Source organism: Toxorhynchites rutilus, chromosome 2 (assembly GCF_029784135.1).
Source record: "Toxorhynchites rutilus septentrionalis strain SRP chromosome 2, ASM2978413v1, whole genome shotgun sequence".
NCBI classification, from domain to species: Eukaryota; Metazoa; Arthropoda; class Insecta; order Diptera; family Culicidae; genus Toxorhynchites; species Toxorhynchites rutilus.
Genome location: NC_073745.1, coordinates 301,932,123 through 302,177,509, shown reverse-complemented (window position 1 = coordinate 302,177,509; position 245,387 = coordinate 301,932,123). Strand labels below are relative to the sequence as shown.

Below are 245,387 nucleotides of genomic sequence, written 5' to 3'. Positions count from 1 at the left end.
CCTTTTTCCCATATATTCGTTCTCTCCATTTGTGTGCTTTCCCGAACAGAACTGTCAATAACGGACAACTTATGTAGCCGCTAGAATAGGAACAACGATGTGGAATAGCGAAAAGAATATATTTGCGAAGTAAACTCCACCCTTGCATAGTAAGTAAGCTGCCGCTAGCGTATTGCATCTTCTCTGAGGAAAATTCTCAGAATCTTTCTGTGTTCGATACAACAAAGGTCGCTTATTCTGCTTGTTTCGTGTTTTATGTTCCCCCTCGAGTTGTGAACGCTAGCGAATATTTCACTTGAAGTGCATCTGGCATTGCGATTAACACAGACATTCGAACCATGACAAAGCAGGCGAATGAAGAGAAGGGCGCAAATGATTATAGGTCGCTTCTAGCCATCAGTGTTTGGCTTTGTGTGTGTGTTGCTTGTTTTCGATTTTTCATAAACGGTCATTCTCGCGATGTTTCATTTTTATCGTTGCAACTGTGTGCATATGAGGCGTGTTTGATGCTTGTTGAATGGCGATGCACGGAGGATGCCTCTCGTTGAATACTCAGTGTAATGCGTGCATTGATATAAAGAAACTAATTGCGACATATGACCAATTAGTGTATTGTTCTCGCAAAGGCAAGAAAGAATCGTTGCTTCTCGAAATGATTCTACAAAACCACGCAAGCCATTAAACCTTTTCAGGGTCATGGGAACTTTTTACTAAAGAGTTATTTATGAAATTTCGAAGCATTCGCAAATAATATCTGAAATGATAAACCAACAAATTAAAAAAAAAAGATTGCGTTGTGCTACGCCCTAAGCGGTCGTGTCTCGGATACAACCCCTCGATTTTTTTTTCAAACAGATTTTTTTTCCCAAAAATAAAAGAATGTCCACATGGACACCAGAAGGAGCTTTTTCTGTCAACGTAATATGTGGACGGCCCCTGCTGTGTGGCATTGTAACCCGCCCAGATCCCTCGTACTCGTCCATATAGTTGCGCCAATTCATCCTCCTTCTCCATACTCCGTTTTTCCGTACACTGTCGAATATTTTTCTGAGCATCATCGTCATGGTACATTTCCTACGAGGTCGGAGTTTTTGGCATCTTAGGAGTCCAAAATGAGCTTCCGTAGATTATGCGTCTTCAAATTTCTCGACTGTTGCTGTTATCGGTTGTTATCAACAAGTCAAGGTAGCAGCCGAAGACAACCCTTTTGAAGAAATCCTAATGTTTTGTGTTACGTCACGTTGTGGGAGGTGGCCGTGATATAATCACATCGAGAGGAAATAAAAAACGTGATTGTAAACGAACTAAAACTTTACTAAAAGCACGCGTTATACTTATTACAAAGGCTCATATCTGAATAGCACGATCACTACTGACTCGGCATCCGATTTAGCTTCTGATGTCTATCGTGTGTAGTGATCCCCGATAATCGTTCGATTAATCGATTAATCGAATATTTCATAAAGAAATCGATTATTAATCGAACGAATACTGCGCAACCAATAATCGAAGCGAACGAATGATTTACGTCGATTAATCGATCCAAATCCAGAGAAAAAAAACCTACGGCCGCTGCAGTTCTAGCTTGAAAATTAATCATTATGTTTGCGCTTCCCTAAACTCGTTAACGAAGTCCAATGTTGGGGGCTTCCACATACCACGTGGACAGAAAAATCATGTTTTTGAACACCCCCCTCCCCCACCGTGGACAAACGTGGACATTTCCTATACCCCTCCCCCTGTTGTCCATGTGGACATTGCACCAATTATTTCTAAAAAAATCAAAATAAAATTGAACCTCTCTTAAATTTCATTTTGAGATTGTTTCTATTTTGTGTTCTATAGTTTCATGGATAAAAATGTTAGCTTTAATAATTATTTAAATAATAACGGTTTATTTTAAATTCGTTTATTCTCTCCAACATTCTAGGGGAAGTTATTTGTATCGCTCTTTAGTTTCTTCTAAATTCCATTTATGCTGTCAGTTGAGAATCTATTCTCGGGAGTTCTTTTTTATTATTCTTATTATCATTCTTTATAATCATATACAATTATTTGCCGACGTAAGTTGGTTGAGTTGTAACAGTTCGGCTGAAAAGTTCATAAGGTTGACGTCTAGATGGAGCCTCTTGCAAAAATCTACTTGACTATCACAAAGCACCATCATAGATACGTGTCAAAATTTGACAGCAATCGGTCGATTGGTTCGTGAGTTACAGCATTGAGAGTGAAGCAACTTCTATTATTGTGAAAAAATGGAAAAATCACAAACGAATGAAAACGATGGCAAAATTGCATGAATTGGGCTTCGAATTGCTTCCGCATCCACCGTATTCTCAAGATCTGGCCCCCAGCGACTATTTTCTGTTCGCAGACCAGAAGATAATGTTAGCTGGCAAGAAATTTAAGACCGATGATGAAGTGATTACCGAAACCGAGGCCTTTGAGGAAAAACCGAAAGAGTACTATAAAAATGGTATCGAAAAGTTGCAAGATCGCTATAATCGCTGTATCGCCCTCGAAGGCAATTATGTTGAATAATAAAATTGAATTTCACAAAAAAATCGTTTTACTGTGTTACCTCATATACTTTTCAGCCGAAATGTTATATGTTTTCAAAAAAAAATCAGACAATGAAATCTAGGGCTTCATTACAAAATCGTTATTGGAATCGCGGAACAAAGCAGCAGTGATAAAAAATCGATATCTGTATCATCATGCTGTTCAAGTTATAAGAATGTCGTGTTAAATTATGTAGTGTTAGTTTGTTTAACACACAAATGGCGGCTCAAATGAACAATAAACCTGTATCGTGATCGCTGGCTTCATCTACCAATGATTTTTTTGTTCAACCTCTTGGAAAATGTTAGGTTGTTCCCGAATTCGTGCCGACTTTAAGGGAAAAAAATCCAAAGTATCATTCTTACAGACACACAATTATTCGAATGTTTTGGATCATTTAAAAAGTATTCGCGTTTTTCTGTTTAATTTCTGAATGTTTTTTTTTGTCGTAGGACTACCTTTAAAATTTTCGGACGCTTATAACTCAATCATTTCTTAATAGGTCACAAATATGTTTGCAAGGTCTGGGATAAACCATGGATGCATCAAAACTTCCCAATTAATCGCCCTAATTTTTTGGTGCGTCATCAAAGATTTATGTGACACTTTTCTGTTGATCGATTCTGGTGGTATCTTCCATAATCGTCTCGTGAAATCTATCCAGTTGTGAACCGTACAACACTGAATTAACCTTTTGGTCATGTAACTCCTCAAATCGGAGATTCGCTTCCAGTTCCACCATACACACCGCGTCCCTTTTTGTGTAATCCTGTCTTTGATGTTATTTGCAGTGGTTTGTCTTGCTTATCCCATGATCTTTGCGAACAATATCGTATTTTACCCATTTCTATACACCGTGATCGATTTGCTGATGAAAATTCAGTCAAAAATTCACAAAATGTAGCAAAAATTTACAATAATTCATGTGGCTTCCAAACATGGAGTTTCTTTGCGATGTTTTTTTTAAATATTGATTGGTTAATTCTTATGCCTAGTTTACACAATGTAAGGTATTGCTGAATCGATCATTCCGCAATTTCAAAGCCCAATCTCCCAACACTTGTTTGGTTTCTCGTAAAAACTGGACAAGGTTCTTTTCCATGCTACCCAATGAGTCGAAATTATTGCGCTCAAGAAAAGTGGCCTGAAAAATTGATAACGGGAAAGTGCAATAACTGGTGAGGACGGCGGGTGAAATAGCACTTCTCAGACAAACCTAACATTTTCGGTCAGGTTGTCAAAGAGAAGGTAGATTGACATTGTCCTGATGGAATATGACGTCTATTTTATTGGCTAATTCAGTTATTTTATTCTGGATCGCCGACTTTAGTTTCGTTTAGTTATAAGCTGTTCTTGTTAGAATCTATCGAAGCTTTGTAGAAGCACATAAAACGGAATTTCTTTACAATCTCACCAGATATATTGTAGCGTTCTACGTGACCAAGCTTCACCAGGTGATTTGTTCATTTTCCTTTGGTTCATCACCTTTGGAGTTCTCAGAAGACAGATACAATAACAAAACCCGTACCTAAGAAAACTATGTCGTGCATTTTTCAAATTACAAGATTCTAACATACTTTGGTGGTGTCTTCGTCCTGGCGGCATGTATGATCCTCTTCTGCCAATGTAAATAAATCCATCACTCTCAGTTCATGTGCGTTACTCTCAGAATACACATTTCAGCGAAACAGTTCAACAATATGAAAAAAAATATGGTCTCTTATTGATAAATACGGAGTACTCGCAAGGGGCGGCAAGATTGAAATTTGATAAAAATGCAGAGCAGATTTTATTCATTATTGGTTATGGAAATTATTGTATTTTCAAAAATATTCATTTTATGTATCCACGTGGACATTATCTGAACCCTCTCCTCCCTCTCCGTGGACAATCGTGGACATTCTCGTACCCCCTACCCCCCTAAAGTTATCCACGTGGTATGTGGACAGCCCCTTGTCAATACGAATTGGATTTTGTTTACAAGTTTAGGAGAGCGTAAAACATAATAAATCATTTTTAGACGGAATGAACACTTTTTTGATTCCAGGTGGCTTTCTAACAAATGAGAAATATTAGTCTAATTAATTAATTCTCTCAGCGTGACGATTAATCGATTAATCGATTATTTGAGGCGATTAATCGTATCGAATAAAAACTGCTGAAAAGTATTCGATGAACGATTAATTTCAAAAATCGGGGATCACTAATCGTGTGGCAGCTTGTAGCTGTCATTGATGAGCCCAGCAAGAAATTAACAGGGGTACGACTAAAACGTCAAATCCCTCATATTGCCAGTGTACCCAATATTGCTGCGGCTCACTGACATTTTGGTTCTATCTCGCGTAACTTTTGAAAAGGTCCTATGTAACAAATGTAAACAAATCGAGTTAATGGATGCACGCTATTAGTTTTCAATCATTGAATGTATTACAAAAACAATCGTTCACGTATCTATCTTCTTCATCTTTTTGTCGCCGATACAAAAAATATCCAATGTACAGATTCGAATTTTAAGCACCCGGCTGTTACTTCGGACGCCACTTTCCTCCGACGGCCGAAACGTCCGAAGTAACAAAGCAGTCAAAACAACTCGCAGTCGTACTTCGGTCGTTTTGGAATTTGTTTCTTACAGGTGTTGTTATCAATTTCAGTGCAATTCAACGAGTGATAACAATAATAATCAGTCTTTAGAACGAAATGCTGATATTTGGATTGTTGTTTATTAGTTAGTTTCAAATTTTTATAGTGCAACGTAATATGTCCAATGTGCAAACGCGGGCAGTCAAAACGTCCAATGTAACATTTTTCGCTCCGAGGCTTCAACCTTAATCTCAAATCACGGAACAATAGTTACGATTGGTTTTACGAAGTTATTCTTGACAGCTAGTGGTGAAAACAGTGATAAAGATTGATAGCTTTTAAGACAATTCGCGAAATAATGTTCGGGTCTTCAACTACGTTTTTCTCGAGTTGGCGAAAATGTTACATTGGACCTTTTCAAAAGTTACGCGAGCTATCAATTACTGTTGTTTACAACTCGGTCCGGTTATATAGTTGAATAGTGGCTAACTTTAAACTACATGTTAAATGTGAACACCTCCATGTGAAACCGAAATATGAAAATCGCTCATGCAGTCAGAATAAAGCAGCGCATTTTTCGATTTCAATCCTCGTAAATGATATGTTGATAAACAAATGACGCCATATTGATTTTGATTTTGGGTAGCCTCAAGACGGGTCTATGGTACTAGGTGAGGCCGTTTCGTCACTAAGTTGGTTAGGGGAGCGGTATATGAAAACAGCACGGAAGAAAGTAGAAAGGGAATTATTTGCTTGTAGCGTGAAAGAGACAGACTGATCACGAGCGACCTTCGGCAATAGCGTATTGTGTTTTGTTTACAAACAAAACACAGTAGACTTCCAAGATGGCTGAAGAGTGGTTTTAGCAAGTTGGCCCACCTTAGTATATACTTCTAGGCGCCTTGGGTAGCCTATATTCAATTGATGCCTAACCCCTGGAAATTAACGGGACTGCACTGGGAGAATCATGTTCCGTTGCCGCAACATTTTGTAAAGTAATTGCATGTGCGGTCTGCAGGATCGTGGGAATCAAATAAAGAATCGCTTTTGGTTGCAGTAGGTGTCTACAGATGCGTACTGAAAATAATCGGATATCTCGTATGTTGTTCTCGCGAGAAAGAAAATGACTGATTTCAGCTGCTTCTACAAAACTGCGCAAACTCATAAGTCTTTTTTCAGGACTACCACAATATTTACTGAAGAGTTTATTTTGAAAATCCCGATGCATTCTGAATAGAAGTTATAGAAGAATTCTGAATAAGAAGCGAATTGATGTTCATAATTATTTTTCCGAAAGAAAGCTTGTGGGAATTCAGGAGTGTGTTCGGACTTATTGGTGACGATATTATGGATCGAAGAGGCGTTTAGCTTTCTCAGTTTTCTTCGTCTCTAGTCTAGAAAAAGACCAGTTTGGAAAACTAAAGTAAAATCTCGCCTAGAGAAAGGCCATTTGAAAGCCTCATTCGAAATATTAAAGGTGCACCAGTGACGTTTGTTACTTATTGACCCAAAAACTTGTTTCAATGGCTCGAAAACTGCTTTGGAAGCATTCTATCAGGGGATAGTAACTTCAAGCAAACAAGTGGGACCGATTCGAGATTGCTTTTATGTAAACAGTGAACTTTTTTTACACTCTAAAAATTGCTCCGATTTGCACTGACAACTGTGCGAGGTGCCTCAAAACAGCTGGGAATAAATATTGTTTATATACAGTAAGTTACATTTAATGCGACGTTTATATTATTGGACAGACCTGTAATGTGACACGTTTAATTGGACATTTTTGTAAACATCGAGTTCGGGGCCCAAATTATGGCGCCACATTATAGTTGCCACCAGACGTAGACACTGTACCACTCACATCGCCAATGTTCAATTACAGACCAAAATCGCCTCCAAAGCGACACTGATTGGTGCCTCGGCATGTCGTATTAAATTTAAATTACTGTATTATATTGTTATTTATGTTCGCATCATAGGCAACGCACACATTTATTTTCCACTTGCAACAGTTCTCACGATGATTGGATGGATGAATATACGACTTATACATGCATCTAGTACGACTATTGTCATGCGTATATACAATTTACTACAGACAATCAAAAAACGAATGGCGGAAAACGTTCTTGATAATTATAATAATTGTTATAGATTTTTGTAAATACATGTATGTTTGGAATATTACTTTAAAAATTATTTTTAAGTCCGAATATTTCCGGTTTCAAGAAAAGTGAAAGTTAAAGTTGTTTTTTTTTATTTTTAACTTTTAAGAACGAAAGATTATCTGTTTGCCGGTCTTTTGCGTTCTGATAAACATAGTGACAAAAATAAATTAGTTCCACTTCGTCATTCAATTGCACTTAACTCAAAACTGTAAACATGAGATTATGAACTTGACAAACCAAGTTGCCAAGTATGCCAACCCAGCAAACATTAAATCGTATATAGAGCATCGAATATCTGATATTTTGGGTGGTATATGATGCGCCCAAAGAGCATGTACATAAGTTACATCTAATCCTCGACATACCGAGGCACTACTCAGTGTCGCATTAGAGGTGATTGGCCTGTAATCGGACATTCACGATGATAGTGGTACAATGTCGACATCTGGTAGCAACGTTCAATCTGGGGCCATATTTTGGGTACCAAACTCGATGTTTACAAAATATCCAATTAGAGATGAAAATGTCCAATTATTTGTGTCCCACTACTGTACATGCAAGGTTATTAGGCAATACCTAATAACATAATAAGTCTGTTGTCATACGAATATACGATTCATCACTGCCATAAAAAAAATGGCGGGAAATATTAAAGTAAAATGTTCGGCCTGGGGAATCACCATTTTTGTATGTATATAGAACCTTTATAAACATTTATGTTTGTACAAAAAGGAATTAATCAATTGACTTTTAGGGATATAAATGTTTGATATGAGTGGTGTCGACGGTTGTAAAAATGATCCGATGGGATTTGAACTCCGGTTGTTTGGATTATCAAGCCGCAGCTATCTCGTATGGCTATCTGAAATATGATTTTAGGGCAATTAAAGATCTTACATGTGATACGAAAGAGTTGCAATCGGATACGTCATTACTGTTTGTTTATTGTGCTTTAGTGGAAATATCGCAAAATTTATATAGAAATGGTTAAATAAAGTTCAGTACTACATGTTTTGAGTAATCAAATAACATGAAGTAAAAAATTTCATTCATATTTTAACAATTTAAAATTGCCTTCGGGCCTGCCCAGCAAACATTAAATCGTAAAAGATTCGAGGGGTTGTATCCGATATACGACCGCTTAGAACATAGGACTACGCAATCTTTTTTCATTTGAAATTTGATGGTTTATCATTTCGAATATTATTTGGGAATACGTTGAAATTTAATAAATAACTCTTTAGTAAAAAGTTCCGGGGACTTTGAAAAGGTTTAATGGCTTGCGTAGTTTTGTAGAATCATTTCGAGAAGCAACGATCATTTTTTGCCTTTGCGAGAACAATACACTAATTGGTCACATGTCGCAATTTGTTTCTTTATATCAATGCACGCATTGCACTGAATATTAACGAGAGGCATCTTCCGTGCATCGCCATCAAAGACGAATGAACTGTCTGAGTTTCAAGTGTCTATAATTCAAAAGAAAAAGAAAAAGTGCATCGTCATTCAAAAAGCATCAAACACGCGTCTAACATATGCACACAGTTGCAGTGCTAAAAATGAAACATCGTGAGAATGACCGTTTATGAAAAATCGTTTCTCGACTCTCGGTCAAAACCGTCAACAAAGTTTCTCTAAGTTTCTATGTTTCGCGCAACGAAAACGAGCAACACACAAAAAACCATACATCGATGTTTAGAAGCGACCTATAATCATTTGCACTCTTCTCTTCTTTCGCCTTCTTTGCCATGACTTGGATGGTTGTGTTAATTGCAATGCCAGATGCACTTCAGTGAAATATTCGCTAGCGTTCACAGCTTGAGGGGAAACATTAAACACAAAACGAGCAGAATAAGCGACCTTTGTTGTTTCGGGCACAGAAAGATTCTGAGAATTTTCGTCAGAGGAGATGCAATACTTATTATGCAATGGTGGAGTTTACTTCGCAAATTTTCTCTTTCCGCAATCCCCCTTCGTTGTTTCTGTTCTAGCGGCTGCATAAGATACCCGTTATTGACAGCTCTGTTCGGGAAAGCACACAAACGGACAGAACAAATGTATGGGAAAATGGGAATGCTTCCAATTTTCATCAATTTAAACCATATACAGACTATGGGATTGTGATGTATAGCATATCAAACAAAAAATCTAAGAAAATTTCCAATTTGATTGGTATGTAAATCGTTTAAATCCGTTCGTAGAAAAAAATAGTTATTAACGTTAACTTTATTTCATAAAAACGTGACCTGTTTTCTGATTTGGCACCCTTAATGTAAGACGTAGTCCTATGTCAAAAATCTAAAATTGGAGGCGATATACATACCTCCAAGACACATTACTTGTATGATGTGTATAACTGGCATATGCATATGAAATTGGAGGCCATATACATGTATATGGGTCATATGATGTAATATAAACGATAATTATACGATTTAAGTTTTTCTAGGATGCATGCATATCGCCTCCACGTTTGCATGTATGGGTTGGCAGGCGCATCATATACATACAATTTATATTATTCATACTTGTATGTTTGTGAATATAATCTTCAAAATGAAATCATTACACTAAACCTTCGTTTCAAACAACTTATGCAGTAACCAAATCATGCAATAAACATCAATAATTGCTGGGAATCTCTTATCAATATTTGTTCAAATTCAAAAAGGTGCTTAACCCCAGTTTTGTTGACATTTTTTATGCATTCAATTAAATCGTACGATAAATCATATATAAACATAAACATTCCCACCTTTCATCCTTCATTAAACACCTCGTAGTAGAAATCTGTAAGTATGCATACACTCTCCTACGAAACATAGTGGAAAAAAAATATATTCGTCGATGTAAACAAGCGGTGAAAAAGGAGACACGACGAGTGATTTGTATGAAGTTCCACTGCCGTGATTCTATTGAAATCATAATAATATATGGGTACCCGCTTGAAATTTCATCTCAGTCATAGAAAGTGACAAACCAGCCAAAAGTGTTGAAAGTCACTATAAAACAAAAAAAAAATCATAGTCATAATTAGTCAGCGATTGATGCATGTCATCGGCTAGCAGAGCAAAGTCTGTTGTTCCGCAACGTCACACAACATGTTTGAAGCAAAAGGAAAATAATCAGCAAAACGAACAAGTGCACGGAAAGTGCCAACCTAGGAAGTGCGGACTGAATCAAAACGGCTGTCAAAAAAGATTCAATTGAAATGTCAAGAGAGATCCAACGATCAGGAGTGTTATTTTTCTTATGATAATCAACACTATAAAAGAGGTATTGTTGTCAGGGGCAAAAATAATTCAAATAATAACATGAACGAACTACATTTTTACGTCAATTGTTTAATTAACCACTGCATCTCTGAAAGAGCATCTCAGCCTTTCACTGAGCTACGCATTTTTAATGTCCCCTCTCTTTGACATAACGTTTTTCCGAACGAAATAAAAACAAACGAAGTCAGAGTCACGTAAATGTTTACTCCTGCGATTTGAAAATATTCGATAAAAAGTGGAGGGAAGAGATGCCAGATGATTTTTAAAAAAAATCTGTAAAAACATGTGAATGTCTGTTAAAAATGTGGAAAAGTCTGTAAAAGTGTGCAGATCTGTAGAAATGTCTTTTAACGTTAATTTTCACATATTCAATAATACTTTGTACATCGTGATGCACGTAAGATTGTATTTTGTATATATACAGCCATTCCATGCCAAACCAATATAGTGGTTCTCAGATCTTCGTCAAAAGTGGTAATTTTGTTCTTTATCGCAAAACATTAGACTCGTATTTTTTTATTTTTTCATTGGGGTGCCCATTTCCATTTTAGGGTCATCCAAAAAATCATTTTTTTCCACTTTTTCCCAAAATGACTTTTTTCAAAAATTTATAACTTTCGAACCACTTAACCGATTTAGATGATCGACATATCAAATTGAAACCAATGAGCTTTAATTGAGAAATATTGAACTTGCATATAATATGGATCCTATTTTCGTAATTATTGATTGTAGTAGTTTTTTAATGTTTTCATGGCATTGGACTAGGGGGCGCTATATTTTTTAATATTTTTTCATGAAAGCAGAGAATTTTTTACATAAAATATCTCGATATCAGAGATGCTATTTTTTAGTTTTTGAAATATGATTTTTCAAAACTAATCGATGGTTCGAAAAACAAATTTTCCCCATTTTTCCCACTACAAAAACATAACTATTGGACCGATTCATATCATCGGCATATCAAATTGAAACTTACGAGCTATTTTTCTTTGGAAAAATATTACTTTTGCGAAAAAATTGAATTCTTGTTTTTGTAATTATTGATTGAGTTATTTTTTCATAGTTTTCTCGTTTAAAGATGGGAGCGCTATATTTTTTTATATATTTTATGGAAAGCTGAGGATTATTTACCTAGCATATCTCGATATCAGAGATGTTATAATTATCGTTTTTAAGTTATAAATTTGTAAATTTAAAATGTTTTAAGTCTTCGATCAATATTCATATGTGACTAAACTAGACCTATGCTACTAGAATCCTTCCCGCAAGTGTGATATTTTTTCAAATTTTGCATATTGGCTTCAATTTAATACATCGGTCATCAAAACCGGTTCAGTAGTTCAAATATTATGATTTTTTGCAGAAAGTTATTTTTGGACAAAGGGGGAAAAATGATCTTTCGAACCACCGGATAATTTTGCATCTCTGATATCGTGATATGTTCCCGGCCGATGCAAAGATTATTGCTACGAGTAATCGGTTCTCTACTTCATTAACACTAGAATTATATATACTTGTGACAATACAGATAGGAGTTTGGCTCCTTTAAACTTATGTAACTGAGCCTGTAAAAATGAACGATTTAAAAAAAAAACGAGATGTTATGTAAAAAATCCTCAGCTTTCAAGAAAAAATATAAAAATATAGCGCCCTCTAGTCCAAAGTCATAAAAAAATAAAAAACGACTACGATCAATAATTACTAAAATATAATTATTTTTTTCGTAAGTTAAATATTTTTTAATAAAAGGCTAAGTCATTAGTTTCAATTTTGTATGTCGATCATCTAAATCGATTCAGTGATTCAAAAGTTATTAATTTTCATTTGTCATTTTTGGGAAAAAGTGGAAAAAATTGATTTTTCGGACCACTTATTAACTTATGTGTTGTAAGTGTGTTTAAATGTTTCAACGATCTACACATACATACATACATACACATACATACGCGTTGTTAATTTTTATAAAAATCAGTATTTCTTCGTTGATATATTGGACATCCACCAAGGCTTGCGGTCTTGTCGTTGATGAAATTTATATGAAAATACAGTGTATATTTTCCATCCGCCATGCAAGGCTATACAAGTTTAAGATCCCCACACGGCCATGAACCATGTCTGTGGTAACAATATCGAACAGTAATCCATATTTCGTCATAAGCAGACCCGAAATCGAATGTAAATTGTTGAGAATAGAATGTAAATTTTTATTCGATTTTATTTTAATACTTAGAAGACATAGTCCTGACTATTTTTCAATAAATCTCCTTGCATTTCAGCAAAACAATCTTATCTAGAACAAAAAATAATTATCAGAGACAATTTTCGTTCAAGATTTTTCGTTACCTGCAGAGAATGCAATTTTTCATTAATTGTGAATAACCGTATCCTCTCTTTCGTCTGCAATGATGTCAGGGCAAAAGTACTTATGTGTATGAGTTCCAAACTTCATACACACCAGATGGGCCAACCAGAAAGACTGCCGGGCCGCAGGTTGAGTATCGCTGGTCTAACGTCATGTGTATTGATATAAACTAAATATAATAACTTTTCTGTATTAAAACTATGGAAAAATGTCATATGGTGAGTCAAATATCTTTGATGTGATGAATAGAGCCCTTTTATTTTTCAAAAACCTGTGAAATATTGTTATATCCAAAAAGTCTACAACAAAAATAAAAAGTGTTTTACAGATATGTCTGTAAATTTACAAACATAGTTGTAAATCTGGCATCTCTGGTGGTCTGAGAATTTATTGCAAGAAATCGCTTGAAAACATGCATGAATTTGCTTGAAAATGAAGTGGATTGAGTCCGCACCATTTAGGTGCCAACATCTCAGTGCTCATATATCTGGTGTTTTGGGTTTGCTTTCCGTATGTCGGGTGCCTTCAATTACTTCAGATTGAATAGTGACGTGTGCAGGTAATCCATGTTATTGACAAGCTCGAGAATCGCTCTGAAAAGTGCACAAGGCTTTCGAAGAATTCTAGCACAGTTTCAAAGATGATCACTTCAAAGAGTATGCCCAATGTAATTTACTTTGTTACGCTATCATCAATTAATCAATAATCAATAAGGGTTTTTCTTCTTCTTTCGAGGGTTAATGTGTTTGAGTCTCTCTATTGCATACGTTTGCTGTTGTAGGTCTCGCTCACAATTTACATTTCCCTCTCTTCTTTTTCTTGTCTTCTCTTGAATTTGTGTTTGCTTGGAACACTTCATTGTTCGTTCTCTTCTGATTTCAATAGTTTTATTTCTTATAGTATAGAAGTACTCAATTTTGAAAGAATTGGTGTAGATTCCAAAGTGTTTTCTCTTATATTCAACTGCTAAGGTTCTAAGGTATTCACCGAGACGGTTTAGATGATTCTCCTTCCTTTCTTCGCTCCACTCGACATATGCCTAGCCCCCTCAACGTGCAACCCGGAAGCCACAGATTTTGGTTTTACCCTTTCTCTCTAGGCATGCGCTCAGTGGCATTTGCGATGGTTTTGGTTTTTACAGGGTTAAATTTATAAAGCATTAAATTTTTGACAATAGCAGCAAGAGGAGAAATAGTGTGACCCCTTGGCCTTATTGGGCAAAACCAATTCCGAAGGTAGGATACGAGAACATGCCCCAGCTGCCACCCACTTCGACACAGCAGGCGATTGGAGGCAATTAAATAGCGATCAACGCCTACTGCAATTAAGATTAATGGTTCCTGGAGCACTTATCGGACGGTAGCGATCGCTCGCGCACCCCAATCAGTGGGAAATTATCTTCACGCACAAATCAATCAAAGGAGCCCCTTCACATTGGAGCGGATCCTTTTTTTTAGGGGGGGGGGTCCCTTCCGTGTTTGGGGAGGTTAATTGCTTCGCTAAATATTGAAATCTTATTTACACTATGTGCAGTTTGTTCGCGGCGGGGGCGAACAAAATTGGCTCCGCGTATCGCTCGTCGTGGCCAGAGAGGTTCCTATGTGTTTGCTGACGTTTTTCGGTTCGTCTACGTATACATTCTCGTGAGGGTAGATTGTGGAATTAGAACTAAACAGAGTACCGACGAAATAAATCCCTTAAACAATAAACGATATATGACTCGTTGCGTATACAGTTTTGATTAGCAATCATTGTAGATCTGTGTTTTGTGTGTGTGTGTGTGTGTGTGTTTCACTCCTTAGTCAATTGGCATTTGGTTTCATTGATTAGCTACTAAAAAAAACCTTACACATATAAATGGTATACTTTGCTTTCACCACTCCGTTGTTCTGTTCTGTTTTTTTTCTTCAGTATATGACACACAGAGATAGGAATTTTACGTATATCTGTTGCAGTTCAGTATTCAGTTTGAATGGACTGTTTTCCAGCGTTGTTTGTTGTTCAGTAAGAGATATGAAAATCAAATAAATCTATTATCACAGGCTAAATTCTTCCTCGTTTTTTTTCCTTGCTCTCGTTCACTTTTTCTTCGATAGTTGCTTTTTGTGTGTGCTTTTTTTACATTCTATTTCATTTGTTTCTATGACCTATATATAATATTACTATTTTTTACGTATATCCGTTGCTTACTATTCGATTGGTTAACATAGGATTGACTTTTCGACAACGCAAAAAATACGAATAAAGTAATCTTTGTTGACATGAGGCTGCCTTATTTAGAGCGTATACATCAGCTTGGTTTGATTCTGAGTCCATAAATTTAATTTTTGTATTTTTTTTTATTTGGCTCAAATTTTGCAGATGCATTCTTTATGACCAAAAAGGACAATCTGCTTCATCGGTTTGTCATTTTGACTCTAAACTTACATTTGCCTAACATTACCTAAGCAAAGATTGCTTGAAAATTTGGTCCAATTGACTTGGTGTCTTCCGCATTGTTTTAGGTAATTTTTGGAATTATGTGGGTAAAGTATTCACTGTTAAAAACATGTTTTATTTTTTCGTTTTATTTCGAAAATAACACTTAAAGCTCAATGTTCTCAAAAAAATGTGTTCTTTTAAACTTTTCGATATGTCGCAGCGTTCAACCAATTGCGTCAAAATGGAAAAAGTGGACATAAAACTTTAATTTTTTTGAAAAAAGTTGGATTTTTGAAATTTTTTTTTGATTGTTTTTGTACCCGATTTTATGAAAGTACGCATAATTTACAGCCAAAAAATGCTAATTGCTACCATTTCTAAGGGCGAAGATTTTTTGTAAATTTGGTCCAATTGGTGTCTTCCGCAAAGTTTTAGGTTATTATTGAGATTATGTGGAGAAAGTGTGCACTGTTAAAACAAAATGGTTTATTTTTATTTTTATTTTTTTTAAAACACTTATAACTCAATCTTTAGAAAAAAAGGCGTTTTTTATTTTTTGATTAGTTGCAGCAGGCAACTAATGAACATTATTGCACGGTGCGTCAAAATGGAAAAAAATGCACAAAAAAGTTATTATTTAAAAAAATGTTACAGGCGGGTTGTGTCCAAGACACGACCGTTTACCTAGGATAACGTTAGGCTATTTGCTGCATGTTGATTGTGGATATGTTTGAATAATTTCATTATTTAACTCTTTGATAATAATTTGATGGTCCTGAAAACGATAACTTAGTTTGACTGCTAGGTATTATTTTTTGTTCACTCCACCATTGGTACAATCGAGTAACGATGGCGAAAAGATGCGTGAACGCGAATTTCAATTGGACTAATAACGCAACAACATAGATGCGCGAACAAAGATTTTTGGCGATTGATTTTAATATTTGAAGATTTAATTTGTTTCAGCTTTGTAGCTATTTCTAGCAAAACTGCTATCAGATAGTGTTACACTTACGCTTATAGGGGAACAGGAGGGAATACGGACAAGTTAAGAAAATCGTCGTTTGAATCTGTGGAAACTTGTTTTCTGAATCCTCAATGCAGTTTTTTGGCAGTTCAATATACTGTTCTCCGATTTCATCTGTCAGATGTAAAACACAAAGTTTTTTCAATGCTTTTTACTGAAAAAAAAAATAAAACAACAACAAATTATTCACTCACGAGAGGAATAATATCATTCGACTACCACAAAACTACCCCGGCAGATCAAATGACCATTTTAAACTTTTTAAACATTTTAAAGACAAGTTGTCACATCACATTCACTAGGCTGACAGTGAAAATTGTGACGAAATTGGATGATGACATCAGGTCCGGCTAAACGGTTCGTTTCAGAACTGGGACCACTGTCAAGATTTGGACTGAATGCTAAACGTATGGCACCTTAGAGGCGAATGAACTGCAAAGTTTAAAGCCTCTTAAAAACAAAGAATTGAATTGTATGGCATGGTTTGATTTTATGGAATTATTGCCAGCGGAGCTCTAGACGAATATCTCTGGAAATTACATTTTTCTTGGTTTTCCTGTTTTTTGTAACCTTCATACTGAGAATCAAAATACAATGCCTTTGGCGTTTGAAAAGAAATGTGACATGTTTATAACATGTTTAACCTTCCTATACTCGCGCATAGGTCTGACAGACCGAGAATGAATCAGGTGACTGAACTAAATGACTATTAAAACTGAATGAAGTTGACCCCTTCACGTATTATTTGATACGTCACACATCAAGTGATTTCACTAGTCTGCTGAGCGTTCTGGCGCCCTATGTTATTCAAGTACCCACGAGTGGGACTCGATGTTATACGGGAAAGGGTAAAAGAAAAAAAAAATCTGTAGTTTTATCATTCTATTGTATCTTTTTCTTTGAATAAATATCAATAACGCCTAAAAATAAACAATAGCAATATTACAGAGACCCGCACTGTCTGTGAGTACACGAGTTACGATTTTTCGCGCGAGTATAGGAGTGTTAAACAACAGACGACACTTATATAGAATAAGTAAATAAATTGAAAAAAAAACGCATTCGATTTTTCAAAGATAGATCTTTTTTTAAAAGATCGCCCAATCCTACAAACAAGCTGGGAATGTGTTTGCAGCAAAGTTATGATCAAAAGCGAAAGTCGATGAACAGAAAATGGAATAGTTTACTTACACCCCTTTCATTTGAGCTCCTCATATATGATGGGCTTAGAAGGAAAGGGGTGTAAGTGGCTTTTTCTCCAGTTATTACTCAACTGCAAGAACGTTCCAATTTGATTTTGCTACAGGATCATATATATTATTTTTTTCGATGTAATAAATTGTTATGAAGTGCCCAAATCGATTGGTACAAAAATCTAGCCAATCCATCATGAAATGACTGAGCTACAATAGATTTTCATTCTCCAATTTGTATCCGTTTTTCAATTTGTACCCCCAAAATGTTTCTGAAAGACGTAATCCATCGTCCAAAAGTAGTTGAATTTTTGAAAATTGTTGAAATGTTTTTTTTTTTAAATTGTTTTTAGACTAGATTGATAGTGCGCATAATTTGCAGTCAAAAAGATGACCGGTAAAATTTTGTTAAATGCTACCAAATGATTTCAAAGTAAAATTGACTAAAAATTCTCAAACAAATGTATGGGAAAATGGGAATGCTTCCAATTTTCATTAATTTAAACTGTTTACGAATGAGAGAAACTAATGTAAATATCAAACAAATCTTTTTTTTTTCTTCAATTTCCGATAAGATTGGCATGTAAATCACCAGAATTCGTTCCAAGCGAACATAGTTATATAATTTGAATCTACTTCGAAAAAACGTGTTATATCATTCAAGTAATTGAGAGCATATTACATCATATTATGAATTTGACACACCAAGATTGTTGACGGTTATTTTGAAAAGTATGAAGGGCAGAGGCTGAACCAGTCTTCCGAAAAACACTTACATATGTGAAAATTCCATGTTTTTGTTTGAACATGAACATGCGTTTCTCACATCATAAACACGATGTTTATAATTGAAGTGTATCATGTCCAAACATACCACCCGTTGTCGCAGTATTCATTGCTTTCGTTTCGTTTCTTTTCATGCACGGAAAAAAATTATTCCTCCTAGAACATTTCTTTGTGGAGCACTTTTTCACAGAAACTAACTAGAAATTTAGTTCCGATTGCAAAAATTACGTGAACTCAAATGCTATGAATTCTGGCACATTTTGCAAGTCTGATTAAATAATCCATAGCTATTTCCCGTGAAAAGAAAACATTCTCTGAATAGAAAGAAGCTTTCTATGAGAATTTTTTTTCTCCGTTTATGTTGCCCATTGAAGTCTGGGGAACCGAGTGCACAGTGGTACAAATGCTGGCCAAATAAATAAATACATAAAGATAGATGTTTGGTGTCATAGACCAAATTGTAGAGCGGTTAGAGAGCATTAATTTGGTTGATAGAAACAATTAAGTTTACTATGAATTTTCGCGAAGAAATTTAAAATAATACCTTCAAAACAACTATGTTTTTCACTTCCAAAATGTTGTTTGAATCTACTAATTTAGTTGTTTCACAATTATGTCCTATACTAAATTTTCTCATCTTTCAAACGGAAGCAACAGAATCGTCTTACGTAGCGTATTTTTTAATCTAGGCAAACAGAGCCCTAAACGAAAAAAGTTATATATACAAACACAAATAAAAAAAATTTTTTGACTCCAATATATACAGGATTCGATTATAAACAAAAACAAATCGGAGATTGTGTATAATCGAGTCCGCCTGTATATGCTATTCATATACCATCCAAAATCTTGGGATATATGATGATATATATGCGCTTTAATGTTTGCTGGGTACCAAGCAACAGCTCCATGAACTATATTTGAAAACGAATACTGTTCAAGGAACACATAAATACCATTCATTTATAACAGTTTCCGTAGATAAAATAGAAGTTAGGCAATTTTTAAACTATAATGATAGTAAAAAATGTGTAAGTATTATGAAACAATGAAATCTGAAATAAAAGGCAACTTTTTATCATTGTATAAAAACTTTAAATGAAATACTTCCGGAAAAATAATTTTCGTAAAACATCCGAAAACAACCGAAAGTGGAGATTGTCAGTAAATTTTATTTTGAAATCACTGTATCTCGGGAACGGTAGTAATTCATTTGTACTTTCATTTTGTAGATCGGCTTAAAAAACATTTCATCATTTCAACAGTTTTCAAGAATCCAACTTTAAAAAAACATATAACTTTTTTGTCCATAATTTTTTCATCTTGACGTACTGTGCTGCATCATATCAAAAAATAAAACTATGGACGGTTGACGTAGGACTGCCGTTGGCTTAGTAATCATTTGTGTTTTTCAATTAGCAACAATCGGACTTCGAATGTTCCTCATTGGGTACTATATCACCGCTGCGCAGAGCTATTGATTAAATTAGCGTATGAATGAAACAATTTACGAATTCAATTGCAAACTAATCCCAATTTAGGTGAATTCATGCATTATGGTAGTGATTATCGCAGCAAATAGTTATCAACATTTTGCCTAATCATCAAACGGTATGCGTAAAAGTTCAGTGAGCTGGCGACATGAAGGGGCATGCAGTCTTGAATAACCGAGCCAAAGCGTTGCATTTGTACCCGCTTTTGTAGACCGTGTTAGCAAAACGCATTCCGGAGTGTAAAAACGCATGGGGGTACAAAAAGTACTGCCGAGATCTGGAATGCCGATTTTATTGGTTTCGGAATCTGTATTGGGAAAACACATTCCGGTTTGCAAAAACGCAAGTTAGTACAAAAATACCCGCTGTTTGCATCTATTTTGCCATGGCGATTTCCCCAGGCTCCATGGTTTTAAAGTCTGTGTTAGAGAAACATTCCGATTTGCAAAAGCGCAAACGGGTACGGAAGTATCCGCTGCATGCATCTACTTTGCAATGCCAGTTTACCCTGGCTCCATGGTTTAGAAGTCTGTGTTAAGGAAACATTCCAATTTGCAGAAACGCAAACGAGTACAAAAGTACCCGCTGCTTGTATCTATTTTGCAATGCCGATTTCCCCTGGCTCCATGGTTTTGAAGTCTGTGTTAGGGAAACATCCATTCATTCCTGCGATGGTACCTCAATCGCTGTTCAATTATAACTAAGTGGATTTCCGAGCGGCGCTCGCTTATATACCGGTTGGTGATTTCAATAGCCTGTTCTGAAAGCAATTTTAAGGCTATTGAAACAAGTTTTTGGATCGAAAAGTAACCATACCATTTCGTTCAGTTGTTTAGGAGCTATTAACGCTCAAAATTTCGGTCTCCGGCGTAACGCTTTCGTTTTCGAAGCATTGATTTTACACCCCGGTATAGAAACGAAAGACGTATTCCTACGTCAAAAAAAATCAGTAACACATTTTTTGAGAAACTTTTTTTGGAAATAAAGAAGGCTTTCTCCATATAGCCTTTATAGACTTTCTCCTAATAACCTAAAACATTGCGGAAGACACCAAATCAATCGGACCAATCGTTTCTATGTTATATTTGTCCGAAAACTTTCAAGGAATCATTGTTTAGGCTCTTTTCAAAAATAAGGTTAGAGTTCAAATGGAAAACCGATGATACAAATTGACCTTTTTGGTCATAAAGAATGCTCCTGCAAAATTTGAGCCAAATCAAAAAATTTAAAAAAAACCATCGTTACCTTCGAATTCAAATGGAATCGCTCTGGTTTGATTCTTTTAATTGGTAATTCTGGATATCGTTCGGTTCCGAATTCACTGGGATCTCGATACAACACCCGGTATACCAGCACAGGTGGGTCAGGGTTGACTCATGCCTGTTAATAAGTATTATCATAATCATTCAATTATCGCTTAATTCGATAATTTATATTCGAAAATTGAGTGTGTGTGTGTGTGTACTTTTTATTCACCCTATCGCCTGTCACTTTGTAGTTCTTACCGGCATGTGCTAAAATATATAAAATCTATATGTAAATAATATTTATTCATGCAATCGTTGCTCCTTCCAGCCAATGCTCGTTTTGGTTCTTATTTTTTTGTGTGTGTTCTTGTTTTTTTTTTAATTGAGTTGCGTATGTTTGTTTATTCTTGGACCAAAGGGAGGAACCTCATTATTTGTAATAAATATTAATCAATTCAACTTCATCATCACCGCGACGCGCGAATTTTACCGCTCATGATGTTTTTTCCGCACTCTCTCTCTCTTTCGTTTTTTATCCGGCTCTGTTTTATCCTTCATGTCAACACGCACGTGACCCGAAAGCAAGAGGGAGTGATGCTTATTAATTAATTATCATATTTTCATCATGTAGCCCTCGCGACCCCATCACTATTCATAAAAGCTTCGCCTGGGAATTTATGCGTCCATGACTTGGTTTTGATTCGGTCAATTCAATGACCACGCTGAGCCGTTGAGCTAGCACACGTTCGGCCAAGGAGGCATTAATTTAGCTTCGAATGTTCTGTCGCAAGGAAATTTTGTTCACAAATGGCTTTTCCATTCTAATTAATTCACTTTCCCCTCTACCACGTGGTTCTTTAATTGCAAATGAAAGGAAACACGCTCCAATCGGACAAAGTGTGCATACAATTTGAATTTGGGAGCCAATCAGCAATTAGATTATTTTTGCTTACCGACAATCCAAACAGAATCGGGCGCATGAACGTGAACACTCACTTAAGGTAATTTGGTTCCAAATTGATCGAATTAAACTAATATTGGAACTCTGTTAAACCATAATAACACAGCACTCTCGCTCTGCCCGTTGGCGTTATTGGAAGAAACACAAGCTGACCGCCTACTGCGACGCACTTGAGCGCGGGTTTCGACAGTTGGTCCATCCATGGTGTCATTACCATATTTTTTTTATCAACTTACCTAATGAGTTGGTTTTTCAAGTTACGTATACTCGTTTCGCTCTTATAGCCAGGTTCAAGAATTAACTCTTAACAACAAAAAAAAAACCTTAACAATAAACACCAGTTTCGAACTAGATTACGTATGGCATTTGAGTTGCGCTTCACCCACGTGGGCGGGTTTGTCGCTAGTATACATTGGTTTCCGTTGAGGTTAATTATGACCCCCGATCAGTAGACTACCAGCGTCATTTGATTCGTCCTCAGAGCTTGCGACTGACGCTAGACGGTTCTGAAGGAGACGCTGTTGTTGTTGTTGTTGCTGGAAGAATTCGTTGACAGATGCTAGCTTTCGGGATGGGTTCCCGGAATAAATCGCCACAGAAAACGACTGCAACAGAAACCACCGCTTATAAAATGTGTAGTAGGCTATAAATATTGTGGCGCGGTATTGTATTTCAAAACAAGAATTAACCGGGCAAACGTATCGCCCCAGGCAAACGTAACGCCCCGGGCAGACGTATACCGTCCGACGCTCGCTAGAGCTCGGTCGGACATTGCTAAAGGATCGTATCCTATGTTTCAAACTAACCGGGCAATCAGTGGATCCCAGGTTTGCGTGCGAGACACCGCCGCTTCCGACGGCGGGTCGGCGGTGGACTCGGATTGCGTCATCTTGGCGGCATGGGCCGCCTCGATTCCTTATCCTCGCCAAATGGGGACTTCGTCCCCATTACATTGTCCTCAGAATAAATTTCGAAAAACGAGAACAAGAGAATAAATTTATAATAGAAATGTGAGGCACATGATGTTTTTCCCGCGCCAAATATTTCTAGCCTACTACACTTTTTCTAAGCGGTTGTTTCTGTTGCAGTTGTTTACTGTGGCGATTTATTCCGGTCACCTTCGGGATGACATTGTCAGTAGAGGTCGATCCGTATCCAACGCCCGGTTGATGTTGGCGCTGATGTTTTCAATATTGGCCAGTTGAAGGGGCGGTGCCTGGCCGGGTGCCTCCGTTGGGTTGTCTGACCAACAGTGTTGTTTGCTTGAATGGTGACTTTGGTGGTGGTTTGTGGGCATTGCTAGCGGCGGCTGCGATGATGACGATGGTGGTGGGGGAGTACTTTGTGCTGTGGGAGTAGATTTTTCTTTGTTTAGATTTTTAAAAGTTGATGAAGGTGAACTGTTGTGTCACTCACCAGAATTATCGGATACATGTTCAAGCATTGGCTGGAGTATTCGGCGTCTGGCGTTGATGAACCAGTTATTGACCTGAAATAACAAGAAAACGCGATGTTAAACATGACTGATGTAATGGATCTATAATTTAAAATTGTCTTTATCTTCAATATTATGAGGGATATGCTGCCGTTTTACGCATAGTTGTATCATGTTCCAAAATCGGCAACTGAGAAAAACGTCATCAAAGTTCTCTACCGAATTTGGCTACCAGAAGCTTAAAGCATTTCAGTTTAGCAATACACTGGGTTTTTTATAAGCAGAAATCTATTGTTTAATGAAATGTGAACAGATCCCCTCACTTGAATCAATCAATCTTGGTTACGAGCTTAAAGACTCATGGGGGGACAGTTATGCCTAGAATATCAACATGGGACAATTGAACTTGATGTTGTTTTTTGATATACCGTAAACTGACCAGACGTTCCGCATTTCAACAAAATGTCCCGCGATTCCGTCCCGCGAAACGTCCCGCATTTGGCAAAAGAAACGAAAATGTCCCGCGATATCAATATATTTCAATATCACAATTTGATCATGTTGATTTTCTTAAATGGATGAACCTCAAAAAAAAATTTATTTGGCAGACTGTTCAAGAGCGCTAACAAAGATTAATACGTTGAGCTGGTTTCATCGCACCGACAGTGGGCTTTTTGTTTAGAGAGTGTCAGCTGGAAGCGACAGCTACAAAATTGGAAAATGATTTTTATAAAAGTCCCCTATTCATCCGCAGGGACCAACGTGAGTCAGGCGAAAAGTTCATCTTTGGTCCCCTAGCTAGGTCAGAGCTTAACGTTTTAAATAAGCCGGAAGAACTAGTGTATACTCGACAGGAAGAGGCAGAGTTCTTTGAAGAATTATCGTAAATGAAACGCTGGGCGGTCTTACGGAAGTTGGCCAGAACCTGAACCATGGCCGATGAAAAGATGTATATCGGCGTGTTATTTTACCTTTTCGTGGCTTTGGTAGTCGTCTGCCTCTTTATTTTGGCCATTCGCCCAAAAGTTTTCTATCGGGCGCAGCTGGGGAATGTTGAGAAGGTTGGTGGTCTTCGCGACAATGTTTATCTCCAACCGATTCATCCTCCAGTGATCTTTTGGCATAATGGGATGATCCCAGGTTCGGCATAAAGACCACATTACCATCCCAACTCCGGCAAGCACTTCGTACTATATATCTCCCCGTTAACCATATGACTCTCGTGGAGGCGATCTGGCGTAGTGGTAACATCCATGCCTCTCACGCTGAAGATCACGAGATCAATTCTCACTTCCGACATTCTTCCAAAAAATGAAAGTAAAAGTGACGAACCAGTCAAATAAGTTGAAATCACTATAATACAGATAAAAAAAAACATATGACTCGAAAGAAGAGCGGCTTGGACATATGCCCTTCACGTCTGTCAGAGAAGGACCTTCTTCGAGAACTTGATGTGAATGATATATTCGACATCATCGCTTACCTGGGGAACGTAAAGTACCCGTTCTCGACATTATAATATCAGATTATTTTCAGACACAATTCTCGTTCAAGATTTTTCAACCACTTGCAAATAACATGTTTCTCCGTAACGTTACATGCCAAATTTGGTTCTATTTGCTTGATTAATTCTCGAGTAATGCAGAAATTTGTGTTTCATTTGTATGGCAAAGCCCCCTCCTCCCCTTAGAGAGGGGGATGGAGTGTCTAACCGCTATAGCCATAGCATAGCATTATTGCACCCTTAAACCTCCATATGCCTAATTTGGTTTCATTTGCTTGATTAATTCTCGAGTAATGCAGAAATTTGTGCTTCATTTGTATGGCAGCCCCCCTAAAAGAGGGGGGAGGGGTATCTAATCACCATAGAATCATTTATCGTACCCTGAAACCTCCACACGGCAAATTTCGTTTCATTTGCTTGATTAATTCTCGAGAAATTCAGAAATTTCTGTTTCATTTGTATGGCAGCCTCCCCCTAGAGAGGGGGAGGGGTCTCAAACTGTCACGAAAACCTTCCCCGGCCACAAAAATCCCTACAAACCAGTTTTCATGCCGATCGGTTCAGTAGTTTCCGAGTCCATAAGAATCAGAAAGACAGAAAGACATCACCCCATTTTTATAAATATAGATGGATCTTCAAAAAATACATGGCGGAACAGTTATGCTTGGAATATCAATATAAGACAATTGAGCTTGATGTTGTTTTTTGACGTAGAACTACGTCTTTCAGGAAGGGTGCCAAATCAGAGAACAGGTCACGTTTTTATGAAATAAAGTTAACGTTAATAACTATTTTCACTGTGAACGAATTCTCATGATTTACATACCAATCGAATCGGAAATTCTCTGAGATTTGTTTGATATGTTATACATTACAATTCGCTAATCTCTAAACGGTTTAAATTTATGAAAACAGGAAGAACTTCCTTTTTTCCCATACATTTGTTCTGCCGATTTGTATGCTAACCCTAACCGTATTTCGAATACTTATAACTCGAACATTTCTTAACAGATCGGAAAGATGTTTGCATCAATTGATAGGAAATATTTCTATGCGTCTATCACAATTAATAAAATGTTATTTTCATGAGATGAACAATTGAATAACTGTAAAATGTCAAGCGTTATCTAAACACCCTAACTGCCATGTTTTGATTGGCCCGATATACGGTTTCTCCAACACAGACTTCAAAATCGATGTACCTGTGGAAATCCACTTTCCAAATACATATGCAAGCCGGGAGTATTTTTGTTCCCACCGAGCTGTGTTTCCCTAACACGGACTTCAAAATCAATGTGCCTGGGGGAATTCGCTTTGTCAAACATGCAAGTCGGGGGTATTTGTTGGTGTTGAGTACTTTTTGTGCAATAATTTTAGAGCGAAATGTAAAATACAATGATCGTTTGACAATTCTTCCGTTCACATATTTTGGTAGTCCTAGGCATCATATCAAATGTTAAAGATCGTTCATTTAATTTATAATGTTATTTGAAGAACAATCTATTAAAAAATAACAAATAAACAAGTGGATTGCATAATATAATTGCGTAGTTCTACGTCGAAAATATGCGGCCGTGTCCTAGACACAACCCTTTACTTTTTAAGAGCTGGGAACAAACAATAACTTTTTATGTGATTTTCCGGAAGATTAGGCATGAAAAAAATCGTTTTATGAAGAAAAGTGAAAATTGTCAAAAAATAACATGGGACAACTATGCGTAGAACGGCAGTATGGTGATCGGAAATTTTGAGCAGCTAATCGAGTTAAATTTTTACTCTAGATTCATGATCTCATACCATGAATTCATCTCTATGCAGGTTGATCCTTCTCCGTTTATTCCCAACCGTGTTCGTTTCCCTGATTACATCAATTCATCTGTGCATTTTTATTTTTATTTTTCACTAGCTGACCCAGCAAACTTCGTCCCGCCCAAAATTTGTTTTTTGTTATCAATACCTTCAAACATTCACGTTTTCTTACTAAGCGCAAGTTCATGAGTCCAATCGCAGAACTGTTCATTGATTGTTCTTCTAATCGACCCCGTTGAATTTACCTTTTACTATAAAATTTCTAGTACTTCTATCAAAACTCATCATTATAATATCAGATTATTTTCAGACACAATTCTCGTTCAAGATTCTTCAACCACTTGCATATAACATGTTTCTTTTTTACATGGAATAAATGTTTGATACAGAAAACATGAGAGAATAAAGACAGACCCCTCCCTTCTTCTCTCCTTAGAGAGGGGGCAGGAGTGTCTATTCACCATAGAAACGTTTCGTGCTCCCTGAAATCTTCACATACCAAATTTGGCTCCATTTGCTTGATTAGTTTTCGAGTTATGCAGAAATTTGTTTTTCATTCGTATGGCAGCCCCCCCCTAAGAGAGGGGGAGGAGTGTCGAACCACCTTAGAAATGCTTCTTCCCCATAAAAACTCCTCATGCAAAATTTAGTCCCGTTTGCTTGGTTAGTTCTTGAATTATGCGGTAATGTATGCTTCATTTGTATGGTAGCCCCCCTCCCCCCTCAGAGAGACGGGAGGAGTGTCTATTCATCATAGAAACGTTTTGTGTCCCCTAAAACCTTCGCATGCCAAATTTGGCATTTTCTTGATTAGTTTTCGAGTTATGCAGAAATTTGTCTTTCATTTGTATGGCAGCTCCCCCTTAGAGAGGGGGCAGGAGTATCTAACCACCGTGAAAACATTTATTGCGCCTTAAAACCTTCAGATACCTAATTTGGTTTCATTTGCTTGATTAATTCTCGAGTAATGCAGAAATTTGTGTTTCATTTGTTTGGCAGTCCCCCCTAAGAGAGGAGGGAGGAGTATCTAATCACCATAGAATCATTTATTGCACCCTAAAATCTTCACATGCTATATTTCATTTACTTGATTAGTTCTCGAGTAATACAAAAATTTGTGTTCCATTTGTTTGGAATGCCCCCCTAAGAGAAGGGGGAGGAGTATCTAACCATCGTAAAAACATTTATTGCACTCTAAAACTTTTACATGCCAAATTTGGTTTCGTTTGCTTGATAAATTCTCGAGTAATGCAGAAATTTGTGTTTCATTTGTGTGGCAGACCCCCCCCACCCCCTAAGAGAGGAGGAGGAGTATCTAACCACCAAAGAATCATTTATTGCACCCTAAAACCTTCACATGCCAAATTTCGTTTCATTTACTTGATTAGTTCTCGAGTAATACACAAATTTGTGTTTCATTTGTATGGGAGCCCCCTCTTAGAGAGGGGGAAGGGGTCCCAAACTATCATGAAAACTTTCCCCGGCCCCAAAAACCCCTACATACCTATTTTCATGTCGATCGGTCCAGTAGTTTCCGAGTCCATAAGAATCAGACAGACAGAAATCCATTATATATATATATATATATATATATATATATATATATATATATATATATATATATATATATATATATATATATATATATATATATATATATATATATATATATATATATATATATATATATATATATATATATATATCTGTACTTTACCAATGGGTCTTCTATGAATGAGTCCAGAGGGTTTGGAGTATTCAACGATTTTTATAGCATCTCCCTCAGACTTCAGTATCCTTGCTCAGTGTATATTGCTGAAATGACAGCAATTCACTGGGCGCTGGACAACGTCGCCTCACGACCTGTTGAACACTATTACATTGTAACGGATAGTTTCAGCTCTGTCGAAGCTATCCGTTCAGTGAGGTCGGAAAAGCACTCGCCGTACTTCCTTGAGAGAATACGAGAAATTTTGAGTGCTTTATCCAGACGCTGTTATGTCATCACCTTTGTCTGGGTCCCTTCACATCGCTCAATTCGCGTTGACGGCGGAATGATGTCGACATCTGGATACGAAATTAGTTTGTATCAGGCCATCTATTCTCTATCAGATTTGTCGGACCTGAGACAGTTTCAAATTGCTAAAATTTGTATGAATTTTTTTCTTAGCGTTATTTAACTACTAGAAGTACGTTGTTCTGACCCTAATTTTAACAATTTCTATGAACTTTCAGATATTCTCACCAAAACTTACCATTATAATATAAAATTATCTTTAGACACAATTTTTGTATGATATTTTTTCACTAGTTGCAAGCAAAAGTGATTTTCATTTACATAGAGTATTAATTTGATTTGGTACAAATAATTTTCATTCATAATTTTTATTTAAAAATGTATTCATTTCTTCCGCAAACCCATATTGTCATGCCTACTCTCTCATTTCATAATACGAAGCTCAATGCCGTCAACGATTAGCCTCACACCATGGTTCAAAAGTCTGCACTTAAGTCAGGACTTTATTCGAACCTTCTCCCGGCTCATGATCAATCACTTCTTCTTCTTCTTTTTGGCTTTAAGAGGGTTTAAACTCTTCAGTTTAAACTTCGCCTCTAAGTGATCAACCACTGTTCGTTAGATGCGCTACTCTTTCGTATCAATCTTGCCGACAACAATCTTTGTGTTTGTGGCAAAGGTTATCACGACATCGAGCACGTTGTTTGGTCTTGCGAGGTGTATCTGGTCGCCATAACTGGGCTGACCTTCTCGCCCAGTTACCGAACGACTACCGCATCTCCGCACATACAGATTTATTCGAGGTGCCTTGCAAAGCCCAAAAAACGCCTCATCTTCTTGGTAGAACGTTCAATTGCTATTCCGTTAGTTAGCTATTTTCAATATGCACAAAATTGCGATTACATGGAGAACTGGTTTTACTTATTTGCAACTTTATGCTGCAATTGAGACGCGCTTTTTGTGTCCGGATCGTGCATAATCCGGATTATAGTTCACTAAGTTTATCTTCCACGGTAGCTAATGGCTTCTATGTGGATATTAGAATAGTGTGCCTATTAGCCTTACTAATAATTCCAAATTGAGAACGAATCTAAGAAGATTAAAAGTTACAGAGTCTTGCAGCGCTCAGCAGTATGATTTTGTTTTATGGAGAGCGTATTTGGGAATTTTTATTAAGATTTGACATACCATCGCATTGATCGGGTTTTTCATCTCCATCTCTTATCAAGAAAACAACTGTATTCACAATGCAATTGTATTTGATATGAAATAACAGATTCAATACAATTAACTTAATTGTGTAGAAATCATTCACACAGCAATAATATAATAATAACACAATAAATCCAACTATAGAGTGATCGTATACCGGTTTGTTTTGATACATCAGTGAGAATAAATTATAAACTACTTGTCTGCTTGTGGATGATGATAGGCTTCTTATCATACTAGTCATAATAACTAATTATTGATCGTTCGATGTTTTGTGATTGCACATGGACTGCATGTTATTTTTTCATGTTTTGGAAGCGGACCGACCTCACGACAAACATGTCGATTTCGGATTTTTTGTTCAATCGGATTCCAGCAGCATATCAAAGCTTACTTCAGTTAGGAATACTATGCAAGAAATCAGTTCTATCTTGGGATAGCTTCGAAAGAATTAATTGGCTTGAAATGTATCAACAATCCATATTTACATATGTTTCGATGAGTAAGCATCCTTGGTACTTTATTAGTATCTTACTGAACAACTTCCAAGCGCGTTTTTGGGTCACTAGACACCTTCTCGAACAATGTTGATATGTGAAGGTGATCATCTATTTCAGTCGAACTTAAGCAATTTCTAGTTTAAACATTGAACTTGTCACGTCAAAGAAAAAATAAGATTAACGAAGTGGTAAGCATATACTTATCAATTCTATTGACGTTGACTACGTCAAAAAAGCGGCTTAATAAATGTTCCCCCGCTGTGACAATTTTTCAGTTTATGGTTCGTTATCGTGCTTAACGGACATGTAAAATTGTTAGCTCCAGAATGTATTTTAAGAATATGCACGAAGGAAACTGTACAGTACTGAGCTTGTATATGTGCTCCCGTGGCCGAGTGGTTAGCGTCACACCTAACATACCGGGGGTTCGGGTTCGATTTCCGTTCTGGTTGGGGGGATTTTCCATCAAATAAACTTCCTCTGACTTGCACTGTGGTCACGCGTACTCTAGAACTTGCCATTCAGAATGCATCGAGGCGTGTTATTTGGCATCGAAATCTCAACTAAGTACTAATACAAATGACGCAAAAAATAATACGTTGAGACGGCGAAGTTCTTATAGGAACGTTAGTGCCATTTAAGAAGAAGATTAAAAGAATGTAGAATAATGTGCGATTCACATAGAACGTTACGGAAAAGAACGTCTACGTTCCGTCAACGTCTTCACCAATTCACACATGCAGTCAATGCTCACACCAGCACCGTCACGTCAAATGTCAAATGAATGATTTATTAAATGTTATTCATGGTGTCGCCACCTACAACAGTTTTAACTTGCAATGACCTCTTTCGAATCAGCATACCTAGAATCAGTTCTAAATATGGAGAAAAACAATGAAAATCATTGAATTATGTTATTTGAATGCTTAAACCCCTTAGTCCCGACCCTTATTCAACAATAATAATATATAGACTATTTTTCTCGGCTAGTCGCGAATGATTTTGACTCCGAAGTTTGGAATCAAGAGATATGTTGACTTAAAAAATACAACCGAAATCAAAACAAAAGCCGAGACACAAAACCCAGACAAAAACCATACGAGCCGTTCGTCTCCGTCAATTATTCTTTTCTACAAATCCTGCCGGTCGTTTTCGTTGAACGTATGCTGACGGGTCGTTACGTTGCCGGTGTATGTGAATGTTTCCATAAGAAATGCATGGTAGAATAACTGACGTAACGTGACGTGACGGAACGTGGACGTGACGTGGATGTTGTATGTGAATCGCACTTAAAAGAGAACAAGAAGTCAATCCACGGTACATTATCTTTCCTTCGGTTTGACGTTTCTGCTTGGTTTGTTTCAGCTCTCATCCGATAACAATTCAATAGGGGCATGTAGAAATTGCAACAAATGTGCACTGAAACGAGCCACCCGAGCCAACCGTCAAACTGACGTCTCCGTGCACTAATTTATGCAGTGGTCTATTCATTAGAGTTCTGGAATAATTTTTGGTTAGGTTGAACCTGATAACATATAAAGGGTATTCCAATAGGGACGCAGTTGCCAAATAAACAATTACTTTTAGATGGTTTCATTCGGCTTTACCTGTTTGTATGTATGTTTGAGTGTTTGTAGGGTTATCCCATATTAATTGAAATTTGAACCCATTCCTGATCACTGATCTAAAATTTGGAACATACCTGTAATTCTACTGTCATTATAAAACTGCGTATTCCATGATCTTGAAAAAATCAAAATGGCTGAATGGATTGAAAATGGTCGATTATGTACCTTTTGCAATTCCTCGAACGAAATGATTCGACTAATAGAATACATACACCCAGGATTTTCCAATTAACGAGGTTTTTTTAGGCGGATTTTTCAATTAACGCCGTTTTTTTACGCGGATTTTCCAATTAACGCCGTTTTTTTTACGCGGTCCGCGTAAAAAAAGACCAGTGCAATATCACATCTCCCCCTCAGCACACATTTTTCTCTCACATTCCCTCAGAGCATATTACGGTAATTAGTGCTTGTAACGGAGTTTGGCGCTTAGTGCTGCACCTCATCACGATTCTTACGTGGATTTTATGTGTTGGGTAACGGGGAGCTCGCCGGGCGGTACAACGGGACGGGGTTTTTACGGGCAGCTATTCGTGAATGTCTTTCCCTGTCTACTTAGCTCTGGACGGTCCAACAGTGGTACTGCACGTGCATCGGCAGAAGAGTGTACAAATTACTAGGGAATCTTCTAGCAACAGCAGATGACCTCATTCGTGAGGAATACCGAACTATAGCTACCAGTAACCAACGAAATTGCAGGAAAAAACTACGGGTCTTCAGAAGCGAACAACACTCAACTTTTTACTTCCGTTCTACGTAAAGATAGTCCCATTTGATATCTATCATTAGGTGACATGGGTTTTTTTACGCGGATTTTCCAATTAACGCGGTTTTTTTTACGCGGATTTTCCAATTAACGCGGTTTTTTTACGAGGTACGTATCCCCCGCGTAAAAAAAACCTGGGTGTACTGTACATCATCAAAATATTCCGAAGAAAGCTGGGTAAAAAATAAAAATAAAAAAAAGTTGAATGGTTATATTGTAGAGAAGTATACTAATGATACAGATAATTTACTAAAAACTAGAAAATAAAATGAGTTAAAAAGCTTTTTAAGTAAAACGGTTTAATGCTAGAAAATAGTTAGGCAGTAAGTAGCAACTAGTAGTTATCACATCCGTTAATTTATTAATGATGAGACTAAGATAGAATCGTGGGGTATATGATGGAACAACTAACTGGAAATCCAACGTTTATTTCTTACCTAATTTTCTTCGGAATATTTTCATGATGTACTGTATTCTATTAGTCAAATCATTTCATCTGTTATCGATATTTAGGGGATTGCAAAAAATACACAGCCGACCATTTAGTGGCGGCGACCTTTTTGAATTTATGTTGTTTATTATGTTTTGTGTTCTCCAAGTCAAGCCATTCAGTCATTTTTGAGCGACGACCAAATTGGATTTTTCAAGATCATGGAATGACAGTAGAATTAAAAGTGTCTTCCAAATTTCAGATTAATCAGTCAACAGGAACGGGGTCAATTTTCTATTAATGTGGGACCATTTGAAAAGTAATTAGTTATATGGGGACTGTGGCCATCTTGGATTTGGATTTTTCATGATCTGATATGTTCTACTAGTCAAGCAATTACAATTGATACCCTATTGATGAGGTTTTGTAAAAATATATATATGGCGCCATTTTATGGTGGCAGCCATTTTGGATTTGTATTTTTCATAAACAACTGTGTTCTACTAGTCAATTCCGTTCATTTGATACCCACATTGAAGCGGTTCTGAGAAAATCTGTAATTCGCCATTTTGTAGCTGCCGCCATCTTTGATTTACATTTTACATATATAAATGTGTTCCACTGTTCAAGCCCTTTCATTCGATACCCGTACTGATGGGGTTTTGGGAAAACCCATATTGATGGGATTTTGAGGAAATATGAACATAATCCGCCATTTTGTAGCGGCCGTCATCTTGGACTTTCTAGATCATGGAATACGCAGTTTTTTAATGACAGCAGAGATAAAGATGTGTTCCAAACTTCAGATCAATCGGTCAACAGGAAGGGGGTTAAATTTATATTAATGGGGTACAGTGCTACAGACAAAGTTACAAAGTCATAAACATACAAATGGGTCAAGCTAGATAAAACCGTTTAATAAATAAGTGCAAATCATAATTATATTAAACGTTTGCCGAGCGAAAATTATTGACGTAGGACTACGTCTTTCATTTCTATACCGGGGTGTAAAATCAAAGTTTCGAAAACGAAAGCGTTACGCCGGAGACCGAGATTTTGAGCGTTAATAGCTCCTAAACAACTGAACGAAATGGTATGATAAACACTTCATTCGAAAGATAAAATGTCTACGCGTTATATACTTGTTACTTTTTGATCCAAAAACTTGTTTCAATAGTCTTAAAATTGCTTTCAAAACAGGCTATTGAAATCACCAATCGGTATATAAGCGAGCGGCGCTCGGAAATCCACTCAGTTCTAATTGAACAGCGATTGGAGCATGTTGTCGCTGTTGCGGTGAAGCTCTTTATTTATCATGAAAGCGCGGATGAACGGTGTCACCAAGAGCCTGTTTGTGCACCCTAGGCCAGAAGGGAATCTATCAGGAGGAGAGTGATGCCACAAACGGTTCCCTGGGAAGACATCGCTACACACACATACACGCGCGCCTATTAACAGGTGGTTATCGAGTTGGCATTAACCACTGGTGGGCTTCCAGTATCGAGGAAAATGTGGAAATATCTAATCGTTACTGAGAATAATCTGCCAGTTCCTCTGGGAATTTTCAAAATATATTCATGTGAAAGAGTTTAATTGAATGTTTTCTATCCATGTTACACTGTGACCAAATACATTTGGTTTTGTGGTTTTTCAATCAATCGCAATTAACAGGATAGCTTCAGAAGATTATTCTTCCCCATCAGTAGGATATTTCCGTATCCAATATTGGATGCATAAAACCTTGTGCCTCAAACGTAACGCTCTCGTTTTCGAAGTTCTCCAAATATTCATTCATTCAGAATGAATTCAGATTCAACTTCATACAAATGATCTCTATATCAACGAGAGTCCTACGTCACCCTTGCGGTTATACCATAGATATAACCCACTTCCTGTTTTTTTTATGATTCGTTTGTCCAGAGGATTCGATTATCCGGAGTGAAAAAAAAAACAATAGAGTCCGACCTGTACTTTTGTTTCCTAATTTCGCTCATGTTAAGAAAAATCTCATGTAAAGTTGTATTTTTTTGAAAAACAATTTCAGTTGCTTCTTATATGATTTCTTTCAGTATATCATTGCATATAATGAGGTGTATAAAGATTTATTAAATTGTATAAACTGTAATGCATCTGGCATACATTCTGGGAAAATGTTGAATGAGAACTTTCATAATACAGATTGTTCTATCTCCGAAAAGTAGTATTTTCTCCACAAATTTCTACAAATTTTTTGATGTTTAGGATTACCCTGAATTCATCGTTTGTGTTGAAAATTACTTGTCATTATCATCCTAAATGAAATAATCACTCGAGTAAAAGCACTTACTTGTAACAGCGTGAGATTGGTTTGGGCGGCTATTGCACGTTTCTCGTCCTCAGTAGGATAGGGATGCTGTGCGGTTCCACAGTGGCAGCGCAGATGATTTCATTCAGCAGGGAGACGGGAGATGAGAGAAAAGAGAAACAAAAATCAAAATTAGTTGAAAACAGAGGAAATAACAAACTTGGAAAGCGTATACTAACAACAAGATGCTGAAATAACCAGGCCCGCATCACGCTAGTAGCGTGTTTTGGCAGAATGCCCCGCTTGCACCGTTTACCACTACCACCACCACCGTCGATGTCACTGCCGCCGCCTCCGAGATCATCGGTGCCGGCGTCCAGCTCCGAATCGAGTTCGTCCGAACTGCCGCCCGGGGACAGTTGGCCACTGGCGAAGGCTTCCAGCAGCGGGTGCGTGGAGAGACCTATCTGGCTCAGAGGGGTGGTTCCCACTATCGTGTGGGATGGATTCGGGGGAAGTGGAAGCGCAGGTCGGAAGATGTCCGCTTGGGGAGGGATTTGTAAATGCTTAGGGATTTGTTGCTCGGGATTGGGACGGGGAGGCTGATTGAACGAACCTATGTTTGTTCGGAAATTTTATTCGGAGTGATGAGAAGAGCGATTCGGTACGGGTCTTACCTTGCATATTGCTGTACTCATTGGCATCGGTTCCGGTCAGGTAATCGGTGTTTTGGTAATATCCTTGTGCGCTCCCGGAAAGGTCCTGTGTGGTGACAAAAATCAATTAGAAACAATATCAACACAATGAAGGGGTTAATTGCTAACCTGCTCCGGGCTATTGATTGGACTGTTTGAATTTGAAAGATTGTTGTTATGCTCCATGGCATAATCGGACCGGAGGAGATTTTCCGACTGCATTTTTCCCCGCAGACATGCAATGTAGCGAGTACAGAAGTCCCTACACAGCTCCTGGACCTTTTCCAGCTCCAGCAGATGTATTCGCAGCACTTGCAACGCTTTGATCATAAGGCCGTCCAGTTCGGAATTGTTCGTTAGCAGCGGGCGCTTCTCCTTCTCCAGCATCTGCACAAATGCCTGATTGGGTGATGGAAGCGATAGTTTTTATTCCGAACATGTTACGTGCCCCGGTGACGGTGGGTGGGTTAGATGACTTACCTGAACATCTCGGGAGAAGCTATCGCCATCGCTTGTTCCATTCGTGGATCCGTTCGGGCTGGACGAATTCGAGGAGGAAATGTAGCCTTGTGTCGCTTGTTCGCATTTTTCCAGCAGCAACGCGAGCAGGGAAAACAGTGGATGTCTGCGGAAAAAGGGAAAACCATTGGATGAGGGAAGGAATAAAATGCATTTTCCTAGCAGAGAAGAACAAAAAAAATAAGGTTGTACGATTTCTATTGTGTACGTACATATCTATGTATGCTTCTGTCGTCTCGGTCGTAATAAAGATATTACAGTTATTTCAACATTGCTTGATTCCGTGTCTTTTTCCGCAAACGCCCTCTCCCCCACCATCTCTCGTTAAGCAGAAAACGATTGTCCCGAGGAGCTTTGTAAAACATCATGTCTACTATATTTACTTATAGTCCAATATCGTATCCATCGGAATATCGTGTGCATTCGAAATCACATTTCGCCGTTTTGAGTGGTCTTTCGATCTGGGTTCTTGCTGGGGCTCTGCTCTTGCCAACATCGAAACAGCGGAATGGCGGAAAAGACTTTTGTTTCGGAATCGTTATGTGACAAACGATCAGCATGATTCACGTTTTCGTCATCAATAGCAGAGCAACACGCTCTTCCACCCTTGTCTTCTTATATCATTGATGATGAATTCATTTTGAATCTAATCATATCATTGAAAATTACAATGTAAAAGTTGCGGTGACTGGAGAATTAATTTCATGAATTCTAGTTCAATCAAAAAGTTTATTGGCTAGGGGAAACCCGTTTTTACCGGTTAATAGCTGTAGTGATCGATAACTCGTAAAGTATGAAACAATTTCATGGTTATGCTCAAAAATAAAGTGCATCGGATCGCCGAACGTGAATTGTACAGAAATTACGATTCTCAAAGATATCTTAATGTAATCAAGGAAAGTACTCTATAATTCTGAAAATTACTGACGGGTCCATTGCGCATCGTATTTCTATCCCGGAATCCCGGAGTGAATTAATGATTTTTTATATTAATAAAACATAAGCTTATTTCAATATCTTTTTGAATATATTTTTTCGAGTATGTGCCATATTTTTAGTCTTTCATTACGTTAACCGCGATGAACTTATTATTATGGATTTAAGTGTTTTAGACTTCAAATTTTTAGACTTACGCTAGCTTAAAATTTAGTTTAGTTTTCGTATGTTCAGGATTTTTGAGGATATTCAATATTTGAGATTCAGAATTCCAAGAATATAAAAATTTTAGGATTAAGGGCTTTTGAGATTCCGGATTTTTAGAATTGGGAATTTAAAATCTTCAGGAATTTGGATGATAATTTTTATTAATCTGATAGCAACAGCTCAACATTCAATTTATTCAACTAACATTTCCAGATGTTCATAGCTCGTAGAAAAACATTCCTTGCTAATCCCATCAAATGCAAAGCATTACTTCATGATAGTGGATGGCCCTTGTTGGCTTGGCTACGAGGTTCAGTTCATTGTCAGCAGCCATGGAAGTAGGTACCGTACTTAAAGTACGCTTGTACGTACCACCAGTTTCATTTCGAAGTCAAGGGGAACAGCACACAGTACGCAGCACGGAGCCATCGCTCGTCCGTGTGCGGACTCGATATTCATCTCCCGTTCATCTCCCGGTCGAAACCCAAATTACCAAATAAAATGTTATAGATGTTTAAGGAAATAATGTTTGTAATTTATGTTGTCTCGAATATATAAAATGAATCGTTGTGGAGAAAAAAAAATATACTTAATTTATTCAAAGATTATTATTGTCAATAAATGCTTTTGTAGTTCTTGATTGTTAAGCAAGGAAAACTTTGCGTATTTACTGGCTCGCGGTGTGGCCTAAAACCCGTCAAACCGAATCGATTTTTCAGTGTGAGGTCACGAGTCCAGGGTTGAGACTCGTTTCTGTTGTTGGCATATATCTTCAACCCCCGCTTCCTCTTCTGAAGCAAGTTTCAAGGTGGGTGGGACCGATCATCATTGAGGTAGATCCAGTGATGAGAATTTCTGTATAAACGGTGTTCATTGAGAACCACCGGAGTGAATTTCTGTTGCTTTAGGTTCGGAACGCGGACAAACGGTGTCGCGGGTCTCTCTTTGGAGCGCAGCCAACAGTCGCGGAACAAGCCGGGTTTAGGGACAAAAAGGACAAACCCGCCCTCAGGTGTTCTGGGGGTGTCTCAAAAGCCGGGCAACGACAACAAACACAGCGGTTGGTCTCCTCTTCGCAGGAGTGGCGCATAAGCCAACCGCTTATTCACATAAAAACCTCGGTAGCGACTGGCTCGCACGCTTTCCCAGCGTGTATCAGCGTGTGTCAGAGATGTATTCTTTTTAGTTTTTGAATTGTGATTTTTCAAAATTATTCGGTGGTCTAATAGATTAATTATGATTTTATGCCGATTTAGATGTCGATCAACAAAGTTAAAGTTATGATTTTTATTCTTATTTTCTTCGTTTTCTTATGCTTTATCTTCTTATTTTCACCCATAACATCACTTAATCGCAAGTTTTTCGTAAAGCCTAATCAATAATCTTTATTATTATATTAGGCTGTCAAAAAAGTCCTGCGGTATTTCCGCGAGGTGTCGTTGTAAGCGCGTAGTTCTAGTTGTATTCATTGTATCGAGTCATACTATAGCTGGTTGGAAAGGTATTTTTGCGCGCTATAATATAGTCCTTGACAGTGTTTTGTTTGGTTAAGTCGTTCGTGAGTTATAGTGTCGCAAATATGGAGCAAAATAAAGAGAAAATCCTACTACTATGACAAAGGCAAAAATGCATCTCAAGCTGCCAATAAAATTTGTGCAGTTTATGGACCCGATACAGTTTCCATTTCCACCGCACAACGATGGTTTCAACGTTTTCGTTCTGGTGTAGCGGTCGTCGAAGATGCGCCACGCTCCGGAAGGCCTGTCGTCGAAAATTGCGACAAAATCGCTGAATTAGCCGAGAAAGACCGGCATAGTAGCAGCCGTAGCATCGGCCAAGAGCTGGGGATAAGTCATCAAACCGTTATTAACCATTTGAAGAAGCTTGAATTCACAAAGAAGCTCGATGTATGGGTGCCACACACGTTGACGCAAAAAAACATCTTTGACCGTATCGACGTATGTGAATCGCTTCTGAATCGCAATAAAATCGACACGTTCCTGAAGCGGATGGTGACTGGCGATGAAAAGTGGGTCACTTACGACAACGCGAAGCGCAAACGGTCGTGGTCGAAGCCCGCTGAAGCGGCTCAGACGATGGCCAAGCCCTCATGAACGGCCAGGAAGGTTCTGCTGTGTGTTTGGTGGGATTGTCAAGGAATAATCTATTATGAGCTGCTTCCCTATGGCCAAACGCTCAATTCGGACCTGTACTGCCAACTGCCAACTGGACCGCTTGAAGGTAGCACTCATGAAGGAGAGGCCATCTTTGATAAACAGAGGCCGCATTGTCTTCCATCAGGACAACGCCAGGCCACACACTTCTTTGGTGACGCGCCAGAAGCTCCGGGAGCTCGGATGGGAGGTTCTTTTGCATCCGCCGTATAGTCCGGACCTTGCACCAAGTGACTACCACCTGTTTTTGTCCATGGCGAATGAGCTAGGTAGTCAGAAGTTAGCCACAAAAGAGGCCTGTGAAAATTAGCTATCCGAGTTTTTTGCCAATAAGGAAGCGAGCTTCTATAACAGGGGTATTATGAAGTTGGCATCTCGTTGGGAACAAGTCATCGAACAAAACGGCGCATATTTGACTTAAAACAGATGATTGTAACTAATCGATATCGTGGCAGCACAATTCGGTTGGATCGCTCTATCCGATCAACTCTCGATCCTCGGTTGAATTAACATCGCGAAAATTGCTTGATGCATACTGCACTGCTGGACTCAAACAGATGAGTGGAATCGGAAACGAAAACAATCGTTTGCTCGATTTGTGTTTCGTTAGTCAAGAGCTGTGCCAGGACGTTAGGGTTATGCAAGCTCCATCACCGAAGTTTTCCAAGATTACGACGCTAACCTCGCTGCTTCTACTATTTCTGGTGTCCTGCTTTATGCTATCGACCAATTTGTCCCTTTGAAGTCCAAACGCGAGCCGTTGAAACCAGCTTGGACAAATGCCGATCTCAAATTTCTTAAGAAGATGAAACGAGCTGCACTCAGACGGTTCACCAAATACCGTACGGATTCTACGAGGAATAGATACTTGAAGTTAAATAACGAATACAAACAGCTTAACAATCGTCTGTACAACGCTTATCAGGACAATTTGCAAAGATGCATCAAGAATAACCCCAAAACTTTCTGGCGCTACGTAAATGAACAACGAAAGGAAACTGGACTGCCTTCAACGATGTCCAACGGTTTGATTGAGGCTGATACGATCTATGACATTGCCGATATGTTTCGATCTCAATTCAGCGACGTCTTTACTGACGAACAACTCGATCCGGCGGATGTGGCAGCTGCCACTCTAAACGTTCCTCGGTTTTCTACTTCTTTGCTATAGTTTTTAATCACCGATGATATGGTTAGCACGGCAGGAAAGAAATTGAAGTCCTCCACGGGATGTGGCCCTGACGCTGGCTAAACCACTCGCAACAGTGTTTAATCTTTCACTGAACTCTGGCGTATTTCCGAACTGTTGGAAACAGTCGTTTGTTTTCCCTGTGTTCAAGAAAGGGTGCAAAAGGGTCGTTTCGAATTACCGCGGTATAGCTGCGTTAAGTGCCATGTCCAAGCTTTTTGAATTGATCATTCTTAACGAGTTAGTGCACAGATACGCGCATTATATATCGAAGGACCAACACGGATTCATGCCAAAACGTTCAACGACGACTAACCTAACTTGCTTCACTTCCTATGTAGTTCGTCAAATAGAAAATCGTCAGCAAGTGGATGCTATATACATGGATTTATCTGCAGCATTCGATAAAATGAACCATCAAATCGCAATAGCTAAACTTGACAAACTAGGCATGGATGGCGATCTGTTACTCTGGCTGGAATCTTACCTATGTGGTCGTAACATGTCTGTCAAGATTGGAGACCATGTTTCGAAACCCTTTCCAGCTTGCTCTGGTGTTCCCCAAGGAAGTCACCTCGGACCGTTTCTATTCCTACTATACATGAATGATGTCAACTTCGTACTAAACTGCCTCAAACTCTCGTATGCAGATGACCTGAAGCTGTTCTATAAGATTGAACAGCCACAAGACGCGGTTTTTCTACAACAACAGTTAGAAACATTCGCTAAATGGTGTCATAGTAATAGAATGTCACTAAACGTGTCCAAATGCGCGGTAATTTCGTTTGGACGTAAACGCTCTCTTTTTCACTTCGGTTACAGTCTGGAAGGTGTACAATTACAGCGAGAATCGACTATCAAGGACTTGGGCATCCTTGATTGATACGAAAGTTACCTTCAAGAATCACATTACACTCGTCGTAATGTAAATCCTCTTCGCAGCTGGGTTTTCTCTTTCGTTTTGCCAAAAAGTTTAGGGATATCTACTGCCTGAAAGCTCTGTACTGTTCTATTGTGCGCCCCATCCTGGAATATTCATCGGTCATATGGTCTCCTTTTTACCAAAATGAAAACCAACGGATTGAGGCAGTACAGCGAAAATTCGTCCGCTTTGCTCTACGTCATCTTAGGTGGACGGATCCATTTAACCTGCCTAGTTACAAGAGCCGTTGCTTACTTATTAAACTGGAGTTGTTGGATGAGAGACGCAACGTAGCAAAGGCTTGCTTCATTGCAGACCTGCTGCAGGGCAACACTGATTATTCTACTTTGCTCGGCTTTTTAGACATTAATATACGTCGTCGCAGCCTTCGTACACACTCGTTCCTTAGTACCCCTTCTGCTAGAACGAATTATGGTTTGCATGAACCAATGCGAAGTATGTCTCGTCTCTTCAATAGGTGTTACCACGTTTTTAATTTTAATATGACGCGTGAAACAAATAAGTGTAACTTTAGAAGTGTTCTGTGTTAATTTATATTATTTTACTTGTCATTGGGGTACAATGTTACCTGTTGACCAAATAAACAAATAAACAAATAATTTTATGAACAAATGAAAATTTAAAAAAAAATACTGCAGGACTTTTTTGACATTTTTTGACATATTTATAGGTAATTTTGTTATTATGATTTACAAAATTTTTTTAGAACTCCCTTTTTTCGGAAAAAAATTTTTTTAGCCATTTTTCATCTTCATTTCTTGATATTTCAGGTATAGTACCTGTTGCAGTTTTGAAATTTAGAACTTTTCTTAGTTAAAATGTCTAATTTCTATAGGAAATATAGAAAAACAGATCGATGACAGTCACTTGTTTTGTTTCGGCATTCCTTTAAGAATCGGACAATTCGTGACAGAGTATGTACCAGTAGGGGAAGTGAGGGCATAGTGGTCACCCCAAGGAATATGCTTGGAGGTAAAGTGGTCACCTAGTGGGGGCAAAGTGGTCAATCGCACATATCAAGCTAAATGGGATAGATTATGCGTTTTTTTCGTCCAAATTTGTTCAAATCATTTTTGGAGTTCGGATTGAGCGTCTGTGATAATCAGACGTGTGTGCTTTCTCTTCGTGTTTCGGTGGTTTTCGTCCTTTAAGTGGTAGAAAGTGTTAGTTCCCGAATAGTGTGCGGTCCTTCTCGATGGCATTGATTTCTGCGGAATTTAAATTTCGAGAAAGTTTAATTTTTATCCAGTTAAAAAATTCTCTTCGAATATTTTGTATAGTTCGCTTATTCGTCCGATTACAGGTAAACTTCGATGTACGTTATCATTTCACTTTCAAAATTGTACGTTGTATCGCATTGTACGTTATATCGAAGCATAATAAAGTACTCACAAACGTAGTCTATAATACATTATTGTGTTGCTGTTTTAGTGAAGTTAATGAATAACTTCAATCAGAAGACGAAGCCAGCCTTTCTCATGATGTTTCCCTTCGTAGTGTTGATTAAAGCTTGATTCATTTAGAATCCGGAATCACAAAACTAGCTGTATTTCGGGATCGATTGAAGGTACAAAACTTGTTTTAGCATCACAATACAGATAATTCATTGTTCTATCAGGAAAAAAATATTGATTTTTTTCCTTTACACTTTGGAAATGTGAAATTTACGTTATATCGAGTGACGTTATATCGAGGGTACGTTATATCGAAGTTTCCCTGTATAACATTCTCGCGTCGACGGCTCGGTTTCGTGTCGAGTCGTGTTTCATCCCTCCGTAGAGTGTGTGTGTGTGTGTGTGTGTACTAAAGCTCAAGTTATCGTACCATTTTCGTAGTAAAAATAGAGTTGGCAGGGCAATTTATAAGTGACAGTGAAATCATGTTTATTGTTTTCGACTATCATGTGGTTGAATTTTCGTACAAACGAGAAATTAGATGCGCGCGCTCACGGAGGATGAATGCGATATTCTGGGTGATTGCCATTAGCGCAATCACATTCGTATGAGTTGCATCGTGTTGGTATAACCAACGAGCTTTATGAGTACCGGGGGTGTGTTCGGAAGCGTTCGTATCGTTTCATTTGCTTCGGGCCAGGGTTGCCAACTATAATCTGAAAAAATCAGGAAGAACGAAAATAAAAATCAGGATAAATCAGGATAGCTCATATTGGGTTGTCCGGAAAGTTAATGTCGATTTTTGGGAACATAAAAACATCATTTTCAATCAAAGCATTATGATTTAATTTTATATCCATATTTCTGGTTCACAATATTTCACACAGCTTAAATATTCTATCCTCCCAGAACATGTTTGGTTCCTCGTCGAAGACTGCTGCGAGCCATACATGTGAGAAACAGATTGCTTGGTAGTAGCTCATAATACAGAATCCATTTCAAATCCCACCAGAAACAGAGCATATCTTCATTCGGGCGAAGACCGGATATGTCAAAGCATTAATAAGCATGGTATAAATCCTCGCAAAAGCTAAAGGCTAGTGTTTCGCCTGACTTTTCGATCGTTTAATCTACAGCATCACTACAGTCAATTGCAGAGAAATCAATATTCAAATTTTCACTGAATTCATCATCAATGCTTTGGAATTAATCTTGATCTACAAATAAGAAAACATATCAGAGGTGAACGACTTGTTGAGTTTTTCCTAATTTTTATGACATTCAGTACGGTTATAGATATATTTACCATAGCCCTAAATTGATTCTACTTTGAATCAGACGAACAAATTACATATATAATATTTTTTTTATATTGAAAATTTTTCTTTTGAGTAATTTTACACTCTGAAACGTATTCCTACATTAATAACTCTGGGGATATATTTAGGTGTGCTCCCGTGGCCGAGTGGTGAGCGTCCCACATTATCATGCTGGGGGTTCGGGTTCGATTCCCGTTCTGGCCGGGGGATTTGTCGTCAAAGAAATTTCTTCGACTTGTCTGTGGTCACGCGTATTCTAGAGCTTGCCACTCTAGAATAAATTCAAGGTGTGTTTTTCGACATAGAAATCTCAACTAAGTACTACTAATGAAAATGACGCAAGTAATACTTACGTTGAGAAGGCCAAAGTTCCACTGGGAACGTTAGTGCCATCCAAGAGAAGAGATACATCTACATACACATTATCCTCAATAAAGCAATGTTTTTTTTTATCTGTATCATAGTGACTTTCAACTCATTTGGCTGGTTCGTCACTTTTACTTCCATTTTTGGAAGAATGTCGGGAGGGGGAATTGAACTCGTGACCTTTAGCGTGAGAGGCATGGATGTTACCACTACGCCAGATCGCCTCCTAAAAAAGCAATGTTGTTCCTCAAACTTAATCTCGTTGTAATTTCATAACTTCATCAGACAATCTGGTTTCATGAAATTTCTTAGCACTGTTTTGGGAAGCCACCAAACAATTGAGGGTAGACATGAATGAAGTTAAGTACAAAGTTTAACTTAATGCAAAATATATACAAGTGCGAAGCGGAGAACTATCACAACAGAAAACTTTGACATGGAAACCAGTATATTTATTACAAATAAGGTAAAGAGTACAAAAATCGGGAAAAATCAGGGTCACCTCAAATCAGGATAAATTGAGTGTTCGTCAGGATATCAGGGAGCGGGCTAAAAAGTCTGGGAAATCCTGAAAAATCAGGAAGGTTGGCATCTCTGCTTCGGGCGCGCATATGTACATTGCATGATACGATTCTGTGTGAAAGTGTTGGTTTATATTGGCTCAAAGCAGGAGAATTAAAATTACGCGAGCCATGTCACGATAAGTTGAATTATGTTGTGTTGCCATTATTGCTCTTTTTTCGGATAGTCCCTGATAGAATATTATAATGTGTATGTTTATTTATTAGGACATTTAGGAACAATTTCCGCCGATGCTAATTGATACTAAATTATTAAATTATTTTATGGATAATAAATCATTCACAAATCGGGGTAAGTCGCGCGAGTTAACAGACGAAGTGATTTCATATCGAATTAGTTTTTATAGCTGAATGTGAATTTTCAGTTGTGAAAATTGTATATTGAGTGTTATTTTAAGAATATCGAATGTTATTTTAGATTTCATAATCAGGTTCATGTTAACACCGACAAAACATGCGCGTAGCTTTGTGTATAAAATTGAATATGTTTACGTCAATATGTCAATTCTCTAATTTATTTTATGCCATATTGGTTGATCGTATTAGTTCTAAGTGTAGATTGTTGGTAGCAATCCGACAACTCCGTCAATTCCCACAGTGTGCCTTATAATTCCTTATTAATTGTCGGTCAGTTAATCATGAACTTCAGTATGGTAGTAGAATACTTAGCTTAGTAAAATCAAATATCCTAGCCCATTCTTGCTGGAAGTATCGTGCTGAACACTAATAAATGTAGTAACGTAGTACAATAAATTTAAGTTGTTTGTGAACATAAATGTGTGTTCAGAATTTATGTCTGTGAAGTATATCCATCAGTATCCAGTATACTTGTTCTGATATACCGTGGTAGCATTCAAATGTTACAATTATGGTTCAGTAAACCCTGGTCCTGACTGCTACCATTCCTACACGCACGCAACGAAATCTGCAATCTAAAACACAACGTAGGGTGTGCGACAACACATATTGTTAATCAAAATGTCTATTTTCAAATATAATGTAACAAATTTTCAAGTTTTCTGATCGGTATATGGAAGCTCTGAAAATTCTCTGATTCTAGGATCCAGTTTTAATCACAGATTCTAAATTCGAAAGTTTTAAGATTTCGGATTCCAATGATCTAATTGCCGATTCAACGATAGACTGACGTTCAATAATACATTTTCCAAAGTACATGGCACATTTAGTTCACAGATACCTGTTTCAAATTATTTAGTTTGTGTACCAGGTTTCACATTCTAGCAGTCATTTAACAAATCATAAATTATTTAATTCTTTAATTTTTTTTGGCATATTTTATAATTCTTCAATTTTCTCTCATTCTTTCATTAATTCTTTCTTTAACTCTATCACTTCAGAATTCGATAACGGATTAACGGATTATATCACCAGCCTAATTGGATCAGAGGAGCTTCTTCGGTTACCTTCTCAGGTTTCTCAAAGATAACTCTCCGTCGTTGCAATCATAGTTCGATACAGAGTACACGCAATGAATAACGGAATACATAGCCGGTCTTATTGGTTTTACTGGAGTTTTCTCGGTTACCTTCCCAGGTTTCCCAAAGATAAAATTCCGCCGTCGCAATTACAGTTCTATACAGAAAACGCGCGATGTATAACGAAATATATCGCTAGTTCGATTGGTTTAGAAGAGTTCTATCGGATACCTTCTCAGGTTTCCCAAACATAACTATCCGCTGCCGCGGCTGGATTTCGATGAAAAGTATGTACGATAAAAAACATAATTTATAGCCGGTCCAATCAGGTTTTCCTTCTCAGGATACCTAAATATAATCCCTGCTGCGTATTTCGACACATAAGATTTTCGGAATTTCATTCTGTCGAGTATCGTTCATTCGCGTTTACATAATCACTTCACTTACCACAGTGAAACCTGATTCTTACCTCCCCCACTAACAACTATCCTTTCCTTGATATTCGCTAGGGAATCACGCTATAGAGGCGACCTTATCCAGGGTCAAAGCCACAAAAAGATCTTCAAGAGCAGAATGTGATGCGGTATATCAGCTTTAGTACACAGAACATTGTACGTCGTTATTCACCTATGACCACGTTGCCCCCAAACATCAAAGTAAATTCTGTGCTAATTAATCGCTGAGATTAAACAAAATATCTGTTCACCTCTCCTGGAATATGTGAACAGTCGTCCAAACTGATGATTTGTTCAAGATATCAGATTATATAAACTAAATTTCACGAGAAATTCCTTAGATACCATGCGCACAGAACTACGGCCGAATGGCTATCGAGAGCGCAATTTCTGTTTTTATTTACATTTTGACATGCGACAGCTCTACTGAAGTACAGGGTGACTCAAAAGCCATTAAATTCTTCAAACATAAGGTGACTGACTATCAATACCGCATCTATAGTAATAACTACCAAACAAGCAGGTGACCACTTTGCTCCCACTACCCCTATGCACCAACCATCTTCAGAAGCCGAATAACGGACGCAGACATTCTTTTCACTAGCTTACGGTGAGCCTTAGAGTTCAATGTCCGATCCAGTGTAATGCTAATAAGTATGCATTGTCATCGACAGGACAACTTCATCAATTGTAATATTTTGTGCCGGGTCACATCGGATATTATGGCTGCAGTGAGAGTTTTTCGAAGTTGTGGTGGATATGGCGAAAACAACGCTTCTTGTCCATTTCTGATGTTCGCAACATAAAAATAATAGTCCTCATTTTGACATTTTTCTATCTTGCGTTTAAAAAACTTGAACGCCCCTCATTTTGCTGGCGTGTGCAGTGTCTTAGAATATCAACAAATATTCACGAGTAACGAATGTGATTTTATTTCAGTGTAAATGACTTTTTTCAGCTTGAAACACACTGCCCTCATTATATTGATGACAATAACAAACGAGTTAAATTTTTTTTTCATATCGCTGATGCATGAAAAAATTTGCTATAATGAATGAACGCGGCTTTGATTGGTTTTATGTTTCATGCCAAAAGTACGATTAGTTGAATTATTTACAATTTTTTACTTGCAAATGATTATGTTTTATATTGAATCAATCACGCGCAAAATCACTGGTGATTTTCAGTTTTTGTTTACAATTCCCACTTTTGACTTGTTTTTTAATGTTATCGGTTGAAATATCACAGGAAAATATGTAGAATGAGTACTCATAAACATAAATGTGATATTAAACAGTTAAGTGTTCAACTGACCATATGGCCATCTTACCCCTACTGTTTGTCCTACCCACAGTCGTTTATTATAATTCGCGTTGATGGCATCTACTTTTTGAATGTCAACGTTTTGAACAAAACGATATATTCGATACTTATGACCTTGCGTACTCATTACTATCCTTGTCATAATGAAGTTGTGAATTTGTAAAAACAATGTTATATTGTTCAACGGATGACACTCTCCGCCTAGTTGTTTATTGATAGCGGTCATTAATATTCCAACTGAAAAGAAAGACACCTAAACAGGGGACCACCCATTGAACTTACTTGTACACCGCCCTTTTGTCCGCCTCGAACTGGGCCTGGTCAATCTCGCTTATACTGGTCGTACTGCTGTTGGTCGGTGAAGACACTGGTGTCGGTCCGGAAGCGCTGTTGGAAGACGTATGACCCCCGTTCCCGCTTCCGCCACCACCCGGTTGCACTTGGTGACCATTCCCCGAGAGAGCAGGAGCAGTAACGGTCGCGCCGGACACCGGAACTGCAGCCACACTATTTTCTTGCATGATTTTTCGTATACACCTTCTTCCGGGCACCTGCACTTGCCAAAATTACGCGCCAAAGCACGAGGAACGGAAGCTACTAATCGACTATTATCGGGAGACGGGAGAATGCACAAAAATCACCACCCACGATCACAATTCGGCCCACCACTTATTGCACATACATCAAACTCGAAACTGATGACGGAACGGTTCGGTTGGGTTGGATACGTGATTCGTCTGCGAAAACAATCGCGCGCGACCCGCTGCAATCCAGTAGCGACAAAGAGCGACTTCTGTGTTTGCAATCCGATTTGCATAAATCAGTTCATCAATTTAGCATCGATTGTTTTCCGCCGTGTTTTCCGGATCCGTTCGCGGATGGTTCCTCCCACGCGCCCGCTATTTCTCTCTCTTGCACTCTGCTTTGTGACTGTTTATTTTGACATCATATCGAAGTGGATTAATTTTTCCATGCTGCTGCCGCTATTATTGGGATATTACTATTGCTATGGCGAGGTATTGTGCCTGGGCCTGAGCCTGAAAAGAAGAGAGAGGAAGCAAAGGACATGAAATTAGATTTTCGTTTTAAAATTGATGGTTTCGAGGTATCCAGCTGTGAGTGATCGATAGAGTGTCTGAAGGGACTGATTGAAGAAATCAATCCCAAAAGTAATGTGGACCATGGAATGAATCCACAATGAAACCTCTGAATATTAGTTCCCTCCGATGACAGTCTCTGTGGTTTATAATCGGAATATTCAATCAAATAACGTTTTTCGATGGCAATCGCCATAATGCAAAATCATAATAATAATGAACAATTGTTTCAATTCGATGCATGAAAGGTAGCAGTGACTCGATGATAGAGGAGGTGCAGAGCGTTGGTCCCACAAGTGCCCATACTCAGAACCGCTTTCTTTCCGACGAACTTGGCGTTTTGTATATTGGCTGCTACCTGTGATAGACATCCACTACCATTGAAAGTTAGCTATTCGAATTTTTGCATAGCACGAATCGTGTAATATTAGATGGTATCTAATTGCTTGAAATAGTGGAAAATCGTTGTGTCTTTGAATAAATATAACTTTTAGTTACATGGAGCAGCAAACTCGCTAGCGCTTGATGATGGGAGGTGAAGTTTTATTACAAAATACTTCCCTACTTAGTAATCAGAGATCTGAGTTGATTGAGCAATTAATTAATGTCCTTCTGTTAAATTTAATACTTAGTAAATTCTGTCACGAATTGATCATTGGAAAGGCCAAAGTAAAGCGATTGTCTATTTTTTGTGCCGGTGAGTTGGCACAACTGTACTCTATACTGACGTAGATTTTGAGCATGATTTATCATTCAAAGCTTTCATAGTGCTTGATTCTGTATAGCATGTGAATGGAGCTGTACATTCAAAAGCACCCGATATGAATTACAGAAATTAGTTAATATGGTGATATTTGCAAATTGCAGCCTATTGCACAAACTTCATTTTTAAATGTTGCTTAAATTTCGTTAAAAAATGAATGAGGAGAAATGGAATAGTGTTTATGCTATATGGCTAGGGAGCAGTGTCACCATAATCTTCCACAAGCATTCGATGTTTTATCTGTAATTTACTTCCATCAAAAGAAGAAAGTTGAATCCTCCCGCAAATACTGCTTGGTTAACACAAACTGCTTTGGAAATAGGCTTGTACTTCCAGTGATTAGTTAAAATACAGTTGAATATGTTTTTTTTTCTTTTTACCATTTGATTGCGAGGTTAGTGAAATTAGAGGGTAGATCTGTTGTATTTGAGTAACTAGGTTTATCCTATTATTGGTTTGTACTGGACTGATAAATTTACGAGAAAAAAAGGAAAATTGCTGTTGTTACGCATGATTTTTTCCTTTATTACTCTATGCATGTTGCACAAAAAAAAACACAACAAGATCTCGTAGCCATGAAGGTTTTACCTTCCGATCCATAGCATATTTTTTACGTAGTGAGAATTTCTATGAGAATCACTGATAAAAATCAATATCGTTCCGGGCTCTCATTTCTGTCGAAGAGTTTCATCGTTGTTCATAACAAAATACAGATATTGTAAAAAGTTGTCTTGTCAGTTGACTATATTTTATTGTCACATTTTGAAACAATTCAAAACTCTCGTAAATTGGAATAGAAATGGATAAGGAAATTAATGGTAAAGAAAAAACTGAAGAATTATGAAATTGGACATTTCAACACAAAATGAAAGAAAAGAAAAATGGAAGACAATGGAACAAACATCTGAAAAACTGAAACAAAACTTAGAAAAAAATTAAGGACATTTGGTAGAAAAATAAAATGAAGAGAACAGATAATTGAATAGAAAATTAAACAACTAAAATAACGGATGATGTTAATCTCAATGAAGAAGACAATTGTAAATTGAAATGGACAAAGATAAACGTACAAAATGTACGAACTTTGTTTCATAGATGGGAATGAAAGAAAAAATATGTTTTGAAAAACAAAAAAGAAAGAGAAAAAAGCATCGAACGAGAAAAAAATGATAACGATTGAAAAAATAAAAATGAAAGTGAAATGCATATCTAAGTTAGTGGAAATCCAAATGGAAGCCAACGGAAACTAGAAAATGGTATCAAGTGAACAAAAAATAGAGGTAAATGGCAGCGAACGCACGTAAGAAAGCGATAGTTATTGAAAAAGAAAATTAAAGCAATCACTTCCATCGAAGAAAGTTGAACAAAATTAAGGAAAACAGAAGTGGAAAAAGTGGAAAAGTGGATAGAATAAAACAAAAAATGCAAAAGATGAGTAAGAAATTAATATGGAAGTGAGTGGAAGACGAAATGCAAGCCAGCGGAACAGCAAAAAGACATCAAATGAAGAATAAAATAGAAGTTAATGTATGTTCAAGCTGCCATAGAAGATAATTGAGAAAATGAGATAAAAAACATCCAAAAGAAGAGAGAGAGAGAAAAGTATGTCGAAGTCAGTGGAAAGCGGAATGGAGCCCAATGAAAGACGAAAATGGTATCAAAGGGAGAACAAAATGCAAGCTAGAGGTAATAAAAGTGAGAATGAAACAGTCACAATTTGAAAAAAAAAACAGAAGAAAGAAATATTTACTACTGGAAGAAATGAACGAAGAAAATGAAGGCAATTACAAAAAGAGGGGGATATCAAATGAAGAAGAAAAGGGCAGTAAACGTAAGCAAAAAAAAGTTAAGGGAAAATAAAATAAATACGTGTATATTGTGGTTATTCATTTCTAATGAATTAAATTGGACTAAATCAAGGAAATGGGAGTTCATTCTAACATGGAAAAAATTAAGGAAAGATGATAAAATAAAAAAAACAAAAAAGCCGAAATCACTGATAGACGAAAAGACGAAAAACGCATGCAAATGAGCTAGGGGTGAGAGTCGAACGATCAGTTGAAGAAAAAAAATGGAGATGGAAATGAAAGCTACTGAAAGGAGAAAATTGAAACAATAAAAAGGAAAAAAACAAATGAAATGGAAGATAGAAAATGAATCAAATGTAAGTAGAAAATGTTACCAAATGGCAGAAAACATATGAAAAAGATAGCAATTGGACAATAAATAAAAGCAAGCATTTTAATTCAATCGTTTTAAACAAAAATTGCAAACGAAAACTAGAAAAAATACTCAAAGCAAGAGAGAGAAAAGAATACTGAAGTCAATTGAAGACGAAATGACCAATGGAAGAAGAGTCTAGTATAAAAAAATATATATCAAGAAGATGGATGAAAGAAGAAAACGGTAATTAGTGAAGTGGAAAATGAAAGGAGAAAATGGAAGCAAGTGACAGCAAATGTGAGGAATAGGTACATCAAAGTGAAAATGAAATTATCATTTCTATTGGGGAGAATTGAACAAAATAAAAGAGAATGAAGTTTCAAAGCATATTCATATTCAAAGCAGAAAAAAGGATAAATAAAAAATACAGAGAGAGAGAAATAATGTCGGAGTCAATGGAAAGGAATTGTGTTTAAATAAAAATAAAATACAAACAAACGACAGTAAACGTGAGAAAAGAGTGATAACAATAGGAAAAAATTAAACAAAAATAGGGAATGCTACTGCCATGAGAAAAATGAAGCAAATGAAAGAAGAACATGGAAGTAAATGGCAGCAACGTAAATGACACCAAGAGACAAATAAAATCAAAAAAAAACTTTCATATGACACGATTTAAAAGAAAGATAGAGAGAGAAAAGAATGTCGAAGTAAATCTAAAACGAAATGAAAACCAAGGAACAATCGGAAGATGAAAATTATTGAGTATTGTCTTTTCAATTGAAAAAAATTGAACAAAATAAACTAGAATAAAAGATCCAACTATCATGGAAGAAAATTTGGGAAAGAGAATAATATAAAAAGCCAAAAAAAAAAAGAGAGAAAATATAGGAATATAAGAGTCAACGGATGAAAAACGGAAATGGGATCAAACGAAGAAAAAATGCAACCAAATGACATCAAATGTGAGGAAAAATAATAACAATTAGAAAATTAAATCAAATCAAGTTTTTCGATTCTCATTTCTGTTAAAGAAAATTGAATGAAATAAAATAAAATGGAAGTTCAATCTATCATTGAAGAAAATTCAGGAAAATGCAATAAAATGAAAAAGCTAAATAGAAGAGATAAAAAAGAATATCTCAATCGATGGAAGTCGAATAGGAGCTAACGAAAGATGAAAATGGATTCATATGTGATAGAGATTCCGAGTAAAACTGGAAAGAAAATGATGGAAATTGGGAAAAACCAACCAGAAGCGGACAATGAAAGCTGGAATTGGAAACAAAATTAAGCAAATGATAAAAGAAATTGAATGAAAATGGAAGAAGAAAATGGGAGCAAATGAAGAAGAGAAATTAACCAAATGGCTGTAAATGAAAAAAAAACGCTAGCAACTAAAAATAAAATAAGATCAATCATTCGCAATTTTCTCTTCAAGCTAAATATAGGAAAATGGGAACTTAATCATGAGTGCTCCCGTGGCCGAGTGGTTAGCGTCACACATTATCATGCGGGGGGTTCGGTGCCCGTTCGTAAGGATAAACAATTATAGCTTTCGAGAAGAAAATAAAAGCCATCATTTTGATTTCTACTGAAGAAAATTGAACAAAATAAAAGATGATGGAAGTTCAAACTAACATGAAACAAACTGGCCTAAGAGGATAAGAAAACGCAAAAGAAAAAAAACAAAGAGCTGAAATCAATAAAAAATGAACACAAAATGTTAGACAAAAAAGAAACTAAATAGAAGAAGAAAAAATCTTTTGGAAGAACAAGGATAAAATGAAGGCAAAAGAAAGAAGAAAATGGTAGCAAATGGGAGTAGAAAATAGTAGCAATTGAAAGTGAAGAAAATGGAACTGAATAGAGATTGGAATCTGATAGTAAAAGAATATTTAAGCAAAGAGAAAAAAATAGGAGCAAATGGATAAAATTGGACGCAATTGAACCACGAGTATAAACAATGAAGCCAAAGTAGAAGGAATAATAAAATGAGAGTAAATGGAAGAGGGAAATAATGAAAATCGATGAAGAAAAAGATTGAAAAAAATCAAGAACGAAATGGGAGAAAATAAAAGATGGAACGGGTGGAAAAAGAAAGTCAATAGAATGAATATCTAATTGAAAATCTACATAAAATAAAAAAAAAATGAGAAAAAAAAATTGAAACAAAATTTAAAAAAAAAAATTAAAATCAAAATTTCAAAAAAAAAATTGAATAGAGCGAATCGAATTGAAGATAATTGAGAAAAATATTGAAGCAGAAAAATGAAAATATTGGACATAAAAAAAATCTATTTTTGATACAAGAAAATGATAGATAAAGAAGATTACAAAAAAAAGCAATTCTCGAAGTCAATGGAAGCGAAAATGGAGACTAATAGAAGAAGATGATATGAAATGAAAGGAATAAAATAAAGGTAAGCATTTTGATTTATATTGAATTTAATCAAACAAAATTGAGGAAAATTCAAACAATGAGAAGTTCAAGTTGTTATTGGAGAACTAAGGGAAAAATGGAAATAAATGTCGAAGTTAACGGAACCAACGGAATACGAAAAGGGGAATCGAATGAAGAAGAAAATAGAACCAAATTGATGGAAAGAAAAAGAAAGTAAGACTGATAGCGATTGAAACAAATAAAAGAAAATGAAAGTTACTGAAAGAAGAGAATTGGATAAAATGGAAAAAGAAAATGAATGCAAATGAAAAATAATGATTACGAAACATGAAAGTTAGAGCAAATGGAACAGGAAAATGGTATCGAAAAATAAGAAGAAAATTTGAAAAGGAAATGAAAGAAGAAAACGACAACTTAAGAAGTATTGAATAAAAATTCTAAGAACAGATTGGAAGAAAGAAGAATTGAAGAAATAGGAAAAGAAAATCGGTGGAAGAAAACCAAAGAATAGGAGAATTTGAAATCAAAATGCAGAAGACATTTTGCAAAAAAAAAAAAACAAAAAAAAAAGAATGTTAAGGTGATAAAGATGATAAAGATGATAAATTGACGATAAATTGAATAATGAATTCAATAATAGAAATGGAAGAAAAAAATCAATAAACGAAGTAAATTGAAATGAAAAGGGATAATTGAGATAATTGAGGAAATAATCAATGGAAGAACACAACGGTAGAAAATGAATGAGATAATGCAAACGGATGATTGCAAATGAAAAAGAACATATCACTTAGAAAGCAGAATGAAAATAGGCATTTTCATCACTATTAAAAAGACTTGGGCGTCTCTTTAATCTTTCATAGACGTGATTATGGAAAGCGAATAAACTAAAAAACGTAAAACGGAATAGAAACCGACGGAAGAAGAGAATGGTATCAAATGAAGGAGAGAATGGAGACGAAAATAAGTAAAAAATAGGGCAATTGGAAACATAAAAAACAAATAGAATAAGTTAACGAATATTACTCCAAGAACAAAATTGAAACAATGTAAAGAAGGAAATGAATGCAAACGGAAGGGGCAAATATTAAAAAAATATTAACAATAAGGAAAAAAACGGAAACGAATAGAAGAAGTAAATGTAAGCTAATACAACAATAAAATGTAGACGAACATATGTAATATAAGCAAATGGAAAAAGAAAGTGGGGAATAAACAGTAAAATAATGTAAAAAGGGAAGAAATTAAAGAACAAAAAGGTGGTAAGATAACATAAAAATAAAAGGAATAAGAATATGGACGCAAATAAAAAAACAAGTGAAGAAAAATGAAGGAAAGGGTACAAGAAAATTAAAAAGTGATGTGAAATGCGAATGATACTAAATTGAAAAAAATGACACGAATATAAAGATGATGAAGAAGGGACCGAGGACATTTTATATTGTGTTCTTCTGTTGATGTTTTTATGATGATTTTGTAACTTTTGTTTCTTTGTCGTTCTGGTTCGTTGTTACAAAAATTATTTTAAGATTAATTTCCAAATTCACAAATACCCAAATCAACAGTGCCTACGTGAATGTTAACCTAGCGCTTTTGAAATTTTTTAATTTCTTCTGTTTTCTTTTTCGAATATCCTGTTACGTTCGGCTCCTACTGTCGCAAATTGAGACGCATATATATGAGGCCTATTTAATCCTGCTTCGTGATTATGTCGATTACAAATTACAAAACTGTTAACGTTGATTATGCATTTTCGTTATTGAAAAATCAGACAATGAAAAATCAGTCGACCGAAAGATCACTGCTTGTTTTTTTTTACCAAATTTGATACACATTCCAACAGCTATTAAAAGCATAAGGACCCTTCATAAAACGTGCTGTTTTCCATCTCGAATGCCACTTGTGACCCTCGTTGATTGTGAATGATAAGTAGCCATCGAATAAAAACGATGTTCTTATTTAGTTGTGAAGGGCAATCGATTTGGAAAGCATCGAATGAATTGGCTTCGCAGGTCAGAATACCGATCGAGGCGTAAACGTGTTTGTCCCTTGTTTTGTGCTCAATTTGTGATGTCGTTCATAAAAAAATAAGTTGGTGTGTTCTATGATGATAGCGGGTTTCTTTATTGTTTCCGTTCTCTTCCACATCCCTCCACATCCCTAGTCGCGGCTGCTCATTAAATCGATCAAAAATAACACTCTGGGTGTTTAAATTAATTCCACGATCACATACACAAACCCAACAGACAGACCGGCTTCGGACCGGATTGCGCAGGCTAGTGACCCATCAGGAAATTGTATCACGATCCACGGCGAGCCGAAACATTCCGATCGGAATAATTAAGCTCGCATTAAATGGTTATTTTCTGACTCTATGACCACAACAACAACAACAACAACAAGATTTTTCGGTTGGAATTTCCCGAAACAAAATTCCGTGAACGTCTCCGAGGTAATGGTGGTGTTCAATTGCGGCATTCCGCTTCGCTCGTTCCGCATCGCGTTGCGCCCATAACTCCTGCGGTGGTCCTTGGTTTTACGATCCCAACAAGCTAGTGTTCCCGGTGTCATTTGCATCCGAATTGCCCACTTACTTAGCGTTCGATCGCCTTTCGCGTCATCAATTCCCACCTCGTCTGGCAATTGACATAAAGTGTTGTGATTGAAATTTCAATTGTCGAGAGGCCATAAAAACGCAGCCCAGCGCATTCCGATCAAGTTTGGTTCGGTTCCCGTACCGTCCACCCTATTACCCCTAACAACAAGCAAGTCATAAAATCGACGCTGATCACGCTATAAATCTTTTATTGGTGTCTAATTAGAGGGAATTACTGTCGTTTTGATGGGGTGTTGTAGCAATGAAGTTTGTTGTTTTTTTATGATATTTATACTCACTCGATTAGCTTCTGTTTTCACCGTATTGCGGAAGGGTCTTATCATCTGTGCTTTCTCATCTGTGAGAGGGGTTTGATCAAGTCGAGGTTCATTAGGTTCAATTTGTGCAAGTTTTTACGCCTTTCAAAAAAATATTAATAGGATCCCGTTCCGTCCCGTTCCGAAACAAAGAACTTGGTCGATAATCTATGCAAAACTGCAGCACTTTGTTCGACACCAAAGTAAGAACAAACCGTGTAAAATATGGGAAAACTATAAGAGTGAACCCAGAAGAAGACACGCACGCGTCAAACGCCAGTGGGAGGAAGTTTCATCTTTTGGTTGAACCGCGAGCGATCCTCGGAGTCAAGAAACAAGAACGAAAGGGAACGAGAGAGAGAGAGAGAAAGAGTGAGCTACATATTTTCTATATTAAAGGTAACATTTGCGTTTTATTGCAGTTTTCGTTCGCTTTTACATCTCCTCGGCACACAAGGGATACCCTGTTTATGCAGCAGTAGCAGCAAACGGCTTCCCACCCTCGTGCCACGCTTAACTTGGCGTAGACTGAAGAGAGAAAAGAGGGAAAAAACCTTCCCATCCATGGGATGCTGTTTTCTCCGACTCCTTCAATGCGCCCCCGTGGGCTGGGGGGAGCTCTTTCCACATCTCATCCGCCGCATTCGACAGAGACGGACGAAGTTGTGGGCAAAATGTGAGATGAGAAGAGTCGTATACACATGTACCCATAGAGCATAGACGAACTGCAGCAGTTGACGGCTTGTGCCGCTTCAATCCAACACATCTCCACACCATGCTGATTCCATATTTCATGTTTGTGCTTCAAATTTTTCGCATATAAACTTTTGTTTTAAAGGGCGCTTGGGGTAAGCATTGCAAATCAAATGTAGGTTGGAACATGGTGCAATGTATTGGCGGTTCTCGCCAAGCACAGTTTACGTTAGGCAATTTCATGTGGTGGTGTCAGTGTCAAACAAAGTACAGCTGTTTTGCATAGATTATCGACCAAGTTTTTTGATTCAGAAAGGGATTCGATATGAAACTTCGCGGATTGACTTCGAGAAGTGAGGATGAACCAGAAAGACTTGAGCATTTAAAGGCTGCTCCAAGCGCTGAAGTGAAGATACCATTTTTAGAATTTGAATTGAGGTATCAGAACTATGTTTATAATTGAACTAGCTAACCCGGCAAACTTCGTCCCGCCCAAAATTTGTATTTTGTTATCAATAGTTTCAAACATCCACGTTTTCTTACTATGAGCAAGTTCATGGGTCCAATCGCAGAACTGTTCAACGATTGATCTTCTAATCGACCCCGTCGAATTTTCCTTTTACTATAAAATTCCTAGTACTTCTACCAAAACTCATCGTTATACTATCAGATTATTTTCAGATACAATTCTCGTTCAAGATTTTTCAATCACTTGCAAATAACATGTTTCTCCGTTACATGGAATAAATGTTTGATACAGAAAATATGATAGAATAAAGACAGCCCTAAATCGTTAAATTCCTTCCTCGAGGTCTGCTCTTATCAACACATCCGGCGATCCTTTTTTTCGGTATATATAGAAGAAGATATAGGAGTGCGTTCCATCACATTAAAATCCATTTCCAGTTTCGAACAAAGATCAATTTCGCTAGCGCAAACATCAAATGGACTAACTGCCCTGTCACTATGTAATTGTAGAACATATGGGAATTAAATTTTTAGAATTTTCCCTTTTTCCTTCAGAGTTCTCCGAAAATTTTCAATTGTCATGTTTGGTTGGAATCTTTTTGGTTAAAATATGTGTAATATTTTTATGGGACACTTTATGGGACTATTCCAGAGGAGGAGAATTATAGAAACATTATACAGGCAACCTTTTTTGTGCGAGGGATAGGGACCGCACAAAAAAAGTCGCATGAAAAAAAAATCATGCAAAACTTCACCAGTAGCTTTAAAAAATCGTGTTCGGTACACATTTTGAAAAAAAAACTTTTTTTGTGCGTTAGATAGGGACCGCATAAAAAAAGTTTCCCCCAAGAAAATAACTCAAATCCACGCCATTCACCGTTCAATTTCCTTTTGTTTCCCTGCCTTGCGATGGGACACTTTGCCTTTTCGGTTGCGCGTGGCTGTTTTGTGCTTTTAGTTGCATGTCGAAACGTGTTGCTGTTAGAAATCATGTCATGCAAAAACTTAGAAAAACTTAGATCATTTGATGAGAGGAGGGGAATAATTTCAGAAGTGGAGAATGTCTTGATTACAGAGTACAAAGGAAAGACGACTTGTTCGGTTGACGGTATAATTCAATATGATTTTATTCTAGTACTTAGTAATACATGGTAACTACGATTGGTTTGCTTGTCGACAACCCTCCTCAAACTAATTGTTGCTCTGAGTTTGTGGAAAGATCCCGATATTACAACAAAGCTTCCGGAACGGTATCGCTGACAAACCTTTCGTTAGCAGATCAGCTTGTTGCTCGCTTGTTGAAATATAGCAAATTTCTAGCTTCTTCTTGACCACACACTCACTTACATATTTAATCTTGACATCAGTGTGCTTCAGTCGTTTTGAAGGTCCAGTTGACTTCATAATCGCAATGGTCGACTGGTTATCTTCATAGACTAATGACGGCTTTGCTTCTAGCAATCCCAACTCATTCAGGACCTTTTGAATCCAAATGGCTTCACAAGCAGCGTCAGCTAGAGCAGAACATTCAGCTTCGGTCGATGACAACGATACGGTGCTTTGCTTTCTGGTGCTCCAGCAAATCGTAGCTCCATACAGCTTGAACAAGATTCCCGAAACTGAACGCCTATCATTCACATCAGTAGCCCAGTTTGAATCCGCAAAACCAACCACCTGACGAATGGGAACCGATGACCACTCATAGACTAATCCATGGTCTGCTGTCCCACGTAGATAACGTAGCATCCTTTTGGCGTGCACCCAATGCTCTTCAGACGGATTACTCTGGAACTGGCTGAAATAGTTCACCGCTGCACTGATATCCGAACGAGACGTGACCTTTAAATACGTTAGGCATCCTATCAGCTCTCGGTATGGCTTGTTCAGCTTCTCCTCGGCTTCGCTCTTCAGAAGTTGAAGTCCAGCTTCCATGGGAGTTGATACTGGATTGCACTGTTCCATTCCGGAACGCTTTTTTATTTCGTTCAATTTTAAAGCCCAAGAAGACTTCAGCTTCACCCATGTCTTGCATTGAAAACTCCGACTTCAGTAGCTTCTTGATAACACCGATCACAGAAAGACTCCGGAAAATTACGAGGATGTCGTCCACATATAACAACAGGAAAAACTTCTCACCATTTTGCTCACGGTTGTATAGACAACTGTCGCTTTCACACCTTTTGAACTTCATCCGGGACACAAACTCGTGGAATGCCTTCGAAGCTTGCTTCAAACCGTAGATGGATTTGTTCAACTTGCAGACCTTATTCCCCTCCTCAAATCCTCGAGGCTGGCGCATGAAGATCTCTTCCGATAGATTGCCATTAAAAATGCCGTTCGGACATCCATCTGGTGAATCAGCAAATTCTCCTGGTTCGCCAATCCCAGCATCATACGAACCGTGGTCATTTTCACCACAGGCGCGTAGGTCTCGGTATAATCATATCCGTACCGCTGCGTGAAACCCTTGGCAACTAATCTTGCTTTATATTTGTCAGATGGAACGGTTTTTGCTCCAACTTGAAGACCCATTTACAATCCACAGGCTTTCTTCCTACCGGTAGATCTACGAGTTTCCAGGTGTTGTTCTCAGCTAGCGAATTCAACTCGTCCTCGATGGCTTTGCGCCACTGTGGCCAGTTGTCCCTTGACTTCATTTCTTCAACATTATCTGGCAAGTACTGCACATAGTTTTCTGCATTCAACGCATACGCCAGACAAGAATGGTAGTTCAGCCTGGTCGGAGACTTACGTACACGTGTGCTTCTTTTAGGTTCGACTTTTTCTTCATCGTCCAGCGAAACGAACCCATCACTGTTATTTTCAGGATCGCCTATCGGTTCACCGATTTGCTCTTCAATCTCTGGTTCAGCTGGAATTATCGGCTCGATTACAGGTTCATTTGATTCCTCCATCCGTGGTTCTGGTGGAGTCCAAAATTGCTCCTCTTCTTGGTTACTTTGCTCCACTTTATCGCTAGTGGCCGAATACTTCATCTCATTCACGACGACGTCCCGTGCAAGATAAACCTTCTTCTTGTGACCATCCCACAGCCGATAACCGTTTACCCCGTAGCCTACGAAGTAACATACCTGGCTACGTGCATCCAACTTGGATCGCTTCTCCTTGGGAATGAAACTATAGGTCTTGCTACCCCAGATAAGAAGGTTTTGACACATCCGGTTTGTGTCCGAACCACATCTCATACGGTGTCTTCTTGTCTAACGCCACCGTGGGACTCCGATTTATGATGTACACCGCTGATTGAACCGCCTCGCATCAGAGCTTCTTCGGCATATTCGAATCCTCCACCATCGCCCTTGCTTTGTCCAGAATCGTCCTATTAAGGCGTTCGCTCACGCCATTCTGCTGTGGCGTATATGGAATGGTATTCTCCATCAGCACCCCGTGATCTCTACAGTACTGCCCGAATTCACTATTCACATACTCTCAGCCGTTATCGCGCCTGAGGCGACCGATCTTGCTGTCAAAGTGTCCCTCAGCCATGCTTGAATAGTATTTGAAAGCTTCCAGTACCTCATCCTTCGACGCTAGGATGTATACGGCACTGAAATGGGTAAAATCATCGGTGAATGTAACAAAGAATCTTTTACCATTCCAGGCCGCCGGGGTGAAAGGTCCGCTAACGTCGCTGTGCACCAGCTCCAATGGTCTGTTGGATCTTGGAATCGGAACGTCTCCAAATGGTTGTCTCGCATGCTTTCCTAGCAAACAAGGTTCGCATAATTCGGTGTCCTTAAATGCGTCCTTCTTGAGAACCATTCCGTTGACCATGTTGTTCCGAACCAACATCTTCAGGTCACTCTTGCCAATGTGAATCTCCGATGCCACAGCTCATACTCGTTCACCGGTAGGACTGCCAACGCCTCTTCTGGTCCATTCTTGAAGATGGCATTTAACAGATACAACTTTCCAGTAAGTTTCCCAGTAGCAACCACCTCGTTGCCTCGTTTGATCTCCACAATATTGTTTCCAAACGTTACACGCATTCCAAGCTTGCTCACGCGCCGAATGGAAAACAAATTGTACTGTAGTTCCGGCACATAAAGGACATGATTCGTTTCCTTTGTCGTGGGACATTTTGACTTCTTATGACAAACTTTTCCGTAAGAGAAACACTTGATCTTGAACCGCTCTCCGTAGAAGGCCGACTCGCTGTTCAGCGTTACTTCCGGCTCCCCGTTGTTCTTCCGCTTGACACTTTCGCTCAGTAGTCTGGCCTTGACGAAATCCAGAGTGCATTGCTCCTGCGGAAGAGTTTCTAGCACCGTCACCAACTGTTGAAATGGCCTTGGCATGGTTTGCAGCAAATTGAATACGACCAGCCGATTGGGCATGACTATATCCGCGGTGGCCAACTCCCTGATAATCCGTTCGAATCGTAGCAAGTGCTCCTCCATCGGATCCGTTTCAACGTACTTCATCACAGCCAGCTGCTTGAGCCGGAAATCCCCTTCTTCGAAAAAGATTCTGCAACGTTGTCCAGATCGCCTTCGGAGTGAATTTACCCTTGATGTACTCCAGCTGTGAATCCGAGATCTTTTCCACCAACAACGACTTGCATCTTGCTTCTTGCAATTTCCGCTCCGCCAATTTGGTTCCCTTTTGAACCTTTACCTGCTCCGAATCCGTGTCGGCCTCCCGGAAATCCGCAATTTCGCCCGCTTCTCTCCGGATGCAATCAATCAACTGCTTCTCCTCCAGTAATGTCTCCATACGAAAACTCCAATTCACTAAATTCTTCCCATCGAAAAAATATACTTTTTGAGCTTGCATTTTTTTTTTAATCAACAATGTTCGTCTCCGGGTTACGGGTTATCTGGGCCCATAACCTGTCTTGATTACAGAGTACAAAGAAAAGACGTCTTGTTCGGTTGACGGTATAATTCAATATGATTTTATTCTAGTACTTAGTAATACATGGTAACTACGATTGGTTTGCTTGTTGACAGATAATTGAGACGCAAATATGCTTTTATCGCACTGAAATGCATATAAACCATCGAAAAAAACTAAACGGGCGATAGCTTCGTCAAATATGCTTCTTTTCATACGCCGCACAAGAACAGAAAAACGCACAAAAAACCGCACAAAACAGGTTTTACTGTAGAAACATTTATTACACCCTAAAACCTCCTCATGCCAAATTTGGTTTCATTTGCTAGATTAATTCTTGAGTAATGCAGAAATTTGTGTTTCATTTGTATGGCAGCCTCTCCTTATAGAGGGGGGTGGAGAGTCTTACCACCATAGAATCATATTTTGCACCCTAAAATCTCCATATGCCAAATTTCGTTTCATTTGCTTGATTAATTCCCGAGTAATGTAGAAATTTGTGTTTGATTCGTATGGCTGGCCAGCCCCTCCCCCCTAAGAGAGGGGAGGAGTGTCTAAAACTATCACGAACACCTTCCGAGTCCGAAAGTAAGTTTTTGCAATTTAAAACTGTGTTCGGCACTTTTAAGCTAATCGAGATTAACTGACCAGAAGTCAACACTGTACATTTGTCATCGCGGATACGTCACATCAGTAAGGTGTTCTCTTGCCGAACAAAAAAAAAACAAACTCTTCTAATTATCCACTTATAAGATGAAAGCTTTTTTTTTTAATCTCATCCCTGAGATTTTCCTTCTACATGGTATTCATGTTGCAGAGAATAGTTTCCAAAGTTTACTTCAAACTCGGCCTTATCAGAATTATATGCGATTTTCCACATCCATGGCAGATACCAGAGATGAACACTGAAAAAAATACTATCCATGAAGCACAAGCAAAGATGACAAAGCGAGTATGTGCATGTGCTCATCAGTCAGTCCCAGGGCCATCAGGTGCCAGCATCACATCGAGTAACGTAATTCAAATTACTCCGGGGTTGATATACACCGCACAACTGGCATCAAGCTTGCCCAGCAGAGACCAGCTTGAAAGAACGAAGGGAAAAAATATATATATGTGCGGAGAGGATTAAAAAAGTACCCTCTGCTGTGTAAGCCACGTTGTCATATCAAGCTAACAGAAGTCTAGCAGATCTACATCTGTGTAGCCAAGGGAGAGGTGCACACGTTTATGATGATCTCTCCTTTTGTTCGCTCCACTTGGTCTGCCCTCTGGAAAATAGTGGGATTATAGCATACGAACCGGTTTCGCCGTATGCGACAAGAAGTGACTGGTCATACACAAACGGGATACTGTCAAGAGACTGCCAAAGGTACGTGTTCTTCACGTTTTCGTACAACCCCGATAAAAGCATTTTGAGGTATTCACTTCGAGCCGGGATTGTTCGTCCTAGTGTTGCTCCCCGCCCTCACTTTCATCTCTCCGGATATTCACCCCTTTTCCAATCCAGCCGAACCACAGCCAGCCAAGCTTTCATTCATGAATTTGGGAATTGAGACAAGATTATCAACTCATCCCTGGAAACATCCATTTTTCGGGACCTCCATCCTGCGATGGTCGCTCCGATGCTCCCCGATGCTACCCCACAGCCACCGCCTTCACCCCATGTAGCAAATATCGAAGTGATGACTACGGTTCTAGAAATGCTTTTCCGTTATCAGATGGCACTCTCCGGAGAGCTTACTGAAGTCATTCAATTTTCTCTGCGACATTCCGCCATACCGTTCCTTCTTCTTTTTTTCCTCCTTCATTCCGCCTTCTACTCTCAGCACAGCACCTAACACCAAAAGAAATGAGTTTAATTTAACCCGCCTCAGCCATCCCTGCTGCCACGATGAGCGCATAGATCGCTAGGCCTGATCTGATCTGATTATTTTAGGTGCGGAGAATTTCTTTCCCTTTCAATTTAGACCCTCCCGAAATTGAAATTATGACGGCCTGTAGCCTGGGAATGAAACTAAACCCAATGTTGGTTCTCGCACAGGACCGAAGAGGGGGCGGCTTAAGAAAAAATCAAGCCAACTTCATCTCCGCCTCTGTGCATGTTGTTGCCGCTCTGTTTCTGCTGACGGTTGGAATTCTGGGAAGTTTGAAGAGAACGGAAGTGGGAGGTGCGTGAGGTGGGATTAAATAAATTGAAGGAGTTTCGCAAACCATTCACCGTAACACGATACGATGCTAATGGAATTGTCGAAAACAGGATTGGCCTAATGAGATAATATGGATCGGGCAAATAATGTCATGTTTCGATATATTCGGCACACAGAATCGACTCTGAGGCATGCGGTAATTTACATACTCTTCGTGTATCCCATTATCGCCACATTAATGTTTTCACCTCGCATACTTTATGTCATAAATAACGGCCAAAACGAGGCGCACAACCTCACCGGCTCTAAGTACCCTTGAAGTGAAATTAAGTCATTCTGAAAATAAACCGCTCCATTATTCATTTCGTGCGAGTAGCGCTTTCTCACTCCCTCACTCACTCACTCACGCTCAAGCTCACGCCCATCGGATCATGTCTTGGGCAGAGGGCGGTGGCGGATTGCGTGCAAATAAATCGGTGCAACATTTATGCCTTTAGTAGTGCCTCGGGAGAAGGCAAACCGCGTCCGACCGTCAGTCAGTCAGTCACTCAGTCAGTTAACAAAACACTGTTTTCCGGCAGCAAAAAGGAAGAGACCGAAACCCGAGAGGAGAGCAGCGTGGTGTTGTAAGCGAAAAGGCTATAATTTACACCTTTCTGAGTGAGTGAGCTCAGCTTGTAGCTTGTAGCTTCCATTCCCTTCAGGTCGTCAGTCGTCGGAGCCAATCATCATAATTTCACACCCTCAAGCGGCTATTGATTTAAATAAATAACCATTATGCTTGGCAGCGATCGAGGCAGCAGGGCACACACACACACACACGGTCTTGCTTTTCTTCGCGCGCTGTCTGGTTGCATGAATCAAATTGATAGCTATTAAATTAACTATCATCATTATCATTACCCCCTCACATGGGCTCCGTCGTTGAGAAAAATCCAGGCTTACAGGAGCATATTACGGAGCGGCTTTCTGGTATCAGAGAAGTGTGGTACTTGATTGTGAAGCATCACTCACTCACAGCAACAGTTATTGGTTCTGGTTCTCATGGATGCTTTGTTTATTGAATTATGTATTCGGAATTGGTAAACTTGTCTTCGTAAAATTAGCCGATCATCTTGTTGTTTTTATTAATTAGTTTATTTTTACAGGCTCAATTACTTAAGTTTAAAACAGCCGAATTCTTAAATATAATTTTAAAACTATATAAATAAACAATTTTCTTACATCTATGATTAGTAAGGTGGGAAACCGATTACTCGCGGTGTACTCGAGTTTAGAAGGGTGACATATTTTTAGGAGAAGGATGGGATATAAGGAAATCGTAACAATGCTCAAAATTTCCGATAACCAATGGGTTCATGACCTTACACCGGATAAAGAACCGAAGAGATAATAAATTGAAGCGATCTTTTAGTGGGAGTACGCCTGCCGAAACCTCGAGACTCATGATATGCGTTGAGGGCATACATCCCAACGCAATACGGAGACAAAGATACTGAATTCGCTCGAGTTTGATGAGGTGTGTTTTAGCAGCTAATTGAAAACAGAAACTGCCATACTCCATCACTGAGAGAATAGTTGTTCGATACAACATTATAAGATCTTCTGGATGGGCTCCCCACCAGGTGCCGGTAATTGTACGGAAAAAGCTTATTCTTTGTTAGCATTTTTTACTCAGATACCTAATCAGGGTTACGATATCTACAGAATAATCTGTATTTATACAGATTTTTCAGACTTTTTGAAACCAAGAATCTGTAGATACAGATTACAGATTTTTTGACGTAGAACTACGTCTTTCATTAAGGGTGCCAAATCAGAAAACAGGTCACGTTTTTATGAAATAAAGTTAACGTTAATGACTATTTTTGCCTCGAACGGATTTTGGCGATTTACATACCAAACGAAGCGGAAATTCCCTAAGATTTGTTTAATATGCTCTACATTAGAATCGCCTGGTTTGTAAATGGTTAAAATTCATGAAAACTTCAAGCGTTTCCATTTTCCCATACATTTGTTCTGTCCATTTGTGTGCTTTTCCGAACAGAGCTGTCAATAACGAGCAACTTATCGACGATCAACGGAGGGGAAATCGTAGGATTTAAAGTCACCGTGAACAAAGGAGAAGTACAAGAATGAAGGGGGATACATGCCTAGAGTATAAACAATGGATCTCGCTGAGGCAAACTTTCATTCGGCATCGTACTGTTGAGCAATCCAGTTCACTTTGCTTTCGTTGCACTTCGATCTTAGATTGGACCCCACCAGTGGTAATCGAACTTGGATATCGTCGTTTGGTTTTTCTGTTCGTTTTTCGCGTTATTCGTAACGTGTGTTTTTCTTTCCGCGTCATAAATTGGACGCTTCGCGTAGTGTGTGATGAGCAAGAAGGAGATGAAGACAGGCTCGAGCCCTGCAAAAAACAAACGCATTGCCAGGGGCAATAAAATTTCGAGGCAAGCGTCATCTAATGATGCACGCGATGTTGGTGCAGTGAAAAGCGCTCGCACTGAACCGAGCCTTCGCGAGTGTGATACCGCATCGAACAACAGCGAAGTAGGCGATTTCGGAGCGTCGGTCGAAAATGTAAACGCCGTTACCCAGGCAGCAACCAAAATCAACCACCCCCCGCTGGTGGTGAAGGCGGTCGCTCTTGACAAACTCATCAGCGAATTTGCATCAATGGGTGTTACAGCAGAGTACAAGCTGTGTGGCATAATTCAGTCTTTTTCCAAGCAGTTAACATCGTTTGTTTTCCGTCATTATAAGGGCTTCGTTGGTGCCTTTGAGAATGCATCAATCCATTAAACTGACATTATGGCGAAGCATGCGTTGAGGTTGTGCGCCAAAAAATTATTTGGTATGTCTTACTGGAATGTTAAAAGTTATTTGGGTTCGCGTGCCAGTCGCAAAACTGCCTTCCACAAGGATTCCATTTGCGCTGATATTGATCATAATGAAGCATTGCTACTGTTTTCGAGGTTGTTTTCATTAACAAAATGAGTTTATTTCGCTTGTTTAGTCACCAAAAAAATAAATGTCGTTCTGGAATTTTGTATGTGATAAGGTTTCGCTTGCCAGTAGCAAAACTTCCTCCACTAAGGGTGACAGCTGCGCTTCTCTCGAGCATGATAAAGTAATGCAACTTTTTTCGAGGCCAGTAATATTAAAAGAAGCGTTTCTTTTGGTGATAGCGCAAAATGATGAGAAGTGTTTATATTCCTAGTAGTTCCAAGCCACCAATGCATGGCTCTGTATGTATGCTATGGCGCTTGGTTTACGTTGTACGAACGCTACCTAGAGGTGCGATTCCTTAGAGGCAATACTAAATAACATGTAGCATGATATTTGATACTTGCAAGAGTTGTCATTGTTGTTGTTTCCATGCGTTGCCAAAGATATATTGATGTAGTTATGAGATGTGGAATAATGGTACTGGTGCAACATGTATATAATCGACTGTAGCCGAGTCTATGTCATTTGCGAAAAAGCCAACCGGAATAGCGTTCGAGGTAAATTTTCAATGCATTGACATGAAATAAACTGCGACATACGATCAGCTAGTGTATTGTTTTGCGAGGGCAAGAATGAATCATCAATCGATTATCGTCAACTGATTCTACAATGAAAAAACAATTTCAGAGATTATTCTACTAAGCAGTTGTTTCTAGAATTTCAAAGCATAATAGAATAATATCCGAAGATATAAACAAGCGACTCAAATAAAATAACAGCGTAGTTCTACGTCAACAATGCGGTCGTATCTAGGACACAACCTCCTATAATTTTCGGTTTTAATACAGAGTTACAGATTTTTCAAAATAACGATATGGTACTATAGTACTGCTTTCTCATGCTCAAACTAAGGCGAAAAGATGCGAAAGTCTGCGTCACTGTTTATTTTTTTCCTACTAAATCATAGTGAATACGAATGTTTATGTGGTTGATGGTATCCACGTAAACATTCAATAATCATTCATTCGTCAAATTCATAATAACTATGCCAATAAATGATACTAAAGCTAAGATTATGCTTCAAGATTGGACTTATAAATATAACCCTTTGCGGTCGTATTAAATTACGACATGTGTGTCGTCCGGGCCCCTTTTTTACATTATGTATAACTTTGCGAGATTATGAAAGATGAATATCTTATTCATCTTTCATAATTTTATTCATCTTTCATAATCTCAATTAATTTTTTGTAAACTTCTGATAACTATTTACTAAACAATGTTTTTATTTTTATGTTTTAAAAATATTTGCCATTATTCTTATTCGTGTGATATCTTTCGCATACAGGCAAACCTTTTTTTGTGCGGGGGATAGGGACCGCACGAAAAAAGGCGCATAAAAAAACCGTGCAAAACTTCACCAGTAGCTTTAAAAAATCGTGTACGGTACACATTTTGAAAAAAAAAAATTTTTTGTGCGGTAGATAGGAACCGCATAAATAAAGTTTCCCTCAAGAAAATAACTCAAATCCACGCCATTCACCGTTTAATTTCCTTTTGTTTCCCTGCTTTGCGATGGGACACTTTGCCTTTTCGGTTGTGCGTGGCTGTTTTGTGCTTTTAGTTGCATGTCGAAACGTGTTGCTGTTAGAAATCATGTCATGCAAAAACTTAGAAAAACTTAGAAAGCATTTGATGAGAGGAGGGGAAAGATTTCAGAAGTGGGTAATTGAGACGCAAATATGCTTTTTTCGCACTACAATGCATATAAACCATCAAAAAAAAAATTAATGGACGATAACTTCGTCAAATATGCTTCTTTGCATACACCGCACAAAAAAAATCGCACAAAAATACCGCACAAGAACGGAAAATCGCAAAAAAAAAACCACACAAAAACAGGTTTTACTGTATATCACAAAAATAATTAGTATAACGTCTTTTGCCGTTTATTTTTCTGTTTACAGAACAGAACAATGCTCGTTAGAACTACACAGTGCCGCAATACATGGAGTTTTCCATTGATCTTTTCCTCAAACAGGAATTTTTTTCAGGCAATTTTTGTTTATACTGAGTACGGTTATCTATTATTCATAGAAGCAACGTTTTGGTTCGAAAATAAGTTCACAAGACATTAAAATTTGTTTAGAAAAAGTGTGAACTGGTATATTGTTGCATAAATTATAATATCAGTATACTTCTTTGCTGTGGTGGCTGGAAGCAGACAGACGACTGTAATGAAAATACAGATTTCGATACAGATTTTCTGAGAAAAAACACAGATAAAAAGATTTTTTTAGACCAAAAACACAGATTTTATTATGGCAACCCTGTACCTAATATGGGCCCCCAAAAACATTTGGAGTCGAACCAGACCCCAAGATGCTTGAATGACATAGCATGAGTGATCGGTTCACCCAAAAGTTGAAGCTTTGGTTTTGCTGGTCTATGCTTCCTAGAAAAAAACACCATCTCTGTTTTCTCCGTGGAGAATTTGATCCCTAGCCCAATGGCCCAGGTTGAAAAATTGTTCAAAGTGTCTTGGAAGGGTTCTTGCAGGTCGGATTCGTTTGATCCTACGACAGACACCACTCCATCATCTGCAAGTTGTCTTAGGCTGCGATTTTGTGTAAGGCAATTGTCGATGTCGCTTACATATAAATTGTACAAAAGGGGGCTTAAACATGAGCTCTGGGGGAGGCCCATGTAAGAGAACCGAGCCATATGGAGTTGTTACACAATGAATCCAGCAAATGATTGGTTCTCTTGTGAAAGAATACAACAAATCACTCTTCGAACCCTATAGGTTCCACTTAAACTTACTCACTGTACATCTTTGGTTTGTATGTATCATTTTAGCATTAGCAACTCTTCTATACTCAGAATGAAGATGACGCAATATTTCGTTTCACTAACGATGGCATTATATTAAATAAGAAGCTAATTATCATACCGATTAAATAGAACTTGTTTGTGCGGCGTATTTTTCTTCTGAAGCAATCCGCGAGTAGTACCAATCCTGTAGCAATTCAAATCAAATGTAAATAGCAAATATTGACGGTCGCATCGTTTAGAGCTGCGCCAAAAGAGAATATGTAATCTGAGATAAACAGTAACCAGTTTCTTGCGTGGGCTCATAAATAAGTACATAGCCGAAGCTCCGTATTTATTATCACGACAGGAAGGTTTGTGTGAACAAACAACAGTCTTTGACTTTGATGTATTCTCGACACCTGATGATGAGGTGGCAGTCATATTAGAAATAAACGGCATATAAATGCAGTGCTAGCTGCTGCCCATATCTCTCGTTGCAAATATGTCATGTCACATGAAGCTGAGATCAACAGGAAGAAAGATGAGCCGACGAAAATGCTCCATTTACAGATGAAATATTCAAATAAAGTCGCCTTTAATTGAAGCTAATTGGCCGGGCGGTATTAGAAGATTGCTGCTGCTGCTGCTGCCGGCAACTAGTGTTTGATCGTTGCCGTGTTAACATGAGAAGGCGTTATCGCTAGGAAAAGTCGGACGTTCACGAGATAAAACTTCAAAGGATGATTCCGCACTAGAAACCGGTCCAGCACGCCACAACGGTCACACTCAATTCCCTGCGCGTATAATCCCAACCTAATCGGACATTTAATTCGCCCAAAATCGTCGCACATTACAGTGTACCCCTGTGTGACATCGAAATCACATTTGTTATTTATGTCCCAAATAATACACCGTCCCAGTGGGTCGTTTGTCCCCGCAAAATCCGACAATAAAACGCACATTTTTCCATTCCAATATCAAAGCGTCACGCAGAATCATGCCCCACGTGTGGAACCATGGAACCATGTTTCACACGTCAACCCGTCAACCGCTAGTCTCGGGCCTCGGAGTGGCAGACGTAGCGCACACACACATGGTTTGCCCCGAAGAAAGCCATTCGGAAGAAATGGTCCTTTCGTTACCTCGCCTCCGTTTGCGTACGTAAAACCCAGCAGTTCTCAGCAGAACTCGGCAATTAAATGTTGGTTATGTGTTTTTGATAAGTACCGCAGCATCCTTCCGCCGTTCCGCCTTCCCTGTTCCCATCGTTCCCATCGTCGGCGGCGGAAACAGAAAAAAAGACATTGAAAGTGAATAAAACTCCGGTCAAATCCGTTTCTGCCTTCCCCGTCACGTTTGTCGCTCTTTTGTGAGGAAAGAGACGGTACGGAGACTTGGCTTCTTCCTTGCCTACGCCAAATGAAAAACGATGATGAAGCTCCCGAGAGGGAAAGTACGGGCAGTAAATCATATTTTTGTGTAAAAACCCTATTAAAACCACATGCCGCACACGTACATATATTTGCACGTTATTTTTATTATTGCCGTTTTGTTCCGTCTCTTGATATTGCTTTGCTCTGGGTGCTGAGGGCAGCTTTGTTTGAGCAGATATAGTTTCCACACTGGGAAAAATCATATGAACGATAACATGTGTATGATGACAATTTTATATTTATTACTAGCTCACCCGGAAAACTTCGTTGTTTTTCGTTATCACATCCACGTTTTCTCACTAAGCGCACGTTCATGGGTCCAATCGCAGAGCTGTTCATTGATTGATCTTCTAATCTACACTTTAAAATTATTTTTCACTATAAAATTTTAGTACTTCTACCAAAACTCGACATTATAATATCAGATTACTTTCAGACACAATTCCTGTGCAAGATTTTTCATCCACTTACAAGAAACATGTTTCTCCGCTACTTGGAATAAATGTTTGATACAGAAAATATGATAGATGAATACAGCCCTAAATCGGACAATTTTTTTCTCGAGTTCTCGAGTAGATAGAATACGATATAGGAGGGCGTTTCATCACATCAAAATCCATTTACACTTTCGAACGAAGATCAATTTCGTTACCGCAAACATCAAATGGACTAACAACGTTTGTTAATATATAACTGTAGAACACATGCGAATTGAATTTTTCGAATTTTCCCATTCTCCTTCAGAGTTTTCCGAAAATTTTCAATAGTCATGTTTGGTTGAAATAGGTGCATTATTTTTATGGGACCCTTTCTCCTTTCCAGAGGAGGAAGGGGTGTCATACTATCATAGAAACATTTCTCGTACCTAAAAACCCTCACATCCCAAATTTGGGTCCATTTGCTTGATTAGTTCTCGAGTTATGCAGAAGTTTGTGTTTCATCTGTATGGTCCCCATTAAAGACGGGGGGAGGAGTGTCGAATTACCATAGAAACGTTTATCGATCCCTAAAACCTCTATTTGCCAAGTTTGATTCCATTTGTTTGATTAATTCTCGAGTTGTTCAGCACTCTCTCCCCTTTTTTTAGAGAGGGAAAAGGAGCGTCAAACCACCATAAAAACATTTATTGCTCTCTTAAACCTCCATATGAAAAATTTGGTTCCATTTGCTTGATTAGTTCTCGAGTTATGTAGAAATTTGTGTTTCATTTCCATGGCAGCCTTACCCCCCTCCCCTCTTATAAAGGTGGGAGGAGTGTTGATCCACCTTAGAAATGTTTCTTGCCCCCTAAAACCTCGGCATGCCAAATTTGATTCCGTTTGCTTGATTAGTTCTTGAATCTTGCATCCCCGTCAATGCCACAAAAACCCGACCATAGTCACTCAACTCTTTTCACGGCAGGTGAGATCCGAATACTCAGTTGTGATACTCACTCATTTTATTCGGAAATCTGACCAAATGGTGGGTTGTTCCAATATCCCTCACTGCCGATCGCTATGTTTACAACTTTATACAACGAGAGTGATGGTTGTGGTGATTGCAGTATGGCAGTAGGATTATGAGTGACCAAACAGGTACAACCATTTATGTCAATCGCAATGGTTATATCGATTTGTTCATTGGTAAGGTAATTCATACATTAAAAAAAAGAATACTCTCTGACCGAGTGGGATTGATAAACAAAAAAAATCGTTATTTCAACCTCTTGTCGATTACTTTATAATTAGTGAAAGAGATACTCAATACTCAATATTGAAACCTTATTATCATAGTACGAAATTTTCAATTTCTCCACTTCTTATAGAAATATTGATCTAATATTCTCTAATAATTAGAATATTTATCTTAAACTAATTTTCAGTAATTTTCAGCCAAAATTTTGTCATTGAAATGTGTTCATCTTTCGTGGCAATCACGCATATATAACGCACACAAACTGACAGTCAGCTTCGTAGTCACGAATAGGGATGCCAGGTATTTTTTCAAATATTTTCGCAGGGTATAAACAAAATTTATTTACGTGTTTTCACAACCATTTTGATAATTTGAGATATGTACAGAGAGTTGCCTCTGATTCGGCATACCGAGGCATCGTTCAGTGTCGCATTAGAGGCGATTGTGACCTGTAATTGGACATATCAACAAACGCAATACAAGGTGGAAAACAAGTTGAAACAGGAAAATCATTGAAAATATACCAAATAACCATCAGAAAAGTGTGCAAAATACTTAATCTAGGTTGGAAACACTCCTAAAAATGTTGTAGTAACGTATTGTAGCAACTTGCACAAAGAATGTTTACAAATATGTTCAATTAGGGGCGAAAATGTAAAATTATTCGAGTCGCATTACAGTTCTGTCCAATTAGCTAGATGTCGAATTGGAGGGGAATCCCTGTATATGGATATCGAAACAAACGAGGATTCAATGAATGATTGAATGAATAAAAAGTAAATAAGTGATACTGAAAAAAACAAATGTCATTGGTATTTTTTTTAAATTTCGCGACACTGAAACACTGAACTTATTGAATATCCAATTTCAGTATCTCTTAGCAAAATTACATCTGCAACACTCTCAAAAATATAATTTTCCAAAGAAATAATCCACAAATTATACTATGCTTTCGTAGAACGACAACATAAAATTCGTAATTGCGTAGAAAAAAATCGCGTAATTTAAAAATAAATCCCTTTACCGGTGCGCGCTCGTCACAACCACACTCGCATGCGCACTCACAGAATTTCTCTTCCCAACAAGGTGACGGTACGCAGATCGCATACTTTCAGGAAAATCGCGTAGAAAGATCACGGAAATAATCGCGTTGAAAACGATTCCAGTGTACTCAGTTAAAAACAGGCGGAGCTTACATTACAATATTTCCTCTTGTCCACTTTGTCCGTATAGCGAGCGCTGCAGTGGTATACTAATAAAGGGTGTGTCACATCAAATTGCATCACGGAAAAAACGCTGTAGAAATTCGCCCAGTAGACCGATCCTTTTGAAAATTTTAGAAAGTAAAATAAAAACTATTAAACAACTTTTGGCATTTTCTTTTTATTCATACTTCGAGCCCAAGCCCGTATTCTCGCACCTTCCTCTTTACCCCGTCCATAAGGTTCTGTACAACGTCAGGTTGTAGTTTTTTTTGAACAGAAATCCATTTTCTCTTGAAGTCCGCCTCCGATTTGACAACTTTTGGGTTCTTCCGGAGGGCCTGCTTCATAATCGCCCAATATTTCTCTATTGGGCGAAGCTCCGGCGCGTTGGGCGGGTTCATTTCCTTTGGCACGAAGATGACCCCGTTGGCTTCGTACCACTCCAACACGTCCTTTAAATAGTGGCACGAAGCGAGATCCGGCCAGAAGATGGTCGGGCCCTCGTGCTGCTTCAATAGTGGTAGTAAGCGCTTCTGTAGGCACTCCTTAAGGTAAACCTGCCCGTTTACCGTGCCGGTCATCACGAAGGGGGCGCTCCGCTTTCCGCAAGAGCAGATCGCTTGCCACACCATGTACTTTTTGGCAAACTTGGATAGTTTCTGCTTGCAACAGGCCCGGCAGCTGACGAAAGTCCGCTTTGACGTAGGTTTCGTCGTCCATTGCCAGGCAATGCGGCTTCGTCAGCATTTCGGTGTACAGCTTCCGGGCTCGCGTCTTCCCCACCATGTTTTGCCTTTCGTCGCGGTTAGGAGCCTTCTGAACCTTGTATGTACGCAGGCCCTCCCGCTGCTTGGTCCGCTGGACGAATGAACTTGACAAATTCAGCTTATTGGCGACATCCCGGACCGAACTTCTCGAATCACGTCTAAACTGCTTACTACGCGCTTGTGATCTTTTTCACTGATGGAGCATCCATTTTTGCCGTTCTTCACCTTCCGGTCGATGGTTAGGTTCTCGAAGTATCGTTTTAGTACTCTGCTGACCGTGGATTGGACGATCTTACAGCATCCTACCGTTGTCCCGATGTGACAACTCCGGATTCTCGAAATGAGTGCGCAGGATTAATTCACGACGCTCTTTTTCGTTCGACGACATTTTTCCAAATTTACGAAAAATTGACAGTGAAGCATGGCCAACGTGATCTATACACTCTTATCTGATTATAAGCGTAAGCTGAAGATATAATTCCTAACAATTAAATTTCTACAGCGTTTTTTCCGTGATGCAACTTGATGTGACACACCCTTTATTGTATATCACATATGCATAAGTTGAACATTATTGATAGCACGGTTAGGTAAGTACACAAATGGGTAGAAAAAATGTGTAGGAAAATGGGAATGCTTCCATTTTTAGTTAATTTAAACCGTTTAAGGATTGGGGAATCATAGTGTACAGCATATCAAACAAATCTTAAAGAATCTTCGATTGGAATCGCAAATCATCAACAGCAACATTTGTAGCGAGAGTAGTTATCAACGTTAATTTTAATTCATAAAATCGTGACTTGTTTTCTGATTTGGCACTTACGTAGTCTCACGTTAATAATAAACGGAAATTGTGTCTGATGATGAATTTATTTGTAATGTTTTGTCGGAAATATCAGGACATTGTTAAATAAGAGACAGCATTAAATGTTATAAGTAATCAAATGAAATTAAGTAACAATTCCATTCAAATTTGCACAAATGAAAAATGTCCCCGGGTCTGGTAATCTGATGGAGAGTATTATGCATCCTAAGTAAGAAAATTTGTCATCAGACGACGTCTGTGTATTTTTCATCGCGTATACGCATTGTCTCCAAATTTGTCCATGTAATAATGAAGAACGAAACCATACCATGCGACCGGTAGCGAATAAACTACGAAGCTTGAAGCCTTTATAATACAAACGAAGAAGGAAATATCATGGAATTGTATGTAACTACACCCATACCTCGCTTTACGGCCCAGATACGTTCCTGGGCCACTAAGAAAAAAGCCGTATCACGAATAAATTATTCCAATACAAATTCATACAAACTCTATCGGATCGGTTCCAAGCTTGTTCAACGAAAAGCCGTATAAAGAGCGGCCGTATAGCGAGGTATGGGTGTATTTCGTTTGTGATGTGGGGGGAATGCAAGCGGCGAAGCGAAGAACAAAATTTGCTTTCGCTATCAGCAAACGACGTGCATCAACCGCTGACCAATTACGACCGAGATTAAGTTCAAGCAGAAATTTCATATCTGTATATTTTTGCGATTCCAATAGTTTGGTTTCGAGGCAGTTTTTGAGCTAATGAATCATGTTTTTGAGGTCAATAAGTAACAAACATCACTCGTAGACATTTTATCTTTCGAATGACGTGATTATCATATCACTTTGTTTAGCCAGCAAAGAGGTATTATCGCTCAAAACCATGCATTCCAAGCGTAACGCACTCCTTTTCGAAATTAAGAACTTGTGAAACATATACGTTTGATTTTGATCGCCATTGAATCGTCATATATCATCACTGGGATCGAGGTGTGAGGCTAACGTAAATTATTCGAATTTCGCCTATAATGCGAGTCTCCCGCCCGGCATTCAAATGAGTTAACAAGCGCAAAGACCCGCCAAAGCGCCAGACGTAAGAAACCACCCTCACGCGATAGAGAAGTGTTTGCGATTTTCCTTCTGCTGGGGAAAGGGCCACGGGTAGCATATTTATGTATTATGTATGAGAGAAGTTAGATTCCACATACATAGAGGGAGCAGAACCAGTGGGTTCCCTCCTTCGGTTGGCAGAGAAAATACGATGCCGAAGGTGAATGGAATAGAATTAAAAAAAAACAAACTAAAATTTGCCACTCTATAGTTGCGATCTCTTCTATGATCTCGGGGGGAGGTGACTGTGTGCTAGATGATATGATATGAGGCGAGAATAGTGTTGGGAGGGGGGACTTTTCCCTCCCAGCCACGCACCAACGAGCTCAGACCGCTGGTCCACATTGTAACACACGTGGGAGTAGTTTATGATCCGCTCCCATTCTGCTCCCGGTCCCCCGGTGTATGCGGAGAGAGCAAATGGTGCGAGATATGTAAAAGAAAGCATACAGAACAGACACCGATGGCACCGTTACAATCTTATCTTTGCATGTGGGCGGTGAAAAGATAACCGATAACTGGAGCGAAGAAATGCGCGTTTTGTTCGAAAAACAAGCGCGCGCGTTTGTTTCGCCACCAGGGTGTCAACGGTTTTATGGTTCAGTGGCGAAACGGTGGTCTTCTTGTGGCAAATATTAGATAACGCTGCGTGTGTGTATGTGTCCACGCCATGGCCAAATTGAACGTCCTATTTCGGTTCATGGAGCATAATTTGCGTTGCAGAGCTGGATGTTATATTGGGTGAAAAATAACAACGCTTCTCGCGTAAACAAACAAACCAATTGTATGATAAGTGCAGCTCTAATATTGAGCATGGCGCGAGTAATTACTATGTGTCTTGAGTCAGACTTGCTACCGGCAAGTGAAGAAGCACGTATTCCCAGAGTTAGGCTTTTATCGACAGACCAGCTGATAAGCTACCCGAGCAAATTGCACTTACCTACTAATTACTCCATTTTATGCAATCTGGAATTAAAGCAAGATAAAAAGAAGCAGATTATTAGTGAGTGGCGGTGCTATAAATACAGAACCCCTAAAATGAAGCAGATAATTTTTTTTCGCTCATAATGTTTTCCTCCCAGCCCCATAATCGATGATGATGTCGTCGAGGCCCATTAGCGAGACTCCGCATTACCCGGGGCCAAATTGATGCGATCGGCGCCGTCATCGACATCATTTCTTTGCCTCTTGAAAGTGCTCCAGAAAACTGCACCACAAACCCCACTCGTGAATATTAAATGCGGTCCGGCTGTTCCATGTAGATAATTGCCTCCAACGCAAGTGCACACACATTCCGATCGCCATTAAGCATTAACTTTAATCACCCGGATAAATATCGACGGTTCATTCGGCCGCGTGGCAATTAAAGAAAAATCGCTCTTCAAAAGCGCCTAAAATGCCTGCACTCGATTAATATTCGATCCGATTCGAGTGCGGCTGTTTTTACATGGCGATATGCGAATAAAGGGCAGGAGAGCAGCACTGAAGTGGATGACGATGATGATAAAAGCAGCATCAGCAGCAGCGAGTGATAATAAAATGCGAAAACAAATCCTTCGCCACATTAAACCGAGTCGCGACTTAATGGTCTCCGAATGGCAATAACAATATCGACGATGAGTTATGACTTTTCATTTCACTATAATAACATAAATTGTCAACTGTGCTCGGGCAGCATCGTGTGGTGGTGGCATGCAACGGGGGAGGGGAGGTGGCGTTGTCTGAGCTGCAAATATAGTGCCAATTGTGACGCGCCATCCAGCGATCCATGATGTGTTTTGCGTGTCAATTTTTTGCGAACGAACACAGTGACGACCAAATGTGTTTGAATATGGTTGTTACCCAGGTTTGAGGGAATGGAAGTTAATGTTAGTCGCAGCGAGAATGGTCGCTCCTAATTCATAGATTGGGGATTTGAGATTCACTGGATGAGTGATGTGTTCATTTGAACGGGAGCTCTTAACCATACGAAATGTCGTAGAGCAGATGTATGTATTATACTTAAGAACTGCTAACGGGTGTTAAATAAAAAATGAGAATTTTTTCAATACCTTTCAGTAACTCAAATAAAGAGCGTAAAATTTTCTTTCCCCAAGAAAATTGCTCTTTGGGCTCCCTAGAAACAGTAGACGTGTTTGGTTTTGCTAGTTTGAATTTAGTCAAAGCAAAGATGGCGTCGAAACAGCACGTGCTCCGCGAACGCATTGTACGGTTCTACGAAACGCATTTCCAACAAGGAAAAAAGTTCACGGTGGCACATTTTAAGGAAGAAAATTGTACCTGTCAGTACGGTATATCGTATCCTGGGTTCCCTGAACGTAGAGCGGAAGGCCGGAAGTGGTTGTCCGGTGACGATAATGACGAAGCAGAGGAAGACATCGTTAGAGAAGCTGTTTGACAACAAGGACGCAACCAACCTGCGTGACGTCGGTCGGAAATATGGCTGCTCCCAAGTATTGATCCATCGGACCCTCAAGATGGAAGGAATCGTCTGTAGGAAGAAGACGAGGTCGCCGGAGTACACGGAGGAGCAGATTGAGACGGTTAAATCACAGTGTCGGTGGATGACCAAAAAATACCGCGTCTTTCGTTCTGGACGACGAAAGCTATTTTCCGGTGTCCAAAACGCATATTCCAGGAAATGATAATTACTACTCCAGCGACAAGTCATCCACACCGCCTGAAGTGAAATACAAGTTCAAGCACAAGTTTGAAAAAAAGGTTATGTTGTATATCGCCATTTCCGACCGGGGCATTTCAAAGCCTTGGTTTAAGCCGAGCGGTCTGGCAATCAACCAACAAATCTATCGAGAAGAGTGCCTCAATAAAATCCTGCTGCCGTTCCTGAACGAGCATCACGCGGATGGGAAGTACGTCTTCTGGCCGGACAAGGCGTCTTCTCATTACGCCAAGAAGACGTTGGCGTATCTTGAGGAGAAAAAGATACCGTTCGTGCCGAAAGATCGTAAACCAACAAACTTGCCCCAGTGCCGCCCAATCGAGGATTTCTTCGGCTCACTCAGTGCCCTAGTGTATAAAAACAATTGGAGGGCCAAGGACACGAAGCAACTGACTACAAGAATACGGAATTGTATCCGGAAAATGGACGTAAGTGCCGTACAACGTTCTTGTGAGAGCATTGCGACAAAGTTGCGTCGAACAGCAGACCACGGCCCTTACTCAAACATTCACTGACATTTTTTTGAAGAAAATACATTATGTTATTGATAAAAAATACTGAAATCGATAAAAAAAATATTTTTTTTTTATATGTGATTGAAAAAATTCTCATTTTTTATTTAACACCCGTTATAAACTGCTTAGTAGTCATAAGGCGTATAAATGACAGTGGCTTATTGTGTATACGATACCCTATAGATCTATTGATATTTGTATTGATTCATCCTATATTACAATACACGACAACGAAGGTTTTCCCTGGGAGACCTGAGAACTTCAACAAATCTGTCTTTCTAAATAAAGCTGGCAATATGATTCTTCTCCCGAAGGAGCTTCCATAATGTATTATGTTTACAGATGAAAATACATCTTGAACGAATGAATTCGTATAGTTTATGATATCATAACGCGTACACACCATTGACCGACGATATATTATCTGGTCAATTGCGTTAAGGACTTGCAAAATCGGATGGGAATATGCCTGGATCACCTAAAAATCGAGACGCAAATATCCAGTGAGTCGGCGGTGCTGATTCATTGCACGTAGGAGTCTCCACAAATTTCAATATGTTCAACTACAGAAGCCGAATCTGGAATATAGAATTGGTATCTGAACCTGAATTTGAAATAGTGGTTTTGATCTAGAATTTGTATCTGAACGTGAATTCTACATTCTTCTTTATCTGAATCTAGGACATCAATCTAAAATTTGTTGACCGAAACAAAATCTGTAATCTAAATTTGTAATTTGCATGGGGAACACTTTCTGTATAATAACAAAACTCCGAAACACGAATCTTGATTAAAAATCCGAATCTGAAATCTTAATCTGGGTCTGAACTTAGAAGTCTGTTTTGCAACCAAGCACGCTCCAACGATTCAATTGGTCAAATCACTTTCGGAAGGCTCCTTTGAAGAAATTTCGTAAGATTTGGGTCGCGACAGCTTGACATCGTCTATCCGTTCAAAGTGGACTCAATTCGTTCCCTATTTGGCTATAGAATATAAAAAGCAACAATTTGCAGGACCCAGGTTCAGATTCAGATTCCAGTTTTGAGATTCTCGATTCCTGTTTCAGATTACAGATTCAGTATTCCAGATTTCAGATCGAATCTAGATTCTAGACTTTATAATCTAAATTCTAGGTGCCAGATTCCAGATTGTTTATTCTCCATACTTTATTCTTCATTTTTCATTCCTCATCCCCCATTCTTCATTCCTCATTCCTCATTCCTCATTCCTCATTCCTCGTTCCTCATTCCTCATTCCTCATTCCTCATTCCTCATTCCTCATTCCTCATTCCTCATTCCTCATTCCTCATTCCTCGTTCCTCAGTCTTCATTCCTCATTCCTCATTCCTCATTTCTCATTTCTCATTTCTCATTCCTCATTCCTCATTCCTCATTCCTCACGCTACCTTCTTCATTCCTCATTCTTATTTCTCCATTCTTCATTATTCACTCTTCAATCCTCAGTCTCCATTCTTCATTCTTCATTCTTCATTCTTCATTCTTCATCCTTCATTCTTCATTCTTCATTCTTCATTCTTCATTCTTCATTCTTCATTCTTCATTCTTCATTCTTCATTCTTCATTCTTCATTCTTCATTCTTCATTCTTCATTCTTCATTCTTCATTCTTCATTCTTCATTCTTCATTCTTCATTCTTCATTCTTCATTCTTCATTCTTCATTCTTCATTCTTCATTCTTCATTCTTCATTCTTCATTCTTCATTCTTCATTCTTCATTCTTCATTCTTCATTCTTCATTCTTCATTCTTCATTCTTCATTCTTCATTCTTCATTCTTCATTCTTCATTCTTCATTCTTCATTCTTCATTCTTCATTCTTCATTCTTCATTCTTCATTCTTCATTCTTCATTCTTCATTCTTCATTCTTCATTCTTCATTCTTCATTCTTCATTCTTCATTCTTCATTCTTCATTCTTCATTCTTCATTCTTCATTCTTCATTCTTCATTCTTCATTCTTCATTCTTCATTCTTCATTCTTCATTCTTCATTCTTCATTCTTCATTCTTCATTCTTCATTCTTCATTCTTCATTCTTCATTCTTCATTCTTCATTCTTCATTCTTCATTCTTCATTCTTCATTCTTCATTCTTCATTCTTCATTCTTCATTCTTCATTCTTCATTCTTCATTCTTCATTCTTCATTCTTCATTCTTCATTCTTCATTCTTCATTCTTCATTCTTCATTCTTCATTCTTCATTCTTCATTCTTCATTCTTCATTCTTCATTCTTCATTCTTCATTCTTCATTCTTCATTCTTCATTCTTCATTCTTCATTCTTCATTCTTCATTCTTCATTCTTCATTCTTCATTCTTCATTCTTCATTCTTCATTCTTCATTCTTCATTCTTCATTCTTCATTCTTCATTCTTCATTCTTCATTCTTCATTCTTCATTCTTCATTCTTCATTCTTCATTCTTCATTCTTCATTCTTCATTCTTCATTCTTCATTCTTCATTCTTCATTCTTCATTCTTCATTCTTCATTCTTCATTCTTCATTCTTCATTCTTCATTCTTCATTCTTCATTCTTCATTCTTCATTCTTCATTCTTCATTCTTCATTCTTCATTCTTCATTCTTCATTCTTCATTCTTCATTCTTCATTCTTCATTCTTCATTCTTCATTCTTCATTCTTCATTCTTCATTCTTCATTCTTCATTCTTCATTCTTCATTCTTCATTCTTCATTCTTCATTCTTCATTCTTCATTCTTCATTCTTCATTCTTCATTCTTCATTCTTCATTCTTCATTCTTCATTCTTCATTCTTCATTCTTCATTCTTCATTCTTCATTCTTCATTCTTCATTCTTCATTCTTCATTCTTCATTCTTCATTCTTCATTCTTCATTCTTCATTCTTCATTCTTCATTCTTCATTCTTCATTCTTCATTCTTCATTCTTCATTCTTCATTCTTCATTCTTCATTCTTCATTCTTCATTCTTCATTCTTCATTCTTCATTCTTCATTCTTCATTCTTCATTCTTCATTCTTCATTCTTCATTCTTCATTCTTCATTCTTCATTCTTCATTCTTCATTCTTCATTCTTCATTCTTCATTCTTCATTCTTCATTCTTCATTCTTCATTCTTCATTCTTCATTCTTCATTCTTCATTCTTCATTCTTCATTCTTCATTCTTCATTCTTCATTCTTCATTCTTCATTCTTCATTCTTCATTCTTCATTCTTCATTCTTCATTCTTCATTCTTCATTCTTCATTCTTCATTCTTCATTCTTCATTCTTCATTCTTCATTCTTCATTCTTCATTCTTCATTCTTCATTCTTCATTCTTCATTCTTCATTCTTCATTCTTCATTCTTCATTCTTCATTCTTCATTCTTCATTCTTCATTCTTCATTCTTCATTCTTCATTCTTCATTCTTCATTCTTCATTCTTCATTCTTCATTCTTCATTCTTCATTCTTCATTCTTCATTCTTCATTCTTCATTCTTCATTCTTCATTCTTCATTCTTCATTCTTCATTCTTCATTCTTCATTCTTCATTCTTCATTCTTCATTCTTCATTCTTCATTCTTCATTCTTCATTCTTCATTCTTCATTCTTCATTCTTCATTCTTCATTCTTCATTCTTCATTCTTCATTCTTCATTCTTCATTCTTCATTCTTCATTCTTCATTCTTCATTCTTCATTCTTCATTCTTCATTCTTCATTCTTCATTCTTCATTCTTCATTCTTCATTCTTCATTCTTCATTCTTCATTCTTCATTCTTCATTCTTCATTCTTCATTCTTCATTCTTCATTCTTCATTCTTCATTCTTCATTCTTCATTCTTCATTCTTCATTCTTCATTCTTCATTCTTCATTCTTCATTCTTCATTCTTCATTCTTCATTCTTCATTCTTCATTCTTCATTCTTCATTCTTCATTCTTCATTCTTCATTCTTCATTCTTCATTCTTCATTCTTCATTCTTCATTCTTCATTCTTCATTCTTCATTCTTCATTCTTCATTCTTCATTCTTCATTCTTCATTCTTCATTCACAGATTCCATTATATTTCTTCATGTGACAGGTTTAATCCAATTGTTTTTTTCTTACATCAAGTGTGTATTCTATTATCACGATAATACTGTAGAAAAGTTCCCATATTCTTGTATTTTATAAGGTTTTATTATTTGTTAGATTATGCTAGGCACTTTCTGCACATAGTTACTTCAACCTGAATTTATCTACCATATAAGTTATACAAAATTGAATGAGCTTAATGGTATGTGATATTTAAATAAAAGCTATAATTTGGTGCAAAAAAACATTACCGTGCCTTAAAGATGCCAAGAAGCACTGAATTTCACTCGATTTTTTAGGTAGCTCAAGAATACCCTCCACCGCCGCTTGGAGAATTACATTCGCTTTCCGAATGATTTTCATATACGCGTTTGAATAATCGTAATACTTAGAGTACCTTACATAGTGGTGAAATACAATTTGAATATATCAATACCATTGCAGAATAATCGTAGCTAAGCATCGTCCATCATGTCATCCAAACGAATGACAAAATAAATAGTAGTGCCATAACCACAGCCGTCAATTTTGGCGGCGAAAAACATTCAATTTAGTGAACAGAATGCATTCTCAAAATAAGCACAAAGCATACTTAGTGCAGAGCTCGCTTTGATGTGCAGAAGCAGGAATATTAAACAGGCGAAATGAAATTTAAATATAGGCTAACCCCGGGCGAAAGTTTTAAGGAGATTTCATTTGCAATTTTCATTCTAGTCCTGCTCCAGCTAACGAGCGGTCAAAAGAGCACACCCAATGCTAACACCGAGTTGAAAAAGTTTGTATCCAAGTTGGTCTGGCCCAGTGGAACTCAACCTTTTTATCAGAAGGGCCACAAACACGTGTTAGTCATGGTGTCACGGGCCGCAAAAAAAGATGAATGGCCACATTGTTGACGTAGGACTACGAATTTGTTGCCGACGAGAACAAGCATTAAATAAATTTAATAACCAAACTCTTTAGTATATATTCGATAGCACTAACAGAAACGATAAATCAATGCTTTCATCGTCTGAAGGACGCGAACGTTTCAAAAAGCAATAAAACGTCAATTTAAGTAGATTGACAAATGATTCTGAGCATGAACATATACTGTTAATTGCTCGCTGTTTAGATCACTGAAACTGAAACATTGAACATATTGAATTTTCAAGCAATTCTTCAGCGTCTCTTAGCAAAATTATATTTCCAATACTCCAAAGAACGCACAGAACGACACCAGAAAACCCGAACCTAACCGACCGTGCGGGGGCAGTGGAAGCGAAAGCAACAGCTCTTATCCACATCAGACTTGAAATTCGCTGCACTTTTACGCCACTTTCAACCCGGAAACAGTGCTCAAATATATGTAAATTGAATGATCAATCGAGAAAAAGCCATTCACGATTCGTTAGTCATACCGCGAATGACCAGATGGTAAAGAGGATTTTCAGATGGCATTTTTGAAGGTCGAGTGTTTAGTTTAGTTCAGGTTTGGCCTTTCCATGGTTAGAGTCGAATTAACTCAGAAAGTTTGAAATCTCTATAATTCAAAGAGCATTATCATCATTATTACCAATTAGCCCGAACATATTCCTAAATTCAGACTCTTTCGGCAAAAAATAAAAAAAAATTCAATTCGCTTTTTATTACTTAGTATATCACTTTAAAAACACCTAAAAAATTTTAGTATATCACTTTAAAAAAAATGTTTTGTGAAAAGTTTTGGTGGCCTTGAAATGGATAACAAATCAACAAATCAACAATTCGAGTGATTCAATCGTAAACAAAAATCACTACCAAATGAAATGAAACGACGATGTACGTTCTCTTAAATATTTCAAAACATAGATATCCGTATTTTTGTTTTCAATAATTTACTTTAAAAGCAGTTTTGAGATTTTAAAGCAAGTTTTTGGTCTATAAGTTATGAACACAACTCATATACCTTTTATCTTTCGAATAAGGTGATTGTCATACCTCGTTCTGGCAAAAATTTATGAACGCTCAAAATCTTGCATCCCAAACGCCACGCTATTCATTTATAAAATTTCTCAACTCATTTTCCAAATTCGTCCTGAAAAAGACCAATTTGGAAAACTTAACTCAACACTCGGTCTTGAAAAAGACCCTTTGAAAACCTCACTGCCGTCTGTTCGCTATCTGGATGACTGATGAGATGTGAATACTGTGATTTGAAACCACGAATAGCTCATTTATACTCAATAATTTGGATACGGTGGAGTTTAGATTGCTAAGTTATCTCTATCAACATTGTTCGTAGAACAAACATTCTTTGCATTTCGAGTGACCGATTCACACGCACGGGATTCGCGATTAGATATAAATATTGTACCTCGCTGATATTTTTGTTTGCTAAAGGGTGTGTCACATCAAATTGCATCACGGAAAAAACGCTGTAGAAATTTAATTTATAGGAATTATATCTTCAGCTTTCGCTTATAATCAGATAAGAGTGTATAGATCACGTTGGCAATGCTTCACTGTCAATTTTTCGTAAATTTGGAAAAATGTCGTCGAACGAAAAAGAGCGTCGTGAATTAATCCTGTGCACTCATTTCGAGAATCCGGAGTTGTCACATCGGGACATCGGTAAGATGCTGGGAATCGTCCAATCCACGGTCAGCAGAGTACTAAAACGATACTTCGAGAACCTAACCATCGACCGGAAGGTGAAGAACGGCAAAAATGGATGCTCCGTCAGTGAAAAAGATCACAAGCAGTTTAGACGTGATCCGAGAAGTTCGGTCCGGGATGTCGCCAATAAGCTGAATTTGTCAAGTTCATTCGTCCAGCGGACCAAGCAGCGGGAGGACCTGCGTACATACAAGGTTCAGAAGGCTCCTAACCGCGACGAAAGGCAAAACATGGTGGGGAAGACGCGAGCCCGGAAGCTGTACACCGAAATGCTGACGAAGCCGCATTGCCTGGTAATGGACGACGAAACCTACGTCAAAGCGGACTTTCGTCAGCTGCCGGGCCTGTTGTTCTTCTCCGCCGAGGACAAATTCAGCGTTCCGGAGGAGATTCGCAAGCAGAAACTATCCAAGTTTGCCAAAAAGTACATGGTGGGGCAAGCGATCTGCTCTTGCGGAAAGCGGAGCGCCCCCTTCGTGATGACCGGCACGGTAAACGGGCAGGTTTACCTTAAGGAGTGCCTACAGAAGCGCTTACTACCACTATTGAAGCAGCACGAGGGCCCGACCATCTTCTGGCCGGATCTCGCTTCGTGCCACTATTCAAAGGACGTGTTGTAGTGGTACGAAGCCAACGGGGTCACCTTCGTGCCAAAGGAAATGAACCCGCCCAACGCGCCGGAGCTTCGCCCAATAGAGAAATATTGGGCGATTATGAAGCAGGCCCTCCGGAAGAACCCAAAAATTGTCAAATCGGAGGCGGACTTCAGGAGAAAATGGATTTCTGTTCAAAAAAAACTACAACCTGACGTTGTACAGAACCTTATGGACGGGGTAAATAGGAAGGTGCGAGCATACGGGCTTGGGCTCGAAGTATGAATAAAAAGAAAATGCCAAAAGTTGTTTAATAGTTTTTATTTTACTGTCTAAAATTTTCAAAAGGATCGGTCTACTGGGCGAATTTCTACAGCGTTTTATCCGTGATGCAATTTGATGCGACACACCCTTTACAAGCACAAAAAATGAACAAAAGCACAAATCCAGGGGAAAATTGAAATGCTTTCAAATTCGCTAAATTAAAACTATTGAAGGTTAGGGAAGCGTAATGTATATCAGAGCGAATAAATGTCAGAGATTGGAGCTCAAATCACAAAATCCGTTCACAGCAAAAATTGTTATTAACGTTGAACGTATTTCATAAAATGTCATTTGTTTTCTGATTTGGTACCATTACTGAAAGACGTAGCCAACCGTAAAACAAAAAAAAAGATTAACAAACAATACATTAAGCTTTAGCTTAATGTCCTAATGATTGGAATCTAAATATTCAATTTATTAATACTTCTGACTAATGTGTAACGCATGTATAATGTGTCAAACTTCATATCATTTCCCAATCTAATTTTATGTTTTGTGTTGATTTGATTTCTGATTTCCTAGGTTTTCGTCATTTTTACACATACAATATAATCTATATATATAAAAATGGAGTGAAGTCTGTCTGTCTGTCTGATTCTTATAGACTCGGAAACTACTGAACCGATCGACATGAAAATTGGTATGTAGGGGTTTTTGGGGCCGGGGAAGGTTTTCGTGATATTTTGAGACCCCTCCCCCCTCTCTAAGGGGGGGCTGCCATACAAATGAAACACAAATTTCTGCATTACTCGGAAATTAACCAAGCAAACGAAACCAAAGTTGGCATGTGAAAGTTTTAGGGTGCAATAAATGTTTCTATGATGGTTAGACAGTCCTTCCCCCACTCAAAGGGGGGGCTGCCATACAAATGAAACACAAATTTCTGCATTACTCGAGAATTAATCAAGCAAATGAAACCAAATTTGGCATGTGGAGGTTTTAGGATGCAATAAATGTTCCTATGGTGATAAGATACTCCTTCCCCCTCTCTTAGAGGGGGCTGCCATACAAATGAAACACAATTTTTGCATTACTTGGAAATTAATCAATCAAACGAAACCAAAGTTGGCATGTGAAAGTTTTAGGGTGCAATAAATGTTTCTATGATGGTTAGACAGTCCTTCCCCCACTCAAAGGGGGGGCTGCCATACAAATGAAACACAAATTTCTGCATTACTCGAGAATTAATCAAGCAAATGAAACCAAATTTGGCATGTGGAGGTTTCAGGATGCAATAAATGTTTCTATGGTGTTAAGATACTCCTTCCCCCTCTCTTAGAGGGGGCTGCCGTACAAATGAAACACAAATTTTTGCATTACCCGAGAATTAATCAAGCAAATTAAACCAAGTTAGGCATATGGAAAATTTAGGGTGCAATGAATGTTTCTATGGTGGTTAGATACCCCTCCCCCCTCTCTTAGGGGTGGCTGCCATACAAATAAAACACAAATTTCTGCATTACTCGAGAATTAATCAAGTAAATGGGCGGGACGAAGTTTGCCGGGTTAGCTAGTTTGAAATGAAGTAACACCAGATAGGTCAACCAAAAAATGGGCCACAGGTGGAGTATAGATGATCTAAACAGTAACGAATGGCTCGGAAAATTTTATATGAACCTCTAAGTAACTAAGAGATAATTTTCTAGAACTAAGAGGAGATTTTAATGTTTTAAATCCGCCTTTATGAAGGCTAAGAGGGAGCTGTTGTACGTTTGTATGGCGACATGAATCTTTCTTACTTCACACTTCCCACTTACTTTCTACACTTCAACGAACGATATCGGGCGGTTCGGCTCATGCTTTGTGTAGGGGAAGAAGGTTAGTAAAGACGGACACCTTGAGTAAAAATGGTTTTTTTCGTGAATTTCACAGAAAAGTACATAGCTATCTCACTACGAATTGATAGTCTCTTATTATAATAAAATTTGTCTTTGAGGCAGAAATTTTGAAAAATGAATGTGCCCGGCATCTTTGAAAAAATAAGATTGCCTCGGGAAAGACGGACACTTGGCGGGAAAGATGGACACCTGGGGTAGGAAAGGTGGATACTAACTGAAAATTGAAGTGTATGTACTCGATAAGTTTTTTTTTTTTTTTATTAAATCGTTTATTTTTACAGGCTCAGTTACATAAGTTTAAAGGAGCCAAACTCCTATCTGTATAGTTACAAGTATACATAAACATTTTTTATTAATTCTAATGTTAATGAGGTAGAGAACCGATTACTCGCGGCTTGCTCGAGTTTAGAAGGGTGACATTTTGTTTCAGGAAAAGGATGGGATATAAGGATATGTTGACAATGTTCACACTCACATTCGCACTCACATTCATCATACTCAATTCTTAAGCCTATCTTATATCTAACATGTATTTACATTTCACCTTATTCTATTGTTAGTAAGAAGGGATTTGATTTCTCGCGAAGGAAAAGGAAAAGGAGAATATAAGGATATAAGGACAATCACACACGAAGATCGATAGCTTTTAGGAAGACATATATTTGGGACATGTAATCAAGGTCTAACCGAGCCAACACATCTCTCACCGGCACATTGGGCTGCCTTCCTCTAGCCCGAAGAGAGTTTTCTAAATTCGATCTGGCAACAAGATACTCCTCGCACGACCAAACAACGTGTTCGATGTCGTGGTAACCTTGGCCACAAGCACAGATATTGCCATCGGCAAGATTAAAACGAAAGAGTAGCGCGTCTAACGAACAGTGATTGGACATGAGTCGAGAGAAGGTGCGAATAAAGTCCCGACTTAAGTCCAGACTTTTGAACCATGGTTTGAGGCTAACCTTAGGGATAATCGAGTGAAGCCACCGACCCAATTCATCTTCGTTCCACTTACGTTGCCAGTTAACGACGGTATTTTTACGGACTAAAGAATAAAATTCATTGAAGGCGATTTGACGCTGATAAATATCGCCTTCAATTGCACCTACCTTTGCCAATGAGTCAGCCCTCTCGTTACCCGGAATTGAGCAATGTGAAGGGACCCAGACAAAGGTAATGACATAACAGCGTCTGGTTAAAGCACTCAAAATTTCTCGTATTCTCTCAAGGAAGTACGGCGAGTGCTTTTCCGGCCTCACTGAACGGATAGCTTCGACAGAGCTAAGACTATCCGTTACAATGTAATAGTGTTCAACAGGTCGTGAGGCGACGCTGTCCAGCGCCCAATGTATTGCTGCCAATTCAGCAATATACACAGAGCAAGGATTCTGAAGACTGTGGGAGGTGCTAAAAATTTCGTTGAACACTCCAAATCCTGTGGACTCATTCATAGAGGACCCATCAGTAAAGTACATATTATCACAATTGACACGCCCATACTTTGCATTGAAGATCGTAGGAACGATCCCCGATCGATGATAATCTGGAATTCCATGGATTTTCTCCTTCATGAACAGATCAAAATGTACAGAGGAATTGATGTAGTCAGGAAAACAAACACGGTTGGGAGTATACGAAGAAGGATCAACCTGCATGGAGATGAATTCATGATATGAGCTCATGAATCCTGAATGAAAATTTAGCTCGATAAGCTGCTCAAAATTTCCGATCACCAATGGGTTCATAACCTTACACCGGATGAGGAACCGAAGCGATAATAAATTGAAGCGATCTTTTAGTGGGAGTAGGCCTGCCAAAACCTCGAGACTCATGGTATGCGTTGAGGGCATACATCCCAACGCAATACGGAGACAAAGATACTGAATTCGCTCGAGTTTAATGAGATGTGTTTTGGCAGCTGATTGAAAACAGAAACTGCCATACTCCATCACTGAGAGAATAGTTGTTCGATACAACATTATAAGATCTTCGGGATGGGCTCCCCACCAGGTGCCGGTAATTGTACGGAGAAAGTTTATTCTTTGTTGGCATTTTTTACTCAGATACCTAATATGGGCCCCCCAAGTACATTTGGAGTCGAACCAGACCCCAAGATACTTGAATGACATAGCATGAGTGATCGGTTTACCCAAAAGTTGAAGCTTTGGTTTTGCTGGTCTATGCTTCCTAGAAAAAACCACCATCTCTGTTTTCTCCGTGGAGAATTCGATCCCTAGCCCAATGGCCCAGGTTGAAAAATTGTTCAAAGTATCTTGTAAGGGTCCTTGCAGGTTGGATTCGTTTGATCCTACGACAGACACCACTCCGTCATCTGCAAGTTGTCTTAGGCTGCAATTTTGTGTAAGACAATTGTCGATGTCGCTTACATAGAAGTTGTACAAAAGGGGGCTTAAACATGAGCCCTGGGGGAGGCCCATGTAGGAGACCCGATTTACTGTCGAATCCCCGTGAGAAAAGTTCAACTGTTTCTCACAAAGCAAGTTATATAACATATTATTCAACAGAGGCGGCAGACCCCGAGAGTGTAATTTGTCTGACAAAACCTCTATTGAAACAGAATCAAAGGCCCCCTTTATGTCCAAGAATACTGAAGCCATTTGTTTTTTTTCGGCGTAAGCCATTTGAATTTCTGAAGAAAGCAACGCAAGACAATCATTCGTCCCCTTGCCCCTGCGGAACCCATATTGTGTATCTGAGAGTAGGCCATTCGTTTCAACCCATCGATCAAGGCGAAACAAGATCATTTTCTCCAACAATTTCCGTATACAAGACAGCATTGCTATTGGACGGTACGAATTGAAGTCGGATGCGGGTTTTCCGGGTTTTTGAATAGCTATAATTCGCACTTGTCTCCAATCATCTGGAACAATATTATGCTCCAGAAACCGATTGAATAAATTCAACAAGCGATGTTTCGCCACATCAGGGAGGTTTTTTAACAAGTTGAACTTAATTCTATCCGTTCCTGGAGCCGAATTGTTACAAGAAAGGAGAGCAAGAGAGAATTCTACCATCGAAAACTCGGAATCAAGATCGCACCTATCTTGTGGTATATCTCGAACAATTTTTTGCACAGGAACGGAATCGGGACAAACCTTCCGTGCAAAATTAAAAATCCATCGATGTGAATATTCTTCGCTTTCATTCGATGAAGAGCGATTTCTCATGTTTCGAGCCACTTTCCATAATTTTTTCATTGACGTTTCTCGTGACAAACCTCCCACGAAATTTCGCCAATAAGCACGTTTTTTCCCTTTGATCAAGTTTTTAAATTGATTTTCAAGGTCCAAATACGTTTGAAAATTCTCAATGGTTCCACGTTTCCGAAAAGCTTTAAATGCGTTCGATTTATCCTGATAAAGCTTGGAACATTGGCTATCCCACCATGGATTGGGAGGCCTTTGACGAAAAGTGGAGCCTGGGATGGGTTTCGTTTGAGCGCGAACCGCGCTGTCATATATCAAACGAGAAAGGAAGTTATACTCCTCCAATGGAGGCAAACCATCTCTGGAATTGATGGCTAGAGCAATCGCGTCCGCATATTTTTTCCAGTCAATGTGTCTTGTGAGGTCATATGCCATGTTTATAGATTCAGAAGAATTCGAACCAATGGTGATGGAAATTTTGATTGGCAAGTGATCACTACCGTTGGGGTCCTGGATTACATTCCACTTGCAATCTAACGATAGTGAATTCGAGCAAAGCGAGAGGTCAAGAGCACTTGGGTTAGCAGGAGGTTTAGGAACACGTGTTGTTTCCCCAGTATTCAAAACGGTCATATTGAAGCTGTTACAAAGGTCATATATCATCGATGAACGATTGTCGTCGTACTGTTCCCCCCAGGTAGTTCCGTGAGAGTTGAAGTCTCCCAAGATCAATCGTGGCTCAGGAAGGAGTGAGCACATGTCAACAAGTTGCTTGCGGCTAACCGCAGCTCTCGGAGGCCAATACAAGCTGACAATACAAAGGTCTTTGCCTCTGATGTTTGCATGACAAGCAACAGCTTCGATCCCCCCAATAGGTGGAAGGTCAATTCTAAAAAATGAGTGGCACTTATTGATCCCCAATAGCACCCCTCCGTATCTGTCAACACGGTCCAAGCGTATAATATTAAAATCGTGGAAAGAGATATCATCTCGCGAAGAAAGCCAAGTTTCGGACAGAGCAAAAACGTCACAATTGAAGTTATGAATTAAAAATTTGAATGTATCCAATTTAGGGATAAGACTACGACAATTCCACTGTAAAACAGTGATATCTCCGACCTCTCTATTTGAATTAGACATCAAGAGAGATAATCATTGCAAGGAGGGGCCATGTTTGCATCAATTGTTGCAAAATTGTCTTTAATACTGGAAGCATTGAAATGACAATGGTTCTGATGGAGTCGGAAACATTAAAACACTTGAAGATTTGGTCCAAAAGGTCAGACAACTTTATAAATCCCGATTGGGGAGTTGAGCTGGACGGAAAAATAGGGACATTTGGGGTTTTTGATGTCCCCTCGAGTGCTGGGTCGTTCGAAGGTGAACTATTCCCACGGAAGCCAGGAGGAACCTGATTTTGCTTGTCCGCTGCACTCGATTTTTTAGGCATGCTAACAGGAGGTATAACCGGAGGGGCTTGTCCTTGAACTTTGGGAGTGGTCACATTTTTGCGCCGGGGATTCCCTTGGAAAATGAACGGTGTGCCCCCGTTAGCTGTGTCCGCTTCCATTTCGTCAACGGGTAACGTGGCGAAGACATTTTGTGTGATGATTGGTTGTTGTTGTTGGGCCAGTGGAGAAGCGCCCTTTAAAATATCCGCAAAAGTGCGTTTCGAGCGTTCCTTCAAAGAGCGCTTCTGTTTCTCCCAGCGACTCTTGTAAGTTTCACAAACTGAGAGCTCGTGTGGGGATCCCCCGCAATATGGACATTTATGCTCAGTCGCACTGCAGGATTTCCCCTCATGTTGCTCTCCGCAAGTGGCACAGCGCTCCTTGTTGGCACAATAATCTGAAGTGTGACCAACTGACTTGCATTTTTGGCAAGTCATGGGCTTTGGCACGAAGAGTCGCACAGGCAGTCTTAATTTGCCCACCATGACGTTGTCAGGGAGAGCGGAACCAGCAAAAGTTACTCGAAACGAGTCTGACGGCGTGAATTTAGTTTTTCCCTTTTCTTGGGATACTTTCCCTAGTTGGCGGCTGTCCAAAATTTTAACGCCCACCAACGGGAGTCTTTTAAATTTACCAACTCCTTCCTTTATCATTTCACACGTCAGACCCGTTTCAGTTATCACCCCCGAGATTTCTACGTCATGGGAAGGCACGTAGACACGATACTCTAGGGAGAATCTCTCGTCGATCACAACTGCATTTGCGTGTTTCCGATCACTCACGACAACACGCAGTTTGTTCGGTCTAACCTTAGAGATTTCGACCACGGAGGAATAATATCTTGCCAGATCTTTCGAAACCTGAATGACATTGATGGATTTTCCGTTCGGTTTGGGCCGGAAAAAAACAACCCATGGGCCAGCTCCAGGTGAATCTTCTGGATAGACCTTGACACGAGGAGAGGAAGCAACTGAGGGGGAGGTCGAGGTCGATTGTTGAGCGGGAGCGGGATCAGTAGGGCTGGGAGGCAAGTTCGGGAGTTGAGCGGAAACGGGAGCGGGAGAATGAGGGGGTGAAGAGGAAAGGTTTGCAAATTTTCTTGAGGGAGGCTTGTTGAGGTGAGTTAACTCTTCCTGTAAAGAGACATCTTCTGAGGGGGGAACGCGTTTAAGCGACTTCCCAGCACCCGTAGCTGGGGAGGGGGAGACAGTGGATTCGATATCCATGTCAACGCTTTCTTCCCCTTCTGCCATTTAAAATGGCAGATGTACACTTTCTTATAATTTTTGCAATTTTTTTTTATAATTCCTTAACCTAATAACCTTAACCTATTAATTTGAGTATACTTATTATGCACACCAGTGCGGATTATTTATAACGGTGCTGCGTGTTGATCGTTCGGTACAGCTGAACCCGTGTATCGCACCACGCGGTGATGATGTCGAAGACGGTGCTACGGCGATAACACACCAGCACTCAGCGCTCGCGTGCAGCGTTTCTTCCTCTCGCTTGTTGTGTCTGCTTCAATGAATTCACAGGGAATCCCGTTAGTGTCCAACACTCACTTCACCAGCCACGAAAATAACGGTATCACTTCAACGATGGACGATAACGATATAAAACCGTCCGGCGGCTTCGAGCTTAGGAAGACGAATGATCGATAAGTTTTGGAGGTCTTCAAATATGGCTTGCAGTTTTTCTCATTTTTTCATGGCTAAAATAGCTTGCGGCATTCGGAATGACAAATTCGGATTACGTTTGAAAAACGCACTTCGGATTCGTCCTTTATATGTTGTTGCACTTGCAAACGTGGGCATCTGTTAATAAAAGAGGAAGGCAGATAATCAAATTATTTCAAAAAAAATGTTTGCCTTTTGCCGGTGGAGTGTTCGTCTAACCCGACTAGATTAGTATTTTATCTTCGCCAATATTTCTGGAGTAAAAATGAGAAAACTTCACCGCTGATTCGATAAACTGGAAGAGAAGTGATGGTAAAACACTCACGTAACCAAAAATACCCCAAAAAATTACTCGATAACAATGAGGACCTTATTTCCTGCAGACGAAAATTATAATCGAGCTGCTTTTTGTAGATAACTTTTTTGTTTTTATTTACAATTTTAACAGAAAGCCAGCTGGGAGTAAACAGTAAGTGTCAAAGGTATTGATACACTGTATTGCAAGTTTGTACATCATTAAAATTTCAAATAAAAACGTAATTTATCAACCATATAGGGGTGTCTGTCTTCCCCGACTTTCCCCTACATTCGTGAACTTACGGTATGCAGTCGGCTAATATTTGTCGCATCCGTGAATAACTCACTACGTTAAATGTCAAATTTAGTTCCACAATGTGATATTAAATTAAATTAATATTTTCGTTGTCTTACGTTAACATTGCGGTCTTGTCTTGAACACCATTCTTCTATTTTTTTTACGCAGGACACTATTTTTGGATGCCAAATCAGGAAAATTGTCATGTTTTAATGAAATAGTTTCAACGTTATGAACCTTTTTTGCACCAAACAGATGTTGTTTATTTACGTACTAATCGAATAGGATTTGTTTGATGTACTGCGGGCAATTCCAACAAAAAAGTTAAAAATGGATCATATGACGCAATCATGGCAGGTTTAGTGTAGAATGGCGAAAATTGGAAGGGTTCCTATTCTTCCATACTTACTTCTATGATTTTCTGTGAATTTGGAAATTGCTTAACACTCCTATACTCCCGCATTGGTCTGTCAGACCGAGAAATCAATAATTCGTTCATTTCTCAGAAAATATCAACACTACGACTTTGCGATTCTCTCTAGCTTCGTTATTCGTCGTTCGTCATCGTTTAGCGTATCACATGCGTTGGTACAAAGGGGACGTATGTCACTTTTTTAACACTTACGGTCTGACACACCGACGTGAGTATAGGAGTAACTTTTTTGGACAAGTGCCTTTTTTCATTTTCTAGAATATTGTTGAATGAAATGTTTAAACTAATGTTAGTGGCGTGGAATATTTATTAAATATAATGCATAAGATCATTACCGGACTATTCTTATTTGATTTCAGTCCCTTTTGTAACAGGATTGAACGGATCCATATATGAACTATTTGTCGATATATTCGTCGCTAGATTCACGTTCAAGAGCAAAATATAAATGTTTGACTTTCGTATAGTTATTCGCTAAATATAAAGGGCATACATATACACACTTTCACTTGTGGAAGAATTGTAAACAGTAAACTATAAACTAATCGGTAGCTTATGGTAATTTTTAACAATTACAGTTTCGGGGATATTTTCTTATAATGTACAATATGGACAAGAAAACAAGAAAAAGAAAAGGAAGTTCCTAGAAATCCTTTTATATCATCTTTTTATGCCCAATCTAAAAAAAGCATTAATTCTTAGTTTACCAAGAAAACAGAGACAAAGAATATTAGAAATATGCAAATTTTATATTTCAGAACCTTTATCATCTGTTAATTACCTAGAAGGTCGTTATACATTCTTCTCTTCGATAAAAGACCCGAAAAATACGCAACAACTGCATGAAATGTAAAAAATATGTTCGTTTCGAGCATGCAGTTATGCTATGTTCTGATTCTTACTCCAATGAAACCACAATCGATTAATACGTTTTTATGTTATTTTATAGCTTTTTATACTTCCATGAATTATATTCAGTTGCATACTTTTAATTAATAACAGTGAAAAATTCGAATTTCGTTATTTGTGTTGGAGTATCAAAAATTACTCTATTTTGATGAGGCTGAATTAGATGACTATTAAAACATAATAAAGACAAAGAAAACATATGTTTTGGAGTTTTTTCATCCCATCATACCCTCTTCTTCAAATAAATGCCATTAAAGCCTGAAAAATGCACGATGGCAGCATTTCCTTTTGTTTCCCTGTTTTGCAATGGTGTCCCTTTGCGTATTCTGTTGCGCGTGACTGTTTTGTGCTTTTAGTTGCATGTCGAAACGTATTGCTTCTAGAAATCATGTCATGCAAAAACATAAAAAAACTTAGAGCATTTGATGAGAGGAGGGGAATGATTTCAGAATTGGATAATTGAGACGCAAATATGCTTTTTTTTTGCACTGAAATGCATATAAACCATCGAAAAAAAACTAAATGGACGATAACTTCATCAAATATGCTTCTTTTCATACACCACACAAAAAAAATCGCACAAAAAAAAACGCACAAAAAATCGCACAAAAACAGGTTTTACTGTACTGTTACTGTTGCTACTGTTGTTACTGTTTGCATATTTCGCCGGGAAATTCAATTTTCATTGAACAAATTTAAAACTCAAAAAAAAAAAATCCAAACAGATTTCGTTCGGATCTAGGCACTGAAACACGTGGGACACATTTGGGGTAGCAGTGTTTAGTTTCGTTCATCAGTATTAAACACATAAACCATTAATTGCAGCGTTTTGTATTGTTGGGCGAATATTTCCTGTGGATACCGATCGATAACCGACACATTTATATAATAAGTAATGTTCAATGTTCTTTGGAAAAAATATAAAATGCGCGAAAGCAGCTAGTCTACTAACGAATGTTTCTAGTGTTGCTTGGATAAAATCTGTCTTAGTAATCACATTTGTTTGTTACATGAACGAAGGCCGAAAAGCAATTTTCACATCGTTCCACCTTACTATATAGTCTTGTTTTGGTTCCCAATATCTGTAAACGTTAGAAATCAATTAACATTTAGCTCTGATTTCGCAGAAAAGGGGCTCACAACTCGTTTTTAATCATTTCCGGAAAACCGAAAAACCCCAGAACAATCAGATATTCACATTCTTTCCAGCTTCCCTGGAGCTCCGGTTCCGAACTTCCCCCGCGAAGAGAACACCCGATTGAACTTCTCAAATCTCGTAATATCGCTGGTGCATTTTTAATGAGCCCGCTAGCAGCGCGGCTCCACGCGGTGTGTGTGTTTGGCGTCGCCACTGAGTTGGCGTCTCGCGAGGCGAGAATAGCTTCTCCCACCAACAACCAGAGATAATGGCGCTTTCCCAGAATGTGCCACCATGCTAGAACAAAAACGGGCGGGGTGTGTGTGTGTATGTGCAACGCTCGGAGTGTGATCCCGAAAAACTATTAACGGTAGTAAACATGCTGAACACGTTTCCCTTGCGGATTTCGTCACTCCTCCTCTGACGCGCCTTACATCCGCACGATGCGCTTAGGCATCGGCAGCGGGAGCAGAAGGGAGGCAACGAGATATGAGTGTGGGTTGAAAACTCTTTAAACAAGAAGTAAAAAAACAACAAAAAAAGGCTCAAGTGATGCGTAAATAATCCGTTATTTACAAGAACGTTGGACCCATAACGACCCCAGCCTTGAAAAAGCTTTTTGGTGTGAGTGCGTATGTACACTTTAAAAATGTTCGAACAAGACAAACAGCGCAGAGTCGTTTAATATTTGGCAATGATTTATCGCTGTTTCGACACTTCAGATCGGCACTTAACATACTCGTCTAATTCAAAATCAATAATACCGGTTGAAAAAAAAAAAACATTCCTGTTGTCCCGAGGACGATGACAACTAATGAATTAAGAATTCTTCAAGTTAGTGCATTTTGGCATCCAACCCCATTAATCGTATTCGCTCGTTGAAACCAAATCAGTGTGCATTGTTTACCTCACTCATTATCGATAATTCGCTTTCTTGAAAGCCACTCAAGCGGGTGCGCGTTAATGGTGATGAGCTAGTCCGAGGCGGACGACGTCTCTGACAGCGTAGTGATGAGAGTGTTGAGATCTTGGGAGGTAAACTTCGTTTACAAACATTCGTCCCGTCGTTTGTTGTCCTATGCTGTGCGCTCAGCGGCTTCCAGCGTTACGCGTTACGTACGACCTTCAGACTGTGTGTATCGAAACAAATTGATTGCTTAGAGTCCAAACCTTAGATAATCAATTTCGACGACGATTTTCGCGGTGTATTGGATGTTATGCGTTGATGTGCTTTTTCGACGAATGCGTTATTTACACGTTTTTCACTTCCAAAACGTGATTTAAATCCACTAATTTAGATGTTTCTCAGCTAAATTCTCTAATAAATTTTCTCATCTTTCAAATAGAAGTAAGAATCGTCCTATGTAGCGTACTTATTGAATTAGAGCCAGTTTAAGGTAAACAGAGCCCGGAACAAAAAAGAGCTTGAGCTTAAGCTTGGGTAGACTGTACAATTCGTAGTTGCTCTCCGTGATTGACATGAACCAACCAAATTGCACAAAGAAAACACAGAATGACGCTTGGGACTAGCAGATCATTCTCGTTGTGCAATTCTCGGTGACTCGAGCTTTAAATGGTCAATAACGACGCCAGCCATGGCCTTACAGTCACCAGGGGAAGGGAAGGAATGTTAGTATGATATTCGCCGCCCGAAGGCCAGAAGGGTCACCTCTATAGCGTGGTTCCCTAGCGTTTTTCATGGAAGGGATAGTTATTAGTAGGGAAAGGTGAGAATCAGGATTCACTGAGGTAAGTGATGTGATTATGTGAACGCGATTTGTGGCCCACTCCGGCCAAACCTATAAAATTATTTGGACCGCCTATATACTTTATTATCTATCCTTTAGAATTTTGTATCGAAATTGGCGGAAACTTATCTCTGGGAGACCTGGGAAGGACCATCGCAGCTATGGAGAGTTATCTTTAAGGGGGTATTCTAGTCTAGAAATCTGAAAAAATCGAAATTTTTTTTTTACCATATTTCTGTAGTTTAGGCATTCAAGAATATACTCTAGAAAGGACTTATCGAAAATCCTATTATTTACCTAAGATGGCTCTAACTTAGTGATGTGGTATCTAATCTGTTACGGCCATCACAATGAACTTCAAACGCGTTTCTCTCGGAACTAGTTTTTTTCTAACTGGCGTACACGATATCTCAAGTTCTACTGAACCGATTTATGTCAAATTTATATGAAAATAATCTGCATACATCTCTCTATCGCATGAACCAATAAAAAATATAACTTTTTAATTTTACTATTTTTAAAAAATCGGTAAACGCAAAAAAAAAACGTTTTAAACAGCATTTTTGTTTTCAAACGGCCGCCATTTTGTTAAAACCCTTGTTTTTGACTTGTCCGAGGTTCATGCCATAGCGACATCTTTACTGATTCAGAATCTGTTCGATTTTTTTGTTTCAGATAACCAGAAGGACTGGAATCGTGTACGCCATGGCACAACTTTTTTTTGAACACCCTCACTTCACCAGCATGTAACTATTCTAATTATGAATATTTTTTTTCCGTCCTATTTTTGTTTTATTGTTGAAAGATAGATAAACGAATAATGATATAATGGATAGTAAAAATATTCTTTGTTTTATTTTTACGGAGTTCGAAAAAACGTCCGAAATTCGTGTCTCTACACTAGAATACCCCCTTAAGAAACCTGAGAAGGTAACCCAGTTAACTCCTCTAAAATCAATCGGATGGGCGATAGATTCCGTTGATTATTGAACTTAGTTTTTATTGAGTACTAATCACAACGGCAGAGAGTTATCTTTTTGAAACTTAAGAAGGTAACTGAATGAACTCCTCTAAAATCAATCGACTTGGCGATTTATGCCGCTATTCATCGTTCGTACGCCCAATAGAAATCCCATCGCGACGATGGAGGGTTACCTTTGGGAAACCGGAGAAGGTAACCGAGTGAATTCCTCTGAAATCAAACGAACTTGAGATATACTCGGTTATTTATCGCGCATACGCGTTATCGAACTTCAGTTACGACGGCGGGGAAGGAAACCTGATAAGGTAACCGAGAAAACTCCTCTGCCTCCAATAGGACTGCCGGATTTATCGAACTCCAATCGCGACGCGTACCTTCCAATGACACAAAACTAAAACTAAGCTGGTTGAATTAAACTAAAATCACTTTTTGTGGATTAATGTATGCAATTCGTAAAAAACAAGAACTCCTGAAACATTTATACACACAAACACGAATACGAATAATTTTGAGACTTCCCAAAACTACACCCAAAATTGATTTTTAGCTCATGTTTTGTCATCCCGATTTATGACATTAAATAAAACATAACATAACAGAAAATGTCATGACTCACAAATACTTGTAAGCATTTATATAATATACATGGTGCAGCAATATAAGATTAATACGAGCGAGCGAAACAAAAGACAAATAAGCTTTCAGCATACTTTGCCACATCCACGGCCCAGTCCGAGATAGATATTATTCTCCTTCATGCGCTCCTTTTATACTTTTAGAAAACACTTCCCAACTTCATTTTATAATCAGGTGCAATATTATCACGTATTTGCTGAACAACTGCTGAATCATCATTAGCCATGTGGAAAGCGTGGTCGTGTAAAATGGCTTTGCATTCCAGCCGGCCGTGGTTCGATCCCCAGTGACGTCGAATGGACTTTTTTTCTGGCACAATCCCAAATGAAATGAGAAAAGAAAACAGAAAGAGATGTCTGCACGCATACATACAAACCATTTCTACTTTAGATCCCCAACAATAACACTACAAACCGTCTCATATATGTGAGAATGACGTTTTTAAATAGATAGATTTTAGGGCGAGGAGCGGGGGAAGTTCCTTTAATGGTGTATGTGCTGTGAACTTGAAAAAAGAGAGAAAAAAAAATTATAGGAGGTTGTGTTCAAGACACGACCGCATTGTTGACGTAGAACTACGCTGTGGTTTTATTCAAGTCGCTTGTTTATAACTGCGGATATTATTTTATAATCCAACGAAAATTTGGAAATAACCTTTCTACCAGTTTGGTAGCTCTGAAATGTTTTTTTGTTGTAGAATCATTCATTGATAATTGTTTGATGATTCTTTCTTGTGCTCGCAGAACAATACTTTGCTCGAGATAAGCGCAGCCTTTCGTCCTTAGTGGAGAAAGTTTTGCCACTGGTAAGCGAAACCAATTCACATACAAAATTCCAGAACGGCATTTACTTTCTTGGTGACTAAATAAACGAAATAAACTCTATCTGTTAATCTAAACAACCTTCAAAAGAGTAGCACTGCTTCATTATGATCAAGATTAGCGCAAATGCAATCCTAGTTGACAGCAGTTTTGCGACTGGCACGCGAGCCCAAACAAATTAATAACTCAATTTAACTTATTGAATAACTTGGTATTCCCCAAATATTATTTTGGTGCAAAACCTTAACACCTGTTTCACCATAGCGTCAGTTCAATGCATTGATGACAGAAAACAAACAATGTTAACTGCTTGGAAAAAGGCTGAATATTTGCCTCAGCAGAGATTCATTACTAATACCCTAGCGTAAATATTTCCCTCCCGCTAACTTCCCTCCGTGTTTATATTTATCATTACGACTGCATAATTTGCAACACAAAACAATCGGCAATCATAGCATAAAAAATAGGCGATTGTTGCATCGTTACAGGGCCAATGGACACGGAAGCAGATACAAATAGGGTTTCAGCGTAGCGAAGATGCACTATTTTTACGTACGAGTTATAAAGCAATCACGTACGCATACAAATATCCATATACGATGGCTTGAATCAACTAAATATACACACACTTATCTCCGTTTTGCGCTCTGCTCAACAGAACCCCTTTCTGTTAATATTGTCAGTCTACATTAGCTTAGCTATCATCCTTTGTGGAGAGAGTTTTACTACCGTCATGCGAAACCAAATCACTGACAAATCGATCCCTCGATTTCCTCACGAAGAATGAAAGTTTGCCTCAGCGAGATCCACTGTTTATACTCTAGGCAAATATTCCTCTTCGTTCGTCTTCTTTTCCTTTGTTCATTTTACATTTACGTTGCTTCGTTGCTCGTCGATAAGTTGCTCGTTATTGACAGCTCTGTTCGGGAAAGCACACAAATGGACAGAACAAATGTATGAGGAAATGAGAATGCTTCCAATTTTCATCAATTTAAACCCTGTATATGATTTAAATTGGGATTGTAATTTATAGTATATCAAACAAATCTTAGGGAATTTACGATTCGTTTGGTATATAAATCGTCAAAATCCGTTCGCGGCAAAAATAGTTATTAACGTTAACTTTATTTCATAAAAACGTGACCTGTTTTCTGATTTGTTACCCTTAATGAAAGACGTAGTTCTACGTCAAAAGGAAGAAAACAGATAGAAACTACAAACACATCACTCAAAGTACGTAGAATAGAAGGTAAGTGATATTTCCTGTGTATACACACGGAGCGCGCATGTGTTACACACACAAAGAAGTTAGGAATAAACTATCCTCAATTTGTTCGATGTTCGGAAGTTGTTTCAATATTTCTTGTTTTTGAAAGTTCAAAAAATCGTAAAAAGTGACAAAATCGTAAGTCGAGCCGACGATAAACACGATAGTGTACCGCATTTTCACTGCAGGTAAGGTTTGATGTGATTTTTCATCGATTTCAAACTGAACAGTGTTTGTTTACTTGAGCAATATGTCGAAGTGCCACGTCCCGCGATGCAGGAGCAGAAAATTTTTGAAATTTTTGTAGAAAGTCGGATAACTTTCCACCGTTTTCCGCCCAACAAATTATTGAGACGGAAATGGTTAAACTTTTTCGGATACAAAGCTCGTTCGATACGCGAAACATATTTGTTTGTTCGCTTCATTTTTCGTCAGATTCTTTTGGGGATACTGTTTTAACCTATAATCAGCAAAGAAGACGTCTTCGTACTGGAGGTAAGTGTGTTTTATATAAATTGTGATGAGATAAACTGATCGGAGATATTTTCAGCTATTCCATGCATTCGCTTCTTGGAACTCCCAAAACGTTCCGTTCCAATGGTTTCACACGAAATTCCAACTTTATACATTCACTTCTTGCGAAAGTGCAAAATATTTATTTGCAATCACTTCGGAAGATGACCCGGGATGGAGGAAATGTTTTTCTCGTTTTCCAGAAACGCCCTTAAGTGGCCTTACTACGGCTCAACACACCAAACCGAAACCAATGAAAGCTTCGCGATGATTCTTGATAGATGCTTCAATAAAAGAGAAAAAAAATCAGCAGTGTGGGAGTTAATCTTTCATCATATTATCAATTTGAGGGAACGACACTGCTTCGATATAACCTCTCCACACATTTGTTCATCGGTTTTTGCGTTATTTTTATAATACAGGTGCAATAATTTCACTGTTTTCAATTTTAAAATGATTAAGTAAACTGCTATTTCATCATTTAGAAACATATTTTGAGACAGTTCTTTTGTTACAATTTAAAAAAAAAATCAAAAATGTTCGAATTTGTATGGATTCGATCGATGGTTTATTACAATTTTTTGCTTTTTTTCTTTGCCTACCACTATTTGAAGAAAGCAGGGAGGAGGCTACCTTCTATTCTACGTACTTTGCACATCACTAACAAATCGATGCCGAAGTATGTGTGCACGTTAACGACTAAGTGCTGCTTCTCCCAGCATCGTTATACTTCCAGCTCTGTAATATTCTCACTGCAGTTAATCTCACACACATAATATCCCATCTGAACACTAAGAAAGCAAGACTTAGTGTCACTCGCATATCCCTCAACTTGCAATTGCTGCGCTTACGCTATTGCCACAATTGTATCACTACACTGATTTAACTTGAGATAGTTGGATTCCTTCCGATGTCCCATTTTAATAATTAATTATAGGCTAATCATGATTGGGATTCAACACCAAAGCATACACAGAGCTTACGTCAAAACACGAAGACAGAGAGGCACGGCTCTCCAACCAAATACGAGGCAAACGGAAAGTTCTCTCCAACACACTGACACTACACGTGTGCAAACAAACAAAATATGGCTTAAATTCATAAATAATCCAATTTTGTCATAGCTCCTCTGGATTTTACTCTGATGTATCCTTCTCAATAACTCGTCGTTCTTTACAAAACAAAACTCCATTGCCACAATAACGCCGATACGCAAATGAAAAAAAACCCCAACATATGAAATGAACGGAGCGATCAAAAACGATCGAAAAAAGCGATCACGACGACTCGTCGTTTCTTCCCAGAACCTGGAACAAAAAGAAGTTCAAAATCTTGGTTATTGTCGAAATTCGAACTTATGCGTAGAAGCATTTTTTCATCATATATGATCCTCTATGTAATTTTTAAAATGAGAAATATATTTTCTGATTTCAGGAGGATGAATTGAAAAAAAAAATTGTTTATGCACCAAAAACATAAAAATATATGCAGAGAAAAACAATTAAATAAAAGTTTTTTGATTCGACTGTATACAGTGAAATGAAATTGGAGACTGTATATTATCGAGTTAGCCTTGTCATATGTTGTGTTTGTCACTAGAATACACTTTGTCCAACTTCTACAGTGGTAGACATTCGTTTAGCCGCGCCCTATTTTTCCTCAATATTTAAAAAAAAAAAAATCAATTCTTTGTACAGTTTTGCTCATAAAAAACGATTATTGTTTATTTTCATCGAATTCATTCTAAAAAAAAAAAGTATAAATTCACTTTTTGTTCTCTAAGTAATTCAAATATGTGGAATCAGGGTGGACATTTGTTTAGCCGCATCCTAAAATTTCAATAAATGAAAATTTGTGCGGCAAATTTCGAGTCCAATCGGTAGCTAATATTTATCGATTTGGCATCGAGTCAGACAGCTTTAGAAGTGTTGCCATGTTGATTATAGCCCAACATTCCTAATTTACTGAATTACTTGAGACTGGAAATGTTGTTAAATTGTCATCCGTTTGCATAGACCATCTGGGCCAAGATTCTCCATTGGTTCTCTATGGGATTGCAATCGACTGCCAGCAGGTCATTCGAGAAGCGGAATGTCCTTCTCGGTAAAACATGCCTTCGATTGCTTGGAAACTATGCATAATCCTGCTGAAAAAACGACATCCTCGGTAGCGTTATTCTCAATCCAATCAAAACGTCCTCCAGTAATTGAAGATACTTTTCGGAGTTCATTCGGGTGAAAATGGAACAAATGAGAAGCTTGCTGGGATAGGAAACGGCTCCCCACACTGTCAAACTTCCGCCCCCAAAGTTTCGCTTCGATCTCACGACATGCCGTTGACTTTAATTTTACCAATAGCAACTGTAACAGTCCGGACCATCGAAATTGAACTTTTTTCGCCGGAAAATACAACATTTCTCTATTCTAGTTTCCATTCCATGTATTGCCGGGCGAAAATGAGATGGTTCTGCTTATGGGTGGCGGTCAGTTTCGGCTTCCCTTGAGGTTTCTTCCACATGATGTTTGGTGACTCATTCAAGATGCGCGCAATATGCCTCTTCGTTACTGCAACAATCGATTCTGCCTTAATATATGAGCAGGACATCGTTTCCTGGTTGCTTCGTGTCTTATTCGACCTTTAAGACGCAAAGTAACTTTGGTGTTCCCATTTGTTGGTCGTTATATCCCATATTTCTGGTACTATTTAAAGAAATTCTGTGCCACTTTCTCAGATAGACCAATTTTTGTTACGATCGAGCGATTAGAAAACTTTTGTTCACTGAATATTTTTATTATTTTCCACCCCTCTTCCGTCGATAGAATACCTTTCGCCATTCCTTTAAATTAGCATTAGCATTAGCATTGAGCAAGTTGCACAATATTGTAGATGGTACGAATTCAGAACTTAACTTAACGTCAAAAACTAGCCCACATCCGTTGCTGATGATTGGTAATATCTCTTAGATGAAGGCATGCTTTATCCAACAGTTAAGAATTGTCCTGGCCACGTCCTTGCAACTGCATCTACGTAAATCACTAATCTGACCAACTTCTTACGTTGCACATCTAATATTTATCTTGTAAATTGAACATTCCCAAGTATTTTTACAAAAAAAAACAGATAAAGGCTTGGTGATTATGTAAAAACTAGATTTTTATGCCCTGCGGTTCAACGTATGTCTCGGGAAAAAACGATATTTGAATGTTTATATCCACCGATGCCGCTTTGTGTGTGTGTGTGTGTGTGTGTGTGTGTGTGTGTGTGTGATTGTGACGCACGTCCTTTCAATAAAAGTGACTTAAATATACTATCACTACAGAAAATAAGTATCCCGATAAAAAGAAAATTCCTAGTTGTTTTGTAAGTGTTTCAAGTTTTTTTTTCAAGTGCGGCTAAACGAATGTCTATCACTGTATAAGACTAGGTGATAATCTTGCTGCTTTGCGCCATTGTAAACAAACAATGCTTCAACTTATTTCTAGTGTATTGGTATTGGTGACAACCAAACACTGCATGATTTTCATATGTGTGTGTGCAAGCGCTGAGTGTGTCAAGTGTCAAGTTTCTATAAGACCAGTTACATTTTTCCGTTGTTTCAGTTGTTTTGATCAATAAATCTGGAAAATGCCGAAGGGAAAAGTGCTCACGGAGAGAAAAGCGAGACAAATCGATGCATTTCACCAAGAACAAGTTGGTATCAGAGAATTTTCTCGTCGGATTCGGATCAAGTAGTGCTCAATTATTTGACGAATCCTCAAGGATACGGTAAGAAGGAGAGAGTTCTGCGAAAATCGAAGCTCTCTGACCGGGATAAGCGGGAACTAGCTAGAGCAGCTTCGAATACCTCAAAATCGCTTATGCAATTAAAGCAATTTTTCAATGTAAACGTTACTCGGGTGACAATTCGTCAAGTTTTGGTAAAAAACCTTCACATAAAGAGGGATTAAAAGGTTAAAGCTCCTCATCTTACACCATCTTGATACGACATAAGCAAACCATAAATAAGAACAATAAATTCTAGATTAAAATAAACCTTCCTTTTCATTTTTCCGTTAGTTTTTCGATACAGACTTTTTTGTAAATAATAAAGATATCCTGATTTTTTTCAGAAAATTTTATAGGATAAAATGTGGCAATCCGGGACATTCTTATAACAGAGTGGTTCACGTAACACAACTTATGGAGCATCTTGAATATATCAAATAAGAACTTGTGTTATTTTAGAGGGGTCGATATTCAGATCCCGTCGACCCCCAAAATCAATTTTCGTTTCTGTCGACCCCTGGGAAACTGGAATCGACCACTTTGAGAAAACCTGATTTAGATCAATGAATCCACAACGAATTCACGCGTTATTTGACAACGGAAACACCTGAAAGGTCAGGCTTTGCGTCCAGTGACCCTACTTGCTGACACACAAACACCGGCCTCGCAAACTTTGGCTTCCACTTGTTAGCGTTTGAAATCATCCGTGATGCTGATTTAATTTAACTGAAACGAGAGAGAGAGAGAGAGAGAGAGAGAGAGAGAGAGAGAGAGAGCGCACACATTCCCGAATGTGATCTATTTACTCTGATAAACATTTGCTTTGCATATTAATTACGGTAGCATTGCGAGAGATTTCTCCTTCGGCCACAGATACGTGCGCGGGCGCTACTGTTCTCCCCGTCGTAATTTGGGCCACCCTCCAAAGTTCTGGTTTTCTGGGGTGGGGGTGGTGTGGGGAGTGGCCGCCGAAAGGTGTTGACTCCGGTTGGAAAGCGGAATAATTAAATATTGCTGGGTTCGGTGCGAGGTTGGGAACGCAAGCAGCGGGGCGCGCTTCTGAACTAATCTGGAAAAGGTTCCGATTGTCGTTGGATTTTGAATGAAATTAATTTTATGTAAACATAGCGCCGTCGTGTGCTTTGATGAGAAGCGACACAATGTGGCACACAACTGACTTCTCCGAACCGCTATCCAAACCTCCCCCACTACCGAGGGTATGGTAAACAGAAGCCACCGAATTTGGTTAGGCTTCGGTTTGCCGGGGGAAGAACGTGTTTAAATTTAGTTAGTTCAGTCGTGTGTTCAATTTGGCGAATATTAGATGCCCGAGACAAGCTGGAGGAAGTGGGTGCATTTACATAAATATGTTTTTTGAAAAAAAAATTGTTTTAAAAATCTTCCGCACTATGGGAAGGATAGAACGGAATTCTCCGGAGAACAGGCTCTATAGCAGAAACAATGCGTAGGAAACATGTTTAGTGAGAGGATCTAAATTACTTCACCCACTCCATTCCTTCCTTCCATTCTGGTGGTTCGGTTCATAAAATGGAAATTTGTTTTGCCTTCTGTTTTTAGCAGGAAGCAGGCATTCGCCTTACTTTCCCAGGCAAGTCAAGAAAAGGTCCGCCTGTCGATCCCAAGGAACATCAAGCGAATCGTGTGCCGTTGATTGGATGGGATGAAAACAAGTGATACGCAAAAAAGCTTTCGTTTGCCTCCCCCCCTTGCTCCTACAAACACGCTGCTGCTAAACAAGGTCCACCAACTCGAGCTAATTGTCAATTTGGTTGCAAACTTTGTCCCAACTACTGTTACTACCGTACCCGATCCGACCGGTCCGTCCACTTGGGATATCGGTTCAAATGGTAATCTGTGAGAAAATTCCCAGCAGGCACCGTTGGAGTAGTTCTGAACCGGAGGGGAACGAATCGATGGGGAGAGTCAACCAAAAAAGCAGCAAGGGATCGATCCCCTACCCCCAACACGCATTGCCACTGCTGGTAAATGCTGGTGAAGTAGTTTCGTAGCAAAATACACACATGTCAGCAAATAGTCGGTTACGGGAAAGGGACTGAGTGTATGCAAATTGATTTCTGTTAACGGTTGAATTTTTAATTCAGATATCTGAGAGAGCCAGGGATCATATAGTGTATGCAAATATCAAATATCACTGCACGATTGGAATCGAGCTAAGGTCGATTCTTACCCAACGTAACGTCAACGGAATGCAAATAAAATAGAAATAAATACTCATTCATATTTTTCGTTCATTTTTGAATGAATCAGTGACCGAAACTGAAAGATACTAACACTGGTTAAGGTTCCTCGCAATCATTCGATCAATTTTTTAAAAACTGATATTTGACCAACTCTAAGAACTATTCAAATTTATGAAACTTGAATTTGAAATATCTAAAAAAAAAACGCATGGTTCAAGAAGTACGAGTGTCTTACGAAAAGTCCGTAATCACAGGTCACAGAGATGGTACTACTGGCGCGTACCGAGTTTAGTAATTAGATTCACTAATAAGAACACACAACATGTTTCAGCCCAATCGGTCTGTTTCTTTGCGTCTGTCATTCAAAAAAAAAGACTTTTTATTACAGAGAAAAAAAAGTTTACCATAAAGAATTGAATAGTTTTTATTTTTACACGAACTTTTCAAACGACCCTGGGAACATCACAATTTTATGATTTGAAATCAACACCAGATTTGTGAGTTATTTGAAATTTAGTGTTGATGTATATTTATGGGTGTATATTTTTCTAAAAAGCCTGATGAGTTCTCTACAACTTGTTACAAGACAGTTTTGCTATACAACCAAAGGTTTCCAAACTACAATTACAGATTATGTCATACTCGAGTAACCATAAGCATTAACTTAACTCAATTCTGGCATTGAGTAAGCCTCTCTAATGTTAAATAGACTCCTATATCAGAATTATGTTATTTACGTTGAACATGATGAAAATGATTGTTAATGAATGCTTTATGTGCACATTTAGTGCTACCATACAACGCTTACAAGCAAGGATCGAAAATTTATTGGAGGTCTGATTGCAAGATCATTCTCTTTGAACTCATATTACGGAAGTCTACCGTCAGATATTTCAATACGGTTGTAAATTTACCGATATCAGGAATCAATTTTTGTTTTGAATATTTTGGAATCTTTTTTTATTTTTCTGAATTTATCAAAAAAACGAATTTATTTTTTATATTTTCGAAAACGATTTTTGTTTTTTTTCTCAGTTTATCTTAATTTCTTGGAAACTTTCTGAGTTTTTCTGAAATCGAATAAATTTAAATTTATGAAAATGATTTTGTTTCTGAATTTATTTGAATTTTTCTGCGATTTTCTTATTTTTTTGAATTTTTAGAATGAATTTGAATAAAAAACATCCGAGTGCTGTTCGAATGTTTCTGAATTTATCTGAAGTTTCAAACGTATTCTGGTTTTTCCTGGATTTTTCAGAATGTTTTGAATGAATTTGAATTTTTGGAAATGATTTTCTGTTTTTTTTAAGTTTACTGAATTTCTCTGATTTAATCTGAAGTTTCCAGATGACTTTAAATTTTGGAAAATTTTGGATTTTGGAATTGATTCCAAGAAAAAATTTGCTTTTTTCTGAATTTTTGTGAGATTCACTTATTTTTTCTGAATGCTCAGAATAAATTAGAATTTTTAAAAATTCTTCTTTTCATTTTTTTTCGTTTTTTTCTGAAGTTTTTTGTTATTTTTCTGGAAACAGACTGAAATTATTTGATTTTATCTGGAATTTTCTAAACTTTTTGAGTTCATCAGATTTTTCATTTTTTTTCAGAATTTTTTAAATAAATCATTATTTTGTTCTGACTTTTTTAGAATTTTACTCAAGTTTTTCTTCTTTTACAGATAATCCTGAATTTTTCGAAAGTTTTCTAGTTTTTTTCTGATTGAATTAGAGAGTGTTTTAAATGATTTTTTTTATTGACAAAATTTATTTTTTCTGCTGCAAAAGTGGGTCTCAAAGTAATATTTCTTTTGAAATTTCGAAATGTCTGAAAATATATATAATTTTTTTTTGTACTGCGAAAAACACTCTAAAAATTCTAAAAAAAAATCACATATACCTAAAATAGACGTAGGAAGAAATTTGAATACAGTAGAAATTTGAGAGTAGTACTGAATCTCAGAATAAAAAAAATAAAAATTTAATTTAGAATTAAAATTAAAATCTATTTAATTTTTTTATCGATGCACCTTAGTAAGATGTACTTTCAGTATTTTTTCCATATTTTTTGTCTTAAAGCTATTGAGAATGGCGTGAAAAAAACGAGAACGTGCATTTTTCACCATAGATCCTATGGTGTACCATATACCATATGGTACTACTGCCAAAATGTTTTATTTACACTCTAGTACTCTATACAATATATATATATATATATATATATATATATATATATATATATATATATATATATATATATATATATATATTTTTTTTTTTTTTTTATCTGTATTATAGTGATGTTCAACTCATTTGGCTGGTTCGTCACTTTTTACTTCCATTTTTGGAAGAATGTCGGGAGTGAGAATTGAACTCGTGACCTTTAGCGTGTATACAATATATTCCATACAGCTGGTGATTTGGTTTGAAGGCACTTTTTACTCCCTTACCCAGCCAGACCTTTTGGAAATATAAAAAATATTTCTTTATATCACGCAACACTGAAAAAAATCTGAAAAAAATCACACATATCTAGAAAAGCGGTAGGAACACATTTAAATATGAATTAGAGTAGTACTGAATCACTGAATATAAAAAAAAATTGTTTTCAAAATTTCAATATTTTTTTAGTACTTAAATTTTTGATAAAAAAATTTTTGATAATTTTTTTTGATACACCGTAGTAAGATGCAAATTCAGTATTTTTTTCAAATTTTTATCTCGAAGCTTTTGAGAATGGCGTAAAATAAACGAAAAAGTACGTTTTTCGCTATAGATCCTACGTCAAACCACATAGGGGTTACCGCCAAAATTTCTTATCCAATATCCTATACAATATTTGCCATGGTGATTTGGTTTGGGGGCACTTTCTACTCCCTTACCCGGCCAGGCCATTCACCGAATGAATAATATAATAATTTTCTGGATAAATGAGATTTATTTGAAAGTATTTTTTCCGATTTTTTCTGAATCTGATTTGATTTGAAAATGATTTTTGTTTTTTTCTAATTGATCTAAGCTTTTCTGAGTTTTCGAACTTTTCGAAATTTTTTTATTTCCTAATTTTTTTTTCTGAATTTATCTGAATTTGTTTTTTGTGTTTTTTTATTTTTTTTTCTGAATTTTCTGAATGAAGTTTTACTGAATTTGTCCAAATTTTCGGGAAACTTCCTGAATCTTTCTGAATTTATCAAAAAATGAATTTAAATGATTTTTTTTTTAATTTTCGAAAACGATATTTGCTTTTTTTTATTTTTTCTCAATTTATCTTAATTTTTCGGAAACTTTCTGGGTTTTTTTCTGAATTTGAATGAATTTAAATTTCTGAAATTGATTTTTGTTCTATTTTTAGGATTTTTTTCCGATTTGACAGTTTTTTTTTCAATTTCTAATTTTTTTTTCAAATTTTCCAATTTTTTTATTTTTTTTTCTGGATTTATATAATTTTTTTTGCGATTTTCCTATTTTTTTGTGGGAAATTATTATCTGATTTTACCGTTGTTACACTGCATTTATCCGAATTTTCTGATTTCCTGAATAAAAAAAATCTGTTTCTTGTGACTGATTTTTCTGAGAGATTTTTTTATTGTGATTTTCTCCGAATTTTTCTGGTTTTTTTTTATTTTTCTTGAATTTAACTGAATTTTTCTGGTTTTTCTGAAGTTTTCTGTTTTTTTCTGATACTTTTATTAACTTTCTGCATTTATCTGATTTTTTCTGAATGAATGGATGACTTTTTTTTCAATGGTACCAAATTTATCTGCATTTTCTGAAATTATTGGATGTTTCATTTTGATTTTTTCTAAAATTTTGTGCAATTTTCTCAATTTTTGAATTAATTGAAATTTTCAAAAATATTATTTTGATTTGATTTTTTCTGAAATTTTCTCAGATGTTTCTTTTTTTTTTATTTTTCCTGAATTTTATTGATTTTTCTGAATTTTTTAAAATTTTTTTGAATTATTCTAATTCAAAAACAAATTCTGCGATATTCAGATTTTTTTCATTGTTCTGAATAAATTAAAATAATTTTTTTTCTGATTTTTTCCGAATCTTTCCAAAGTTTTTCTTTTTTTTATGAATTTTACTGAATTTATCAGATGTCTTGTGACATTTTTCTGGACTTTTTGAATTGCACTGAATTAATCTGAATTTTTCGGATCATTCGGAATTTTTCAATTTTTCCTGATTTCTTCTGAGATTTTCTATTTTTTTTAATTTACCGAAATAATAACAATTTTTGAAAATTTTATTTTGTTCTGACTTTCTCCGAATTTATCTCAAGTTTTTCTTCTTTTTATAAATAGTTCTGAATTTTTCGGAAGTTTTCTCTAAATTATTCTCATAGAATTTTATGGATAAATTAGAATTTCTAAAAATGATTTCTTTATTCAGAAAATTTATTTTCTCTAAATTTTACTGATTTTATCTAAATTTTTCGGAATTGAAATTGAATTTTTTGAATGGATTTAGATTCAGAAAATAATTGTTTATCCGATTGTTTTTTTGTTCGTTTCCGAATTTTATTGAATTTATCTGCACCCTTTTTTATTTTTTGGAAAAATAATATTTATTTGAAAGTATTTTTTCTAGGTTTTTTTCTGAATTTTTCTGAACTCAATGTTTTTCTCTGAATTTTTCGGATTCGAAAAACAATAACAATAAAATGCTAAAATTTAAAATAATTCTGTAAAAAATTTAAAATTTAAATAAACTTTAAAAATTCCGAAAACTGAAAAAAATCACTAAATTGTAAAAATACTTCAAAATTCTAATATTTTGGGAAATTCAAAAAAATCAAACAAATTTTAAAATATCAGGAAAATTCAGAGTATTTTAGTAAAAAGGTAGAATTGTAGAGAAAATCACAAAAAAAAAAGGAAAAACATAATTCAGAACAAAATGATAATTTTTTTTAGTTTTTTGAATTTTTTTCTGCGATTTTCTGTTTTTTTCTAAATGTTCTGAATTAATTGAAATTTTAAAAATGTTTTTTTTCTCAAGTTTTCCATTTTTTTATTGATTTTACTGAATTTATCTTATTTTTTCTTTTAATTTAATTAATTTTCTGAATTGTACTGAATGTATATACATTCAGTGATTCATTTTGAGTTTTCTATTTTTCTGATTCCTTCTGAGATTTTCTGATTTTTTTCTAAACTTACTGAATTAATTATTACAAATATTGAAAATATTATTTTGTTCTGATTTTTTCCGAATTTATTTCAAGTTTTTCTTTTTTATAATGAATTAATCTGAATTTTTCGGATGTTCCCCAAATTTTTCTTTTCGAATTTTATGAATGAATTAGAAATTTTAAAAATTATTGGATTTCGAAATTATTTTTTTTTTCATCTGATCGTTATTTTGTTCCTTTCTGAATTTTATTGGACTCATCTGCAGAACATTTCAAACATTTCTGAACTTTTCTGAATTGAATTTTCTGAATAAATTAGATTTATTCAAAAGTATTTTTCTTTGGTTTTTCTGATCTTATTTTTTTTCTGTTTTACTGAATTTATCTGATTTTTTCAGAATTTTTCGAATTCGAAAGAACAATAACTAAATCCTAAAGTTAAAACTCTATAACAAAACTAAAACTTAAAAAAAGTTCAAAAAACTGAAAAATTAAAAAAAAAATTAAAAATACTTCAAAATTCAGAGAGTTTAAAAAGAATTAGAAAAAAACCCAAATTGAAAAAAAATCAGAAAATTTAGAAAAATTTTGAATGTTTGAAAGAAATTAATAAATTTAGATATATTCACTAAAATTCCAAAATTTAGAATTTTCTGAATTTTTGGGTTTAAAATTTTTCATATCTTGAAAAATTTCGAACTTTTGATACTTCGAACTTAAATTTTTGAATTTTCAATGAATTTTTTGAAATGTTTGAATTTTAGAATTTTAAAATTTTTCGATTTTTTTAATTTTAAATTTTTTGAATTTTTGAATTTTTTATTTTTGAATTAATTTATGAGATCCAACGCATCCATATACGTCTTCCACAATCTAAGAGTCTACAAATCTCAATGGCGATTTGCGAAATAATGTGAATCAATTACTTCAATTACTTCACAAAAGCTAAAAGTCGTCAACATTTGCTGCTTTTAATCACGTTGCCATCTCGAGTACCCGTGAAAGTCCATCGAGTCGTTCGCATTGATGCTGCTCTTTATCTGCACAAACTAATGACAACTTGCTGAAGGACCAAAATCTTCACGCAGCACTCCCTCGCAGCACTCATCCCGGAAGTCAACTTGAGAAGATTGTACAAACGGGAAGGTTTTTATCGCGTCGGGTCCATCGCTTTTATGTGCGATATCCAATTGGTGCCAATGACACGGGATGGGCGGAAGGATTTTCTTCGGTCCTCTGTAGCTGACGAGTGAAATATGATGATATAATGGAATTTATCAACATTTTTCATGCCACGCCAGTGTCTATGAAGGGGTTCGAGGATAAAGATGCTGTTTCGATGGCATCGTCTAATTAATTTGGCAAATCTTGCGAATTGTTGGGCTTAGCAATAACATGTTTCAAAATTTCAATAGTCGCACAATGAAATATGCGACGGAAGAAGTAGCACATACCTTCACACTTACTCACTCATGAAAACGTTTCAATTTGGCACAACATTCCAAACGGAACCAGAGGGATTTCCTCTCGAACGTTGAACATGCGGAAAATCAGCCAACCGAAATTTTTCCAAGAGGTTTTTCGATCCCGACTGGCAAAAGAAAGCAAGTCTATACGAGGAGCAAAGAAAACATTCCTCCTAGCCCAGCCAGCAGCCAGTCTCCCTAGGAAAATAGTGTATTTGTAGGATCCGCTCCCGATGTTCTGTCGGCAGCGGAGGCTGCATCATTCCGATTCATACAATGCTCCGACACTCCGTTTTTCGTATTTAATTATTTACGAACGATTTGAATTCGAATTCCGCACTGAACCAAACACAAGACGAAGGAAGAAGATAAAAAAGCTTCACTTCCGAAGTGTCGAAAGGAAAACATAACCTCACACTTCCTCTGCCGTGTCCCTTCGCCTTTTTTCCCTTTTTTTGAGCCAGGATGATTGTGTACCTTCGGCGCACTCAAGAGACACAAGTCTCATTTGCTGCGTTTGGCGGAACGAAACTCGGTGGGAAAAATTTATGAATTGTGAAAATGGAAAATCAAGCCCCTTCTCTCAGTGTGTGTTTGTGTGTGTGTGTGTGCATATCAACGAGATCAAGAAAAGTGGATAAGACCGGAAAGAGTGGATGCTGGAACGAGTGAGGACGAGGGGGAGTCTGAGAAAATGAAGCAAAAGAGTTGGACCGTTTGTTCATCCTTTATCGTGCGGACCTTGATGAAGTTTGTCCTCGGGTTGGATCTGGAGGAGGGTAGAGGGGATGCTGGATGCTGGCGGTTGTATCTTAGAGCAGGCGTGTGAGCGGATGAAACGCTAAATTTTGTCCTCAACTTTTTATGTCTGTTCAGCTCTTCTAACTTCTTCACTTGCTCGGATTATGGCGAAGAAAGAAAAGTTTATTTTTCATTCCATTGATGTTGGGATGAAATTGTTTGGAAAAAGTTTCACACTGAAAGTTAAGTTTGCACTCTAGAAACAACAGCAAATTAGTCGGATTTAATTCCGAACAACTATTTGAATTTGTTGCAGAATGTTGTGCAACGAACGTGATAAAGCACAGACATTTAATAATAAAATGGAGGATGATTTCAATCCTTCACCCAAAAATTATCAGACATAAATCATTGAAACCCAGATTCGAGCGCAAAAAAAACTCGAATGCCTTAGGCAACATAAAACGGATCCGACTGCCCAAAGTGACGTAAACGGACAAACACGAGGAGAGAGCGAAAGTGCACATTCGTTTCCCGGCGGGTGGCGAAATGCCAACAGTGAGCGAGAGAAAAAAAAACTGGATTAAAAATTAAAATTCCCTGTTTTCCCAAAGCCCTCAACTGGGACAGGGTAGGCTTTGCCGCAGCACCAATCCCTCCTTCCTCCTACACACAACCGTCCAAGCATTGCTGCTGGGTACGACGAAACAAACTTCCGCATCATGGATATCAGAACCAGAAGTTCCTTCAAATTGGTCCCACTGCAAATGGACCGAAGCGGCTCCGACGAAATAAAAACCGGAGCCCCCTCCCACACGTTTATGAATATAAATTTAAACCCACCGCGCGGCAGCCTTCGTTCCTACGCTCCTGAATATCTCGACGATCAACGCAAAGCTCAGCAGCAGCACAGCAAGAAATGAAGATGAAAACCGGGAGCAGTGAGTTTTATTTCTGTTATCTGTTTCGTTGTTTTTAAGCTTCTTTTATAACATATTTATGCAAATTTCTCTATTTGTATACGGTCAGAGTTTTTCAGCGCCTTTCGTTTGGGTTCTCTGGGTGTCCCCCTCCCCCACTTTCTGTTGCCCTGTTGTGATTGGCAGGATACGGTCATCGGGGATTTGTACTTACAGAGGATTTTCTATGCTGTTCTTTTTCTACCGCCTGGAATGAATGTTTGCAATGCACATTCAGACCATCTTGTCAATTGGATATTTTTTATGCTGCTAAACAAACGCTGTTGTTGTATCAGAACAAGTTTACACTAATCATCTACAAACTGTTCCCCATGGGTTGCATCGTGAGAAACTGGCATTCTTCAAGATGGTTACAGTAAAAAAACGGAACCCCTTCCTCGGGTCATTTTTGTGATGAATGATGAGAAATTGTGTATTTACGAAGCATCTCAGGTTGAAAACTTACCAAATGTCCTTCCCTCAAACTGCCATAATAATGGTAGAAAGGATAGCGAAGGACGACACCATAATAAAAACCCATTGGGGAAGTGGGGACATTTTGGTCACCCTAAGGAATATGCCCATTTCCAGCGTCCGCAAACCGATTCAATTCCCGTTTCTCGAAGAATATTATAGTTCAACTCATTTTTCTTCAAGATAGCAAACGGTTTGAACTAAAAAAAATCCAGATAGTACACTTTTCATCATTAGAAAAAAAAGGTGAAAAATCGAACTTTTGTTATACTTGGAGGTAAAGTGGTCACTCGCACATAACAAGCTAAATGGGATAGATTTATGTGTTTTTTTCTTCCAAATTTGTTCAAACCATACTTGATATAGTAGGTACATGTATGATATAAGCTTGGCCTACTCACCTAGACTCACAATTTAAATTTTCTCATGCGTACAAAAACGCAGTAAGAAACACATAACGTTCCGCATAATGAGGCTTGGTTTAGTGGCATATTTATCCAGGGTCAAAGCCACAAAAGGATCTTATTCAAGAGCAGAATGTGATGCGATATATCAACTTTAGTAAACAGAACATTGTAAGTTGTTATTCACCTATGACCACTTTGCCCCCAAACATCAAAGTAATTTCTGTGCTAATCAATCGCTGAGATTAAACAAAATATCTGTTCACCTCTCCCAGAATATGTTACCAGTCGTCCAAACTATATATATTAGGTTGTCAAAAAAGTCCTGCGGTATTTCCGCGAGGTGTCGTTGTAAGCGCGTAGTTCTAGTTGTATTCATTGTATCGAGTCATACTATAGCTTGTTGGAAAGGTATTTTTGCGCGCTATAATATAGTCATTGACCGTGTTTTGTTTGGTTAAGTCGTTCGTGAGTTATAGTGTCGCAAATATGGAGCAAAATAAAGAGAAAATCCGACATATTTTACAGTACTACTATGACAAAGGCAAAAATGCATCTCAAGCTGCCAATAAAATTTGTGCAGTTTATGGACCCAATACAGTTTCCATTTCCACCGCACAACGATGGCTTCAACGTTTTCGTTCTGGTGTAGAGGTCGTCGAAGATGCGCCACGCTCCGGAAGGCCTGTCGTCGAAAATTGCGACATAATCGCTGAATTAGCCGAGAAAGACCAGCATAGTAGCAGCCGTAGCATCGGCCAAGAGCTGGGGATAAGTCATCAAACCGTTATTAACCATTTGAAGAAGCTTGGATTCACAAAGAAGCTCGATGTATGGGTGCCACACACGTTGACGCAAAAAAACATCTTTGACCGTATCGAGGCATGTGAATCGCTGCTGAATCGCAACAAAATCGACCCGTTTCTGAAGCGGATGGTGACTGGCGATGAAAAGTGGGTCACTTACAACAACGTGAAGCGCAAACGGTCGTGGTCGAAGCCCGCTGAAGCGGCTCAGACGGTGGCCAAGCCCTCATTAACGGCCAGGAATGTTCTGCTGTGTGTTTGGTGGGATTGTCAAGGAATAATCTATTATGAGCTGCTTCTCTATGGCCAAACGCTCAATTCGGACCTGTACTGCCAACAACTGGACCGCTTGAAGGTAGCACTCATGAAGAAGAGGCCATCTTTGATAAACAGAGGCCGCATTGTCTTCCATCAGGACAACGCCAGGCCACACACTTCTTTGGTGACACGCCAGAAGCTCCGGGAGCTCGGATGGGAGGTTCTTTTGCATCCGCCGTATAGTCCGGACCTTGCACCAAGTGACTACCACCTGTTTTTGCCCATGGCGAACGAGCTAGGTAGTCAGAAGTTAGCCACAGAAGAGGCCTGTGAAAATTGGCTATCCGAGTTTTTTGCCAATAAGGAAGCGAGCTTCTATAACAGGGATATTATGAAGTTGGCATCTCGTTGGAAACAAGTCATCGAACAAAACGGCGCATATTTGACTTAAAACAGATGATTGTAACTAATTTTATGAACAAATGAAAATTCAAAAAAAATACCGTAGGACTTTTTTGACAGACTAATATAAACTAGTGATGAAACGGATAGTAGTTTGGCCGGATACCGGATACCGGATATACGGCAAGCTTCGAGACCGGATAGCCGGATATCCGGCGGCCGGAGTTAGTTAGTTCCATTATTTGTGGATATATTGAAATAATCTTTATACTACTCTAGTAAGAGTAAATACTTCGAATTTAAATAAGCAAAGAACATAAATTATTCAATTATTTTCGTTCAAAAGTTAGAGCTGTCTTCAAGGATAGTAATTTGAGAGGGGGTACATTTTTCTCACTACAAATCATAACTATTGTAGTCGTCGATACATTACTTTAGAACGCGAATAGCGCAACATGATATGACCTGAGACGGTATAACGAGCTTCAATCAGCGATGACAATTGACCACATTCGCGCTTGGAAGGAAAATTTTTCTCTATAAGATTAGAAGGACCGAAAACAGTTTCAAATTGTTGAAATTTTAATGAAATTCTCCATTTAATTTCATTTGATAACTTAAAACGCATAGTACTGTCCCTTACATAATTATTTGTCAATTGCAAAAATTATTTTTTCAGAAAACTGACCATTTTAATATAAAACCATTATCAAACATAATTTTGTTAAATATTTTTTCATTTGTGAAAAAAACGTGTTACTCCATTACATGGAATACATATTCGATACGGAAAAGTAAATACTCAATCATATTTTTTTTCAAAATCGTTTTTATTCCATCTGAAAATCGATTATCGTTTTCGCCTCCCAATGACAGCACACAAAGCTCAATACCGTTAACGCGAATTGATTCAAGTGCGCTACACATACAACGTCCCGTCACTATAAAGACAACGTAAAGGAATGAAACATCAAATATTGGGCCTGATTCTCGAATACACTTCACGGTGGAAACGAAATAAACGGCACACCATTGAACTACGTTTTACGAGTTAGTGAAGTGTCGAAGATAATAATGAGTTTTCAGACAGATTGAGCACTTTTCAAATAAAAAAATCATTAATGAAAATTAACTTCTTCGTATCAAGCTGGTATTCAATGTGAGCTGAAAACTTTGTTTTCTCCATGTGATATAATAATCTCATACAAAAATTTTATCTGAAGATAATTTGATATTATAATGATAAGCGTAGTGGGAAACTAATCTCGTATCCAGATGTCGACACCGTACCGTTGTCATCGCGGATATGTTTCATTCCGTTTCCACCGTGAAGTGTATTCGAAGTGTATTCGAGAATCAGGCCCAATTTCTTATGGAAATAGCATTCACATACACCATCAACGGTGACTTCGACATCGGCAAATTAAGTCCAAGAGAATTGTTAATAGAACGGTGACTGTGACGTTGTATGTGTATCGCACTAAACTCCGTCGCACGGAAGATCGAAAGAATTCCCGCGACCAAAATCAGAAGTCAACTGTTTACGTATTAGCTTGGATGAACTTTCACTTGTTCTTTGCGCTTTTTCTCGGTTTGTTTGATAAAAATGTCATCAGCAAAAAAGAAACGATCGCCTGTTTGGCAATATTTTGATAGAGATAGAGAAAACAACAAGTTAGCTTTGTGTTTACTATGTCGGCTTAAAATTTCTCGAGGAGGTGATGGAAAAAATGCCGGTACGTTACTATTATAGGTTATGTTTTTGTTTGTAATTGAACTATTTTTAATGGAATAAAAGAACCTAAATTTTTATGCACATTCTGAATCAGTATGTTTTGTTGTTCATCAGGTACTTAAGCTATGAGTAATCATTTGAAATCTAAACATCTGGAGGATTTTCAAAAGATAAACAAAAATAAAACAGCTGACATTTCTACGCCGACTAAAGCTCTGGAGCATGCCATTCCAGGTACAAGTTCGTCATCGACATCAACATAAAAGCAAATTACACTGTCGAAATCATTTGAAAGAAAATTGCTTTGGGATGTGAACGACGCGAAGGCCAAACAATTCCATTATTTAATTGCAGAAATGATTGCTCTAGATAACGAGCCATTAAGCATCGTAGAAAGGGTGGGATTTAAAATACTTCTAGAGCAAGCATTACCTCGTTATGAAATACCAAGTCGCACATATATTTCTCAAAACATTGTTCCTGATATCTACAACAAAATTTTCGACAAAATCAAAACCAACATTTCAAAAGCTATCTCAGTTTCTGTTACTTCTGACATTTGGACATGTATGCACAACAACTGCAGCTTCTTGAGTTTCTCAGCTCATTGGTTGTCTCCCGAATTTCAACTGCAACACGGAGTTCTTGCTATGAAACCATTCTCAGGATCTCATACAGGAGACAATATAGCAAAGGAACTGAATGCTATTGCCACTCGCTGGGAAATTGAGCAAAGTAAAATACATTTATTAATCCATGACAGTGGCGCTAACATGGTGAAAGGAGTTAGGGTTGCCGAATACCATTCTGCTAGATGTTTCATACATTCGCTTCAGAGAGTTGTGAATGAGTCAATGAAGGTCCAGTCTGAAGTGTTTGAAATGATTGCCACTGGAAGGCGTCTTGTAACCCACTTCAATCATTCAGGTGTAGCACAGTAAAAACTGCTGGCAATCCAGAAGGAGCTGAATTTACCGCAGCATATGCTATTGCAGGATATCAACACGAGGTGGAACTTTCTATATGGCAGAACGGTTATTGGAACAAAAACGGGCTATTTCTCTATATGTAGTGGAACATGATAAACTCACCAATTTGACGAGTCCACAGTGGGGCTTGATGGAGCAGTGCGTTAGGCTTTTGAAACCATTTGAGGAAATAACAAAAATAACAAGTTCTGGCCTCTCTTGTATATCCGAAGTGATTCCGCATGTTGCTGCATTGAAAAAGTATTTGGACAAAGATAAGACTGCACAAAGTACACCGAACTTATCAAGTATGAGAGCATCCTTAAGCGATGGGTTGGCAAGCCGTTTCAATTACCTTGGAGAAGATTCAAACTACCTGATTGCAACCTTTTTAGACCCGAGGTTTAAGTCAGACTATTTAGGAATTCTTGAAATGGGAACAGCCCGGCAGAAAATTTTATTGGAGTATATAAAAATATGTTGCGACGAATCTTTTGAGAATAACTGCTCATCACCATCTTCAACACCTGCTAAACGAAGCAAGACAGACGAAATTGAATCAAACCTTACACGCGAAGCTCATGACACCTTTTGGGACTGTTTCAATGAAGTGTCAAATGAAAATAGTAGTCAGCGCCGCGTGCAGGAAAAAAATCCTATTGCCAACGAAATTGACTGTTATGTGAAAACATTTCGAATCGATCGCAATCACGATCCTTACATTTGGTGGTCATTAAACTCTAAGCAGTACCCCCAATTGGCAAGGTTTGCTAGAGTTTATCTCTGTGATTTACTTGAATATTTCTTCCCTCCACAGTGTTCGTAGAACGAACACTGCCTTTTGAGCGAGCGATTTGCGTGCATCTGATTTGCAGTGGTATACATTAGGGTGGCAGCGAAAATGGTCATGTCAAATTTCAAAAACCGACCATGTACATTTTGTTTATTGGCTCAAAAAAATACCTGTGCAAAGTTTCAGCTCAATCGGACATAATTTAGGGGTGCCTCAAAGCGCTCAAAGTTTTGATTTTTTGGTGACTCAGGTCCCAAATGGTCAATTTTCGGCCAAAATTTCATGCATTTTTAAGTCGTTTGGCATCGAGGAAAAAAAATTCGGTTTTCTAAATTTCCTTTACTCCCCCCTTGGAAGATTTTCGAGGATCAAAAAATCAAAACCTTGAGCGCTTTGAGGCACCCCTAAATCATGTCCGATTGAGCTGAAACTTTGCACAGATAATTTTTTTGGGCCAATAAACAAAATATACATGGTCGGTTTTGGAAATTCGATGATGAATTTTTTTCCATACATCCGTTTCCACCCTAATATACATAAATTGTACCACACCGCTTCATAAGCCACTATTTATAGAGAAGCACAGAAATTCCAAGAACAAACGTGAAGACAAATGGAAACGTTTCCATTTTCTATAGGAATGGCATCTTCTTCTTCTTGAATGGCGTTAACTTTCCCTTGTGGAACTTTTGCCGTCTCAACGTATGCATTAACTAGCGTCATTTATTAATACTTGGTCGAGATTTCTTAAGCCAAATAACACGCCTTGAATGTATTCCGAGGGGCAAGCTCTTGAATACGCATGACCACAGTGCAAGTCGAAGGAAATTTCTTTGACGAAAAATCCCCCGGCCAGAACGGGAATCGAACCCGAAAACCCGGCATGATAATGTGAGACGCTAACCACTCGGCCACGGGTGCACTAATAGGAATGGCATGCGAATTGTGAAAATCCGATCGGAGAAAAGTAGTTATAAACGTTTAAACTATTGTAAACAATTCATTGAATTTTGCTGTTTGCTGCACGACCTGTACTTTTGAATTCCTCTCGAAGGACCATCGCAACGCTGAAGAGGTTAAAGCTCTCTTATATTTCTATACCACTTTATATATAAAGAGTAGTAAAATACAGTCTGTGCGATAAAACGGTTGTAATTTTGTCTGGATCCGAAAGTCTCTGATTGATTAACCTTACAATATTTTATCCAAACGTGACAAGTTTACTGATTTGTCTCCTAAAACACATAGTCAAAAAACTTAATTGTGCACTAGTAGCAGTATCTTGTCATCTCAAGTTGAACCAGAATGAGCGCAATTTTTTTAGGATCTAATAACCTTGTTTTTCCCTTTTCTTAGCCACATATTTCCTCAGAACAAATTTAATTACCTTTTTCAGTTGATTCTCTTTCTGCACGGTATTCTGGAAATAGTACAAAAATTTATAAAATGATCAGTTAACGTCAGTAATTTAGATTGATCTATAGTACAGGCAGATCACAGTATTGATATGCTAAAGCAAAAATTAAAGACGAACTATGAATATACATATGTTATTTGTAAAGACGCAGAGCGGCGAACGCATTGGAAAGGATTGGAAACTTTAGAACTATCGGTTACATTTCTAGAACCCCGAAAGAAGGTTTTTTTTGCTCCAACTTTTGTATTTCAAATCCTACAGCTGTTCATGGATGATTTTTAGAGCTTATCAAACAAACATTTTGCAATGCAGAACTTTTTTTTATCCCATCTGTTTATTTTATTGGACTCATTTAACACTTTAGCTGAAACATAGTCGAATTAATTCGTTTTATTTTTATCTTTATCGATAATTTTGTAAATTACACAGAAGCCATTTAGGCGTAAGAGTATTCCTATTGTTAGAATGTTCACACTTATTAATAGTTATTAATAGCACCATCTACCGATGCAGCAGACCGTAACTGTGAGCGGTAAGGGACTGGGATTACGGTCACGTGATGGTTGTTGCGTGGACATAGTACCTAGAATAACACCCAAAGATGGTCAAATGAGGGCCCTGAGTTTTGAGCTCATGATCGTTCTCTTAGTATCGAACACGCAACCAATTAGGCTACGAAGATCCCTAAAAATTCCATTCTATTCAAACTTCGGACGTCGAGTATACTTTCTACGAATTCATATGTCGTTCAAATATCGAATCGGGAAATTGATTTTTTCCATATCGATTTCCGATTTTGTTGGATTGATTCTTTGTACAGCGCGGACTCGATTATATACAGTCTCCGATTTCTTTTCACTGCATCGAATCCTGTATATAATCGAGTCAAAAAAAATTGTTTATTCGTTTTTAATAAATAATTCGCATATATTTTTCGTTTATTGAAAATAAAAGATGAATTTAATTTTTGATTCATCCCCTTAAAGTCAAAAAACACCTTTCTCATATGGAAAAAAATATTTTTTTCCAGAATTTCTCAGAAGGTGATCATCATATTGATCATATTTGATGAAAAAATCCTTCTACGCATATGTTCAAATTTCAACAATGACAGAGTTATAGAACTTTTTCCAATTCTGCTGCCTTCATTTGAAAGATAAAAAAATTAGTACAGGGTATACTAGTGGAACATCTTTATTAGTGGATTTGAATAACTGTTTTGGGAGTGAAAATTTCAAAGTTAGTAATTTTTAATGTGTGATTAATAATTCTATCCCGAAAATTTATATTGAACTTGATTGTTTCTATCAATCAAATTAAAGTTTTCAAACCACTCTACAATTTATTCTTTAACGCTCAACTTCTATCTATCTTAATTTCGCTGCAATATCGATTAAAACAATTCCTGGTGAAATTTCATGTAAAATCTTCGAAAATCACGATTTTTATCCCACAGTACATAAGTAAAGGACTTTAAGGTTCTGTACTTAATAGAAACATGTTATAGGTTTGGGCTCTAGACTAGAACTAATTTATTTCACATTGTTTCGCCTTTTTAATTCTGACAAGAAACATTATTTAATTACCCGTATCGCCACAGGCGGATTTCCTATATCTCTATTAGGAAGCTGCTATTCCTTTATTTACCCATTGTCCTTGCTCTATGACTACCCTCCTTTCTCTATGGCTGTATACCTGGCGGTGGGTCTTAATGTAGGGATCTTAGCTCATATAATAGCCACTTAAATTCCACCTTAACGTTCAAAGGTTACATTTTCTCTTGAAACAAGTCATATTTGAAACGTAAATTTTTTTTTTCAAACTGTATATAATCGAGATCAAAATTGTATATAATCGAATCACATATAATCGAGTCCGACCTGTACTCAAAAAGGGACGTAGGACTACGCATTCGTTTCATTTAATTTGCTTGTTTATCATTTCAGATATTATTTATAAGTGCGAAGAAATATAATAAATCACTCTTTATTAGATTAGTTCCGGTGAGCCTGAAAAGGGTAAATCATTAGCCCTTGGCTTTGTAGAATTGCAGCGATTTTCTCTTGCCCTTGTGAGAACAATACCCGAAGTGGTCTAATGCGATTTGTTTTCTCGTGTCAATGCACGCATTGCACTGAGTATTTATCGCGCTCCCAGTCGTCATTTTCGAATTTGATACACACACTCGGCCACATGCGATTAAATATTTGTTCCACCAGCACCCACCGTCATTCCACATACCTTGGCCATTTCATTTTTTCTTGCCAGCGCATAAAAATAACAAAAATTGCAATATTTGCAAGTATTAAGTGTCAGGTCGTTTCTCGAAATCCCGGTCAAAACCATTAACAAAGCTAGGAGATTGATGCATCTGGAAGGGTCCGTATTGCGTAGATTCTTGGTAGAAACAGTTTTGCGACTGGAACGCGAAATAATTCACACATACATACAAAAAACATACATTTTTTTTCGAATATGGCTCGGCGCGATGTGTTGATTACAATGGCAGATCCACAGCGAGTGAAATATTCGGTTGCGTCCTCAGCTCGAAGGGAAACCAAGATGACACATTATGAGCAGAATTAGAAAGACAATTCTTTCCCATTCGACGCTCGCCGGCAACGATTCGGTGAACACCAAACGGGAAGTGAAAGTTTTCCTCAAAGGATATGCAATATTCATACGCTAGCGACAGTGTACTTACTGTGCCAGGGTGGAGTTTACGTCGCAAATATTCTCTTTGTGTTATACCCTTCGTTGTTTCTATTTTCGCGGTTGCATAAGTGGCCCGTTATTGACAGCACGAGTAGGTAAGCACACAATTGGACAGAACAAATTTCTGGGAAAATGGGAATGCTTTTAGTTTTCATTAATTTGAAGACTTCACACACCATGGGATTCTAATGTATAGCATAACAAACAGATTCTAGAGAATTTCTGATTCGATTGATATGCAAATCGTCAAAATCCGTTTGCAACAAAATAAGTTATTAACGTTAACTTTATTTCATAAAAACGTGAACTGTTTTCTGATTTGGCACCCTTAGTGAATGACCTTAATGAGCCCTATGCCAAAAATCGTAACAATCGATCTTTTATGTCAATTTTTTGAGTTTAAGAATTTTTTTTCCATTTTTAAGATTTTTGACGTAGGGCTACATTCATTCAGGGTGCCAAATCAGAAAACAGGTCACTTTTTTGTAAATTTTGTAAATTTTTTGTTCAGTGTACATCGATTATAACTGGCATGAAATTAATTGCCCTGGCAGCCTAATCTCTCAATCTAGCACACACAAAGGAATAACTCGCGACAATACTCAGAGACAAGGTATAGCAATTGACGATTGATTATTGTTCATAATTACAAAAATATCCGCTATAGTAACGGATTGTGAAACATAATGAACCACAGTTCCGAACCAGGAAGAATGATTTTTAAAACTGTTTGTGGCTTTCATGCTGAGAAACAAAATAAAATGCTTTTGATATTTGGATAGAAATAGTCAAATGTTTAATGAAAATACTATTCTCATATAGAATATCTAGGTAAATTGAAAAATAGGCATTTGATTTTTCGAAGATCGATTTGGTAAAGACCGATTCTGTGATACCGATTTCATCAGTAAATCGATTCCTAGACTGTTTCGAAAATCGATTCGTCAAGATCAATCGTTTTTTAAGATTGTCCGATCATAATTGAAGTGCTCAAATGAAAGGGGTGTACGTGACATCAACGATTTCTCTACATCGATTCTCTCGTTTGGTCAAAACTTAGCTGCAAACACATTCCCAGCTGAATTTGACAAAATGTTGAAGATATATCAGGAACTAATCTATCATAGAATCCGCAAACTCTAATTGGAACGTTTTTGCAGTTGAGTTACTAACCCCTTCCCGTATTATTTAATATGTCACACATTAAGTGATAATTCACTATTCTGCTGAGCGTTCAAGCGTCTATGTTATCCAAGTACACCACGAGTGAGACTCGATGTTGTACGGGAAAGGGTTAACTAAAGAAAAAGTTGACGAAGAGAAATCGATCAATTCACTTACACCCCTTTTCTTCTGAGCCCCTTAATTGAAATGCACAAAAACTTGGACATTGTACTATGCGTAGAACTCGATTATCCGCAGAATAGTCTGGCAACGTCACCTCGGATAACGAAAATCGCGGATAACGCAATAAAGGACTAAAAATGCAAACGCGATAAAACGATGTTTTAGCATGTTTTATCACTACAGAAATTATTCAACTATCCATCTGGGAGGTCGTGTATACCAGAGGACAAATTATGTAAAAAGCCATTACCATAAGAAAAGATCAAGAACCTTCTACTCACCAACAATTTTCGGAAAGCTCTGAAGAATTATCATGTAACTCGCTTCAGCGGATAATCCGCATCGCGAATCATCCGCTCGCGGATAACGGGATTCTGCTATAGTAGATTTCTGATCAAGATTTCCAGATTTCCTACATTTATTTCCAGATCATGATTTTCAATGCCATGTGAACCAGACTATGATTCCAAAGTTTGATATACAGTTTCCAAATTCAAATTCAATTCAGAGATTCCATGTTCCACTCTACATGCAGATTTGGTATATCAGATACCTGGGTTAGAGTCCATGCCCATTATTATCGTTTAGATTTTAATTTCAGACTTCTGATTATAGATTTGGTCAAAGAAGAGTTCTTCTGTGATTCAAATATTATACTCAGAATTGCCATCGAACGACTTTACTTACTGAGATCGATATTGACGTTTCCACACTGATAATCATCCTTTCCAATAAAGCGATTCTTATATCTTTTGGCTGTATCTTTCCGACTAGTCGAGATTCTGGGTGATCTGGGTCCTGAATTTGAAATTCAAAAAAATAATATATTGCCATTCGAACCAGATACCTTTTTTTCAGTTTCAGGATTTCAGTACAGAGTTATGATTGAGATTTCAGGAACGTACTCCACTTTGGGATATTACTATCATTATTGGATTCTAGATTAAGATTCACGGAAAGCAGTTTGCAGACAAAGTTTTCAAATTTAATTTGGATATTATGGTTACCTAATTTCAGGTATCATGTTTATAATTCGGAGTACGGACTCTGATTTTAAAAGCAATTATTGTTTTCGTATGTAAGACTCTATATTCCCATTTTAAATAACTTACTTCACACTATCTAATTAAACATTGAGATACCACATTCAAGTTTGATTGTAGATGCGAATTCAAATCGTGTTGAAATTCTGGTAAGGTAAATGATGTTGGTTTGTTCACTTTTTTAAATGCTCTAGTCCAGCGAACCTGTGTCAAATCAGGTATTCAAATGTATCAAAACATATAAATTGTCTTTTTCATGATTTACAATAGTTCTATAGGATTTTTTTTACGGATTTGCATGTTTTGAAGGTTTATAAAATCCATCTACTATTAGTGTCAACGCGCCCTCATTTAAGCTTTTCAATTGATCAATCACCAGATGATTATTTGGTACGTATTCAAACCTTTTCTGGATTATAACACTTACAAATATTGTGTTATTCACCTATAAAATGCACAAGAAAAGGAACTATTCTGAAGAAAGCCTAAATTATGAATATATAAGTATGATGACAGTAAACTCAAGCAATGATAAATGCAACATCTACTTGAAAGTTCGTATATTTTCATCCCAAAAAGGTGATTTTCAAACCGAACAAACGATGATCATAACTTCTCTTTGAAGAAAATCGTTAAAATATGTAAAAATTTGGATAATTCGAACGCTTTATGGTAATATTAGCAACTAGAGGATATTCAACAAACCCAAACTCGTCTTGATTACATGTGATTTTCATGAAGGAAACATTATTTACCTTACAAGATTCCAGTTTTTTCAGACTCCCTATTTGGATTTCAAATAACTGATATCATATTCATGCACCCAATATTTAGCTACCGGATGCTGAAACTGTACTGATTGTTAAAATCGAATATGTAGTATGGTGTGTAGTAGCGTAGATTCGAGTACACCCAGGTTTTTTCTACGCGGGGGATACGTACCTCGTAAAAAAAACCGCGGTAATTGGAAAATCCGCGTAATAAAAAACCACGTGAATTCGATAATCCGCGCAATAAAAAACCGCGATAGTTGGAAAATCCGCGTAAAAAATCGCGTTAATTGGAAAATCCGCGTAAAAAAAACCTCTTAAGAAAAACCGCGCAAAAAAAAACACGTAAAAAAACCTGGGTGTACAAGATTTAGATGACGTTCTGGTTTGAGATTTCGTATACACCCATACCTCGCTATACGGCCGCTCTTTATACGGTATTTCACTACAACGGCCCTCTTCAATTAAGGCACATTTTCGATTTACGACCCAAAATGTTCCGCTATAACGGCCAAAAGTTTTTTTTATTCGATGTCGATATATCTAGGTAGGTTTATATTAGAGTGCCAATGAAAATGACCATCCCGGTTTCTAAAACGGAACTTTCTTAAAAATCGGACTTCATTTACTTGTGCTTGTTGCGATTGAGCTCATATTTTATATATGGTAGTTTTTCGTGAGTATCAAAATTTCTAGGAAAATCCCGTTTGAAAATTCGAGATGTCTATTTCATTGGCACTCTAATATACACGTACTTTATGTAACATTTCATTTTTGTTTATAGATTATTGTTGGACTTTGGAGGCTGTTATCATTTTATGGACAAATTTATGTACTTGAATATGTATGTATTTTTGATTTAAATGAAATAGAAAGATAAAATGCATTTTGAATCATAAACCATGTTACATATTAAACAAATTTGGAATCGATCCGATTGAATTTGTATTAGAATAATTGGTTCCTTACACGGCTTTTCGCTTTGCGGCCGAGTTTACTGGAACGTATCTAGGCCGTAAAGCGAGGTATGGGTGTATCAGAAGCCATATTTAGATTCGGGATAACTGATTCATTATTCCCGAATCTTATCAAATCCAGATTCGTTTACAGATGCCGATTTAATTTCAGTTTACAGATGCCAAAATCGAACGGGTAGTGTAGATTGAAATTTTGATACAAAATTTCTTCTCGTTTTTCGATTTCGTACTTCAGATTCCATATGCAGATCATAAATGACTGATTCCAATAATTATATTCCCGAATACAATATTAAGTCAAATTATTGATATGCCTGATTTCAGATACGAACATTTCGTCACTCACTCTTATGATTGAAAATATAATCACGAGCGAAGGCACACCTTAGGTCACAGTTACCAGAACATCATTTCTTCCTGAGTCAAGCATATCAGTGCTCCTCAAAGAACTTCGTCTTCTCGACGTAATTTTCACTTGTCAAATATTTGTTTGGATTTTTAAAAATTGTTAGATTTTTACATATACAGGGTGGGCCATTCAAAGTGGAAGGATTTGTTTTTGCAATAGCAAAGTAAAGAAGTGGAATTTTATTTTTTTTTTTTGAAATTCATTTATTTTGGTCCAAGGAGATTTGTTGTAACTACTTTTTGATTATAATATCTCGTAAATGACCGCCTCTGGCCTTGGCCGCAAAATGTGCCCTTTTTTCGGCATTTTCCATCACTTTGCCCAATGTTTCGGCCGATATGGCAGCAATTTCTTGTCGGATATTGTCTTTCAGCGCAGCCAGGGTCCTTGGTTTACCAGTGTATACCTCGGATTTTAAATATCCCCATAAAAAAAAGTCAGGAGGCGTCAAATCAGGTGATCTCGGTGGCCAGTCATAATCGCCGTTTTTCGATATTAATCTTCCGGGGAACATTTCGCGCAATAATTTGGTCGTGGCAGCCGCTGTATGGCATGTAGCGCCGTCCTGTTGGAACCAGTAATTGTCCAATTCATTTTCGCGAAAAAATGGCAATAAAAAATCGGTTATCATTGTCCGATAACGCTCCCCATTCACGGTTACAGTTGCTCCATTTTCGTTTTCAAAGAAGTACGGGCCGATGACTTTATTGGCATAAATGCCACACCACACAGTAACTTTTTGGTCGTAAAGAGGTTGCGTTTCGATGAATTGAGGGTTTTCAGTAGCATAAAACCGACAATTTTGTTTATTCACTCCTCCATTCAAGTTGAAATGCGCCTCATCAGACATTATGATTTTTTGCCAAAATTGCCACAATTGAGAAGTTATTTTGAATGTACAGCTGAACAATTTCAGCGCGTTGTTTAGGTGTGTATTGTTCCATGGTTAAAATTGTACTGAAATGACGCTTCCAACGCGGTATGACATTTGTTAATCTGACATCTCTGTCAAAAGTTATGGGGTTGCCAGATGCTTCCACTTTAAATGGCCCACCCTGTATATATATTACATAGAAGACATATTGGATAATGAAAAATTGTTTTTTTAAATCAGAATTTGGCTTGCCTGAATGCCTTCAACGCAAATTACATTGACGAATGATACTTTGACACACTTGCATGTAGATTTTGATCATCTCAAGATACGCCAGAATCGCAGTCGACCACGTGTTAGAGAAGCGCCCAGCGGTCAACGCAAATGTATGAGAAATTAGTAGTTCTCATTTCCTTCCTATTTGAACATATTACTTATTGGAACTTCTATAATTATATATACTGCAATGGATTGTTAGCGAGTGTCCAAATCGATTGGTACAAAATCTCTTAAAGCAATGATTGAGCAATAAGCTCTCAAAATTGCACAATTCCCTGAACGCAATTTGTACCTTCAACATATATTTCCAAAAGACGGAATCCTACGTCAAAAAATTCGGCATCCTTCTTCGTAATTAATGTTAATCGAATCACCCTTGGATTATTCCTCCTTTGACTTGACGATGAAATCAAAACTCACTTTTCATTCGTCTGATTATAGGAGACCGATATAAATTTCGAAAACCACAATTCCCGAGCGGTGTTGAATGCATACATAGCCAAACTCTGCTCCGACGAAGTTTCATGGACACAGGCTGCATCGAGTTACATCCAGTCAAAGTCTATTATTACACTCACGGGGCCAGAGTCCAGAGACTCATCACCAAGTAGCAGTAGCATACTTGATATGACTGTGTTCTAGATCGGGGGATAAACTTCTTTTTTTTTTGCTGCATTTCCCCATCATCATCAAAGCTTGTTTGACAGGAGTTTTCACCACCCCAACCCTCGCAGTAGTCACACGAAGGTTTGACGAATGGTTCTTTTGCTGCTACTTCCGGTCTGTTCCGAGCATTGAGCGGACGGAATTCCAAAGTTCTTTTGTTGATCAAACGGATCTGCTCGTCGTCGTCATCGTTGTTCACCATCCATTCATTTGCTGTTTGTCAACTTATCGCCGAGCTCATCTTGTCGTCCGGTTCTCGTCAAGCTCCGAGTGGGCGAGCGTCCGATTCACGTAATGTTGCCACCAGGGTTGCCAATAATGTTTTTCAAAAAACTGGAAGATTGCTCTTAAAAAACTGGAAGAAAATTGGATTGGAACGCTACCAGGTAGTAAGCAAACAAGCAAACAAAACTGGAACCGTTTTGTTTTAAGAAGAACGGCTTTGATTTATCTCAAATGATTTTTATACCCATTCCAATGCTTGAGATATAGTATTTCGAAGCTTCTTTGATGTGAAACAATACTTGATGATTAGGTTTGGGCAATCTTGGATCGAATTCCAGAAGACCGACCTTTTTCATTTCGATTTTCGATTTTTTGAATCGATTCATCGATATCCGAAAAAATCGTGAAGATCGATCTTTTTCCTTTGATTTTTTTTATCTTAGAGTTCTTTTTCAATGTATATCGATTTCAATCTCACCACCTGACAAATTTTAAAAACATAATGTCAGCATTTGGATAGCTTCCGAGGATGTCAAATTAGTGCTAGTGAATAGTATTGGGGGATCTTGGATCGATATTTAGAAGATCGATCTTTTCCTTTCCGATTTTTCGGATTGATTCTTTCTATTTCAAATATCGTGGAAATCAATCTTTTCTTTTTGATCTTTCCAATCTTTTTGATCGTAGAAAAAAATTGTAAATTTGCTTTTCAGTGAACTTCGATTTTAATCTCAACCAAAACCACTTGACAAATTTCATAAAAATTGGATACCTTCCAAGGTTGTCAAATTAGAGGTCGTAAACTTAGGAGAAACAGTTTTGTAAGTTTGATCGAAACAAGTGGTCACAAGTTATATTTACACCATCACATTTACTAGGTAGACAGTGAAAATTGTGACGAGATGGATGGTGACATCAGGTTCAGCTGAAGCGTTCTTTTCTCGGACTGTGACTACTATCAATATTTCGACTGAATGCCAGACGTACGACACGGTTGGATTCAACGGGATTATTGTCAGCGTTGTCCTGGATGAATATTAGTTGTTGAAATTATAATAATTTTCAATTAATTTGTTTTATTAAATAATCTAATGACGGTTCAAGATTAATGCTCTAAAAACTACATTTTTTATGAGCCTTCGAGTTTTTTTTGTGACCTTCATCTTCAGAAACAAAAGGAAAAGCATTTGATGTTTGAATAGAATGCTTAAAGAAAAGACAACAGTTATATAGAATAAGTAAATAAATTGGAAAAAAAGGCATTCGATTTTCCAAAGATTGATTCAGGAAACATCGAAATCGATTCTTTGGTACCGATTAAATCAGTGAATCGATCCCTACGCTGTTTAGAAAATTGATCCATTAAGATCGATCTTTTTCTAAAGATCGCCCAATCCTATTGATGATCCTTACCTCATAGAACCTCTAGATAAAACGGTTTATTTCCAGTTTATTTAGGTAAAACTTGGAAAATCTGCAAAATTGCTCGACAATAAGGGTGCATGGGGACACGGTTTCTGGTTTCAAAGTTGGCATGTGAAGGTTTTAGGGTGCATAAAATGTTTCTATGGTGGTTAGACACTCTTCCCCCTTCTGAAATGAGGCGCTGCCAAACTAATGAAGCATAAATATCTGCGTAACTCAAGAACTAATCAAGCACACATAACCAAAGTTAGCATGTGAAGCTTTTAGGGGGCAATAAATGTTTCTATGGTAGTAAGACACTCCTCCCCCTCTCTAAGGGGGTGCTGTCATACAAATGAAACACAAGTTTCTGTATAATTGGAAAACTAATGAAGTGAATGGAGTCAAATTTGGCATGTGAAGGTTTTAGGGGGCACGAAATGTTTCTATGGTAAATAGACACTCCTTTCCTCTCTCTAAGGGGTGTCTGCCATACAAATAAAACACAAACTTCTGCGTAACTCGAGAAATAATCAAACAAATTGAGCCAAATTTAGGATGTGAGGGTTTTTGGGCACGAGAAATGTTTCTATGATGGTATGACACCCTCCCTCCACTGGAGTGGAATGGGGTCCCATAAAAATAATACACATATTTCAAACAAACATGGCAATTCAACATTTTCGGAAAACTCTGCAAAAAAAATGGAAATGTTCGAAAAATTCAATTCGCATATGTTCTACAATTACATATTGACAATCCTTTTTAGACCTTTTGATGTTTGCGCTAACGAAATTGATCTTCGTTCGAAAGTGGAAATGGATTTTAATGTGATAAAACGCATTCCTATATCATCTTCTATCTATATATAAATAAAAATGGATAGCCGAATGTGTTGATAAGAGCAAAACTCGAGAAAGGAATTGTCCGATTTAGGGCTGTCTTTATTCTATCATATTTTCTGTATTAAACATTTATTCCATGTAACGGAGAAACATGTTATTTGCAAGTGGTTGGAAAATCTTGAACGAGAATTGTGACTGATAATAATCTGATTTTCTAATGACGAGTTTTGGTAGAAGTATTAGTAATTTTATAGTAAAAGGTAATTTTAAAGGGTAAATTAGAAGATCAATCAATGAACAGTTTTGCGATTGGACCCATTAACGTGCGCTCAATAAGAAAACGTGGATGTGCTAACGAAAAATAAATTTTGGGCGAGACGGAGTTTGCCGGGTCAGCTAGTATAGAATAAAAATCAATAAATCAATGCACGACGACTAACGCCCTCCTTAATTCACAGAAGCTTTCTTCCAGCAAATAAAAATTCATTTTTGATCTCGTGAGAAAAAAACTCCAGATTTATGTCCTTATTGCCAATACACATAGCGAACTCAGTATGCACCGCGAAAATTTTTTTCGTGTTAGACACAGTGCGACCCGAAGAGATTACATATTTATTCCCCCTTCACCATTATCGACTTCATATCGCATAAAATCAACAACTCATACGTGTAATTCAATCATATTAAATACATACAATCAATATCTTCGAAATTGTGTGAACACCAACGCGATAGTCCTATTCAATATTTCTCTTTTGCTTTGGCCTCTCAGTGTAAGCTCTGCACTATACTTACTTCGTGCATATTCTGAGAATGCATTCTGAGGCGATAAATTCATCCGTTCAACACAGTAGCAAAATAGAAACTGAGGTCGACCATAATGAGCACAATATTTATAGTGCTTCCACGGCCATCTGGCGACATGCATCAATCACTGACCAATCTTGACTTCGATGGACTTCCATCCATATGTGCAGATTTTTTAATTTGTGTTTTTGAATTTGATGTAGTTTTTGGCCTATGGAAAAAGTTTTTGGGTCAATGAGTAACAAACATTACTTTTTTTGTCAATGTTCAAACAGTTTATGGCCAAAAGTTTAAAAAAATAATTACATGATAATTACTCGAATGTCGTTTCGAGTTCAAATTCTAAACGAGCTATATCAATTACGCTATCATATTGCATAATAATAACTACATATTTTACAAACATTTTAAGAATTACATTTTTTTTTATTTTTGTATGCTCCTCAATTGAGGTCCTATCCGCTATCGAGAGTCTGCGCCATCCATTGAGCTGAGTAATCAATTTATGCTGTAGTAGTCTCCAAGCTGGCTCCACTCATACGCACTCGCTCAATTTGTGCTCCAATGTCTCGCAGCCAATGCACAATGGTCCAGGAGATGCATTCAAGTGGAAATTAGCATTTAGAGCTCGACAGTTATTCTCTACACAAAAACTGTCTTCGACAAAGTTGTTACATATGATAGAGCGCTCATTTTTATGTTATCAAAAATAAGGTGACCAAAATTGTCGATGAAATAAAAAATCTAACTATCTTATCATTATAGATAGAGATAAATATAGATCGATAATGTTGTAGTCCCAGTTATTTGAGACATCTTTGTAAAACACATCTGTTGAAATAACCGATATAGCGCCTTTTCTAAGTTACGTTAGGGTTACTATGGAAAAAAATTTTTTGCTCTAACTTTTATATTTCAAATTCTACATATAAACTGTCTTCGAAAGATTTTTAGAACATACTAATACACACATTTTGCGATGCAGAACTTGTCAATATCTCAACTTCACCCAAAGTTATTGAAATTTCTTCCCAAAAAACATGCTCTTTTCATTTGTTTGTCATTTTTTATGGGGCAAACATAAAAAAATGTTTGTTGACGGAATTTGAAAGAACAGATTTCACTCTATAAAATATATCATTTTCAACACTATGTTATTTTTCGTGTTTGAGTAAATTGAAATTGGAATCATGGGTAAAAAAAACATCAATAACTTTGAGTAGGATTCATATATTGACAAGTGCTGCATCGCAAAATGTTGGTATTGATAAGATTCAAAAGTCGTACGAAGACAGTTTTGATGCTGAATTTGAGATATAGAAGTTTAAGCAAAAAAACCGTTTTTTCGTGGTTACCCTAATGCAACTTAGCTAGAAAGCGCCAAAAACAACTTTGTGGGAGATATTTGTTCTTTAGACAAAAACTATCTTAAACAAAGTTGTTATATATGATAGAGTGATCATTCAGATCATTTTATGTTATCAAAAATAGGGTGACCAGAATTTTCGATGAAATAAAAAATCTAACTTCCTTATCTTTATAGATATGGATAAACATAGTTTTTCATGGTCACCCATGGACATCCATGGTCATCGATTAAAGATAGAAAAAAAACTTTGTTTTACAAAGATGTTTCAAATAACTGGGACTACAACATTGCCGAACTATATTTACCTCTATCTATAAAGATAAGAAAGTTAGATTTTTTATTTCATCGAAAATTCTGGTCACCCTATTTTTGATAACATAAAAATGAGCGCTACATCGTATGTAACAACTTTGTCGAAGACAGTGTTTGTCTAGAGAATAACTGTCGAGCTCTAAATGCTAATTTCCACTTAAATACATCTCCTGGACCATTGTGCATGTTACAGAACAAACTATTCTCACCATCGGCTCCATCCATTCGATACATTAGTTTTCTATGCTCAATATTTCTGTTAATCAAAAGAAAAAGAGCACTCCGTTCACTGGAAGTCAACTGTCGAAACGTTCGTGTTCTTCCAAATGTGTTTCCAGTCTGCTGCTGGATACTCACGAGTAACTTTCGGCATTTCTGTTTGCTCAATGTAATGTTTTAAAGGGTGTGTCACATCAAATTGCATCACGGAAAAAACGCTGTAGAAATTCGCCCAGTAGACCGATCCTTTTGAAAATTTTAGACAGTAAAATAAAAACTATTAAACAACTTTTGGCATTTTCTTTTTATTCATATTTCGAGCCCAAGCCCGTATGCTCGCACCTTCCTCCTTACCCCGTCCATAAGGTTCTGTACAACGTCAGGTTGTAGTTTTTTTTGAACAGAAATCCATTTTCTCTTGAAGTCCGCCTCCGATTTGACAACTTTTGGGTTCTTACGGAGGGCCTGCTTCATAATCGCCCAATATTTCTCTATTGGGCGAAGCTCCGGCGCATTGGGAGGGTTCATTTCCTTTGGCACGAAGGTTACCCCGTTGGCTTCGTACCACTCCAACACGTCCTTTGAATAGTGCCAGAAGATGGTCGGCCCTCGTGCTGCTTCAATAGTGGAAGTAAGAGCTTCTGTAGGCACTCCTTAAGGTAAACCTGCGTGTTGTATGTGTTCTTCATTTTAATCAAATTTATGTAAAATAAATTTACAATATATAAATATTATCCCTCCCCCACCCTTGCTGTCCCTGTGGGAACTGTGGAAAGATTTTTTACGTAGGACTTCGTCTTTCATTTCTGTACCGGAGTGTAAGTTCAAAATTTCGAAAACGAAAGCGTTATACTTCGAGTGCGAGGTTTTGACCTCCAACCCATTTTATGCCAAGCGTTCGAAAAATCGAGCAGCAACTTTGATAATTTTTCATGGCGCTGAAAAGCAATCTAATGGTAAGGTTTTGGCATCAAGTGATAGCTTAGTTTCTTAGCTACCATTTACTATCAATTTTATTAAATTTTGTGCAACTTTATTGGGCTAAAAATTCTGTTTGAAGCAACTATGAGCGAAATGTACATAACCTAACAAAGAATAAAACCTAATAATATACAAAACTATGTAAACTTTTCTAAAGTATTACTTTGATAAAAGAACACACATTTTATTGTAGGAAAAAAAACTATTGAATTGAACCTTCTACAGCAGCTATACTCAACCTGCGGCCGTATGTGGCCCGGCGAGCTCTTAGGGCTGGCCGATCTAGTAGTATGCTTTGTTTCAATCAATTTTGTATGTGTAACACTAATGAAAATCTATGAAATCATTACCCAGAAATCAATCATTGCTCGGTACAAAGCAAAAATGAAAAATTGATATCACACACGGTGGTGCAATTTGGTTCGATGAAACCACCGTACCAATTTTCATGCCGTCTGGTGAAGAGTGCTTCTGTGTTTTGGCACCACGTCATAAGCGCTTCTGTAGGCACTCCTTAAGGTAAACCTGCCCGTTTACCGTGCCGGTCATCACGAAGGGGGCGCTCCGATTTCCGCAAGAGCAGATCGCTCGCCACACCATGTATTTTTTGGCAAACTCTGCTGACCGTGGATTGGATCTTACCGATGTCCCGATGTGACAACTCCGGATTCTCGAAATGAGTGCACAGGATTAATTCACGACGCTCTTTTTCGTTCGATGACATTTTTCCAAATTTACGAAAAATTGACAGTGAAGCATGGCCAACGTGATCTATACACTCTTATCTGATTATAAGCGAAAGCTGAAGATATAATTCCTAAAAATTAAATTTCTACAGCGTTTTTTCCGTGATGCAATTTGATGTGACACACCCTTTAGTATAGTATCGGCGGAAGGATTTTGTAGTTACTCATATATGTTCTGTTTCTCGAAAGTGATTGTCAAAACAATTCATTCAGCCGGCAGAGGTATCAATGCTCAAATTCTTGCACCTCGAACGGAATGTTCTCGTTTTCTAAATTTTTAACTTTCACCCCAATACAGATGACGTGGTGCCAAAACACAGAAGCACTCTTCACCAGACGGCATGAAAATTGGTACGGTGGTTTCATCGAACCAAATTGCACCACCGTGTGTGATATCAATTTTTCATTTTTGCTTTGTACCGAGCAATGATTGATTTCTGGGTAATGATTTCATAGATTTTCATTAGTGTTACACATACAAAATTGATTGAAACAAAGCATACTACTAGATCGGCCAGCCCTAAGAGCTCGCCGGGCCACATACGGCCGCAGGTTGAGTATAGCTGCTGTAGAAGGTTCAATTCAATAGTTTTTGTTCCTACAATAAAATGTGTGTTCTTTTATCAAAGTAATACTTTAGAAAAGTTTACATAGTTTTGTATATTATTAGGTTTTATTCTTTGTTAGGTTATGTACATTTCGCTCATAGTTGCTTCAAACAGAATTTTTAGCCCAATAAAGTTGCACAAAATTTAATAAAATTGATAGTAAATGGTAGCTAAGAAACTAAGCTATCACTTGATGCCAAAACCTTACCATTAGATTGCTTTTCAGCGCCATGAAAAATTATCAAAGTTGCTGCTCGATTTTTCGAACGCTTGGCATAAAATGGGTTGGAGGTCAAAACCTCGCACTCGAAGTATAACGCTTTCGTTTTCGAAATTTTGAACTTACACTCCGGTACAGAAATGAAAGACGAAGTCCTACGTAAAAAATCTTTCAACAGTTCCCACAGGGACAGCAAGGGTGGGGGAGGGATAATATTTATATATTGTAAATTTATTTTACATAAATTTGATTAAAATGAAGAACACATACAAAAAAACTGGATAACACTGGATAATATTTTTAAAAAACTTAAAGAATCCTGTTTAAACTGGAACATTGGCAACGCTTGTCGCTACATACGAACGACGATGGAGCCCGGAGTAGTGATATCAGATTTTTTTTTGGTGTAAATCCGTAGGTAGGTTTTTCACTGTTGGCGACATATTGAAAAAAAAGTCATACTTATCCTCATCAATCAAAGCAACTTGTTTTGAGGAAAATGGCATTGAATATGTATTGTGCTGCTATGCTGTGGAACAGATTAGTAATCGTGGAACGGGTTTGCATAATACATTTGACCCCCACTGGAAGAGTGTGACCACCAGTCTCAATTTTGATACGATGGGACGGTTGTTGTTTTCGGATAAATGTACAGATAGCCGATGAGCGGGTGTACACTTGTAGGTGTACTTGTAGATTCCCCAATCATGGAGCACGATACTTCATCCATTACGGCGATAGATTGTTTGTGTTCTATCATCCAGCTCGTAGATCAAAATCACCCCAACAGTATCATGTTCTCACTTGTCAATCCATGTCAATCAATGCCGCTCAAGCGCGCTCTGCTCCATTCTCGGCGTAACAAAACCAGGCGTTCGGATCGTGCGTCGTTTGAAACCGTCGTCCGTGCCTCTGAACGTCATTACGTTCCGCAAAAGCGAAAAGCGTGATGGCGGAAACACATGAAGCGAGTCCCGTAGCTTCGCGCTTTGACGATTAATCTTGGCCGTCCGCAATCGTCATCATCAGCAGTCGTCATCGCCGCCACGACCTCCGCCTCTGGCCAAGTCCCCGCATCAAAACACTTCAAACGAACCGAAAAACTGTGAAAGTACTCCTCCACTCTTCTGTGTCCGTTGCAGCAGTCGACGAGCGGCCGTTCCGCCGTCGGTCCGATACACGATTTGATTAATTTATTGCGAAAAGCGTCCTCTGGAAGCGTTTATATATCTGACACCACCGGCAATCAGACATCAACCGTCTGTGGAGAGCATAAACGAAGCCGACGAAGTCGTCGTCGTCGCGTAAACAGTTGTGACTGGCTGGAAACGAGAAGTGTATTTGGGGGAACACTCCCTCCCACCCAAAATCTTTGGGCTAGACTTGGAGTCATTTATCATTTTGCCACCGCGCTGCGCTGCTCTGCCCGTCTTCCGCCGTAGCGTAAAAACTTCTGTGACTGATTGCCGACTGAATTTGGGCTTGCCGAGTTGGGCCTACCTCAATTTTGAAGGTCACTCTTCAGACGGATTTCACTGCTGTAACAATTGTTCTCTGGTATAAATCTTGGAATGGACTTTAACCTTCAAGCTTCAAGACATCGCATTTGTAAGTCGAGAAAGCATTCCTCATCCCTCGCAGAAGGATGTACCTTATTGTATCGACTGCCGTTGACTGTTGTTCTCTGAGTTTCTTTTGTGTGCGCGACTACATATATGTGAGTGAGCGTGTGCGTCCGGATCGAAAAGCTATCTTCATCCGTTCGCCATGGCTCTGCGTTTTGATCCAATCCCAAGTTCTGCTCTTGCGGAAGTGCTCACCCTTCGCTTCCGTTCGCCGTTCGTTGAGACCATCCGACACGGGGTGTTGTTGGATACGCTGTGTTATCGCTGTAGTCCTCCCCGTGGAACCCTTTTTTTCCCACACCCCAAGAAGACGATACTCAGCCCCATTGTTCTCGATTGTAAGAAAAAAAATCCTTCGGGTTTTGAACGGTGGCTGCGCTATCGTAAAAGCTGCTTTTGTTGGATTATCGCTGGCATCAGCATTTTAGCGCGATACGGGACGGGACGCACGGGAAGTTTGAGGACACACGCCGCTTCGCCCAGTGTTTTTGTTCACTTTCGGACGACGACGACGACGACGAACGTTCCGAGATGATTCGATTCGATTTGATTCTCTTCTTCTCCTTCGGATGCGCCTTCGGTTGACCTCGGTGCGATGCTCCTTGCTGCCAGCTTCTGCACGCTGCAATGCACTGCGGAGCATATCCGATTAAGTTCTGGCCGGATGTCGCCAGCAGGGTTGAAGACGATGGGTGGCTTTTTTTCAAAATTGAAATGTGATTTAGTAGTGATTCATTATTAAAATCATTCAAATTGACATCGGAAAGCGCTATTGCTCAATGTGTATTAGGCGTAATTTATTCCGATCGATTAATGAAATCAATCAAAAATTTCACAATTAACTCATGGTATAATTTTTGTGCTCGACGGGTTACAGACGTCAGTGTCCGTTACTTTAGTTTGGATTTTAAAGTTTGATTTCACAAGACTACATTTGAAATTGAAGAATCCATTTAAAATCTAGCCCTGAGAAAGGATTCCATCTTTCATCAATTTAAACCGTTAACGGAGTAGAGAAATCGTCATGCATAGCATATCAAACGTCATGTATCCTAGCGATTTTACTATTCTATTTGTATGCGAATCATCAAAATCCATTCGCAGTAAAAATAATTATTGACGTCAAAACTATTTCATAGAAACGGGATATGTTTTCTTATTTGCCACCCTTACTGTAAGACGTCCTACGTCAAAAACTCGTACAATCGTGTTGAGATAAAGATTGATATGGCAGAATGTACATGTACACAGTTGGGAGGAGGGATAGTGGGAAAGTGTGAAAATAGAAAAATGGAAAGGTAAGAAAGTGAAAAAGTAGAAAAGAGAAAAAGTTGAGAGTTGAAATGTGAAAAAGAAAAAAAGAAAATTGGAAAAGTGGGAAAGTGAGGAAATAGGGAAATGAGAAACTGGGAAGGTGGGTAAGTTGAAAAATGAAAATTCTAAAAAAAAACAGAAAATTCTGAAATTTTAGAAAATGTGGAGAATTTACAATTCAAATATTTAGTAAAATTCGAAAATTTCGAAAATTAGAAATTTAAAAAAAGGTTACGTTCACCAAAAATTCTGAAAATTTCAAAAATTCTAAAACTAGAGGCATTCAAACAATTATAAAAAATAAAAACAGACTTCGAATTTTGAAAGAAAAATGTATAAAAATATTTAAAAAATAGAAAAAATGGAAGATTGGAAACGTAGGAAATTTAATAATAAGGAAATTAAAATTTAAAAATTAATAAAAACTTTATTCAAAAACTCAAAAGTTCAAGAACTTTTTTTCAGTATTAGAGAGATTTTCAGTCGAAGGTTGGTTCAGCTTTTCATCAAAAATTTAATGATTCGAAATTTCAATTTCAAAAATTCAACAATTAAAAAAATGAAAAGAATGAGAAAGGTAATTTTTATTACCTTTTAACATTCGATAAATTTAAAAAAAAATAAAAAAAGAAAACTTATAGATTCAAATATTATGTAATGGAGAAAAAAAATTGAAAATTCAAATTTTCTTCTTATTAAATTTTTCATTACCTCTTTTTTTTCTTTTTTTCTATTGTCTGAATTTTCAATTCACCAATTTTTTGTTATTTTTTAATATAAATATTTTTTAATATTTAATTTTTCTTCCAAAATTCGAATTATTTCTATTTATTTTTTTCTAAATTTTCATAATTGAAAATGAAAGCATTATGAAACAAGCATTCAAATGCTTCTAATTTTAGAATTTCTGGATTTTTTTACAAATTTTCGAGCTTTCTGAGCTTTCAAATTTTTCATTAATTTTTTAAATTTTTAAATCTGAACATTTCCGAATTTTCTTTTTTTTTACTTTTAAAATCGATGACAATTTTCGATTTAATTTTTCGTTTATTTCTTACTTTTGTAATTCATACATTCTAAAAACTCAAAAGTTTGAGAACTGTAATATTTGAAAAATTTGAAATTCAGAAATTCAAACAACTCCAGAAATTAAAAAAAAATTTTTTGAAAATTTAAGAAATTTTACATTTGAAGAATATGGAAAATAAATAAAATATTAAAAATAGGAAAAATTAGAAAATTGGAGAATTGGATAATTGAAGAATTGAAAAATTGGAGAATTGAAGAATTGGAAAATTGGAGAATTGGAGTATCGAAAAATTGGAGAATTGGAGAATTGAAGGATTGCATAATTGGAAAATTGGAGAGATGAAGAATTTGAGAATTGGAGAATCGGGGATTGGAGAATATGAGAATTGAAGAATTGAAGAATTTTGAAAATTGTGGAACTGGAAAATAGGAGAATTGAAGAATTGGAGAATTGGATAATTGAAGAATTGGAGAACTAACGGATTGGAGAATTGAAGAATTGGAAAATTGAAGATTTGAAGAATTTGAGCATTGGAGAATTAGAGGATTGGAAAAATAGAAAGTTAAAAAATTAGAAAATTGAAAAATATACAAACCATGAAAACTCAAATTTAAAAAAATTCGGAATTATATAAATTCAACATACGAAAAATGCCACAAAATTAAAATAGAAAATTTAAAGAAATAATTTAAAAAATTTGAAAAATCCCAAAAAAAAACGAAAAATTTTTAAAATAAAATAAATTATTCAGAAATTTTATTAACAAAAAAAATGAAAATCGGATGAAATGAAAATGAGAATTTGGAGATTTAAATATTTTGAATTATATATAAAAAAAAATAAAAATTCGAAAAACAAGACATTGGAGATGCGGAATTTTGAAACATTCGAAAAATTCCAAAAAAATTTAAAAAATCGAAATTTGAAAAAATATTGAAAAATTCGATAGGCACAAATGTAAAAATGTAAAAAATTCGAAAAATTCGAAAATTTCGTTTCGAAAAATTTAAAAAAAATATATTTTTTTTTAATTCAAAAAAATCGAACATTTTAAAAAAACTTAAGTATAATGAATAAAGAAAAATAAGAGAATAACCAGCCCTGGAGTCAGTTTTTTAATTTATAAATTTTTAAATTTCAAATTTCTTCTTATTTTGCATTATTTCTTTTTAATTTTTCTATTTTTATATTTCTTCCAAAATTCGAATTCTTTCTATTTTTTTTTCTAAATTGTTTTAAAACTTCTAATTTTAGAATTTCTGGAATTTTTTTTTCAAATTTTTCGAGCTTTCAGAACTTTTAAATTTATCATTAATTTTATAATTTATATTTTCAAATATGAACATTTCCAAATTTTTACTTTTTTTACTTTTTTTACATTGACAGTTTTCGATTTAAATTTTTTTTTTAAATTTTCCCTTTATTTTTTTCGTGATTTTTCCAATTTACATTTTCTTCATTTCCCGAAATTTCCATCTATTGAATTTTTCGTATTTTTTCAAATTTTCCGTGAACTTCAAAACTTTCGGAAATTTTTTAAAATGTTAGAAATTAAAATAATTAAAAAAATAAAAAGTCAAAAACTCAAAAATTAGACAATCGAAAATTTAAAAAGTGTTATCACTTGAAAAATTAAAAAAATATGATAATTTAGAATAATATAAAAGTACGAAAATTTTTTAAAAAATCTACGAGATCGGAAAATGTAAAAACATAAAGAAATAATGAAAAAAAGCAAAAAAAATCGAAAAGTTAAAAAAAAATTAAAATTTGAAATAGATAGGAACGAGTTTTGAAAAATTCAAACGATTTTAAAATTTGATAATTCCTAAATTCGAAAATTTTAAAAAAATGGAAAAACCATAGAATTCCAGAAATTCTGAAAACTTTAATATTTGAAAAATTAGAAATTCAGAAATTCAAACATTAGAAATTCAAAAAACTCGAAATTTGGAAATTTAAGAAACTTTACATTCAAGGAATATGGAAAATAAATAATATACTAGGGAAATTAGAAAATTGGAGAATTGGATAATTGGAGAATTGAAGGATTGGAGAATTGAAGAATTGAATAATTGGAGGATTGAAGGATTGGAAAATTGGAGAATTGGAGAAATGGAGAACTGGAGAATTGAAGGATTGCATAATTGGAAAATTGGAGAGTTGAAAAATTTGAAATTGAAATTGGAATTGGAGAATCGGGTAGTTGGAGAATAAGAGAATGAAAGAATTGAAGAATTTGGAGAGTTGTGGAATTGGAAAATAGGAGAATTGGAGAACTAAAGGTTTGTAGAATTGAAGAATCGATGAATCGGAGAATTTGATAATTGTATAATTGTAGAATCAAGGAATTGGAGAATTTGAGAATTAGAGAATCAAAAAATTGGAGAATTGGAGAATAGGAAAATTGGAGAATTGGAGAATTGAAGAATTGCAGAATTGAAAGATTGGAGAATTGATGAATTGGAGAGTAGAAGAATTTGAAAATCAAAGAGTTGGAGAATTGTAGAATTGAAGAATTTGAGAATTGGAGAATTGGAGAATGGGAGAACTGGAGAAGTGAGAAATTTTAGAATAGAAGAGTTGAAAAATTATAAAATTAGAAAATTGAAAAATATAAAAACAATGAAAATTGGAAAATTGAAACATTGTAAAATTGGAAAAAAATGAGAACTGGACAACTGGAGAATTGGAAAACTTCAACTCAAATATATGTGCAACCGCGAACAACACTCTTCGACGACTTATTCCCAAAAAGATTTCAGTTTAGTTTCACCATTTATGTTTGAAGCAGACAAAATATCTCACGGTTCTATGAAACGCAAGTTCTGCCTTGAAAACGACCACACTCCCAAAACATTGGCCCCAGCCCCGTCGCTTACAGACAAACTTGAGTAAACAGCGTCAAACCGCTCAAACAGAAGCGACATGGACTTGCCGATTAATTTCCCCTGGGGCCACGTCTTCGTTGGGACGAAGTATAAGACGAAGACAATGCATCGGATGTTGTTTTGTTGTTTATTTGCGTGCGTGAATATGTGCGTGTGTGTGCAGCTATAAACTCCAAGGGAGATGTGATGTGACTCAGCCTCGCCAGAAGAAGACGTTTGGCTGATGATTAATAATATTTGTTAGAAAATTGATATGGGACGAGACAGGGGAGGAATTGGGAAATATTATCGAGCACACGAGGCAAACGGTGGGGGTTAATGTGTAGTTGCTGGTCCGAGGATACGTACGATCCTTTGGGGAACAGTCATTTGCGGAGCATTACTTAAAATGGTTGGAATTGTTCGGCGTATCGTAAATTGAATGCCAGCACAATTGTGATTAACGACACACCGCTTCAAGAAATGTGTCGTCCATGCCCCGAGTTCTACTCAGCAGAACTGAAATTTCAATAACAAGCAACACAAATCACCAAAGGACCAGAACGGAGCTCCTATTCGCCACCGCAAGCGGACACATCTTTGTGTCTATGTCAGCCCTCCGTAAAACATTGCTCCGATTTTGTTTTATCGCTCGGAATGTGGGAAAACAAACTGACGATGGTGGTTTCCGGCATCATTCATGCATAGGTTCCGGCAGAGTTTTGTTTTTAAACGCCATCCTGCTTCTCTCGCATAAATATTGCGATAGATAAATTTGGTCACAACTGGTTACCGAAATGAGATTGCACGCTCCATCTTTGCAAATGTGTTGGACTACTCAAAGATAGCATTTGAATTTCCCTTCTCTTAGGCTTTCTACCAGCATCGAACACCAAACCTTTGGTTGAAATTGGCTACATCGCTATGGTGGTGACAAGAAATGTGCACTCTACAAGCGCCCAACTGCGGATTGGAACTCTTTCGTTCATTGCGAAAGCATCGTTTTGACCCGGATAAGCAGCGAGTGATGAAAACCGATATAAAAAATTGGAAAATTATACCTAAATATATGACACAATCGCTCGGAGAATGAGAGCTATGAGATTCGAATCCCTCCACTGGGCGCATCGTCGCCATAAGGAGATGACATCCTTAGTGGCTGCGTGGTGCGCCTCCTCGTTGATAGTGATCCAATCGTCCCGGTAGTGGCTGTGCGGGTAGGAACTGCTGGAATTGTTCTGGCGAATGTTTCTCTTGCGATTCTTTCTGTAGAAGGGGTTGAAGTCGAAGGGAGCTTCAACATCTAAACTTTAGTTTTGGTAATTCGATTGTGAGACATTTAGCGAAAAATTCAGCATTATTTACTCCAAATAACCGCTCCTTTATTAAAATGTATTATTTAGAAGTTGTGTCTTATAACGTTAGATGATAAGTAATTGAGTCTGATTAATAAACGTTTTTAGAAAAAAAATGTGTCTGAGACATGACCACATGGTTGACGTAGAATGACATTAGAAAAATTGATTCACGTTTTGAACTACAAAACAAGGAGATGGATTCAAGATCATATGATATTATGATTATAAGTTCTAATTTTCATTTGTTAATTGCAAATAACATATTCTTATTTTTTTATATTTTGTTTTTCAGATTCAGATTGTAGATTATTTTTCCAATTCCAAACAATAGATTCTGGATTCCGAAATCAGATTTCCAGATTCTCAATTCCAGAATTCTTATTGCAGATTCCAAATTTAAGATTCAAGACTTCGGATTTGATGTTCACTTTCCACTCTTGTCCTAGATTCAGATCCAATCAAGCATGTTAGATTCCACATTCGGAATTACAAATAGTGTTAAAGATAACAAATTCAAATTTCCAATTCTAGACTTTCAGATTCTTCAAAATACAAAATTGGATTGCGGATGCAGAGTTGAGATTTCAAATATTTTTTTTATCTGTATTATAGTGACTTTCAGCTCCTTTGGCTGGTTCGTCACTTTTACTTCCATTTTTGGAAGAATGTCGGGAGTGAGAATTGAACTCGTGACCTTTAGCGTGAGAGGCATGGATGTTACCACTACGCCGGATCGCCTCCACATTTCAAACATTAGTTATCATGTGATATTCAGATTTAAAATTTTAAACTTTCCAACTTTCCAACTTTCTAATTTTTCAAGTTTTTAAACTTCCTAATTTTTCAATTTTCAAATTTTAGAATTTTTTTTTTTAATTATTAAAGTTTTTCTTTATATTTTTTGTAGTCTTTGTGTTTATGGATGTCGATTATTATTTGTGTTTTTTTAATTACTTAATTTAAAAAAAAAAGTTTTTAATTTTTTTTAATTGTTTGAATTTTAAAAAATTTTCCAGTTTATTCCAAATCTTCTATTTTTTTGTTAGTTTTTCAATTTTTCGAATTTTTAATTTATTTTAAATTTTATATTTCTCGATTTTTAGGGATTTTTGTTATTTGTTTTCAATACTTTTTTTGGTTTTGGGTTTTTTGAAATTCTTGATTTTTATAATTTTATTTTTCAATATTTAATTTTTTTGCTTTTGTTTTTTGAATACTCAACACGTTAAGCCCAGCGTCGGTCCCTGGGGGCTTAACGTGTTAAAATTCTGATCTTCGAATTTTTAAATTTTTAAATATTTGTATTTTTTTTTAAATTTTTCGTTTTTTACAATTTTTTCTGGGGTTTTAAATTTTTTCTAATTATATGTTTTTCAATGGTTTGGTTTTTTTTACATTTTTTGAATTTACCGAATCTCAAAAAATGTTGGAGCTTTACAAACTTTTTAAACTATTTAAATTCTCCGAACTCTTAAATGTCTTATTTTCAATTTTCCGATTTTTGAATTAAACTTTTCTCAAATTTAATTTCGGAAATAATTTTTACCAATTTTAGAAAGTATGAATTTTAAAGTTTTTAGAATTATTTTGAATCTGGAATATTGAAATTTCCAAATTTGTTAAATTTTCAAATTTTTCGAATTATTTTGATCTCAAAAATTTGTTTTCGAAATTTTTGATTTTTTGATGTTTTGAAGTATATGAGTATTTGATTTTTTTGCTTTTTGGGATGTTGAAACTTGTAAATTTTCGAATTTTTGAGTATTTTTTTTTTATTTCTAAATGCAATTGAAATGGAATGTAAATGAAATTTTTGAATTTGAATTTCCAAATTTATTGATTTTACAAATAGTTTAAATTTTTCAAAACTTGTTTTTTTAGTTCTTTATTTTTTTCAATTTATATCAATTTATATCACTTTTTATCACACATTCCGTATTTTTAAATTTCTCATTTTTTTAGAATTTTTCGAATTAAACATTCTCAATTTCCTATTCTTAATTTTCAAATTTGCGAGTTTTCGACTTGTTCAATTTTTGAAAGCTTAATTTTCAAACTTAATTTTTTCATTTTTTTTGTATTCTTTGAAGTTTTAAAATTTTTCAAAATTTTTGATATAAAAATTTTTGAATTTTCAATCTTTTATTATTTTTTTGCGTTTTGTTATGTATTAAATTTTTCCCAATTTTTCAAATGTATAAATTTTCAATTTTCCCAATTTTTGGAGTTATTAATTTTTTTATAATTTTTCAGAATTCAAATGTTCAAATCTCGGAAGTTTAGAATTGCCGGATTTCAGAATTTTAAAGTTTTCGTAACATCGGAATTTAAATTTTCTTTATTTTTCTATATTTATGTTTTATGTTCTAATTTATAAATTTCCGAGGTATTGAGCCGCCGGACTCAAGAATTTTCGAATTTTTAGAACATCGGAATTTTCAAACGTTTATTTTTTTTAATTTTTCGAATTTGAATATTTTTTTGTAATTATTGATTTTTTAGAATTTTTTACACTTTCCCAATATTTCAGACTTTTTAAACTATTCGAAATTTAATTTTTTTTTTATTTTTTTAAATTCTGCGATGTTTGAATTTCCGAGTTTTAGAACTTTTCATTTATTTAAACTTTTTGAAGTTTCAATTTTTTTTAAATTTTAAAATTTGTAAATTTTTTAGTATATTTGAGCAATTTCCAAAATTTTTCGAATTAAAAAAAAATAAAAATCAATTCTTAGAATTGTTTGATTGTTGAAGTTTGTAAATCCTCGGATTTTCGAATACGTTGAATTTTAGAGAACAAAAAATTGAATTTCCGAATGCTCAAAATTTCGAATTGTTCGAATTTTTGAGTTTTCTGAACTTCTTGAATTTTTAACTTTATGGGTTTTTCGCTAATTTTTTAAATTTACAATTTTAAAAAAAATAAACATATTTTTTTTACTTTTTTGAATTTTCGATATTTTGGTTTATTTTTTATTCTTTCGAATTAAAGATACTCGAATTTTCAAATTTTTATTTAACTAAATTAACTTTTTATATTTGTTTGAATATTGAACATTTCAAATTACAAATTTTCAATACACCCAGGTTTTGTTACGCGGTTTTTTGCGCGGTTTTTTTTTACGCGGGTTTTCTAATTAACGCGGTTTTTGCTACGCGGATTTTCCTATTAACGCGTAAAAACAGACCAGTGCAATATCAAATCTCCTCCTCAGTTCACATTTTTCTCTTATGTTCCCTCAGAGCATATTACGGTAATTAGTGCTTGTAACGGAGCTTACCGCTTATAAAGGAAATTAGTGCCGCACTTTATCACGATTTTCACGTGGATTTTAGGTGTTAGGTAACGGGTAGCTCAGCGGGCTGTACAACGGGGTGGGGTTTTTACGGGCAGCGATTCGTGAACGGATTTCCCTGTCTACTTAGCTCTGGACGGTCCAACAGTGGTACTGCACGTGCATCGGCAGTAGAGTGTACAAATCACAAGGGAATCAGCAGATGTCCTCATTCGTGAGGAAAACCGAACTATAGTTACCAGTAACCAACGAAATTGCAGGTAAAAACTACGGGTTTTCGGAAGTGAGTAATACTCAACTTTTTACTTCCGTTCTACGTAAGGATTTTTACGCGGATTTTCGAATTAACGCGGTTTTTTGTTACGCGGATTTTCCAATTAACGCGGTTTTTGTTTTACGAGGTATGTATCCCCCGCGTAAAAAAAACCTGAGTGTATTCAAATTCCCAAACTTCCATATTTTTTTAAATTTTTCAAAATTCTCAATTTCTCTAAACTTCTTCGAGTTTGTAAAATTTCTCAAATTTTTAAAATTCCTGAATGTATGAATCTCCATTTCTTTTATTTTTTTCTAATTTTATGATTTTTTTTGCATATTTTGAATCTATCAAATTTGTTAAATGTTTCATAATTTTTGATTCCCCAAGTCCTCGAGTATTTTGAAAATTGTGAAGTTTCGATTTTTTTCCAAATATTTGTTTTTTTTCGAAATTGTAAGTTTGTGGATTTTTTATTTTTTTGTTTTTTTGAAGATAAATCGAAAATTAAAAAAAACAAAAATTTGAAATGTGTTAAATTCGGAAATTTGGAAAATTTTAAGAAACAAGCATGAATATGAAGTTAATTATAAAGTTAAAAATTTTAAGGTTCCAAAAATTGATAAATTTTGATAAAAAAACTGAATTGTTGAAAAACTTGAGAGATTCGGATGTAACCACTACGCCAGATCGCCTACAGAAGAAATTTGAAAAAAGCGGCATTGATGACATTGTGTTTGCGTGTCTAAGAAAGAAGTATGATATGATATTTTTTGAACCAATCAGCTATAGAATTCTCTTCACCGTGTTTATGCATTCTGCGAAAACGCTCAGATGTTCAATATTAAAAATGGTATGATGACAAAAACCCACCCCGAATCAATACTAAAATTTAAATTCCTCTCAAAACTCATTACGAAAGCGCAGCTTTCCCAACCTTTTTAATTTTCTCATCACACCCAAAATGAAATAATATATATATACACACACATCTCCACACCGAGATCTTCCGCATGAAATAAGCTTTTCCGGTTTCACATCGCTTTTCTTCTCCTCGCAAACAGACTGCTGCGAGAGGACCGAGCCGCCAGCAGCCGTCAGCCTGAAAAATGAAACGACACGGCATCGACAAGCAGCTCTCGAGTCGAGTCCTCGAGTGAGGGGGCGACGAAACTCAAACTCCCGCCACTACTACCGAGGCACCAGAGTAGAATTTGAAATGATTAAATTTAATCAGATTTTTATCTTAAATATGTTCTGCTTTTCCTAACGAAGCCGCCGCCGCCGCCGCCGGAGTGTGGTTCCATTGCGTGCGTTTGTGTGTTTTCCGTACCGCCATGAAAGATGAAGTCGAACCCGAGCCCGGAAATACGAACAGCCGTAGACTTTCCTCTACCCTCATTGAGCCTGAAGAAGAGCCAATTTGTGTGGAGGCGGCAGCGTGATGGAATTGAAGACCCAGGCTGTACGTATTATATTGAATTAAAATTTTCGCCCGATCCTCAAAAACTCAGCCGGGATTTTCTCTGGGCTCGACTTCGATTCTGTGCTCATAATTTGGAATGTTTGCTTGTTGGAGTAGAGAGGAGTGATGTCAACTCGAGCTGAACATAGGATAGAACATTCAAGGATGAATTCGAGCTCTGAATGAGTAGAGCAGACAATGTTCAGTTTTGAAGAAATATCCGATTTTTATTTGTCAGGAATTTATAAATATTTTGTCGGCACGTTCCTCCGAAATAACGGCCTCCTCCTCTACTGGCAGTAAAATGTATCTAATCTCATGCATGAAAATGACATCATTATCTTGAATAGAAAACGTATGTATCTATATGCGAATCGTTTGCCCCTTCATCCCCAAAAAGTGACGCAGACGTAGATCTTGATGCAACTTCAGAAATATCGTAGGATGGGAAATTTTGGACATAACAACGTGAAACTTAATGGAATCATTTTCATATTAAGAAATATTTTTGATAGGCTCATTCTAATGGAAGCAACATGCAAAATGCAATGTTGGATCGAGAAGAAACCGATTGAAGAAACGCGGCACGCAAATAATTCACTCCACGAGTTAATTTAAACGATGGAACGTCGCCAGAAACGTGTCATAATGTGCGGCTCGTTGAGATGAAATAATTGCAAGAATGTTGTCTCTATGCTGAGCATCTGGAATGGCTTGTAACTAGTTCTTCAATTTTCATCCTCGCAGCAATTTGCTGCACATGGTGAAAATTTCCTGCCATCGTACCCTATGTAACCACACAACCCTTCGACATCTCACATCGGATAACTTCTGATACAAGCATGAGCAATAAAAGATCTTATCTGCAGTTTCTCTCCCCCTCAGCTGCGCCCATTGATTCGTCAAACTCAAACCCCCAACCTTCCTGATATCACCCGACGCAGCAGTGTCACGTTTAAGCGATTTTCGATTGAGCTGCCAGAGCTCAACGCCTCGCCTCGTTCGGCAAAATCATTTCCTCAGAAGGGACATCTTTTCTCTGCAGTGGAAAGAACACAGCTCATTTCCTATACCGAAGGCCTCGACGCCAACATAATAATCATCATCACCATCATCTTGGCATCTTGGCTGTTTCGTTTTCCCTGGCAGCCAGTGTGTTACATTCTTTATCTCGAGGAAATTCTTTAAATTTCTGCCACTTATTTACGGCCGACCTCCTCCCTTTTCCCTTCACCATTTTCTTTCTGCCCTCTGTGTGACACCTCTGGCAGCCGGAGGGGGCGCGCGCGTTATCTGCCGGATCGTTTGAGAACGATACGTGATGGTTCCGTGCGTGCAACGTGTGGCGGGATGATTGTATACTCCCGGCCCAAATGAACAGCCAGTCAGCCAGCCTGTCGTCTTACGTTAATAGAAAAACCCTTGACTTCGATCCCAATTTTCTGGCCCCTCCCGGCGTCTTTGACTGTAGGTCGTTCGGATGGTTCTAGGGCAGAAAATAAATTGGGAGCAGGAGGAGGCGAAGGGAACATTCACTCGTACACATTTGTGAGAGAACTCGTTCACAATTTTATCTTCGTCACCGGAGAGATTCAGACCGCAGCTGAAAACATGATTCGTTTCATTCTATTACAAAATCTCATGTTGAGCAAAAAAAAAATCCGGTATATTCATGCAAGTTTCAAGATTTTCTTTAGTATAGTCAGAATGATTTGGTTTAGGGTAAATCTAGAGCAACATGTCAAAGAGGTCTATCTGCTCTGATCAATTCTTTTTATTGACCAAGCCAATGCAGACAGATATTGCGCCAGATTTATCATATAGGTTGATAAACGAGGTTCCCTACTACACTCCTAATTGTCGAACGCTTCAGCGAAAGCATTCCCCGCTGACTGATTAATCTGTACTTTTGTCTGTATTTTATTTCCTTCGTCTAACCTTCCATTATATGTAGGAGACTTCAATGTTTCAAGTGGAAAAGTGTACAGATTTTGAATGTTAGTATTTCTTCAATTATGGATGGGTTTTAACTCCCTTGTAAAGAGTTTCATCGATGACCTTTTCAGGTTGACCAGAGATCTCAGCCACAGTGTTTAAATAATTTTAAAACATAAAACGAGTGATTAATTACAAAATATATTGTCGATTCGAGCAATTTCAGAGGGATTTCCGCGTTGACCTTCTCAGGTTGAATAATATTTCGTCGGCTAACTGATTTTTACAGGAGTTGTCTCGGCAACCTTCTCATGTTGTCCAAAGATAAACTTTACCGTCGTTATTGGAAAATACGTTGAAATATAATACAAATGATGGATATTAAAATATACCATCGATCGGCCACTTTTGAAGGGGATTTCTCGGTGACCTTCTCAGGTTAAAAATATATCGTTGATTCGAAAAATGCTAAAAATTTTCTTGCCGATCTTCTCAGGTTGCCCAAAATAACCTAAGTTGTGGCGATTGAAAAAATGCCAAAATATGTAAAATGTGAAATGTAATACGCGTGGTGGATAGCAAAATATATCATCGGTTCGACAGATTCTGAAGGAATTTCATCTGTGACGTTCTCAGGTTGCTCGCGGAAACCGCGGCCGTCAATATTGGATTTTTTTTTTAAATATAATACCAGTGATGAATATTAAGACATATCGTCGGTTTAATTGATTTTTAAAGAATTTCCTCGGTGACCTTCTTAGGTTAAGAATATATCGTAGATTAGAGGAATACTAAAAGGGTTTCTGAGCGACCTTCTCAGGTTGCCAAAAATAACCTTGGTCTCCGCGACTGAATAAAAATATATAGATCGAGAGTTTTTAAAGGAGTTTTTTTATGACCTTCTCAGGTCAGGAAGAATACATATGTACTACGCACGATGAATAACGAAATGTATGACCGGTCCGATAAGAATGCATATTTTCTTCAAATCTCATTCCGACGAAAAGTTGAGAATTCACGTTTCTAGAATCACATCACTTACCGCAGTGAATCCTGGTTTTTCTTAACCATTCCCACTAACAACTATCCCTTCTTTGATAAACACTAGCGAACCACGCTATAGAGGCGACCCTTCTGGCCTTCGGGTGGCGAATATCATACTAACATCCCTTCCCTTCCCCTGGTGACTGTAAGGACGTGGCCGGCGTCGTTATTGACCATTTAAAGCTCGAATCACCGAAAATTGCACAACGAGAATTATTTGCTAGTCCCAAGCGTCATTCTGTGTGTTCTTTGTGCAATATGGTTGGTTCAGGTCAATCACGGAGAGCAACTACGAATTGTACAATCTACCCAAGCTCAAGCTCAAGCTAGCTAGCTAGCTCAATTAATGGATGGATTTTAACTACAAATATTCAAAATTATTGGAAATATCCCCGGTAATTTTTGCCTAATACATATATAGTGAAAAAGTGCACCCGTGGCCGAGTGGTTAGCGTCTCACATTATCACGCTGGGTGTTCGGGTTCGATTCCCGTTCTGGTCGGGGATTTTTCTTCAAAGAAATTTCCTTCGACTTGCACTGTGGTCACGCGTATTCTAGAGCTTGCCCCTCGGAATACATTTAAGGCGTGTTATTTGACTTAAGAAATCTCAACTAAGTATTAATAAATGACGATAGTTAATGCATACGTTGAGACGGCAAAAAATCCACAGGGAACGTTAACGCCATTCAAGAAAGAAAGATATATAGTGGAAATAGTGAAACAAGTAAACAATGTAACGAAAAAAAATTTTTTTTTCCGATTTTACTCGCCGCTCATGTTCTCCCATAATGCAACAAGTACCATTGTTGCATACAGTTCGGCCGTGAGCTTACATTCTATTGTTTAATATTATTCGATATCACGTTGCATCGAGCGAGAGGTATAAATTAATTTGCTTTGTGGTTACGATGTTTGGTTTCACTATAGACACCGATCAGCCAACACCATCAATCTAAAAGTTAAGTGGCCGATTACTCGCGCCGCTCAGTGGAAGTATTTTACGCAATGAAATATGCATTTGTTAAATACAGGGTTTTCCATTTCGGGCTTCCGAAAGTATACAGTCCTGCGCTGACAACCGTTTGACATAGCTGTCAACCAAAGCGTCATATCGTTAGTTGAATGTCTGCCATTTTACAATATGGATCGTTTTAGCATCGCACAACGTGTTAATTTTGTTAAATTATAAAGGGTGTGTCACATCAAATTGCATCACGGAAAAAACGCTGTAGAAATTTAATTTTTAGGAATTACATCTTCAGCTTCCGCTTACAATCAGATAAGAGTGTATAGATCACGTTGGCCATGCTTCACTGTCAATTTTTCGTGAATTTGGAAAAATGTCGTCGAACGAAAAAGAGCGTCGTGAATTAATCCTGTGCACTCATTTCGAGAATCCGGAGTTGTCACATCGGGACATCGGTAAGATGCTGGAATCGTCCAATCCACGGTCAGTAGAGTACTAAAACGATACTTCGAGAACCTAACCATCGACCGGAAGGTGAAGAACGGCAACAATGGATGCTCCGTCAGTGAAAAAGATCACAAGCGCGTAGTTAAGCAGTTTAGACGTGATCCGAGAAGTTCGGTCCGAGATGTCGCCAATAAGCTAAATTTGTCAAGCTCATTCGTCCAGCGGACCAAGCAGCGGGAGGGCCTGCGTACATACAAGGTTCAGAAGGCTCCTAACCGCGACGAAAGGCAAAACATGGTGGGGAAGACGCGAGCCCGGAAGCTGTACACCGAAATGCTGACGAAGCCGCATTGCCTGGTAATGGATGACGAAACCTACGTCAAAGCGGACCTTCGTCAGCTGCCGGGCCTGTTGTTCTTCTCCGCAGAGGACAAATTCGGCGTTCTGGAGGAGATTCGCAAGCAGAAACTATCCAAGTTTGCCAAAAAGTACATGGTGTGGCAAGCGATCTGCTCTTGCGGAAAGCGGAGCGCCCCCTTCGTGATGATCGGCACGGTAACGGGCAGGTTTACCTTAAGGAGTGCCTACAGAAGCGCTTACTACCACTATTGAAGCAGCACGAGGGTCCGACCATCTTCTGGCCGGATCTCGCTTCGTGCCACTATTCAAAGGACGTGTTGGAGTGGTACGAAGCCAACGGGGTCACCTTCGTGCCAAAGGAAACGAACCCGCCCAACGCGCCGGAGCTTCGCCCAATAGAGAAATATTGGCGATTATGAAGCAGGCCCTCCGGAAGAACCCAAAAGTTGTCAAATCGGAGGCGGACTTCAAGAGAAAATGGATTTCTGTTCAAAAAAAACTACAACCTGACGTTGTACAGAACCTTATGGACGGGGTAAAGAGGAAGGTGCGAGCATACGGGCTTGGGCTCGAAGTATGAATAAAAAGGAAATGCCAAAAGTTGTTTAATAGTTTTTATTTTACTGTCTAAAATTTTCATGTCTTTTCAATGTCTACTGGGCGAATTTCTACAGCGTTTTTTTCCGTGATGCAATTTGATGTGACACACCCTTTACTATTAAAATGATGAAAAACCGTCAAATGTTTTTCGAGCATTACGGACGGATTTTGGTCGTCATGGACGGCTTACAGAGCACACAATCGCTAATGTTGTGCGTAAATTCGAACAAACTGGATCCGTAGCGGATATTGTGAAACCTGTGCATCATCGTAATGTGCGTTCGGCCGAAAATATTGCTGCTGTTGCTGCCAGTGTGGAGGATGACCCGAATGTTTCGATTCCACGGCGTGCTCAGCAATTGGGCTTGTCAATTGTTGCTGCCAGTGTGGAGGATGACCCGAATGTTTCGATTCCACGGCGTGCTCAGCAATTGGGCTTGTCAAACACATCATTGTGGCGAATTTTGCATTTGGACTTGCACCTACATCCATATAAAGTCCAACTGGTACAAAAATTAGAGCGTGGTGACCATGGAATGCGTCGGGCATACGTCGATTGGGTGGGCGAACAAATGCTGAATTTTCGCATCAAATTTTCTTCAGCGATGAGGCACATTTCGAGCTCGGTGGCTATGTGAACACCCAAAATTTCCGTATATGGGGCTTAGAAAATCCACACGTGATTGTTGAGAGGCCATTGCATCCGCCAAAAGTCACTGTTTGGTGCGCATTATGGTCTGGTGGAGTCATCGGGCCGTATTTCTTTGAAAATGAGGACGGCGAGACGGTAACTGTGGATGGTGAGCGCTATGGCCGCATGTTAACCAATTTTTTTTCGCCACAAATTGAAGATATGGATACGGATGACATGTGGTTTCAGCAGGAAGGCGCCACGTGCCACACAACACGACCGAACATGGCCATATTGCGAACGAAATTTGAGGGACGCATAATTTCGCGTTTTGGTGATGCCAATTGGCCGTCCAGATCATGCGATTTGAACCCGCTAGACTTTTTTTGTGGGGTTATGCGAACTCTCCGCAAACTCTTGAACATTTGAAAGACAACATTCGTGAAGTTATGACCGAGATACCGCCCCATATGTGCCGAAAAGTCATCGAAAATTACCTGTTCCGGATCAAGGTATGCGAGGAAGCCCTAGGTGGACATTTAAATGATGTTGTATTTCACACATAATGGCATAAACCAAACTTTTATTTGAAATAAAAGTTTCATCGAAATTCGAATTCTAAGTGTGTTTTATTTCAATTTACTTTCGGAATTTAAAGTTGGAAAACCCTGTATAATCCTTTGACTGCTTGCTGGCTGGAACGAGACTGGGTGGTAGAAATCGCATATCGTTTCTTTCATACCAAATAAGTTGTAAACGGGCGGAGATTGCAATATTTCCTTTATCCACTGTGTCTGTAGAAAGAATATTGCATTGCATTCCGAAATCCATTAGCTGTGAAAATAGTTATCAACGTTAAAACTATTCAATGAAAATGTGACTTGTTTTCTGTTTGACCCACTTATTGAAAGAGGTGGTCCTACGTCAAAACTAAAATAAAATCGAGATCACCGTTATTTTATTTTTTTGTATCAAAAGATATTTCTGTTTTCCCGGAATTAAACGTAGTGAAGGAGATTGCGCCAAAAAAAAACCAGATTGCAGAAAAATTCTCCTCAAGATAGCTTTCAACGACTCTGTGAAAATTTATATTTTAAATTTGTACAGTACTTCAATAGAAAAAATATGTTTAAATAAATGTCATCTTCTCGTCTTTGACGTTTTTATATACAACTGCATCCAATTTCAATCCAATCATTTTGTGAGAAGCTGTTATATTAGAAAGTCTCACGGTAAGCAATAACGGATTAGCTCAAAAGCTGTATTTTTAAAATTCGAGTTCATTGACATCCAGCGCTTTTCACTCGACAACACATTGCGTAAACATTTCGAGACAACCTTCCGCATTCCCCCCCCCCCCCTTTGCCCACGGGTCAAATCCCAAATCTCACCTGGACGCCATGGTGTGCGTTCTTTGTTTGCATGAATAAATCACTTTTACGCACTAATACCTCCACAACCTTTCTTCGCACAACAAGAGGATCGTCATCGTTCCATTTCATCCCCTCTTTCTCTTCTTTTGGGTGGTAAAAACCTGACCTCATCAAAGCAGTTCGAGCGGAGAAAAAGGAGAAAAACGCCTTTAAACACAGGCAGAGCAGAGTAACGATGGTGGTGGAAGCGGAGGTAAATTTGGCGTGGCGTGAAGAAAAGCCCATCGATCGAAGGAATTTATTCTTTGATGTCAGTAAAGAGACAGAGGAAAAAAGGAAAATCATCTCGGATGTGCGATAAACTGCTACTGCTGCCTTCATCCTGGAGGTAAATCAAACAAAACAACCACCGAGAGGGAGAAAGGTGTGTGTGTGTCTGCCTTTTTGATGTTTTGATAGGAGCTTTTCATCGTTTATCACAACCCACCTGAGCATTTGTTGCTACCAGGCAGAGGGAGAAAAGAAAATGCCAAAAGCGATGCGTAAGGCTGCTCATCGGGATAAATGTACACACATTGCTAGATTAAATTATGTGAATGGGAGGATATCGTCTGGCTTTTCCGGTGATGGCATTTCAATCAAGAGATTATATCCAACCCTAATCGTGTATTGCTTACGACTGCTACTCGAAGCTTTTTGTTGATTTTCGAACAAGAGCATAAATAAGGTGTCCTCGATTCACCCATTTATCGCATCGTTAAACGTTACCCGTTAAGGTTTCCCACAACTGAGTCTATACAAATGAACGGAATCATAAAAAAAGGTTTTCCACCTCACTTTGTTGCAATTATCCATATTTCGTCTCAGTTTATGACATCGGCCCCAGAAATGTCACCGTTGCTGCGTCATTGGTCATTATCAGCCAGGGGTGGATACCGTGCCACGAAAATATGTCTCATCGGAACACATAAACGCGGTTCAGCAGCATTTTCCCCCACCCATCGCCATCAACGTCACCTGGGCACATCGATGCGTCGAGAACAGACAGGCGTTCACTCCAACCCATTGATAATCAGCGTTTGTTATGTTTTGATTCCGCGCACATAAACATGAATGTCTCCAGAACAAGGAGTGAAGTCCGATTTGTTATGTCGGCATCCGCGTTACATATAGAGGAGGTTCGTACGATGTAACTGCGTCTCGAATTCCTTCAGTGTTATCGAATCGTTGACCGCCGAACGCCTTTATTTTTCCGTGATTTCTCAGGCACTGAAACTTAGTTTTTGAACGATCCTCGTATTTATCCAAATTTTCATTGGTCGGAAAAGGGTATGAGAAAAGTTATTGGTCAAAACGTTCATGAGTTGTACGGAGGCAAGGGTATGACTGGATAAGGAAGTAAAAAGTGCCCCCAAACCAAATCATCAACTCTGTGGAAAATATTGTAAAAAAAAATTTAACTATTTTTCGAGTCCCTATGTAATTCACCATAGGAACTATGGTGAAAAACGTTCCTTTCAATTTTTAGCAGGCCATTCTCAATACCTTCGAGATACGTGCAACTTACTATGATATATCGAAAATTATAATCAAGAAATAAATTCCCAAGAAATTGAAGTATTAAAAAAATCTTGAAATTTAGATTTTAGATTTAGAGATTCAGTACTACTATAATTCGTTTTTAAATGTGGTCCTACGCCTTTTATTAATATGTGTGATTTTTTCCAGAATTTTAACAATGTTGCACGGTACAAAAAATACATAGAGAATACATTTTCATTTCGGATAATCGAATCCTCCGGATAATCGAATAATAAAAAAACAAATTTTCTCACGGTAAATGTAATATAATTAAGATTTGCACTTATTTATCTAGCTTGATCCGTTTGTATGTTTGTGACTTTGTAACTTTGTAACTTTGTCTGTAGCGCTTATATTAATATAAATTTAACCCCCTTTCTGTTGACCGATTGATCTGAAATTTGGAACACATCTTTATCTCTGGTTTATAAAACTGCGTATTTCATGATCTTGAAAATCCAAAATGGCGGCCGCTACAAAATGGCGGATTACATATTTTCTCAGAATATGTATACATGTATATGTATATCAAATGAAAGGGATTAACTAGTAGAACACGTTTATTTATTAAAAATGCATATCCAAAATGGCCGCCAACACAAAATGGCGCCATATATATTTTTTTCAAAACCTCATCAATATGGGTATCAAATGAAAGTGCTCGACTAGTAGAACATAGCAGATCATGAAAAATCCAAATCCAAGATGGCCGAAGTCCCCAAATAAATTTTTGTTTTTTGCATTTTTGAGAAGCTTATGCCCGCAGAAATGTTGTCCTAAAAGGATTTTTCATACTTGATTTCGTTGGAAAGTTACAGCCAAAAGTATGCAGTCACCTCAAGGGATAGAGTATTGCTGCACGAATTTTAAAACGCGTTTTTCTCGAAACCATGTTATTTCAACTGGTGGTATCGATATCTCAGGATCTACTAGATCGATTTGGCTGAAATTTTATTATCAGCATGTAAAAATGAATTATCTAAGGCGTTATATAGCCGTTTTTTGATATCTCAATTTTTCGATGTTTTAAAAATCGCTATTTAGAGATTTTTCATGAAAAATATCTAATTTTTAACAAAAATGGCCGCCGTTTTGACAATTTTTCGAATTTTCAAAAACCCCTATGTAACGCTTTAGTTATCGTTCCAAAGTTTCAAAATATTCATTGGAAGTTGTTCTACGACACCCCGTTGCTTCAGAATCGATACCACCAGCAAGCTGTCAACAGCGTCATAATCATTATTCGTGCACTTAAAAAATGGAAAATACATCTTCAAATATACTTTAAACAATAACCAAAATACACGAACATTTCACTTTATTCGTAACATCCGAAAAAAATCCACGAAAATTCATTATTTTCCGACCTTCCAGACAGGGGTCCCCCCTTAATAGAAAAATGTCCCCGTGCCTGTTGACTGATTGATCTGAAGTTTGGAAGACACTATTAATCCTACTGTTATTATAAAACTGCGTATTCCATGATCTTGAAAAATTCAATTTGGCCCGTCGCTAAAAAATGGCCGAATGGCCTGACTCGGAGAACACAAAACATAATACAATACATGCAAAACATAACAACATAAATTCATTCAGTAGGGGAGCCGCGGGTAAAACGGACAGTGGGGGTATAATGGACAGGTGGTTGATTTGTATAGTTGCATTGTGAATAGTAATATCTATATATTCAAACCATCATATGACAATGAATAGTGATCGAAAGTAGAATAGAGAAACAAAAACCGAAAATCGAACATGATTCCGCGTGTGGATGTAACTTTTGCGGCTTCGATATTAAGCAAGGACAGTCACATCCATAATCACATCCAATGCATGATGGAAAGTGAAGGGAAGAATATTGAACTCTTTTTTATATTGTTTTCATTTTTTGTTCTATTTCAGTTACTGGACGCACAAACACTGTTCTACTTTTCGGCTTGTTTTTATTTCAGTAAAAAACATGGAAAAACACATTTTTACAATGCATTTGGCCAGTTATTTCGAAAACCAGTCTATTGAACTGTAAGAAACTGCTTTTAAATTTTTGAAAACATGAGTTTCCAAAGATACAATTGAAGTTTTCCTTAACATGTCCGTCTTACCCCCATCTCCCCTACATCATGAAAATATTCCAAAGAAAATTAGGTAAGAAATAAACAATAGATTTCCATCATTCACAGTTAGTTGTTTTATCATATACCCCACGATTTTATTTTAGTCTAATCATTGCTCTAGATTAATGAAGGAACGGATATGGTAACTACACCCAAAGTAAATTTTTTTTTATCCCATTTATTTATTTAAGGCTCATTAGCATTTTAGCTGTAACAGAGCCGAATTTTAACATGGTTATCATATCTATAATTAGCACATTACACAGTTGCCATTCGCCAGTATTCCTTCTATTCCATTACATATGGTACATTCACACAGTAGCCATTTAGGCGTAAGGGTATTCTTTCTGGACCACCGGACAGCGGAGACAGTTGTTTGATCATTGTTGAGTTATTTATAGAACAGTAGCCCGATGTGTCTGGCAGAGCAGAGCAGTTGTATGGATGAATCGATCTCTTATTTCGACCGTGGATCGATCTCCATCGCTGATGATTGTTGCGTGGACGTAGTTATTCTGTAACAACACAAAGATGGTCAATGAGGGCCCTGAGTTTTGAACTCACGATCGATCGCTTACTAAGCGAACGCGCAACCAATGTGGCTACGGAGACCCCCCAAAGTTAATTTTTAGCACATTTTCTTGCATCCCGACTTATTACATTAAATGAGCTGAAAGATAACATAATATGTTCTACTCCCCAATACATGTATATCATTTGTATAATATATATGCTAGAGCCAATATGAGTGAGTAGACACATTTAAATGAAAGCCCAGACAGAGAAAGATATATTCTCGTTCATGTTCTTCTTTATCGGCTTAGAAAACACCTTCCAACTTCGTTTTATTATGAGGTGTAATATTATCACGCTCCTTTATAATAGTGCTGGCAGCTATATGGATAGTGTGATCGTGTAAAGTAACTTCGTTTTCCAGCCGGCCTTGGTTCGATCGCCATTGACGTCGTATGGATTTTTTTTTGCACAATCCCAAATGAAAAGGGAAAAGAAAACAGAAAGAGATGTCTGCTCGCATACATATTAGGCTGTCAAAAAAGTCCTGCGGTATTTTTTTTGAATTTTCATTTGTTCATAAAATTAGTTACAATCATCTGTTTTAAGTCAAATATGCGCCGTTTTGTTCGATGACTTGTTCCCAACGAGATGCCAACTTCATAATACCCTTGTTATAGAAGCTCGCTTCCTTATTGGCAAAAAACTCGGATAGCCAATTTTCACAGGCCTCTTCTGTGGCTAACTTCTGACTACCTAGCTCGTTCGCCATGGGCAAAAACAGGTGGTAGTCACTTGGTGCAAGGTCCGGACTATACGGCGGATGCAAAAGAACCTTCCATCCGAGCTCCCGGAGCTTCTGGCGCGTTACCAAAGAAGTGTGTGGCCTGGCGTTGTCCTGATGGAAGACAATGCGGCCTCTGTTTATCAAAGATGGCCTCTTCTTCATGAGTGCTACCTTCAAGCGGTCCAGTTGCTGGCAGTACAGGTCCGAATTGAGCGTTTTTCCTTGACAATCCCACCAAACACACAGTAGAACCTTCCTGGCCGTTAATGAGGGCTTGGCCACCGTCTGAGCCGCTTCAGCGGGCTTCGACCACGACCGTATGCGCTTCACGTTGTCGTAAGTGACCCACTTTTCATCGCCAGTCACCATCCGCTTCAGAAACGGGTCGATTTTGTTGCGATTCAGCAGCGATTCGCATGCGTCGAATCGGTCAAAGATGTTTTTTGCGTCAACGTGTGTGGCACCCATACATCGAGCTTCTTTGTGAATCCAAGCTTCTTCAAATGGTTAATAACGGTTTGATGACTTATTCCCAGCTCTTGGCCGATGCTACGGCTGCTACTATGCCGGTCTTTCTCGGCTAATTCAGCGATTTTGTCGCAATTTTCGACGACAAGCCTTCCGGAGCGTGGCGCATCTTCGACGACCTCTACACCAGAACGAAAACGTTGAAACCAACGTTGTGCGGTGGAAATGGAAACTGTATCGGGCCCATAAACTGCACAAATTTTATTAGCAGCTTGAGATGCATTTTTGCCTTTGTCATAGTAGTACTGTGAAATATGTCGGATTTTCTACTTATTTTGCTCCATATTTGCGACATTATAACTCACGAACGACTTAACCAAACAAAACACTGTCAAGGACTATATTATAGCGCGCAAAAATACCTTTCCAACAAGCTATAGTATGACTCGATACAATGAATACAACTAGAACTACGCGCTTACAACGACACCTCGCGGAAATACCGCAGGACTTTTTTGACAGCCTAATATAAACCATTTTTAAGCTTCAAAATAGCTCATTATTTGCGCATTTTACTCTCATGGCCAGGAAATGGCATGTTTTCTGCCAACGCTAGTTTGGGTTACTAACTGCTACTTGCCTAATTATTTTCTAGCTTTTAGTACATTAAACCGTTTAACTTAAAAAGTTTGTATAATTATTTATTTTCTTGTTTTTAGTAAATTATCTGTATCATTAGCATACTTCTCTACAATCAAAACAATTCAACGTTTTTTTAAATTTTATTTCTTATCTAACTTTCTTCGGAATATTTGGATGATGTACTGTATTCTATTAATCAAATCTTTTCATTTGATACCAATATTGAGGGGATTGCAAAAAATACATAGTCGGCCATTTTGCGGCGGAGATCTTTTCGAACTTATGTTGTTCATAATTTAGTGTATTCTCCAAGTCAAGCCAATCAGCCATTTTTTAGCGACGGCCAAGTTGAATTTTTCAAGATCATGGAATATACAGTTATGTTCCAAATTTCAGATCAATCAGTGATCAGGAACGGAGTCAAATTTCAATTAATGTTGGGCAACCCTACAAACACTCAAACATACATACAAACAGGGAAAGCTGAATGAAACCATTAAAAGTAATTGTTTATTTGGGAACTGCGGCCATATTGGATTTACTTTTTTCATGATCTATTGTGTTCTACCAGTCGAGCACTTTCATTTGATACACATATTGATTATTCACAATTTCCGATCTGAAAATATGAAAAATCAAAAATAAAATCCGTATAATCGAGTCTAAAATTCTGGATAATCGAGTCTCCGGATAATCGAGTCCGACCTGTATTAGGTATTTTGGTCAGGTCATTGTCACATAGCAAGTTTATTTTCGTATGAGCGAAAGAATGAATTACTAAGGACTTGGTGCTCATTCAAGTGTCTGTCAACTAATTTTCATTGTTTTTGTATACATGATTTCGTTCGTGCATTCCGTTCTGTGTTGCTGATGTGTGTGGTGAAGTAGTGAATGTTCAAAATATTATGAGCAGCTTTGCATTTTGGTTAGACGGTGACGAAACTTATGAAGTGGAAGCAGCATTCGTATGTATGGGACATATCAAAAATACCTAATAATACGATAATTTATTGTTATTGGGATCGCTGAATCAATGTTCTGAAATAAATAAGTTTTATATTGTAGATTTGTGTGAGGAGGTTTTTCGACACCTTCTGAACATCGTTGAGAACAAACTCGGCTTGATAATCAGATCAACATCTGTTCTTCTGGTTGTAATAACGCTTCCATTTAGAAAAATGAACAAATTTTACCAATTTTTCATGTGCTTACCTCAATACCGGATGATAAGACCACTTGTGTATCGTCAATCAACCCATGAGTTTCCAAACAAAATTTGACAGAAATACTTGTTTTATGCAAAATTTGTCCCATTACATTACTCATAACTTTTGTAGTTTTTTATCGTCATCCGAAAATTGACCATTTTTTAAATGCAATAACACTTGTATTGAAACCAGTGTTTGGATTTCGATCAAAATCGAATGATACACAATGTGTCATGCAAGTAACCTCTTACGAACATGCTTGCGTGCTGGTGTATCATGAAGTGCGAACCGATGCAGTGTTGTCTCGTTCTATTTTGTGTCGTGATTTGCAGCACGTGACAACAAAAGAATGCCGCTGGGGGAAATGATTTCTGTATGATCATATTTGAACGAACGAAAGCGATTTTTTCAGTGAATGGATCATTTGGCAAACACTGATTGAAACAAATGATTGAAAAACTAGTCGAGATTTTTCGAAGAGGTTTCGAAAACGCTGATTGTCATAGAAGAAATTAATACACTAACAAAACCTCAGTATTTCTTAATTTCCCGAAAAATCACTTTTGTCCAACATTTCACTACCGTTAAATGCGTAGTTAGCGGAGTGAAACCCTCGGAAGCTCTGGGAACCATTACAGGTCGGACTTGATTACATACAGACTCGATTATATGTGATTCGATTATATACAATTTTGGACTCGATTATATACAGTTTGCAATTTTTTTTTTAATATTTCAAATATGGCTTATTTCAAGTAAAAATGTAACCTTTCAACGTTAATGTGAAACTTAAGTGGCTATTACATGTACAGTGGGGTAAAAATCGTGATTTTTTAAGATTTTGCTTGAATTTTCACCAGGAATTGTTTATATCGATATTGCAGCGAAATTAAGAAGTTTAGAAGTTTAGTGTCAAAGAAACGGATAGAGAGCTTCAATTTAATTGATAGAAATGTTCAAGTTTAATATAATTTTTTAGGATAAAATTAATAATAACATAAGAAATATCATTAACTTCTTAAGCTTTTCACTTCTAAAATGTTATTAGAATTACTTCATTTAGATGTTCCACTACTATATCCTGTCCTAAATTTTCTCATGTTTCAAATGAAAGTAACAGAAACGTCTTCCGTAGCGTACTTTTTAATGCAGAGCCAGTTTGCGGCAACAGAGTCCGAAACAAAACAACAAGTTCTATAACTCTGTCATTGTTGAAATTCGATCATATGCGTAGAAGGATTTTTTTTATCAAATATGATCGTGTATCACTTCCTGAGAGAATCTGGATAAATTTATTTTTTTTCATGTGAGAGAGGTGTTTTCTGACTTCAAGGGGATCGAACAAAAATTAAATTCTTCTTTTTTATTCAAAAAACGAATAATACACGCATAAAAAACGAGTAAGAAAAAAAAATTTTGACTCAATTATATACAGCGTTCGATTATATTAGGCTGTCAAAAAAGTCCTGCGGTATTTCCGCGAGGTGTCGTTGTAAGCGCGTAGTTCTAGTTGTATTCATTGTATCGAGTCATACTATAGCTTGTTGGAAAGGTATTTTTGCGCGATATAATATAGTTCTTGACAATGTTTTGTTTGGTTAAGTCGTTCGTGAGTTATAGTGTCGCAAATATGGAGCAAAATAAAGAGAAAATCCGACATATTTTACAGTACTACTATGACAAAGGCAAAAATGCATCTCCAACTGCCAATAAAATTTGTGCAGTTTATGGGCCCGATACAGTTTCCATTTCCACCGCACAACGATGGTTTCAACGTTTTCGTTCTGGTGTAGATGATGCGCCACGCTCCGGAAGGCCTGTCGTCGAAAATTGCGACAAAATCGCTGAATTAGCCGAGAAAGACCGGCATAGTAGCAGCCGTAGCATCGGCCAAGAGCTGGGGATAAGTCATCAAACCGTTATTAACCATTTGAAGAAGCTTGGATTCACAAAGAAGCTCGATGTATGGGTGCCACACACGTTGACGCAAAAAAACATCTTTGACCGTATCGACGCATGTGAATCGCAACAAAATCGACCCGTTTCTGAAGCGGATGGTGACTGGCGATGAAAAGTGGGTCACTTACGACAACGTGAAGCGCAAACGGTCGTGGTCGAAGCCCGCTGAAGCGGCTCAGACGGTGGCCAAGCCCTCATTAACGGCCAGGAAGGTTCTACTGTGTGTTTGGTGGGATTGTCAAGGAAAAACGCTCAATTCGGACCTGTACTGCCAGCAACTGGACCGCTTGAAGGTAGCACTCATGAAGAAGAGGCCATCTTTGATAAACAGAGGCCGCATTGTCTTCCATCAGGACAACGCCAGGCCACACACTTCTTTGGTGACGCGCCAGAAGCTCCGGGAGCTCGGATGGGAGGTTCTTTTGCATCCGCCGTATAGTCCGGACCTTGCACCAAGTGACTACCACCTGTTTTTGTCCATGGCGAACGAGCTAGGTAGTCAGAAGTTAGCCACAAAAGAGGTCTGTGAAAATTGGCTATCCGAGTTTTTTGCCAATAAGGAAGCGAGCTTCTATAACAGGGGTATTATGAAGTTGGAATCTCGTTGGGAACAAGTCATCGAACAAAACGGCGCATATTTGACTTAAAACAGATGATTGTAACTAATTTTATGAACAAATGAAAATAAAAAAAAATACCGCAGGACTTTTTTGACAGCCTAATATAAACAGTGAAAAGAAATCAAACACTGTGTATAATCGAGTCCGCGCTGTACTTCATTTAAGAAGCAATTCGAACTTCAGAACCTGAGAATCTGAATGTCAAAGAGCCACTTCGTTCTCAATAAGATGATGATGATGGTCCCGCCTTCTTCCCCTATAGAGATTTGAGCAAGACGAGTTATCTAAAAGATATTTTTTTTTCTCAGCATTGAAATCTTGCTAAACTGAAATGAATTGATTTTATTTCCAAAAAAAATTGCAATGTCAAAAGACTAGCCAATACTCAGTCTTGTCCGCCACAGAGCCGATACGGTTCCTACAAGGTCCTTGCGGCCAAATGGTCCACCAAGACACAAGTCCAACCGCCAGCCTTGTTTTAGATTGACTTGAATATCCCCATCCAGAGAAATCGAGAAATTTTCCTTCACGAAAAATTTCTAGACCGGCCATTACAAAACATTTTAATTTTTATCCTTCATATCTGCACCACGCGCGCGACGCTCAAACTTTTGTAGACTTTTCAACTACTATAATATAAAAACATCACGATAAAAATAAAAAATAGTCCATCATCACCAAGATCATGACAATCATGACAGACATAATAGAGATTAATACAAAAAAGAGAAAAAAAATAATGAAAAAAAATAAATCGTCTACACATTATAATCCGTTCAATAGAAACTTCGTTAGATACGATATTCAATGATAAAAATAAAATAAAAAAGACTGCATAAAACTTTTCACATAAATTATCCGTTCGTATAAAACTTCGTCAGTTAAAATTTGTTGCAAATGTTGTTGCACGTTTAATATGTCTTGGCATTGAGTTGAAAACAATCATTCCTATGAAATACAACGAATTTTGTGAAGCACATATCAAGAAATGGGGTGTTCTTAATTCATTCGCTTTTCTAGTGTTATAACTATGAAAGTCACTTTCTCTTTCAACTCGATCACACAAATATTGAGGTAGCAAACCGTTAATTACTATAAAAATGAACACCATAGTTAAATAAACAATTCTTTGCTTCACGGATAACCATTGCAAAGCGTCCAGCATCAAAGGTGAGGAAGTGAACCTATTACATTTTAGTATTAATCGCATTATTTTATTCTGCAAACGCTGTAATCTCGATATTTGTGTTCCATTGACTAGAAATAGAATGGAAGCACAAAAGTCCAAATGAGGAGAGATTATTGATTTGTATAGCTGTATTTTTCTGCAAATAGTTAAATAGTTTTTCTATTGGCATAAGATTCCATACTTCTTGGCAATTTACTTGATGACATTGTCAATGTGAGTGTTGAACTTAAGTTTGTCATCAATAATCACGCCAAGATATTTAATCTCCCGTTCGCGGTCAATAGTCTCATAATCAGTAACAATAGAGACGTTCTCATTTATTCGATTTCGCGAGATAATCATGTATTTTGTTTAACTTATGTTCAATTTCAATTGCTTATACTTCAACCATCTACTTAGAAAACGCAAATCTTCATTCAAGTGCAAAACGGCCTGATATACATTTTTAGCTGCACTAACACTGTGTCATCTGCGAAAAGATTAATATCGCAAAATCGTAAAACTCTCCGCATGTCATTAATTTACATAATAAATAAAAGAGGCCCTAATACGCTGCCCTGAGGTATTCCAAGATTATTTTCTACAGGACTGGAAATGAAATCGCTAAAAGCAGTCCATTGAGTTCTGTCATAGAAATAGCTTTCAAACCATTTACATGCAGTACTCGTAATTCCAAAGTGCTTGATCGTGTTCTACAACAAGGGCCTAGAAATTGTCTCGAAAGCGCGTTTTAGATTCAAGAAAACAGCAACAATGGTTTCTTTATCTTCTAATTTTTCATTCCATTTTGCTAATACCAAGTTCAATGCGGTTTCACAGGAATGACCTTCGCGATATCCCGATTGTTCTGGTATACGCAAAGAGTTACAATCTAAATATTCCAACAGCTGGCCTTTAACAACAAGTTCCAATATTTTCTCTAAGTCGTGCAACATGTTGATGGGACGCAACTCCTCGGCTTTAATCGTTCCAGCAACCTTCTGGATCGGAACAACTTTCCACACTTGAGGCACATGCCCAGTTTGTAATGATGTATAAGGTCCAGCAAGATGTGAGAAATGATATGAAAGCAATCTTGAACAACTCTAGCATTAACATTGTCTACTCCAGCCGTTTGTTCTAATGCAAAGCAAATAGTTTTCAACTGACCTAATGTAACTGGGTGGAAATCTTCAAATCTACAATTACTATTAACCGGCTGTTTTATTTCATCGGGTTCATCCACCAATTCAATAGATTGATTGATCAATGAAACACTATCGACAAAACAATCGTTAAATTTAGATGCTATTACTTGCTCGGATTGTTCTAATGTGCCATTAAAGGTTATGGACCGCGGTTTGCAATTACTTGGCTTCAATAAAGATTTCAAAGTTTTCCATAACTCTTTGCTGTTGTTTTGATGCTGATCAATTTTCCTCTGAAAATATTCACGAGTTTTTTTTATTGATTGTGAATATTTATTCCACGCGAGCGTGTACCTGTCCCAATGAATATCACTATTCTTTCGACAAAACTTTTTGTACCATCTGTCCCTCTCACATTTAAGACGTAACAGATCCAAATTGTAACAGCTGTTCGAGTTTTTCATAGACACAAACTTTTGATCAACTAGCTGATTTGTACACGTTTTCAGGACGTTAGTTAGAACAGCTGTAGATTCATCTAAGTTACTAACCTCGAACGGAAAATCCAGGCTTCTCTCCACAAGGTTCGAAATAACCTGTTTAGAATATTTTCTCCAGCACTTCAATTTCACATAATCTTCGTTGTTAATGAAACTATCCAAAACGTTAATAACTATGGTCTCACGATCGGTTGTTTTTAAATCAGTATCTGTTTATGAACAAACACTATCAAAATCGGAATACACATGATCAATTAAAGTTTTACTGTGCCGGGAAATACGCGTAAACTTATTCACAGTTTGTTTTAAATTGAAAAATTCAGCTAAACGCTTCAAATGATTCGAATTATGGTTATCACACCAATTAATATTGAAGTCACCGGCCAGTATATTTAGTTTACTAGAATCAATGAACATTTCGAGCCAGTTTTCTAACTTTTCAACGAAATGTTGGTCACTAGAGCTGGTAAAGTGATATAAAATACCATAATTACCCATCTTCATGCCACGTACAACTGTTATGCCTAAGAACCAGTTTCCATCAATCATTTCGTTGAGGCGAAGATTTTTTTTTTTTTTTATCTTCGCTTATTTTTCGTCGGCCTATTTCCGCCACTTTAGTGCCAATCACCGACATCAGGGAGGCGACTCCACCTGTTCCTACCTATCAGACTCAACAACTCATGAGCCGGGCCAACTTCTTTTACTTCCGCTCCGAAGGAAGACGTAACCAGAGATTTTTCGCCTCAGAAAATCCCAACGACGCCAGCTGGGATTGAACCCAGGCCGATCGGATTGTGAGGCTGTTACGCTAACCATACAACCACTGGCGCCGTCTAGAGGCGAAGATTGAATTGAACTGATTCTCTGACATAAATAGCAATACCCCGCCAGTATGTCTAGAATGTGATAAACAAGCAGCAACATTATATCCCGGAATACTATATTGATCAAATGATTAAATTTCAACAATGTCAACAATGAAACGGAGGACGAATTTTTCAACACGATGACAATTCCAAAACAATACAGAAACTGTCAGCAAGAAACATAAGCAACGAATCTTTTGAACATGAACTGCAGAATACCTGAATTTATCACTTCCTTCAATAATGAATCATGAGGAATCTGCGATTGAAACTGTTTGTAATGACAGAGTGGAAGCCAACATCCAACAATCCTTTCCACCGAATCATGCACTAACGAAACTATTTCGCTGTAACTAGACCCAGGTGCGTTCGCCAGCGTTTGCCGAGGGCAAACATCCCCGAACGAAGGGGGTCCTACTGAAACATGAATGAAGCCTTCACTTCCCCACTTCTCACATGTCGCCATTTAACACCACCGAAGAATGTCTCGCGCGTGCCTTACGCGTAGAAATTCCAGCTCGAGTGAGAGAGTGAGTCTGAGATAGAGAGGGGTTCATCATCGAAAACAAAACAAATAAAATTTAATTGCACAAATGGCGACGCATTCTATCTTCCCCTCGGGCACTTCCTGCAATTGATCAATTATCCTAAGGTGTTGAACACTTACACAGCTCAGTGGTATCCCGCGCCGTCCCGCACACGCTAAACAAACTCTGCTGCACCCGGCGGTTGGTAGGTATTTTTGGTATATTCTGTAACTTTCACTTGCACAGTTTCGATTGGGTGATGATTCTGTCAGAATTTTGCCTTTTTCTGATCTCTCAATATCACACACTATCACTATGGAATCACTCAACCGGAACTATAATCCTTTTCAACCACCAAAAAACGCCCGAACACCTTTTGCGATGATCATCTGTAAGAAAACGGGGAGAAGTGGGAAAACATAAATAAATATAAACACATTCACTGGATTGCGTACGGGAAAAAGGAAAAACCTTTCGCCGAGATTTTGTCTGGAGCGAAAAATTGATTGATTGACTGGTCCTCTTCAGAAACCCTGTGAAGATAGTGGAAGAAAAATGAACTCACACACTGAGAGAATTTCGTTCACACAGAGATCCGCGCCCGAAAGAATACAACTTGACAATTTATTTTCCGGGGAAATCCGACCGACCGACCGTTCGACCGTCGAAAACTCGTCACTGTCTCCTGACTGACTGACGGCTGGCTAGAGAAGACAACACACTTTTACTACGCCAAACTTGTGCCCTGTTTTGTGAGTTTATCTACATAAATTTCGTATCCTGGCAGGGAGAGCGGGTCTGATTGCGGGGGAGGGGAATGCGGTAGCACCAACAAAATATGCGCGCACACATACACACACAAGCTCAGCGAAAGTGAGATGTGACAGTGATGATGAGATGAGATCAAAGAGAAAACAGCATCCGACAGGACGTCAACATTGGTCGTCGTTGTCCTCGAGCGACGTAAACTGTTTTTACTGAGAGGCGCGAGAGTGATGCGTCGTGACTTCGAGGGCACTCAGAGTTCCGCGCGTACGATACGACCAAAAAAGGCTTCACAACACACACGCGCAAGCGAAGTTATTGTTGATACTCCGGCAGCGGATTGAGATTGGTAAGCACGAGCAAAAGTACGTCCGTTCGCGACAATATCCACAGTGAGACTCGAGGAGAAGATCGCGTGCTTACGATAGCCGGACGGCGGCTCTCGTGAGTTCGACAAGCGCACGTGTGTTTCGACGGAGTGGGCAAGTGTGGCCAAAGTGCGTATAGGTATCACGCTCTGTGTTTCCACATGTTCTGAAAAAATCATCAAGGGATAATAATAAATTTCCTTGTTATACTCAATTGGATATCATTAAAATGAAAATAACAAAAATGATGGTTTAATAAGTGTTTCATTACTACACAAGTACCAAATTGTAATATCTGAACCAGCACAAACTGTTCTAAAGGGTGTGTCACAGCAAATTGCATCACGGAAAAAACGCTGTAGAAATTCGCCCAGTAGACCGATCCTTTTGAAAATTTTAGGCAGTAAAATAAAAACTATTAAACAACTTTTGGCTTTTTCTTTTTATTCATACTTCGAGCCCAAGCACGTATGCTCGCACCTTCCTCTTTACCCCGTCCATAAGGTTCTGTACAACGTCAGGTTGTAGTTTTTTTGAACAGAAATCCATTTTCTCTTGAAGTCCGCCTCCGATTTGACAACTTTTGGGTTCTTCCGGAGGGCCTGCTTCATAATCGCCCAATATTTCTCTATTGGGCGAAGCTCCGGCGCGTTGGGCGGGTTCATTTCCTTTGGCACGAAGGTGACCCCGTTGGCTTCGTACCACTCCAACACGTCCTTTGAATAGTGGCACGAAGCGAGATCCGGCCAGAAGATGGTCGGGCCCTCGTGCTGCTTCAATAGTGGTAGTAAGCGCTTCTGTAGGCACTCCTTAAGGTAAACCTGCCCGTTTACTGTGTCGGTCATCACGAAGGGGGCGCTCCGCTTTCCGCAAGAGCAGATCGCTTGCCACACCATGTACTTTTTGGCAAACTTGGATAGTTTCTGCTTGCGAATCTCCTCCAGAACGCTGAATTTGTCCTCTGCGGAGAAGAACAACAGGCCCGGCAGCTGACGAAAGTCCGCTTTGACGTAGGTTTCGTCGTCCATTACCAGGCAGTGCGGCTTCGTCAGCATTTCGGTGTACAGCTTCCGGGCTCGCGTCTTCCCCACCATGTTTTGCCTTTCGTCACGGTTAGGAGCCTTCTGAACCTTGTATGTACGCAGGCCCTCCCGCTGCTTGGTCCGCTGGACGAATGAACTTGACAAATTCAGCTTATTGGCGACATCCCGGACCGAACTTCTCGGATCACGTCTAAACTGCTTAACTACGCGCTTGTGATCTTTTTCACTGACGGAGCATCCATTTTTGCCGTTCTTCACCTTCCGGTCGATGGTTAGGTTCTCGAAGTATCGTTTTAGTACTCTGCTGACCGTGGATTGGACGATTCCCAGCATCTTACCGATGTCCCGATGTGACAACTCCGGATTCTCGAAATGAGTGCACAGGATTAATTCACGACGCTCTTTTTCGTTCTACGACATTTTTCCAAATTTACGAAAAATTGACAGTGAAGCATGGCCAACGTGATCTATACACTCTTATCTGATTATAAGCGAAAGCTGAAGATATAATTCCTAAACATTAAATTTCTACAGCGTTTTTTCCGTGATGCAATTTGATGTGACACACCCTTTATACCCAGGACCTCAGTCTTCGATCTTTGAAGATTTTGGCATGCTGGTTAGTAGCTCATTAGCACCATCGTTTGTTGCACATTGTACCATAAATTCGAACATCTGCTGTTAAATTGTTGCAAGAGTGCACCACAATCGATATTCGCTCGCAACAGAACAACAATGACGATAATTCACTTCTCAGATAATCGTGAAAAGTGGTAGTTTTGTTCTTTATCGCAATCTATTAGACGTGTTTTTTGATGTTGTTTTGTTTTTTGTCCATTTTCATTTTAGGGTAATCCGAAATATCGACATTTTTCAAAAATTCATAACTTGTGAACTACTGAACCGATTCAGACGGTCGACATATCAAATTAAAGCTTATGAGCTAGTCATTCTTGGAAAAATGCTTGCAACGCTTGCAAAAATTTCAGGTTTTGGTTTTGTCATTATTGATTGTATTTGTTCTTTATATTTTTCTTGGTCTCGGGACCAAGGGCGCTATATTTTTTTCATATTTTTTTATGGAAAGCTGAGGATTTTTCACATAAAATATCTCGAAAACAGGGAGGCATTTTGCTTCGTTTTTGAGTTATGATTTTTCAAAGTTATCCAATGGTCCGAAAAAATCATTTTTCCCTTTTTTTCCGAAAAATGGCTTTTTTTCAAAAATTTATTACTTTAGAACTACTGGACCGATTCAGATGATCGACATATCAAATTAAAGCCTACTAGCTAGCCTTTTTTTTAAAAAAAATAACACAAATAGCAGAACGGAACATCGAAGTATGCTGACGACAACATTAGAGTGGATGGCAACGCTCGTTGGACTTTGGTATTTTTCCGGTGTGGACAAGCAAAGAAAGGAAACTGCAACTACTGACGAGTGTAGATATATTTTTGACGTAGAACTACGTCTTTCAGGAAGGGTATCAAATCAGAAAACAGGTCACGTTTTTGTGAAATAAAGTTAACGTTAATAACTGTTTTCACAGCGAACAAATTCTGATACTTTGCACACCAATGGAACCGGAAATTCTCTAAGATTCGTTTGATATTCTATACAGTACAATCCACTAATGCCTAAACAGTTTAAATTAATGAAAAGTGGAACCATCCTCATTTTCCCATACCTTTGTTCTGCCGATTTGTATGTATTCCCGAACACAGCTGTCAATAACGAGCAACTGACATTCGTTTCTGTCCGTTTTCAACATATTTGGTTCTGGGAAAGGGTTCCCGTACAACATCGAGTCTCACTCGTGGGTACTTTAATAACATAGGGCGATTGGAATATAGATATACACTGCATTTATTTAGATAAACGTATATTTCATGAAAGTATGTCTCCAGATTTCAGCAGAATAATCTTACTGTTGCATGTTGTGGGGTTCGATCACATGTCAAGCGGAATATAGGAGCAAAAGGGTTCATAGTTTTTGATCGACATCTGCTTGGAAAGGAAAAGTCTAATGCGAGTTGATTTAAATAAACGAGAAGATCTGATAGTATTCGAATCTACTCGACTCTTTCGAGTCTACTGAAGAAATGAAAAATTAAATAGCTAAAAAGATATTACAAAAATTTCGATGCATTCTAAAATAATATCCAAAGTGATAAACAAGTAGATTCAATAATATAGTTTCGCAGTTCTACGTCGAAAACTGCGGTCGTGTCCTAGATACAACCCATTACATTTTTTTTAAAAAGGATATCACATTTTAACTGGTCGAAGAATCTTGTAGTGTTCAGATAAACCGCAGAGTATCTCGCGATTCAGAGGTCAAGCTCAGCCGATGACAACTCCATCCCCTTGTGCACATTTTGCTCCAACTAACCGTCCCCAAACTCAAGGCCACGAAAGAAAGAGCTGTTTCATGAGTTTTCAAGCAAATTTTGACAGCGCTATAAGTTGAACTGCGAAAGTTATGGCGAAAACAGTTTTATTATCTCTATTATAGCGACTTTCAACACATTTTTGCTGGTTTGCCACTTTTACTTCCATTTCTGGAAGAATGTCTAGAGTGAGATTTGAACTCGTGACCTTGGGGGTGAGAGGTATGGATGTTACCACTACGCCAGATCGCCTCCACGACGAAAACAGGAAAGCAACTGCGCTTCATGATTGATCAAGTATTTTGAGTCCGCCGGATACACCGTTCCAGTATCTATATACTCTTACACTTCTAGAGAAAAATGAGAGTAATGAATGGAAGCCTGGTTCCGGTCGTCCGACGGTGCTACGCGATCATAAACCGCAACTGAAGCTAAAGCGGAAGATGGAGGGAATAATGGCTACATTGTTCCGGGCTTTGGGTCCGGAGGTCGGAGCAATGGGCCTTACAATGAGAGAATAATACCTAGCGGAGATGGACATCATCATGCGGAAACGTAAATCAAGACCGGCCGTGTCGGAACAACTAGCTGTGACCCAGAAACAAAGACCGAAAGTGATGGAGTATTATTTTTTCCGACGAAGCGGAACGTCACGATCGTCATGGATGAGACCTGTTTAACGCTGAATGGCAACGATTGGCAGGAACCAACTACTTCAAGACGTCACGATCGTCATGGATGAGACCTGTTTAACGCTGAATGGCAACGATTGGCAGGAACCAACTACTTCAAGACCCCGCCAAGGAGGTAAGTTCCAACGTGAAGTACATCTTCCACAACAGGTTACCAAGGAAGGTGCTTCTGTGGCTAACCATTAGCGAAAAGGGGATGTCAAAGCCGCTCTTCTTCCGTTCCGGCGTTGTCTCATTCGGACGATGATGTGTTTTGGTCGGATCTGGCCTCAACCCATAATGCGAAGAAGTCGCTGGAGGAGATAAATTGCTTGAAGATAGATATTGTTGCGAAGACCGCTAACCATTCAAACGTCCCCCAGCTACGTCCCATCGAGGATTCCTGAGCAAACCTGAAGCGGTGGAAGGCCGTCCGATAAGGCGTCGAAATACATTTCAGTATCGTTGATTTATTTTTTCAAATAACAAAAAAATACCATCGGCCGTCATAATATCGTTGACCAGCGCTAAGTAACCCAACTCAGCCCACGAGAAACAGCTCCAAACCATGATGATTCCAATGCCGTGCTTCATAGTCAGTTATAGATGCCAGCCCTGAAGACCCTCGTCGCTCTTCCACCGCACTCGGAGTCGCCTTTTCTTGTTAAACAGCTCGAACTTGAACTCGTCCAACCAAATAACGCGCTTCCAGAACCCCAGCGGTTTGTTGATATGGACATGGTACTAATCATTGGTCGCTTTCTGGCGAAGTAGCTCTTCGGGTCTCGTTCCACCAAGCGTCGTCGAATGGTGCGATTGCAAAGGTCCAGATCAAACCTTTCCTTAATCGTCCGAATGGTTCTTTGTATTCGATCTCGTATCAGCTTTACGTTTCGGTCCTCTTCCCGATCGATCGGCCATGCTGCCGAGCATCTAATGTTTCCGAACGATCAACTGAACTGCAGCACGGCTTTCCCCATACTTTTCAGCAATGTTCCATTGAGACTACTTACGCTGGAAGTCACGCACAATCGAATTTCGGACCTGTGTTGAGATTTGCTTTTCACCCATTTTCTGGAAGCTCCATCAGCGCCGAAAACACGTCGCTACGCACAAAACGGGGTACATCGATGAAGAAAATAGGGTAAAACAAAGTTACGCAAGTGGTTTTTTTTGTAATACACTAAAAATACCCATTTAGGAACAAAAGTAATTTTTTGTTTTTCTAAAAAATAAATCAACGATACTAAAATGGCAAAGTTGTCTACTAATAAGGGGCTGTCCACATACCACGTGGACAGAAAAAGCATGATTTTAGACTCCTCCTCCCCCACCGTGGACAAGCGTGGACATTTACTAAACCCCTCTCCTCTTGTCCACGTGGACATTCTTTGCATTTCCTCGGATCAAGGAAATAATTGAATTGCGACTATATTTAAAGCTTATTTTATATTACCGGAACTGTAACGTTAATCTAGTTTTATCCTGATTGTAATATTAATTCAAACGATCGGCTTTGTAGAAATAAAGCTTATCGGATTTATTAGAAGTCGTGTTTTTCCTGTCCTTTGAGTTTTTCACTAACATTACTCAAGAAATAATTCGTATCGCTCTTCGGTTTCTTCCAAACTCCATTTATGTAGTCTTGATTTTACCATTGTTGTTTCCATTTCCGCATCAAAACATCACTTATAGGTTTCGAACAGATTATTTTAAGACTTGGCACATGCTATCATTATGTATCTTATGATATCTTATGACAAATTCTAATAGCAACTGAGTCTTAGAGATTCATATCTTGGATATTTGACAAAGTTTTTGGAGAATCAAACACCATTATATTAAAAAATATGACAGTTTGCTGGGAAAGAATGAATCGTTAAGCAGTATGAGGAAATAAATTTATTATTCTAAGTGTCAAGATGAGTTCGAATCTATCCTGCACGAACGCAATTAAAATCTGAACTATCCTCTCATGAGTCGGCTGAACTGTTCAACTGTCCAAAACTTCACGGTATTTCAAATCCTTTGAAGAAGGTCTAACCATCGACAGGGAACCAGGAGATCGAAGCAAAGGTTACTGATCCCAAAACTCACTCGAAAGTGGACACGGAGAAAATGGCACGAGCTTCGCAATCCTAAATTCAACAAACAAATGATGGTTTGAGAAATGTCGAGACACAAGTTGTATCGAACCGTGCTGCGAAGTAAAATCTGGAACCAAAGAAACGTTCTAGGATGCTCTCCAAGAATTCACTGATGAAATACGGTTGCGTCGTGATGGATGATGGAATGTACTGTAAGCCCGTTGTTTCCAAAAAGACTGGACAAAAAATGAATACCTGGTTACATCTGCAAAGTGCCCAGGAAAACACTAAATTAAAATGGTCAAATTCCATAAAAAGCTGCACACTGAAAAATCAACCTTTCGTAACTCCAGCAACAATGAACCAGGATTCTTTTTTGAAAAAAGTCTCTTCAAAAGATATTGTATTTTTCTGACGTGGGATTATATGCTTCTTAGACCCGTCTTGGTAAACCGTCACTATTCAGATATGACCAAATGTTCATGAAGTACAACGAAGAATACTTGCTAGTTGAAGACTTACTTGACTTGAAAACTTACTTAAAGATGGATTTCGGACAGTTTCCTGGCCAAAAAATCTTACCTTGATGTCCCTGGCAGATTTAACTTCACATTCATGGATAATTTTGCTCGTAAGTTCCTGATTTGGCAAGATATTTGCCCTGATGGAGCGGAAGTCAAGATATTGATGGACTTTTTGATTGTTATGGTTTAAATTTAATTGACAAGAACCTAGAACCACCCAATTGTTCTCAATTCCGCCTATTAGAAAAATATTGGGTAATCTTGAAGCGGAGGATAAAGAAGTTTGGAAAAATAGCTAATAACAATGCACAGATGATAAAACTTCGGCACAAACTATCGAAAGAGATTGACACTACAGCTGTGCAATGTTGGATTGCGAATATCCCAAGGAAAGTACGCAGATATATCAGAAATGAAGAGAAATGCGTAATGCGTACTTTTGCGTATCTAAACCATTTGATCCCGATATATCAGAGATTTTATGTGATTTAGTCTTTTTTCATAGCGTGGCACGAGTTTTTCTATTCCGAGCGCGAAGTGCGTAGCGTCCAACTTTTTGAAGTACGATGTAACTACGTCACAAAATTTCTTCAGCCGAGCGCTTGTTTCATCACCTTACTATTGTGATGTTTAGGACCGATTAAGAACGCGTTTAAGAACAAAAGGCCAGGTTTATTGACGAAAGGAGTGTTCCTCATCTACGATAATGCGCGGCCTCATTCTGCTCGCGTAACTCAAGAGCAATTGAAAAAAATCAAATGGACTGCATCGAGCATCCTCCTTACTCCCCAGACCTCGCCCCTAGCGACTATCACTTATTCCCGGTGATGAAACAGGCGTTCGGCGGTCAACGGTTCGATAACACTGAAGAAATTCGTGACGTAGTTACATCGTACTTTAAAAAGTTGGACGTTACGCACTTCGCGCTTGGAATAGAAAAACTCGTGCCACGCTATGAAAAATGCCTCGAACGTTACGGAGATTATGTAGAAAAATAGAAAATAAAACGTAGATTACGACAATCACCTTGTTTTTCGTCCTAACTTTATTTTTCCGCGACTTCTGAGGCACTGAAACTTTTTTTTTTGAACGACCCCCGTATATTACGGTGAAGAAATTCAACAAGATGAAGAAAAGATGAATGTTCGACCGGGTAACACTCTCAGGCAGCTCAATTCTTTTATTTAAAAAATACGAAGTACGAGGGGTGAACATTTTCAAAAAATCCTTGACAATTCTGAACAAATTTCAGATTCCATTTATACTATACTTATTAAGCGTGTCCACGTGGACATTATTCATAAACCCTACCCCCCTCACCATGGACAAACGTGGACATTCGCGTACCACCGCCCCCACCCCCCTAAAATTGTCCACGTGGTATGTGGACAGCCCCTTACCTACTTTTACGGAGTAATGACTGGAATACCGATAAGTTTGAAAAAACTTTCAATATTGGAATACTTCGATTTCAAATGAGCATAGTCATTACTGTTATGAAAAAAGAAAAACAAGTTTCCACTCGATTAATCGAATACTGAAAGATAATTATTCAAACGGATTGATTATTGTAAAATGCCCTAACGATTATTCCTTAAGCGACTAAATAGATAAAATAGACATATCTAGACCTACCGAAGCGTTTCAATCTAGTCCAATCTTCTGGAAATTAAATCATCGAAAAATTTGAAGAGGTTAAATCTATATATATATATAGAAATGGATTTCTGTCTGTCTGTCTACCATACAAATGAAACATAAATTTCCGCATTACTCGAGAATTAATCAAGCAAATGAAACCAAATTTGGCATTTGAAGGTTTTAGGGTGCAGTAAATGTTTCTATGGTGGTTAGACTCTCCTCCCCCCTCTCTAAGGGTGGCTGCCATACAAACGAAACACATACTTCTGCATAACTCGAGAACCAATCAAGCACAATTTGGGATGTGAGTTTGACATGACAACTGAGAATTTTCGGAAAACTCGGAAAGCAAAAAGGGAAAATTCAGAAAATCAAATTCCCATATGTTCTACAATTACATAGTGACAAGTGCTGTTAGTCCGCTAGCGAAATTGGTCTTTGTTCGAAACTGAAAATGGATTTTAATGTGATGAAACGCACTCCTATATCCTGTGATGAAACGCACTCCTATATACTCCTTCTATCTATATAAAATTAAAAAGTATCGCCGAAGCAGAACTCGAGGAAGGAATTTAACGATTTAGGGCTGTCTTTATTCTATCATATTTTCTGTATAAAACATTTATTCCATGTAATGGAGAAACATGTTATTTGCAAGTGATTGAAAAACCTTGAACGAGAATTATGTCTGAAAATAATCTGATATTATAATGATGAGTTTTGTTAGAATTGCGATTAGAAGAAGGACCCATGAGCCTGCTCATAGTAAGAAAACGCGAATGTTTGAAGGTATTGAAAACAAAAAAACAAATTTTGGGCGGGACGAAGTTTGCCGGGTCAGCTAGTGATTCAATGAATAAACATTACTGGTAACATTTATGGAATGACTTTTTGAACGTTGGCAGTGATTTTGGTCCTTAAAATTTTTTACTTGATCTTATATAAGGTAATTTAATAATGTGTCATCAGCTCGCCGCACAACTCAATAAATCTATATATATATATATATATATATATATATATATATATATATATATATATATATATATATATATATATATATATATATATATATATATATAAATCTCGTGTCACGGTGTTTGTTACCGAGCTCCTCCTAAACGGCTCGACCGATTTTGATGAAATTATACTCAAAATACTTGGTAGGTATGAGAATAGGTTGTAAACTATATATGATACCGGTAGGATACCAATAACCATACATTCAATACCGAATAGGGTGGCTCTAGGCCGAAAAAAAGATCTGGATATTTTTTTCAAAAATTTGACTTCTTACCATACATATAACCTTAAATTTTGTCCCCAATTCCCTATTTTTAATTGCGATTTTATTATTTTTGTGTTAAAAATATTCTAATAATTTAACCGTTGTTCATTTTTTCAACAGAACGAATTTATTTAAGTTGTTCAATGACTGATGGCGTAACGCCCGCTTCATTGAACGTCCATCTACAAATACACAAGTAACATCAATTCATCTAAAGCAGGGAGCATCTCCGACGAGCTGGAGGCCTTTTTGAATGAGCACAATGAGTTATCGAAATTCTTCAAATAACATTTGCTCGGATTACAAAATGAAAATCACGCTATTGCCATCAACCCTGATAAAACATCAGCTGGAGAGCACGTGTGTAGACCCAAAGCACAAGCGCTGCTGGAATCATGACAGCACGGTGACACGAGAAACTTAATGCGAAGAAAAAACAATAATCTGGAATTTATCGTTGACACACACCTTCCATACGACCCTCGCTATGTTCTTCTTCAATGGCACTAACGTTCCCAAGGTTTGCCTTCTCAACGTAGTACTACTTGCGTCATTTTTATTAGTAAATAGTTGAGATTTCTATGACGAACAATACGCCTTGAATGTATTCTGGAGTGGCAAGCTCAAGAATACGCGTGACTACAGTGCAAGTCAGAAGGGTTTCTTTAACGAAAAATCTCTTGCATAAACATTAGACCAACGAGACCCCGTCACAAATACTTAATTCATTATGAACATCATTTCTCATTTTGATTTAATATTTATGAACATGCGACGAAACAAATAGAGGGCGCGCTCGATGGATTTTTATGTTTATCATATGGTGATTTGACATGGTCAAGAAACGCCAATTCAAGATATCGTAAGCTGTGCCAACAATTTATGGTCGACATATACGCGAAGGTAGAGATTGAACGACTGCAATTCTTACTACACAATCAACAAAAGCGGTGCGAGGAATAATACATTCACTTGCGAGACACTATCATGAGCAACGCCGACACAGCTTTAGTTATAGCCAGGCCAAAGCGCAATGCATTGTCATGACATTGCGCGTGTGTTCAAACACAAAATGAAGTTCGATCGTATTCGTCCCCACATATTGTTGGTTGTATTCTGTTGAATGGAAAAAGCGCAATTTTGCATTCTGTTCAAGCTCAAGTCCAATCGAGTTGAGCAAATGTGACCTTGCCACGCAATTCGACGTAAACAACATTGGTCTCCATGTTCCATTTCCATGAAGCAAAAATAGTAATGGTTTTTCGGGTGGAATAAACCACAAAATTTAGCATTCAAACACATTCAAAACAAATTTAGCATCCAAACGAAATCGAATAATAATTTTCATTCAAATTTCAACAATTTAGAATTATTTCCGGAATTATGCCGATCAGATAGAGAGTAAATTGAACCACAAATACGAATGACTTATTTTGACCATTGTTGCGCGACAAGGCGAACGAATTTAAGAGTGTAAAAGTCGATTTCGATCGAATTGTAAAATCCGATCACTCATATGCATATATAAATATTGAGTTCTACAAATCGGTGAAGAGTAATGAAAATATCCATGAATAAAGGAAGCAATATGGCTGTGTTTCAAACTTAGATTACCGATGTGAATACTCCTCGATTGAATGACAATGATAAAATAACGCGATTCCAAACAGGTCGATTAGTCAGCTCCATTGAAGTTAGCTGGCGTATCGCTATTTTCCAATTTATAAACGAGAGCAAGCTGTTACAAACTAAGCCATGTTGAAAATCACATGCACGTATTTTCTAACAAGGAGACAGCAATAAATATTGATTTTTTATATTTCATTTTTTCTTCTTTACGACAAACTTATATTACTTTTTTCAGTTGACGTTTAACTTTTAAGAGATCAAACATGTCAGTTACGTTAATGAAATACACCAAGAAACATCATATAACCTTTCGTTCAAATCATTTAATTCGTTTTTTTATCGGTCACATTCGATTTATTTTAAAGATCGTTAAAATAATCAAACACACTTACAATACATTAGTGTGTACAATACAACACCCAAAATATTCACTAGAAATAATTTATTTGGCAGAACAACGTTTGCCTGGTCAGCTAGTACAATAAATATAAATTGGGTTGGCATCTCTTCTCTCCAACACTGTCAAATACATCTACTCTCAGCGCTCTCTCTATCTCGCACACTGAATAGTAGCGCACTACCACCCTCTCTCTATCTTTCTACCCACGACAAATCGCAGCAACCGTCAATGGTATGGAGTGTTATTGATTCCCTCCCACAGTGGGCGGTGGTGGCAATGGTGGGACGAACAAGAGTTACTAATTTTCCAACCCACCCGACCCGACTCGGTGATGTGTTGGTGATGAGTGCCATAAATCAGACCGAGACTGAGAGGGAGAGCGCGGGAGAATGAGCACCCAACCACTGGCAGCGTGCGCGAGAACACACGAATGTCCTGACGAATGACAGCGACAACGACGGATAGCTATGCTCTCGCGTGTGCGAAGATTTAAGAAAGGGGATCATATTTATGGATTTCCCATTAAGCGACGAGCGCTGACGGTTCGATGGGGTTGGTTAGATGGTGTCGTTTATGTGTACTCTGCTGCTATTCAGGGAAGTCTGCTCGAGGAGACGAAATTTTGGGGTATTTGATTCATGGAGACGTGATTTGAAAAACCTGATTGTCTAAATCTGAACATATGTGCACTCAAGCTTGACCAGGAAAGGCTGTAATCATCACATATGCACATATTACCGACTCAAAACCCCTCTTCAGCACTTTTCCATATTACTTATATCGTAACATGCTTATTGCATTGAAGAATTTTTAATTCTGACACGTGCGCTCACATGTAGGCAAGGGACCATTTGTTTTCCCCTTGAGCTTTCATCCTTTCCTCTATTATACCCATTTTAATTCCTCCATTCGTGGTAACAAGGCCAGACTAAACGAACCGAAACACGGAAGGGAAAGGGAAAGGGAAAGAACTCAGGAGAAGCTGGCTGCCGTTTCAGGAGTTAATCTTTCATTCCACAACACTTATTTCGTTGATTCCCCGCTCCTGTTTGACGGAAAGTTTTACCTCCTGTGCGAATATTCCACACTTGTCGCTGTCGATGCAAGGGAATGAATATTACTCCGGGTGCTAGGGGTGTCTGAAATCGTGCGAACGCAAGCGCCTCCCGAGAAGACATTATCCTTGGGACACCCCCACCGATTCTCCTCATCACGGATAGAAGCGCGGGTGGTAGCGAGACGTTCGTTGAGTCTGAGCGGTCGGAATTAGGCGGTTGGCGGATTTTTATTACTCTCTGCAGAACACAACCGGGAGAAAGATGAAAGAATGCGGTGAAATGGGCGAACGCCGCCAAAGCAAAGTGTGAAGGGAAAGCATCATACTTTTTCCCTTTCCGCACACTTGTTATTATAATTTTCCCGGGGCTCTTCCACCCTCCCCTCGAAGAGTCTGCTTTTTGGGTAGATTTTATCCTTCAACATCACATCCTGCGCCAGCAGTTTAGTGCCGTTATGATTGCATGAGTAAAGACGACCTCAGCTGGCAGCCCCCCTCCGAAGGCTGACACGAGCTCCGCGACTGCCTGCCTTATGTATGCATGCATATGTACGTAAATATATATATACAACATAGTGAAATGAGTTTGGGAATAAAGCAGTCGAGGCGAGCGGCGATCTTAGTTTTAGCCAGCGTTGCCAATGTTCCAGTTTAAACTGGATTCTTCCAGTTTTTTTTCTCGATCCAGTCATCCAGTTGAACCCTAAAATTTTCCAGTTTTCTGGAATATCGTCCAGTTTTATCCAGTTTTTCATATGTGTGCCCTAGTTTTATCCAGTTTAAATAAAATAAATTTACAATGATAAATATTATCTGTCCCTCCCTCTTCCTATTCCTTATGTAATTTTATTTTCTGACATTTATCATTCGACCTTGGATCGATCTCTGGCGAGGTTGTAATTCGGTTCTTTCCATTTTGTTCAATCCGTCGGTGTTTTGTCGAAAATTCCAAAATGAAGAGCTTTCCCGAATGGTGGAAACTTATCAAACTACTTGAAAAAATTAATTGATATGAATATAAAACCTAAGTAACCTTGCTTTCGTTTACAACAAATGGATATTAGTTTCTTATAGTCACTCAAAGGAATTTTAGTTCTAAATATAATTAGTTTAATTAATGCAAACAAACTCCCCTAAATAGCTAATGCATATTTTGCATAAAATGCATGTGAACCATAGTGTATGCTTTGCGAAAAAGCATACTATGCATATTTTTTCAAAAGTACTTTCTCGAGCTAGAGGAAATATTTAAGGGTCCCTCATCTTGATCTTGATACCGAAATTTGGTTTGTGCAAGCCTAATTAAAAGATGTAAACTAGCAATGAATAACACCAAAAAAAAATTGAGAGAAATAGCTTCTCAATACCAAAATTTGATAATACCAAAGTAATACTTGAGCAACGTTGTTTGTGGTTATTTGAGTATTGAAATAACACAATTGAGTTGTTTATGGTAATTTTTTTTGTATTTTACCTCGTATCTCATTCTGATCCGTACGCCCTTCTATCAGCGATTTCATGGATTTTATGAAGCTATAATTACGAAACTCTTCAAGTTTTGCCCAAATAAAACCATCCCTCAAATATTGTTTCACAGTAATTACAGTTACAGTTTTATGAGCAATAAACAAATATTACACGAAGCATTCTATTTCTCAAGCATTGAAATTGGTAAAAAATTAATTTAGATAAATCATAGCCGGTCTTCAGAAAAATAAAATAGGTTTTACAGGATCCAGTTTTCTTCCAGTTTTTTTAAGAGCAATCTTACAGTTTTTTCAAAAATATTATTGGCAACCCTGGTTCTAGCCCTTTCTTCCTACGCCGCAACTCACAATCCACGGGATTCATGACAGAACTTGGCCTCGGAGACAGTGTTGTTGACAGAGTTAACAAAAAAAAAACCAAGCTGAGCGAAAGAGACAACGGAAAACGGCAAATGCTTATAAATACGGCCGTAATTTATTCATTCTCTGTGCCGCGCTCGAATACGATATGAATTGCTTCGACGCGGCGCTTCAATTTGCCACCACTGGCTCAGTCGCCCGATCTTCTGGTTGGTGGCCAGTTGACGATCTGCCTAATATTTAAGCACATTTGTTCGTGAAGATTTGATAAGTATTGACGCGTGGCTCATTCGAGTTTGAAATTCGAAGAATGAAAAAATAAACTAGGAAACCTTATACGCGTGACGCTTTTTGTCAAGTTAAATTCAATAAGAAATCGATCTTCTCAGCAAGGTTTGTACCGTTTTGTCTCAAATTCCGAACACTTAAGCTTTGGTGGCCATTAAACAGTGTCTCATTACTCAAAATGGTACTTTGTCGCGAAATTAATTTGATTTTTGGATACAATAGAGCCTTATTTTTCATTTGACTTCAAAAAATTGATTCACAAACATATTTTCATGGTGAAAAACTAAAAATTACATTAATCACATTTGTCTCGAATTCCGAACATCATTTATGTCACTGATTCATATTGCGAACACTTTTGTCTCAAATTCCGAGCAGCCAAAATGCATTTGTTTAAAAAATTCATAACTTTTGAACTACTGGACCGATTAAGATGATCGATATATCAAATTAAAGCGAATAAGTTAGTCTTTTGTGGAAAAATATTTTACTCACAAGAAAATTTGAGTTGATTGTGTTCGTTTTTACTAGTTTACATGGTTTCGGGACCAAGGGCGCTATATATTTTTATATTTTTTCTTGAAAGCTGATGAGTTTTTGCATACATATCCAAAAATCAGAGGTGTGTTTTTTTTTATCGTTTTTGAGTTATTATTTTTCAAAGTAAACATGATCTAGTCTTCGTTCGATATTCCTATGCGACTAGACGAGATCTATCCTTGCTATAAATAGTAGAATAAGTTGAAATGTAAATACACTATAGATATACGAATAGATTTAAGAAATGAGTGTTCATTTTCAGTTCAATTTCCTTATATCCCGTCCTTCTTCTAAAAATATGTCACCCTCCTAAACTCGAGTAAAGGGTGTGTCACATCAAATTGCATCACGGAAAAAACGCTTTAGAAATTCGCCCAGTAGACCGATCCTTTTGAAAATTTTAGACAGTAAAATAAAATGTATTAAACAACTTTTGGCATTTTCTTTTTATTCATACTTCGAGCCCAAGCCCGTATGCTCGCACCTTCCTCTTTACCCCGTCCATAAGGTTCTGTACAACGTCAGGTTGTAGTTTTTTTTGAACAGAAATCCATTTTCTCTTGAAGTCCGCCTCCGATTTGACAACTTTTGGGTTCTTCCGGAGGGCCTGCTTCATAATCGCCCAATATTTCTCTATTGGGCGAAGCTCCGGCGCGTTGGGCGGGTTCATTTCCTTTGGCACGAAGGTGACCCCGTTGGCTTCGTACCACTCCAATACGTCCTTTGAATAGTGGCACGAAGCGAGATCCGGCCAGAAGATGGTCGGGCCCTCGTGCTGCTTCAATAGTGGTAGTAAGCGCTTCTGTAGGCACTCCTTAAGGTAAACCTGCCCGTATACCGTGCCGGTCATCACGAAGGGGGCGCTCCGCTTTCCGCAAGAGCAGATCGCTTGCCACACCATGTACTTTTTGGCAAACTTGGATAGTTTCTACTTGCGAATCTCCTCCGGAACGCCGAATTTGTCCTCTGCGGAGAAGAACAACAGGCCCGGCAGCTGACGAAAGTCCGCTTTGACGTAGGTTTCGTCGTCCATTACCAGGCAATGCGGCTTCGTCAGCATTTCGGTGTACAGCTTCCGGGCTCGCGTCTTCCCCACCATGTTTTGCCTTTCGTCGCGGGTAGGAGCCTTCTGAACCTTGTATGTACGCAGGCCCTCCCGCTGCTTGGTCCGCTGGACGAATGAGCTTGACAAATTCAGCTTATTGGCGACATCTCGGACCGAACTTCTCGGATCACGTCTAAACTGCTAAACTACGCGCTTGTGATCTTTTTCACTGACGGAGCATCCATTGTTGCCGTTCTTCACCTTCCGGTCGATGGTTAGGTTCTCGAAGTATCGTTTTAGTACTCTGCTGACCGTGGATTGGACGATTCCCAGCATCTTACCGATGTCCCGATGTGACAACTCCGGATTCTCGAAATGAGTGCGCAGGATTAATTCACGACGCTCTTTTTCGTTCGACGACATTTTTCCAAATTTACGAAAAATTGACAGTGAAGCATGGCCAACGTGATCTATACACTCTTATCTGATTATAAGCGAAAGCTGAATAAATAATTCCTAAAAATTAAATTTCTACAGCGTTTTTTCCGTGATGCAATTTGATGTGACACACCCTTTACACCGCGAGTAATCGGTTTTCCACCTTACTAACCATAGATGTAAGAAAATTGTTTATATATATAGTTTTAAAATTATATTTGAGAATTCGGCTCCTTTAAACTGAAGTAACTGAGCCTGTAAAAATAAACGAATTAATAAAAAAAAGACGAGATCTATGCGAAAAGGATTCCATTTTCTTTCAAATTGAATATTTTTCCAAAGAAGACTATCTCATTGACTTAAATTTAATATGTCGATTATCCAAATCTGTTGGGTAGTTCAAAAGTTATGAATTTTTTGAAAAACGTCATTTTTGTAAAAAAAAGGGAAACATGAGTTTTAGACCAACGATTAACTTTGAAAAATTATAATTCAAAAACAAAAAACAACACATTTCTGATTATTGGATATGTTATATAAAAATGTAATATAATAATCGAGTTCGCCCTGTTACTTCAGGACCCCGGTTTTGTTATTGTGGTGTTAGTTGAAGACCTGGCTAAGAAAATCAATTTTACTCTCGTTGGTTTGCACCTGCGACCTGCGTTTTGCAAGGAAAGAACATGCAAACATTTGTTTACAAATGTTCTTTTTATACTGTTGCACCAGAATTGGATTGTCCTTGTACCCTAATTTGTGTAGATTGTCCTTGTACCCTAATTTTGTCGATTAATGCGTCGGCAGTATCTACACCTGTAAATGAATTCGAAAATGAAGCCTACAAACCCAAGAATGTTAGGGTTTTCATTATGGAATTATTTATAACATTAAAGTTCAGTAAATTCTCATTCAAAAATGATGTGTTCGGGATTTGAATCATACGTCAAAACTCGACTCAAATTACAAACTCTGCTTCAATACTAATTTTAATAAATACTTCTGCATAAAATATCATATTTTTTTCATCCATTTAATGTAGATTCTTACTTTTGTAGCACTTTACATGAAAAAAGTAAACAAAATAGTTGAAAAAACTACAAAAACTAAAAAAAATAATGGTGCTTGTCTTTTACGGTATTTGCTAACGTAAACATTTTATCATTGGTTTTAAATGTCACTTTTTGCAAATGCTTAATATTATAATTTATAGGCTGTATCGATACCTGTAATTGATGTTAAAATGAAGCCTATTACCCATACAATGTCAAGGCTCTCATTATTCAATTATTTATACCATTAAAGTTTAGTAATTTTACATTTAAAATGAAGTGTTCGGAATTTAAATCATGCATAGAAACTTGATTCATATTCCGAACACTACTTCAATACTAATTTTAATGAATATTTCTGCACAAAATATAATTTTTTTCATTCATTTATTATAGTCCCTTACCTTTTCTAGCACTTAATAGAAAAAAAAAGCAAACAAAATAGTTCAAAAAACTACAAAAAACTGAAAAAATTACGGTGCTTGTCTTTTACGGAATTTGCCAACGCAAACATTTTATCATTGGTTTTGACTGGCACTTTTTTTGCAAATGCTCAATATTATAAATTATAGGATGTATCGATACCTGTAAATGATGTGAAAATGTAGCCTATAGCCCAAAAAATGTCAAGTCTCTCATTATTCAACTATTTATAACATTAAAGTTCTATAAATTTACATTTCGGAATTTGAATCATGCATAGCATCTTGATTCAAATTCCGAACACAACTTCAATATTAACTTTAATGAATATTTCTGCATAAAATATCATTTTTTCATCCATTTATTGTAGATTCTCACCTTTTCTAGCACTTAACATGAAAAAAAGCAAACAAAGAAATTGAAAGAACTACAAAAACTAAAAAATCACGATGCTTGTTTCTTACGTAATTTGCTAACGCAAGCATTTGATCTTTGGTTTTGACTGTCACTTTTTTACAAATGTTTAATATTTTAAATTATAGGCTAAATCAATGCCTGTAAATGATGTTAAAATGTAGCTTATACCTAAAAGAATGTCAGGGCTTTCATTATTCAATTATTTATAACATTAAAGTGTAGTAAATTTACATTTCAAAATGAACTGTGCGGGATTTTAGACTGTTCGGAATATGAGACAAAACGGTACCGCTAAAAAGAATCCAATGGAATTTAACAAAATATTGTTCACAATGCCCGTGTTGCGCCGGGCAAATTATATTGCCGATTCAATCATAACACATCTGGCATACTGGAAAAAATGAACCCAGATCCCAAAAACACAAAGATACCAACACGATTTTGGTTGAAAATGTACCGTTGGACTTATCAGGCATGAAATCACACGCTTTAATGACCAAACTGGATAGATATGGATGGATTTAGTTACAGTAAGGATCGTAAGCTGTTCGTGAAAGATGATCTTTTTCAGGCTGAAATGAAATTGAGAATCTTGCATTATTTAAGAATATTTGCTATAGTAACTTGATTAGATTCGGTACAGAAGTTGCAAACAATACGATGTCAACAGAAATTTTACTTGGCGATATCTTTCATCATGAGATGCATCCGTTAATGCATCGCCCAGATATATAACATCTTTTAACAAAAATCGCCATTCAAACAGCAAATAATTAAAACGTCGATTTTAAAAAATTATCCAGATAAAACCAGATTTTTTGCTCTTCAACGGCCAGACTTTGCCGAAAAACATTTGACAACTCTGAAACTAATACTTGCCTAATTATTTTCTAGCTTTTAGTACATTAAACCGTTTAATTTTTTTTTATTTTCTAGTTTTAGTACATTATCTGCATGATTAGTATACTTCTCTACAATAATTCAACCTTTTCTCATATTTTTATTTCTTACCTAATTTTTTTCGTAAAATTATGATGATGTACTGTATTCTATTAGTCAAATCAATTCATTCGATACCGATTTTGAGGGGATTACAAAAAAACTACATACCCCCAGCGATGTAGTGAGGGTAGACAGCGCCCCCGGAAAACTATGAAAATACCTCTTTATTCTATTTTTGACGTAGAACTACGTCTATCATTAAGGGTGCCAAATCAGAAAACACATTTTCATGAAATAAAGGGCCTGATTCTCCAGCGCGAATGGAATGTGACAACAAAGAACTCCTCAAAGTCACATGACCCAGGTCACCGTATCGCCGAAGGCGATTGCCCTGGCGTGAGAGGTTCATTTTGGGGTAAAATACTCAATGAATTACAAATGGTGCAATGTTCATTGAAATATATGTCAAAGCTTGTGTTTTTTGCAAAGGCTCTATGTATTCAATGTGTTTCATGAATATATATTTCTTTTATTTTAAAAATTTTCATTCCTTGTTACAAATATGTACAGGAAATAATTTCGTTCATCTTTATAAATGTTTTCCTCTTATTATAATTGATGAAAAATAATATCACTGGGATAAGAAAACAAATAAAAATATATTTTCAAATCTGTTTTTGCATAGTCCCTTTGCATTAATATGAGTGTATGTTATATCAATTGTTTTGATTTCGTATCCGTGTTTTGATTCCGCATTCATTTTTTGACTTAGTGTCCGGTGCTGATTTTAGCGTAATTATTGCTAAAAGTTTATCGGAAGGTTGACTATTCTTTATAACATTACAGTGAACATTAATGTTATTGTCGCCTCACATAAAAGTCATCAAGGTACGATATATTTATTATCGCATTCAAATAAATTTAAAAGCTAAATTTTGTTCACAGACAATGAGCCGATAAAAATGATGGTGCTGTCAAAGATCTTGTAATTCCACTGTCCGAAACTGTGCTGTTATCGTTTGGATTCTCACTGGATGAGCCCGGTGAGCACGCATCTCGCATCTACCTTATGGTCAAGCTGGGTCTTGAAATGGATAAGCACAGATGATACTCCATCCGCAACTACTGATGAAGATGCTCCTCCACTAGTGGATGACACCGAGGATGCCTCACACATGGAAGGAGTTGAATAAACATATACAGTTTTTAACTACTTAAGTAGCTTTTCGTAATTTTTGAAAGTCTGATTTGTGTTTTTAGAGAAAGGAAACGGTATGCTGAATTGAGTTTCTCGTATCAGTTAGGGTCAACTATTGTAAACTTTCAATTTAATGTTGTACCGCGTTATAACGGCTGCAGAAGATGTATATTCTTGTCATACCAAATATTTGAACTGACTACATGTTAATAATAAATATAAATTATTTCAGAATGCACAGTTTAAATGGATTGCATTCGAAATTGCCTATTTTTGTCCGAAAATTCTCACAATGTAGATGATGACTACATCTTTGAATCTGGAGTAGTGATTGCCCGTTTGGAACGGCGAATGATTAGAGATCGTTCAAGTCCATTGGAAACGCTTAATCCTATTTTTGGCTACCATTACTGGTACTAGTCGATAACAAATGAGGATACGACTTCAAAAGGCACAAAATGGCATGTTTTTCCATTGCAATCGCCCACGAGAATTGAGTGAGTGTTCATGAGAGTTCATTCAAGCTAAAAATCTCACCACAGTCGCCTTCGGAAATTGAGTGAGACAGTTTTTGCGAGCTGTCACTTCTCATTCGCGCATCAGAATCAGCCCCAAAGTTAACGTTAATAACTATTTTTGCCGCGAACGGATTTTGGCGATTTACATACCAAACGAATCGGAAATTCTCTAAGATTTGTTTGATATGCTATACATTACAATCCCATAGTCTGTACACGGTTTAAATTGATGAAAATTGGAAGCATTTCCATTTCCTCATACATTTGTTCTGTCCATTTGTGTGCTTTCCCGAATAGAGCTGTCCATAACGAGCAACTTATCGACGAACAACGAAGGGGAAATCGGTAGAGCTAAAGTCTCTGTGAACAAAGGAAAAGAAGAAGAACGAAGAGGAATATTTGCCTAGAGTATAAACAGTGGATCTCGCTGAGGCAAACTTTCAGTCTTCGTGAGGAAATCGACTGGACAACATCGTTGCTGGATGAGCTGAACAACGAGGGATCGAGTGCCTTTCACAAGGCAATAGGGGTAGAGGAGTAATATTATGGATAAAGTAAAATTTTTCAAAGGCCTTTTTGAAGGTTACGGACGAATGGACTGAAGAAGTTTAAAGTCTCAAGCAAGGAAGGAAGGCAAACTTTCAGTTTCGTTTTGTATTTATAGCAATGGATATTGGTTGTTCTTCCTCGTTTTGCGTCATCGCATGTCTTCCTTTCGGATTGAGCTATGAACGCGACCAAATTACTCACTCGCTGATGTCTCTGGCATTGCAATCATTGCATCAAACTAACGCCATTGCATTAAAGTTCTGAACTACACAATTGTGTGGGGAATCATCAAGCTAGGCTATCATCAGCTCACCAAGAACATAAATGTTCTGGAATTTTATCAGTGATTCGGTTTCGCATGACGGTAGGAAAACACTCTCCACAAAGGATGACACCTAAGCTTAACTAGAGTGGCAATATTAACAGAAAGGGTTTCTGTTGAGAAGATCGCAAAACGGAGATAAGTGTGTGTGTATTTAGTTGCTTCAAGTCATCGATATATGGATATTTGTATGCGTCGCAAAACTGCTTTCAACTAGGATTACATTTGCGCTAATCTTGATCATAATGAAGCAGTGCTACACTTTTCGAGGTTGTTGTGATTAACAGATAGAGTTTATTTCGTTTATCTAGTCATCAAGAAAGTAAATGTCGTTCTAAAATTTTGTATGTGATTTGGTTTCGCTTGCCAGTAGCAAATGGTTCTCCACTGAGGATGACAGCTGCGCTTATCACTAGCATATATTGTTCTGCGAGCACAAAAATGAATCTTCAAACAATTATCGTCAAATGATTTTACAATAAAAAACATTACAGGGCGACAAAACTGATAGAATAGTTATTTCAAATTTTTCGTAGCATTATAAAATAATATCCACAGTTATAAACAAGTGACTTGAATTAAACTACTGCGTAGTGCTACGTCAAGAATGCGGTCGTGTCTTGAACACAACCTCCTATAATTTTTTTACTAACTTTGAGTTTCTGATATTTTGAGAAAGCTACTCACTTATACCAATAGGTTAGGAAAAATCATTACCAACTTCACTTATTCTCTAGTCAAATCTTTGCCTTTGACTGAAGCAAAATGATCCTCAATTGCATTTGAATCATGATCTTCTAGCGAATCATTTTCGATCGAAAAAATTGCCAAGCCATTGAGTCGGTCTTGGTTCATTTTAGAACGCAGATAATTTGCAATCAATTAACGATTGCTGAAACTGTGTTCGCACGAAGCGCGATTTGTGCCATTTTTACTTTAATGTAAACCAGAATAGCAAGCTCTTTCATTCCAGCTCAAAAATTGCCTTTCAATAACACAGACATTAATTTGAAGTATGCGTTCTTATAATGCAACTTAAGAAATAAAGTGTGTTTCAGTTAGAATTTGGTCGCTTATTTTTATTCACTTCAGCACCCCTAGTTGTCACATCGAGAAACTATTGACAGCGTTTTGGTTTGCTTATTCAGTAGTACAGAATTCGTCAAGACCGAAGGATACATACAAAGACGATGGAACGCGAAAGGCGAAAAAAAATTCGCACAATCACATTGAGAACCCGACGTGGTCGGGAGGAAAGATTGCAAAATTCCTCAAATTTCCAAAATCGACTGTAAATACCTTACTCAAACGTTACCGGGAGACGTCGAAAACCGATGAAAACTTGAAGAAATGGTACTTAAAAATCGTTATACTAGCTTAAGAGAGATATGTTTAGTGAATTTGGAATTGCATATGGAACGGCACAGCATATTGTTTGGGTATGAGACGTGTGGAAGCCAGGCTCGTTCCGAAGGACCTGAATTTCGTGCAAAAACACCATCAACGGACAGTTGCTGAAGAGATGATTTCTCAAGCCCGTCCAACCTCTAACCTTCATGAAACGGATAATTACGGGCAACGAGACATGGGTCTATGAATTTGACATAGAAACAAAGCAAGAATCGTTCGAGTAGCGCTTCGAAGACGAGAGAAACCGTGTCAAACCACTCAATAGTGAAGGTGATGGTGACTGTTTTCTTCGATTGTCAACGCGTAGTGCACTATGGGCACCTTCCACCGGGCTAGACAGTCCACAAAGAATATTATTTATCCGTTTTGAAGCGTTTAAGAGACGCTGTACTTCGCAAAGGACCAGAAATGTGCGCCGACAATTCTTGGATTTTGCATGATAGTAACACGCCATCGCGCCTAGCTAGAATTGTACTGTATTATTTGACCAAACATCAAGTAAAAACCGCCGAGTAAGCGCCGTATTCACCTGATGGCCCCGTGCGACTTTTTTTTGTTTCCCTAGTTGAAGTTGCCACTTCGTGGAAAAAAATTTCAGTCGATCGATAAGATCAAAGAGAATGCGACAAGGGAATTAACAGCCTTTCGTTGGCCTACCAGGGTTGCATGGAGGACTGGGTGAAGCGTTGACACATATGTGTTGCTTCAGATGAATCGTATTTTGAAAAATATGAAATAAATTTGCCTGAAATTTAACTCTATTTTGTTTTATTTTAAAAATTCCGGTACTTTCTGATAATAGGGTGCGTAAAAATGGATTTTTAGACAAATAGTCGGTAATAAATTTTACCTTGTCAAGTGTAGGGTAGGTTCAAATTTGTTTACGCAGATAAATTTGCCCGTAAGTTGATGATTTGGCAAGGGATCTGTAGTTGTGGAACGAAGACAATGGTTGTCATCACTGGGGCAACAATTACAAGGAGGGGTGTCTTCAGAACAGGATTTTGATACTCATTCTATCACACAATGGTCCAGTGACTTGACAAGCTGCCATTACAGCCGGGATGGCATCGAGTGGTATATGGAGAACAAAATTGACTTCATTGAAAAAACTATCAATCCACCGAAATGTTCGGTTTTTCGAGAGATATTGGAAAATATCAAAGGCAATTTAAAGAAATGTGGCAGAACCATAAAAAATTCAAATGCACCACTTTTCCAAGAAGATAGCAAAAACAGTTACCAGCAGTACTGCAAAATAACATCCTTCCCTTTTTTGTACGTTATTTCTATGCTGAGAAATCTCCTACTTTATGCGACCAAATTCTAACTGAAACAGGTTTTAACTGTAAAACATCGCACGGCCTATTTCGGCGCCTCTCCGCCCCTCTGTATTGGCTCCATGCATGTGTTTTGCATTGCATGGAGAGGCGCCCAGGTAGGGGAACCTTGGGTAAGACGCACCGTGTCGGTAAAACGCACCACCATGAAAAATCATGGAAAACACGATAATCGGCAGGATTTGTCTATGCTTATAACTTCCTTCTTAAATTATAAATACAGTTAAATATATTGTAGCATCAAAAACCAAGTCTATCTTCATAAAATAATAATATATTAAAAACTGCATGATTTTATGCCGCTTCTGTCATAAGATTTTTTAATTTTTGCAAACTCCAATACATCCTCAAATGTTACCAGAGCTATCAATTGAGTTTGAATAAATAAAAAATCATTTTTATATCAATATGCAATTTCATAATCCATCTCATAATGGGGCACATCGCTCCAGTATGGAAATTAATAAAGAGTTGGCCAGTCTCTAATTGTTTTATACCCAGATGGTTTCTGAAAGGCATAAAACCATTTTCACATATCTTTTCTTGTATTATGTAATTAAAACAAGAACGAACAAAATAATTTCAATGTTTCTAACTACTAAAATCCATTCATTATTGAGAATAATATAAACCTTAGAATCAAAATAAAAACTCTGGCGGCACATTTGTGAACAGCGGCACATATTAATACGCTTGTAAACAAAAATATTGGATTAAAAATTCATTGGCGTTTTCGGCGTCCGATAACAAAAATGCCTCGAAAACTCGTGATCATCTGATAATTCTAACTGATAGTAACACAACGGAAACGGATGATATGAGCAGCGGATCAAGAGTTATCCAGAATAAACGCTTCGATGTCGTTTGACATTTCGACCCGTTGTTGTCGTTGTCGCTTATTTAAGAATGGTGCAAAGTGAATGCATTTAGAATTCACGTTATTTCCGTTGGTTTGCCTATTCGTAATCGTTATTGCTCATTTCATTACAAAGAAATCAAACGTTGATATATGTAGTAAAAATACATGTTTCATCCTGTTTTGCTCAACAGGGGCGTCTTGCCCGGACTTCCCCTATGCGTAGCGAATACAGGCAAACTTTTTTTTGTGCGGGGAATAGGGACCGCACAAAAATACATCGTGCAAAACTTCACCAGCAGCTTTAAAAAATCGTGTTCGGTGCACATTTTGAAAAAAAAACTTTTTTTGTGCGGTAGATAGGGACCGCATAAAAAAAATTTCCCCCAAGAAAATAACTCAAATCCACGCCATTCACCGTTCAATTTCCTTTTGTTTCCCTGCTTTGCGATGGGACACTTTGCCTTTTCGGTTGCCCGTGGCTGTTTTGTGCTTTTAGTTGCATGTCGAAACGTGTTGCTGTTAGAAATCATGTCATGCAAAAACTTAGAAAAACTTAGAGTATTTGATGAGAGGAGGGGAATGATTTCAGAAGTAAATAATTGAGACGCAAATATGTTTTTTTCGCACTGAAATGCATATAAACCATCGAAAAAACTAAATGAACGATAACTTCGTCAAATATGCTTCTTTTCATACACCGCACAAAAACAGGTTTTACTGTAATCGAAAGGGTATTGATGTAATGTGGTGTTGGGTGTTTCAATTTTGCGAAAATCAGAGATAGGTTATTGGTTTTATTAATGTACGGACAGAAGCAAGATTGAAGATTGAAATATAATAATTGGGAAATATAGTTGTAGGAAAAAATGCTATTCAAAATTCTTCGATTCTAGCGCCACAAAGGGCCATCGCCCCCGGCAAATGACGGGTTTGCCAACTGCACACTACACCACTGATTGATACACCTTAGTAAGATGTATTTTCAGATTTTTCTTCTTATTTTTGTCTCAAAGCTATTGAGAATGGCGTGAAAAAAACCAAAAAGGTGCATTTTTCACCATAGATCCTATGATATACCATACTCAAATATATGGTACTGCTGCCAAAATGTTTTATTTAGTACCCTATACAATATTTTCCATACAGCGTGAGTTGGTGATTTGGTTTGGGGGCACTTTTTACTCCCTTTCCCAGCCAGACCCTTACGAAATATAAAAAAAAAATTACTGAAAAAAATCACACATTTCTAGAAAAGTCGTAGGAACACATTTAAATATGAATCAGAGTTGTACTGAATCTCAAAATCCAAAAAAAAAATTCTAGATATCAATATTTTTTTTAGTACTTGTTATTTTTTTAAAATTTTTATCTCGAAGCTTTTGAGGATGGCGTGAAATAAAAGAAAAAGTACGTTTCTCACTATAGGATCTATGTTAAACCACATAGGGGTTCAAATAAACCGCCAACATTTCCTATTTGATACCCTATACAATATTTGCCATACAGCTGGTGATTCGGTTTGAGGGCACTTTTTACTCCCTTACCCGGCCAGGTCCTTTCTGCATGACTCGAGAACTAGTCGAGCAAATGGAACTAAATTTGGCATGTGGAGGTTTCAGGGTGCAATAAATGTTTCTACGGTGGTTTGACACCAGTAGTGAGGAATTAAGGAGATTCCTGTCGTGAAGCACGTGACTGACTGTTACTTATCGGTCCTGACCCAACAGCTCCCGCAGGTGAGCGTGGCCACGATTCGGCCAACAGTGGTCTGGCTGACATAATATAGTCATGAAAGAATCAAATTATCTGATATCTAAATCAAAAATCTGTCAGTGTCTATGTGCCATATGAAACGTCCCATACCAGAAAAATAAAAAGAAGAAAAAACAAAGCAGTGGACCAAAATACAAACAATAAATATGAAAAAAACTAACATTTAGTTCAGCGAATATATGCTTAAAGTGTAGGAGGAGATAATGAAAAATATCTATCAGTGTGTGTTGAAAATTCAAAAAAGTAAGGCAAAATTTCCATACAAATGAAACACAAATTTCTGTATTACACGAGAATTAATCAAGCAAATAAAACCGAATTAGGCATATTGAGGTTTTAGGGTGCAATAAATGCTTCTATGATGGTTAGACTCTCCACCACCCTCTCTAAGGGGGGGGCTGCCATACAAATAAAACACAAATTTCTGCATTACTCGAGAATCAATCAAGCAAATGAAACCAAATTTGGCATGTGAAGGTTTTGGGATGCAATAAATGTTTCTACTCCCCTCTCTAAGGGGGGCTGCCATACATATGAAACTCAAATTTCTGCCTTACTCGAGAATTAATCAAGCAAACTGAAACAAGTTTTGCATTTGGAGGTTTTAGATACTCCTCCCCCCTCTCCTTGGTGGGGTTGCCATAAAAATGAAATACAAATTTCTGCATAACTCGAGAATGAATCAAGCAAATGAAACCAAATTTGGATGTGGAGGTTTTAGGGTGCAATAAATGATTCTATGGTGGTTAGACACTCCACCCCCTCTCTAAGGATGAGCTGCCATACAAATTTCTGCATAATTCGAAAGCTAATCAAGCAAATGAAGCCAAATTTGTCATGCGAATGTTGTAGGGGACACGAAACATTTCTAAAATGGTTCAACACTCCTCCAACCTTTCCGAGGGTGGCTGATATTGAAATGAAACAAAAATTTCTGCATAATTCGAGAACTAATCAAGCAAATGGAACCAAATTAGGCATATGTAGGTTTTAGGGTACAATAAATGTTTCTAAGGGTGTTAAACAATTTAAAAAATTAAATTCCCATATGTTCTAAAATTCCATAGTGACAAGTGCTGTTAGTCCTTTTGATGTTTGCGTTAGCGAAATTGATTTTAATGTGATGAAACGCACTCCTATATCTTCTTCTATCTGTACAAAAAAAAAGTATCGCCGAATTTGTTGATAAGAGCAGAACTCGAGGAAGGAATTGTCCGATTTAGGGCTGTCTTTATTCTATCATTTTTTCTCTATGAAACATTTATTCCATGTAACGGAGAAACATGTTATTTGCAAGTGGTTGAAAAATCTTGAACGAGAATTGTGTCTGTAAATAATCTGATGAGTATTGGTAGAAGTACTAGGAATTTTATAGTAAAAGGTATATTCGACGGGGTCGATTATAAGCTCAATCAATGAACAGTTCTGCTATTGGACTCATGAACTTGCGCTTAGTAAGAAAACGTGAATGTTTGAAGGTATTGATAACAAATAACAAATTTTGGGCGGGACGAAGTTTGCCGGGTCAGCTAGTGAACTGATAAATAACTTCTTCTTCTTCTTCTTCTTGAATGGCGTTAACGTTTCCTGTGGAACTTTTGCCGTCTCAACGTATGCATTAACTAGCATCATTTATTAATACTTAGTTGAGAGCCAAATAACACGCCTTGAATGTATTCTGAGGGGCAAGCTCTAGAATACGCGTGACCACAGTGCAAGTCGAAAGAAATTTCTTTGACGAAAAATCCCCCGACCAGAACGGGAATCGAACCCGAACACCCGGCATGATAATGTGAGACGCTAACCACTCGGCTACGGGTGCACAATAAACTGATAAATAAACTATTTTTAAAATTCACTATTTTAAAATATTTGAAATAAAAAACGTACAAAAAGGCAAATTTTGGTTTTCATATGGCCACTACTTCGTAGAAAAGAGTATTTTTGATTTTTCCGAGGCCATACCATAGCGGAATCTTTACCAATTCAGAACCTGTCTGTTTTTTTTGTATCAGACAACCAGGAGGACGGGATGTTTTAAATACCGTACAATTTCGTGTGATTTCGGATACAACTTGAGTTGGTGGCAATGTTGATATCGTAAAAAATACTTCATACATTCGATTGAACATCTAAATTTTTTCACAGTCTTGGCTTATTTGGTAATTTCTGTTGTGAGTATTGGAATTTATTACATAATCATGAACCCATGTTGATTCCCTACTATATGAAGTTTAAATCTATGAATCGAGATTTCTCCCTTGATTAAGAAAACTCATACAGCAACGATGGATTGAAAGGTTTCGCATACCTTTAGGTAGATAAAATAGTCGTGAGAATTGAAGTTTGTATTTCTTGGAGGTGTCGCCGAGTGAAATGATCTTTTCAATACTGGTCTTATTTGTACGTTTTCATTATTATTGTAATACCTTCCGTGGGTATTCTTCTCTTCTTCGAACGTTGTTTATGGGAAGAACCTCCCAGGAGAATTTTCGATTATAACGAAGCGCCTAACAAGATAATTTGGATAACTTTCAAACCCACCCATTAGTTCGTCGAAATATGAACGATTTTCTCTCTGAATCTTAAGTTACCTATCGGTACCAATTAGACATTATTAAATAAATGTAAACACATCAACTTGACGAGTTTATGATTCATAAGCTGTCAATCCGGAGCAACCCGGCGTGAGCAAAACAATCCCCCTCTGTTTTCAAACATTTATCGCAGCAAGTATTGCTAGAGCAGGGCGAAAACTTATTAACAATAGAAAACTGCCTGCGTTATAAATATTGAATCCACTAATTTACACTCGCATCCAGTTTAACTTTTATAAATTTTCTTTTCCGGCCTCTCTTTGCTCTCAGCCTTGCTTGCTGCTAAGAGCTAAGAGCTCGGCATGTCTTTTTCATCCACTTCCCAAGCGTCGCTAATAAAGTGTATCGTTTCCCCTTGATCGACCCGGTCGGTACCGTTCCTTTCTTCACTCTCCCGATCCCAGCTCACGTTTTCCACCAGAATGAATTGTTAAGCGAGCTGGAAATTGGAAATTAAATAATTTAACAGCTTTCTAACACCAGCGACTCGGATTCGCGGCCGCGACATTTCCGTCAACCCTTTTTGCGAAGCGACCCGAATGGAAGGACGAACAAGGCAGAGGGGAGCGCGTTGTCTTTGGGTGGAACTATTTCGACATTCCGACTTCGTCCTCAGGAATCTTTCCTTGTCGGCGAGGGGGAAAATTCCGGTGGTTTTATGTGGCCAGGCCTCAGCGAGATGAAAGTAATTTTCCAACGAGCCGCGCCGACACCACGCAGGGTCAGAGAGGCACAAGAAACGGGACTAAAATCTTAATCACAAGCCCCGACGTCATCATAAAGGCAAAATGAAACAAAAGGAGGCAAAAAAAATTACAAGAGAGAGAAATGTTGGGAAATGAAATTGTGGCTGATAAATCTTAATTAAATGAATGAAGGAGCCGGGAGACAGCAGATAAAAAAAAAGTTGAAATGGACTTAATGAAGTCTTGAAATATGAAACGCTGAAAAATGCAACCTCGGTATGGTATTTCAGCCAATGACTGAGGTTGTGCAAGCGAAGATTAGCTTTTCAAGCGGATGGATAGAACCGTGGCGAATATAATGAATAAAATTTTCTATCTTGACCACCAATGTTGTGTGTTTGTGTTTTTTTTTCTCTTCTCTCTGTTTCAAAACACACCTAATTGGATATAATGTGTTTGTTTTGTCGAATGTTAATCATAAATCCGATTAGTTTGTTATAATTAGGAAATGATTTCGACAGGAATCAATTATTGAACGAATGCTCCCATGAAATATGGGGTTGCGAAGTTGCAGATAATCGCATTAAAAATCGCTTGATGTATTTTTTCGCACTACTTTATGGGCGAGTTTCACCGTATGGTATTGAATAAAAAAAAAACGAGTGCCGTTTTTGTTTTTATGTTTTGTAAGGCAAATTTCTGTATCGAATTTCGTTGCCATCTAATCGACGTGATGTGTTCAAGTAAGAAATCTAAATCCCTAAATTATCTCTTGAACGCCAACTCCGCCTTTGTTAGTTTAGTAGCTGACTTCCACGTCTTCGAATGAACGTAAATCAGCTCATCGAGATCCAGTGTTGCCACATATCCATCCTGTCTGCTCTTCAACGTGGCGCTGGAAGGTGTTATGCGGAGAGCGGGCTTCAACATGCGGGGCACGATTTTCAACAAGTCTAGTCAGTTTATCTGCTTCGCCGACGACGTGGACATAATCGGAAGAACACATGCGACGGTAGCCGACTTGTATACCCGACTGAAACACGAAGCAGGGCTGATTGGGCTTGGGATCAATGCGTCTAAGTCTAAATACATGCTATCTGGAGGGACTGATCGCAACAGAGTTCTTCTTGGTAGTAGTGTTGTGATCGACGGCGACGAGCTCGAGGTGGTGGAGGAATTTGTCTACCTTGGTTCGTTGATAACAACTGACAACAACAACAGCCGTGAAATTCGAAGACGCATTGTCAATGGAAGTCGTGCCTACTATGGGCTCCGCAAATCCTTGAGGTCCAACAAACTCCGACCCCGTACGAAGTGTACCATGTACAAATCCCTAATTCGACCGGTTGTTCTCTATGGGCACGAAGCATGAACGATGCTTGAAGAGGACTCACAAGCGCTTGGAGTTTTCGAACGCCGAGTGCTCAGAACAATATACGGTGGTGTACAGGAAAGCGGAGTATGGAGAAGGAGAATGAACCACGAACTGGCGCAACTCTACGGCGAACCCAGCATTCAGAAAGTCGCCAAGGCTGGACGAGTGCGATGGGCAGGGCATGTTGCAAGATTGCCGGACAGCAGCCCTGCAAAGATGGTGTTCGCATCGAATCCGGTAGGAACAAGAAGGAGAGGAGCCCAGCGAGCGAGGTGGTTGAACCAGGTGGAGCAGGACTTGGCAAGAACCGGTGCAGCCGGGAGTTGGAGAACTGCAGCCATGGATCGGGATTAATGGCGAAAAATTGTGAAGAAGATCTAATCTCTCAATGGGATGTAGTATCATTATAAATAAATAAATAAATAAATGAATAAATGAATAAATAAAACATATCCATCTGTACCGAAAGGGGTAAAAATCCTTTTCTTTTTTTTTTTTTTTTATAATTCGTTTATTTGTACAGGCTCAGTTACATAGGTTTAAAGAAGCCAAACTCTCAACTATACTTTTACTATTAACATGTTTTCTTAATTCTACGGTTAATGAAATAGGAAACCGATTACTCGCGGTCGACTCGAGTTTAGAAGGGTGACACATTTTCTTTAGGAAAAGGATGGGATGTAAGGAGATTGTAACCATGTTCACACTCACACTCACACTCACTTTCACATTCATACTCACACATCACACTGAATTCTTAAACTATCCTCACATCTAATATGTATTAACAATTTAACTTATTCTAATGTTAGGGAACCGATAGCTCGCGAAGGACGAAAAGGAGGAGAAAATGGGGGGGAAAGTATGTAAGAACAATCACACTCGAAGATCGATATCTTTAAGGAAAACATATATTTGGGACATGTAATCAAGGTCTAACCGAGCCAACACATCTCTCACCGGCACATTGGGCTGCCTTCCTCGAGCTCGAAGGGAGTTTTCTAAATTCGATCTGGCGACAAAATATAGCTCGCACGACCAAACAACGTGTTCGATGTCGTGGTAACCATGGCCACAAACGCAGAGATTGCTGTCGGCAAGCTTGAAACGAAAAAGCAGCGCATCTAAAGAACAGTGATTGGACATGAGTCGGGAGAAGGTCCGAATAAAGTCCCGACTCAAGTCCAGACTTTTGAACCATGGTTTGAGGCTAACCTTAGGGATAATCGAGTGGAACCACCGGCCCAATTCATCTTCGTTCCACTTGCGTTGCCAGTTAGCGATGGTATTTTTACGAACTAAAGAATAAAATTCATTGAAGGCGATTTGACGCTGATAAATATCGCCTTCAATTGCACCTACCTTTGCTAATGAGTCAGCCCTCTCATTACCCGAAATGGAGCAATGTGAAGGGACCCAGACAAAGGTAATGACATAACAGCGTCTGGATAAAGCACTCAAAATTTCTCGTATTCTCTCAAGGAAGTACGGCGAGTGCTTTTCCGGCCTCACTGAACGGATAGCTTCGACAGAGCTAAGACTATCCGTTACAATGTAATAGTGTTCAACAGGTCGTGAGGCGACGCTGTCCAGCGCCCAGTGTATTGCTGCCAATTCAGCAATATATACTGAGCAAGGATACTGAAGACTGTGTGAGGTGCTAAAAAATACGTTGAACACTCCAAATCCTATGGACTCATTCATAGAGGACCCATCAGTAAAGTACATATTATCACAATTGACACGCCCATACTTTGCTTTGAAGATCGTAGGAGCGATCCTCGATCGAAGATAATCTGGAATTTCATGGATTTTCTCCTTCATGAACAGATCAAAATGTACAGAGGAATTGATGTAGTCAGAAAAACAAACACGGTTGGGAATATACGAAGAAGGATCAACCTGCATGGTGATGAATTCATGATATGAGCTCATGAATCCAGAATGAAAATTTAGCTCGATAAGCTGCTCAAAATTTCCGATCACCAATTTGTTCATAACCTTACACCGGATGAGGAACCGAAGAGATAATAAATTGAAGCGATCTTTTAGTGGGAGTAGGCCTGCCAAAACCTCGAGACTCATGGTATGCGTTGAGGGCATACATCCCAACGCAATACGGAGACAAAGATACTGAATTCGCTCGAGTTTAATGAGGTGTGTTTTGGCAGCTGATTGAAAACAGAAACTGCCATACTCCATCACTGAGAGAATAGTTGTTCGATACAACATTATAAGATCTTCAGGATGGGCTCCCCACCAGGTGCCGGTAATTGTACGGAGAAAGTTTATTCTTTGTTGACATTTTTTACTCAGATACCTAATATGGGCCCCCCAAGTACATTTGGAGTCGAACCAGACCCCAAGATACTTGAATGACATAGCATGAGTGATCGGTTTACCCAAAAGTTGAAGCTTTGGTTTTGCTGGTCTATGCTTCCTAGAAAAAACCACCATCTCTGTTTTCTCCGTGGAGAATTCGATCCCTAGCCCAATGGCCCAGGTTGAAAAATTGTTCAAAGTAGCTTGTAATGGTCCTTGCAGGTCGGATTCGTTTGATCCTACGACAGACACCACTCCATCATCTGCAAGTTGTCTTAGGTTGCAATTTTGTGTAAGGCAATTGTCGATGTCGCTTACATAGAAGTTGTACAAAAGGGGGCTTAAACATGAGCCCTGAGGGAGGCCCATGTAAGAGATCCGACTCACTGCCGAATCTCCATGAGAAAAATTCAAATGTTTCTCACAAAGCAAGTTATATAACATATTATTCAATAGAGGCGGCAGACCCCGAGAGTGTAATTTGTCTGACAGGACCTCTATTGAAACTGAATCAAACGCCCCCTTTATGTCCAAGAATACTGAAGCCATTTGTTTTTTTTCGGCGTAAGCCATTTGAATTTCTGAAGAAAGCAACGCAAGACAATCATTCGTCCCCTTGCCCCTGCGGAACCCATATTGTGTATCTGAGAGTAGGCCATTCGTTTCAACCCATCGATCAAGGCGAAACAAGATCATTTTCTCCAACAATTTCCGTATACAAGACAGCATTGCTATTGGGCGGTACGAATTGAAGTCGGACGCGGGTTTTCCGGGTTTTTGAATAGCTATAACTCGTACTTGTCTCCAATCATCTGGAACAATATTATGTTCCAGAAACCGATTGAATAAATTCAACAAGCGATGTTTCGCCACACCAGGGAGGTTTTTTAACAAGTTGAACTTAATTCTATCCGATCCTGGAGCCGAATTGTTACAAGAAAGGAGAGCAAGAGAGAATTCTACCATCGAAAACTCGGAATCAAGATCGCACCTATCTTGTGGTATGTCTCGAACAATTTTTTGCACAGGAGCGGAATCAGGACAAACCTTCCGTGCAAAATTAAAAATCCATCGATGTGAATATTCTTCGCTTTCATTCGTTGATGAGCGATTTCGCATGTTTCGAGCCACTTTCCATAATTTTTTCATTGACGTTTCTCGTGACAAACCTCCCACGAAATTTCGCCAATAAGCACGTTTTTTCCCTTTGATCAAATTTTTGAACTGATTCTCAAGGGCTAAATACATTTGAAAATTTTCAGGGGTTCCACGTTTCCGAAAAGCTTTAAATGCATTCGATTTTTCTACATAAAGCTTGGAACATTGGCTATCCCACCATGGATTGGGAGGCCTTCGGCGAATGGTGGAACCTGGGATGGGTTTCGTTTGAGCGCGAACCGCGCTGTCATATATCAAACGAGAAAGGAAGTTATACTCCTCCAATGGAGGTAAACCATCTCTGGAATTGATGGCTAGAGCAATCGCGTCCGCATATTTTTTCCAGTCAATGTGTCTTGTGAGGTCATATGCCATGTTTATAGATTCAGAAGAATTCGACCCAATGGTGATGGAAATTTTGATTGGCAAGTGATCACTACCGTTGGGGTCCTGAATTACATTCCACTTGCAATTTAACGATAGTGAATTCGAGCAAAGCGAGAGGTCAAGAGCACTAGGGTTAGCAGGAGGTTTAGGTACACGTGTTGTTTCCCCAGTGTTCAAAACGGTCATATTGAAGCTGTTACAAAGGTCATATATCAACAATGAACGATTGTCGTCGTACTGTTCCCCCCAGGCAGTTCCGTGAGAGTTGAAGTCTCCCAAGATCAATCGTGGCTCAGGAAGGAGTGAGCACATGTCATCAAGTTGTTTGCGGCTAACCGCAGCTCTCGGAGGCCAATACAAGCTGACAATACAGAGGTCTTTGCCTCTGATGTTTGCATGACAAGCAACAGCTTCGATCCCTCCAATAGTTGGAAGGTCAATTCTAAAAAATGAGTGGCACTTATTGATCCCCAAAAGCACCCCTCCGTATCTATCATCACGGTCCAAGCGTATAATATTAAAATCGTGGAAAGAGATATCATCTCGCGAAGAAAGCCAAGTTTCGGACAGAGCAAAAACATCACAATTGAAGTTATGAATTAAAAATTTGAATGTATCCAATTTAGGGATAAGACTACGACAATTCCACTGTAAAACAGTGATATCTCCGACCTCTCTATTTGAATTAGACATCAAGAGAGATAATCATTGCAAGGAGGGGCCATGTTTGCATCAATTGTTGCAAAATTGTCTTTAATACTGGAAGCATTGAGATGACAATGGTTCTGATGGAGTCGGAAACATTAAAACACTTGAAGATTTGATCCAAAAGGTCAGACAACTTTATAAATCCCGATTGGGAAGTTGAACTGGACGGAAAAATAGGGACAGTTGGGGTTTTTGATGTCCCCTCGAGTGCTGGGTCGTTCGAAGATGAAATATTCCCACGGAAGCCAGGAGGAACCTGATTTTGCTTGTCCGCTGCACTCGATTTTTTAGGCAAGCTAACAGAGGATATAACCGTGGGGACTTGTTCTTGAACTTTGGGAGTGGTCACATTTTTGCGCCGGGGATTCCCTTTGAAAATAAACGGTGTGCCCTCGCTAGCTGTGTCCGCTTCCATTTCATCAACTGGCAACGCGGAAAAGGTATTGTGTGTTGAGATTGGTTGTTGTTGTTGAGCCAGTAGAGAAACGCCCTTTAAAATTTCCGCAAAAGTACGTTTCGATCGTTCCTTTAAAGAGCGCTTCTGCTTCTCCCAGCGACTCTTGTAAGTTTCACAAGTTGAGAGCACGTGTGGGGATCCTCCGCAATATGGACACTTATGCTCAGTCGCACTGCAGGATTTCCCCACATGTTGCTCTCCGCAAGTGGCACAGCGCTCCTTGTTGGCACAATAATCTGCTGTGTGACCAACTGACTTGCATTTGTTGCAAGTCATGGGCTTTGGCACGAAGAGTCGCAGTGGTAGTCTCAATTTGTCCACCATAACGTAGTCAGGGAGGGCGGAACCAGCAAAAGTTACTCGAAACGAGTCGGACGGCGTGAATTTTGTTTTTCCCTCTTCCTGGGACACTTTTCCTAACTGTTGGCAGTCCAAAATTTTAACTATCGACCGAGGAAGCTTTTTAAATCTGCCATCTCCCTTTTTTATAAATTCGCTCGTCAGACCCGTTTCTGTAATCACCCCCGAAATTTCTACGTTATGGCAGGGCACATAGGCGCGATATTCTAGGATGAATCTATTGTCGACAACAATCTCGTTAGCTTGCTTCCGATCAGCCACGACAACACGCAGTTTGTTCGGTCTAACCTTTCTCATTTCGACCACGGAGGAATAATTTTTTGTCAGATCTTTCATAATCTGAATGACGTTCAGCGATTTCCCGTTGGGTTTGGGCCGGAAGAAAACAACCCATGGACCAGTTCCAGGTGCATCCTCTGGATAAACCTTGACACGGGGAGAGGACAAAACAGAAGAAGAAGACGAGGACGAGGTTTGGGCGGGAACGGGGACGGTAGAGGGGGGAGATGAGGTGGATGGTTGAGAGGGATCAGGAGCAACAGATGAGGAATGCGAGGTCGATGGTTGAGTTAAAACGGGGGGGTTCGGGGGATGAGTGGCGAGGTTTGTGGATTTCTTAGAGGGGGGCTTTTTAATCGACGACTCTTCTGTATCACACGGAACGCGCTTAAGCGATTTTCCGGCACCTTTTTGTGCAACGGAAAGGGAGTCATCGAAGGAGATCTCCATATTAAAAGACCCCCCACCTTCATCCATCATTTATGTGACTGATAATTGCAATAGTTTGAATGATTCCTATAACCTAATAAAAAAAAAACAAAGAAAAACAAAAAATAATAAAACTACTTGCTAACGCACACCAGTGCGATGATTGCGGTAACGGCTGCTGCTCGATCGGATGATTGCAGACGCCGCTGCGATTGTGCACTTTTCAGTCCGGTGCTCGTTCTCACGTTCTCACTCACAGCGATTCACACGAGATGCACCAGTACAATTGAACTTAGCGATCGGCTGATCGCGTGTTGGGCGCTCGGCACAAATGAAATGGTGTATCACACCACTAAGCGTGTTCTTCCACACTGATATTGTGTGCGTGCGACTGACCACCGTGTCCGACTCCAATTTGCGATGGCGATGAATTGGCGAGAAATGAAAGCCAGCCACTTTGGCAGGCCTTGTTGCGGCTTCTCCACTCGCTGATTGCGAGGTTGAACACAATGTCCACAAGACCACGGTAAACGCGTGATAATAAAAACACCAGGGCGAGTAAGGTTAATAACAGCTTACAGCATTCGATCACGATTACGGGAACGCGAAAGTAAACGACTGATTGCTTGCGCTGTCCAGACTTGAATGAAAAAAAATCTTTTTCATCAGTACTTTTTCTTCCAAAAATCTGTACTGCGAAAATATTCGTTGTAGGGAAAAATCTGTTTTATTAGCATAAAAAAAATACTCATTTATTTTCTACAAAACATTACATTTACTTACTAACTTCAAATTAATATTTGCTTATTACAAATACTACATTTGCAAACATTAAAGAAACTTTATAACCAAACTTCTTGACACAAATATTCGATAGCAATGGCACCGGTCTGTAAATTAATAATTTCAATGAGTGCGGAGCGAGAACGTTTCGCGAAGCAATTTGAGTTGATTGTCAAATTTATTCTAAGCATTAACATGTACCGTTGATGCTCGCTGCCTTGAGACCTTGAAGTTCATTCTGAGAGTCGCGTAAGATTTTGTACTTCTGGCACGATTCGTGATAAAATACTCCTCTAATTTAGTCCAAACTTTGAAAAATCGACTAGAAAAAACGATTGAACAGAAAAAAACCGCTTCACAAATGTTTAGGGAATACACTAGGCTACAAAGGGCCTGGCCGGGTAAGGGAGTAAAAAGTGCCCCCAAGCCAAATCACCAGTTGTATGGCAAATATTGTATAGGATATTAAATAAGAAATTTTGGCGGTTTATTTGAACCCCTATGTGGTTTGACGTAGGATCTATAATGAAAAACGTACTTTTTCGTTTATTTCACGCCATCCTCAAAAGATTCGAGATAAAAATTTGAAAAAAAAAATACTGAATGTGTATCTTACTACGGTGTATCAAGAAAAAATATCAAAAAAAAATTTCATCAAAAATTTTAGTACTAAAAAATATTGAAATTTTAAAAAAATATTTTTTTTTGGATTTAGAGATTCAGTACTATCTAATTCATATTTAAATGTGTTTCTACGGCTTATCTACATATGTGTGATTTTTTTCAGATTTTTTTCAGTGGTGCACGGTACCAAAAAACATTTTTTTATATATTTCCAAATAATCTGGCTATGTAAGGGAGTAAAAAGTCCCCCAAACCAAATCACCAGCTGTGTGGAAAATATTGTATAGTGTACTAAATAAAACATTTTGGCAATAGTACCATATATTTGAGTCCTTATATGGTACACCATATGATCTATGGTGAAAAAGGCAATTTTTCGTTTTTTTCACGTCATTCTCAATAGCTTTGAGACAACAATATGAAAAAAAAAAACTGAAAGTACATCTTACTTAGGTGTATCGATCAATATTTTCAAACAATTTTTTCATCAGAAAATCTAACACTAAAAAAATTTCGAAATTAATTTTTATCTTTATTTTAAATTAAATTTTAATTTTTTCAAATTTTGACATTCAGTACTACTCTAGTTTGTATTCAAATTTCTTCCTACGTCTATTTTAGGTATATGTGATTTTTTCCGAATGTTTAGAGTGTTTTTCGCGGTACAAAAAAAAGTATATATATTTTCGAAATTTTGAAAAAAATATTACTCTGAGGCCCAATTTTACTCTAATTTTTATTTAAATGCGTTCGTATGTGTTGTTTTTTTCCACGTGTAGCGTATTTTTCTCTTGAATTTTAAGAGGGTTGCGCTGTTTTTTTTGCATTTTTAATTTATTTTGAATTTAGAGACCCATTACTGCTCTAATATTTTTTTAAATTTTGATATTTATCAATGAGCCTACGCTTTTCTATTACCAGAATACTCGAGGTCTTCGTAGTAAAATTTCGGAATTCAGACTGGCAGTATCGGAATCACCGTATGATTGTATCGTTCTCACCGAAACATGGCTTGACACACAGATTATTTCTAACCAGCTGTTTGGTGAGGACCACACCGTCTTTCGTACTGATCGCAATCCAGTTAACAGTAATAAGTCATCTGGCGGTGGCATGCTCATAGCAGTTCGACGTTGTTTTTCGTCAGCTTTATTATTCAATGCTACGGATGAGTCACTTGAGCAACTGTGGATATCTATTTGGAATGGAACCTCGATGTTGACGATTGGAGTTATTTATGTTCCACCCAACTTATACAATGAGACTGAAGTAATCGAACGTCATATATCGTCAACTATAAAAGCGAATGAGGCTCTCAACCCTGATGATGATCTGTTACTGTTTGGTAATTACAACCGCGCTGGTCTATCCTGGAAATTGAACGCAAACAACAGACATTTAGTGGTCGATACTCCGCATTCTCATGTTAATGCTGGCAGTTCCTGTCTTCTAGATGGCGTTGCTTTAAACGGTCTTCACCAAATCAATTCAGTGCCTAATCACAATCTGAGAATCACAATGGTCGGCTCTTGGATCTTATTTTCGTCAATCATAGTGCTCTACTAGCTTGCTCAGTGACAACGGCACTTGATGTGCTGTGCAATATTGACTCTCATCATCCCCCCGTCATGGTTAGATATGACAAGCCTATCGGTGCTTTATTTAACGACGAATTTGATCCCAATGCGTTTGACTTTCGGCGAGGTGATTATGATGCAATTAATACTGACCTTTACAATGCTGATTGGACATTTTTGACGAGCTGTTCTGATGCTGATGATGTAGTTGATAACTTCACCGCTATGATTCAAGAATTAATCTTTCGACATGTCCCTCGGGTTCGTCCACGCCTTAAACCTGTATGGGGAAATCAGGAACTTAGCCGTCTAAAACGCCGCAAAAATGCTTGCCTTCGCGCTTATCACTCAATCAGAAGTGCTTACAATTGTCACCTTTTCAAATTGGCTAGTCGGGAATATAAAACCCTCAACAAAGTGCTATACTTTAACTATGTGCGTAACACAGAACGTAATATTCATGGCAACCCTAAGCATTTTTGGCGATTTGTTAATAATAAACGCAAGGAGAATGGCTTGCCGTCGACTATGATCCTAAATGATGAAGTGGCGTCTTCCACCAGTAGTAAATGTGCTTTGTTTGCGAAATACTTTTTGAGTGTATTCAGCATGGAATCAATACCACCTGCTAATGCTTTGCGTTACGTTGCTAGCGACGGATTTTCAGTCGGAACTCTTTCCGTTGTTGCAGAGGATGTTGCTTGTGATTGTTTCAATAAGATTGAAACAATCTTATTGTCCTGGGCCTGATGGTATTCCTGCTGCTTTAATGAAAAAATGTTGTGAAACACTAAAATCTCCGATCGCTACAATATTCAACATATCTTTACGAAAGAACAAGTTTCCTGAAAGTTGGAAATCATCATTTATGTTCCCTGTGTTTAAAAAAGGAGATAAGCATAGTGTGGAGAACTATCGTGGAATCACTTCCCTGTGCGCTTGCCTCAAGCACCGGCCATTGCTTATGATCATTTACTGTTTCGGGTGAAAAGCTACATTTCTACTGCACAACATGGGTTTTATGCTGGTCGATCAGTTTCAACAAATTTATTGGAATTTACATCGCTATGCTTGCGTACTATGGAACAGGGTAATTAGATCGACACTATTTATGCCGATCTGAAAGCGGCATTTGATCGTGTTGATCATGGAATTTTGCTTGCCAAACTCAACAAATTAGGAGCATCATCTAGTTTGCTTTCGTGGCTAAGCACATATCTACGCGGTCGCAAAATTTCCATGAGAGTGGGTTCCTCCCAATCGAGGTGGTTCCAGAATGGTTCCGGAGTACCGCAAGGTAGCATTTTAGGACCTTTGCTATTCTCGCTGTTCGTTAACGACATCACCCGACTATTGCCTCATGGAACAAGATTATGCTACGCTGACGACGTAAAAATTTATCTGCCAATTGAGACCACCAGAGACTGTTTGAGACTTCAAAGCTTGATTGATTTATTTGCGGAATGGTGCAGCTTTAATCATATGACAATCAGCATTCAGAAATGCACTGTTATCAGTTTTACCCGAAAAAAACAACCAATAGTTTTCGATTACAGCATTAATGGCTCGTTACTCCAGCGAAGTGATAACGTGACGGACCTAGGTGTTGTTTTGGACAGCCCAATGTCGTTTAGACAACATTATACATTCATCATCAATAAAGCGTACCGTCAGCTCGGAACAATTTTTCGAATCGGTAGAGAATTTTGCGATCCTGGCACTTTACGAACTCTCTATTGCTCATTAGTTCGTTCCATCCTTGAGACAAGCTGTGTTGTTTGGAATCGTCATTATGAGTACTGGATACTTCGAATTGAAAGGATACAAAAGTGCTTCATTCGTAGAATTTGCCGCATGCTGCCTTGGAGAAATTATGATAATTTGCCACCTTATGAGGATCTTTGTCAGTTAGTTGACATAGCTCCTCTCGAGCAGCGACGCAAGGATATTACCGTTAAGACCGTCCATAAAATCCTATCGGGATGCTTTGATTGCCCTGCTGTTCTGTCGCGACTTCAGCTGTACTGCCCTCTTCGGCCTCGACGGAACCAACATCTGCTATGGGTTGATGCGCATCGCACTAATTATGGTCTTCAAGAACCTATTCGTCAGATGGCGTTAGAATATAATCGTCGTGGAAATTTATTGTCCTTTTAGAATATTTTGTGTGCAACTGTGAAATGTATGCGTAGTATAGTATTGTCATAATTGTTATCCATCTTTGTTTTTCGCCTAGTTTTTATGTCATTTTATTTTGTATATCATTGTGAAAAGATATTGGGTTTTTATGCCGCTTTGAGTTCGAATTTAACGTTTGCTCAAGGTGGCTTTTCCCAATCTAAGTTCCTTTTTTTACCATTAAGACTTATTGTCGGATGGTTTCGAATAATAAATAAATAAATCTAGAAAAGCCGTAGGAGCACATTTAAATATGAATTAGAGTAGTATTGAATCTCTAAATCCCAAAAAATTTTTTTTCAAAACATCAATATTTTTTTAGTACTAAAATTTTTGATGATTTTTTTTTGTATTTTTTCTTGATACACCGTAGTAAGATGCACATTCAGTATTTTTTTCAAATTTTTATCTCGGATCTGTTGAGGATGGCGTGAAATAAACGAAAAAGTACGTTTTTCACTATAGATCCTACGTCAAACCACATAGGGGTTGAAATAAACCGCCAAAATTTCTTATTTAATATTCTTTACAATATTTGCCATACAGCTAGTGATTTGGTTTGGGGGCACTTTTTACTCCCTTACCCCGGCCAGGCCCTTTGCCATCAAACATTAGAATTTACTACGATATTTGCAGAATAACAGTGAATATTGTAAAACACTATAAAAATTCAGTTTTTAGCACTTTTTTGAAATCGTTGCAAAAAAATTTTTTTTTTTCGTTAAAGGAAAAAATTATCAGAGAAGAGAAGTGGAGCATGAGGGAAAAAAGTGGCAACGATTTGTGGTAAGAAAATGTAAACAGTGAAAAAATTGATAGATGGTTTACGCTCTTAAAATTGAACAGAATGTTGAGGTGTCTCTGAAACGGTGGGAGACATCATATATAAGGTAGGAGGTTCGTACAGTAAGTTACATTTAATGCGACATTTTGCTAATTGGACAGACCTGTAATGCGACACGTTCAATTGGACATTTTTACCTCTAAGGCTGAGGTGACACTGGATCGGAGTACGCACTAAAACTTGATTGTGCGATAACTGACTTCTCTCTGTCAATTTTATTTTATAGAAGCTGACGAATTCGAACGGATCAAGTGGGAAGCAATGTAACCCAACCAACCAACACAATTATATGTAATTGTTTACTTCTCACGATTGTATGCGTTTCGTGCAGCCTTATTTTCGTAAGAAGCTGCAGGCAGTATCACCGTGGCCTAATTGGACATTTTTGTAAACATCGAGTTTGGGGCCCAAATTGTGGCCCCACATTGAAAGTCGCCACAGGACTGTACCACTATCATCGCCAATGTCCAATTACAGGACAAAATCGCCTCCATGCGATACTGTAAATGACTGTATATAATGCTATTGATGTTATCATCATCATGATAAACACGCATCATCATGGTAAACACAATAAATTGAATTATTAAATACAACTTAAAAATATAATTTCTGAATGAATCGCATTTTTTCAGTTTCGAACACACTCCGTAAGAAGCCATTTTATAGCGCTCTCTAGTCCAAAGCCAATAAAACAACAAAAAACGACTACAATAAATAATTAAAATCAGTTTTTGCGGGTTCAGTGTTCAATAATATATTTTGATAAAAGACTTGCTCATTGGCTTCAATTTGATATGTCGATAATCTAAATTAGTTCAGTGCTACAAAAAAAAATTTTTGAAAACAGCCATTTTTGGGAAAAAGTGGACGAAAATTGAAAAATTGAAAACGAAAATTGATTTTTCGGGCCATCATAAGATGTAAATGGCACCCAATAAAAAAAAATAATACGGGTCTAATGTTTTGCGATAAAGAACAAAATTACCACTTTTGACGGAAATCTGAGAACCACTATATCGGTTTGGCATGGAATAGCTGTAATAATATAATAATAACATAATATAAATGTCTTAACTTCTTTGTATGTGATATAATTCACTTTATATATTTATATATATTTTTAAATGAAAACATTTGTCAAACGAACGAATATTTTGCTTTTATTTTTCAGTTTACCATTCGAAAACCCTTCAAAAAAAATTGGCATTGAAACAACAGAATAAAACTGACATACAATTATGAATGATGATTGCTTTTTGATTGGCGCTTGCTCCACTCAAACTAGCGAACCGCCAATTAAAAAGCACTCCAACAAAAAAAAATGCAAATAAGCGAATGTGTACTGTATGTATATTTACGGGCAGGTTTACCTTAAGGAGTGCCTACAGAAGCGCTTACTAGCACTATTGAAGCAGCACGAGGGCCCGACCATCTTCTGGCCGGATCTCGCTTCGTACCACTATTCAAAGGACGTGTTGGAATGGTACGAAGCCAACGGGGTCACCTTTGTGCCAAAGGAAATGAACCCGCCCAACGCGCCGGAGCTTCGACAATAGAGAAATATTGGGCGTTTATGAAGCAGGCCTTCCGGGAGAACCCAAAAGTTGTCAAATCGGAGGCGGACTTCAAGAGAAAATGGATTTCTGTTCAAAAAAAACTTCAACTTGACGTTGTACAGAACCTTATGGACGGGGTAAAGAGGAAGGTGCGAGCATACGGGCTTGGGCTCGAAGTATGAATAAAAAGAAAATGCCAAAAGTTGTTTAATAGTTTTTATTTTACTGTCTAAAATTTTCAAAAGGATCGGTCTACTGGGCGAATTTCTACAGCGTTTTTTCCGTGATGCAATTTGATGTGACACACCCTTTAATATACCGTTGGCTCCCCGATTTTACACTGTTTTTTCAAAGATTTTCTGGACTAAAACGATATTTTGCTACCAACTCAATAGCAAATCAAATTAATACGTTAATCCCAGCGTCGGTCCCTAGGGACCAACGTTGAACTTTTTGGTAGGAAACTGCTGACTGACTAGGACTAACAGTTACAAAACTAGTAAATAAAAATATATACGATTTTTTTTCAGATGTTTCAAAAAATGTGACTACTTTCTAGTCGAATTTCCGACTATTTTTTATTCATATGACAAGTATCTTTAGATGCGGTTAGTCTTATGAACCAGCTTTCGTTTAGAAGTTACCCCTTCGTATTTGATGATAAATTATACAATAAACACCATCGCACCGCCAATCGAAAGCCAGTTTTGAAAACTCCAATAAATTCTGCACAATTTCACAGCAGTTGAACTCCATTCAATTCACTGAATACAAAGTGTCCACATTTTCAATTCTTGCTTACATGAAGAATAATTTTTTTTTCAGGCATACTTGATTTGAGAGTGTATCGATTTCTAGCTGTCTTGACGCAAAGTCTTTAATGAAGAATGATAAGATGGGAAGGTTTATATAAACATGTTTATAATCACATAAGTTTATTCAAATATTATATTATATTAACTATTCAGTGCAATTTTATCAAAATTTGAAAGAGAAATTAAAAAAAGGAATGTGTTTTTCAATCATTTTTCTGATATGGTTATTAAAAATCCATGATTACCTTTGCTTTATCATTTACCCCCCATTATTTATCAATTTTTCCTGCTTTTCGTTCTTTGATCTATCATTTTGACAGGTCCATTTGAGAAATTTAAAACGAGACGAGCAATTCGTCTCGTCTCGTCTCGGCTTCAGTCACTGTCGAGACGAGCAAAATATCCCATTCCAGTACACGAGTTTCATTGAAATGTTTTATTTGGTAGACTGGAGAGACTTCAGTCAGTTTTTCTCGGTATGATCAGTGATGTCAGATGAGAAGACATGTTTTTGTTTTGAGAAAAACAACAAACTGTTTTAAAATTGTTCAATCGATACTCTTTTCTCAGTGCCAAAATATTTGAAAAACATAACAAAAAGGAATAATATATATATATATATATATATATATATATATGTATATATATATATATATATATATATATATATATATATATATATATATATATATATATAATATATATATATATATATATATATATATATATATATATATATATATATATATATATATATATATATATATATATATATATATATATATATATATATAGATTTAAAACTTTTCTTGATAAATCGTTGATTACGTGAACATTGCCCCCAATAAATCCATAATAACAAAACGTCTGAGTGATGAAACCATGTGCTCGAGGAAAAATATCAATGAAACCAAAAGATATATGAAACTTATTCCTTTTTGTTATGTTTTTCAAATTTTTTGGCACTGAGAAAAGAGTATCGATTGAACAATTTTAAAACAGTTTGTTGTTTTTCTCAAAACAAAAACATGTCTTCTCATCTGACATCACTGATCATACCGAGAAAAACTGACTGAAGTCTCTCCAGTCTACCAAATAAAACATTTCAATGAAACTCGTGTACTGGAATGGGATATTTTGCTCGTCTCGACAGTGACTGAAGCCGAGACGAGACGAGACGAATTGCTCGTCTCGTTTTAAATTTCTCAAATGGACCTGTCAAAATGATAGATCAAAGAACGAAAAGCAGGAAAAATTGATAAATAATGGGGGGTAAATGATAAAGCAAAGGTAATCATGGATTTTTAATAACCATATCAGAAAAATGATTGAAAAACACATTCCTTTTTTTAATTTCTCTTTCAAATTTTGATAAAATTGCACTGAATAGTTAATATAATATAATATTTGAATAAACTTATGTGATTATAAACATGTTTATATAAACCTTCCCATCTTATCATTCTTCATTAAAGACTTTGCGTCAAGACAGCTAGAAATCGATACACTCTCAAATCAAGTATGCCTGAAAAAAAAATTATTCTTCATGTAAGCAAGAATTGAAAATGTGGACACTTTGTATTCAGTGAATTGAATGGAGTTCAACTGCTGTGAAATTGTGCAGAATTTATTGGAGTTTTCAAAACTGGCTTTCGATTGGCGGTGCGATGGTGTTTATTGTATAATTTATCATCAAATACGAAGGGGTAACTTTTCATTCAAACTGATATATCTCTGTATGGGTCCTACAGGAACGTTCTAGGAACCAAACGAAAGCTGGTTCATAAGACTAACCGCATCTAAAGATACTTGTCATGTGAATAAAAAATAGTCGGAAATTCGACTAGAAAGTAGTCACATTTTTTGAAACATCTGAAAAAAAATCGTATATATTTTTATTTACTAGTTTTGTAACTGTTAGTCCTAGTCAGTCAGCAGTTTCCTACCAAAAAGTTCAACGTTGGTCCCTAGGGACCGACGCTGGGATTAACGTATTAATTTGATTTGCTATTGAGTTGGTAGCAAAAAATCGTTTTAGTCCAGAAAATCTTTGAAAAAACAGTGTAAAATCGGGGAGCCAACGGTATATTATTTATCGTGCAAATAAACATTTCGCAACAAGTTCCGAACGAAAAATCGAGATAACTATTTTATTGCCACTTAAAACTATACGATTCGTCTCGTGTTCCGAAAAAAACAAAGTCCCAGAGTGTCCATTTTTGACCAAAAAAATGTTTTAGAGATGACACTAGTTTCATACAATTTTAAGACATTTGGCATCAAATATTTTTTTTTCGAAAACCCCGATTTCCTTTACTCCCCTCTTGGGTGATTCGATTCTTTGAAAACTCAAACTTTGACCGCTTTGCGTCACTCTCCCTTAAGTCCGATTGAGGTGATATTTTGCATAAAGTGTTTTTTCGACCTGGTTAACAATTTGAATGGGGTAACTTTTTGAAATTTTAGGGTCGATTTTTCCCATACATTCATTGGCACTCTAACCTACACCCACCATGATAAAAATATGTACGTAAAATATTCTAATGCCTAAAAGTTGTAGCTTCAAAATTATGTACATCCCATCGAAATGCGTTGATTTTTCAGGAAGGTACATTTTTGTCGAGTTTATAATTAGTTTTTCAGTATCTCCAAGGCCGAGTTTTTTCATTTGAATTTTAAAATTTGTTATTTTCAAGACGAATAATGTGAAGACGCTTAAATCCTCTATAATTTAAAACAACATCGTTACAGAATCTCCCTTCAACCGAAAATAAAAATAAAATAGATTTTTAGAATGCTTCTAAATTTCTAAAATAACTCTTTAGTCGAAAGTTTTGGTGAACCTGGAAAGGACCGATGGGTTTTGCGTTGTTTTTAGACGCAGCTGAAGATGGTTGATTCATGATACATTCTTATTCTCGCGAGAACAGCAAATGGGCTCAGAACCAGGGTTGCCAACTATAATTTGAAAAAATCAGGAAGAATGAAAATAAAAATCAGGATAGTTCATATTGGGTTGTCCGAAAAGTTAATGTCGATTTTTGGGAAAACAAAAACATCATGGGAAAACAAAAACATCAGGTTTCCTTGACAATGTAGTTTCGAACTTTCCAGTTATTTTTGGTAACTAAATCGTCATTCCTAAAATTGAAAAAAATAAGATCAAAACAATGCAAATTTTTCTTTCCTCATAACTTTTCGCCACTTTCATGAAATGTATCTTGTTTACGAATATACTGTTGCTGAATTTTTATGCTCGTTTGTTTCAAAAAGGCCAATGTGCACTTTTGCCCCGCATTACTCTAGCAGATGTTTTATGGGTGGAGATCAGTGGGTGTTATCGCCAACATACCACGTGGAAATTTTTGAGAGGGCGGAGACTGACAATATAAGATATCTGAAAATGCCCAACATTTGAAACAGAATTCGTTTTTATTAACAAACCAGCTGACCCGGAGAACTTCGTCCCACCCACAATTGATATATTGATACGAGGGTCGTGTTCAAAAAATAAGTTTCAGTGCCTCAGAAATCGCGGAAAAATAAAGTTTGGACAAAAACCAAGGTGATTTCCGTAATCTACGGAAAGTTTTGAACCGATTAAGAACCGCGATTAAGAACAAAAGGCCAGGTTTATTGACGAAAGGAGTGTTCCTCATCCACGATAATGCGCGGTCCCATTCTGCTCGCGTAACTCAAGAGCAATTGAAAAAAATTCAAATGGACTGTGTTCGAGCTTCCTCCTTACTCCCAGACCTCGCCCCTAGCGACTATCACTTATTCCCGGTGATGAAACAGGCGTTCGGTGGTCAACGATTCGATAACACTGAAGAAATTCGTGCCTTCAAAAAGTTGTACGCTACGCACTTCGCACTCGGAATTGAAAAACTCGTGCCGCGCTATGAAAAATGCCTCGAACGTTACGACGATTATGTGGAAAAATAGAAAATAAAACGTAGATAACGAAAATCACTACAGGGTGGGCCATTTAAAGTGGAAGGATTTGTTTTTGCAATAGCAAAGTAAAGTGGAATTTTAAATTTTTTTTTTTTCGAAATTCATTTATTTTGGTCCAAGGAGATTTGTTCTAACTACTTTTTGATTATGATATCTCGTAAATGACCGCCTCTGGCCTTGACCGCAAAATGTGCCCTTTTTTCGGCATTTTCCCATCACTTTGCTCAATGTTTCGGCCGATATGGCAGCAATTTCTTGTCGGATATTGTCTTTCAGCGCAGCCAGGGTCCTTGGTTTACCAATGTATACCTTGGATTTTAAATATCTCCATAAAAAAAAGTCGGGAGGCGTCAAATCAGGTGATCTCGGTGGCCAGTCATAATCGCCGTTTTTCGATATTAATCTTCCGGGGAACATTTCGCGCAATAATTTGGTCGTGGCAGCCGCTGTATGGCATGTAGCGCCGTCCTGTTGGAACCAGTAATTGTTCAATTCATTTTCACGAACAAATGGCAATAAAAAGATGCCTAACTCTTGCGAACGATGGCGGCCTGATGTTGATGGAGTCTCTGCAACACTGGCTCGAACGGCATCAATATTCTCGTCGAAACGTCTTGGTCGTTGTCTGGACAGATGACTGGCATTACCAACACTACCAGACGATATACATTTGGCATATAATCGACGTATAGTGTTGTCTCCAGGCGATGTTTTAACTTTATTCTTATTTTTCCACGCACGTTTAGTTAACACAATTGAGAAGTTATTTTGAATGTACAGCTGAACAATTTCAGCGCGTTGTTTAGGTGTGTATTGTTCCATGGTTAAAATTGTACTGAAATGACGCTTCCAACGCGGTATGACATTTGTTAATCTGACATCTCTGTCAAAAGTTATGGGGTTGCCAGATGCTTCCACTTTAAATGGCCCACCCTGTATCAAAACTAAAAACTATAAATATATAATTTTTCAGTTCTTTCTTAATTCTGTTCATTAATTCCTCTGATGTAGGAGATGTACTTCACGTCAGAACTTACCTCCTTAGTGAAGAACGTAGAGCAGCTGGTTCCCTGCCAATCGTTGACATCCAGTGTTGAATACGTCTCGTCGTCAATGACGAACGCGACGTTAAGTTTCACCGAAAAAAAAATCATTCTCTATCACCTTCAGTCTTTGTTTCTGGATTACAGCTTGCTGTTCCGACACAGCTGGGTTTGACTTACGTTTCCGCTTGATGATGTCCATCTTCGCTAGGTTGTTTGTCACTGTCTGGCCCGTTGCTCCGTGCTACCGGCCCAAAACCCGGAACGATGTAGCCACCTTTCCCTCCGTTTTCTACTTTAGCTTCAGCTGTAGTTTACGATCGCGTAGCACCGTCGGACAAACGAAACTAGGCTTCTGTTCAATGCTTTCAATCTTCTTCAGAAGTGTGAGAATATTCTAGATACCGGAACGGGCGTATCCGGCAGATTCGGAGTACTTGACGATCTCCACTTTATTCGCAACGGAATGGTGCTTCCAGTACGTACAAAGCATGGAACGCAGTTACTTCACTGTTTTCGCCGTAACTCACGCAGTTTTAATTGATAGTGCTGTCAAATTTTGTTTGAAAACTCTTGGGTTACAATGATTGTCGGTGAAAAAGTGGCCCCATCACCAGGTGTCAAGGTGAAGGCAAGAAACATTAGTGGAATTTGTCTATTTTTTCAATGCAAACGTTCTAATCAGTACTTGTTGATCATTCTGAAGAAAATAGAATGAAGACTAAGAAATTCTGGATTGTTAGCTACCATTAATTCATTTTTCTTATTTTGTGACTTAATCCGGTCTGACTTAACACCGACCATATATCAGTTGCCGTAACTCTTCAAATATGCAATTAAATCGCGTAATTTGTGTACACGAAAATGCACGAATATCGTACGAATTATAGCATGGTACAAAATGTGTCCAAAATAATCATCACAATAAATCTAGACCGACCCTGTCCAAGGTTGTTGAGATAATCGAATAAACTTCAGCACTATTCTAAACGGCTTTCGCATAATCATGTTGTGTTAGCGTATTCGTAATCGGTTTCCTATGGAAACAAAATTCCATCGAAGCGACACATTCCATTTGAAAGCCAATTGTCACCAGATTGTTGACGATGATCGTAATTTTCTGTTGCATTTTGAACTAATTCTAATCAGCATTCGTATAACATCAACCTCGTCTAAGTTCCAGAAAGTTATTCAACCCATCCGCGACGTGTTTCACATGCTACTATGGTCTGATATAACAACTGTAGCAAAAAAAAACCAATTGTGGCTCGTGTAGATGATCCAATATAGACGAACTGGACTATGCTCTTGAGAATGAAAAAAAGGCAAGCCTGTCCTACCCCATCCCATCCAAGCGTTTTTGAGATTTCAGAACAGACGAAAATAAATATCAAACTGCCCGTCGTGTTTATCATTATTCACATCATGTGTGCACATTCGAAACCGGCTAATATACGAAGAATGGATTCAGTACACAGACACATAACAACGACCAGAATCAATCCCAAAACAAAATCGACCAAAACGAATAGAGCTGGAGAAAAAAAAGAACCCGAATCCAATTCCTTGGTTTTCTTCGGTCTTTTTTTCCACTGTGTTGTCCATATTTATATATTTTCATTCCAAACAAGCGACGGAAACCCTCATTCGTTTCGCGGTTTAGTTGAAATCGACACTTCATTGAAAATTCCGTCGGTCGGACACTAAACACACGAATAATGAACGAAGAGAAGTGCTTCGTTCGATTGATTATTGTTCTTTATCCGTGATTTATTCAACCTTTCGGCTCCGATCAAGAACGCAGCAAAAGCACGCCTCAATCGGGTAAACGGGAGGAACGGGACAGAAATCATTTGTCAATCGCGCTGGGCATCAGCAATAACAATAGCGATTGACAAGCAAAGCGACACAATGCGTCAATGCGCCTAGTTACCGAACAAGCATATAGCGGAATGTGAATATGCTAACCGTTTGTTTACCTTTTTTCCTTCGCTCGGTTGCGGCTATTTTTAGCCGGCGCTCGGCGGCTCCGCGTACCGGTGCTTCCCAAATGCACAACACACACCGCACACCAGAGCAGAGCAGCCAATGGGATTCACCTGTCTAGTTAACCTGTAGCACTGGAAAACTTGTTATTCGGCACATAAAAAGAAAGCATAAATCACTTGCAGCAGTCTCTCGCGACAAAGTGTCCTGAACATACAATACAGTCCCACCGACGACCCAACGCAGCAGTGTGCAAAACAAATAAGAAACACGCGCACGAATGCGGGACAATACTTCCGACGTGTGTGTATGTGTGCGCGAGTGTATCTGTTTACGTTTTTCCCGACAACGCAAGCGATACGAAAGCGAAACCACAACTGCTTCACGCCGATCGAAAACAGCCGTCGGAAACCGCTTTGCGCGTGTTCCATCGATCACAAAATAGCATGGCACAAGTGCGGCGAACACTTCAAAGGGTGGATAGATGTATTGAGAGAGTGAGCAAGATAGCTTTGGAACGTAAAAGACTTTTCTGCGATGGAAGCGATTCTTGTGGCAGACACTGGTAACTACATAACAAATGCATTTGATATGACCGTTGAAACCCGCTAAAAGAAATGGTATAAATTCATATATTTTAATATTATACCATTACAGTGGTAGACATTCGTTTAGCCGCACCCTATTTTTCCTTAATATTTTCCAAAATAAGTCAATTCTTTGCACAGTTTTGCTCATAAAAGACGATTATTGTTTATTTTCATCGAATTCATTCTAAAAAAAGTATTAATTCACTTTTTGTTTTCTAAGTAATTCAAATATGTGGAATCAGGGTGGACATTCGTTTAGCCGCATCCTAAAATTTCAATAGAAGAAAATTTGTGCGGCAAATTTCGAGTCCAATCGGTAGCTAATATTTAGTATGTCCACCTCCATTTCGGATCACTTTGAAAACTCGATTTGGCATCGAGTCAGACAGCTTTTAAAGTGTTGCCATATTGATTATAGCCAAATATTCTGCCTTGAGACTGGAAATGTTGTCAAATTGTCATCCGTTTGCATAGACCATCTCGGCCAAGATTCTCCATAGGTTCTCTATGGGATTGCAATCGACTGCCAGCAGGTCATTCAAGAAGCGAAATGTCCTTCTCGGCAAACCATGCCTTCGATTGCTTGGAAACGTAGATCTATGCATAATCCTGCTGAAAAAACGACATCCTCGGTAGCGTTATTCTCAATATGGCCAATCAAAACGTCCTCCAGTAATTGAAGATACTTTTCGGATTTCATTCGGGTTAAAATGAAACAAATGAGAAGCTTACTGTGATAGGAAACGGCTCCCCACATTGTCAACCTTTCGCCCCCAAAGTTTCGCTTCGATCTCACGACATGCCGTTGACTTAAATTGTACTAATAGCAACTGTAAGAGTCAGGACCATCCAAACTGAACTTTTTTCTCCGGAAAATACAATGGGGCTGATTCTGATGCGCGAATGAGAAGTGACAGCTCGGAAAAATTGCCTCACTCAATTTCCGAAGGCGACTGTGGTGAGATTTTGACCTTGAATGAACTCTCATGAACACTCACTCAATTCTCGTGGGCGATTGCAGTGGAAAAACTTGCCATTTTGTGACTTTTGAAGTCGTAACCTCTTTTGTTATCGACTAAATAGTACGAGCAACGTACGAGTTAAACTGTGAATTTTAAATTAATTTATATTTATTATTAACATGTAGTCAGTTCAAGTATTTGGTATGCTATTACTAATGACAAGAATATACATCTTCTGTACCGCTATAACGCGATACAAAATTAAAATGTATGTTAACAATAGTTGACCCTAACTGATACGAGAAACTCAATTCCGCAAACCTTTTCCTTTCTCCAAAAACACAAATCAGACTTTCAAACATGACGAAAAGTAGTTCAAAATCTTATATGTTTGATCAACTTCTTCCATATGTGAGACATCATCGGTGTCATCCACTAGTGGAGCAGCATCATGCGGCTGGAGTATCATCTGTGCTCATAGCTTCGTCCTCATCGATTCCGAAACCCAGCTTGATCATACGATAGACGTGAGATGCGTGCACACCGAGCTCATCCAGTGAGAATCCAGACGATAACAGCGCAGTTTCGGGCAGTAAAATTAAAAGATCCTTGACAGCTTTATAGTTTTCCGCAGCTCATTGTCAATGGATAAAATTTAGCTTTTGAAAATAGTTTAAAGGTGACAATAAATATATCTTACCTTGATGGCTTTTATGTGAGGAGACTATAAAATTAATGTTCACTGCAATCTTATAAAGAATAGTCAACCTTTTACGGAATCAGCACCGGACACTAAGTCAAAGCACGAATGCGGAATCAAAACACGGATACGAAATCAAAACAATTGAAATAACATACACTCATATTAATGCAAAGGGACTATGCAAAAACAGATTTGAAAATATATTTTTATTTGTTTTCTTATCCCAGTGATATTATTTTTCATCAATTATAATAAGAGGAAAACATTTATAAAGATGAACGAAATTATTTCCTGTACATATTTGTAACAAGGAATGAATATTTTTGAAATAAAAGAAATATATATTCATATATACACATTGAATACATAGAGCCTTTGCAAAAAACACAAGCTTTGACATATATTTCAATGAACACTGCACCATTTGTAATTCATTGAGTATTTTACTCCAAAATGAACCTCTCACGTCAGGGCAATCGCCTTCGGCGATACGGTGCCCTGGGTCATGTGACTTTGAGGAGTTCATTGTTGTCACCAGTCTTGTTAATGGTTACCATCGTATCACTAATTATGGAGACGTATGTGCTGTGTCATTAATGAACATCATAACATCATGAACATCATAACATGAACAAAGTACCGTCGACCTAAAAATGTCATATGACATTTCGGTTTTTTCCGTCTTATTCATTAGCTGTTCATCGTCCCGTAATTAAACAACAGTGTTCACGGGGAACGCTCACCGCTTGAAACGTTCATTCAACACATTCGCACTTGATAGGGAATAGTTTGTCGGTTGCTTTGATCTGAACACTCCATCTAAATATCATCCATCGTGTATGGATGTGTGAGTGAGAAGGTGGATGTATATGTGCAGCTACGCTTGAATGCAGAATAAAGAGAGAAAAAGAATGCATACCACTGCATTTTTAATGTCAAATGACATTAAAACTACAGTCAAAGTAGCCGGAATTAAAAGATGGTTATGAGCACGAATGGTAGAATGGAAATAGCATATTTTCACCGCTCTTCTGGGTACGTTCGACAGAAAGAGAGAATATATAAACGTTCGGTTGATTGTCGTGTTTGCGGCTGTGCGTTTATTTCAGAGGTGACTGTTGGAACCGAGCAATGCTTTCTTGGTCACATTCACAATACATATTGAGCTGTGACTCTCGTGCAAGAGCAGTATGTGATGGTTGAGAGAAATATCGACCGTTTACAACACTGGTTGTCACATTCCATTCGCGCTGAAGAATCAGGCCCAATATTTTTCCATTCTAGTTTCCATTCTTGGTGCTCCCTTGGCCGAGTGGTTAGCGTCATAACTAACATGCCGGGTGTTCGGGTTCGATTCATGTTCTGGTCGGGGGAATTTTTCGTCAAAGAAATTTCCTCCGACTTGCACTGTGGTCACGCGTATTCTAGAGCTTGCCACTCAAAATGCATTCAAGGCGTGTTATTTGGCATAGAAATCTCAACTAAGTATTAATAAAAATGACGCAAGTAATACTACGTTGAGACGGCGAAGTTCCTCTAGGAACGTTAGTGCCATTGAAGAAGAAGAAGAAGTTTCCATTCCATGTATTGCCGGGCGAAAATGAGATTGTTCTGCTTATGGGTGGCGGTCAGTTTCGGTTTCCCTTGAGGTTTCGTCCACATGTTTGGTGACTCATTCAAGATGCGCGCAATATGCCTTTTCGTTTCCGGAACAACCTATTCTGCCTTAATGTATGAGCAGGACATCGTTTCCTGGTTGCTTCGTGTCTTATTCGACCTTTAATACGCAAATTAACTTTGGTGTTCCCATTCGTTGGTCGTTATATCCCATATTTCTGGCACTATTCAAAGAAATTCCGTACCACTTTCTCAGATAGACCAATTTTTGTTACGATCGAGCGATTAGAAAACTTTATTATTTTTCGCCCCTCTTTCGTCAATAGAATACCTTTAAACTCTAGTGATTTACACTAATCTGACCAACTTCTTACGTTGCACATCTAATATTTATCTTGTAAATTGAACATTCCCAAGTATTTTTTCAAAAAACACAGATAAAGGCTTGATGATTATGCGAAAACTCTATTTGTATGCCCTGCGGCTAAACGTATGTCTCGGGAAAAACGACGTTTGTATGTTTATATCAACCGATGCCGCCTTGTGTGTGTGTGTGATTGTGACGCACGTCCTTTCAATAAAAGTGACTTAAATATACTATCACTACAGCAAATAAGTATTCCGATAAAAAGAACATTCCTAGTTGTTTTGTAAGTGTTTCAAGTTGTTTTTTTCAAGTGCGGCTCAACGAATGTCTATCACTGTATACCGAGCGATATCCATTCGGTCCATCGTAGTCTATTTAGTTCTGTCAGATGTTCAACGGGGTTATCTCCAAGCAGCGCGTGTAGTTCTTGGTTCATGCTTCATCGCCATCCTCCATACTCCGTCCCCACCCACCTCCATAGATAGTCCGACGCATCTTCTTTGAGTTTGAGCTTGGGTAGACTGTACACTTTGTAGTTGCTCTCCGTGATTGACCTGAACTAACGAAATTGCACAAAGACAATACTAAATGATGCTTGGGAATAGCAAACCACTCTAATTGTGCAAATTTCGGTAATTCGGAACAAGTTTGTTGGATGGCAAACGATTTTTCATTGAAACAGTAAGGCAAATGATTTTGGTTTGTCCAGTCGAAAATATGATCATGATTTGTCCACTTTTTTGAATGCTCTAATTTAGCACACCTTTGTCAAATCATGTATTGGAATGTTGCAAAACATATAAATAAAATTGTCTTTTTCATGATTTACAGTAGTTTTATAGTATGTTTTTACAGGATCACATGTTTTAAAGGATTATAAAATACACCTTCTATTGGTGTCAATACGCCCCTCATTCGAGCTAACATTTTTTAATCGATCACCAGATGATTATTTGGCACGTATTCAAACCTTTTCTGGATTATAACACTTACAAATATTGTAAATATTATAATTCTGATCATGAAATGTCCAATTCAATAATGTTGTTTTGTCCACATGATTTCTATGGCAACCGCTTGGCGCGCTGCAGTTTGTTTATTGTGTCCTTCGCGCATAGCATAAATAATGTTTCTCTGTGTTGAGTATGTCGAGGGTAAAAAAAAGCCCAAGAAAAGGCAATATTCTGAAGAAAGCCTGGATTATGAATGGATCAATATGATGACAGTAAGCTCGAGCAATGATAAACGCAACATCTACTTGAGAATTCGAATGTTTTCATCCATAAATGGTGATTTCTAAAACCGGACAAACCATGATCATTTTTTGGACAAACCATGATCAGAGGTGGTCAAACCATGATCATAATTTCGCTTTGAGAAAAATCGTTAAAAAAAACATAAAATTTTTAATAATCTCAACACCTTATGGTAGTATTAGCAACTAGAGACTTGGGGCTTTTCAACAAACCAAAACTCGTATCGATTATATGTGATTTTCATGAAGAAAAATCGATTCGCATTTACTAGTTGCGTAGAAACACCCCAAATCGGACAAACCAAGATCATTTACCCTATCTCCTCTTTGGATGTCTGAAACCTGAATACGACGCCTTCTGTCCTCCCTTACCTTACCTTTTGCTTTGTTGATGTCCAAATCATGGCACTTTGATGATGGAGGTATAGTTTCAATGTCCTCGGTTGAAAACAACTTGGATCTGATCGTACGACCGAAAAACTTTTCAGCTGGAGTTTTCCCGATTGTTGAATAAAAAGTTGTAAATTAGTTGTTAGTAAATAGTCATTCAAATCCTTCTTCCAATCTCGTTTCAATGCGTAACTGATCTGTAGCCGCTTCAAGAGTGACCTGTTTTGTCTCTCTACTAACCCACTTTCTTGAGGCCAATATGGCACGATATGACTAATAAGGAATTCGTTTTTATTCAGTTTCAACCTAGACACTAACCAGTTCCAACCTAACTGCTGTCAAAAGGTTTTTTCTTCACTCAGTTTCAACCTAGTTTCGTTGAACAATCCGAAAGCTGATGGTTTCACACTGAGATGTTTCCCAGCTTAGCACTTGTGTTCATCGAGTATTGTTCTGGAAAATGTAAAATTAAAGACTATGAAAACGGAAAAGTTGCTTCTTTTTCTTACGTATTAGAGCCCCCGCATACTACAGACTTTCTTTCAACAAACTGGTCGGGTCGGCCTTCTGGTGCCAAAACCGACCCAACTGAATCGGCGTAATGTGCGCACATGCATACCTCTCCGTATTGATTAGGAAGCCGACCAAACTATCGGCCGACAAGTCAGTCTGCAGTCTGCGGGGGCTCTTATTGGAATCGGAATCCAATTCGGATTAGGATTTTAAAGCGTATACTCGCGTTGATGACATGAGGCTTCGTGTGCTTTTTTGGGAGGCGAAAATGATTATGGGTTTTTATGTGGAATAAACATGCTTTCAAATTAAAAACTATGTATGAAAATTTGCATTTACGGATCGAATATGTATTCTATTCGCAACAACTCGACCAGATGTTGGCATGACCCTCACAAAATTTAATTAAACTTTCTGGGAGTGAAGACCTTACCTAATTAAGCAATTTGGCATACTAAGTTTTCCGAAAATTTATCTAGACTAACAACTCTCCCATCGCGAATGTAAACAACTCAGACTATGTAACGCACACCAACAAATTGCTTCATTCATGAACCCGAAAAAGTTTTTTTTTATTACAGAGTCAGTTTGGAAGAAACCCCGGTTCAAAAACAAATTCGCTAATTGATAGTTTACATAAAACACGTCGAAGATACATCGCTGGCACGGTGCAATGGGAGTGAATTGAAATAACGTGGCGAGACGCGCTCACGCCCCGCGCAAGCCAGGTTAACTCCCCGCTGCAGTGAGAACATGGCCTAAACGTAAGGCTCTCGTTTTCGAAGTTTTAAACTTACACTCCGGTACAGAAATAAAAACGTAATCCTACGTCAAAACTTGAACAAAGAGACATTGCAACCGCATTTTCCCCAAAAAATACTCTCTTCAATTGCTTGTCATTCTTTTTGGGACAAACATAAACAATGTTTATTGGTGGCATTTGAAAAAACATAGTTCACTCTACATGATGTGTGATATAGAAAACTATGTTTTTTTTTGTGTTTGTGTAAATTAAATTTGAATTCATGAGTTTTTGGATAAAAAACCATCAATAACTTTGAGTAGGATTAAGTTATTAACAAGTTTCTCATCGCAAAATGTTGGTCTTGATAAGCTCTAAAAGTCGTATGAAGACAGTTTTGATGTAAAATTTGAAATATAAAAGTTAGAGCAAAAAACCCGCTTTTTCATGGTCACCCAAGTTATGCAAGTTAGGAAAAAAGCGCTAAATCGATTATATTAAAAGATAGAAAAAAGGTTTGTTCTACAACGTTATTTAAAATAGTTGGGGCTACAACATATGATTATCTCTATCTATAAAGATAAGAATATTAGATTTTTTATTTCATCGACAGTTTTGGTCGAAACATCAAAACAAATGAGCGCTCTATTATATGTAACAACTTTGTCGAAGACAGTTTTTGTCTAAAGAATAAATATATGCCACAATGTGGTTTTTTAACTAAATTGCATTAGGGTAACCATGAGCAAAACGGTTTTTTACTCTAACTTTTGTATTTCAAATTCTACATCAAAATTGTCTTCGTACGACTTTTAGAGCTTATCAACACCAAAATTTTGCGATGCAGAATTTGTCAATATCTTAATCCTGCTCAAAGTTATTGATGGGGTTTCATCCAAAAACTCATGATTTCAATTTTAATTTATTCAAATACAAAAAATAACATATCTTCGAAAATTACATATTATATAGAGTGAAATTTGTTCTTTCAAATTCCGTCAACAAACATTTTTTATGTTTGCCCCAGAAAGAATGGCAAGCAATTGAGGAGAGCGTATTTTTTGTGAAGAAATATCAATAACTTTGAGTGAAGTTTAGATATAGACAAGTTCTGCATCGCAAAATGTTTGTATTAGTATGTTTTAAAAATCTTTCGAGGACAGTTTGTATGCAGAATTTGAAATATAATAACCGTTTTTTTCATGGTGACCCTAACGCAAGTTAGAAAAAAGGCGCTATATTGGTTATTTCAAGAGATAGAAAAAAAATAAAGATGTGTCAAATAACTGGGACTACAACATTGTCGAACTATGTTTACTTCTATCTATAAAGATAAGAAAGTTAGATTTTTTTATTTCATCGACAGTTTTGGCCACCCTATTTTTGATAACATAAAAATGAGCGCTCTATCATATGTAACAACTTTTTCGAAGACAGTTTTTGTCTAGCGAATAACCGTCGAGCTCTAAATGCTAATTTCCACTTAAATGCATCTCCTGGACCATTATGCAATGGAGAAGGAATTTAACGAAAGGGATTAATTAAAATCGAGGAACCCAACGAAGGTATTCGAATGCCTTAAACCATTACGATCTCGTCGAATCTAGAAAGGTTCCAAATAAGCATCGGGACTATATTCTGTGAGACGCACATACAATACAAACTTGTCCTAGTAAAGATGCTCATAGTAGTAAACTGCTCACTGCGTTGCATCCCATCTCCAAACTTGCGAGTCTCAAAACTAATGTTGAAGCTAATCCCACGAGTTTCACCATTTCAGGACATCTTTTTTGATGAAAAGTAATTCAACATGAATAAAATTTCTTCATACTAAGTCCTTCTAGTTTCATCTAATGTTCCAACTCGTAACTATGCAGGCGGCAATTTGATGGTTCGATGGAAATATTTTCAAAAAGGCTTGGTTCAGATAGCTTTTCTTCAACACGATGTCCCGATGTCCCGATTGTCCCTCAGTCAGAGGGACAACGAAGTACTTCAGAATCATTTACTTCTGTTCTTGTATCAAAATCACCTTGATAATTGGGTAATTTGGCATTTGGAATAGGGGCTTCAGATTCTGAACTGATCAGCTTCAGTTTACCAGATCAAAATCCTGTCAAGAACCCATGAGGAGTGATTATACGAATAGTAGATGCAGCGCACAAGTAGTAATTTTGTAAAGGATTGAGAGTTTTTCCATCTGGTTCTATAAATATGAAACACAGGAATTTCAGTTTTTTGAGTGTTTCGCGCCTGAACACAACTATAAAGTTTAAATGGTCAGTCTTGTATATAGAGATAGTTATTGTATTCTACACTATATACTTCAATTCAACCTACTTCTTACATATCTCTGGAAACTCAGAAAAATGAAGTGGTTCTATAGTTATGGAACGTTAATACACTAGCGATAGACGATGAGAGATGATCTGGGATAGAATCTGGTAGGCACAATTTGGGATCGTGATTGCACGGTAGTTATTACAACCCAGCTTGTTACTTTTTTGATAAATGGGACAGATTACCCTTCTTTCCACTTCTTCGGTAGCTGTTCCGCGTTCCAGATCCTGACTATCAACCGGTAAGTACACTGTATAAGTTTTACCGGACTCACCTTGAAGAAGCTGCGCTGTGAGTCGTTACTTATTCGATGCTTTAGGTGGATAAAGGCCTTCTCAACTTCACTTCTATTCATGGCTTGAAAAAAAATCTGCCTGTCGTTACCAACAGATCCAAGTTCTTTCTTTTACTCGTTGAAGTGTAGTGGGATGTTTAAGAACCAGCCTGAAAAGCAAGGATGTGATATATAATTAGCTC

At 37.7% G+C, this 245,387-nt stretch overlaps 1 protein-coding gene across 4 annotated transcripts; it reads right to left on the bottom strand.

The window, feature by feature from the left end:
• Positions 1-14,721: 14,721 nt before the first annotated feature.
• Positions 14,722-235,814, bottom strand: LOC129771701 (homeobox protein PKNOX1-like). Of its 4 annotated transcripts, none has more exons than XM_055775628.1 (13): positions 235,425-235,814; positions 180,626-180,874; positions 128,963-128,995; positions 80,415-80,440; positions 49,480-50,234; positions 36,836-36,980; positions 36,485-36,754; positions 36,338-36,422; positions 35,900-36,276; positions 35,703-35,768; positions 23,495-23,567; positions 23,207-23,425; positions 14,722-22,652 (listed from the first exon to the last, which is right to left on the bottom strand). In XM_055775628.1, the coding sequence occupies exons 5-13, from the start codon at positions 49,716-49,718 to the stop codon at positions 22,507-22,509; spliced, it is 1,620 nt and encodes a 539-aa protein (XP_055631603.1). In that variant the 5' UTR covers positions 49,719-50,234; positions 80,415-80,440; positions 128,963-128,995; positions 180,626-180,874; positions 235,425-235,814; the 3' UTR covers positions 14,722-22,506. The 4 variants fall into 4 exon arrangements, with proteins under 4 accessions (XP_055631603.1, XP_055631604.1, XP_055631602.1 ...); XM_055775629.1 differs by lacking the exon at positions 235,425-235,814 and adding an exon at positions 180,941-181,636; XM_055775627.1 differs by lacking the exon at positions 235,425-235,814 and adding an exon at positions 181,051-181,636.
• Positions 235,815-245,387: the final 9,573 nt, after the last annotated feature.

Excerpts from the sequence above, each read along its gene's own strand:
- LOC129771701 (XM_055775628.1), bottom strand. The coding sequence starts at position 49,718 with ATGCAAGAAAATAGTGTGGCTGCAGTTCCGGTGTCCGGCGCGACCGTT. Across the intron at positions 36,981-49,479 it reads GACAAAAGGGCGGTGTACAA|ACATCCACTGTTTTCCCTGC; the intron begins GTAAGTTCAATG and ends CTTTTTCCGCAG. Across the intron at positions 23,568-35,702 it reads CCAATCTCACGCTGTTACAA|GTCAATAACTGGTTCATCAA; the intron begins GTAAGTGCTTTT and ends TTGTTATTTCAG.